This window comes from Mercenaria mercenaria, chromosome 12, assembly GCF_021730395.1.
Source record: "Mercenaria mercenaria strain notata chromosome 12, MADL_Memer_1, whole genome shotgun sequence".
Taxonomy (NCBI): domain Eukaryota; kingdom Metazoa; phylum Mollusca; class Bivalvia; order Venerida; family Veneridae; genus Mercenaria; species Mercenaria mercenaria.
Genome location: NC_069372.1, coordinates 41,866,112 through 42,135,767, shown reverse-complemented (window position 1 = coordinate 42,135,767; position 269,656 = coordinate 41,866,112). Strand labels below are relative to the sequence as shown.

Genomic DNA, 269,656 nt, shown 5'->3' with positions numbered 1-269,656 from the left:
ATATATATATATATATATATATGTATTTATCATTTAAGAAGCATCTTCGGTTTCTAGGTATAACTTCCTACACTGAAAAGTTTCAAGTATATATTTTGCAGTTTTATATATCATAGGTATACTTTCAGATGACATAATATTTACAAATTTCTGCACACACAGAAACAATTTCCATTGCGCAGTGACCAAAGTATTTATTTCGCAAATTAACATATGCAGGACAACAAAAAGTGATTCTCTTCAACCATGTTACACATTTTTCATAATTTTATACGTTCGTGCTTTTGAATTCCATGAAATCTTCCAAATTCAATTTCCAGATTATGAGAAAGTATTCTGAAACATGTAAAACAGTTTCTGAGTTTACTATCATTTGTTATTAAGTCTAAATATTTTTCAAATCCGAAACAAAACAGTTCATATCACATTTCAACAAAACAATATTTTCATACACTGTAAGAGTTCATACATAAACTATGTCAAGAAAAACACTGGAAAAACATCAAGCAGTTTGCATGCAGATAAAAACAAAACTTCATTGGGAATTATAATCATTCACCCCTTTCTCACTTATAAATTGCGCTAATAATGATATACTTCTGATCTAATTGTAACACTATGTATGCCAAGCTATTACAAGATACAAGATACAAGAATCTTTATTTTAAGTCGGATATAGTACAACAAAAACATTAGCTGATGAGCTATTTCCCGACAAACAAAACAAAACAGAAATTAACAAAAATAAAGTAGCTACAAGGAAAGATAAGCGAAAGTTAAGATATCTTCTAAAACATAAATTGCATTGCAGCGGTTAAGAATGGCATGGTAATATGATTAAAACAAACTTACATACATAGAACATATAAGCACAAACCTGTAAATAAAGGTACATATTAAGTCAAAAGGAAATGACATACATATAATACACTACATAATGAGTTTATTGCGTGGAAGGTGCTAATCTTGGCAGCAACTATATATTAATTATATCTACTAAGGTTGGTGTTGCCTTTAGCACCTTCCTGTAGAACATATAAAAGAAAGCACACAAAAGACTAGAAATTCTAAAAGTTTGAATAAAGCTTAGCCAATTCTACAAAAACTTCATTACTTTTATCTTAAGTACACAAATATAAAATTGCTATTTTCAGGTGCAATGAAATAAAATGTATATTTGTATCTTTTGGACTTACCGCACACTGTTTTATAACAATAAATCTTGAACGATATACATTTGAGCTTTTTTTGTAATATTAATTCTAGCCTTATTTTCCCTAACAATATTATTGTGTCAATTATCATTGTTGCTAATATACAGATTATTTAATTCACAACATTATTACTGTATGTCTTTGTGAAAATCGGGAAACCTTTGTACGATTATGTCCTTTCAGGAATTATAAAGGTACCACAGCGCAGGATCCAAACTGAGCACGTTCACAAATTACGGTATATGTCCCACCATACTTTGAACCAGGTTTTCACCTTTTTTCCACATAAAGGACAGTGTTGGTAGAATATGACACAGTTCTGACAAAACAGCAGATGTCCACACTCGAGAAAGGCGATGTCGCGAATATGGTCTAGGCAAATCAGGCATATGTGTTCGGGAGATAGCTGTTGAATCAACTCCGGACGAAGAAAATTGATGTCATAATCCACACCTGTAATATTGAAAACATTATACCAACTCAAATGAAGACATTTATGTTATACCAACTCAAATGAAGACATTTATGTTCAAGACCTCCCCGACCTCCAGATTTTGGCTAAAAATTATCTTTCTGTAAAACTGAAGTTTGGCCATATCATGAACCTTAGTGCATGAGTTTTTGTTTCTAAACTATAATCATAAACTCGAAATATCATGAACCTTAGTTCTTGAGTTTTTGTTTCTAAACTATCATAAACTCGGAATATCATGAACATTAGTACATGAGTTTTTGTTTCTAAACTAGATCATTAACTTGACAATAAAAACTTTCCCTCGTTTTAACCAATTCAGCACGGAGGAATACGTACCTAGCAACTGTTAGATTTAGGCCTAACTATAGTTACAAATCGCGTAATGGCGGACAGGTTTTTGAACACTAATTTTTCACTTGGCATGGCAACACAGGTATACATTAAAGCTAGTTTCTGTTTGAAAGTCATTCTGGATGTATTTTGACATTTTGGTAGGAAAATAGGGAGGAGAGGAGGCTATATTTGGTGAAGTGAAACTCTAGTAGAAGATACATGACCCCTACTTTTCTCTTCATTTTTTATCAGTTTTGTCATAACTCTTTAAAATGAGGTAAGGATTTGTTCTCTGAAATGGGTCTAGCTATATTTGGTAGCTCTTTAACATGTCAGTTTTATACAGAATATATAGGGAAAACTTTTTACTGTAGTGTGACCTATAAAAATTCCGCGTTACAAAGCTTTTCAATTTTGAATCGAAAAATTAGTAAAAAAAATAATTCTGATGTGTCATTCAATAACATATAATATGTCAGTAAATAAGTTTCAAAGTCTTCTATTCGTGAGAAATATAGCGATAATTTCCTGATATTGTTTTAATCACAATAATTCACCCCAAGAACTTGCTCAGGTGAGCTAAAGAAAACGCTGCATTGAATCTGCATCTTAAGAAAAGGTTTTGACCTAGTTTGAAATAGTTCTTCTTCTTTCGTTCGCGACTTTGAAATAGTGAACTGACTTTATTTGTTTTGTTTTTTTGATAATTCAAGGTTTACCGTAAATATTCATTCTAGCGTTGTAACCAGCAGCTGCAATGTCCCCCAAATTTTGTACATTCTCGGTTTCGTCCTCACGGCTGTCAGAATCATTCCTCACTGGCTCTAGTGATTCTGGTGGCACATTCTCAGTTTCGTCCTGAAGGCTGTCAGAATCACCACACACTGACATTGGTGAAACATTCTCAGTTTGTTCCTCACGGCTGCCAGAATCATCACTCACTAGCTCAAGTGGCTCTGGTGGAACAGTCCCAGTTCCATCCTCACTGCTGTCAGAACGTTCATTCCGTGACTCTGGTGGTTGTGGTGGCACATTCTCAGTAGTGTCGTCTTCACGGCTAACAGAATCATCACTCACTGGCTCAAGCGGCTCTGGTGGAACAGTTCCAGTTCCATCCTCACTGCTGTCAGGACATTCATTTCGTGACTCTGGTGGTTGTGGTGGCACATTCTCAGTAGTGTCGTCTTCACGGCTAACAGAATCATCACTCACTGGCTCAAGTGGCTCTGGTGGAACAGTCCCAGTTCCATCCTCACGGCTGTCAGGACGTTCATTCCGTGACTCTGGTGGTTGTGGTGGCACATTCTCAGTAGTGTCGTCTTCACGGCTAACAGAATCATCACTCACTGCTTTTGGTGTTTCATGCAATTTATCAGATGGCTAGAAAAGCAAATCCGTTAGGAATATAAATGATCTATGTCGCCTCATTGTATTACACATACCATTTTTTTAATAAAAAAGCCTAAATATAAATTCAGTAATAAACTAGAAATTGCTTTTGTAAAACAAGAGCTGTCTGATGACAGCGCGCTCGACTATTCGAAGAACTGATTAAAGAATGTGGTCAAATATTTCCACAGATATTCAGACAAAAGAAATAAATAGATTAGACAAACACTGTTCCTATATTTCTTTGATTTCGATAAGTCTTGCACTAAATGGCAATGTATGAACCAATTTCAAAGTCTAAAAGGGCCATCAGTCAAAATAGTTATGTACTCTTGCCTACAGATGGAAATCATAATGATAAACAAGCGTTCAAAGTTTAAAAGCCATATGTCAAATAGTTTTGACAAAACGTGGACTTGTATGAAAATAGAACCAATTTCAAAGTCCAAAAAAGGCCATAATTCAGCCAAAATAGATGACAGAGTTATGTACTCTTTCCTACAGATAGAGACTATTATACTAAACAAGTGATAAAACTTTCAAAGCCATATGCCAACACTTTACAAAAAATATGAACTGGTACGGAAAACTTAACCAAGATTTCTAAGTCAAAAAGGGCCATAATTCAGCCAAAATCCTTGATGGAGTTATGTACTCTTGCCTATAACTGGATATGGTGATGGTAAACAGGTGTTGAAAGTTTCAAAGCTTTATCTCAAAAGACTTTGTCAAAATATGAACTGGTACGAAATATTAACCCAGATTTCTAAGTCAAAAAGGGCCATAATTCAGCCAAAATCCTTGATGGAGTTATGTGCTCTTGCCTATAACTGGACATGATGATGGTAAACAAGTGTTGAAAGTTTCAAAGCTTTATCTCAAAAGACTTGTCAAAATACGAACTGGTACGAAAACCTTAACCAAGATTTCTAAGTCGAAAGGGGCCATAATTCAGCCAAATTCCTTGATGGAGTTATGTACTCTTACCTATAACTGGCCATGGTGGTGGTAAACAAGTGTTGAAAGTTTCAAAGCTTTATCTTAAAAGACTTTGTCAAAATATGAACTGGTACGAAAAACTTAACCATGATTTCTAAGTCAAAAGGGGCCATAATTCAGCTAAAATCCTTAATGGAGTTATGTGCTCTTGCCTATAACTGGACATGATGATGGTAAACAAGTGTTGAATGTTTCAAAGCTTTATCTCAAAAGACTTTGTCAAAATACGAACTGGTACGAAAACCTTAACCAAGATTTCTAAGTCGAAAGGGGCCATAATTCAGCCAAAATCCTTGAATGAGTTGTGTGCTCTTGCCTATAACTGGCCATGGTGGTGGTAAACAAGTGTTGAAAGTTTCAAAGCTTTATCTAAAAAGACTTTGTCAAAATGTGGACTGGTACGAAAAACTTAACCAAGGTGTGACGCCGACGCCGTGGTGAGTAGGATAGCTCTACTTATTCTTCGAATAGTCGAGCTGAAAAGCGCATGTCTCCCCCAATGCAAAGTCCTATAGGCAAGAAATCAATAGGGGTCAGGAGCGAAAGTCAAAGAGACACTGATGGTTGGCTGCAATAGGGATCATCTATTTGGCATGTCCAGTCATCCCGCTAAATTTCAACACTCTTGGCCTAGCGGTTCTCAAGTCACTGTTCAGGCTCCTGTGACCTTGACCTTTGATCAAGTGACCTCAAAATAAATAGGGGTCATCTACTCTGCATGTCCAATCATCCTATTAAGTTTCAACATTCTAGGTCAAGTGGTTCTCAAGTTATTTCCAAAAAATGATTTTACATGACCAGGCCCCTGGGACCTTGACCTTTGATAGACTGACCCCAAAATCAATAGGGGTCATCTACTCTGCATGTTCAATCATCCTATGAAGTTTCAAAATTCTGGGTCAAGTGGTTCTGAAGTTATTGATCGGAACTGGTTATCTATGTTCAGGCCCCTATGACCTTGACCTTTAATGGAGTGACCCCAAAAACAATAGGGGTCATTTACTCTGCATGAACAATCATCCTATGAAGTTTCAACATTCTGGGTCGAGAGGTTCTCAAGTTATTGATTGGAAATGGTTTTCCATGTTTAGGCCCCTGTGACCTTAACCTTTAAGGAGTGACCCCAAATTCGTTAGAGGTCATCTACTCTGCATGACTAATCATCCTATGAAGTTTCATCATTCTGGGTCAAGCGGTTCTCAAGTTACTGACCGGAAATGGTTTTCAATATTCGGGCCCCTGTGACCTTGACCTTTAACAAAGTGACCCCAAAATCGTTAGGGGTCATCTACTCTGCATGACCAATCATCCTATTAAGTTTCAACATTCTGGGTCAAGTGGTTCTCTAGTTACTGACCGGAAATGGTTTTCAATGTTCAGGCCGTGACCTTGACCTTTAACAGAGTGACTCCAAAATCGTCAGGGGTCATCTACTGTGCATGTACAATCATCCTATGAAGTTTCAACATTCTGGGTCAAGTGGTACTCAAGTTACTGATTGGAAATAGTTTTCAATGTTCAGGCCCCTGTTACCTTGATCTTTGACGGAGTGACCCCAAAATCGATAGGGGTCATCTACTGTGCATGTACAAACATCCTATGAAGTTTCAACATTCTGGGTCAAGTGGTTCTCTAGTTACTGATTGGAAATGGTTTTCAATGTTCAGGCCCCTGTGACCTTGACCTTTGATGGAGTGACCCCAAAATCAATAGGGGTCATCTACTCTCCATGACCAATCATCCTATGAAGTTTCAACACTATGGGTCAAGTGGTTCTCTAGTTATTGATCGGAAATGGTTTTCAATGTTTAGGCCCCTGTGACCTTGACCTTTAACGGAGTAATCCCAAAATTAATAAGGGTCATCTACTCTTCATGACCAATCATTCTATGAAGTTTCAACATTCTGGGTCAAGTGGTTCTCTAGTTATTGATCGGAAATGGTTTTCAATGTCCATGCCCCTGTGACCTTGACCTTTGACGGAGTGACCCCAAAATCGATACGGATCATCTACTCTTCATGACCAATCATCTTATGAAGTTTCAATATTCTGGGTCAAGTGGTTCTCTAGTAATTGATCGGAAATGGTTTTCAATGTTCAGGCCCCTGTGACCTTGACCCTTGACGGAGTGACCCCAAAAACAATAGGGGTCGTCTACTCCAGCAGCCCTACAACCCTGTGAAGTTTGAAGGTTCTAGGTCAAATGGTTCTCCAGTTATTGCTCGGAAATAAAGTGACGTATGGACGGACGGGCGTACGGACGGACGGACGGACAGGGCAAAAACAATATGTCTCCCCCAGAGTTTGTGTTTCAGATGTGATTGTGTTTCAAGATGCATACAAACTATATTCACATTTTTTATTCAGTTATATAGAACAGAGGGTCATGATAACCCTGGATCGCTCACCTGAGTTATATGAGCTATTTGTTTCAAATGCCAAACTGGTGCTAAACTCTTAAGAAAGTAGGTCAGTAGGTCACATTTATGGTCAGTTTTAAGGAATCTGAATAGGTCACCAAAATTTCAATACTGTATTTTAAAAAAACAAAAAACAAGAAAGGTCAGTAGGTCACATTCATTGCCACTGAAGATCAGTGTGCAAATCACCAAAACTGTACATGTCATCCAAATTTCAACAAGAGGGCCCTGAAGGCCTTGTTTCGCTGACCTGAAGAAAGTAGGTCAGTAGGTCACATTCATGGTCACAGAAGTCAGTTTTAAGATCAATGCGCAAAACTGTACATGTCATTCAAATTTCTAGGCTGTATCTCTAAAAAAGGAGGTCAGTAGGTCACATTCCACATGACCCAGATTCGAACTTGACCTATAGATCATCAAGGTTAACATTCTGACCAAGTTTCATAAAGATACAGTCATAAATGTGGCCTTTAGAGTGTTAACAAGCTTTCCTTTGTTATGATCTCGTGACCTAGTTTTTGGCCCAACCTGACCCAGATCATTTGATCCTGACCTAAAGATCATCAAGATTAACATTCTGATCAGGTTTCATAATGGTATGGTCATAAATGTGGCCCCTGGAGTGGTAACTAGCTTTACCTTTGAATTGACCTGGTGACCTAGTTTTTGACCCCACCTAACCTAAGTTTTATCTCGAACTAAAAATCACAAAGGTTAACATTCTGACCAAGTTTCATGAAGATACTGTCATAAATGTGGCCTATAGAGTGTTAACAAGCTTTGACTTTATGACCCCATCTGACCCATATTTGAACATTACCTACGAGTCATCAAGGTTAACATTCTGGCTAAGGTTCATGAAGATACAGTCATAAATGTGGCCTCTAGAGTGTTAACTAACTTTTCTTTTTATTTGACCTGGTGACCTAGTTTTTGGCCCAGCTGACGAAGATTTGATCTTGACCCAAAGATCCAATGAAACTTGATCTAAAGATTATCAAGGTTAACATTCTGACTCAAGTGTCATATAGATATTGCAAAAAATGTGGCATATAGAGTATTAACAAGCTTTCCTTTGATTTGACCTGGTGACCTACTTTTTGACCCCAGACGACCCAGTATCGAAGTAGTCCAATGTTTTTTTCACAGAGAGTTACATTCTGACAAAGTTTCATTAAGATTTGGCTAAAATTGTTACCTCTAGAGTGTTAACAGTCAAACTGTTGATGAAGGATGGACGCCGGATGACTGACAAAGGGCGATTACAAAAGCTCACCTTTGAGCATCTCGTGCTCAGGTGAGCTAAAAACAAGAAAGTAGGTCAGTAGGTCAAGGCAACAGTCGAGTGACTCCTTATCATTTGAGGTCATCCGGTAATTATAATTTTTTAACAGCCTAGAATATATGATCTGATAATTTTTTAAGTATTTTTCCTATATAACTCATATATAAAGTGACCCCCGTAGCAGGGCCTCTTTTCAACCAATGGACATTATTCGAACAATCTTGTTAGAGATCAACTAGACAATGATACATGCAAAATATCAAAGGTCTAAGCCTTGCAGTTTCAGGCAAGAAGACTTTTTTAAGTTTTAGATTTTTTCCTATATAAGTCTATGTAAAACTTGGGATTCTATGGGTGGAGCCTCTTTTCATCCCATGGTAATAATAGACCACAGTGACCCTGCCAACTATCGGCCGATATCGCTAACCTCAGTATGCAGCAAGCTTATCGAGCACATCCTTCACAGCCAGATTATGGCCCACCTCGATAAACATAAGATACTGTCGGACCAACAGCACGGCTTCAGAAAGAGGAGGTCTACTGAGAGCCAGCTTATCCTCACGATACACGACCTAGCCGCAGGCCTGGAGGAGATAGAACAAATCGACGCAGTCTTGCTCGATTTCAGCAAGGCATTCGATAAGGTTCCCCATGAGCGACTTGCCAGCAAGCTAGAGTACTACGGCATCAGGGGCAACCTTCTGCAGTGGATAGGCAGTTTCCTGGCCAACCGTACACAGCAAGTCTTAGTAGAGGGAAGATCATCTGATACAGCACCAGTCACTTCAGGCGTGCCCCAAGGATCAGTCATCGGACCCCTACTCTTCCTGCTCTACATTAATGACCTCCCACTCCAAGCCAAGTCCATAACGCGCCTTTTTGCTGATGACAGCCTCTTGTACAAGAAGATCAGCACCACACAGGATGCATAAGCCTTACAAGAAGACCTAGATAGACTTCAGCAATGGGAGCGCGACTGGTAGATGTCGTTCAATGCATCCAAGTGGGAGGTTATACGCATAACCAGGAAGTCAACCCTTATCAAGGCAGCCTACTACATCCATGGCAGTGAGCTATAAGTAGTGAAAGAAGGCAAATACCTGCGCGAGTACCTTGACGAGCAACTCTCCATGAACACCCAGGTCGCCAAAACAGCCAAAAAGGCAAACAACAGCCTTGCCTTTCACAGAAGGAACCTGACGAGCTGCCCACAGGAAGTCAAAGCACAGTGTTACCAGACCCTCGTCTGGCCTATTCTAGAGTATGCCAGCTCTGCTTGGGACCCTCACACACAGACCAACATTGACCAACTTGGGGTCGTCCAGCGCCGTGCAACACGCTTTGTGAAGGGCGATTACCGCACCACTAGCAGTACTAGCCAAATGTTGTCTGATATCAGCTGCCTACCCCTACATATACGTCGCTCCAACGCCAAGCTGGTCATGACTTACAGAATAGTCCACGGCCTTGTTGACATAACAACACCAACGTGGTTTTTCCACCCTACCTCCATCAACACCCGTGGCCACTCCATGAGACTCTATCCTCCGTTTTGTGGCAAAGACGTCCTCCTTCACTCCTTCTTCGCCTCCGCCACCAGACTATGGAACCGGCTCCCACAGGAAGTCATCATGGCCGACAGCGTCGAGGCCTTCAAGAGGGCCCTGGCGACATTATCCAACTAAGCTGCAACGTCGTTTTTATCCGCTTTTACTCTGCACTGTAAATAATTGAGCTTTAAATTTTGATTGAGTTTAATCAAAACTGGACTGGTGGTACCTATATATATAGTGCTATATAGGGAGATGTTGTTTAAAGGAAATTGTGGAAGGATGACAAACGGACGACGGACGTTGAGCGATCACAATAACTCACTCTGAGCCTTTGGCGCAGGTGAGCTAAAAAGTATGTCATAGGAAATAGAGATCATATATCTTGTATTACATAATTGCTTCTATACAAACAAAACTGAAAATTATCTGCTTTATAAAATACTTACCGGTATTTCATTTTTATCATCGGTTTGTTAAAAGTTATTTTTTATCACAAATAAACTGACAAAAATATATGAAGCAGGTTCTAAAGGGTAAATGATTGAAACACATATATGAATTTTGCATTTTCCTTGTAATAGCAAGGGAAACAAACTAATAGATTAGAAAAACTGGTCTAAAGCAAGAGTTGTCATTCTTGGGGATCACGGTAAACATTACAACTTCTTTTATTGATATTAACAAAACTATCAATTTCAAATTTTTAAATTCATGATTTTTATTTCAAGGACAAAGAAATCAATTTCTATACATTATTTAATGTACATGTATTTACTATTTCTATCGTTGAAAATTTTAGGGTCTATGTTTCTGAAAACACGCCCCCACGTTATGAATATTCAATGTTATAAACTTTGACCTATACATATTAAAAAGTAGATTATCCGTAAACTTTTGCATGAGTATAATGCTAATATTGTAAACGTTTTTCTGCATTTCTTACAAGCAAATTTAGCAATAATATTTAAAGAAGAAAATCTTCTCACATTCCTATTTAGAACTTGATCAGTTTGATGTTCTACTGGCTTATTTAATTTTACTTTTTTTATTTGTGATTATTCGTACCGTTCGTACATCATACCTAACGTATAATAATACGTACAATACAGTAAGTATATTATGACCTGCCATGATCAATGAGGGCAGAATGTTTCTAGACAGTAACCTAACAATAAGCATGTCATCTAACATTCATTTAAAATTAATTATTTGATTACTGTGAATTTAAACACATCGATCTGTCTGCGACACTTTCATGCCGGGTACGGTCATAAAAATAAAGAAAAAGCCTGTATTTACAATTGTGTAAGACTATCAATTTAAGATGCATGTCAACTAGAATAAAGATACTTTGGTAGACGCAAATGCTTCTTTTCAAAACATACCAGTTCCATTCCGAAAAAAAAATGAAATTCCGTCCAATATTATATCCGCACAAAAAAGAGCACAAGCGCAAGAATACATGACTGCTATATTTAAACAAACTACGGTTTTAAAACACAGTGTAGAAACGATTGAATAACCAAAACGGAAATAGCGATGTGAGTTCAACCATATGTTGAAATATGATAAACGTGGTCTAACATTTTCGATTGTTATTCGGATAATTACCAAATAAAGGTATGTTTATTCCTTGAGATGTTTTTCGAAAAGCATGTTTTAAGTGTTCCCAGTCAATATAAGTTTAGAATGACTTACATGAGCGGTAGGTAAGGTGAAATCAATTGATTAAAGGGTGAATGTTTAGATGGTGCATACCAAAAATGAATGAGTTTTATCAAAAATAAGGCAAATTTTCTGAATGCATGTCACATTATAAGAACTTCGTATATTTTCTTTTGTATTGATCACGATTTCAGCCTTAATTCATCCCTGATTTTTCGTTTAAAACACAAATTCATGGTGCTTTGTATTGCAATGTATTGTACGCCCTATTGAAATGATAGTGAACGACTTATTTTGATTCTTACACACAAGATTGTACTACTTATTGCAAATATTTTTATACGATTTTGTCCATACTGAACGGCATATTTCTATTATTAATTACGATTAAATTCTGATTTCTGTCTGTTTTAGGTACAGTGAAGCAATACAAGTGTTATTATTGCAAAGAAACGACACCAGACTTTGAAAACATAATTAAACACAACTTGATTCAAAACTGACGAAAACGTAGAATAAAATTGAAACACACGACAACGTTAAAAATAAGTAAGTTTTATTCACAAAAGATTTCCAAGTAATCCCAAAAGAAGTTAACAATAGCAATTAATAAAATAATAATATCAATTAAAGAAAAATCAAGCATAAAAATAACAAAATTCGCTAGTAAATTAGAATCACCCTTGAAAAAAGTACCAAATAATACTGGTGCTTAGCAAACGAATACAGAGGCTAAGGCAAGTTAAGCAGTCCAAATTAATGACACTCGAAAAAATTAAGGAGACGAACTCCACAACACTGTGTATTTAATTCTTATCCTTTCCTACTTTTCTTGTTCAAACTACAATATACGTATTTAATTTGTACATGTATTACTGGGAATAAAATATGTTTAAACTAAAAAATAAGGCTTTGGCAGGTTAAGCAGTCCAAACTAATAACACTCGAAAAAATTAAGCTGCTAAATTATTACCCGAGAAATAGAAAAAAAAAGATGAGAAAGTGTCTTAAAATGACTTAAATTTTCAAAATGCTAAGCATGATGTACAATCTATATAATGTAATACCACTCAGTTTGAAGACTATTACATGAAAATGAGGTGGAGCCAGTGTTTACAGGGTGTGTTTTCGCCATTTGATAAAAAGATTAACCCAGGAAGAGAAAGAAAGCCACTAAGCCCTCACCCCAAAAACGAATAGATGACAAACACACAAAATACTGTCTCATAACAAAGATTATGGACTTAAAGCACAGAAATTTGTCCGCAGTTATTTCAAAACTCAGAAAGGAGTCAATCGCCTGTTGATACAATTGTTATTACCGGTTAGATTGTATGGAACAACAGAAAAGTGAACTAGCCGGCCGAAGAATCTAATTGCGATTTTGTACTTATATATTTAGTAATATATATAACTAATCCAAACTATACCCAACTGGCACTAAAACCAAACAGCTGCCAAATTATAAACAAATATTGTACAAAAGTTAGTTATTGTTTGTGCATTTGTATTTGATAAAACTGCATGTAAATGTTTTAAGTTTCTTTCAGGTCCAATACCACTGGCAATGTCCACAAAATTTCTCCAATTTCAACAGTTAAATGAAAAAGAATTACTATTATTCGCTATATTTTTTATTCAAAAAAATCGCAACAAACCGTTCACATCATTATGGGCAGTTTTCAATAAATCGTTCAATATGAAAATGAAACCTTCACTACAGATATCGGTATATTTCTACCTGAATGACAAATACCTAGTAACAAATGAGTACAAGAACAATTTATTGACAATGCTGGACTTATTTAATATGAATCTTGTACACGTCCATTATCAACTGGAAGGGAAAACTCTGTTTATTCGTGTGACACTTTCTGAAGTTTCAATAGAAATTGGTGATTGCTTTTGATTACGGTAACATAACTACGGTACTAAACACACTTACTGATGAAATCTAAGACGAATTATCTCTTCAATATATGAACTAATGACTACTTACAGATAAATTCTTGTAAATTCTTGTAAACTCCCTTGAACCAAAGAAGTATAAAATTATTTTTATAGCTCTTTGCTTGAACGGTAAAAATAAATGAAAATAGCGGCGTGTAAACCTAGATACTGTGTATATCGTATAATCACATCGCTATTTCCGTTTTGGTTGTTCACTGTTTCTACACTGTGTTTTAAATATTAAATATAGTAGCCATGTAAATGTTGTAGCATGAAGGCGTACGCTACAGTTCATTAATATGTATAAGCATTGACGGATTCAAACGAAAGGGGAAGAAGCATTTAATAGAAATATTTTGATGGCAAAATACAATACAATACATAACGGCGGAATTTTTTCCAAATACTGTATAGAATAGGGCAGCATCATTTAACCTTATCATTTGAAGTGATTTTTAAAGTGTTAACACTGAGAACTTGACTTTTCTATAATAAGTACTATGCGCTCGGTGAAAAAGTTCATTACTATTCATTTACGCTTATTCGCTGCCTATGCATTTTATCAGATTCTGTGCTTGCGACTACAGATATGTATTTATGCATGTCGACCATTGAAAATAATGAACTAGTAATTTCAAGAAAAATCAAAGTTTAAATTTAGATTTAAATGTAGGCCTAATTTGTGCCTGTTTTACATTTATAATTATCTAAGACTAGGCGAAAATGCAAAATTTACATTTTCGCGTCGTCGCGTTTTTAATAATGTAGAACTGAAAAAATATCGGATGTGTTACCAATAGCATGTACATATTTTTTTAAGGTTAATATGAGCGCAATGATACTAACTCTTCAAATAAAAAATATTTATTTAGATACTTTATTTATATTCTAATCACAAACTATCCTGCTTGAAATAAGATATTATTATCGTATGTGTACTAGCATTAGTAGACCTTTATATTCTAATCACAAACTATCCTGCTTGAAATAAGATATTATTATCGTATTTGTACTAGTATTAGTAGACCTTTTTACTGTCATGACATAAATACCTCCAAAAATATCTGGGATCGTATTTTTTTTATCGTTTTAATAGCCAATTAGTTACAATATAATTTATTTTCGTAGGATAGTGGTATTATGAAAATGAAAATATATTTAAAACGGTTTATATTCTGCTGTGTCCAAAGTGTTCTTGTTTTCTTTTATTTTGTTTTTAAATGTTATAACTACGCTTAACCAATAAATAACAAGCTTAATTTCGAATCCCTACAGTACCGACAAAATACTTATTCTTGTATTTATGCTTTTATTTTGGCCATTTAATTACATGGTTCTGGTAGTATCTAAACAAATGCAACATGAAATGTATCTTCAATTTCAGCGTGGCTAAGCTACATTGCAATAAAAATATTCTTTCCGAATGTGTTGGAATCATGAATAAACATTAGGCCTAGCACGTACTCCGTGGGTGGAATATGATGCGGCACGTGTTTCCGAAAAGTTAACAAGAACCTATGTTTCCCATTGAATAATCCATTGTGAATAATGACCAAAACTTGAAGCTTAAAGATATAAGTTCCTGATGTAGTAGTTACTGCATACATACTACTACAATTACCCTTTAAAGGGACTAACATAAGAGCTATACTTCTTTGGACAAACCAACCGTGACATGTAAGACGAAAAATATTTTCTCTCAAAAATCTATAAAAAGTGGGTATTCTGAAAGTGGGGTAGCGTAGTCATCTCATAGCTAGCTCGCTCCTGCTTAAAACAATTCACTGCTTGAAACATACTAGTACTATTTTCATTTATGCTCCAAGCACTAAAACAATCACCAACGCTAAAATCGATACCAATGACGTACCATTTCAGTCACTCAAGTCTTGAATTGTTTTAGCGGTACCATAATACACGCTCAGACTCAAACTCGTCACAAACAGACACTTACTCGTCACAAACAGACACAAACTCTTGTTCACTGTAAGATTTTCAAACAACACCAGCGTAAGTGCGCTGCAGAAACAATTTCTTCAACATGTTTTCGAAACAGAATTTTATACAAGAATGAGACAGGGCAGGTTTTTTCGTCCGTTTTTATAGCCATTATTTAAGAAATGAAATGATTTTTTCGGTGTTCAGCTTCCCGGCCATTCTGTTCGCCAGACGGAACAACCGCGACGTTCGGCGGACAATCTTTTCTCTGAGTATAATTCTAATCAGTAATTTTTAAAAATGGTTCGTCCTTTGAATTTAGAAGAAATATTGTACATGTAAATGGATGTGTGTGATTTCCCATATCAGATGTCTACCGTATCAGAATTTATGGCAGAAATTTGGTCCCATTCTTCCTTCCTTCCAAATAGAACGTAATTTGACAGTACTTAATGAATGTAACAATAGTCAGTGTCTATCATTCCATGATTTAAAACGTATATTCTGATTTCTTTAGACATTAGAATTGGAACATAAGATATTGACATTAAGTCTTCATTTAAAAACACTCACCCGAAAAGAGACACAATTTCTTTAATTAGGCTAAAAGCCGAATGAGATTCTATTAGGTTAAAAAATCACAAGCCAAGCTTTTAAATTTGAAGCATTTATCATTAGTGATTGGTTTTGAACTATGATAACTAGAGCTATCACTAAAGGTAATGAATGTACCTCCCGTAACTCTGCATTTTTTTTCTGAAAGAACCTAACATGACCCATGCACAACTACTGTTGTTACTGATCACTTGTGTGAAGTTTCATTAAATTGTGTCAAGGGGATGAGGAGAGATGGTGCGCACAAGATTGTGTCTACGTATATAGTAACAAAAAACAAAGTCCCGTAACTCTGCATTTTTTTTTTCTGAAAGAACCTAACATGCCCTATGCACAACTATTGTTATTACTGATCACTTGTGTGAAGTTTCATTAAGTTGTGTCAAGAGGATGAGGAGAGATGGTGCGCACAAGACTGTGTCTACGGACAGACAGACAGACAACCTGAAACCAGTATACCTCCCCCCCCCCCCCCCCCCCCCCACTCCCCACTTACAACTTTGTTGTCGGGGGGTACAATAATTTATGTGACATGGTTGATACAGTATGTTTCAATATGAATACTAGAAATTATTCAAATACGTTTTTCTCTTCATCTTGGCGCAAATGCATATCCACATCGCACTTACTTTTGTTCAGAATATTTGTCAACAGTTCACATGTCGAGATTTGATTTTAATTCAGTCTAAGACATAACATAAATTGCACTCAGAAATTATGGATAATCATTAATACAGTTAACTGTAATAATAGAACATAAACTTCAAACAAGAGCTGTCACTAATGGTGACAAATGCCCCCGCAGCACCTTGACCTTTGACCTGGTGACCCCAAAGTCAGTAGGGGTGGTGTACTCAATAAGTACTATCAGCATGTGAAGTTTGAAGGTCCTGGGTGCAGTGGTCCGCATGTAAAGTGCCTTCATGCAAAAAGTAACGTTGGCCCCTGTGACCTTGACCTTTGACCTGGTGACCCCAAAGTCTGTCAGTAGGGTTGGTGTACTCATAAAATACTATCAGCATGTAAAGTTTGAAGGTCCTGGGTGAAGTGGTTCGCGAGTAAAGTGCCTTCATGCAAAAAGTTAACGTTGTGACGAACTAACGAACGAACGAACGAACGAACGGACGGACGGACGGACAGTTGAAAACTAATATGCCTCCCTTCGGGGGCATAAAAAAACGGATCCAAAATGCCAGATATTTGTAGCCATTGCTTGAATTATTTTTCAAGGGAGTCCAGCCTTTCAGTAGCATCTTATCATTCAAAATTGGTCATGATATGTCAGGCGCGTAACTAGGCACGTGCGTCATTTTCAAAAAATAAAAAGTCTAAAAATGCGAAATCTGCATTAAAAATCGATGCCTATAGGGGTTAGGCATTAAATTCTTATCGATCACAGTTGATTTCAAAATGAGAAGATGCCGACCGCCGACCTATTTCGTGTCACGTTTTATAACCCTTGTATCGCTTTATCGTTGTATCTCGGTATATCTATTCCGAATATAACATGTAAACTCAAGCCACGAATGTTTGAAATGGTTTACTTTGCCACCTTACGCTGAAGTTTTTTAAAGCACAGAGAACCCAAGGTCTAGTAATAAAGATGAAAACGTGGAATTACTCACTCACGAACTGCAGCAAGTCCACGTTTTTGATTTTCCATATAAGTAAGTTAAATGACTGTTTAGATCCAGACCTATATAATTATATTCCACAGGGACCACATCATGACAGTAAATTAACTGAACATCTGCCATAATTTTGAATTGCTACAAGTGCATGTATTTAATAATGTGTTAATTTACATGTAAACATTTTAGAAGCGGCTTAAATACTACAATAATATATTGTGCAATCGTATAGTCGCCAGAGGTCTTTTGGTAGAGCACTCGCTGTCGAATCTATGGTTCGAGGTTCGAATCCAGTTAGATATGCTTTATCAAATCTCTTTTTTTTTTTCTTTTTATAATAGTGACAGAATGCGAAAGGCACAGGCTTCGTGATCTGTGCATTATAAATTGTTGCGATATTCGGTTAAGTCTAAAGGAGTCTAATGCGTCAACTGCTCAGTTTTTATTCGGTGAGCATATCCTATATAATAAGAAGCTCTCCAGAGAACCTACCAAATCCTTTGCATGTTCTGCTGCAGATAACTTTTTGGCTGTTTTGAGGTAAGACATAAAGGACAAAATACTCTTTCGTCACAGTATCATGAAATAATTGAGAAAAAGACAGATATTAACTTGTATTGTAGAGACGATTATTTTGTGTGGGAAGCAAAACATTGCATCGAGTATACTAAGGGCCCGCCGAAATAATGAAAACATCCCCTGAGTTAAACACAAACGTTTTAAACACGACAAAAATCATTGCTAACTAGCAAGAAAAACATCAAAAAGTTTGATTTAAGTAATGTCTTCCAAAATACTTTATTTTCAAATATGAATTGAGGTAGATAAACTTATCGCTGCAGAATGAATTTCGAAAATATTTAAAATTTATTTTTATTGCCCTTAATCAGCTGTCTCAGATGTATAGAAACATGGATGTATCTGTACACTGTATCTGCAGGCGCTATTAGTATTTTTTTTTCTTTTTTTTTTCTTTTTGCAATTGAGCATACACAATGTCTCCATTGGGTATTGGGTTACGGTTGAGTATACTCATAGCCCCTCGGGGACTTTAAAGTAGTACCTCCTGTGGACAATAAACCGTTTAGCCTAGCTAAAAGTGTTACGTGTGTTTTGTTTCAGGTGCAACGTAACGGTATATCTCAGGAACAATGCAAAGAAGTGTTCCAATGCATGTTACAGCGCCAACCTAACAGTTGATGCCACTGAGGACCTCTCTCACATGGAATGTGATCGCTGGCGCATTTGGTGAACATCGGATGCACTGAGCAGACCTGTGTCGCGTCCGATATGTACCCAAGCATCAGAAAATGTCTGATCATTCCGTTAGTGATGCCAGTCTCAAATCCAAAGAAAGATCATTCTCCACTATGAGAAGGGTGAAAACCTATCTGCGCAGTACAGTGAGTACAGATTTTTAGCGGTTGTTCGGGTTAGGACTCCTGAACATTTATAGAGAACGTGAAATTAGTGCAGAACATGTTACCGACATACTTGCGAACAGGAAAAGCCGACGTTTGCCTCTTCCGTGTTTGAATATATAACAGTGTTAATAGAAAATGTCACACTGATGATTGATACGACACGAGCCCGTCGGCCATAGTGGTCTATAGCCAATCACGGGAATTTTGTGTTTTTTCATGCTGACGATTGAAGCGTGTAAAACTGCATATTTTGATGATTTTTAGCACTGTGTCGTAGAATCATAGACTCTATCTCTTTATATAATGGTTCAGATCGGCTGTTAAATATGAAAACTTGATATTAAATCAATTTGCTACAGTAATTAAATTGTATGATTTCTATATTGAAATTTGGCATCTGGATACCCTTCAGAACGCACCAGAGACGTTCTGAGAACTTTTTTCCGGGGTAGCTTGCCCACGAACCCCCTTAGCAATCGTACGGAAAATATGCCCAGCTACGCTATATAGTGTAAATTTTACCGTTAAACCCCGCCCCCTGGGCGGAGCATGTCCCAATCGTGAAACATCGGATATTATTAAGTCGGAGTAAAAAGCTCATTAGATCTTATGTTATTTGTTGATACTATCCGACTTTGTAAATAAATATTACTTGACTTGCCGTATGTCCATCGATGCCATCTTTGGATTTAGATTCTTGCTCGCAAGGAAAATGAGAAAAAGGAGTGTAAAGCGGTCGCTAGGTGTCACAGGGGTCATAACGGATAAACATGCTGTTAAACCCAAAACAAAAAAAAATGTATGTGCTCATTCCATACAAAAGACGCTACAGTATTTGAATGTTACTGTTGTGTTTATTTTATATGCCAATAAATGTATCAAAATATTATATTTAAGGTTTGAATTTCATTTGTATAATATTGCAGGATGCCCAACTGAGGACAGCAGTGGAGAATTCACTGCAGATGGTTATGCCAATAAATCTTTATATCAACCTTCTAAGCAGATGCGTATCAACCTATAAGGATGACTCCGCCTACCTACCTTATTTCGGCTCACCATGTCATTCTGCGGTACTTTGTTAGTTAAAAATGTCTATTATGATTTGATAAATGGTCTGACAATGAATACTGTTTTAGATAGGTAGAAAAAACTCCATAGATCTGCTTATAAAGACCCGCAAACTTACTGGAGATAACAGTTTAAACTTTGAAGGCATGGTTAAACATTAAATATCAAACTGAAATAAGGTTGACACCTACCGTACAGGTTGATACGCAATAAAACGTCGAGAGGCGAAGATTTTAGTGGCAAAATTTGCCCCGTTTGTCTTCAGTATAACTGAAATGTCTTAATTTACGTAGCAAAGCGTTTTAAACATACCCAAAAAATAACCAGCATAGTCTTTATAGCATATCTACCGTAAAGGTTGATATCTGCCGTATAGGTTGATAAGCCATAAAACGTCTAGATGAAGACTTTTGAGACAAAATTTGCGCTGCTTGTCTTCAGTTTAACTGAAATATCTGACTTTATGCACAAAAACGCTGTAAACTTGGCAGAAAAATAACTAATACGCTCTGCGTAGCATATATACCGTATAGGTTGATACCTACCGTATAGGTTGATACGCCATAAAACGTTAAGATGAAGACTTTAATAGCCAAATTGGTGATGTTTGGCTTCCGTTTAACTGAAATATCTTAATTCATGTAGGAAAACATTTTAAACATAGCAGAAAAGTAACTAGCATAGTCTTTATAGCATATCTACCGTATAGGTTGATACGTACCGTACAGGTTGATACGCCATAAAACGTTAAGATGAAGACTTTAATAGACAAACTGGTACTGTATGGTTTCCGTTTAAACGAAATATCTTAATTTATGTAGGAAAACGTTTTAAACAATGCAGAAAAGCAACTAGTATAGTCTTTATAGCATATCTACCGTATAGGTTGATACGTACCGTAAAGGTTGATATCTGCCGTATAGGTTGATGTGCCATTAAACGTCTGAATGAAGACTTTAGTGGTCAAATTTGCGCTGTTTGTCTTCAGTTTAACTGAAATATCTTACTTCATGTAGGAAAAGGTTTTAAACATAGTAGAAAAAATAACTAATACAGTCTTTATAGCATATCTACCGTATAGGTTGATACCTACCGTATAGGTTGATATCTTCCGTATAGGTTGATACGCGATTAAACGTCTAGAGGATGCCTTTTATAGTCAAATTTGAGCTGTTTGACATAAGTATAACTTAATATCTTATCTTATGCAGAAAACAATTAATACATTGCCCCCAAAAAATATATTACAGTCAGTATTGCCTATCTGCCGTACAGGTTGATACCTACCGTATAGGTTGATACGCCATAAAACGTTCAGATGAAGATTTTATTAGCTAAATTTGCGCTCTTTGATTTTAGTTTAACTTAAATATATAATTTTATGTACCAAAACGTTGTGAACATGACAAAAAATAACTAGTATAGTCTCTGTAGCATATCTACCGTATAGGTTGATACCTGCCTTATAGGTTGATACGCCATAAAACGTCAAGATGAAGACTTCAATAGCCAAACTTTCGCTGTTTGCCTTTCGTTTAACTGAAATATCTTAACTTACGTTGCAAAACATCTCGTACATAGCAGAAAAATAAAAAGTATAGTCTTTATAGCATATCTACCGTATAGGTTGATACCTTCCGTAAAAGTTGATATCTGCCGTATAGGTTGATAAGCCATAAACCGTCAAGATAAAGACTTTAGTGTTAAAATTTGCGCTGTTTGTCTTCAGTTTAGGTCAAATATCTTACTTTATACACCAACACGTTGTAAACATGTAAGAAAAATAACTAGTGTGGTTTTAATGGTATAACTACCGTATAGGTTGATGCCTACCGTAAAGGTTGATGTCTACCGTATAGGTTGATAAGCCATAACACGTCCAGATGAAGACTTTAGTGGAGAAATTTGCGCTGTTTGCCTTCAGTTAAACTGAACTATCTTTATTCATGTAGGAAAACGTTTTAAACATAGTAGAAAAATAACAAATACAGTCTTTATAGCATACCTACCGTATAGGTTGATATCTTCCGTATAGGTTGATACGCGATTTTACGTCTAGAGGATGCATTTTATGGTCAAGTTTGCGCTGTTTGCCTTAAGAATAACTTAATTTCTTAACTTATGCAGCAAAACAATTAAACATTGCAAGAAAAATAGTTATATTACAGTCAGTATTGCCCATCTGCCGTACAGGTTGATACCTACCGTATAGGTTGATACGCCATAAACGTTCAGATGAAGATTTTATTAGCTGAATTTGCGCACTTTGATTTCAGTTTTAATTTAAATATATAATTTTATGTACCCAAACGTTGTGAACATGAGAAAAATATCTAGTACAGGCATATCTACCGTATAGGTTGATACCTGCCTTATAGGTTGATAAGCCATAACACGTCAAGATAAAGACTTTAGTGGCTAAATTTGCGCTGTTTGTCTTCATTTTAAGTGAAATATCTTACTTATGCACCAAAACGTTGTAAACATGTAAGAAAAATTACTAGTGTGGTTTTAGTGGCATATCTACCGTATAGGTTGATGCCTACCGTAAAGGTTGATGTCTACCGTATAGGTTGATAAGCCATAACACGTCCAGATGAAGACTTTAGTGGAAAATTTTGCGCTGTTTGTCTTCAGTTTAACTGAACTATCTTAATTCATGTAGGAAAACGTTTTAAACATAGCAGAAAAATAACTAGTACCGTATTTATAGCACATCTACCGTATAGGTTGATATCTTCCGTATAGGTTGATATGCGATTATACGTCTAGAGGATGCATTTTATGGTCAAATTTGCGCTGTTTGTCTTAAGAATAACTTAATTTCTTAACTTATGCAGCAAAACATAGCAGAAAAATAACTAGTGTGGTCTTTATGGCATATCTACCGTATAGGTTGATGCCTACCGTAAAGGTTGATGTCTACCGTATAGGTTGATAAGCCATAACACGTCCAGATGAAGACTTTAGTGGAAAAAATTGCGCTGTTTGTCTTCAGTTTAACTGAACTATCTTAATTCATGTAGGAAAACGTTTTAAACATAGCAGAAAAATAACTAGTACCGTATTTATAGCACATCTACCGTATAGGTTGATATACTATTATGCGTCTAGTTGTAGTCACACATAATTATGCCTTACCTTTCAAATCATTTGAGTCTTCAAGGCTGTGGAGTGAATTTGAAGAAAACTGATATTTGATGTTTCAAATTGTAAGACAAATGTATTTAACAAAAAATAAATATTTCAATCCAATACAGTTGCAAATGTTTTGTTTCTATTATCAGATCCTTTATCAAATCATAAAAAAATCATGTTTATAATTTTTTTTAACAAAGTACCGCAGAATGACATGATGGGCCGAAATATACCTCCGTCCTCATACGCTATAAGGCGGAGCTTAAATGTACCACATGACGTGCTGCCTTACAAGTTGATACTGTTATCTTCCGTATAAGTTGATTGATCAGGTCGGCATGACGTCACATCCGGAGCAATCGATTATGCAAATTACCTTGGAGGTGAAAGCAGGACCTCGCAATTCGTAGCGAATTAACTAGCGGTGTGGGTTGTAATGTCTTTATTTTTAAATAAAACAGATCAAGATTCATTTTTTTATTATCTGCAGTCCTTACGCTATGGTACAATCTATATATTTTTAAAAAAATGTAGGGTTTTTTGTGATAATTGATTTTGTGGCATTTTAAAACGATCTGGGAAAAAGTGAGAGATTATGTATTGTCAGCTCTTCGGCGCTACGGATCAGTTATAATTAACACAAGTTCCCAAGCTTATTCAACATTTTCCCAGTTTGCGTATATACATATTAAAATAAACTAAATATCTCAGAACATAACATTTTTTATTCAACTTCTTTGCGTAAAATCGAAGCAGTTCTTTCTTTCATCTTTCAGAGAATCTTTCAAGTGTCTTGAAAAAGATTTTTTGTTTTGTTTTCTCAAGAAAGAACAGATCAAATAAATAAGTAAATTAATTTTCTGATTTTTTTTTTATGTTTTTTAAAATAAGCTGATTTTCGAAATGTTTTAATGCTCTGAAATAATTATATAGTTGCCATTTTCTGAAATGTACTTTGTGTGATATATTTTATTGAGTTTAAAATGCTATAATTAAGTATGAAAGTCATTTAAATAAAGTTCAAAACTTATACTTTATTCTATATATTATCTTATTGCAGTCATTTTTTGTTGTTGTTGTTTTTTTCTTTATTTTTTTCTTTATTTTTTTTTTTTAAGAAATGTCCCCCAGCCAAAAATTGGTTTGATGAATTGATTTTAAAATTTCCAATGAACTATATGCTCGGGCATGTGTATTGATTAAGGGTTATTTTTATGTAGTAGCTCTATTAATCCCTTTGTCAACTGACACCCAAATAACAACAACAACAACATTTATTAGCATAATCGACATATATATGCCTTTGGCTAATGAACAGTATACAGTTCTTTCAAATCATGCGTATAAATAATTTGTAATCAAGATTTCAAACCCTTAACAAATAAATTTCCTTCAAATATTTACATATATTCCATTGGACTTTTTTCTTAGCAGATGACAACAAATTGTCAAACATTTTCAGATTTGGCCACGATGTTTTTGGCAAATATTTTGAACGTAAGTTTTTATATTTAGGACAAGTCAATAACACATGATACTCAGATTCTATAACATTTAAATTACAATTTTGACATATTCTTTGATCCCTAGCTATACCACTATACCTTCCAGTTTCAATAGCTAAGCAATGTGAAGACATTCTAAAACAACTGAGTAATTTTCTTAAGTAATCATTATCAACATTTGTGAGATATGGTTCAAACATAAACAGCGTTTTAAATCTTGAATAATATTCTAGTTTTGGCATGTTTGTAATACTACCATGCCATTCCTGTATAAACTGGTCTCTTAACCGTTTTTGTAGCATTGGAAAATAGTTAATATTTGGCGCTATATGGTTCCATAAATATCCATATCCTAATTGTTCTAAAAGAGTTTTAACATATTTGGGCCAGTTTGTACATCGGGGAGAATTGACATTGTTACATTGGTCTCTAAAAATATCAGTCATGATAGAATCTGGATTATTTACAAGCTTTAACCAATATTTTAGAACTCTCTCTTTACACAGTATTGAGAGAGGATACCTTCCAAGTTCCCCCAACACTGCCATATTTGGGGTTTGCATTTTTACACCGAGTATCCTTTTACAAAATTTCATATGAATTCTATCTAAGCAACTTGTATCGTATACGCCCCATACTTCAGCACAATATAATAAAATTGGTTCAACCATACGATCAAAGAGTGTCAATTTAGTCTTAACATCAAATTTTAAACTAGAAAATAGTGAATATAGACCATTAACAGCTTTAAGTGCTTGATCAGACAGTGCCTTAATAGCTTCAGATAAAGCTCCATTACAATTAAATTTCACACCAAGATAGCAAAAAGAGTTCACAGTTTCCACTGGTGCATCATTAATGTACCATTGAAAATCAATATTCTGTTTTCTTTTTCTAAAAATACATATTTTCGTTTTATCAATATTTATCTTAAGCCCCCATTTAACAGAGTAAATATACAAGCTATCTAGCTGTGCCTGGAGACTCTTCTGGTCGGTAGTAAATAGTACCATATCGTCTGCAAACATCAACAAATAAATAGAAAGCTGTTGCAAGTCGTACTCTGTTAATGAGTTAAAATCAAGGTTTGCTGTGACGTCATTTACGAAGAGTATAAAAAGTATTGGCGAGAGTGGTTCCCCTTGTTTTAAGCCAAGCGAAACCTCGAAAAAATCTGAAACATTTGAAAAAACCTTAACACAAGCTGATACATGTTTGTATATTGACTGAAGCATTCTAACCATTTTACTACTGATACCTATTTCAAATAATTTAAACCATAGGGCATTCCTATTAACTGTATCGAACGCCTTTTCATAATCTATAAAAGCACAGTACAACGATCTATTCATAGAAATAATCTTTTGTATAATACTATGAAGAATAAAAACACAATCAGAAGTACTTCTGTTATTTCGAAAACCAAATTGCATATCAGTAAAAGCATTTTGGTGTTCACACCATTTATTCAATCTGTTTCTTAATAACAAAGAAAAAATCTTGGCCATAGTACTTATCAGTGATATTCCTCTGTAATTAGAAGGATCAGATTTATCTCCCTTTTTATGTAGTGGGACAATTATTCCTTTTGTCCATGATATGGGATATACTCCATCATGATAAATTTTATTAAAAATTTTAACCAAATAAGGTGTTATAAATTGTTTGGCATCTATAAAAAAATCTGCAACAACAAGATCACATCCTGGAGATTTATTCCTACTTAAAGAAGATATGGTTTTGCTTACTTCTTGTACGTCAAAAGGCTTATCTAAACAATCAATATCAACAGATCGATCCCTTTCGTTTATTATTTGTACATTATCTGAAATAAAACTACTTTCAACCGGTGTATTTAGAATTTTAGAAAAATGATTTCTAAATAATGAAACATCAACATCGGGATTACTTGTTTTACTTGAATTTCTATACTTGTTTATCTTTTTCCAAAACATTTTCGGTGATTTGCGACTAAGTTCAGAAATGTTGCGCTTTTCCTTTGCAAAAAAGTTGTACTTGGCTTTACGTTTTACATCACAATAATATTTACGACTCTGCAGAAATTCGACAATATTTTCAGAATTTCCACACCTCTTTACTTTCCTTTTGTTATCTAAAAATAAATTTTTAGCCCGTCTGCAATCATCATTAAACCACTCATTTCTTTTTTTAATTTTGTTTGGTTTATAATTTACAGACTTACCAAAAATCTTAAAACAGTTTTGATAAATAGTTTCAGATAACCTTTCTATATTCGAATCAATATTTTCATTATCATTCACAATATTATTCGTTAATCGATCAAAAACCTCTCGATTTTCTTCCAGTGATACTAATAAATCCATAGACCTTCCAGAATCCCAATATATCTTATCAAATTTAATATGTTCCCTGCTATTCGAGAAAGCTGTTTTCTGACACATGATATTATATGCTATTGGACAATGATCAGAGTATTCCGTCAATTCCATAGTTGTCATATCAGAAATATATTCAAAATTTCTTATATTTGTTAATAAATAATCGACTAGACTAGCCCCGTATCTCTTATTATTTAGACAATAGTAAGTACATTTTCCCGGCTCCAGACGCCCATTTACAATAAGCAGATCGTGTTCTTTACACAATGCAATCAATCTGTTCCCAAAAGAGTTAATACCTTTATCTTGTGAATTTCTAACGGGTATATCAATGTCATTATTTAGCGGTATGTTTACAAATCTGTCTAACCGTAAGTTTTCAACATAATCCTTTAATTCTGCTGTTCGACAGTTCAAGTCCCCAGCAAGAAAGATTTCCCCTTGGGAACTATATTGTAAAATATCTTCACTCAAACATTCAAAGAAGTCATATTCAAACAGACACGATTGTGGAGTTTTTATATACAGACGAGTCCTCCGGCGGAATGTACGCAACACCGAAATAAATTACTTTGTCACTATTAGATTGCACACAATTCAACCTAAACCACAAAATACCGTTATTATTAATCTTGACTAATTCAACTTTACCGATCAGTGATTCCTTATAATATACTATGACTCCACCACTACAACGTTTCGCCTTTCTATTTGTTCTCGGTCGTGGACAACTGAAATACTCAAAACCTTTAATTTCAATGTTAGTAACTTTTGAGTGCCAGGTTTCCGTGAAAATTAATATTTCGAACTTAGAAATAAATTGCAAAAAATCACTGTCATTTAATTTGTTCGCTAAACCTTGTACATTCCACTGCAGAAAAGAAATGGACTGTTCATTTTCAGCCTATCCGTCACCATTCACTGTACCGGATGCGATTTCCGTATCCATGACTGCAGCCCCCTTTCCGGCGCGCTCTGCAAATGTACCATCACTTCCGGTGCGTTGCTGATTGAGTCGTCTGCCCTTGATAATGATTTTGTCATATGACAGTATAGCGTCCATGCCATCCCGCCTAGCCTTAATGAGTTCCGGTACTAATTTGCGGCGTCTCTCTTGTATAGCTTTAGGGTACTGGTCACTAACGCGATATTCGGTGTTTTTGAGCTTTTCTGATGCAGCGTTTCTTATCATTATTTTGTCTGTAAAGTTGTGAAATTTGGCAACTACGGGCCTAGTTTTCTCCGACGAGAATTTTCCGATACGATGAGCGCGATCGATTTTTATTCCAATAACAATAATGTGCATCTTCCAAATATCATAAGACCCTGAAGGCATATATCAAACGGATAAGACAGGAAATTGCCATAAGGCCCCGAAGGGGTATATCAGAGGGATAAAACAAACAGGAAATCAATCTATTAATTAGTGGTGGTCAAAACTGATTTATTTTAATATACCACATACTGATTGGTTTCCATAGTGATTTATGACTTATGACTGGAATGAATGCTTTAATTTTGTGGTATGTGGAAGCAGTCAGTTGTGACAGTCTAACAATTAACAAAAAAATATGGATATTGAAAACTACATGATATGACTAAAATTATTCTAGACAAAGCGTGCAAATTATCGTTCACAGTTTTAAATAATTGACAATTTAATACAAAACAGAGATCAGTATTTATCAGTATTTTCGTAAACGGAACTCATCATTTTATTGATACGTCCTGGCTTTTCGTAGAAAAGAAACTAGCATGCAGTTATTATATATATCATTTTATCTCCACGTGTAACACAGTAGTTCTAAATGTCATTACATTTACATTTAAAACAATTGTATCATATAAAATAGAAAAAAGTGGAAACTTCACAGATCGCTCAACACGACAAAAACGAAAAACCCCTTTGCAGTTAAAGATCTTCTATTGTGATCCTGATACGTTTCGAGGGAGAAAAATCCCTTCTCTTCATTTACGCATAATGTACTATATAAGCTTTAAATTATGACACCTCTCATTAAATCTCATACGAATCAGAATTTAGGTAAGAGGTGTTGATTTAATTAAATTTGGCGTGACTGAATCGCTTTTGACACCACAGTATAAGCTACCTGGCTTTCAGAACTATTTTAATGGTAGGCTACAAAATAGAACGAGAAAAGTGAAACGAATGGAGAAACCTAATTAGATGAGCTAGATTTTCTGTTTTATTTATTTTTAAAAGACCTCCGATTTTTTAAATTATAATTTTCATCCAGTCCGTCACAAATATGAGACCTTGCAGCTTACACGGATCAATGATAAATATCACGTCTTAAACCCAAAAAAGAAAGATTTCTTTCTCGGGAGTGATTTCTGGAACATCAAACTACATTATAAATTCACTGACTTATTAATATTGCCCAAAATTTTACTTTAAGCAAAGAAAAACAACCAGCACTAGTGAAACATTAAACGCTTTTCAATTACAATTTAGCGTTTGCTGTCACCTCCGCTTGTTGCTACGCAACGCGATACGCTGAAGTGCCCGGATATCCGACCTGATCAATATCCGACCTGATCAATACAAACACGGGTGGTAAACGCGCAATCCCGCCGGGAATACGCTTAAAATCGGTTGCGCAACGTCCGGTGCTAGTGTTGCGCGTAAGAAAAGACGAAATTGAGGTATGTGTAGTTATGATTTTGCTTAGTATGAGACAAGAATAAATTTTCTCGAAAAAAGCAAAATGCTATTCGACACAAATATGGTAATACATCATATGTGTAAAATATCTGGTTTGTAATTTATGATTCGGCTCCATTATCACAAAAACTCAGGCGACACGAAGCTTGAAAAAAGTATGAAATCAACAAAAATGGAAGTTTCTGACCTCATATGCCTAATCAGAGGACATCTGATTTTTTTTATGATAACTCAACTATTATAAAGTAACGAATATCAAAATTATTTGCTTCAAATCCTGCTTACGGGGACATTATTGACAAAAAATCACCGGGAATTGGGTTGCGCACCGGGAATGGAGTTGCTCGTGTATACATCATAATGTATATATTGTATACGCGCAACTCCATTCCCAGGGCACAACCCCATTCCCGATTATTTTTTGCCAACCTTTCCCCCAAAAGCAACATTTCATTCAAGTGTATGTAATCTTCATGACTGTTTTACACGTGTTTGATCATTAGAAGTGTCACATTTCCAGAAAGAAGGCACAAGTTATAAAATTTGCATTTTTCATGATTCCATGCTTTTTTGACAGCTCAAACCAGCAGAGTTTTCGTGATAACAGAGCTGATTCTTAAATAAATAAGTTTATATTTCACACATATGATCTTTATTCATTTCTGTGTCGAATAGCATTTTCCTTTTTTTCGAAAGCACTCGTAAATGTGTCATTATTTACAAAAACAAAAACCCACCTACCCCGATTTTGTATATATTGATGCGCAACGCCAGCACCGGAAGTCGCGCAACCCATTTGTAGCGTATTCCCAGTGGGAATTGGATTGCGCGTTTACCACCCGTGACAAAGCGAGGTATGCAACACTTATATTAATATATTTATTTCATTGAGTTACTTTAAACTAAATATAAATTTAATGTTAAAGTAATGTAAGGTTAAAGTTATTTATTTATTTCATTTTTCAAATGTAAGAATTGCTTAAGAAATAATAGGCAGTGGCTAGTGAACCGTCACCGGTGCAGCAGACCCTAGGTCTAGTGCACCGTCACTGGTGCAGCAGACCTGAGGTCTAGTGCACCGTCATTTTTGTTATATATAAAATATAGCCTTTATGTAAAGTTTAATCAAAAGATAATTTCACCAGTAAAATGCAAGAGCATAACTAAAAGAATGAAGTAAGATAAACCTCGACTTACCTGGTAATTTACCGTTTTACCTTAAAGCGCTGATCTCCGTTCTTCGGCAACAGTGGTATCCATTATTGTCTGCATTTGGATATATATGTACGTATATCAAAACTGAAATTCGATCTTAATTTCAGATTTATTATGTCAGTGACAATTGACAATTAACTCTTCATGAAACCTGAAACTCGGAAATGTTGACATCTTGCAAGCAAATATTTTATAATGTACAGTACATTTACGGTGAAAACTGTTATGACTTCAATATTTGTTATATTATTAATTTAAAAAGGCTACATCTTACGAAATCTATGATAAAAACTGTGAAAAACAATAATTTGAATAAAGATTAAATTAAAACAATAAATGGAGGTCTACAAATGTAGGCTTTGTTGGTAGCTTGTTAAAGTTATTTAATAATTAGCTTGGGCGAGTTTGTATTTTGTATCGGCAGCTATGATCATGAGATAGTGAATCTAAAATTAAGTTTGGAATTCAATTTTGATGTATCCAGATACAGACAATAACTAATCTTAAATGGACATACATATACTAGTATGTTATTTATGAAAATTAAAAATTAATTATTTCTTTCCGAATGAAACTCATTCTGTCATAACTGAACGTTCTTCTTAAGAATCATTCCGCCATAAGAAACTTTCTTTAATAGACCATATCTGATAGCGGCACAATGTTTTTAATCGGTATATCAGTAATGCACCTGTCAATATTTTGCCCGCCCAGGGGGGCGGCGGGCTGACCCAGGGGAATTTGACATTTCAAAAAATTTGTTGTCTAAATCCCCACCCTAGAGACAACCTTTTTTGTCTAAATCCCACCCTAGAGCCTGGTTTGTACATCAAATGTTTGTCTAATTCCCGCCTGTCGGGAATGGCCTTCTGTCTAAAGTCCCGTGTATGCCCGCCGCTCCCCCGGGCGGGCAAAATATTGACAGGTGCATAAATTAAAAGGTAAGTCAAGGTTTATTTAAATTAGAATCATCTTACTTCATTCTTCTAATAATGATCATACATATAACTGGTGACAATAAGTTATAATTCAAAGAAAAGCTATATTTTATATATAACAAAAATGACGGTGCACTAGACCTCAGGTCTGCTGCACCGGTGACGGTGCACTAGACCTCGGGTCTGCTGCACCGGTGGCGGTTCACTAGCCACTGCCAATAATATATCTCATCCAGTGATTTGTCGTTGAATAAATCATTGTTTGGAGTTCTGATGCGAAGGAATTGTATCACAAGGGCACAGCCGGAGTGATATGATAATACGCATCTGAACGACAAACAATGCTTTATTGAAGAGCAAATCACTAATGAGATATATTATTTCGATTCTAACACGTTATCAAGGATTTTTAAATACATCCTTGACGCTATTCATTAAATTGCCCGTTTTCAATCGGTTTCTTTTTCAGCGCGCCGCTATGCCGTTTGACGCCATGATGTAATAATTTTGACATCAGAGCAGTAATTTGTTGTATAATAATTCACTGTTTTCAGCCTTCTTTGTTTAATAGGAAAATGAATCGGATCGTGTTAGAATTGTCCTTTTAAAAGTTTTTACTGGATGACTGTATATGCATGCTTCATTTTGCAGAATATGCAGGTAAGAGATAAGTATGCTGTAAAGGTGAATATGTTGAATTATTTTAGCTGAAGAGGTAATACATTTCCACATGGCCATGACTTGAGATAGGTATTCAGACTAAATAGCAAAAAGTACCTCAATTTAAACATCTAAATGTATCTTAAACTTACTGTTCTCCATGTTGATTGGACTGGATGTTTACTGTTATCCTCCCCCCAAAATGAAGTACTATCATATATTATTGAAAAAATACTAAGTGTAATAAATATCTATTTATTGTAATATTATTACAAAAGCATTACAGATGAAAAGCATTGCAATTAAAAGTTACATGTTCTTTTTTAACCAGAAAGTAACTTGAACTGAAATACTTGTAATGTGTATAATATTAAAAACTTGTAAGCATTGTTCACAAAATATATTAATTATTATCAAATTACTGTCTCATTCACTTTGTCTAATGCCAGCAAATCATTAAATGTTGGAAATGTTACGTCTTTTGCTAGTAAAATGAATTATATTTAGTGTTTAATTTATTATTACAACATGACTCATGAGGGTGAATCCTATTTTGTAGAAGGTACCTGGAATGAAAATGGATACCATGAAGGACAAACACTGATTTGTTTTCTTAGATTGTTCCTGAAATCTAAGTTTTCAAATGAGGAGAACGTTGAGCTGAAGCTGCTGTTGGACTTTATTATGGCATCTGTTATGATTTAAATCAGATGTCTTCTAAAGTTTTAATATGCAACCTTGGCAAACCAGCAACTGACAGTTTGTAAAAGTTTTTATTCTATTCTAGTTTGTTGATTTCAGTTTGAAATTTTACGAGAGCATTTGCTTTGCAGAAGTTGGAAGTTATTATATGTAAGTCTTCTAAACTATTTTCTTAGAATTCATATTTATATTTAACAGTTTTTAGCTCGACTATACGAAGTATAAGGAGAGCTATCCTACTCGACCCGGCGTCGGCATCTTTCCGCGTCCCCACCTTGGTTAAAGTTTTTTTACACTTTCTCTTTTTTCAACTTATCTCTGTAATTACTTGATGGATTTGATTCAAACTTGAAATACTTATTCCTCATCATCATCCACATCATCTGACATAAGGGCCATAACTCTGGCACCAATATTTCATGAATTATTCCCCCTTTTCACTTAGATTTTTAGGTTAAAGTTTTGATGCACTTTCACTCTATCTCTGTTATTACTGAATGGATTTGATTCAAACTTCAAATAGTTGTTCAACATCATCACCCACATCATATGACACAAGGTGCATTACTCTGGCACCATTTCTTCATGAATTATTCCCCCTTTTTACTTAGAATTTCAGGTTAAAGTTTTGGTGCACTTTCACTCTACCTCTGTTATTACAGAATGGATTTGATTAAAACTTAAAATAGTTGTTCAGCATCATCACCCACATCATATGACACAAGATGCATAACTCTGGCACAATTTTTCATGAATTATTCCCCTTTTTACTTAGAATTTCAGGTTAAAGTTTTATGCACTTTCACTCTATCTCTGTTATTACTGAATGGATCTGATTCAAACTTAAACAATTGTTCAACATCATTACCCTTATCATATGACACAAGGTGCATAACTCAATTTTACATGAATTATTTCCCCTTTTTACTTAGAATTTTAGGTTAAAGTTTTGATGCACTTTCACTCTGTCTCTGTTATTACTGAATGGATTTGATTCAAACTTAAAATAGTTGTTCAACATCATCACCCACACCATATGACGCAGGGTGCATAACTCTGGCACTAATATTTCATTAATTATTCCCCCTTTTTACTTAGAATTTTAGGTTAGTTTTGATGCACTTTCACTCTGTCTCTGTTATTACTGAATGGATTTGATTCAAACTTAAAATAGTTGTTCAACATCATCACCCACACCATATGACACAAGCTGCATAACTCTGGCACCAATATTTAATGAATTATGCCCCTTTTTGCTTAGGATATACATATATAGTGTTTTGATACATTTTATCTTTACCTCTCATTACTTTAAGTTGATATTTTTGACATAGACTTAGGCTATTGTGCAATATCTTCATACACAATTGGAGTCATTAAACACTCCAGTGACAGCTCTAGTTTCCTTAGATGTGCCGAGTTTCACTATCCAGCACCGAAATAGTCGAGCACACTGTCTCCTGTGACAGCTCTTGTTCTGTGCCCAATTAACATGTGCATTAAATGAATATTGACAAAGCAATGTATTCTGTGAACTGGTTTACTCAAAGTACAAAATGATGAATTTATTGCTCTGCTTAGTGTGAAATGTCAGTACATTTAATTTATTTAATTGATACCATAAAATGTATTGACATTATGATTACGCTTGCTTTTTACATGTATATTGTAAAGAATATAAATTTTGTGTTGTAGGTGCTGTTTTGTGTACAGAAGAAGTGTTTGGAAGAAGAATCCTCTTGAAATGTTTTTCCTTTTAAATTTACTCACAGGTGAGGTGTTGTGATTACCCATCTTCCGAATGTATGATATTTATTCCTTATTCTGCAAGAAATCCATGATTTTGACAAAGTCATTTGAGATAAAGCTTTGAAACTTTCAACACTTGTGTACCATCACCACGTTCAGTTTTAGGCAAGAGCACATAACTCCATCTTTAATTCTGGCTGATTTATGGCCCCTTTTAACTTAGAATTCTTGGTTAAGTGTTTCGTACCAGTTCATATTTGTGTAAAGTGTTTGACATATGGCTTTGAAAACAGTCCGTTTATAACAGTCTTTATCTGTGGGCAAGAGCACATAACTGTGTTAACTATTCTGGCTGAATTATGGCCCTTTTTGGACTTGGAAATTGGTACAGTTTTTGTACAAATCAATGTTTTGTCAAAACTGTTGGATATGTGGCAAAAGTTTGAACAATTTTCAGACTGATGTTGAAAACCGTTTTTACACATAAAGTCATTAAGGAAATGATATTTGTTTTTTAAGGTCAAGACAATTCCCATTTTTGCAAAATATTGAAATGCTAGATGTACAAGTTTTCGAGAAACAGCAGATTTACACATCTGATACAATTGTCTCTTTGTACAGAGATTAATTGAAAAACTGAAATTGGAAACTTTTAAGTACATATACTGCCAAGCAGTGCAAGAGACAATACACTTAGTTTACAATGAGAAAGTATCTTTTTCATTAAAGCTTTCAAATAAAATGCATGCCCCTAGGTCACTTTATTAGGTAGGCTCTGGCTCGACTATATGAAGTTTATGGAGAACTATCCTACTTGATAAAAGTCTGCATCCACAGCTTGATTTTGATACATGACCTCTTTTATCTCTGTTATTACTCGATGGCATTGATTCAAACTTACCAGTTGTCCCACATTATCACCAATATCATATCACAAGGTCTGCAACTCTGGTACCAATATTTCATGAATTAAGCCCCCTTTTCAAATAGAATTCCAGGTTACTTTTGATATTACTCCATAGATTAGTTCAAACTTTAGTTGTCCTACATGATCCACATCTGGAGCATTAATCAATCTAGAAATAGCTCTAGTTTCTTTAGCCTTACATTTTGAGAAGTAAAAAATCACACAATACCAAATCATAGAAAGAAAAGGTTGTTTCACATGAAAATTTAACAGCATATAAAACATGTATATTACTCTACACAGTCAAAGTGTCAGTGTACTGATATATACAATGAATTCCAGAAAAGGGCTGCATAAAGGGGTCACTCTTTTGTATAGTTCAGCACCTTTAAAAATTCCCCATTTTCAAATAACTGTTACATATCTTCGTTTCAATGTCTTTGAAATAACACTGAAAATTCACTAGGATTTTTTATTTCTTTATAAATTGTATTTATTTTTAAAGGGGAGAAACTTTTCTAGAATATTTTAAGTATCCATTGTACAAGACAGTACTGCAGAACATGTAATGGCCAGGTAGATTGTTGGTAAAAATGTTGTTCGTTTATCAAATATTTCTGTGTTAAGATGATATAGTCCTAAACCTTTAAACATGTAGATAGTCGAGTGTTGTCTTCTCAGATAGCCGTTTCTTTTGTTTTGCTTTATTTGGTTTAACTTCACACTAACACAATTTTATGTCATATAGCCACTTTCAAGATTTTCAGGGTGCAGAGAGACCCCAGGTGCAGCTCTGGGTGTTATTTCAAGCTAGTAGAACCATTGACCTTCCATAAATAAGCTGGATGACTTCCTGACATGAAAGAATTCTACACCCTAAACAAGGTTTTTGAACCCACAGCTATGAGGGGCAAGCGATTCAAAGTCAGCGACCTTACCATTTGGCCGCGGAGGCCCTTAATTTACAAAGTAGAGAACAAGGCAAAATAACGAGAGGCTTAAAGTTTGATACCCTAGTTGGGCGAGTGATCTTCATAACAATTTGATAGAAGACACTGTGTCAGAAGTTCTTTATCCTCAATTATGTCCAGATAAAAACACATAAGACTGTGAATGTCTTTTTTAACTTTTATTGCGATTCACATTGCTATCATATTCAAGCAGCAACAAGTCTTATTTTTTGTACAATTATTTGTAACATTATAGGCTACTTCTGTAAAGTTCTTATTAAAATACAGGTCTTCCACTAATAATATTCCCTCAAGTCTGTAAAAAGGGTACAGTACACTTTCATTTAAACGCTCTTTTGTTTTATGTTTTCCCCCTTTTAAACATATGCTGATATGAAAACAAATTCCTCTCGATAGAAACATTTTTACATCAAAAAGAGCCGCAATGTTTTTTTGTTTTTTTTATACAACTGACTTTTGCAGTAAAGTTGACCTGATGAAAAGTATTCCTGAATAAAAGATGCAGTCCCACAGTAAATATTACTTCAAGCAAACAAACATAACCACACAAAGTGACATAACCACAATAACTTGCATTGCTTACAAATGATGTTTTACCCCAAGTGAGCCAGTATACTGTTTCAAGTCATTATCCATTTTGTGGACCTATGAATGCAACAAAGATCAATCAATCCAATGAGCATGTTTCTGTAGGATATATTGCGAGTTAGTTGGATTTTACAGCCAATCAACACAAAAAAAAGGTTATGTATCACAGAGCCATGATAGATAATGTTGATCATTTTTTCACAACAATATCCTTAGATGTTCAATTTAAAAATATGATTCAAAAGAGATTCCCCCTTAAAACAAACCCTCAAAAAATTCCTATGCTATATAACCACTAAATAACATTCTTCTCAGTTTCCATTACTTTGTTATTCAAATATCGTCTTATGTGAACATTCAAAAACAGCTCAGTATGGCTCACATTAACACAAAGCAAAATAATGCAACAAAAATTATATACAGATGCGTTCTAAGAAGTATGAGCACAAGCACTATAAGTTACCTTTTTTGTACAAAATAGTTTATGTACAGTAAAAAAAAAATCTTGCTTCTTGCAATAGTGTAACTTCCAATAACAAAATCCTGACAAGCACCCTTTTCAGCAAAACTATTCATACTGACTTCACAGTTTTTCAATGTACATGCAAGTACAAAAACAAACATAAAGCTTGACACATTGTGTATCTATTTATAACTCAACATGAACCTAGTCTCACAGCTTGCCCACGCCTTAAATGACACATTTTTTAATGAACTATATACACTGTATTTGTATGACCACAGTTCATGAAGTACATGGAAAAAAGTGCACCCTCATTAAAATGTTTTTGGTTCAAATTCATTTTGAAACTTTGCAAGTCTCTGTGTGTTGAATCCTATATGAACTGTTTTTTCTATCTCTCATCAAACAGAGGAGTGGCGTCCCCAGCTGGTGACTGTTCTACGCGTCTTGGTGAAGGTCGTACTGCTGGACTACGAGGCGTGCCTGGTGCCATCTTTTTATGTTTGGCCCACATTTCTGCAGCCTTTGCCCAATCTGTACCTGCACTACCGCCTGGTTTGGCACCTAGAAGTGTAACCAGAGTTAGAGTTTCTTTACAGCATTTTCTAAATAATTATGATAGTAACTTAATGGTTGCATGAAACCTGAATGTTCCAATTCACAATAACTTTCCTAATTTCTTTCTTGCGCAAGAGAAGCTTTAACTCTCAAATAACATTTTATTTATTAATTTTCTGCCTAAAACAAACTAGCTCCTATTTGAAAGGTATTACTTATACAGATACCTTTTGAATCCTGCATGATTTTCTGGATCGGCATTAAATCTGCCGCACTGAATGTACCCTATTTAACCTATGTTAAACCTAACAAAACCTTTAGTCATTATATTGTACACTCAATAAGTGCATACATCTAATAGGGACGATTTAATGTTGGCATGATTTTCTAGCAGCTCTTGCACTTTTATATATACAATGATCTGTAAATTTCACTAGCAATCAGTTTGCTTAGAATTTTTAAGAAATTTTCTTCCCTGTAACCATCCACAGCAGAAATATTCTACATATATTTACTATGGGAAACTACTAACCTGATGTAGACTGACCACTACTCCTTGGAGTTCTAGGCGTGGCACCTGGCCACTGAGATTTAGGGGTAGGTTGGTATGATGGTGTTGCCTGGCCTGCTGGTGTCATCATAGGAGTTGAACCTACTGGGTTCTGGGGCTGAAAAAATTATGAATCCTACAATGTTAGTATGCAAGTTTAAACAATCCAAAAAAAGATTAAAACCTAAAATTAAGCAAGTAATATTAGATATTTAACACCAACTTACTGGTGTAATCTTAGAACTTCAACAAGACAGATTATAGTGTTTCAACCTTTTTGTAAAACTATGTTTCCCCTGAACTTAAAATCCTACTGTGCTGTAAAACTTCTTTAATGGACAGACACAAAGAACATTCAGAGATAGAATCATTCAACACATATCTACCATTACTATATATACTTTGAAATCTTTAATATTTGTGGGTGGTTTTAATTTCTGTTGATTTCATGGTTTAGTCAACCCACGCAATTTAATCCAAATGCACATACATGTATATGTATATTCTATGATCAATATTTGAAATCGGAAAAATCTATATCCCACAAAATAACCCTTTAAAAACATGTTACGCCCTTGAAATTTAATTATTTCACAATTTTTTTTTAGATCTCTTTAGCTTTTTCACCTCTTCACACTAATAATCCATAACAATTTTTCACAACTTCCCAGGCTTTTTTTCTACACTGCAATATACATTTATATTTAATTTCTTAATGTTGATATTATATAGAAAAACCTACCCTGTAATTCATTCCTCCACTAAAGCCACCTGCAAAATTACTACTTGAGGATCCTCCAACTTGAGGAGTATGAGGCGTGAAACCTGTCCTCGGAGTGAAGCCTGGTGTAAATCCGGGTGTAACTCGTGGAGTGACCCCTGGTGTTACACCCGCAGGAGTCACGCCAGCCACCTGAGCCAGTGTGTTGTAGATATTGCTTGGCAGACCAGCTGCAGCTCTCTGTATAGTGGCAGCATCCACACCTACAATAATGAACATTTGGTGTACATTTATTTGTGAGAATGCATACCAGGTGCAAAAATACAGGACACAAAAACTGCTCATGTATTATCTTTGCAAAAAATGTTTAAGCAAAGAAAGATTTGTTTCTTCTATTTCAAACCACAAAAATATTTTAAGGTAGTTCTGCACGTTTGGATCGAAATTTTTTCTACAATGTAGAATTTGATTAAACTCTGATTTTTCAAAACTTCAGAATATACCTAGAAAGTTCAGCAAATAAAAAGGATAGGGTCGTGTGCATGATTTTTTGCTAGACTGATTTTAAAAATTTGGACCTCACGCATTTTTTCATAATGGGAGTCTATGGGAAAATAGCAGCTTTCATAACATTTTCGCGAATAGAAAATTTTCCACAATGTAGATTTTAATGAAACTTCTCACAGTCGTAAACAAACATATGGCCTAAAATACAGTGAAATAAAATGTATATGTCTGTGTGCTTATTTCTGAGATATTTGGCCATGATTAAAGTGAACCGCCTATTTAAAGCTAATTTTAAGACATTATTTTGAATTATTTAACGTGTCAGATGTTTTATATCATATTTTAACTTTAGAAAGATAGAGACTGTTACAATTTAATAAATTTATTCACAGGTTGCCTTTAATTCATGAACTGACTTTCATTTCCGTACGCCGAATCCAGGTTTTATTCTACGTTTTCCGGATAAATGACGTTACGCCATCACTTCCGGTTTATCAAACGTGCAGAACTACCTTAATGATTGTAATACTGTGTATTGAGATGATTATTTCACTTTTTAACATACACTGTCATCACAAAATTTTCAATAAGGACAATTCAACTTGTCTGTTCGAGTTTAAGACACCTGAAATCTTCTAAGGTCACATGGCAACTTTTTATTTATTACATGCTGAGTAAGAACAAATGAATCCCATCAAGCATCATTTCAGACACGTAGGTAGAACCATCAATTTTCTACAATTCAGCTGGATAGCTTACACATATTGTGACCCGAGCCATGCTCGAACCCACAATGGTAAGTGGCAAGAAATACCAAGCTAGCAACTTTTGCTACCTGAACACAGAAATCCTGAAGACAGTGTTATACAATATACAATCTAACAAAATCTGAGATTATTATCTATCAAACAGACCTTGGAGACTGAAGTTGGGTGTCTGGCCAACCATAGGTGTTCTGTTACTGGGTGTGCCAACCAGTGGGTCCCTGAAATGCTCCTTAAACCATCTCATCATTGAGTTTATAGAGTGAAAGCTCTTGTGTCGATACCGGAATCCTTCTGTTGTCACGGTGACATACTCATGGCGTGGTTTTGTTCTTGGCATGTAAGAAAGCAGGAACTTGCCTGGGTACTGTTTGGTTGAGCTCAAATAGTATGGTATTCTATAAAATACAGATTAAAATTTAACAGAAATGTATTTTGTGAATAAATTTACTACCTTACCTGCTGTCTGTCTACTTCAACATCAACAGAAGTAGGTATATAAGACCAAATCTATAAAAGTAAACAAGGCATGTAAATTATAATTATGTTCCTAAGCCATTCACTATTGTGGCTTTTTTGTGTTTAATTCATACCAGCACAACCAGTCTTATGGCAACATTTCAACTTTTCATGGTAACAGTAAATCCCATCCATGCATAAAACTATGTCTTGAGGACAGCCTTTCCACATGGAAGTATTCAAACCCCATGCTTGGAGCATAGCTGTATCTCACAGCTGTGAGAAAAGTGTTATGTAGAATCAACCACAAACTTCTTGACCTTGGATGCCCCAGTAATTAAAGAAAATTCTTTTTTGTAAAGGTCTTCATTTGGTGCATACAGCTGAACCTGCCTTGATGGCCACCTGTATTAAGCACTTGCCTAAAGCAGCATGTCAACTGACTTCCCAAAGTGTGTTTTGTTCTAACTTCAACATGTCTTAAGCAGCCAGACTGCATCACTCCCTTGACTGGCTGCTTAACACAGGTTGATCTGTACTGGCACAGGAAAGACAAAAACATAAACCACTATCTAAACAGGATTCACAATCAGAGCAAGAGCTGTCACTAATGGTGACAAATGCCCCTGCAGCGCTTTGACCTGGTGATCTTGACCTTTGACCTGGTGACCCCAAAGTAAATAGGGGTCGTGTACTCAATAAGTACTATCAGCATGTGAAGTTCGAAGGTCCTGGGTGCAGTGGTTCGCGAGTAAAGTGCCTTCATGCAAAAAGTTAACATTGGCCCCTGTGACCTTGACCTATGACCTGGTGACCCCAAAGTCAGTAGGGGTCGTGTACTCAGTAAGCACTATCAGCATGTGAAGTTTGAAGGTCCTGGGTGCAGAGGTTCGCGAGTAAAGTGCCTTTATGCAAAAAGTTAACGTTGTGACGAATGAACTAACGAACAAACAAACGAACAGACGGACAGTTGAAAACTAATATGCCTGCCTTAGGGGGCATAAAAAATGTATATGTGAATTATTTTACCTTGATGGAGCTTTTTTCTTGTCTTCATACAATTTCTTTTCAAGAATTTCTTTTTTCCCTCCATCAGAATCCAAGTAATTTTTGAAATTGATAATATCTCGTGCATGTGATGCAATGGGTTGGATGTGACGTGCAATGATTTCGTCAAGATCTTCAAACTCCTAGAATTAACACAGGAAGTATGAAAGAGGAAACTCTGGATGCACTGCTGTCTTGCACTGCCTCCACTCTTAACCTCAGCTTTTTATTAATTACTAAATTTTGGTTGAAGCAGAATTAAAATATAATAACTTTAATGCATGGGCATCTTCACATTTGCACAATTACTAAATTATTTCAAATACAAGCTATCTTTACCACACATAATACTCAAAATGTTTGTGCAACCATTAAACATATGGGTTCCTTCATCATCTTCATTATTTTCTCATTCTTGTGTACTTTTATTTGTAAGCTTTGTGCTTATTTCAGTTTACAATTTATAACAGTATTTCAGTTATAGTAAGTTAACTCCTTGTTCTTGAACTGTTTACCTGTTCCCCACATAAATTACAACTTCCTTACATAAATCAAAGGTGGAAGACGATTGACCTTGGGACATATTTTCTAGCTTACACCATCCTGAGTGTAAGTATTGCTCTCAGCCTACTTCGCTAACTGTAAATTCTTTTACTTTAAAAAACTGTATCTTGAGTACTGTACTTACCTCTCCACCAATAAGCAGCGACCGTCCCAGACTGAAGGCGTTCTCCTTCCCCTCCTCTTTGATGTCTATATGATGTAGAACTCCCTCAGCCACTTTCCATGTAACAGTAAGATGATCGGCTCCCTAGTTAGAAAAATATGTTGCTGATTATATGTGTATACAGCTGGGTGCAGATTCTGATGGAGGGGAAAAAGAAATTCTTGATATAAATCTGCTCCCTTAGTGGCCACCTGCATTAAGCAGCCACTTGTTTTAAGCAGCCTGTTAGCTAACTTCCCACATCAACTTCTTGTTTCAATTTCAGCTTGTCTTAAGCAGATGCCTGTCTTAAGCAGACAGAATTAGCTGCTACCTCGACATGATGCTTAACACAGGTTTCAATGTAGTAACAACATCACTGCGATTATGCAGGTAGTCTTTCTTCATAAGTTCTAATACTGTGAAAGTATCAATATTTGTTGGAAATAATTTTGTATACTTGGGAATAAAGACCACCTCCAGATAATGAACATTACTGCCTCTTCTTAGCATTACCTTTACATAGAGATCTGACTGTAACAAGAAAATTCAGTGAGTTCATATCCCACCGCAGAATAGGCTATTTTGTAAATAAAGGGACTACATTTTGAAAGATATGTAACTTCCTGATATACAAAGGTTAGTTTCCAGATATACAAGTCATGTACTGTGCCATGGTTTGTTGGTTCACTGACTGATGATTTACTATTTTAATGTATTAACATGGGTAAGTGAAAAAAAGACAATAACTTAGTTGACATATCCTCACAAATGCTGCATTTAATCAAGAGTGAAACATGCTGATGGTATGCACAACTGGACTTCAAATCAAATCATTCATATGAAGTTTCATTCAAATCTGACCAGAGGGTTTTGCAAAGAAGCCCTGACAATAAACCCTATACAGCCAATATGTTATTCAATTAAAAATCATTCAATCCTAAAACACTAATCAATGAACAACAAGGCTTGGCAATTTGCACATTCCTATGAAGTTTCAATTCTAACCTCTATGAGGGTCATTACCCTGAAAAATAATCTAAGTGGGCTGTGCACATGACAAGGGCAACTGGGCTTCATACCTATCACTCCTGAGAACTTTAACTGAAATCTGGCCACACTTTATTGAGAAGAAGCACAGACAAACTTGATGCAGATGAACAGGAAGACAGATAGACAGTGAAGACAAAACCATTACTGTATAAGCTGATATATTTGCGGGTCAAAACGATTGCAAATTGCGATTCCATACGTTCTGCAAGTGTAAATTTTCGTGAACTGCTGAAAACTGAAGTGCCAAAGCTAAGTTTGTTTATGTTTACTTGACTATAATGACCCATCTTGGTGAACGTCAAAATTTGCGCTGGTTGATATTTTTCGTGAATTCCACGATTTGCCGATTCGCCAAATTCACAAACATCTCTACATCGCAAACTTTTCCATTTATACAGTATGTCTCTATCCCATCTACTGGGGAGACATAATGAAATAAATTTATTACCTTGCTGCTTGGACGAATGATACATTCACCCTGGTCCATGTTTGACAATATCTTCTCGCACTCCTTGTACCCAATATTGTGGAAATTAGGATGTGCTATAACTCTCTTAATGTATGCTGAAATGTAACAGTAATAAATATGATAAGGTTGCTATAGCAATATATAAACAGTTCCACATCTGGACTGAAACAATCCTGGGAAGATTTTTGTTCTGGATTATATATTTGGTAAGAAACTACAGAAAGGGAGGAGTCCGCTTAGATGCTCTTAGACACAGATGGTGTGGATAACAGAGGTTGGCTGTACCCCACCTCAATCCAAGTTTCAAAAGCCACTTACAAAACAAGAGGACCATGATGGTCCTGAATCGCTCACCTCTTCCCACATGACCCAGTTTTGAGTATGACATCGTTTTTTCTATTATTTGACATAGTGACCTAGTTTTTGAGCTCATGTGACCCAGTTTTGAACTTGACCTAGATATTATCAAAAAAAAAAATTGTGACCAATTTTCATGAAGATCCATTGAAAAATATGGTCTCTAGAGAGGTCACAAGGTTTTTCTATTATTTGACCTATTGACCTAGTTTTCGAAGGTACGTGACCCTGTTTTGAACTTTACCTAGATATCATCAAGGTGAACATTCTCACTAACTTTCATGAAGATCTCATGAAAAATATGGCCTCTAGAGAGGTCACAAGGTTTTTCTATTTTTATACCTACCAGTTGACCCAGTTTCGAACTTGACCTAGATATCATCAAGATGAACATTCAGACCAACTTTAATACAGATCCCATGAAAAGTATGGCCTCTAGAGAGGTCACAAGGTTTTTTGATTATTTGACCTTCTGACCTAGTTTTTTATGGCACGTGACCCAGTTTCGAACTTGACCTAGATATCATCAAGGTGAACATTCTGACCAATTTTTATGGAGATCCATTCACAAGTATGGCCTCTAGAGAGGTCACAAGGTTTTTCTATTTTTAGACCTACTGACCTAGTTTTTGACCGCACATGACCCTGTTTCGAACTTGACCTAGATATCATCAAGATGAACATTCAGACCAATTTTCATACAGATCCCATGAAAAATATGGCCTTTAGAGAGGTCACAAGGTTTTTCCATTATTTGACCTACTGACCTAGTTTTTGATGGCATGTGACCCACTTTCGAACTTGACCTAGATATCATCAAGACGAACATTCAGACCAACTTTCATACAGATCCCATTAAAAATATGGCCTCTAGAGAGGTCACAAGGTTTTTCTATTATTTGACCTACTGACCTAGTTTTTGAAGGAATGTGATCCACTTTCGAACTTGACCTAGATATCATCAAGGTGAACATTCTGACCAATTTTCATGAAGATCTCATGAAATATATGGCCTCTAGAGAGGTCATAAGGTTTTTCTATTTTTAGACCTACTGACCTAGTTTTTGACCGCACGTGACCCAGTTTCAAACTTGACCTAGATATCATCAAGATGAACATTCAGACCAACTTTCATACAGATCCCATGAAAATTATGGCCTCTAGAGAGGTCACAAGGTTTTTCTATTATTTGACCTACTGACCTAGTTTTTGACGGCATGTGATCCAGTTTCGAACTTGACCTAAATATCATCAAGGTGAACGTTCTGACCAATTTTCATTAAGATCTTGTGAAATATATGGCCTCTAGAGAGGTCACAAGGTTTTTCTATTTTTAGACCTACTGACCTAGGTTTTGATGGCACGTGACCCAGTTTCGAACTTGGCCTAGATATCATCAAGGTGAACATTCTGTGCAATTTTCATGAAGATCTTGTGAAATATATGGCCTCTAGAGAGGTCACAAGGTTTTTCTATTTTTAGACCTACTGACCTAGTTTTTGACCGCACATGACCCTGTTTCGAACTTGACCTAGATATCATCAAGATGAACATTCTGACCAACTTTCATAAACATCCCATGAAAAATGTGACCTCTAGTGTGGTCACAAGCAAAAGTTTACGGACGCACGCACGGACGACGGACACCGCGCGATCACAAAAGCTCACCTTGTCACTTTGTGACAGGTGAGCTAAAAATCATAAACATTAATTCCACTAACTCTGATAGAGTTTACTTCCATCCTACAACTAATATTAGATGTGTGTCCATAGGACGCAGATGCCTAAACCTTACCCCCATCTCCTGTCACCATACATGGTTTCATGACTCTAGGTGAAATATCTTTTAAGACATATGCAACACAAATTTTTAACAACCTTAGGTAAGTAAGGGCCAGAACTCTGGCCTAGACCTGTAATCCAAAAAGGAACACCAGGTACACAACTTCACATGCTATGTTACAACACTCAGATGTTTTATGACTTTAGGTCAAATACATTTTGAGATAAATGGTACTCAACTTTTACTTTTTGACTAAGTCAAGGTCCATTACTCTGGCCTTGAAAAGTGAAATAAAACAAGAGCTGTCCGTAAGACAGCGCGCTCGACTTTTCTCAGTGCTTGCCTCTGAATTTGAGCTTTGCCAGTAAAAAAAATCCAAGTTAAAAAGGGGCATAATTCTGTCAAAATTCAAATCAGAGTTATGGAGATTGTGTCTCCTGGTGTAGATTTTGGTAGTAAATAACTATTTCAGTTTCAAGTCAAAAGCTTTAATAGTAACAGAGATATCTGACTTTATCCAAAATTTTTTTTAAAAATTCTAAGTTAAAAAGAGACATAATTCTGTCAAAATTCAAATCAGAGTTATGGCGATTGTTTCTCCTTGTGTAGACTTTGACAGTAAACAAGTATTTTAAGTTTCAAGTCAAAAGCTTTGATAGTAACAGAGATATTTGACTTTATAAAAAACTTTAACCAAAAATTCTAAGTTAAAAAGGGGCATAATTCTGTCAAAATTCAATCAGATTTATGGGGATTGTTTCTCCTGGTGTAGACTTTGATACTAAATAACTATTTTAAGTTTCAAGTCAACAGCTTTGATAGTAACAGAGATATTTGACTTTATCAAAAACTTTAACCAACGGCGACGCCGACGCTGGGGCGAGTACAATAGCTCTACTTTTTCTTTGAAAAGTCGAGCTAAAAAATCAGGCGCAGGAATTCACATGCTGGATAATATTCCAAAATTGAAAAAAATAAAAAACTGGTTACTTTTGAGACTTCTCTCAAAAAGAAGAAAGTCCTAACAATGTATGTTGTCTTCATTTCTGCTTCCTGGACATCTGACTATGCTTCTTGCATGGTACGGAGGTGTTGTAACTTCAATCAAATTTTACTATGAGTAGGTTCTCCAAGTTAGGCAACTTGCTCTCTCAGACCTTCCAGGAATACTGAACTGTTAAGTCAATGAGTTATAAGCAGAGGCCAGTAAAATTAATGTTTGTTCATCGTGTTTGCTAATACTAGTACATTGTACATCCAACATAAAATCACTCTCTTCCCTAACAACAGAAACATATCTGTTACCTTGCCTAGCCTGTATTTTCTTCTTTTCTTCCTCTTTTTCTGATTCATTCTTCTCTTTATCCATGTCATAATGCAAATCTTTCTGCGGTCTGAAATTTAAACATTTAGTTGTGGTAACTTGTGTTGTTTCACCTTTCACATACACTAAATATCTCCAAAGGGCAAATTATTGTTTTAGTTCTTATGAGATGAGAATGAGAAATTTTTATCAGGCATTTTAAATTCTTAATTCTGAATCTGAAAAATGAATTCCTTGGATAAAATCCCTTCGCTTATTAAACTGCACCTCTAAGCCAATCTGACTCTCTGAGTAACGGGATCTCCCTGTAACATGTATCTTTTTTATTTCTTTTTTAGATTTTTAGGTTAAACTGACACAGTTCAATTCACATGGAAACCTTACGGTAGGGGAAGCCTTTTAGGCATTATTTCTGCAACAGGCTGACACCCATATATGATAACCAGAGGAAAGCTGAAACCCACAGAGATGATGGACAAAGGATATGAAGTCTGCAACTTGAACCAATTGGCAACAGAGACACTTCCTGTATTAAGAAAACTTTTTGCTTGTTGTGAACCTACACTGATCAATTCTTCCACATTTAACTTTGAAACATCTGACAAAGTAGTATGTAAAAATAAGCCAGGCAAATTGCAAAAAATATATATTCAGGTACTTACTTCCATTGATTTTCTTTATCCAAGAGATCTGTAGATTTTGTAGTGAGATCCACGGTAAATCGGTCAATATCAATCTTAATGATTCTTGAATGTACCATCATACCAACCTAGAAAATAACGTATCATTGTGAAAACACCATACAGCCAACAAGAACATAAAATTATTCTGTTGTACACAGGCTGTAGCCCTATAGAGGCTAATGTGCTTGTTTTTGTTAGGTTAAGTCACACCAACACAAATGAGGTCATATGGCGACATTTCTAGCTTTTGGTGGTATAAGAAGATCCAAGATGCCCCTCAAATTTTTAAAGTTGGAGGAAGATTTCAGGTGCCTTTCCATGCATTGCTTCAGGCAACCTGGATGGCTTTCTCACATTAAGAATTCTATACCCCAAGCCAGATTCTGAACCCGCAACGGTGAAAGACTTCAAGTCAGCACTCAACCACGGTGGCACTAAATGTTACAAAATAACTATATCTCTACAGGGGTATTTATCTACTAGCCCTTCGGAGATAGCAACATCAAAAGTAATACAGCTAAAACTCAGTTTCTCGAATTCCAAGGGATGGAGCGGATTATTCTGAGATAAAAATTTCGACTTAAAATGTAATTTTATGCTCGCGATTTTGGGACAAGATTTGAAAATGTCTTTGAGATGGCCAGAATTCTGAGATGAGTGAGTTCGAGATATCGAGTTCAACTGTACTGTACTGTACTGTGAAGCAGTTTTAAGTACTAGAAAGTAGTATAAGACATTGCCCCAGATTTTTTTCATGCCGAAAGTTACATTCCACCACCTTCAAATAGCAACTTTCAAATTTTGCCAATATTTCAGGTTCAGGCATTGTAATTTTGGAAGAACCATAACCCTTAAGAAAGGAAACCTGAATTCAATCATAGCAGATAACAATGCTTTTCATTAAAATGGGAATCTTTCCTTGGTCCATGTGCTGGCAATATACCCTGAAATCCCGAAAATAAGCCACGGCTTATTTTAAATTTTCGTAAGGATTTGGTGGCTTATTATCGAGACCAGCTTATTTTTGAGTCCGGCAAACTTTTGAGTACATACATTCAGTAACGGTTTAAAAACCGGTGTATTTTCCAGTACCGAAATACTGAAGATGAGGATGTTATATTTTGGTTTTTTAGTAAAACCATCGCCGTCGGTAAATACTTATACTTCTGACATATCTGTTTTGTTACAATTTGTCACAATTTCTTATTGAAAATAATCCGATGCTAACTGATAATTACCCATTAAAAAGTTTTGTCTGGCCTAACAAACAAATACACCTATGATTTAATCGCCCAACAAGTAAGAATAACTTACACAATACGTGATAAACACTGCATTGTGTTATAAAGACCGGTCATTTTAATTAATAGAATTGACGTGACAGAAGTGTTTGAGGCTTTTAAAGTTTTATTTTGTCCAGGGTTTTAAAAATCAGCACAACTTGCATTATTTTAAGTGTTTTTATTCCAAAGTATGTTTTATTGCTATTACATTTGGAAATAAATCTGCTATGTACACGTTGGTCATTTTTGCTATCTTATATGCTGTCCTAACAAAGTCATTGATACTATTACTGATACAAAAAATTGGACGGCTTATTTTTGAGTGTGGCTAATTTATGAGCCCTTTTTGCCTGTAGTGAAATGGTGGCTTATTTTCGAGACCGGCTTATTTTCAAAACTGGCTTATTTTTGGGATTTCAGGGTATACATATCTCTTCCATTCCATTCTGAATACCTTTCAGTATAATTTCCCTACAAATAGCTGAAAACCTTTTACAGTCACTGGCCTGTTCCTGAACATTATCTTGCATGAAATTTCATAGCAGCAGATTTACTGAAAAAAAAATCCCTTAATGTATAAAGCCTTCACCTTCACTCTTTCAAGTGGATCTGTCACTTTTTTATCACTGAGATTTTTTATGTGTATAAATCCTGTGCAACCATTGTCTAGTCTTGCTCGCACACCAACAGCCGAGCCTGGACAGCTTCCATTGTCAAAATGACTCCACACCTGTAATACAAAAATAATTGCAATTTGTGACATTTCCATCCCATAGCTTTTACCAATAAATCAATTTCAATTGTGCTAAACTATTGAATTACATGTTGTTAAATACTTTTTTACCTCATTCCATTCTAAGAAGTCATTTTCCCAATTGGGTCAGTTTAAAAGAACTGTTTAGCCCCAACAACGCTCCAACATTTCCACTGAGCAATCCATGCTTAAATTTAAAGTCACACTGTGACAATTTAAGTCAGCATAAAGTGGCAGAAGAAGACCCAAGGTGCAACTATGAGCATAACTTCAAGCAGTGTCTAGCACATGGCTAGAACCACAGACCTGTTATTAGCAAGCTTGTTGCTTTCCTCACGATAAGGAACTGTACATCTCACATGGGGTTCTGAACCCACTGGGTTGGTTATGATGAGGTGGTGAGTGGTTGGGGAACTTATTTTATGCCCGCAATCCTAAATACTATGCTACGAAGGCCCCTAACAAAATTCCTTAACTCCAGCCATCAAATCCTCCTAATAATTCAACATATAAAACACACTAACCTCACTGAGTTCAGGAAAGTCATTCTTGTTACAGAAAGGACACTGCCACAATCCAGTCTCCTCATTCCTGACAGGATCAGCTTGGTCAAGTTGTTCACCATGAGGTTTTCTGTGAGCAATTCCAGTAACACGTACCATCAATAATTTACCTGTAAGATATATGTGGTACAAAATGACATACAGATATGTTACATTTGTTATTTTTATCATTTGTACTTCCAATCAATTTACGTTATCTTAAATGTTCTTTTATTAAAGACTAAATGCTATTTTTTCTGCATGTTCAGATGTGTATAACTCACAAAAGGGCTACTTGGTTTGTTGATTTGGAATTTTTTTTTCAAATGACACCATAATGTTTATTTTTGTGAATGATGTCAGGATATGCAATCCCTCACAAAGGGTTGCCCTTGATATCACTGCACAAATGCCATTAATGTGAAATTTTTTTATTTTTTTTTTTCTATACAAAATACACCTGAATGTCAACACTAACGTTTAACTCTCATTCTTCAAACTTAAGCTTCAACAAACTTGTAAATGATAACTCCTTTCTTTCCAGATCAAGTTCTTTGTGATTGCAGATATCGTTGTTGAATTCCGATACACTAAACAGCAGTTAAATATGTGATAAAACAATCTATTATTGACCAAACATTTGGCTTTCATATATTTTCATCGAGCCAAATTTCTGCTATTCAACCATATATTCAATAATTATATGCAATCACCTATAAATTGACAAACTACTGACCAATATAGAATGTATCGGGAGTTTCCTTGGTAATCATGTTAAATCTTTCTTCGTTTGTTGGAGATCTATACGGTGTTCTCAGATCCTTGTATCTGTGGTTTAATTCTGCTCGAATATCATACAGTGTGATATGTTTGTCTCCATAACCCTGGGAAGAGAAAACAATAAAGTTTGAACTTCACACAACTAAACATAGCATGTTTTGCATTTTTAGACTGCATTTGTGTATTATCATTGTTGTCAAATGATTGGAAACATTCAGGCTTTTTGCTATAAGCCTTATTTGAAAAAGTGATGTAAAACGAATACAAACCTGTCTCTCTAATTCTTCTGCAAAAGCGTCCAAATCAAGATCTTTCAAACGTTCAGGACTTTCTAAGATTTCTTCCAGGGCCCCGGCAGGGTTTGCATCTTCAGCTGTGTCATCGTATTCTAGAGCATCAACGGCCATCTTTCTGGCCCACTCATAGTACTCTGGATGAACACGAGACCCATCCAACACTTCTACATAGGCTTCAGTACTGATAATATCAGGTACACATAATTAACATTTAATGGTACATTTAGTACTTATCAGAAAACCAATAAACAGATTTAAAGCAACCTTGAAATCTTATTCACCTCATTTGTTTCATACCTCTACCTAAATGTTGCTAGAAGTCTTTTCTCAATAGTATTACATTTACAGAAGTGCTGTAAAAATTTTTAAGAGTACTGTTGAACTTTATCTGAGCATAAAAACAGCTATATTCACCTACTCAAAATACAGATTGGGGATAAATTTACTGGAAACATGCCCAAACTGGTGGTATCAAACATACGTGTCCTGGTTGGAATTCCAGACTCTATTGTTATATGGTAAAGAAGAATGAAGACAACAGTTACCTGTCACCAAGAGAGTTTGTATCTATTTTGATGAAACCAGCAGAGTTAATGAACACTTTGGGACCCATTCTACACAATGTGACTAGATGCGTTCTATTCTCCAGACGTGAACTGTTCTGTCTCAAGAACTGAAAACAAAAGAGAAGTAAAGCTATGAGATATTTAGTTTATCTGGTACAATGTCAAACCAACACCTAATGTTATATGGCATCAGTAGAGAAAAGTTGCACCTCAAGTCAAAAACAAAATTGCAACATAATTCAACAAGAGCACCGCCTTGCGGGTGCTGACGGTCATCTGATTTTTTGTATAATAGAAAAATTGTCCTAACCATGATTTTCGAAGTCCAAAAGGGGCCATAATTCTTGCAAAAAGCAGGACAGAGTTATGTTTCTTGATGTACAGAGTCAGCTTATGATGGTGAACAAGTGTTGCAAGTTTCAAAGCAATACCTTTGATAGTTTAGGAGAAAAGCTGACCTAAGTCAGCTTATTATGGTGAACAACAGTTGCAAGTTTCAAAGCAATAGCTTTGATAGTTTAGGAGAAAAGTTTACTTAAACATAAAACTTAACCAATAAATCTGATATTTTCTAAGTCCAAAAGGGGCCATAATTCTTGCAAAAAGCAGGAGAGAGTTATGTTTCTTGATGTACAAGGTCAGCTTATGATGGTGAACATGAGTTGCAAGTTTTAAAGCAATAGCTTTGATAGTTTATGAGAAAAGCTGACCTAAACATAAAACTTAACCAAGAAATCTGATTTTCTAAGTCCAAAGGGGCAATAATTCTTGCAAAAAGCAGGACAGAGTTATGTTTCTTAATGTACAGGGTCAGCTTATGGTGATGGTGGTAAACAATTGTTGCAAGTTTCAAAGCAATAGCTTTGATAGTTTAGGAGAAAAGTTTACCTAAACATAAACCTTAACCAAGAAATCTGATATTTTCTAAGTCCAAAAGGGGCCATAATTCTTGCAAAAAGCAGGATGGAGTTATGTTTCTTGCTGTACAGGGTCAGCTATTGATGGTGAACAAGTGTTGCAAGTTTCAAAGCAATACCTTTGATAGTTTAGGAGAAAAGCTGACGTAAACATAAAACTTAACCAGGCAATGACAACGCCGACGCCGATCAAGTGATGACAATAACTAATCATTTTTTTTCCAAAAAATCAGATGAGCTAAAAACAGCTTCATAAAAATTTACTAAGGTCTAAGAAAATTCCTACCCGGAGTAACGCAGCTCCTTTCCTGGGTCCGAGCCCACAGATAAATTGCACAAGTACTGCTGTATGGCTGTTAGTTATTGCTCTGTTCACATCTACACCCACTTCATTCACTCTGTTCACAAACTCTAGATACAGAGCATTGAGTAAATCCTCCTTTGCTAAACTGTCCTGTAAAATACATTACCACACATTAAACTCTCCTGCAAAATAAACTACACTACATTCTGTAAGTGACAGAATCTCCAGCTTAGTCATAAAACACATAAACACAAAATCATTTCCCTTTTAATCAGTGTATAATTTAATATTAAGTTTATAAGCTTTTAAAATATAAATTGTATCTAAGATAGACGTCCTCATCTTAGAAATACAGCTGGTCAACTCTACAAGGATGTATATTTCACCTGTTGAGGATGGTATTTGAGACCGATCTCTTCATCTTGGTTACATAGCTTGGCAACTTTATCAAAGCATATCATCAAAGTGTAAATTTTACCTGTAAAGGATGGTATTTGAGACAGAGAATGTCCTCATCTTGGTTACACAGCTGAGCAAACTCTATGAGAGGATCCTGTAATCGTCGAGCCACACACACTGCATGTCGAAGTACAGGTGGATATTCTCTGAATTCCTCCTGTAACAAACCAATTTTGTCTCACAGACTTTATACTATCATACAACTCAATCTGAAGAGTTGACAGCCTACCACTGTCAAGCTACTTAATAGTACAGAGAGAACATTTTGTTCTAGCGGAGAACTGAAAAAAAGAATGCCAGAGAGTCTGACTACCTCAAACTTGCTGCTCAGTTATATGTATTGTACAAGTTGAAAAGTTTACTTCAAGGAAATATTGCAAAATCAAGAAATTCATGGAAATATCAGCAACTCTAAATTTCCATGTTTAACAAAGAACATTATTATAGTTAAGTAAACATAAACTTAGCTTTGACACTTTCATTCTCCATGATTCACAAATATTTTCACAACTGAAATCCCTGGAATCCTTAATTATAATTAGTGAACTTTTTGACTGAAGAATATACACATGTATACAGTATTTTTACAGGCCTTAGTCACTGGATCCTTGTTAAACAAGAACTTACATCAGCCCTTGTACTGTTTGCATACACCATGGCCAGCTCATTGTCTACCAACTCAACACTGATAGGTGGCAACTGCGCTTCTTGTTCTAACTCTGCTATCACTTTCTTGATATCATCCACAATCATCAACGCATCGCTGAAATATACATATACTTTTAGCACTTAAATATCTACAGCAAAACTAATCAACTGTCTTTGTCTTTTTAAAAATAAAGCCTCTAATTTTGCACAAAAAGGCAGTGCAGTGTTTTATAATTGGACGTCTCACATCTAGACATTTCATTAAATTTTGTGCAATAATAATGCTGCCAACATGCCTTCATTGTAGGAACATTTAGCAGATAGAAGACCTTTTCTGTACAGTTACGTTTAACTTCTGTCTGTTTGATTGGTTCTATGCTTTCTACAGAGCTTCATTTATGTATTGGCCACCACTTCACTCAGTGTTCCTTGATATGACAGAAGTAATAACTTGCTCAACATCACAACTCCATATAAATCCGATATGGCAAACAAGTGACTTCAATTGCTTTTGTCAAATCATCACAAAAAATATGCTGCACCCGAGAATTAACTCTCAACTCTTCACAGTTTTGTACTCTTATCTGTTTCAGTTTTCCGAGTGGTTAAGGACGCTGACATTGAATCACTTGCCCTAACCAATGTCACAGAAGGTCAGTGGTTCTACTGTGGTGACCTACCATACCCAAAGCAATGCCTTGAGAGGCAACTGGGAGCTTCCTCCACCATCAAATTAAAGTTGTAAAATGTCACCATATGACTCTGACTGTGTTGGCTCGACTCTAACCCATTCAAAAACAAAACTTACATGTTTTCTGCAGTCACAGCTACAACATGTGGCTTCTTGGTTTCAATAAACTCCTTCAGTTTCTCCATATCTTTCTCCTAGAATACAAAAGCAAAATGGAGTCTTCTATCAGAGTAAAACACAAGCCACTATGTGAATTTGTAACTTCTCTGCATGATTACATTACAACAATGCTGCTGAGCTTCTGACAGAGTCTTAGAGTTTCAACAATAAAATATGTGCTCTACAGGTATTAACATAAATGTTAATCAATGCCTGCAACACTCTTCCAGTTGTATATACACATACCTTTTCTTCTCTCTCCTTCTCCCTCTGTGTCCTAGTTCTGTTCTTCAGATATGGAAGTCGAATGTAGTCAGTTACCTCCCCTTCTCCATTCACCATACAACCAAAAGATGTTGTATCTCTGGAAGAGTTCAACAAAACTTATGATGCATTGTAACTGATTTCTTAGTTGTAACTCCAAAAATTGTATTATAATGAAGGCCTAATCTTACATATTATTGATATAGTCTGTATATATAAATTGCAGAACCATTTAAAAATGCTTACATGTAAAGTCAAATCAGCATTAAGCAGCAAGTCAAGGGAGTGACAAAACATGTTGCTTAAGGCTGATGGCTGCTTAAGACATAATAACAATATTATTTCCTTAAATGTAATCCAACGCTTTCCCATACTTTTCTCACAAATGAGTATATACAAATAACGTTTATTTTAAAACCACTTGTACATGATTTTATATTGCCTTAATCTCTGTTCATTGTACTACATACTGTTTATGCCACTGATAATTAATTTGTTCATAATACATTATTTTTATTCATGTCTTTCAATTCACTGTATATATTAGGATGATTTTTTACATTAATATGTTAGAGAACCGTAATGTTAGACTGGCTATAGCCAAATATGTTATCCTCTTTAAATAAAGTTGCTATTACTATTATTATTATAAGACAAGTTTAAATTACCACTAAGTCATTCGGAAGTTGGCTGACTGGCTGCTTAAGGCAAGTGGCTACTTAATACAGGTGGCCGCTAAAGCAGAATCAACAGTAGAGAATGGAAAAGGATAGCAACATACTGACAAAATGACAGTCCCACTCACAGTGCAGACACTGCTTACCTGAACTCAATATGACTCATTTATTTGCAAACCAATTAGAGAAATACAAAACTCACCAAAGAGATTTGAGCTTTTGATACAAGAATAAAGTGAATTTTAGACATTAATATCAAAATCTTTGCATGCTGAATACTCAAAGTAGAAACACCATACTTACTTTTCATTAATATAGGCAATACCAAGCACACGTACACCTGATTCATTGTCGTCAAAGTCATAGTCGTCTTCCATTTGTTGTTCTGCCTGGTACGGCGCAACCTTCAACCAGTTGTACAGCTTTCTACAACATGCCTGAAAGACATAAATTATGACACTGTGAACCAAAAGTTTTACTAAAAGTTAGATCATACCTGTTTTAACACAAGAGTACTGTTAAGTCATTGATATTCGCAGAGACTTATTTTTGTGGATTTTGTGGTTAAGTCATTCCACAAAATTAAATCTCAATGCCCAATAAAAAATTGCCTTTTATCTTATGTTCAAAATTTGAAATCCACAAATTAATATCCCCATGATATACTGGTATCTGTTTTAGCTAAGCTATAACCATGAAATTTTCAAAGCTTTCAAATTAAATTACTTTACAGTATGCTTAAATAGATCTAATACAATAGTTAACAGTTATTAATCTAAAAGAATATAAAAAAACTTATACCCTAGGACTTTACCTTTAGAATACCCTCCTTTGCCTCCTGGATAAGTTTAAGGCGGAGCTCTTTCTCCATCTGTGGATAGAGAATTTTGGTAAGGGCCCTCTCTAAGGCTTGACTTCTCTGTATATTCCACTGTTGTACAAGGTGACTAAACTCATCCTGAAACAAAACTTCATGGTTTGGAATTCATCCATTTTTTTTCATGCAATATAATCTGTAAGATTATTGCTTCATTACTTTTGTAAAAGGACCTTTTGGAAGAAGAGTGCTGAATCAACCAGTATTGACCAGTACTGACCCATTTTAACCAATACTGACCGCTGGCCCTGTCAATACTCACATTGGCTGGCTTTTTGCCACAGTTGCTACTCTTGCATGGAATTTTACATGCTAATGATGGTACAACACATTTTGACCTTGAAATGTTTAAATCAAATAGTTTTCTCTAGATTAGTAACATTAAACTGCAAACAGTGGTAATCACGACTGTTTGTATTATCAGGCATAGTTTCTGAGAATGTCAGCAGCACATTTCTAGCACCAGATATTTGTATTACTGATTCTTCTTTGCAGTTGACTTAATGTTATATTTATACTTGAGTTTTCATACAACACTGTTCATATAAAACAACAGTATACTTTCTTTCTGCACCAGCTTTTTATCCAAAAATCCCCTCTATTAATCTAGTCAGACTTGGCATAATTACACAAGAAAATTAAAAGCCAAAAATTACCCTATAATACAACTGTCTAATTTCCTCGAAGTATGTCTGTATATTGGGGTTGTCTGTTTCTTCATCCATCGAGATTCTGATGGTCAGAATCTGATCATCCTCAGCATCTGAAAGTCGCAGGAACTGTTCATCTTTCAAATCATGTACTGGTTTGTTCTTCAGATACTTCAATGAGTAGCATGGATGGGCCTCATCTATAACCTGTATTTATATGGTTTGTTTAAAATGTGAAATTAATAGACTTAAAGAATGCCCCATGTATGCATTTGGAAAATTTGATTCAAGATTTTCGTCAGCAAATATTTATGAAATGTGCATAATAAGTAAAGGTATTAAAGTTGTTTATTTTTCTGTACTTAAAACCGTTAGTGATTTCTACTGATGAAACTCATATTCAGATTAATTTACTCGGATCTATAGTATCTATTCTTCTTACTATCGGAAGTGTTTTACCTTCAGTCTGCCGTCGGCAAGTACTTTTGCCTTTGCAACCAATGCAGACCAACAGCAGCCTACACGTTCATGCAGGCTGATAATGGTTTGTACTGATCACTATTCAGTCTGTAATTTTTCAGTGACAACCCTTCAAATAATAAATGGTACTGCCCACATTGAATGATGGACCAGTCCATTTTAGAAATTTAGCATTTGTGACTCATCAGAGTACAGTCAAATCTGTATATAGCAGCCAGCCAAGGGAGCAACATAATCTGGCAGCTTAGGAGCAAAAACATTGAAATGCTACTAGGAAACCCAAAAATGCTTAACCTTTATTCCTTTCTTTGTAGGTTCCACATGTATTCTGGCTCTCTCGAAGTAAGCTGCTCTCACACACTGCCGCACTAACGGATCATGGGACAGTTGCATAGCAACCATGTGACGCGATCCAAGCATAACTTCTTCTGCTGTTGGAAATTGTCTGAAATAGATCAATTTGGAAAAAATAACGTTGTTGAACAAAGGCTGTCTATTCCATTATTAAATAAACTTTGTTCACACAAAATAGTTCAAGGTTCAATGGTAGAGGAAGACCCAAGGGTTCCAGGTTATGAAACTTGTGTTTAGAGATCAGTGTCAAAATGCTGTTTTACTATTGAACAATTTGAAATTTTAACATCTAGAGTCTAGACGTCAAATTTCAAATTGTTCAATATCTAGACTTGAATTTATGATGTTTGACCATGATGCCATACTGCTCATTATTTTAGGCTCTAGGGCACCTGAATGGAACCACAGTCCTGCAAGCTAGCTGGTTATATCCCTACTTGAAAACAATTCTTTGCCCCTGAGGTTCATAACATCAGGCCAGAAAAAATCACCTGTGTTTAGAGTTTCTTGACAAAAAAAAATTGATTAGGCAGGTAGGCTTTTTTCCTTTCCTTATTTTTGTCACACAGAGTGTTATAAAAAGGTGAAAACAGCTACAAAGCAAACCTCTAGGTTGTTTTTCATAAAAAAAAATAATTATTATGTCTTCCACCACTTCCCATGCAGAAATATAAGGGTCTGATGTTTTCTACTTACCCTGCTATATAATCAGCGGCCATTTCCAAGGGTTCCATCGGACACTGATCTACATCATGTCTCTGGTAATTATCTCGAAGATTTTCCCCAAATTGTTCAGGGGTTAACCCAAATCTTAAGGCTATTTCATCTGAAATAAGAAGAGTGTTTGTGAAGAAATATATGTGAAGAGGCTTAATATAAACTCAAACAAATGAAGCATGTTTTGTCTAACCCAAATTAGTACAATCTTTCTTAACCATTTGTGTTGCAAGAAACAGCTCTGGAAACAATCTGACCACTTTTCAAAATATTTAACAAAGTTAATATGGTATTTTTTCAAAACCATTTTTTTGTGGGTGGGGGAGTGGGCACAGTTGGCAGGGCCTGTAGAAGGTAAAAATCATGCCATAACAATTAAAACAGAGGAAAAGTTGTTCATAATTAAAACAATGTTTTTCACTAAAAAAAAAAGAAATATGTTGGTTGAAATATGTTTTTTTGTTTTTTTAGGGGGTCGGGGTAGGGGCAGTCAATGAGAACTAAAATAAACTCTGACAAATCCTTGGACTATTCAAAGTTCTTCATTTTTAACTGCTTTAAGCTGGTTGATTTTCAACATTGGTTTATACAGCCTGATATAAAGGAAACATGTTTTACTGATTTTCAGTTTATCAGGTACTAACTGTATTTATCTAGTTTTTAGCACAAATAGAATACCAGATTTTCTTGAACTTTAATTTCATTTAAGTTCATTCACCATTTTCAAAACTTACAGTATCACATAATTTTTTTTTGACACTGCTATTTATCCAGACTTCCTTGAAGCCTTTTTAATTTCACTAATTTCATTCAACCTATCTGACATCATTTGTGTTTACCTAATTTGTTTTTAACGCATATTGTATATCCTGACTTCCTGGAAGCTTGTTTAACTTGATCATGATCATCATCATCGTCTCTGGGCTCATCCTCTCCTCTTTCTTCATTTCTCTCTTCTCGACGCTTCACTTTCTCAAAATTGCGCATTTTGGGAATATCGGAGCCATAGTAAAGGAGAAAATGGTTGTAGACATCACGTAACTCCTCCATAGTTTCTACTTTCTTTACTCTGTAAAGCAACATCAAATATGTGAAAATAATCATACTGCCAATATTCAGTTGAGACGTGAATTTATTAATTTTTGTTAGGTTTAAAGTCACATCGACACCATTTATGTCATAGTGAGGTTTTGCGGGTGTAGGAAGATACCAAGTGACACTCCACACATTATTTCAGGCAACAACAGGCACCTGGGTAGTACCATAGACTTCTGTTTCGACAGTTGGATGACTTCCTCACATGAAATAATCCATTTTCCATGCAGGGCTCAAACACAAGTTTAATGATTCAAAATCAGCATCAACAACCTCTCAGCCACAAAGGTCCCCCAGTAGTTATTTAACCTACTGAATTTTGTACAGATACTATTAAACTTGATCTCCATTAAAAGTAAACAAATTTTCAACAATTATACAGGGAGTGGACAAATACTATAAAATCCTATTATTCTTTATTCATCGTTTTTTTTTGTTGTTGTTTTTGTTTGGTTTAACATCACATCGACAGAATTATTGGTCTTACGGCAACTTTTCAGCTTTTAATGGTGCACGCAGACCCAAGGTGTCAGGCTTAGCACTGTTTTATTACTGGAAGGAATCTGAGTAGAACCACCAACCCTCTGTAAACCAGGTATATGGCTTCCTCACATGACAGAATTCTGCCCTCCAAGCAAGGTTTCTGAACCAAAAGAGGTGAGGGTCAAGTCAGACCATAACAGACCATTTAATAGCTGATCCCAAGGATCAATTGCACAATCCTGGAGACAAAATTTCAACATCAAACAGACTATCATTTGGACATTCATACAATGAGCAGTCAATGTCTACTCATACCTGTCAATGTCTTCCTCTGTCAATGTTCGCACATTACTCTCGAGAACTTTGTCTGGGTCAGAGTTCATTTCATACTGGTAATTTTGCATTCTTTCGAACAAACGTATCAGGTTTTGTTTTCTGGTTCGTAACTGTGTCCACTGAAATTGAAACAGAAAATATTTTTTGAACAAACAAATTAAATAGGAACTGTCTATTCTTCATACTACTTTTGATATAAATCCATGCAAAGTACAAATCACCAGACCTGCAACATGAGGGAGGATGGCGGACAGCTGTCAGAAGCAAGGGTATGAGAGTTACCAGTGCTAAGAAACATTAACTTAAAAGTCAAATTGAGAAGTGTGTCAATAATTTAACCAACGCTTTAAAAAAAATCTAAGCTCTTTACATTTTAGGCACTAGACTATTATTCTTCTAATAGTCAAGCTAAAAATCAAAGTAACAATCTTTAAGTAGGCCTACAGTGAAACACCACTAGCTTGAGCATCCATTTCTCAAGAATCTGGGCTCACTTGAACAATTTGTGAGATTGCCAGCCAAATTTCTAATATTTTCTATATTTAGATTACTCGAAACCTTGTATAACTTGAACATTTTGCAAATGCCCTTGCAACTTATGCAATCAGAGTTCTATGACAAATGTAACTTAATGAAAGCTTACCCTTTCATCCCAGTGCCAAACTCTCCATAAGTCATTAATGTTAAGATCTGGTTCAACACACTCTTTTCTGTAGAAGGCTATAAATGGTACCTAAATAAAAACAACACATACTCATGATATCTGATCTTACTTTAAGAGCACCTTAAAAAAGAATTTTACAAACATATTTCACTGGAGTAAAATTTCTTGCAAAAATATCCTTCAGAGTTAAAATATATGAAGTACCATGTTCTATTACGGCCGTCATCGTTTTTCCTTTTCACTCTGTAGATTGGTAAGGGCAATAGTAGGATAATACAATGCAAAGACACTATTAGGATGTGATGGCATAACAACAAAACGCGAAAATACAATAACACAATGCAATGACATAATAACATTTTCACATTGTGTTTTCCCATCTCATAACTATCATCCTTTGAAGAGCAAAATTGTGATATTACAATGGGGAGAAGCTGAAACACAATGGCACCCGGAGGAGCGATAGTACAGTGATAAGGCATGATGATACTATGCAAAAATGCCGAAAACATGGTGCAAAGGGCTAAACATCGATGTCCCTAACAGAGCACCTTAATGAAGTGTAATACTTTAAGCGGTCTTGAATATTTCATATCAAGAAATGCATAAAAATAAAATTCTATAATATGGAATTTTATAAATATCTTACACTTGTTGTCACCTCTTGTACTATTTCTCAATGCAAGATAAGCATTTTACTAGGATATTAATGTTCTTTCATCCAAAGTGTGGATGAGTAGTTCTCATTTAAGCACTTTTGTCAAATATATATTACTTTGGGTAGAGGAGGCTCTGCCCTGTACAACAATTTCTGCAAAATTTACTTACTTCGTGATGTTTGTTCCTCATGAAGTCCACTGCTTTCTTTATTTTCTCCACCATACTTGGGCCTTTCTTACTGTATCCATAGCTACCACCAGACTCCTGATCCAGAAATGTCTGTAACAAGTACAATTCATTTCATTACATATAAGTATAACCTGAGTTTATTTCACACAAAGTAACATTAGTTACCACCTGACTGTATGCAATTTTCCAACCTATTAATTTATTTAACCATGTGGAAAATGGAGTGATTTTCTTATCGTTCACTACTGTCTAACACAGCTGAAATCACCTCAGCATGTATGTATTTACCTTATCCTATTACTAAATTATACTGTTTACCTGTGTCGAGACTGGGGGTGAATTAAACGCCTGTTTGTAAATCCAATCAGCTTCCTCCTCCAGTTCCCCTTCCTCGGTCTCCTTCACTGGGGTCTGACGTAGCTGAAACCTTTCTGGCATGTCTGTACTTCTGATGACACTATCCTGCTCTGTCATGAAAGCCCTCGACAAAGCCTCAGGCTCATACTGAATAAGCAACAATAAATATATATACATATTTCTTGGGTGTTTTTTTTAAGAATTTTGGAGGACAAAGACAAAGCAATTAAGACAAACTTCTTTAAATGCGTTGTCTTTGCTGTGGCGGAAAATTCTAGGCGGCAGGACCCTGGCCCTACTTTAATAGGAAATTTGAAAGAGTCCGGTCTATGGTGACACCTAGCAGGACCAATTTTAGAATAACACACCCACGATTACCTCCCTTGTCTATGGTATCACCTAGTTGGGTAGGTTCAGTCGTGTGGTGACAAATCACCATCTCCGAAATTCAAAATTACTGATAGCATATCAGGCGTTCGGGTTAAGCCCTAAGAGCGAAAATAGGCTAGGTTTTTCCCGCGCTTCCTGTAATTTGTTTCATTTGGGGCGCTTGGGATGGTGATTAACATATTAGGCATTTGCGCGCTATTTTAATTATCTAGTCCCTGGGGCGCTGCTAAGATAAAAATACGGTAACAAAAATGAGGAGAAAAATATTTGTACAGGGACGCGCTGTGAATAGTTGTTAATTGGCTAGGGAACTGCCGCTTGGATTTTCCATCTTTTCTCTATGGTAGCACCTAGAGATAAGTTTTACATCACGATCGTTTAATCCATCAATTAAGTCTTATTTGATTTTCTGTGTCATTATTCAATTTACATGTGTGATTATGTTTATCATGTTTAAATGGTTTTATATGAATATACATATATATGCATAATAACATTTTGATGCCAAATACATATCCTTCTAGTCAGTATTAAATTTATTAGTGAAAGTAGAAATTAGTTGTTATTGCTGTCATAAAATAAGCACAATTATGCATTCAGCATAATTTAATTTATTTTTGCTGCAAAACATGGGGTCGAAAATATTTGGGTACGAAAATAGTTGAGTACGAAAGTACGATAAGCGGCCATTTTGTTTCGGATCACGTGACCGATATTATCACGTGACACAACAAAGGCCTTTCCATTTCCGGTTGAAATAAAACACAGATCTTGCTGCTCCACAAAAAATTACCCGCCCACCGCACCCTGTTTTTAAATATGTAGAATTTAATATAGATTTATCATTTAATGCAAATATACATGTGCTAATACTGAAAATGTTTATTTGTTCTGTGATACTGCCAAACAATTTTGTATGTTTCAGTTTGGGAGTAAAGCTAAATATTACTACAGAAGCTATTATTCATGTATTCAGCACCACACTAGTGAAGACAGTCGACACATTCACAGGCGAGCTACCAAAGAAAACTGCTGCCAAAACTGTAGACTGGAAAGTGTCATTTAGAACAGTAGCAGACATTAGTGTGTTGTGAATTCTTTAATTTGTAATGAGGGATCAAAGTAGTAAAATGTTAATGTTGTGATGCGGAAAATTCTAGGCGGCAGGACCCTGGCCCTACTTTAATAGGAAATTTGAAAGAGTCCGGTCTATGGTGACACCTAGCAGGACCAATTTTAGAATAACACACCCACGATTACCTCCCTTGTCTATGGTATCACCTAATTGGGTAGGTTCAGTCGTGTGGTGACAAATCACCATCTCCGAAATTCAAAATTACTGATAGCATATCAGGCGTACGGGTTAAGCCCTAAGAGCGAAAATAGGCTAGGTTTTTCCCGCGCTTCCTGTAATTTGTTTCATTTGGGGCGCTTGGGATGGTGATTAACATATTAGGCATTTGCGCGCTATTTTAATTATCTAGTCCCTGGGGCGCTGCTAAGATAAAAATACGGTAACAAAAATGAGGAGAAAAATATTTGTACAGGGACGCGCTGTGAATAGTTGTTAATTGGCTAGGGAACTGCCGCTTGGATTTTCCATCTTTTCTCTATGGTAGCACCTAGAGATAAGTTTTACATCACGATCGTTTAATCCATCAATTAAGTCTTATTTGATTTTCTGTGTCATTATTCAATTTACATGTGTGATTATGTTTATCATGTTTAAATGGTTTTATATGAATATACATATATATGCATAATAACATTTTGATGCCAAATACATATCCTTCTAGTCAGTATTAAATTTATTAGTGAAAGTAGAAATTAGTTGTTATTGCTGTCATAAAATAAGCAAAAACCTTTTTATTTCAAAAACAGAATATATTAAGGTCTTTGTACAGACTACGAAATAAGAAATGGAAACTAGACCTGCATGAAAATCAATGTTCTGTGTGGTTCACTTTAGGTAAAGTACTTCTTACAGTTATAAAACTATCAAAAGCAAGCAATATTACTAGAAAGTATCTGCAGAATATTACTGCTAAAATTCAATTAGCTTCTTTCTTATTCAAATGTACTGAACGCATATATCAGCTATAACATTGCATCTATTATACTACCATCTGTTTCCAGCAATTTTCACGTAACATACTACAATGCTATATCCGTTCTTTATTTTTATTCCCTGAAGAATGTATTAGCCGAAATATTGGAATATTAGTAAATTGTAAATTGACTATGTGTTTGGTTTTTTATCCACTACATTTTTAGCTTGTACAGAAATTTCCTGAAAATCTCTTTTCATCAACATTATGAAAAAGACGGTTTGTTTTATTCAAATATACAGAATAAATTTATCCACCAAATGAAATACATACTGTTGAAGAAGCTTTAGTTCCACCTTTGGGTCGTTTTTTCTTAACTTTTCTCTCCCCGCCGTCTTCTCCCTCCAGCTCGTCCTCATCAAGGTACTGTCATAAAATAAAAAAGTTTTGAATTACAGCAGAACTCAAAGACTACCCTGCAACTGATGACAATTTTTTATACAACTAACTTTATATATTTCCTTCTGGTTGGTAATAGCTACAAACCTACTGAAGGAACACTAACCTTTAGCATGCTGGTGGGAAGTGTATTAGCCTTTACGACCAGTGCAGACCAAGATCAGCAGTCTGATCATGGTCTGCACTGTTCGCTATTCAGTCTGTAAATTTGCGGTGAATATTCCTTCAAATGATGTGGTTCTGCCCAAATTGAATGATGGAGCAGTCCATTTTAGACATTTAGCAGGGTAAAGGTTAATTTCATATGCATTATTTATTTTTGTAATGTCAGTTTAAAGTAAATTCCCTACTACTTTTCAATTCAAACGACTGTGCTCTTATTACAGCAGTGTAATCTGAGGAAATCCAGACAACTTTTCAATTCAAATGACCATTTCATTATTTATTTTATAGCAGAGTAATCAAGTAAATTCCTGACTACCATCAAATTAAGCCAAATATGTTAAATATCTTCATCAGTGAAATCAAGAAAATTCCTGCAACACAGGGGAAGTGAACTCTGTGACTTACTTGTCCAATTTTACCAGGAAGTGTTTTCTATTTGTCAGTACATGTATAATGGTTATATAGTAAAATACGGTGAAATTCTTAGGGTCTGTATGGGCTCTGGGATAAGCCAGGCAAGTCTGACAATGGAATTTGCCACCACTAGTAACAGAGAAACCTACCGGTAGGCTAGTAAATTGCTGACTACCATTAAATTCAACTGATATGTTACTATCTCATTTTATAACACTATAACACAGTAAAGAAATTAACTTCACTTTGTCAGAGATACAAAAATTCACTTCCTCTTTCAGGTTCATAAATGAACTTTAACATACATCTGTACTATCATCACAAAGTGCATATGTACTAACCTCATCTTCTTCTTCTTCATCCTCCTCTTCATCACCATAATCCTTGAACTCATCAAAGTCAAAATCTACACCAAATATATCCTGTGCCTCTTGCAATAACCTGTATACAGATAGAATAAAGGTAGTTGTTAACATCTGAACCAAAAGAATTCCTACAAAGTAGCAACTGTCTAAACCCGCATTTTGCAAAACTTCAGAATAAGTTTACAAATTTCAGCAAATAAAAAGACAGGATCGCTAACTAGGTTTTTTTTTTTTGGATAGACTAATTTTACAAGTCTGAACAATGCTCAAGTTTTTATAATGGTAGTCTATGGGAAAATCACAATTTTGATGACATTTTTACAAAGAGTTATTTCTTTATTGTAGAACTTAATGACACTTTTTACAGTTGTAAATCAATATACTCTCTCTAATAAGATCATATTTAATGTACAGATCAGTGTGCTTATTTTTGAGATATTTACCAAATTTATAAAGCACCTATTTCATCTATATTATGCAACTAAAGACATTTCTTTCCATCTTTTTGGATGCTTTTACTAAATAATATTTTAATTATCCCTGATCATTACAGAAAGAATCTAAGCTAAATTCAACAAAATTGTCAATAATAATAACTCCCAATTCCATTTTTATCATTTTCTTATCAAAGATAAGAGAAACAAGAAAATGAAAACATGTAACAAGAAAGACAGTCTTACTGAGATCTGCATTCTGGGATAAAAATCCTGTTAAGTAATTCAAAGCAAAGAAAGAATTTTCAAAACTGATTTAACAAGAACTGTTAGAAGACAGCAAAGCTTGATAATTAAAAGAAGTTAAAACACACAAGACAAGTATAAAAGGGGCAACAATTTTAAGACATAAAACTTTCCCTTCTTATGATGCATAATGAGATAATTTATATACACCAAACAAAATTACTAAGTTTATGTTTTGACAAGAATACGAATAAACTTTATATAGTTAACACAAGACTTTCTGTCCATGATTTAATGTTCAAAATCTTCTTTCCTTATATTAACAGAAACTGCTGCATATTTTCTACAAAGGTGTAATGGGTCTTTAAAGTTAAACTTGAAAACTTACGCATCAGAGTGTATTATGTGCCTTTTCTTTTTCCTTCCACTGATTGGCTGGCCCTGATCATCCACGATAAAATCATCAAGTTCTGTAATTTCAAAATGGTTTGAAGCTATACAATTAGGCTATGCATATTTGGATTAATACCATCACCTTTCTTTTTTTTTTTAAATAATATCAAAATATGTTTTACATACATGCAAATAACATAGTAACTCCAGGGGTTCCATTTGACCCGGAACCCCGGGTCCGGACCCGGGAGATTTTCAAAAGACGCTAAAAGGACCCGGCATGATACTTGCCTGTGCGTCCTTCGGGACCCGGAGGCATTTTCCTTTGATAATCCTTTCTCTTATCATTCATTTCCTTCAGTAAAACTATTTCCACGATAGACACGTGTATTCAAAAATAAACACTTGCGGTCATGCCCTCCTGCCTTTGATCTTCTGCTAAATCCCGCCCTTTCTCATGTAGACATGCCTCGCTGATTTTTTTATCAGCAAGTTACGTCACGGTGAGTGCACATAGGTAAGAAGAATCAATGAAGTGTTGAAATTAATTGATAAAGAGTATTGATCCTGTGTACTGTCAAAAAAGGCGCCAATTATTAAATTATCGTAAGCAGCTGATTACCGAGCATGTGAAAAGTGCCCTGCAAGATTTTTTCATGCCAACTTTAAATAAGACCATTGTTTAGTGATCATACCGTAATTTCAACAAGAAACTTCACAAATTTTGATGAATTTTGAAAGCAAAAATAAATTTAGAATGTCCGTTCACAAGTCTAATTACACCCGATGTCATATGGAAATGAAATAGCAGACAGACTAACTAAGGAAGCTGCACTACAGGCTGAAGAAATGAAAGGAGAGTCACAAGAACCCATCACTCAAGGGGATGTAAAGAAGGCAGCCAAGGAAACAATTGCAATGTTGTGGCAAAGACGATGGGATACATCAGGAAAGGGAAAGCCATTGTATGACTTGAAGCCAAAAGTAAAACTGAAGCAAATGGATTACAGCACAAGTACAAATCAAAGAATTCTTATACAATTACAGAATGGCCACTGCAATTTAAAAGAGCATAGACACAAGGTTGGACTGGACAGTAACCCTCATTGTGAATGTGGTGACCCAGAATCAGTAGAACATTACCTTCTGGAATGCCCAATTATTGAGAATCACAGAGAGATAATGAAAACAAATTTGCAACTCAGAACTGGTATACGTAATCTTGGTCTCAAATTGTTACTTAGTTCAGGAGAAAATGACCCATGGAAAGACAGAAGACCCGTTATACTAGACGAACTTACCCAATATATTGATAGGTCAAAGAGGTTTGTTAAATCAGTTCTGGCCGATAACACAACCGGACTCCATATAAATGCTTAAATGTAAAAGTTTAATTTCAAAACACTACCTGAGAGACATTTACATTGTAAGACATATTTACTGGAGATCGAGACGACAACAATGAGTTATTGCGGCCGGAAGGCTTCGAAATCAAGATCAAGATATGCATATTTCCAAAATTCCTTAAAAAAACTGACTTTCAATGCAGTTTTTAATGATAAGAAGCATCATTATTTGAGGAACTATCTCTGATTTAGGTTAGTTGGCCAAGTAAACTAAGCAAAAACTACTTTCCGATGACATTCCGAAAGTGTACCAGTATCCGGATAGTACATTTTGGATACATTTTTATAGAGTGTTATAGCACTGTTCTGTTATTAAAAATTAAATGAAATATAGAAGAAAAACCTAATCAAAATAACATGAATTTTGATAAATATTAGTTTACAATATGAGACTATATGACCTGAAACTGACATTTTTATTATGCTGTAACATGATCTTGGGTTTAATGTTTTCTTAGGTAAAGATCTACGTATTACTAAATAAAAAAAATATAGTCAATTATATGGACGTGTTGGGACAGGACTCCTGTATTTTGGAAAAGGACCCTTCAAAATTTGGGCCCAAGGGTCCTGGGACTCTTGGGTTTTCAGGTCTAGTGGAACCCCTGAACTCTCTTATAGTAAAATGTCAACAATGACACTTTTATTTCTTTGTACTGGTAGATCAGTTTGTTAATGCATAAAATTAGTACCAATGTACTTACAGCAGTTCTGTATAATGATAAATATTTTTCCAAGTACTTTTTAAAACGTTTATAAATTATAAAACCAAAATGGTAACACTCACAGAATTCATATTTAACACAGTCTAAGAAAGTCTTTTGAACTGTATCCTAGCATAAAACTTAAACAGGCACATATTCATATTTATGTAATTTTTTTCAAAATTTATCAAGTCCCTTAAAAAAAAATACAGAGAGCATTTTTTACTTATTCGCCTTAAGATAATTTAGATTACCATCCTCCTATAAAACATGCACAGTGCAGACAGACAATATAAGAAGTTTAAAAGGTACCATCTTCTTCATCTGAGCCTTCTACAGCCAAGTCCCGAGCCTCAGTCTCTGCTCTGGTCATTCTTGACCTTGCGTCATCGTCATCATCCTCAACATCATCATCTCCCTCAAATAACTCATTAGCAATTCTCTCCTGAGCCGCCCCTTCAGTTTCTTCCTCTTTCTCGCTATCTTCATCATCAGAGATCATTCGCTTGATACGCTTCAATTTCTTTGCCTAGTGGGGCAATTAAATAGTTTTAAACTTTTACTTTAATCTGTTAAAATTCAGTGGCAAAACAAACTGAATTATACAAAGAAAGAAGAAAAAAGTCAGAATTTGCAGTATTTCATATTTTATATGAAATGCCATAAAGTAACTGTTCTAATGAATAAGATTGCTTGTTTGGGTTAAATGCCATTTTCCAAAAGTATTTCAGCTATGTAACAGTGGACAGTTAACCTAACTAGTGTTCCTGGATTCTGTACCTGTACTAGCCACTTTTCCACAATTACCAACTCTTCTGCATGAATCACAGCTGAAGGATGAATGATTGAATGATTTCAGACACAATGTCTTTTAACAAACTGACATGCCTCACCCAGGAATCAAGATCCATAGATCAGTACTCTACCCCCTGAGCTAAGCTACAATAATACAGTACAATCTTACTTAAGGATACACCTCGAGACCAAATACCTCCCAATAAAGGCATATATTTTTTTAAGTAAACTAGTTTCTCTGAAAATTAATCTCTCTTGAGCAACAACCTGTGTACTGCATCCAAGTTTCAGCTTTCCTAGCAGCGGTGAGGATATATTTTATAATATAATACAATAAACCAAAATGTTTCTTTGAGCAAATGTACACATTCCTTTCTTAGAAGGTAACCTTTCACATGTATTTACCAGCCATCTTGCACTCTCTATATGCTGCCACAAATGAAGGCAAGATAAAACTGACTAACTTTGACGACTTCATACATCAGCAAGTTTAACTATCCAACATTAATAAACATCTGCTTTATGCAACAACTCCGATGAGCAAACACCTATCTACAAAGGTCAAAGGCAAATATTTTCTTTTTCCATTACATTGAATTTTTAGCATATCATTAAATTACTTCACAGTAACAGCCTCAAACAAACTTCAATTTCCCAGTAAAGTTCACTTTCAAGAGGTTGTATTGTACAACCATACCATATTCTCAAGTATTGTATACTTACCCTCTGTACTTTAATTCCAAGATTTTCCTCGATAAGATCATAGTCTTCATCTTCAAGTTGATCATCTTCTTCCTCTGACTCATGTTTTCGTTTCTTCTCTCCCTCACCCTCTTCCTCCTCATCCACTTCTTCTTCTACATCGTCATCCTCATTTATAAAGTCTTTCATCTCCTCAGCTATTGCTGCCTCATCTAAAATAACAACAGAACACAGCAAGTGTTTTAATTTCTCATAGCGTTTTTATGTTCCACAGAATATTCAAATAAAGAATCTTCACAATAAGGACCAAAGGCTGTTGCAAAAAGATTGACTTTTAAAGTGTTAATGACTAAGCAAAATCAATTTAAAACGAAAGAAATTACAAAAATTTGCATCTTTTAAAGTTTGCTGATCAAGTATTCAACCGACATTACATTTTTTCTGCCAGGTTAATCACTCCTACCAGTGTATAAATATACTCTCTGTCATACCTATCTCCTCTTCCTCATCATCATCTTCGTCATCTGACAGTATTTTCTTCTTTTTCTTTTCTTTCTTCTTCTTAACTTTCTTTCTTCTTGCACCACCAGACACATCTGACCCCGCTTCTGATCCCGACATTGAACCACTAGAACCTGACCCAGACCCCTCCTCACTGGATGCCTCAGATACCTCCGCCTCATCCTCGAAGAAGTCTGACATTGCTGCTACTATGGATTTTACTATGGATCTTAAATAAAGAAAACTATGCTATAAATAATTGTAACGCAAGAGATCTTATGGTCATTATAATAATAAAAATTATTAACTGCAAGAATAACTTCCAACATTTTCAACAGTTTCTGTTGCTGTTTATTTTCTTCTTTTTAAGAACATGTTATATGATAAAAAGAAATAATTATATGATGATATCTGAAACTTAAAGCTTTCCCAGCTGACTTTATGTAAAAGAAGTGTCTAGCCATCCAGTAACCGGATGCCTAGCCTGTGTTCTAGCTGTCCAGTAACAAGACACCAAGCCTTTCCGTTAGGGTTATTCCAGCCGTCCGGTAATCAATTCCTTTATGAATTATGTATTTTCCTGTTAAAATACTGTACTTTTAGATAATAAGTTGCTAACCTTCGTATAATCAATATTAGTTAAAAACACTGGTATAAAGTTATGTTCATTGTTTAAAAGCATTTCAAAAGTAATTTACAGATAAAGTGTTGCATCAGAAAATTTGAGAGTACATGTAAGTAATGAGAAATTATAAAAAAAACTTTTAGTATGCTTAGGGCATGTGTTAAACATGATCACAAAAATAAAAATTTATTTTTATATTTCTACACCATTATCATGTATGTCACACCTCTACTTTTATGTGTTGCTGAGAAAAAGAAAATAAAACAAATATCGAATGTCTGGTCTGAATTATGCCTGGTATTTTTACAGATAAATATTGCTATGTTTGGCAAACAAGATATGATAATGTAATGAAACATGATACCATTGATACCACTGATATTCTTGATATCGACATTATGGATAAAATCCCATTTTCCGGTATTAACCACCAATAAACGCCCATTCCCAGTTTTACGGTGAGGGGGGTATCGGCCATTTTGCTACATGGCGGTAGTGTTTAGATTATCCTTTTTTTCCAGGTTTTAAACAAACAGGGTTTTTTCTTCCTGTTTTGGGAACAAAGCCTATACCCCCACTATTGGGAATTCTGACACGTAAATGTTCCATACTGGGAAATATTCAGTTCCATAAGATATAGTAAGGACACTTGTTTCACATTGTACAACCTCTTTAACATACTGCCATTACAAAATTGTCCATAATTTGGTCAGTGTTTGTGCAATTTTGATGAAATTTTTTTCAGTATGTAGATTGGGAATTTTGCACTAATTTTGGGGAAAATACATACTTTTTGGCATTGGGAATATAGCCGAATAACTGCTGTAAAATGGCCGAAAAAAAACCCTGACAAAGAAAATGAATAAAGAAGTATTGCAGATTATCATTAAACATTGTTGTAATTAAGATGTAGCAAAAAATATTCTCAAAGTTTACTTTTATTTTTGAAATTTTATCTTTTATTCTACACTGCCGCTTCCGTGGCTCGATACCGAAGGTGTGAAATTATTCACATTTTTCAAGGTAAAACAGATTATTTTTGCAAAAAAGATGTTGCCGAGGTCGTAGAATAGTATTTCCATTGTGAGAAAGTAAGAACTTTCATAAATCCTTATCTTCTGGCAAAAATAATCCCTAATATTGTACACGGTCTTTATATCGATTAATCTCGCCAGCCCCCCTGACCCTATTTATGGAAATACCGGAAAACGGGATTTATCCTTAATGTCGATATTGTCAATACTGTATGTTTTTTCACGTTTGCACCCCAACCCCCTCAACCAAACCATACAGTAATTGTTTAGAATTCAGAGATGAAATTCACCAAGACAGGAAAACAGACATACTTTATGAGGAATTAAACATTTTGCTACGACATTTTGAAGTTAAAAGGAATATGTAAACGGATTATTTACTTTTGTAAATATTTTTTTCTCCAGAAATTCAACTTCCGGTCACCAAACCGAGATTCTAGATAACGATTTCACATCTAACTACACTGGTAGTAGAGTCAACATAGTGACTAAAACTAAACAAATATACATATATTTTGACAAACACAAAAATACTGGGTTTTAAGATTTTATTTCAAGTAAAAAGTTTCAATTTTTATCAAAACGCAGGCCACAGTAACTTTCGACCACCATATTTTAAGAACGCACTGAAAATTTGCTAATTTATGATTGGTCAAAAGCGCGTTGTTTATAAATGATTGACCGCGGAGTTGAATTGTACCACGGAGTTTAGCTCGAATGACTCCACTACGTCGTCAATCTTTTAAGATAAGATAAGATTTTGAACCGACTAAAGATTTTCCTCTTGATTTATTTTCTGTTTAAACATATGACTATATCATCATTAATATGAAACAGGCCCTCCCTATTCAACATGAAAACCTACATATGTGAGTTTATTTTGGTTCCTTACTTCATATATGTTTCCAATATTATGTTTCCAATATTTTTATGAAGCAATATATCAATAGCTCTTTGCCTGCAACATATTGATAAAATTTAAGAATGATGGTGAATCAGAATTGTCAAAACTCCGTAATTCTGGATATATTAAGCTTGTATCTCTTCATGCATTTCATACAGAACATCTACCTGAACTGAATGTACATAGTATTCAATTGTAGAACAGGATCTTTCACTGAGTGGTTCAAAAACTTGAAAATAGAGTTTAAGAGTTACAGAAAATTGTGATCTTAGTTGGTGCAAGGAGGCGTGAGGGGTGTTGCATATTTCATAACCTCTTAAGAACAGACACCATCAAACCGAATCTGCTATTACTAGTATGTTGCTTTATTGCGTTCTATGCTTTCAAAGGAGCTTCTCACAATTTTTATCATGTAGCAAGGTGAGTATATAAAGCACTGTGAGTGTAGTCTCTCAGTATGGCAAAGCGCCTAGCTATGAAAAACAAGGACATATATCTAACAGGGAATGCCGCATGTTCCAAAAACAAAGCCTCCGCAAAACGAAACCTACAGTAGTCGGATTAGCATATAAGACTACCAATGTCACAATCACAAAAATGAATTATTCATTGACAGTTTATATCATGGCGCATAAGGACACCACATTGGAACTATTATATTATTGTCATAATATTATAAACAATTAAACATCACGCATCATAAATCAGCTGCGGCTTGGCATCCATTTCCACTATCGTCCATGAACAAGCTCAATCAAGCCGAACCTGCAACATTTTCGTTTTTGTCATGTTGAGCGACCTGTGGAGTTTCAATTTTTTCTATATTTTGTTTTGTATTTTGTGAATGTGACATTTCCATGGTAGTGCAATATGCTGGTTCGACTGTATAGCTAGGCATACTGTCGTAATTTCAATTTTCATTCAAAAATGTTCCTTTTAAATGGAAATAAATGTAAACCAACCTCGTAGAATTTCTGAAGGGTCAGTAATTTTATTATTTTAATGAATGCTTGAGTAAAGCAGCAGTTCCGGAAGTAGAAACACAGAAACAGCTTTCCCGTATAATTTAAAGAACTTAATATATAATAACAGGAAGGCAAGCCATTTAACAGCGTTGCACTATCAGTGCTGTAATCCTCTTGACAATGTCTTTGACAATTAATTACAAAATCATCTTTTTTTTTACCATTATTTATGGTATATCTATAATTCCTGTATTTCCCAAAGTCGTCAATTCTGATGACCAGAAACAGTCTTCCAAATTTCAAAGGTAACAAAATATTATGGAAGAATTTCACCCTACACCTTGGCTGGATTCTCAGAAATGATATTATATTGAATAATGACTATATAATTAAGTAATAAAACAAGAAAACTATGAGGGGCCCTTAGTCGCTAACCGGAGTTTCACAGCTCGAACAGGTAACAATTTTGGTAAACATTTCTACCGAATTGTTTTTAAAACTATAATGTAGATTAATAAAATTCAGTAGAGTATAAAGTATTTTGGTATAATAGTTGGAAGAAGTTTCCAGAAGACGGACGGATATCATTAAAGTGGTGACATTCAAAGATGAAATAATAATTACTCTCTGGAAGACTACATTAATAAAGAGATTTTCGACAAATGTTTTTTTTTTCTAATCAAATGCTGGTTTGGATTCGGTATTTAGACAAGAGTCATGCATAATTTATTGTTGAAACTGTGTTTCAATCTCTATGAACCGATAACAGAAAAGTATTGTAGTACAGAAATGTTCTGACGCGTATAGGCTAAAAATCAGTGACATTGCGTAAATTATACTTAAAATTTTCCTCTGCAAATGGTCGAAATAGAGAAGAAAGTACATAAGAGTTGGTCCGTCCCTCATTTTGTTGAGCAGAAATAGTTTTTGGGGTTTTTTTTGTTTGTTTTTTTACTTTTTCCCAAGGAACTTCTGTATGAAATGCATGCAGAGATACAAGCTCAATAAATCCAGAATTACGGAGATGTTTCTTACTGAATTGTGTCTAGATCCAATTTCTCATTTCTGTATACAACTGATGTAAACCACATCAGCATACTCAGAGCTGCTAGATGTCTTAAGAAAAATAAGTTTATGACCTCTAAATATATTTTTATTATTTGAGACTTAAGTTTACTTGTGATATTTATTCTTGTCCATTCCCCTCTGATGAAATTAATTTGAAAATGCTAAGAGCAAACACCTGAAAAGTAGACACCAAGACAGGTTTCCTAGGAAATAAGTTTATCAGGCATAAGAAGCGGCAGTTGAAAAGGTATTGATATTTAAATAAGAAAGTCATCTTTTCTGTATTGGAAGTATTAAACATCATTAGAACGGGGAAACGTGTGGTGTATATTTAGTGATCAAACAGTAGATTGTATGATAATAATGCATCTGAATAATTAAAAAGCTCGTAGATCCAACGCCATATTTAACTGCTGGAAGAGGTCATGAACTTTCAACATCTATCAATCAAATCTTCAGCTTTAATCTTTAACAGTTATAATTCCAACTTTCCTTTTTAAAAATGTCATCGTAATGAATATTTTGATCTTAAGTGCTCAAAATATAAAGTTATCAAACTCAACAGTGGACATAAACAAAGTCTTAAACCGGTGCTAAGGCGTGATGTTTTGCACATTTTCTTACGTTCGAGTCTGCTTTTAATCATTCTCGCATACCAGAGGTCTACCATGGCCCCACGGTTCGTATCGGGATTTTTACGAACCTCTGATGGATGAGAATGGCTTTTAATTTGCGCGGTTGCGTATTATGCTTTAAAAATTTTTGACTACATGTACATGTATCACAAAAACATTTTTATGTATCGTAATACTGTGGCGCCTGTTAAAATCTTCCCGTACTTTAATTCTATCCCTACATTTTATTTTTTATTATATTTTCTGGTCCTTAGGAATAATGAAGTTCGTTCAGTTGTTATAAGCATAACAGAATTCCTCTTAAGCCGGTGCTCACAAAAATTCACATCGGATTTGCTTTTTTTGCAATTATTTTGCAGGGCCTTTCCCCTATAAAGCTACAACCCGTAAAAGGAGGCAACCCCAAATCAAAAAAGTACGTTTTTCCCAATGCTGAACTTAAATTCCCAAACCACTGTTACTGCCTAGGGTTTTTCTTTTTTGCTTGTCAATAATAGTGTTGCTACTTTGAAAAATGTTACGCATTACATTTATTAACAGTTATCAAAATGCCATCACACATTTTTAAAATGTTGTTAAATTTCAATGACATTTTTTAAGTTTTCATTATTTACAATTGAGACAAATTATAGAGGTATTTTCCCAATTGTTACGATGTTGGTAGCATTCCAAAAATGATGAGAAAAAGGCCTGTGTTTGGCTGCTTTCAATGTTTCCAAAATATCTTCTTTTACTTTTTTAACGTTAAATGGACTGGTATATAGAGGATATTCGTTTTTTTTTCAGTGTAAGATCAAAATACACTGCACCGAGTTAACATCAGAGGCAATATTTTTACAAATGTTGTATTATATTGCCACGAGCAAAAATACAAGAAATGCTGTTGTCGTTATAATTTTGCATGTGTAATAAAATCTGAGAATATCCTTTGGAATAAGCAATATATGGTACTAAGCAAACACAGGCTATTTAGCGGATTTATATTATTAAAGTAAAATTTAATATTCTTCGTTCTTTATCCCAAAGGAACAGAAAAAAACACGCTAAAACAAAACAAATTTCATTTTATTTCATGTTTCAACCAAATTTCATATTTCTAAAGCATGTAATAAATGATTTTATTTTCCTTATTGTTCGGAATGAGGCAGGCATCACTGCAGTCATCACCGATTTTTAAAGTCTGAAAACATTTTGCTCTGACATTCTTAAAGTAGCACAAATTATATTGGAATTTTGCCAAAGGAAAGCGGCAACTCATCGAAAGCTCTTTTTAATCAAAATCACATCAAACTGACTTTTTTGCCATTCTTAAATCTACGTAAATATAACGTAACTAATTATTCAATTGTTTTACCCGCAATATGTCTTAAATTTGTGTTGTAAAACTCATATATTTTAACCATGCACTTTTACATAGATCTAGGCACGAAAAAACATGAACATTTACTAGTAAAAATGTTGAGAAAGCTACTGATGGAAAGAGAATAACTTATGCTACCAATATGTATGCGTCAAAATATGTAGAAATACAGTATATGTATGTGAAAACCAATTGCAGGACTGTTAATTTGATGCACGTGTGACTATGTTATCTCGTGCAGGTATCATAGGAATATTACTTTAACCATTTTATTGATATAACATGGAAAGGATTAAGACTGAAAAACGAAGTTCACTGAACTATTTCACTCTAGCTATAAACAGGCTGTTGCTGGTGTGTAAAGTGGTCTTTTGAAAGGACATGAAGAGTCGAGCAAGTTCACCTTTTTCATATTCTTGTAATTCGGTCGCTGAAGCGCATGCGCAGTAGAAGTCACAATTTGGATTTTCATTACCCGAGAAAATACCTGCTGTATCCTCGTTCACCCGCGATTCGCGACCATAAGACTTTGTCTCCATAAAAAAGAATAAAATATAATGTAGGAACTTATATGTGTACTTACCAATGAAAATCAATCCATTTTCCACTGATTTGTTATAAAATTTATCAAACTTATGGCTTCATAATCAATAAGTAGGTCAATTGTTTACTGGTATCACAGGTGGCCGCCATTTTTTCCTTACTATCATTCATTTCGAGGCTTACATCTACCCATAATTCCTTGCTAAAAGTTACAGTTAGGCCATATCAAAAGTCTATTAATAGGTTCTGGTGCACTGTAAGTCAAATTTACTTAAGATAAGAACATGAGAAAGTTTATAAAAACAAGTAACAGTCTAAAAAGTTGAACTCCATAACTTATGTACAATTGTTTTAAATGTTTATTTCATTATTCTTCCTTGCAATGTGGGCAAAGGAACTTATCTCCTCTTCTGACCACTCTTACTTCTGTGCAGAAGGCAAGATGAGTCCAGTGCAGACATGGCCTTCCGTTAATCATACCATCACACTGGGCCCACTTAGTGAAAATAAGAGATGTGGCACCAGACACTTCCTTTGGTGTGAATAAGTTGCAAACACAACACTTGTCACTTTCATCATCATCTTCATCTGAAGAGGTAGAACTACTACTGGCAAGATTTATATGGGAAGGGCCAGGTTGTGGTTCTATAGTTGGTTTCACAGTCTGTGCAGTAAGTTTCATTTTTTTTTTGTTTTTTCCAGTGGCACTTGACTTTTTTGCAGGTTTTGGCATAGATTTTTCATTTTCATATGCAGCTAATTTTGCATGAACAGTGCTGTCAGTAATTTCTTTGCCAGCTACAATGTTACTTACATTTCTCCTGTTAGTTTTCTTTGCAGTAGACTTTGCTTTGTTCATTTTAAGGTCATTTTCCTTACCTGCAAACATGCTATACCCATCTGCTACATCCACACAAATACCACCTTCAACAGTTGCATCAGAGTCAGTATCACTAGTGTAAAGTTCTGCTGGAATCAAGTCGTGTTTTGGTACAGCTTCCTTATTAAGTGGATAAATACCAGCACGCTTAAAGCCAGACTGCAAATTTTCTGGTTTCAAGGCCTGGTGATATACCTTACAAGCAATTGCACAAATATTGTATCTTGTAATAGCTGCAGCTGTTTCGCGCATTAACTTGTGACATGCATGATTGTAAATACGCTGAAAAGGGCCATAACAAGCTAAATCCAAGGGTTGTAGCAGGTGGCTTGTGTGTGCAGGGAGTATGAAAAGAATAATATTGTTATCTTTAGCCCAGTCAACCAATCCTACAGATATATGAGAACGGTGGCCATCCAATATAAGTAGGACCTTCTCATCTGAACGACCTGGAATATATTTCAGGAAGTGATTTTCCATAAAATCTCGGAAAATTGCAGAATTGGACCAACCGGTCTCGCTCATAGTTCCTGTTGCCCCCGGACTGCTGCCTTCAAGTAAGTCTGGAAGAAGTCTTTTACCTGGGAAGATAAGGTATGGTGGCAAAGCATAACCGCTAGCACTGCCACATCCAATAAGCGTGACAGTCTTACTTTTGCCAGATGTGACAGCTGGAGGGTAATGGTCTGCCCTTGCAATAACAGGAGGGGGCTTATGATCACAGGTAAGGCCTTTCTCGTCCACATTAAAAATAAGATGTGGCTTGTCGAGCAGGTCATGTTTCCTTAAACACTGCTCTAAGTTGTCGAAGTAGTTATTCACAACAGATTCTTTTGCCATTTTAGCCCGTGCATATTCTAATGACCTGGGATTCAGCTTTTTCATTTCTGGCCACCTACTTCTAAAACCCTCTAACCAATGAAATGATAACGTCTGAGTCTTGGTCCTTTTGCCAAGGGTTACTGCAAAGTCACTTGCAATATCAATACATTCTTGACAAGTGTAGCCATATCCATATTCAGCCATGGTTTGAAAGTGTTTTACCAAAAAGGCCTCCTCAAGCTGGCTAAACAAAGGATTGGAACCCATTACAAAATTTTCAGGATCAATTTTTCCTAAAACTCTGTCCCTTAAAGTATTTTCTGGCACAGCATATATTTTTGAGGCTCTTAATACTGATACACCTTCCTCCCGAACACATTTGTAGGCATTGGTCAAAGCTGTTGGTGAATATAGCCTGTATTTTTTCCTAACTGGCTGTGGGGTGGCCTTAAAATAGAAAAAAAATCAATAAGAATTGATAAAAATATGGGGACTGAAAATTTAACAATAGAAATTTGCTTGGCCTAATTCATTATAGGTGGCGCCACTGTAAGTAGGTCAGTTTTACTACGAATGCAGACGAAGGAGAATAGTGGGAGAATCTTGATTTTTTAGCTTTAAAATGGATTTTAAAAATAAGAAAATTTTGGGAATAAGGAAATAAGGTAATTTTATAGAAAAAATAGTTTTTTTACTCTTACCTGCTTAAACCGCATGATTTTTGTCAATATTTATGCCGTCACAGTAGAGTAACCTCTAACCAAAACATTCCCACGGTCGCGCATGTGCAAACAACCACAGGTGCCCGTCCAGTCTTGGTGCCCATATGGGTGCCGCCCCCTCCAAAAAAAAAAAAAAAAAAAAAAAAAAATTAAAAACACTGTTTTAAGCCTAAAACGAAAAAAAAAATTTTTTTTTGAAATTTTTTTCCCCCTATATATACTCTTATATGGAAAAGGTGCATGTGTTGCCGTAACGCTATGGAGGTTTACTAGGACACGCTGTGGAACAACCAAAATGTCCAGTTCAGTACCAATGCAAGCTACCCTGCTGCAATTTACACATCATGCATTTATAAAATAGTAAACAATCCTATTCTACCTAGTAAATAGCCATAAATAACTTACATTTAAATTCTAAGACGCAAACAACGGAAAAGGTTTTCTACTTTCGTTTTGAAACAAAATGGCCGATCGTCACTGTTATTTTGCAAGTGTCTAGACAATTTGGCTTGTTTGAATTTAAATGTAAGTTATTTAAGGCTGTTTTCTAGGTAGAATAGGATTGTTTACTATTTTATAAATGCATGATGTGTAAATTGCAGCAGGGAAGCTTGCATTGGTACTGAACTGGACATTTTGGTTGTTCCACAGCGTGTCCTAGTAAACCTCCATAGCGTTACGGCAACACATGCACCTTTTCCATATCAGTATATATAGGGAAAAAAATTTTTTCAAAAAATTTTTTTTTCGTTTTAGGCTTAAAACAGTGTTTTTAATTTTTTTTTTTTTTTTTTTTTACGGGGCGGCTCCCATATGGGCACCAAGACTGGACGGGCACCTGTGCAAACAACGATTACTTTGGAGATCACGTGAAATTAAAGATGGCCGCGAATCGATGATAGTCGCGAATTGCGGGGAGTTGACGATATATACCTTCCTAATATGTAAGTTTTGCGTTGTGCTAAGAAAAATGTTCACTTTCAACATGTAGCTGTTGTTGTAGAAATTTTCCGTTTACAACTGACCAGAACAAGTGTTACCGATTTAGTAATTGCATTGTTAAAAAGTGGGTGGGGAGGGCTGTTTTCCATAAAAAAACTGGTGTTGCATGAAAATCATGTTGACTCATTTCACATTTAGTGACATGGTATTAAGTTACTTTGGTAGATAGGGGTAAGGTAGTGGCAACACGTTTGGTGGTCTGATGGTTAGGTCTTATTACTTCTGTGCATAACCCTCAATTGACTAATGTGGCTCCTAGTCCAAATAATATAATATTAATAGGATTTTGACTGTCTCTGTCGCATCCAAACATTTTCTGCATATTTCTGTTAGGAAATCCCCAATGAAGTTCCTTGGGAATGTTTTCTGGTACAAGTACAAAGTATTTATAATGATTATCAGGCTGGTAACATTGCCCGATCGGGCTTATGACACAAAAAGTAATATTTCTTGAAAAATAATGAAGATATTTCTTCCATACTTGGTCCATTTGTTAAGCATAACAAATGATACAAATTAGAATAAAAATAACTTGGTTGCCTTCAGTTTTGGTAGAATTATTTCCCCTTTTCAGATTCTTATGATGCATAATCATTGAAGTCCAAAAAAACAATGTTCTAATGCTAAGTTTAAAACAAAAAAGGGTTAAATGGCTTTCTAATGCTCTAAATTATTGCGCTAGTACATGAATGTAAGCATTTTACTCTGCTTTCACTTACAACATTATAGAGAAATGTTAGTCCTAAAAAAATTGCTCATACATCTGCACTAGAAAAAAAGTATTAACCCTAAATATATAGAATAAAGATATTGGCGCACAAGTTTGGAGCACTAGAAAGCCATTGAACCCTTGTCTGTTTTAAACATTGCATTAAAACATAATATTTTTGGACTTCAAAAATTATGCATCATAAAAATCTGAAAAAGGGAAGTAATTCTAACTAAACTGAAGGCAACAAAGTTATTTCTATCTTGATAAGCATTATATGTAATGCTTAATAAATGGACCAAGTTTGAAAGAAATATCTTCATTATTTGTCAAGAAATATTACTTTTTGTGTCATAAGCCCGATCGGGCAATGTTACCAGCCTGATTATCTAGTAATGATTACAGTTCTGATAATGATATATGTTGACATTAAAGCATAAACTTGCCTCGCTGACATTTTATGAATGTATATTTTGTGTTTTGTTTATGGAATTTGGTGTCAGCAGTCATCGGCAGTCTGCCGTTTATTGAAACCAGTGTCGGTGTAGATATCTCCTCGCACCAATTGCATCATATTTTCAAAGATTTAAGTCTCTTATTTAAAATAATGAGACAAATTCTACCCATTTGAAGTTTTGCAGTGGCTAGAGAACTGGAATCGGTTCCCTAGACAGCGAACTTATTCGTCTGGAACTGGTTCTCTAGCCAAAGTACCATGCATATAGGCTAGGGAACTGGAATTTTATTTCTATGCATAAAACTGCCAGAATTCACTTTCTTTTAAATAGTAAGTATCATGCATATCATTATCTTAATTAGTTTTACCATGCCCTTGCATTTATCTGCATTTATTTTGTCCCCAGAAAGTGTACTCGCCGCATACCGTGTCCGTCATATTGGAATGATATAAACTAGTACGAATGAATGCGTGAAATTACTTTGCCGTTTTTAAATGTTATTTGCTTTAAACATGTACTATGTTTAAATTATTTAAATGTAATATTGTCATTAAATTTTCCAGCGGATTATTTTATCACTTTAATAGGAGAGATCGTGTTTCTATACAAATCCGGTGTATTTTCTATTTTCAGAACTGATAAGACAGTGATCGGTTGGGCAGAAGCCGATCATCCATGTTTTTTGTAAACAGTGATGCTTTTCTAACGGTCTAAACTTTCTTAAAACACAAATTACATAAATAATTTTTTGATCAATGGAAAGGTTGTAAAACAAGCAATTTATTGATTACTTTTAATTGTTATTTCGAAATAAAATGGATTAATTATGAACGCTTAACTTACACTGTTTTACTAAAGGCTGTGAAAATCACTACGCCGCTTTTAAAATTATATGTCATTTAAAATGGTTATTCATTGAAAAAAGATATTTGGATACAAAAATATGAAGATTGTTAGTATTTCAAATCTTTTTGAATTTTTAAAATCCATAAATGAGCAAAAAAGTTATTAAAAATTAAAAATTCTGATTCATTACGCAAATGGTGTTAAAAACATTTGTTTTGCCAACCACCAGATAAACAGGTGTTAACGCGTGACGTCGCGGCGATCTCTCCTATACTGGTTTGTAACACCGCAGCATTTCAGGTGCATTGATCAGCTTTTTTTTAATTGGATTAAAGTGTGCAAGTGATAAGCAAATAAAGAAAAACACACACATGTGATCAATACTAATTAACAGAAAATACTTAATTCGTTTTAATTGTTTCTTTATTATATTGTACCTTATAAGTTTAAATTTCAAATTTATTTTGGCTTGCTCCGATTTTCGCATTAATTCATTCCAATATGGCGGACAGTATGCGGCGAGTGCACTTTTGGAAACACAGTAAACGCAGGTATTTTAAAATGCAAGTACATTGCTTGCTGATATGGTAAAATTAATTAAGATAATAACATGCATGATACTTACCAGAAGAAACAAAGTGAATTATGGCAGTTTTATGCATAGAAATAAAATACGGTTCCCTAGCCTATGCACGGTAGTTTGGCTAGAGAACCGGTTCCAGACGAAAAAGTTCGCTGTCTAGGGAACCGATTCCGGTTCTCTAGCCACTGCCTTGAAATTTCTACATGAATATTAATGTTTATTTTATTGAAGCAAGTAAGTCTGACCTGTATATTATGACTTTTTTGGATTTTTTAATGTCTTCGTTTTCCTAACAGTAAAATGCAGATAGGGGTAAGGCTTAGAGGGATGACAACTATAAAATAGCAGATCGTAAAATAAGTCATCCCTATAAGCCAAATGAGTAAGGCTGATGTGGCTCCTAGATGCAGCAAGGCAGAACCATATGAACATACTTGATGCTAGGTTGCATCTGACAAGTGAAGTTTGGTGACAATCCACCATGAAGCTTTGGTTCAGAAGAAGAATTTGTTTGAAGTTACCTTCCATGCAATTGGAAGCATTTATATCTTTATTTACAGTTTCTGACTATGCAAATCTAAATTCCATTTTGTTAAGGACTTTGTAATTGCTGATTTTTATTTTTTATGCGCTTCTTATAAATAAGATTTTTGGTCCTACAGTCCACAGTAATGACACAATTTAGTTCATACTCACACTTAACAAACTTTGTGGCAAGACCTACAAACTGACCAATATATAAATGACCTTGACAGCATGACTTGCACCTGCAAACTTAAAAGTTTGATTTAAGCAACATTTTTGGTCTTACATCTGTCATAAATAACCCAGTTTAGTTCATAGTTATTACTCCCGCTCAACAAACCTTATGACAAGGCCTACAAAGTGACCTATAAATAGATGACCTTGACCTTTATCCAGTTGTTAAACCAGATTGCCTACAGCCAACATTAAAAGCTGATTTAGTTCATACTCACACTTGGCAGTCCTGGCAAGACCTACAAACTGATCTATATATAAATGACCTTGACCCTCGTATGACACATAATGAATTTCACCTTAAACTTAAAACCTTAAAAAACACATCTTCATGCCCCTGTCCGTATGACCAAAGAATCTTTTTCCCATACAAAATAAATACGCAAACAGTCAACAAAAGCGCCCACAAGTAGTAGTTCTAAGAATTCAAAATTACAAGATACAGTAACTTAAAACGATAATGAGAACAAGAAAACATATCAAAAATCTAAATTTATTCTATAAAGGCACATACAATATGTATATGTATCTTAATTTGAGATACCGATGACTTTGTAATCGCCGTGTTGAGAACTGTACATTATACTGTACCTGAAATATTTTGCATACAGTAATTATTTGACATTACTTACAAATGAAGTAACAAAAAGCTGTATCTAACATACCGGGAAGTTGAAAAAATAATTATAACAGAATTTTACTTATAGATCAAACACGATCTTGTCAAAGATATTTTCACATACTATAGTAAGTAAACATTGTACATACATTTCTAAAACTCCTTAAGGGCTCAAATTTTTATTAAAGTTAACATAGTTAGAATAGATCTAGTCCAAGTAATTTAAAAAAATTTAGCTACGTAAGTGGAAGTAGAACAATAACTATAGATTAGACAGAAACTACAACTACAATTAAATTTTCAATAACTTATCAAAAAACAAAAACAATCTCATGCAAATTGTAACATAAGATTTAAAATGTGTAAAAATGTTGCAACATTTAACTATAAATTAAACAAACTGATCATCAACAACATGCAGTATGAAAATAACTGAAATATAGTTACAGATCTCGTTCATGTTTGATATTTTCCTGAAAAATAAATTAAAAAAAAAAACAACAAACAAACGAGCAAAACAAAGGCATTGATTTAGCTAGACATTAATTCTGACATATTAAATGCACAAACTCATTGAGTGAACACTTAATGCCTAAGTATACATGTTAACTTAAAACTGCCCTATATACATGTACATAGTCTTCTCTCGATGCGTACGTACATCCGAATTGATATTTGCGTAAGTTATCTATATCTTATTTATAAAAGGCAATTTTATCAGTGGTGCTATTATTATTATTCCCTCGAAAATCTATTGAGCTACTGAATAACAACGATAACTACTTAAAAAAAAATACAAGAAAATGCACGTATGTTTGTTTATGGTTTGCGAAACGGACACGGTGAATCGCCGCGAATGAACACCCAGAACCATCGTGTCCGTGTCCACCGTGTTCCGGACACGCTGATCTCCGCAATTTGCGGTGGAAACACCCAGCTGGGTGGTCAATTTACAATGAACACGCTGCTCTAGTGTTGCGGTGATGGGTGTCCATTGGAACTTTTCATCTTGGACGTACTGTAGTTTCTGTCTCGGTTTCTTACCGGCCGACGTTGACGTTGTTTACATCTGCACATGCACCAAGGTTGACTGTGCTATTTTTATAACTGCATAAGTGTCATGGATGGCAGTTGATTGATTTGTGGTATTTTCCATAGAAATCTTTGAAAGTATGCCAATTTTAAACAATTTCACTGCTTCAGTACTGAAAACAAACAAAATTATTTGAAACAATAATTTTCTGTTACGAAATTTGTTTGTTCTGTGGAAAGTAGCTTTAAAGAAACCTCTGTAGGTCCACCTTACTAACATTTCACTCAGAACATGGTTAAGAATTAAAGTTGAGATTTAAGAAAAAGTATTCATGAAATTTTCAGTTTCAGTACTTGATATTTGGAATCAATCTTATTTGCCAGCAAATGACAGAAGAATCTCAGGCCTATGACTCATCTTCATCTTTACATTGTACATAATTTGGAGTACAAGTAAAATGCTGTTAGACATTGTGTCTCCAATGAGAGTGGAATGTCACAGGAGTTGGCAGTATCTGTTTTTTTCTGGTGCCCTGCTCAAATCAATAGATTGCAGTCTGATTAAAGCCTCACAGAATGATGCAGACTTCAGTAGTCTAAAGATTTTAATTCTTCATTGCAGGTATTATTTTGTGTTTGTTTATGAGTAGTACTAGTTGTGAGGGAATGGGGAGGAGGGAAATATTGCATTTATAGAATAGGGTCAGATCCTCAAATTAAATTGAGGGAATGGGGAGGAGGGAAATATTGCATTTATAGAATAGGGTCAGATCCTCAAATTAAATTTAAAAAATAAAAAATTGTTACAAGTTTACATTGGTTGCAGAAGAAAATAGTTAAAAAATAATCATGTGCAAAGAGATTTGGCTAGAATGTCTGAAAAACATTGAGTGGGCCTTTGTGAGTGGAATTTCTAAAGTTTGGGGTGAAACATTTTTTTGGCAATTGGGGGCAAAACTTTGGCAGCAAAAACTACATTTTTGTTTTGCTTTCAGTAGCAGATGATGTGTTTTTTCTGTAGCAGATATAAAAAATTTAAATATCTGTTTTCAGTAGATTATAGAATATACATAAACATAGATGTACACATGATCGATCAAACTGATAATTGATATATGTTACTAGTGTTCCATTGGTTAAAAGTTTTAACCAATTACAAGCCCTGATGCTTCCCTCAACTTTCAATATTTTTAGTGCTGATAGTTTCCCATTTTTGTTAGAGTATGGTTATTGCATATACCACCATACTGGTACTGATGGGGAGCATATTTGCAAAAAATGAATTGAAACTGGACCAGTGGGTACTGGTACGCATTGAAAAAATGCCATCCGTATTTGACTTGATTTAAATGTGTGTTATATTTTGTTGATAAATTAAGCACATCCCTTTTCTGAAGAAATATCACATGGTAAGACCTTTTGGAAAAAAATTATGGGATAGAATACCAGTTAACCTAAAATCTTGATTAACTTTGATGGATTTGGCTAAAAGTATCATCAAGGGGTAGAGTTAATGTATTTTGTTGACTGTTTCTCGCTATGGTTTAAAACAGTGTCTTAAAATACATAGTGAAAAATGATGAAGCAAATTTAGCACTTACTGTGGTACTATAAATATTTCATGAAATTTCATATACATGTCATACAAAAAGTAAGAAGATGAGCAATGTAAGCCTTCTGGGTCTCAAAACAAGAGACAGCCTCCCTCCATAACAGTATGCAAAGTAATAATATTGACTGACAGCTATAATGATGAAACAATTTGGCAAGGATTCAAGCTCAGACAGATGTACAGAGATATACCCTATTACTTACCTACAAGTCATCTTAGTTCAGACAAAAATATTTAGATATCTGGTTTATGTTTTGTCTAGGCATTGGATGAAATATTTTGTAAAATCAATTATCTTTGCAACATGCATGTTGTGGTACTTAAACCAGAAATTCACCATATTTTGCATAAAGTTTTACCTGAAAGGTGAAAAAGCACAAACGTTTATAATTGCATTAAATGGTCACTTAAGGGTACTGAGAAACAATAAGTTTTAGTTTGCTTGGCCCTTGAGATTTTGTCAGGAGAAAAATATATTGTATGTTCTTTCTTTTCTGAACTAGATTCTGTGTAATGTAATGAAATACTGGAATTAAGTTCAATATATAATTCATCAGATTGGCACATCTGTCTTTTTGGTGGGCATTCTACTGATCATTCAAGATTGATTTTTGGATGTATGTCCAGATAATTAGCTTACAGGAACTTGCTGGATATTCTGTGATGGTTTGTGTGGAGTGTGGCTTATATACTTTGCCATAAACCTGTGATTGATTAATTGTTTGGATACAGGATTTGCCTCCCTTGTCTTTAATCATTGAGTAATCCATTGGTGAGTCATATAAAATGGATATTTTTCTAGTAAGAATGAATGGTCAGTATTATGTATGCATGGTGTACTTTTGCCTGAAACACCTACACCTGGCTCTTGGCTAAACTATAAGGCTGATATTTTTTAGTCAGTGGTCCTCCTAAACCCTGCTTTAGTTTTACTATAATCACTTAGCTGTATTTTCTGTTACAATCTGTTTAAACAATTCTTGTGAAATAAATTGGATTACTCTTTTGAAACATTTCGGATTACTTTTAACACAGTTTGGATAAAATGCTTCCACAGCATGTGTTTAGGTATGTTCTTCTATGTCCTGTAAAACAGTTGTTTGGATAAAATGCTTCTGCATCCTGTAAAACAGTTTGGGTAAAATGCTTCTGCATCCTATAAAGCAATTTGGATAAAATGCTTTTGCATCCTGTGAAACAGTTTGGACAAAATGCCTCTGCATCCTGTGAAACAGTTTGGATAAAATGCTTCTACCTCCTATGAAACAGTTGTTTGGATAAAATGCTTCTGCATCCTGTGAAACAGTTTGGATAAAATGCTTCTGCATCCTGTGAAACAGTTTGGATAAAATGCTTCTGCATCGGATCCTGTAGAACATTTGTTTGGATAAAATGCTTCTGCATCCTGTGAAACAGTTTGGATAAAATTCTTCTACATCCTATAAAACAGTTTGGATAAAATGCTTCTGCATCCTGTGAAACAGTTTGGACAAAATGCCTCTACATCCTGTGAAACAGTTTGGATAAAATGCTTCTGCATCCTGTAAAACAGTTGTTTGGATAAAATGTTTCTGCATCCTGTGAAACAGTTTGGATAAAATGCTTCTGCATCCTATAAAACAGTTTGGATAAAATTATTCTACATCCCTGAAACAGTTTGGATAAAATGCTTCTACATCCTATAAAACAGTTTGGATAAAATTCTTCTACATCCTGTGAAACAGTTTGGATAAAATGCTTCTACATCCTGTGAAACAGTTTGGATAAAATTCTTCTACTTCCTGTGAAACAGTTTGGATAAAATTCTTCTACATCCTGTTAAAACAGTTTGGATAAAGTTCTTCTGCATCCTGTGAAACAGTTTGGATAAAATTCTTCTACATCCTATAAAACAGTTTGGATAAAATGCTTCTACACCCTGTAAAACCATTTTGATAAAATACCTCTGCATATTGTGAAACAGTTTGGATAAAGTTCTTCTACATCATGTGAAACAGTTTGGATAAAATCATGTGAAACAGTTTGGATAAAATGCTTCTACATACTATGAAACAGTTTGGATAAAATTCTTCTACATCCTGAGAAACAGTTCTAATAAAATTCTTCTACATTCTGTTAAACAGTTTGGATAAAATGCTTCTGCATCCTGTAAAACAGTTTGGATAAAATTCTTCTGCATCCTGTAAAACAATTTTGATAAAATGCCTCTGCATCCTGTGAAACAGTTTGGATAAAATTCCTCTACATCCTGTGAAACAGTTTGGATGAAATTCTTCTGCATCCTGTGAAACAGTTTGGATGAAATTCTTCTGCATCCTGTGACAGTTTGGATAAAATGCTTCTACATCCTGTGAAACAGTTTGGATAAAATTCCTCTACATCCTGTGAAACAGTTTGGATGAAATTCTTCTGCATCCTGTGAAACAGTTTGGATAAAATGCTTCTACATCCTGTGAAACAGTTTGGATGAAATTCTTCTGCATCCTGTAAAACAGTTTGGATAAAATGCTTCTACATCCTATAAAACAGTTTGGATAAAGTTCTTCTATATCCTGTGAAACAGTTTGGATAAAATTCTTCTGCATCCTGTAAAACAGTTTGGATAAAATTCTTCTACATCCTGTGAAACAGTTGATACAGTTTCTATTTTTTTCAATTGAATTCTTTTAAACAGCAGCTGAGTTTAGGCTGTTGCTCCTTCAGTCTGAAACAGTTGTGATATTATTGCACCTACAATCTGTGAAAGTGTGGACTATAGCTCCTGGACTGTATGAAACAGTGTCTGCAATACTTAAAACTCTGGCACTGTTTCATATAGTGCAGTCTGTGAAACAGTGACTTGACTTTAGGTAAAACTGTTTGGGATATTGACAGTTCATGGCTCCTACACTGTTTGATACATGTACTGAGCTTGGGTTATTCCTTCTTCAGTCTGTGAAACAGTTAATAGGATTATTGCACATTCATTCTTTGATACTGTAACAGAGTTTAGCTTATTGCTGCTGTGTAGTCAACAGTTTGGTTTACTTTTGCAGTCCATGAAAAAAAGTTTGGATTTTTGATCCTGAAGCTGTTCAACAGTTTGGATTAATACTTGCACAATTTACGGCAAAATTAATTCAAATTTAGTGATACTTTATTGCAATATTTTGAACATCTGTGAACTGTTTCAGCTGGAGTGTAACATTTGGGTTGTAACTGAGATTTAAGGCCTCATTTTTAGCACTACTGGAATACACTTAAATGGGTTTATTACACAGGTTTTTACAAGTCCTATTGAATCTGTAGCTTTAATGGTTCATTTAATTGATAGTAAATTTGGTACTTAAGTGAGAAATGAAACTTTGTGTAATACTATATGTAATATAATTGATAAAGTGTTTGAATGAAAAATCTTTTCCTTATGGTGTATTACCTTCCAGATAGTTTTAAAGATTAGATCAGGTTGGTGCAGAGTTATTAAAATGTCCTAGATTGGAATGTTGTAAAATTGAAGGACTTAAGATTCTTTTAGTACTGTGTGACAAGAGTATATTAGGAGATACTTTTATATAAGGTTAGTCTGTAATATAGGATCTGTCTAATTCAGTTGTCGGCATTTACTGAGGCAAAACCTTGTAATGACAAGTTAATGCAATTTTTGACATTTTAATCAAGATAATACATTTATGATTATGTTATGAATGATCCTTTGCAGAAATTCTACACTTTATCTTTCATAGATAACTCTTTTTAAAGAAAGGAGAAAAAAAATATGAATTTTAAATGTTGATTGTTTTCTGCATTGTGATTTATAACTAGAGTCATTTCATATTATATTTATAGTTGACTATTTGGTAGCACAGGACTCTCAGTCTGGGCTCCTTGGGTTGCTTGTTTGATCCCAAGGGCGGGGTAGATGCTGTCTGTGACATTTTGACAAAGACGTTATGTTTACAGTCATTCATTCTGCGCGTCTTATTCATGTGTGGAAGTTGAAACACATTGTTTAAGAGTTAAAAAATGACAAAACATGAATTGCATATTAATTAAACCATATTATTTGTAGTAACTGCTGCACAGTTGAAAATAGTTAGGGTTGGTATACATCCTCTACATTCCAAAATTGTAAAGTTAACTTGAGCAGGGGAGATAAAACACTACCAATTTCACACCATCATCCAAGTGTAATAGGGAGAGGTTGTCCAATGTCTTGTCTATGCTCATTAATTATACACCTAACTATTGTACAATTTGACAGCTGTTTAGGAAGTCAATGACTCCTGTAAATGATAGTCTTACAAACATATCCAAAATAATTACATTGTTCAGGACAAAACATATTTGATAGTGGTTAGTGTTACTTAATGGAATTTATCTCACATTTCTGATTTACATAATGGAAAAATGTTGCTGGAGTTAGAAAATACAGAGGTGAAATCATGTTAATTTCCGGGGCATTTTGACCAAACAGTTATTTTGTGGAGGTCTAGTATATTATAAATGACTTTGTGTTTTTCAACTTTTAAAGATAAATGAATGGTAATTCTGTTTATTTGTAGGGTTTAATCAACCACAAAGTCCATGTAAATGAGTCACCTGCAAAAATTAATGATTTCGCTGTACCAAACAGTTTGTCAATTGTGATAATCTGCATTTTACTCTTGCACAGTAGCACACTTAGGGATGTTGGTCACACAAAAAATGGTTTTGGGACGAGCCTTGGTAACAGATTTCTATGGACTTCAGGATAATTTCTGTGTTATTTACCATTGTTGCTAACTCGTCTGAAACTATTTTTACATGTGATTGCCATCCCTTATAAGCATGAATAGAGAAATTTACTAGCATGCAGTATTATGTACAAAGAATTGAATACCTTTTCTTCAGCAATTAAAAAAAAAAAGAGTCACATTAAAAAAGAAAGTTCACAAGAGGGCATTCTAGAATGGCAATTAATCTTAAGCAATTTATTTTGCAGTCCACACATTTCTCCATTGCAGTATTTAAATAGATATTACCGTATTTTCCCGAATTAAGGCACCCCTTCTAATTAACGCCCCCCACCCATTTTGGAGGGAAAAAAGTCAACAAGAACGGGAAAAAAATCACCTACCTCATTTTTATAAGTCCATGTAATAAGTAATTTACAGTACTAAAGTCCAATGTATTAAATCTTAAAAACACTTTTAAACAGTACATGAACCGTAAGTCCAAAACATTTGTACTAAGAACGGTATGCCTCCAATCATCAAACAGAAAATTAAACGGTAAATACATTTTACCACTCGCGCACGCGTTTCCTGCCGACTTTAAACAAACTTGTGGCAATGTGTTTACCCTTTTCTTCGGCAGTTTTAAGAACTTTTAATTTAAAAGCAGGCACAGCAGCGTGTCAAACAATTGACATTGTGTATTGTGCTATTAGCTACCCGCATGTACTAAGGAAAATGGTATCGGAGTACACAGCTGTTTGGGTCATGACGTAATGTGTAATGTCGCGAGCGTGTCAAAAAGCCAGACATGGAATACACGAGGTACTGTATTTAAATTCATAACAGACACACTGCATTAAATTGGATGCCAAATAATTACGTTTTGGGGGGATTAAACAACACAGAAACACTTTACAGCTAGTTTGAACGATGTTTTTAAGTTTTGTAAAAATTTTCATTTTTTATTTTTTTACCTCCAATGAACGCCCCCTCTTTGGAAAATGTAACGCCCCCGGGGGCGTTAATACGGGAAAATACGGTATAATACAAGGTTGTAAAATTTACATTCATATTCTACATTTAATATACATGAACAGTAATGAAGCATGTTTAAGAATGTAACGTTAATTAATACTGTTATGTAATCTATGGAGTAGTTTCATGTAGGAATGTATGACTAATTTGAGATTATCTGGATATTTTAAGCCATGACATGTTGTACAGTACAGGCAAATATTGGATGTAAACATACAATCTGATTAAGATACGGTAGTATGAACTTAATGACTATTAATTTATGATGTGCTTTCACTTTTAATAAAAAAACATGCACACTACTATGACTTTAGGAAACATTATAATGGAAGTGATTTCTCATTACATCTTGTGACTCATTTTGCAAATATTGATTAAGAGAATCTGATTTCTGTTGGAAAGTACAGCATTCAGTTTTTCTCAATTTTTAATTAGTGTTACTTTTCAGTATTTTGGCCATTGGTTTCAGTGAGAGAGTGAGTTGGATTTTACAACAAATCGACACAAAATGGTCATATACTGCCATGATGAACTTAAATTGGAAAAATCAATTTTGAAACATTGCTAAAAATCATTATAAGTTTCAAGTATTTAAAGTTAAAATTAACCATTAGCCTTGAATGATTTTATGTGCAACTAATTGGAGGGAGATTAAAAGCTATTGACTATATATTTTTGTTGTTTTGAAACAGCTGTTGCCACTGATTGTGAGTAGTAAACTGATAGAAATTAATTAATTGTTATGCAGTAAATACAAGGACGTAGCCAGGAGTTGAAAATAAAACATTTAACTGATATTCTGTAATCATGTTTCCTACAAAATGTTGTTCCAATTTTTAGTCTTTCTCAGAAAATGACAGAGGTGCATAATTAATTATGTTCAGCATAGGTACATATATTTTCAGCATAGGTATATACTGTGAAATCATCAAATTTCGTGGACATGAAATTTCGTGGTTTTGGTCAAAACTGCAATTTCATGGGGATATGAATTTGTGGATTACAACTTTTGAACATAAAGTGAATGGGAATTTTATTTGTTCGTTGGGATTGAATTTCATAGATTGGCTCAACCGCGAAATCCACGAAAATTAGTCCTATGATATTAATGATATCACAGTAACTGATATACTACATCTGATGCACACTTTTATTGGTAAAGTATGCAAAGCCGTTTTGGAAGTATGTTTGGCATTAATGGCTATGTTAACTCTAATTAAGTCAATTTAGAGCCGGGTTTTCTTTGCACATGTTTTCAGGATTTTTTTTTCAGGAACATCTGTGGAAGATGTTACTAATAAAACGTTCTAGACAGCTATTTAAATTGTTGTTACTTTTTCCTTCCAGGAAATAAAAATGTTACCCAGATGACAGTTTGTTGATCTGTTACTATGGTGACGAGATGTGATACAAGCCTTCTGTGATATTTGTTTACTGTGAAAGATACACTTGAGAGGTATGTGTATTAACTAGTGAGTCATAATGCAGGAGAAGATGTTACAATGTTTGACAAGTATTATCTCATGATGGATGAAAGGTTGAAAGATAGGCAAACATTTTACTGCTTTTAAAGGTAGATTAACAATCCCTGATACACCTGCATTCATTTTTATGCCCTTGTTCGAAGAAGGGGTATAACCGTATATTGTTTTGCAAACGTCGGACTGTCTGTCGGTATGTCGGTCAGTCCATAGACTAATCAGTTTCCGGATGATAACACAAAAACGCTTGGGCCTAGGGTCATGAAAGTTGATAGGGAGGTTGGTCATAACCAGTATGATCCCTGTTGGTTTGAGGTCAGTAGGTCAAAGGTCAAGGTCACAGTGACCCGGAACAGTTGAACAAGTTCCGGAAGATAACTTTAGAACTCTTGGGCCTAGGATCACGAAACTTCATAGAGGTTGATCATGACCAACAGATGACCCCTATTGATTTTGAGGTTAGTATGTCAAAGGTCAAGGTCACATTGACCCATAACAGTAGAACTTTCTTTTGCAAAATAAGTAGAGAATGCTTTGGTCTAAGATCACTTGATATGGAGGTTACTTATGACTGGTAAATGACCCATATTTATTGATTTGAGGTCAGTACGTCAAATGTCCAGTGCAAAGTGACCACAAAATTTCTGTTCCTTGTGCAGTTACTGAATGCATCAAGGGGAGCATTTCAGGTTCTATGACCTCTTGTCAAGTGTCATGGACAGGAGGCATGAAAAGAGAATAGAACTTGTTTCAGGCCTGAAGGATGTCATTAAGACAGGGCCTCCGTGACCAACGTTGCTCACTTCAAATTACTTGTTCTCAACTTCTGTTAGAGTCTTGCTTGTGTCCTCATGTGAGAAAGCAATCAGCTGGCTTATGAAGGTCAGTTCTTTTACCCAAGTGCCTGTCTGTACCTGAAATAAAGTCTGAAGGGGCATATGGGTTCTCTTTTAACCATCAAAAAGTTGGAACATCGCTATTTGACTAAAATTGTGTCAGTGTAAACAAACATTTAACAGCATGTCTGTGATGAAACTTTTTATCAGGACTTGTCATGTTGAAAGATTCATTAACGTCTGCAATATCTGCAGCGGCCATACATCTAAAAGCAACAGAAAAGTGTTTAATGCTGTTTTGCACATATAGGTGCTGTGACGGGGCCCCCTTAGACTTTTCAACATTGTGTCAAAATCTCATCAAATCCTGTACTTACTTCAAGTGGAAATATCTCATTATGTATCAAATGCATATTAATGTAAAGCTAGTGAATAGAAACAGCCAACTTCTTTAATACTTGATTTTTCCAGAGGCCACATTTTCTACCTGATCTTCATGAACTTTTGTCAGAATGAATATCTGTCAGATCTATTTGAAATGGAGTCATCTGCTATCAAAACTAGGTCGCAAGGTCAAATCATAGAAGAATGTTGTTAATACTCTAGATGCCACATTTTCTAGTTAGTCTGTATGAAATATAGGTATGTTTTGAAAATAGGTCATGTTAGATCTCTAACATTTGGTCACTTGGGCAAATCCTGGAAAAACCTATGTAACACTCCATAGGCCATATTTTATGCCTGATCTTCATGAAACTTGGTCTAGGTTATTTCATAGAAAAATTTTGTGACATGCCTGTGGCCATATTTATGTCTCCCCCAGGAGACATATTGTTTTTGCCCTGTCTGTACGTCCGTCCGTCCGTCCGTACGTCACACTTCATTTCCGAGCAATAACTGGAGAACCATTTGACCTAGAACCTTCAAACTTCATAGGGTTGTAGGGCTGCTGTAGTAGACGACCCCTATTGATTTTGGGGTCACTCCGTCAAAGGTCAAGGTCACAGGGGCCTGAACATTGAAAACCATTTCCGATCAATAACTAGAGAACCACTTGACCCAGAATGTTGAAACTTATTAGGATGATTGGCCATGAAGAGTAGATGACCCCTATTGATTTTGGGGTCACTCCGTCAAAGGTCAAGGTCACAGGGGCCTGAACATTGAAAACCATTTCCGATCAATAACTAGAGAACCACTTGACCCAGAATGTTGAAACTTCATAGGATAATTGGTCATGAAGAGTAGATGACCCCTATTGATTTTGGGGTCACTCCGTCAAAGGTCAAGGTCACAGGGGCCTGAACATTGAAAACCATTTCCGATCAATAACTAGAGAACCACTTGACCCAGAATGTTGAAACTTCATAGGATGATTGATAATGAAGAGTAGATGACCCCTATTGATTTTGGGGTCACTCCATCAAAGGTCAAGGTCACAGGGGCCTGAACATGGAAAATAATTTCCGATCAATAACTAGAGAACCACTTAACCCAGAATGTTGAAACTTCATAGGATGATTGTACATGCAAAGTAGATGACCCCTATTGATTTTGGGGTCACTCCATTAAAGGTCAAGGTCACAGGGGCCTGAACATTGAAAACCATTTCTGGTCAGTAACTTGAGAACCACTTGACCCAGAATGTTGAAACTTAATAGGATGATTGCTCATGCAGAGTAGATGACCCCTAACAATTTTGGGGTCACTCTGTGAAAGGTCAAGGTCACAGGGGCCTGAACATTGAAAACCATTTCCTGTCAGTAACTTGAGAACCACTTGACCCAGAATGATGAAACTTCATAGGATGATTGGTCATGCAGAGTAGATGACCCCTAACGATTTTAGGGTGACTCTGTTAAAGGTCAAGGCCACAGGGGCCTGAACATGGAAAACCATTTCCAATCAATAACTTGAGAACCTTTTGACCCAGAATGTTGAAACTTCATAGGATGATTGGCCATGCAGAGTAAATGACCCCTTATGTTTTTTGGGTCACTTTGTTAAAGGTCAAGGTCACAGAGGCCTGAACATTGATAACCAGTTCATATCAATAACTTGAGAACCACTTGACCCAGAATGTTGAAACTTCATAGGATGATTGGACATGCAGAGTAGATGACCCCTATTGATTTTGGGGTCAGTCTATTAAAGGTCAAGGTCACAGTGGCCTGTTCATGTAAAATCATTTTTTTGGAAATAACTTGAGAACCACTTGACCTACAATGTTGAAACTTAATAGGATGATTGGACATGCAGAGTAGATGACCCCTACTTATTTTGAGGTCACTTGATCAAAGGTCAAGGTCACAGGAGCCTGAACAGTGACTTGAGAACAACTAGGCCAAGAGTGTTGAAATTTAACAGGATGACTGGACATGCCAAGTAGATGATCCCTATTGCAGCCAACCATCAGTGTCTCTTTGACTTTCGCTCCTGACCCCTATTAACTTCTTGCCTATAGGACTTTGCATTGGGGGAGACATGCGCATTTTTACAAAAGCATTTTCTAGTTCATTTCTGATCTTCATGAAACTTGGTCAGAATGTATTTTTTCTATGAAATGTAATTCTGTTAGAAACGAGGGTCTGATGGAAAATTATAGGTCGCAAAGTTAGGCAATAGAAAAACAGTGCCAACACTTTAGAAGTCACATTTTCTACCTGGATCTACATCACACAATGTCAGAATGTTTGTCATTATCATTATGACATCTGTTTCAAATTTTAAACTTGTTTATCTAGGGGAAAGTTGGCAATACAGGGCTTCCATTGCCCTCTTCTTTAGAGTTTCCATTGATTTTTGTTGTTGTTTTGTATGTAGAAGCAGAGCTGATTAGGATTATTATCTGACATTGTGTCTTGGAAATTCAGAGGAATTTTTGTTTCCCAATCCTGTAGACAGTTTTTCAATAAAAATAGGACTGCACTTTGTTAATGGGAAGGAAACCAGGCAGTAGTCTAGACTGTATTGAACTTACTTCATTTCCCAGATGACTTTATATCAATGAATGATTTAAGTGCAACTTATACCCATGAAAGAAGTGGTATCAGAAGTGCCTTACTGGAGATTTTGTTAAAGGGACTTTGTTTTTGCATTTTTTCATTATTCATAAACAAGGCAGTTTTTAAGTGAAAATATTCTCAGTCCAGTATTAATCTGTGTTATGTTGTGAGTAAATAATACATTTAATATCCAATCTACTGCTGCATGAACAAAGTTGTTTGGATGTCATTTGCCAAATTGTCTTACGTTTTCATGTGTTTGACCAGACATAATTTATGTACATTGAAAGTCTGATATACCTTGTATGATGGAAACTAGGTTCCAACAAGGTTTCTAAATTAGTTAACAACTGACCAGAGTTCAAAGCTGGATCATATATGAGTAAATTGTTTTACCCAGATTGTTAGGAGTGCATAACATTGAAGCTTGGTCAGATGAGTGTAAATGTTACCCAGATTGTAAGGTGCTCATAACATTGAAGCTGGGTCAGATGAGTGCAAATGTTACCCAGATTGTTGGGAGTGCATAACATTTAAGCTGGGTCAGAGGAGCATAAATGTTACCCAGGTTGTTGAGTGCATAACATTTAAGCTGGGTCAGATGAGCATAAATGTTACCCAGATTGTAAGTAGTGCACAACATTAAAGCTGGGTCAGATTAGCATAAATGTTACCCAGATTGTTTGGGATGCATAACATTTAAGCTGGGTCAGGTGAGCATAAATGTTTCCCAGATTGTTAGGAGTGCACAACATTGAAGCTTGGGTCAGATGAGCAAATGTTACCCAGAATGTTAGGAGTGCACAGCATTGAAGCTGGGTCAGATAAGCATAAATGTTACTCAGATTGTTCGGAGTCCATAACATTTAAGCTGGGTCAGATGAGCATAAATGTTACCCAGATTGTTAGGAGTGCACAACATTGAAGCTTGGGTCAGATTAGCACAAATGTTACCCAGATTGTTTGGAGTGCATAACATTGAAGCTTGGGTCAGATGAGCAAACGTTACCCAGAATGTTAGGAGTGCACAGCATTGAAGCTGGGTCAGATAAGCATAAATGTTACTCAGATTGTTCGGAGTCCATAACATTTAAGCTGGGTCAGATGAGCATAAATGTTACCCAGATTGTTAGGAGTGCACAACATTGAAGCTTGGGTCAGATTAGCACAAATGTTACCCAGATTGTTTGGAGTGCACAACATTGAAGCTGGGTCAGATAAGCATAAATGTTACTCAGATTGTTCGGAGTCCATAACATTTAAGCTGGGTCAGATGAGCATAAATGTTACCCAGATTGTTAGGAGTGCACAACATTGAAGCTTGGGTCAGATTAGCATAAATGTTACCCAGATTGTTTGGAGTGCACAACATTGAAGCTTGCGTCAGATAAGCATAAATGTTACTCATATTGTTTGGAGTGCATAACATTTAAGCTGGGTCAGATGAGCATAAATGTTACCCAGATTGTTAGGAGTGCACAACATTGAAGCTGGGTCAGATTAGCATAAATGTTACCCAGATTGTTTGGAGTGCATAACATTAAAGCAGGGTCAGATGAGTATAAATGTTACCCAGATTGTTTGGAGTGCACAACATTGAAGCTTGGGTCAGATGAGCATAAATGTTACCCAGATTGTTTGGAGTGCATGACATTTAAGCTGGGTCAGATGAGCATAAATGTTACCCAGATTGTTAGGAGTGCACAACATTGAAGCTTGGGTCAGATGAGCATAAATGTTACCCAGAATGTTAGGAGTGCACAGCATTGAAGCTGGGTCAGATAAGCATAAATGTTACTCAGATTGTTCGGAGTCCATAACATTTAAGCTGGGTCAGATGAGCATAAATGTTACCCAGATTGTTAGGAGTGCACAACATTGAAGCTTGGGTCAGATTAGCACAAATGTTACCCAGATTGTTAGGAGTGCACAGCATTGAAGCTTGGGTCAGATTAGCATAAATGTTACCCAGATTGTTTGGAGTGCACAACATTGAAGCTTGGGTCAGATAAGCATAAATGTTACCCATATTGTTTGGAGTGCATAACATTTAAGCTGGGTCAGATGAGCATAAATGTTACCCAGATTGTTAGGAGTGCACAACATTGAAGCTGGGTCAGATTAGCATAAATGTTACCCAGATTGTTTGGAGTGCATAACATTAAAGCAGGGTCAGATGAGTATAAATGTTACCCAGATTGTTTGGAGTGCACAACATTGAAGCTTGGGTCAGATGAGCATAAATGTTACCCAGATTGTTTGGAGTGCATAACATTTAAGCTTGGGTCAGATGAGCATAAATGTACCCAGATTGTTAGGAGTGCACAACATTGAAGCTTGGGTCAGATGAGCATAAATTTTACTCAGATTGTTTGGAGTGCATGACATTTAAGCCGGGTCAGATGAGCATAAATGTTACCCAGATTGTTAGGAGTGCACAACATTGAAGCTTGGGTCAGATGAGCATAAATTTTACCCAGATTGTTAGGAGTGTACAACATTGAAGCTTGGGTCAGATGAGCATAAATTTTACCCAGATTGTTAGGAGTGCACAACATTGAAGCTTGGGTCAGATGAGCATATATTTTACCCAGATTGTTAGGAGTGTACAACATTGAAGCTGGGTCAGATTAGCATAAATGTTACCCAGATTGTTAGGAGTGCACAACATTGAAGCTTGGGTCAGATGAGCATAAATGTTACCCAGATTGTTTGGAGTGCATGACATTTAAGCTGGGTCAGATGAGCATAAATATTTCCCAGATTGTTTGGAGTGTATGTCATTTAAGCTGGGTCAGATGAGCATAAATGTTTCCCAGATTGTTTGGAGTGCACTACATTGAAGCTTTGGTCAGATGAGCATAAATTTTACCCAGATTGTTAGGTGTGCATGACATTAAAGCTGGGTCAGATGAGCATAAATTTTACCCAGATTGTTAGGAGTGCACAGCATTGAAGCTTGGGTCAGATGAGCATAAATTTTACCCAGATTGTTTGGAGTGCATGACATTTAAGCTGGGTCAGATGAGCATAAATGTTATCCAGATTGTTAGGAGTGCACAACATTGAAGCTTGGGTCAGATGAGCATAAATTTTACCCAGATTGTTTGGAGTGCATGACATTTAAGCTGGGTCAGATGAGCATAAATGTTATCCAGATTGTTAGGAGTGCACAACATTGAAGCTTGGGTCAGATGAGCATAAATGTTATCCAGATTGTTAGGAGTGCACAACATTGAAGCTTGGGTCAGATGAGCATAAATTTTACCCAGATTGTTTGGAGTACATGACATATAAGCTGGGTCAGATGAGCATAAATGTTATCCAGATTGTTAGGAGTGCACAACATTGAAGCTTGGGTCAGATGAGCATAAATTTTACCCAGATTGTTTGGAGTGCATGACATTTAAGCTGGGTCAGATGAGCATAAATGTTATCCAGATTGTTAGGAGTGCACAACATTGAAGCTTGGGTCAGATGAGCATAAATTTTACCCAGATTGTTTGGAGTGCATGACATTTAAGCTGGGTCAGATGAGCATAAATGATATCCAGATTGTTAGGAGTGCACAACATTGAAGCTTGGGTCAGATGAGCATAAATGTTACCCAGATTGTTAGGAGTGCACAACATTGAAGATTGGGTCAGATGAGCATAAATTTTACCCAGATTGTTTGGAGTGCATGACATTTAAGCTGGGTCAGATGAGCATAAATGTTATCCAGATTGTTAGGAGTGCACAACATTGAAGCTTGGGTCAGATGAGCATAAATGTTATCCAGATTGTTAGGAGTGCACAACATTGAAGCTTGGGTCAGATGAGCATAAATTTTACCCAGATTGTTTGGAGTACATGACATTTAAGCTTGGGTCAGATGAGCATAAATGTTATCCAGATTGTTAGGAGTGCACAACATTGAAGCTTGGGTCAGATGAGCATAAATTTTACCCAGATTGTTTGGAGTGCATGACATTTAAGCTGGGTCAGATGAGCATAAATGTTATCCAGATTGTTAGGAGTGCACAACATTGAAGCTTGGGTCAGATGAGGATAAATTTTACCCAGATTGTTTGGAGTGCATGACATTTAAGCTGGGTCAGATGAGCATAAATGATATCCAGATTGTTAGGAGTGCACAACATTGAAGCTTGGGTCAGATGAGCATAAATGTTATTCAGATTGTTAGGAGTGCACAACATTGAAGCTTGGGTCAGATGAGCATAAATGTTACCCAGATTGTTAGGTGTGCATGACATTATTGCACATACTTACCTTGTTAAGCCGGACTTTTATAGTTGTATGTGTACTTTTAAAAACAAGAGGTAGTTGTAAATTTCAATCATGTAGAAAGGAAGGTTTTATCTTACACATAATCACTCCGGGAGAACTACGTTCCAACGTAAGTCAAGTCTCATCGATATCATGTGACATACATCAACGATGAAGCTAAGGTATCGCTTCGAATGACTTTGTAAATTCACTTATTATGTGTAATTAAGCATATATTTTACGTTTTCATAACTGAAAAGATAAGTTTGATGTGTAGAAGATATATTAGCTATTTGTAGCATTTTGCAAGATACAACGAACTAGTTACAAATACACTTATGTAAGCTACATAAATGTTGCAAGGCCGCAACGATAACATACATTATGTGACAACGTCTCACATACAGTGTTGCAAAGTCTCAGCATCATAATTACCATTTGAACTTGTAGAAAATTACACTTATTAGATAGTACGTACATGCGTACGCCGGTAATCAATACTGTATAGAAATTAGGATAGTAAAGCATTACTCCAAGAACTTTCCACATAAATTAGCTATTTCGTAACAAATGTTTTCGACACCATGTGCAGGCGTATTGCTCATTTTATCCGCATATAATAATTATTATTACGTCGTGCAAATGTTTTAGGAACCTGAGACGTCATAACTCGTAACCATATAATAAAATCTGTAAAAAGATCCTTTGGAAGCAAAGAATGCAACCACAGAAGAATAATAGCAGACTCGTTTGATTGAGTCTGTTCATGAGAGGTAATGAAATGTGCAACACCTCTCACGACCCCTAGCACCGGCTTAAGCGGAACTCTATTATATATGTGTTGAATGGACTCCATGATCCCAAGGACCAAAAATATAACAATATTGAATCTAAGTACGGGGAGACTTTTTACAGCCGCCGCCACAACGGCACTTAAAGATTGCTGTTGTGATATTTAATAAAATCTGTAAAAAGATACTTTGGAAGCAAAGAATGCAACCAAGAAGAATAATAGCAGACTGGGTTTGATTGAGTCTGTTCATGAGAGGTAATGAAATGTGCAACACCGCTTACGCCCCCTAGCACCGGCTTAAGGGGAACTCTAATATATATGTGTTGAATGGACTCCATGATCCAAAGGACCAGGCGCAAGTGCCCTCAGGACGAATATTTCTGTCGAGTTCGTAAACACATAAGTGGATTTTTCTTGCATATCGCATAAAAACTACCGTTTCATTCAGACAGATCATTTTGTTGCATGCCGTATTTTACAAATAACAACAGAAATTTAAAAGCATTAGAAACACTTCATTTGCAGTACTCATTCTTATGGCAGAGCATGCACCCACAGCGCGGGAAATGAACGTCCGTAAGCCGAAGTGACGTCATTACATTCAAGTGAAGCACAATAACAAAGTTCAACTTTAGTTTTTATCTTTTTAATGAACGTATTTCAGACCGACAAAAATACTACATGTAAATAGGACGAAGAGAAGGTCTCAAGTACATGATAATGTCTAAGTTCACATATACAATACCATATAATATCAAAGCAGCACAAGTTGTCATAACCAGCACGAGAACCATCGCATGGGTAATGCCAGATGGGTTTTGCAGGCATTTGTAATGTCGACGGAAAGGCCATCCGTGTATTTTTCCTTATTACGTATCTAAAATTATTTCAATTGAGTTTCAATGGACTACGATCGTGCAATATTTTTCCTTATTATATATGTTACTATAAATAGTAAAAAAAAGCCGTTTAAAACGGTCATTACGGCTTCTGTTTATGTATCCATAATGGCGCAGTGCGCCTCTGGCGCCATAACCATAACGGCCCCGGGTAACCAGAACGTCAGCGCGTTTTGATGTTGACGTAAATGAAGCAACATTATTTATGGCGATCGAAAGGTCGCTGAATCAGATCGATTGTCAAATATTGATGGCATTGTTGATAAAAAAAGCAAACAAATAATTCTTTTGGGTGTTTGGAAAATATATAAAATGAAAATACCAAAATAAATATGAAGTGAACGTATATGATAAAAAAGTCAATAAACGGCTGGTTGTGCCTTCTAGCCGCAATGGCACACCTAGTTTAATAATAGTCCTCGAAATAAAGCCCTTGTGTGATTATAACACTAGACGTGCCATTATGGCAAGAAAGCACAACCCAGTCGTATATTAACTTCATAGCAATTCTTTATGATATGATTTTCTTTTCAACCCTAAATTATGCTTTATGTAAGAAAGTACAACTATCAAGGCATTTGATTTTATACAACATGTAGCCCCTTATCCAAATGGTATAGAAACTGAAAAACCCCAGTAAATGCTTGAACAAATGAAAACTGCACGTTAAACTCTTATTAAACGATTATATACACGTGTAATAAACAGGTAAATAGATGGGAGAACGTTGTCTTTGAGTGATAAAAGGCCCTAAAAACAAATAATACCCTCGAGCTATTATCACCTTGGCAGGGCCATTATTACTCAAAGGCACACTCTCTCATATATTAAACTGTACATATGTTATTGCGGACAACGCTTTCATATCGGAGAGTAATGTTTTCTAAACGTTTAAATGGAAAGAATCGCGTGATGTCCATGACGTCCACGCGCACGTTGCGACATCTATTTGACGTTTCAACTTGTGGAAATATGAATACGCGTCAGCTTGATTTGTTTATTAGATTTTCGGAGAAATTCTTTTCCCTTTTTTTTCCTGTTTTCGTACCAGAAAGAAAATTTAGACATAAAGTAATTACTTGATAGTAGGTATGTAATAAAAACGTTATCAACTTTGTATGTAGGTATATGCACTCGTTCTTTCGCTCCTAAGGTTGCGCAATATTACTGCTGCAGAACAAGTGCATTATATCCACATGCAAAGTCAATAACCTATAAATAAACGACGTTTTAGTTTTATTTTGGGTGCGTGTCGTCAATTGTGACGTCAGTTTCATGGATTCGTCATGTTTTTAAGTTTTTAACTAGGACATTTTCAGTTCCACTTGGGTTAAAGAACAACTTTTTTATCATTGATATAATGAATAAGGACAACACGAACAAACAATGGAACACAGTGGGGGACCGCCTTGGAACGGGCAGTGGCAAAAACACCACTGGGGAGCTTAAACCGGTTTATGGTGCGCACCCAACCTCACTCTTACCCCTACCGTGTTCCAAAGACACGGGACAGTGTAAATAAAAGTAATCCCCTCCAGGTGAATCTCTTACACACGTTATGGAAACAGAAAGGCATGACATGTAAAACACAAAAATGCTCGTGTATAAAAATATAAAAAGCAAACCTTAAGAACCAAAAACGTATGTACTCAATGCCTTTTCGCGCAATATTTCTCTATTTCCGCTGCAGAACGCGTGCATATACCTAGATACAAATCTAATAACCTACGATTACATGCTTACTTCAGGTTCTTAGTTCGTCCTGTGCTTCAAAAGAATCGTTTTACAGACTTAATAATAATTAAGGTGTGCGCATGCAATAGTATAAGCCAACTCCGCGGCTACCCGTACATATTGCTAGTAAGATATCTTGGGGAAACCGTCAAATGATAATAAAAGAAACGGATAAAAAAATACTAGTACATATGTACATACTTTGAACAAAATCTGATATTCAGTCACAGACTTGCTGGTACATTTCACTCGGATATAAGTAATGTTTAGCCGCAAGACTTCGATGAGTGTCAGTAACGGGTTACCTGTGTCGCGTTTAGAGTTAGTAACATCATCGGTTAGAATGAGGAACATGATATTAAATAAATATTGCCTGTTTATGATAAAGCAGTTGCAGTAATATATTTCTAAGATTATAACTGGTATTGCCTTAAATCGATCGTTGACTGTCAGTAAGTATTGCTGTTGAAAAATGTAGTATATTTGTTTTATTCTGGAAAATAGCAAAATGATTCTATTTTCTAAATAACAGACAACTGTTTTTGAAATTCGAATGTTTTGATAAATTTATGCGATTACTTCTAGAATCTGAATACATGTTCAAGTCAAGACATAAGTAAATATCATAAAAGTAATTGCTATATATGAAAATAATATAAGCCGTGTCACATTGAGCGATACCGTAACCAGAAATCGTTGAGATATGTCACATTATATCGTTGAGACATGACTTACGTTGGAACGTAGTTCTCCCGGAGTGATAATGATAGATTTAGTTTAGACATTTCTAGTGTGCATATTTTTGAGAAAAAAAAGGGCTTTGAATTATAGGAGGGTAAATAAAATATAAAAAAAATCTTTGAAGAATTATTCAATACAGTGAGCTAAACTTTTTCTTTCAGACAGTCAGACATAAATTCCAGTTTACATTTAATTGAACTTTATAACTATTCTGTTCCAGATGAGTTTGCCAAGGCCGTCTGGGCTGAAGGCCCCGTCTGGGTCCAAACTAGCGCGACCAGGTGGAGGGATCCCACAAAAGTCGGGTCTGATGCAACCAGGTTCCTTGTCAAGGGCACAGAGTAAGTACATCATGTGTTGTTGAATCAAGTTGTTTTAGATAAATACAGAAAGTTAAAAAAAAAAAAAGATGGTCGAAAAGTTGTTTGAATATTTCATATTATGAATTGGCTGTTTGCATTACTGCCATGAAGCTCTGGAGAATAGTTAAGTTTGAAATTTTATTTTGCTTTCAAACCATGGCTGTGGAAACAAACTGCAATGGTTATATCCTATTTAAGTCATCAGAGTATTGTCTAAGAATTGTTTGAACATCTTAAAATTTTAAGGCATGTAGAACTTTTTGGCTTTTTCTCTTGTTTCTGATTAAATGGATTAAAAAAATGCTAAAAAAAAATCTCTAATCCAATCCTGCAGTCAGCCCTTACTTTGCAAAACAATAAAAAAAAAATTACACTCAGTATGGTTGCTAGGTACTTCTTCCTCAGAATATGCTGTTATTGTTCATTAAAACATCAAAACGCACATCAATAAAGCTGTAATATCTAAGTGTAAGCCAAGGATAATATGCTAGAGTTATAAACTCTCAGGAGAGTTCTTGAAACATGTTTGGAACACATGGTTTCTTTTGTATCTAACTCAACTGTCAATACACAATAAGACGCAATAGGTTTTCAGTGTAATAAACCGGCTACTGAAAAAACTGTCTATATTGATACATTTCCAGACCGATAGATCAGAATTGTTGTAAGTGCGAGTGTATTAAGCTGTCGTTGCAGCCATCCTCGGAAATTCCGCAGTTGTGCACACAAGAATTGTTTGGATAAATTTTAGAATTATATAATTATCATAACAGCTGTGTATTCATAGGCACTTTATGCATATAGCATTAGAAGGAGTAAGACTGTGTACATAAAGAATTTTCGGATAGTTTTGAATTTACGCAGTTACATTTTGTATCACTTCATATAGGGAATATATAAACTGTTCAATGAAGTTTTAGTGTCATGTTTCTACCCCCTGAGTTTCTACCATTGGGAATGTAGAGCTGTGGTGTATTTAAGAACTATTTGGATATTATGTTTTATTTAATGTCATAAAGACAAGTTTTATTTGATTAGAAGTTCTGTAGTTCAGAATGCAAGAATCATTTGGATATATTTGAATTAACATTAATATCATTATCGGAATTTTAAGAATTTTGTCGACATATTCAGTTTCTTTTTCTTTTGTTAGGACATTTTTGTACTGAAAACTATTTGGATATAATTATATTTTATATGTTGTGTAGACATTTAGAAAGTTTCTTCCAATTTTCCTTTGAAGTTCTGTAGTTTAGAGCTCCAGAATTATTGCGATATAATTTTGCGCTATAATTACACGTGTATGTGATAACATTATGACGTCACTATGTAATGGTGGAGTTCGGATAAATTATGAATTGTTACATCCACATTATAACTTGCTAGGTCCGGCACATGCGTTGAAGCACGGTAAGAAATTGTTAAAAGAATTTTCATCATTATGGGTTTGCAGGGTTGCTAGAATTTCAGTTATTACATTAATTATTAATGTTTTATTTATATATTCTGTAAAAGGGATTTTCATGAATTTTATAAGAAGTATATCATTGTATATACAGTACAAGTTTGTTTTGATGAAGGATTTTGGTTGAACATCTTTTATAGCTTGTCTGATCTCCTCAAGAAAAAATATCTATGAGGTATTGTTGTCACTTGATCGTCGGTGTTGATTAAATTTTTTGTTTAGATCCACCTTTTCTCAAAAACTGTAAGAGCTGCAGCTTTGAAACTTTGCAACCTGTTTATTATCATTTAATGACTATGTATGCCAAGAACCATAAATCAGATATGCATTTTATCAGAATTATGGCCCCTTTTTGTACTTAGAAAATTTGAGTTTCATGGTTCACGTTTTTGTTTTAAGTCCACTTTTCCCTAAAAACTATTAAGAGCTACAGCTTTGAAACTTTGCACACTTGTTTATCATCATTAGATGAATAAGCAGACCAAGAACCATAACTCTTGCCTGCATTTTGTTAGAATTATGGCCCTTTTTGTGCAAAGAAAATTTGAACTATTTTCTTACATATTGTCCAGCGCTTGCAGATGAGCAATTCCACCCGCAGGCGGTGCTCTTGTTCAGATTTTATCAGTGTTCTTGGATAGTGTGCCAGTAATGACTTATTTTTTCATGTGTAAGTAACTGGTATGTCTCTGTGGGTATCAAAGTCCATACTTTCTGATTCATGCAGAAATACAAAACCTTAGAGCTTGACTTATAGAAGACTCAGTATTAGTGTCATCAATATGTAAAAGAAATTGTTGAAAACCCTGTTACAGAATGTGTGGATGATACATTGGTGAAAAAAAAAACACAGATATTTCTGTCTTTATCCCATCAGCTCTCTTTCTATCTTTCTATCCTTTCCCCACCCACTCCATTCAGTCTTTCACTCATCCTACAGAATTTTATGAAGATAATGCTTTTTCCAGAGCTTATTTTGCAGCCAGTGTTTCTGCATTTTGCAAATATGTTTGATTTGTTATTTTTCTTTGCTATTCTTGTTATAATACAGTTTGCACGTGTTAATTAAGTTGATTGGAATTGTAACTTTCTGTTTAATGTTGATGTTAAGTTCATGCATGTGTTGTTAATTACTTTTGTACTTTGTTCAGATAAAATAATTAATAATTAAAGGTTTGATGGTAAAAACTGTCTAAAAGTTTACTTAAAGTTCAGTAAGTAATAAGTTTTCCATTCAGCTGCATGTTTTTTTATAGTTGAATAAATTTATTTGGAAGTGCAGTAGTAAAAATCTCAATTCACCATACTTATTCTTTCCATAAATTTTCTATAGTTAAGCACAGTCTCACCTTAGAACCTTGAACACATCTGTAAACAATTAGATTTTTTAGCCCTTCTGGAACCGTTATACATGAAGCATTCAGAAAAGCTATATACATGTTAGTGTAAAGTATACTTAACATCTTTTATTTCTCAGCAGAGATAAGTTCATTATAAACTTGCAATTTTAAAATGGATGAATGACTTACTGGAATAAGTGAATAATGTGTACGGTAAGATATGCAATCATATTGTAAAGGATTTTATGGTATAAATTTCCTTTGTAATTAGCATAATTTTAAAGTGATAATATGCTGAATTCTTTTATTACTGTAAAGGGAATGTATTTTGATACAAGTTTTTTTAAGGTAGTGGATCTGAAATGAAAATTAGCAATTTCTGTTTGACTTTGTATTTGCCATATGTGATGTCGGCATTTTTCGACAAGTACAAAAATCAGTGTGCTTGAGACCATCTAAGAATGCTGGAGTAGGATAAGGAGAATAAATAACCGCATGAAAAATCGCCGAGTGTCATTATGCAACCACTACTTTAACTCACAAGGAGTATATTGATGACACATTCTTCAGTGACCAATTGCAAAGTATTCTGAATAGCAGTCAAACTATTTGTGGCACTTGTCTTTTATATTCTGCTGTTACATTGATTACCGGCCCCGTCAGGAATTTTTGTCTGACTGTGGTTAATGCATGTAATTATACGTAAAAAAAATAGACTTACACATCAGTACTTTATAATAGCGGAAAAAAGTATGTGAAGTTTCTACCTCTACTTTGTCATTCCGACAAGATTGGAAAGAACTTCTTCTTACAAAGTACCAAGAATGTTTTTTTTTCTAAGGAAAGAACTGAAGAGAGTTTTTCTTTGGAAAAGACTGAAATAACTTGTTATGACCATGTTTTCTTGTCATGTAGAAAATTAGGGAAACATTTTATTGAAAAGTATTAAAAAACTTGTATCACTATACATTATTGTTACCTTTTACAGTAAGTTTGCAATCATTTCTTTGCTTGCATTTTTGAGCCGTGTGTGCATTATTTCTGTGTTGTCTTTAGGTGCAATAGCAAAAAGTGCGAGAGCTGCGGGTATGAATTCCAGCGTTGCCGAGAGGTATGCTGCGGACACCGCACAGGCTCTGGCAGGTAGTGTCATAATGCCTTCTTGTTTCTAGTGCTTTCATACTTGCATGTGGCTTGAATTTGCTTGACTGGAGTGTTTTACAAAGAATGGACTTAAGTAATGTTGTAAAACTAAAAGTTGGCCTTGAATTCCTGTGAACAATTTTCACTTGAAAGAAATAAGAAAAAATATTTTTCAATGTATATTACATCACTTCTTATTAGTCTACATTTCTTAAAATGTATATTGAACACCCCTTGAGCTTGTAGAGAATTTCTGGTTCTACCTAGGTGCCTTTGCCAAAAATTAAATGTCTAGAGGAGCAGACACTCCACCACTAAAGCCAGAAAGTTGCCATATAATTTATGCTACAAAAATGCAAAATAGACAGTATAAAAACTCAAGATTTTAGCCATTCTGCAAGCAAGAGATAGTGGATAAGTCTGTTGAAAAATTTATTTACATAATTGATAAGAACCTTTTAGTTTTTAAACACCTGGTTTTAAATAAGAACAAAAAAGGCAAAACTGAGCTGACCAATCATTGATAAAGTAACAAATGAGTGTTTATACTCCGGTTAACTTTGTAAATGAGTTTTTGGAAAGAATACAAACTTTCTCATGTTCATGAATTAATAAATAAGGCACGTTTTTTGCCTCTGATAAAGTCTTTTACTCAGATACATCGAAATAGCCAGATTGAAATCTATTGATTGAAATATTTATTTTAAGGCCAGTTGAACAAGATATTAATTATTTGCTTTTCAAATTTCATGTCCTGCATGATCATTTGATAAGAAAAGAACAAATTGAATGCATTTATGGTTATTTTATATCCATATTTGTTTCACTGAGAGGAAAGATCAGTTACCAGAAGTTGTTCGCTGTGGTCAAAAGTCAGTGTTGCAATTTGTAATGCATCTGATTATATGGTCCTAGAGTAAAGAATAATAAATTATACAGTCCAAATTAAAAATTATGTCAAGAAAACCTATTCTCATTAGAGCATTAGATTGCTTAGATAATTGATTTAGTCTTTTGAGGAATAAGGGTCTTACTTAAAGGCAATGTTGTTCTTAAAATGTTAATTCTGTTTGCTAGGATTTCATAAATCATTTCAAGAAGTGAAAGAACTTTCAAAATCTCCTTAGGAATGAGTAAGTAATGGGCATTTAAATATTTGATAAAAAATGGCAGCCATTTTGTTTCCATGGCAACAAAATACAAAATGACGGATTTATTAAATTTACAGATACATATTTGAACTGCATTTACTTATATATGTAAAATAATGTTTTCTTCTGTTTCCACCTACCCTATAAGGAAAGAAATTACCATATTTTACATCTTATACTCGAGAAACATATGAAATTAATCTACTTAAAAGATTATTTGCTAAATAAAGAATACAGCAGTATGTAAATGACCTCACAAACACACTAAAATGGCTGCCTCCATGTTCAGCCATTTACCTAAATTTCAAACTGCCATTATCTTTTTCAATAGTGGTCCGATTTGAATAATTCTTTCAGTGTTATGAAAGGCATGCTGATACCTGTCATATGAAATTAGCTTATTGTCAGACATTCCTTGCCATTTAAGTTGATGGACCCACAATGACATTTGACAGTTCCTGTTTGGTTATGTATATTCCATATTCAATATGGTAGATCTTTCTTGGATGGTCATGCACATGTATTAAAGAGCTGCATCTTTGGCTGAAAAAAGTCAAAATGGAATACAAAGCCTGTACAGATCATGCCTATGCTTTTTAAATGTCTGGCCTTAAGTTTGAAAGGAAATTATATTGGCCTAAGTTGTTCTGCCAAAGTGTGCTCACTTGAATATGTATTAAACTGAATTATTTTTACGGAAGGACACTGTTGATATTGCTGTGAACATCGGATATAAATTAGATATATAATGTGCTTATGTTATATGAACAAAATTGTTGTTTTAACTCGTGAATCTAGAACGTTATAATATAATGTCAAACTTGTTACTTCTTTTTCGTTTGAAAATGCATGTTTGTTAGTATTCATAACATAGTGGATTAGCATTGTTCTAATTTGTGCATAGCATGTTTCTCGAAAGGCCATATTTTCCTGAGTTCTCTGCATTTTTTTTGTATCTTTTACAAAATTGTCAAGACTTAAAGTAAGTTTGATGTTCATAATTGTATTTATTTCTGTATCACAGGTGAAGAAGAACTTGCAGGACCGCCGCCACCGCTGGATGATTTTATAATCGGAGATCATGTGTTTGTAAGTGGTTCTAAACCAGGATTTATTGCCTTCCTTGGAGAGACACAGTTTGCCCCTGGGGAATGGGCAGGAGTTGTGCTGGATGAAACTATTGGCAAAAATGACGGATCCGTGAATGGAGTTAGATATTTTCAGTGTGAACCAAAACGTGGTGTGTTCTGTAGAATTTCTAAGTTAAGTCGGACTCCGGGAATAGCGGGAGCAGTAAAATCTACAGAAGATGGCGCAACTTCTGAGGCGTCTATGCCAGTGAATGGTGATAATACGCCTGTGAATAAAAGACCAACAACACCAAGTATGATGCATAGACCAACGACCCCTAGTCATGGGGAAAGTCGAATTGCTCGCCCAACGACTCCTAGTTTACCGAGAACTGTTAATAAATCTCTGTCTAGCTCAAATACAAGTTTAAATAGAGGACACGCCCCCGCTAAAGTGAAATCAGATTCACTGACGTCAACCCCAGCTGCTGGGGGAATTAAACATAATCTTAATATAGGTGATAGGGTATTAGTTAGTGGATCAAAATTAGGAACGTTACGTTACCTTGGACCTACAGACTTTGCAAAGGGGGAGTGGGCAGGCGTAGAATTAGATGATCCTGTCGGGAAAAATGATGGCGCTGTAGCTGGAAAGAGGTATTATCATACAGCATGTGTAGATTCAGAATAAATACACTTAAATAATATACTCTTTGAATGGCTTGCCAGTCAATAGTCAAAACTATTGCCCAAGGTCCGAAGGACCATGGCCAGTAGTTTTTATTATTAATTGGCAAGTAATTTAATCAGAGTTTTATTACATGGCATCAGAAATTAATTTTCACACTTTTCTTTTTAGTTATTTTACTAATTATTATTCCAGAAAACATGTTGAATATATACCTGCCATGCAACACTCAGTTTCAGAATGAGCAGTGGTATCAGTTCAAGTTTATTTTATGTTGATGCAATTCTGTAGTGACCATGTACGACAGGTAGAAATCTCTTAGAAGATCCCTGACCCTACTTTTCTAGTCTTTTTCGGTCCGGTTTTAAGTTTTATTAAGATTTTTGCTCTGATATGGGTCTGACTCAACGTTGTCCATTTTATATAGGACCTACAGGGAATAATATTTTGATGTAGTCCAACCTATTTTACTTAGAACAATTGGTTGAAATTTTGCATGCAAGGCAAAATAAACCTTTGACCTTGGTTAGGCAAATCTTGCATGACAATAATGGAAATTATGACCCTTGTTTGACATAGATTGTCGAATAGTCTAGTGCGCTGTCATATGGAAAGCTCTTGTGTGATACTTGATCTTTGCTTATGAATCTTATGCACCAGCCCAGTTATATTAGGCTGGTATGTGCTATGAATTTTTTTAACAACAACATTAAAATATAGCTCAGTACTTTTATTGCCGTTTTAGATGTATACTGGTTGGCGACCCAGATTCAGAAAATTTTACCGCCTATTCAGCTGTGGTATTTTCATATTTAATGCAAGATCCACGAAATGTTACCTGAATCATGTTCAGTTTTTCGGTGTCACAAAACACAAATTTGTTTGTATCTAAAAATAAATTGAACACATCACTGAGGTCTGAAAGAGGGTACGTAAATTTAATGTTTTTAGTGTGTTGCAGGACCCAGAAATCGGACAGTAGGAATACGCTAATTATTGTCATTTCTGTCTCGCAGAATCACTTTTAGGTTGGTGTTAATGATAAAAAGACTTGTTTACCTTGTTTACATTCAGCTATTAATGTTTGATATAAGGCTGTCGAGAGTTAAAAAGATCATTTTTCCTTTTTTTAAATAACTTCAGAAATAAATAATGATCATTATCTTCTGGAAAATTTTATTAAAGCCTGGCACTATCTACCCATTTCGATCATTTTAAAACACGCAGTTTTCTCGTCTGCATTTAGCAGATTGTAGATGAGTATCCCTTGAATAATGTTTGGGCCTCAAAACAATTATGTGCATGTGAACTGAAAGCACATACAACTTCCCCCAGCAACAGCTGTCACAACATTTCGGGAACAAATGTAACTATTCCTATTTGTAAGTTTTACTTATCGATTTGCAATTGTTGCAGTGGATGTTGAACATAAAGCAAGCGAACAGTGTACTTGTCAATAAATGATCAAAAAGATTGCCGAAATAAGCGCTTACATGACTGTCCGAATTTCTGGGTAGTCCAAAATTCTGGGTCACCAACCAGTAGTTGCATTTCTAATATAGAAGTTTAATCACATTATTGCAGTATCTTGTATTGTTTAAATTTTTAATGCGTAAGAGAATCATTTTGATTAAGATTTTAAATGATTTTATTTTATCGTAAAAATAGCCCAAAACTGTGTTTCTTAGTAGGTGATTTTATAAACAGGTACTTTGACTGCCGTCCGCGATATGGTTTGTTTGCACCGGTACACAAAGTCACAAAGACGTCTGTTACGTCAACACCAAACTCCATGTCCAGGTCAGTGGGAAGCACGGGAATGCGTCTAAGTCGGGAACGCAGCGGAAGCCAGGAGTCTGTGAGCTCAATGAGCTCGGCAACATCCAGCGCATCAAGACCGAGGGTAAGGCTCGGCGTGTCAGGGCTCGGAAATAACCAGGTACATGCAGAATTACTGGTGCTACAAGAATTCTTTCTGTTTCTTTTCGCCTATTGGCAGACATATCGGTTAATCCTGTGACAGTGTCAAACACATGGTCGTAAAGTATCATTAATTTTGATATTACATGAATAAGGCCCAAGTATATAATTATATAATAGGACAAAAAAAAATTATTACAAACTCAATGAATTGAGAATGAGGAGAAAATATAGATATGTTTGTTTGCATTTCTTTTAGTTTTATCGTACATGATATTCAGTTGTAGTTTTCAGTCACGTTTTTGGGTTTTCCCGATAATAAGTTCTTTGAAGTTGACAAGTGTTAATTCTAGCAAGCTTAAATTTGTAACACATTTTATCTGTAATAAAACACTGTCTAATATTTTATAATTGTTAAGCAGTAGCTGTAGACTCACACAGGATTAACAGATTAAATTGATGTTGTGGTATAATAACCAACATATAATATCATTGCAAACAAAAACTGAAATATATTGGAGAGCTGCAGGGTCGTAGATTATTTTTTTGTCATGATAGTTAACTCCCTTTGGTGTAGGGAGCATGGAGTTAAGTCCCATTGGTTGACATTTGGGCACAGATTTATCTCCCTTGGTTTATAAAATCATTGATTAACAGAGTAATCACTCATAATGAAACCTACTGGACCTGACAAAATATACTTTGTAAAAGAGGGGAAAAAAAGATATTTCCTTCCAGGATGTCTAGATGGGCAGTCTCTTGTTGGACACAAAGTAGCATTTGTAGTTTAAAATCAAACTTTCTATTCAAAATTATGGAGGAAATTAAATAATTTTTGGATGCAGGTCAAGTAGGTTGTGCTTTCTTTTGTTTGAGGCAATTAACACAGGTATTTGGGACATGCATCCATCGCAACTAAGCATTGTCAACTCTTAGCATAACCTAACAAAAATCTGTGAAAACTTAACATTGGTGTAAAGTGTTGTGTAACATTTAATACTGTGTAAGCATGGTTATTGTGTGCCTTGTTATGTGATGATGGTAGCAAATTGTATCAGATGTTTTCAAATATGTCCAGATTTGAAAATTCCTGTTACAAAAGTTACCTCCCTTGGTGCAATATCTGTCAAAACATATTCTGTATTTAAGTTATAGGGTTTGTAATGATAGTTGGCAATTTCTGTGCATTTACATATCATCATCTGTCATTTTGGTATCCTTTGGCTGTAACAGAAAATTACTTTTTTATAACAACTGGAGAATGCACAAGTATACATTATCAAATGAAAAATGCCAAATGTCATTATAGGTCCACTAGCTTAAGTCTTTTTCTTATCATAGCATTTCCTCTTACTGTTTCTGTGTCTTGGTGTTTTTTTTTGTGACAGACACAATTAAGTCCCCATATTTACTTTTCCAAACCTTCATAAAGAACAGAAGTTTGTTTACTACTGTTGAATGATTGTATGTGCAAGGAGGTACCACTTGTTAGATACAAACATATACAAACATAACAGACTTAATCAGTACAGCTGTAAGAGCCATAAATTTGCTTTTATATGCAATTGCACTGACTTTCCTGATAATAAGGGCTTTAAAGTGTAGGAAAGTGTGCAACTGTTTTGCTTTTTGAAACCATGATTTATTTAGAGATTGATTTTTTTTTACTGTTTAAAAAGCATTTAAAACTGTTACAAAAGTTTCAGGGCTGGATATTAATGAAAGTAATGTGGCTGAATATACTTTTGTGTCTGCCACTGAAAACCTGACTATGTATGAATTCCCCAGTGTACTTGCTCTTCCTCTATGTCTATGCCATTGTACCAATATTTTATTTTATGTATCATTTATGTAGTCACTTGTTTTCTTGGCATATGTTTTCTGCATTATATGATAATTGGCATGGAACACATTGCTATGTATCTTCTACTGTGTGCAAATTTCGTACATATTCATCACTAATGAAATAATTTCATTACTCTGTGTGCTGTGTTTCAAGAGCTTCTCTTTCACATTGGGATGCTTGTTTGTTTAATCCTGTCAGAATGCTGTTCTCAGTAAAGTAAAAAATTGAAAATCAAGCAGGTCAGGTTATTTCTAAGAAAGCTGGTGAGGACCGCTGGGTCATCAGCTGATCAGTATGATAGAATGGGTCACCATTTTTGTGGAAAATTAGCACTTGTAAAGCATTTAATAAAAAGTTTGCGGAATATAGATTTGCAGTCAGTTTTATACATGTTATATCTAAATTTATTATAATAGTGACTAGACAGGATTAAATAAAGCACCCTTATTATTCTATCCTTTGCATATTGTGTGTGAATATTGACTCTGCAGCACTCAATAAATAAGCAGAATTAGCCGTAAACATTCCAGATATTTGAATGCACAGTATTTACTGCTGAACCGTTGCCAGTATCTGAATTGATAAATTTCCTGTTTATATCATACATTCTTCTCATGAAATGAAAACAACTTTTTTACAGTTCATTTTCATACTTTCCTGCAGTTGGTTCTTTGGGCAAGTGGTTAAAGTTGCAGACTTTGAATCACATGCTTGTTGTCTCTGTGGGTTTGAGCCAAACCCACTGGCTTACTGAGGGCTAGTGATTCAACCCATGTTCCTGTCAGCAACTGAAATAATGTTTCAAGGGGTACCTAAGACTTCTTGAACCATCAAAGCAGGAAAGTTACCGTATGACCTAAATTTTGTTAGCTTTATTATCTATAAAATTAAGATTCAGATACTGTGCAAATGTTTCGAACACCCAGATTTCTGCAAATTTTATGTCTTCCCTCAATTCTTGAATTCTGCATTAGTAAACTGCATGCATGTGGTTGGCTTGAAAAGTGTATAACCATGTGTTTATGTGTTTATAATATACCCTGTGAATTATTCAAATATGTTATATAAGTATAATAAACAATGAAATATGCTATTCAGAATAATTAGAACATAATTATATGTTGCAAAGTTAATGTATATTGAATTGTTGTTAAAAATATAATCATTTATATTGGTCAGTGTAAAAGAGTGCATATATTTTTGATAAATGGTAGATATAATAATTTTCATAATGGTGAACTATTTATACAGAATATTTAATATGTTTATTATGTGTTCATAAATGTCTAATAGAACCCTGTTGAGTAGTAATAAGAACATTTTATGGTGCTACATTTATATTTAGAAAGAAAGTAGTTTTGATCTATTTATAGACCCTATCTGATTGGTGTCTATGTTTAGCTGCATTATGACTGTTGGTAGAATGAGGAAAAACCCCTTTGTGTATGATGCTGACTTTTGAAGAATTCACAGACTCCCTTACCAGTGCTCATGCTAGTAGATTTAGTGTAACAATTAACGATTCCATTGTAATCAGACAAACAAGAATTATCCTAAGAGTTTTCAGCTATAACAATAAATTTGAACCAAACACTGATTAAAAACCAAACAACTTTGCAACAGCAGTGTAGTTTACATCATTTAAAGGAGATGCTCATTTTGGCTGGATCCATTATCAAAATTTCATAGACACTTGTGACTTGTCTTACATTTACAAGGATACTACTTTCAGGCTGAGGACCAATAATGATAAAGGACAATTTCTTTGGGTCTTTACATATTCTCATAAAATTATGCATTTTTTGCATTAATGTAGCTTATGACATTGAGCACATAACTTTTAAAAACAGATAGGCAATGCTGAAACTGCATATGGAGAATATATACTGTAAGATCATTATGCATGATGAACAAAATTTGTCAGATTTCATGGTTGAGAAATCCATAAAATTAAATCCAAACAAAGAAATTAAACTATCATACATTTGTCTTTAGAAGTTGATTTCCAGGGATTCATATTTCCATGAAATGGTAGTTTTGGCCAAAACCATGAAATTTCATCCCTGTGAAATTAAATGATTTTACAGTAATTGAATGGAAATTAATGATGTCATTATTGGTCCACTACGTTAAATCTTCACTAGTAGGCAATTAGAAACCTTGTATGAAGCATGCTTAGTAAACAGGCATGTTTAAAAGTACTGGATGGTATGCATGAACTTGCCAGATGCTGTAATGATTTTAGGAATTACATATTACACTTTGTTGAATTTAAGGAAGTATTGTATAATTATAGAAATGGTTCTCTTATAAACATCAGATGATAATACAAATCCAAAGATAAAAAAAAAAAAAATCTGTTCTCATTCAGCTTTGAAAAGCTAAGAATGTTAGATGTAATGTTTATTATATTGTACAATTGTTCAACCACTTCTTTGATAACATCAGTTCTGCCATCCTTTGTTGACACTTGTCTAGTGTTTGCTTTTATCCTTGGCTTTGTTATGAAGCCTGTGACAAGAACAATGCCTTTTGTTTTTAGAAACTTCTGTTTTACTTAACAAACCACCATATAGCTTGAAATAAATGTCCTTACTGTGATGTATTAACCCTTAGCCTGCTAAATATCTAAAATGGACTGGTCCATCATTCAATTTGGGCAATACCATTTATCATTCGAAGGGGTGTTCACTGAAAATTTACTGACTGGATAGCGAACAGTGCAGACTATGATCAGACTGCACGGATGTGCAGGCTGATCTTGGTCTGCACTGGTCGCAAAGGCAGAATCACTTGCCGCCAGCAGGCTAAAGGTTAAACTTACTGTCAAACCATAATTATTTATGGGGGTGAGATTTGGTGGGGGACAATGTTTAACATAGGGAACAATATTGCAGAAATCCAGAATGGGGAGGCCAAAAGTTTTGAATTATAATAATTATATTGATGATATGGAAAAGTTTGCTTCATTTTTAGGTTCTAACCTTGTAAAATGGAAATTTTGGTATTATATTTGATAAAGGGAGGAAATTGAGAATGCCATATTTAGCTATACAGTCAAAACTTCTTGGCAATATGTATGGATATCATAAAATCCAGCATATATTAAGAACAAAAATAAAACAAAATAATAAGATTACATAACATCACCTGAACATCTAAATTTATTACCTATTTTGAACGAAAGTACTTTCGGAGTTTTAATAATTAGGTTTAACATTTATCTCCCCTTCCTGAAATGTGATGACTTTCTTAATGTCTAGTTGTTTTGTTTTTTTGTGTTTGTTTTATTTTAGTTGCTTCACTTTTAGATATATCCGGGCGGAAAAGCACATAGATCAACCCAGTCTTTTAGTTAGCAGTTCTGTTGTAGAGTTTGATTGGTTTATGTTTAGTTAACTTACCTATTGTTACATATTGATAGATTGTAACTTCTGTGTGTGTTTATATTACACATTTGACAATAACATGTCATCACGCGTTACACACTGTGAGTGACAGTAATATGTCATCACACGTTGCACACTGTGGAGTTGTTTCTTTTGGGAAAATTTTCAAAATTAGTCAAACCTTTTGAAGAAATCATCTTAGTACGGTGGCGCATTCCTGCTGCTAGCCTAAGTTTGAAAAAGAAAGCCACAAAGGGGATCCTGGGATCACTCACCACCAATTTGTCAAGTGTTAAAACTGGGATCAATAAAAAATATTTACAAAGTTGTAACTTTGATTGTTACTGACACTACAATAGCAGTCTTTCAGGAATTTCCAATACAGTAAAAATGTTATACAATATATATAGACAGTTATACGCAGATAAAATAGAATTATGTTAGCAACAGTTTCACAGAGTTCCAGCAGTCACCAGCTGTGTAAATGGAGCTGCATTTTTCACTTGTTTACATTCTTTAGTATGTATATGGTAACTTCTCAAAACATTTAACAGGAAATATTGCAAAACTTTAACTTGAGATAGGAAATAGCATTCATTATTTTTGTTTTTATGTCATTATCTTTCACTTATTGTAAATAATTGATACTGTTACTTTGAATTTTAAGGCAGCTGTATCATAAATTGAGTGCACATTTACGGTATAAATTGTAACATTTTTATGCCCTCAAAGGGAGGCATATAGTTTTTGAACCGTCTGTCAGTCTGTCGGTCTGTCAGTCTGTCCGCAATTTTCGTGTCCGGTCCATATCTTTGTCATCCATGGATGGATTTTCAAATAATTTGGCATGAATGTGTACCACTGTAAGACGACATGTTGCGCGCAAGACCCAGGTCCGTAGCTCAAAGGTCAAGGTCACACTTAGACGTTAAAAGTCATATTTCATGATAGTGCATTGATGGGCGTGTCCGGTCCATATCTTTGTCATTCATGCATGGATTTTAAAATAACTACGCATGAATGTGTGACACAGTAAGACGACGTGTCGCGCGCAAGACCTAGGTCCGTAGGTCAAAGGTCCTAAACTCTAACATCGGCCATAACTATCCATTCAAAGTGCCATCGGGGGCATGTGTCATCCTATGGAAACAGCGCTTGTTACTCTTAAAAGTATGTATTGTAGACTTGAAAAAGAACTAATGAATTACAAACTTGTTAATTTACATACAGTTAAAAGACTTGTGTGAAAATTCAAAATTAAAATCATGATTTGATGAAAGGAGTAGAACTGTATTGGAAACTATAAATGTACTTAGATAAAAAGTTTTATTTGTAGTAAAGGATGACTAGTCAAATTGTAGCTCTTAAATTGCACTTGAGGTGTCCAGATGCACGGCCCCAAAAATGATGTAGAGAAGTCTTTACTAGATACTTTTTTCAAAAGAAAATGAGATAAAATCATTTTTACCAAAAATATATGAAAAAGAATCTTTAAGGGGGTTACCACAGGCAAAAAAAAATGTTTACAGAAATTTTGGGTAATCTTGAAAATGTTTTGAGAAGTTCTATGTTTAGTGCACATGTACTCTATAATGAGTGCACATGTACTGTGTATATTTAGTGCACTTGTACTCAGTCCATACTTTCACTTGTAGTAGCGTCTCATGTATTATTCTACTAACCAGTTGTGTATTTATGGTGAAACTTTGGTGTATTAACAGCCGGCTGCGGGACGTTCTGGCCAACGACCTAGTTCTCTCAATATCACTGCAACCACATCTGCACTACAGGTAAGTTTGTCTTTTTTGGTGGCGAAAGGGGTTGTTGTCATACGTGTTGCTTTTCACTTAGTAAGTCATTTTTGACACTTAGTTTACTTCATTTCAGGTGTTAAAATCATATTTTATATATAGTATAAAGATTTCATGTTCAAGTGAATTATGAATGTATTTCAAAATGGCTTGGCACATAAATGGGAATTGGGACAGCTTTTTGCAAAAAACTTCACTATTTATGAAGATTAATACACAAGATTTCTGTGTGAAAGATGTTGTTATGTCAAACTACTTTCTACTGTTTCTAATATGTCTGTAATTTTTATCAGACATTCATGTACTACCATATTGATTATAGGTATTGCAAGATAAAAGCTATTACGAGTTTTTATCATTAAGTTACCAGACATTTCATTCAGTCTTTTTTCAGCCCAGACTTCCATGTATTGAATATTGTTGAAATGTTTCATACTGTTAGTTACGGTAATATCTTCCCCAGAAACATCAGTATAATCCTCATTTTGAGATGTATATTATTGCCAGTAGAGCTTGTAATTTACTTCTACATCGATATGAACTGTGATGTCATAATTATAGAGCTTCTGCAGCTGTAGTTTCATGCTTCAGAATAACGTCTTAATTATAAATGCTAGCGCAGTATAAAAGTACCGTATTTTGGCACATTTTTAGCACAGTCCGATTTTTGACAGTTCTTTTTTATTTTAACGTAGTTTGGGTAGTAAACTGTTATAACTTGCCCAGTTTCAATACAGTATGTTCAAATTTTGCTTTTTAGTAGGCATGCTGCATTAGGCCAATTATTTGCCATGTCCTGGAGATGCCAAAGTACGGTATTCAGATGTAATGGTGGATAGTTGTATTGCTAGTGCTTTGTTCAGTAAATAGACAGATGCTGCCTTATTCAATTAATTATTCAAATTTACCAATTAATGAAATAACAGTAGCAGACTATTGCTATTGATTTAACGGTTTACCCTTTATCTCATTTGATAACTGCAGGGCAATATTACCTTCCTGATCTTGAAGAGTACTAGGTTACTCAACGTTCCTCACCATATAGCGTCACCTGCACATCATCAGCTTGAAAAAAGTGAAAAATGAAAGACTGTCAAGGCTAGAGTGTTTTAAGCTACTAATGTTTTCATTTTTGCAGGCGTAAATGGTCAACAGGAAATTCTCCACAATGTTTTGATACTAACATAAAATAATTATATGAATATTTCTTAATCATTCAGTATGCTTGAAAGCAAAGAATTACTTTGTAATATATGAATTTTCTACCTTATACAGAAAGCTCTGAAAGAGAAAGAGGAACATATTGAGCAGTTGCTGAGGGAACGTGACCTTGAGAGGTCAGAGGTCGCAAGGGCAGCAGCACAGGTGGAGGAGGCACAGGACCAGCTGACCCAATTGCGAGCAGAGAAGGAAAGACTGCACGAGGGAACTGATGAAAGTATACAACAATTGAAAGCTAAAGTGCAAAAACTGGCGAGCGAGAAACATGACCTTGAAGAAAAATTAGATGACGAAAAAAGGTATTTTAGTTTAAACAGTATTTACTAGTATATCATATATATGTCACTTACTTACAATCAAGTTTACAACTGAAGTACTTCAAAGGATCCGAAAAGCTCTCATTCAAAACATATACTAATTCAGTTCTTTAAAGATAATTTTGAATTCTATTGAGAATTCTTTAACTTTTGAATTCTGGAATGGAGGTTACTGCGGTTTTTGATATCAAACAACTTGTGGTTTTGTTGTCTTACATTTTACCACAGAACCACTGTTCTAACAATTAATAATTGACTCTTCTACTTTGCCTGAATTTGAAATGTTAAGTTTTTGTCTCAGTAGGGACATAAATTTGGCCAATTTAAAAATAGTTTTCAATGTACCATCAAGTTTTTCTTATTCTTCAGGAAAGTTGAAGATTTACAGTTCCAGATAGAAGAAGAGGTGATCAGTAAAGATGACTTGGAGGTATGAAGATAATCTGTTGAGTTTATTCAAGATCCTGCCACTGTATTGTTGTAATTTAGAAGAAAAAAACCCAGAATGTCTATTCCCCATAGCATTTAGGTTTGAATATATCATCACTTATATGTTACAGTCAAAAGTACACGTCTCTTTGCTTGTCAAGTGCTGGCGAAATCTTTGTAATATAGTAATACCTTGGATTGCTTTGAAAAAATGGATGGAATTCCCAAACAGTTCCTCCAGTCACCTTTTCCTCTAGTATCATATAACATTAACAGCAGAACTACAAAACAAAAATTTAATGGTGCCCATCTAGTTTGAGTGAACAAAGTTGTATTGTAATGGATTTTCCTCCTAGTAGATTTCCCCAAAAGTCTGCAGTATTTCATACCTTAGGATGTAAACCTTGTGTGCATAGTTTGTTGCTTGTATATGTAATGTTTAAACTTGAAATGAAAGTGCATGAAATGTTGTTGCATTTTGTCGTGTTTGAAAGGTTTTGCTTGTTGTACTGTGATACAGGAAATATCATGTACTGATCTGGTATTAATACGAATGCAAATATAGTCCTTTATTTTACATGGGGTTAAAAATTATCTGTACTAGTGAGAGGAAATTCTAAATTACAGACAAGTTTGTTTGTAAAAGCCATGTTTGAGAGAGAGCTAAAACTAGTTTTTATTCATAGGACAAAATACATTGTAAGTTTTAAGATATAAAATTAAACAGGGGGTAGTTTAAACCAGATGGTCTTTATTCAGACGTGTTTTTTTTTTTTTGCTAGGTTTGACTGTGTGATAACATCAAGCTCCTAAAAGTTTTAATAAACATGGTTTAAATTCTTTTGGTTTAAAAATGCAACTTCTCTAATCTACAAAGAGAAATCCCAATGAACTTAGAGAAGTATTCATAACCTTCAGCCTGCTGGATTCAATGACTGCCTTTGTGACCAGTGCAGACCAAGATCAGCGTGAAACATCCATGCAGGCTAATCATGGTCTGCACTTTTTGTTTTTCAGTCAGTAAATTTCTAGTGAACACCCCTTTGAATAATAAGTGGTACTGCCCAAATTGAATAAGGGACGGCTCCATTTTAGAAAATTAGCAGGGTAAAGATTGAACAAAATGAATATTTTCTGCCTGTATCACAGTACATATTGTTTGAATTCTTGTGTATGCATAAGCTTTTCATATACCTCTGATTTTCATAGACTCCGAATGAAGTAAGTAACTCGAGCATACCGTGTGATATTGCTGCACGCCACACCATTTTGTATGGTAGCACTAAAATAATCCTCTGCAGGTGTGAATTTAAAGACGCGCAATGTTTGACCCAATGCATTAAAAGATTTGCCCACATAAAAATGTTCCAGTTAAGGTTTTGACGAAAAATGATAATGTAAAAGTGTAGTGAATTGTGTATTTCACATTGTGTTTGTTTTCATGTGGTCTTTAATTGCATATAAGAGCAAAATTACTTAAACACTTGATATGCTCAGTTTTGTTATGCAAAAAGCATTGCATTTGCTGCACATTAGATTGCAAATTGAAATTATGACATTTACGACACAGGGTTTTAGAAAGTTGATACATAAGAAAATTGTGAATCTCATGACAAGGTATATGTTAGCATTCTGTGACAAAATAATGCAAAGATAGTCACTGTGGTATTTTGTAATATGTTTTTCAAATACTGATAAATTTCTTATTCTTTATAACAGTAAAGGTGTTACATACAATGCACTTATTTCGGTACATGTTTGAAATTAAATTGTTACCCACAGATATTAACAAGATATTATACTGCAAAACTTGTGCATATTTCTTCATGCAAAGCTTATAATGATATAATCTTTTTTGTTACATAATGCATTTACACTTCAAAACTAATGTACATTTGATCTGTAGGGTAGTATAAGCAGAATTGAAAATATCACTGTGAAGGAACATTATAACCCAGTGTCATATGATTTAGATATGCACCATCAGTATTGAAAAATATTAATGTTAAACATTCAGTTTGTACCTAAATTTGAGTTTTGAAATACATACATGTTATAATATTTAAGGTTACCATATTAGCAAAGAGTCTTCTTGCCAAATTTCAGAATTTTAGGAATTATAGGGCCATATTCAGTTATCAAAGTATAATAAGAACAGTTATTGTGAAACATTAACAAAAAATGTTGCTCTTGTAGAGTTTGGAAAAGTCTGTATTGCTCTTATATGCATTAAAGCAGTTTGGTTTGTGTTTTAAGTTCTGTAAACCCAAGATTGTAACTGTTGTTTTTGTCTTCGTTACAGTCTGTAGTAATGACAGCCATGAAAAACCAATATTGCTAAGCATGATCAGAATAACCCTTCAGTCCATGCTGTACGCATTTAACAGCCTTTGCAAAAGCGTTGGAACAGATGATCCTGACTAAATCGCGTCTGATCAGCAGCTGTTGTCCTGGCAATATTTTTAGGTCGCAAAGAATGTTTTTTTCATGGCACTTTCCAGAACCAATTTAGCTAACCTGTAATTAATTAGAACAAATTCAGACTAGCTAACATACACCTCTTTCTGTTTAATTTATTTTAACCTAAAATTTTTCATATTTTCGTATTTGTGAAAGAAAAAATATTTAGGGAGTCTTTTTATCTCCGTTGTCGGCCAAGCTATTCTGGTAGGTAGAGTACAAGACTATATATATAGTATGGTTGTAAGTTTGGGCCTACAACCATCAGACAACAGGTCAGTACTGTGTAACAATTGAAAATCACTGTTAAGCTTAAATGAACAGGTATTTTATCAAAGGGATGGTCATAATTTCTTTAAAAAAGATGAGAAAAGAAGGTAGTTTGTTTCAGCTAATTGTTTGCCGTTTATAGTTTACTACGCTGTTATACTTACCAGAGGGATTATTCTTATTTATGTTCATTGTGCCTTCTTAAACTAAGGCTTTGAATTAGGTTTGCTTTTTTGGGATTATTATGTTCTTTTAAAAAAAATTGTGTTCTGTGTCGGGTCTTTGTTCATGGGTCCTTACTTCTATAGATGAACATTAATGATGTTGATTTTTGAAGTGACAAGAAATCTGGTCCTTCCTAATTTACAGGACTATTAAGCTCACTTGTCACGAAGTGACAAGGTGAGCTATTGTGACCGCTTGATGTCCGTCGTGCGTTGTGCGTCAACAAATTGTAAAAAAATCTTCTTCTTGAAAACCACTGGGCAGAATTACACCAAAGTTCACAGGAATGATCCTTGGGTGGCCCCCTTTCAAAATTGTTCAAAGAATTGAATTCCATGGAGAACTCTGGTTGAAAAACTTTAAAAATCTTCTTCTCAAAAACCAGAAGCCCTAGAGCTTAGATATTTGGTGTGAAGCATTGCCTAGTGGACCTCTACCAAGTTTGTTCAAATCATGACCCCGGGGTCAAAATTGACACCGCCCCAGGGGTCACTTGATTGTGCATAGGAAAATCTTAAAAAATCTTCTTCTCAAAAAGCATAAGCCCTGGAGCTTAGATATTTGACATGTAGCATTGCCTAGTGGACCTCTACTAAAGATGTTCAAATCATGACCCCGGGGTCAAAATTGACCCCGCCCCAGGGGTCACTTGATTTTACATATGAAAATCTTAAAAAAAATTCTAAAAATAAACCAGAAGGCTTAAGGCTTAGATATTTGACATGTAGCATTGTCTAGTGGACCTCTACAAAATTTGTTTAAATCATGACCCCTGGGGTCAAACTTGACCCTGCCCCAGGGGTCACTTGATTTTACATAGGAAAAAATTTAAAAAATTTCTTCTCAAAAACCAGAAGCCCTAGAGCTTAGATATATGGTGTGAAGCATTGCCTAGTGGACCTCTACCAAGTTTGTTCAAATCATGACCCCGGGGTCAAAATTGATCCCGCCGAAGGGGTCACTTGATTGTACATAGGAAAATCTTTAAAAATCTTCTTCTCAAAAAGCATAAGCCCTGGAGCTTAGATATTTGACATGTAGCATTGCCTAGTAGACCTCTACTAAAGTTGTTCAAATCATGACCCTGGGGTCAGAATTGACTCCGCCATAGTTGTCACTTGATTTTACATATGAAAATCTTAAAAAAAATTCTAAAAATAACCAGAAGGCCTAGAGCTTAGATATTTCACATGTAGCATTGCCTTGTGGACCTCTACAAAATTTGTTTAAATCATGACCCTCGGGGTCAAAATTGGCCCCGCCGCCGGGGTCACTTGATTTTACATAGGAAAATCTTAAAAAATCTTCTTCTCAAAAACCAGAAGACCTAGAGCTTAGATATTTGACATGTAGCATTGCCTAGTGGACCTCTACTAAAGTTGTTCAAATTATGACCCCGGGGTCAAAATTGATCCCACCCTAGGGGTCACTTGATTTTACATATGAAAATCTTCAAAAAATTTCTAAAGATAAACCAGAAGGCATAGAGCTAAGATATTTCACATGTAGCATGGCCTAGTGGACCTCTACAACATTTGTTCAAATCATGACCCCGGGGTCAAAATTGACCCCGCCCCAGGGGTCACTTGATTTTACATATGAAAATCTTCAAAATTTTTCTTAAAATAAACCAGAAGGCCTAGATCTTAGATATTTGACATGTAGCATTGCCAAGTAGATTTCTACAAAATTTGTTCAAATCATGACCCCCGGGGTCAAATTGGCTCCGCCCCACGGGGTTACTTGATTGTACATAGAAAAATCTTCAAAATTTTCTAAAAATAAACCAGAAGGCCTAGAGCTTAGATATTTGACATGTAGCATTGCCTAGTGGACCTCTACAAATTTTATTCAAATCTTGACCCCCCAGGGTCAAATTGACCCAGCCCCATTGTTACTTGATTGTGCATAGGGAAATCTTCATAAATTTGCTAAAAATAAACCAGAAGGCCTAGATCTTAAAGCTTTAGCTAAGAAATTTGTTCAAGCAAGCAACTCTACTCAGGTGAGCTATATAGGGCCATCATGGCCCTCTTGTTGTTAGGAGAGTCTCCATGGCCAGTGGATTTTTTGGTTCATACTAGTTATAGACTATAGTAACATATGCATGTTTTATTTGTAGCATTGTAATAGCTTATAATTTAATTACAGTTTTCTTGCTTATAAACCATGTAGGCTTTATGACTATGTGCTATGAATGGCAAAAGCATTTCATAGGCATTATATTTCTTTTTTTCTGACATGACTTTGTATGCTGCTTTGGTGTAGCATTGGTATCTTTTGTGTCACTATTAAATATTTCATCATATGGTTATAGTCTTCTTTTCATTCTTAAGAAATCGCAAATTTGTTTTCACAAATATTTTTTGTTCTGATAACTTCGTGCATTATCAAGGTACTTGCATTGTTAAGAAATGCACATCATAGCAAATGATACGAGGTCATTGTAACAAGTTATCAGTGTTTATAAGCCTCATTGTAGAAGTTACTTGCGTTCTTATTAAGTCGCACATCATGGCAAATTATTTGCATTTTTGAAAATTTGCACAAGTTATTTTTGTAAGAATTTGCACACTTAGGAACCAACGCGTGTTCTTAAAAAGTAACATTTCTTAGCAAGTTTTTTTGTATTCTGAAGAAATGTCACATGCTAGCTAGTTATTGTGTTCTAAAGAAAATTGCACATCAAAGCAAGTTACTTGCATTCTAAGGAACTTGCTTATCGGAGCAAGTTACGTGTGGTCTTAAAAACCGGCATGCCGTGGCAGGTTGTAGTTTTGGAAGTTATGCTAGGTAATATTCTGGTATGTTGCAAATTACTTATCGACACTGGTGACTAATTTAAAATGTGAGAAAATAATTGTCAAGCTAAATTTTGATCCAGTACCTCTGAGGTCACTGTAATCATATTTCATGGAGAATGTATTTGACTTCAGCCTGCTTGCAGCAGGTGATTCTGCCTTTGCGACCAGCACAGGCCAAGTCAGCCTGCACTCTCATGCAGGCTGATCATGTTCTGCACTGTTCGCTATTCAGTTAGTATATTTTCTGTGAACACCCCTTCGAATAATAAATGGCACTGTCTAAATTAAATGATAGACAGTCCATTTTAGAAATTTAGCAGGGTAAAGGTTAAGAGTGTTTGGCAAGATAAATGTGCCTTAACCACAAAGAGAGAAGCTTTCAGTGTAGCTTCCCTTGATAGATACAACTCATGGGAAACTTCCCTTCTTCATCATATATAATTAGATTTCTTAGATGCTCACTTGGAAATAATTCAGTTATAGATAAGTATGATACAATGGTAGGGTGACGTGTTGTCCACCAGAATCTGATGTTTTATCCATACACAGTAGTTTTCAGAAAAAGGGATATTAATGGTTGGTACTTTGATCACAGAAAGAAATATACATGAATAACAGGGTAATAGATTTATTAGAAAGAAAATGATGAAAAGAAGGTGACTTCTATCTATACAGTTTAAATGCTAGTTATTTAAAATGGAAGTTATAAGTGCTGGATTTTTTAATGGAAAATCAGAGATATTTTAAGTACTTTGATTGTGTTGATTTTCTTACTGACATCTGGCACCAATATATTAATACATGTGTATTGTATATTGTATGTAACTAAATGAAAACCATTAGTTAATAGAAAATTGCATGTAGCATGTAGTGCATAGATTTATAATGTTTGCTTAACATATACAAAACTTTGTTATGTTTTATGTAATTTATGTAATGTTCATATGTCATGTTTGCACCAACAGTTCTGTTTCCTGAAAATTTGCAGTAATTACTCTGAAATCTTTAATATTTATGTGGGACAAATTTTTATGATTGAAATTACTTTACATTCAGAAGTTGAAATCCATGAATTTGTAGTCCCTAAAAATAGCCCTTCTGGCGCAAACCCTCGAAATTAGATGATTCAGCAGTATATGAGCCGTGCCATGAAAAAACCAACATAGTGGGTTTGCAACCAGCATTTATCCAGACCAGCCTGCACATCCATGCAGTCTGGTCAGAATCCATGCTGTTTGCTTTTAAAGCCTACTGCAATTAGAGAAACTGTTAGTGAACAGCATGGATCCTGACCAGACTGTGCGGATGCGCAGGCTGGTCTGGATCCATGCTGGTCGCAAAGCCACTATGTTGGTTTTCCCATGGCACGGCTCTTATAATTTTAAGTCTCACATGGAGTCTTCCTGAGAGAACATTGCAAGTATCAGTCTGTGAGATGTGACTGCTAGTTGGGTTTTTTTCCATTCTGTGAAATCATTGATATTCACGGAGACCTTTTTCATGGATTTTGTTGTTATTTAATTCCAATGAACAAGTATAAGTCACATCTCAGTTTATGTTCAAAACCTGAAATCTGTGAATTCATACCTCTGTCATTTCATATCCTAAAGAAATGGGTTTTTACCAAAACATGAAATTTTGTGCCCACGAAATTAATTGATTTCACAGTATTTGATATCTAAAGCGTATTGCCACTGCTAGTTAGTAAGTTTGAAGAAGTTGCCTCTTGGTTGTGGAAACAAGTTAGTGGATTAATGATTGGTGTACACTTAGATATAAAACTGAAATAATGTTGAAAAAAAATGCAGAGATTTTCCAACTGAAGGATGATGTTATGTAAGTTACGTGAAAAAACACTGACATTTTGCATATATTTATGTGTTATAGAGTAGGACAGAGGAAGAGGAAGCGAAGATAAGGGAGTTGGAGAAATCATTGAAGAGAGAGAAGGAGAAAACAGAGAAGTTGGAAACAGAAATGCTCACTTACAAGGTAAGAATAAGACATGTTAATTTGTCAGTTTCATACCATGTTTTAAACTTGCCTTCTTTGTCATGGAACTCTAATGGATTATTGATGTTTGTCATATTTTGAAATCATCATTTTCGCTGTATCAGCATCATCGCAACCATCCTAGCTTTTATCATATTCATCATTGCTACCATCATCATTATTTGCAATATAAAACTATACTTGTTTTTATATAAAAAACACTGAAAACAACAACACAACAACAGCAATATGTATCGTTGTGAAGATAGTCATGATTTTGGTTTAAGGTGGTGGACTGGTAATGACACTTTGTCATTTTGATATGACTGAGACTATATATTCTCTGTTATGCAATTTCTGCATCCTTCTGCCTTAGTAGAAGTTTCTTTATAATATTCCAAAGAATGTCAAAATCGCTTAAAGGGAATGCATAAATGAAATAAAATGCTGATTGTCATTATCGGTCCATTACCTTAATTAGATACAGTTAAACACTGATCACTTGAGGTCTCAGGAGGATGAGCAAAAAGTTTGAGTTATCCAGGATTTTGAGTAGTCCAAACTTAGAAAATATTGGAAAAAATGGCAGGAGACCCAAGGAATTGCTTGAGGATGTTTATGTGCTTAAACTTTCAATGTACATTGTATGCTGTCTTACTTACAAATGAATATACCCATTTATATCCTATTGTGATTGCAGACAAAGTTGGAAAGACATGACAAACACATGAAGTCAATGGAGGAGACACAGACATCCTACCTTGATCAGATAGAGGAGCTCACACACAAGCTCACTCAGGCTGAGCTTAAAATAACCACATACGATTCCTCTAGGCTGGAAGAAGGTGCTAAGGTAAGTTGTTAGTATTTTATAACAATTTGTGCTCATTCAAGTTGAGCTTAAAATACAGATATGTGATTCTTCTATGTGGCTTGCAAAAGGAGCTTGACATTACAATTTGAGCTCATCCTGGCTGAGCATAGGATTCAAAAGTATGATTCTTTGAAGGTGCTAGGCATTACAGCTTGAGCTGATTCAGGCCAAGCTTAAAATACAGGCATACAATTTCTTCTAGATATGCAAATGCTGCTAGACTTGACAGTTGAGTGCACTTGGGCTTAGCTTGAATTTCAGACATGTTATTCTTTTGTTAAGCTTGAAAAGGATGCTAAGGTAAGTTGTTGATACCGAGCAATTTGAGGTCACTCAGGCAGAGCTTGTAACACCAACTTATAATACCCCTAGACATGGTAGAATACCTAGGATGTAAGATAAGACAGAGGAGCACAAACACAAGGTCTCATAGGCAGAGCTTAAAGTATAGACTTCAGTTCTTCTAGTCATGGAAGATCTAAGATAGATAACACAGAGGAGCTCAAACACAAGCTCACAAAGACATGGAAGGTAAAGGATAAGTTGAATATGATAGAAGAGTTTGAAGCACAAGCTCATGTAGACTTAAGTTTAAAATTCAGAATTATAATTTCTGGAGACATGAAAGAATGTCTAGGGTAAATTAGATAAGAAAGTGGAGTTAAAACACAAGCTTGCATAGGAAGACTAATATTCCACAAGACATGGAGGAAGGTCTAATATAAGACAAATGGGCTCACTCAGGCTAAACTTAAAATACAGAGCTATGATTGCTTTAAAGATGAGTTTGAAAAGTTTATATCATACATATAATTGCTGTTTTCAGACAAGTCAAGTTAGCCTGGAATTAGAGGAGAAGACAAATAAAGTTTCTGAACTTGAAGATTTTCTGTCAATGAAGAATAAAGAAGTAAAACAACTTCAAGAAAAACTTTCAGAAATGGTGTGTATAATATGTCTTTTCATTTAATGTTGCTTCATAATTTGTGCTAAATGCTTTGTTCATTGTCAAACACTTACTATTATATGGCTGCGAGCCTCACTCAGGGCAATGAATTCTTCATGTCAGGAAGCCATCCAGCTGGCATATGGAAGGCCAGTGATTGTATGAAGAGGCATCTAGGGTCTTCCTACAATATCAAAGCTGGAAAGTTGACATATTACCTATAATTGTGTGGTTGTGACGTTAAACCCAACAAAAAATAAAAAACTATATGGATCATAGAGTGAAAAACAGGAGCAGCCATGGCTGAGTGGTTAAGGCTGCTGACTGCAAGTCACTTGATCATCCAGTCTTTGGACTTAAACACTGCTAGGGCTGCCATGCTGGCTTGCAGAAGGTTGATGGTTCTACCAAAAGTTCCACCCATGTCTGAAATAACACCCAATGGAGTATCTGGGGTCTCTCTTCACCAGGAAAATCTGGAAAGTGTCTAAGGCCTGAAATAACTATGCAGAGAAATTCCAAGTATTGTTGTCCAACTAAAGATATTGTTATCTTTATTTTTAGAAAGATGAACTTGAATCAAGAAGTAACAAGCTAGAAAAAATACAATACAACTTTGAAGGTAAATGCACTCATGTTTTGTATATTTTAACAGGTTTGAATTATATAAACCATAGTAATTGTGAAAAAAAGAAGAAATTTGACTGTTTTATATATGAGAGTGGTTGAGTAAATCCACAAAATGAAATGCTAGCTTACAGATATAATACCCACTTATTTTTCATTCAAAATCTTAAATCCAGAAATTCATGACCCTATGAAATATTTGTTTTGGCCTAAACCAAGAAATTTTGTGTTCACAAAATCAAATGATTGCCAAGTAACCTAGCATCTCTTTATTTAAAAATAAAACAAATATTGTACTCTATTTACTGTGGTGTGTTTCATGTCATGGTTCATGAAGTCATTGCTGTGCTCACAGGAACAGATTTTCATGGTTGCGAAAAAAAAACAACATTTATTATAATGAACAGATTTAGGGTCCTATTAGTTTGGCTACATTTGGGTTCTAGTAGCATAATAGGTCCTTAGGCAGCCATAATAACTGTATATCATGTGTTTGCTTTGAAATATTTCAGAATTGACAGATAAATTAAAGGCCAATGAAGTGTTCAGTAACAACCTCTCTCTGGAGGTACAGAATCTCAAGTCACGTAATTCTGGTAAGTTTGTTTTATAGCGCATATGAAGTTTAAAGGGGAGGCTTCTGAGTCAGATGCTCGTGGTTGGGTTCGTCATGGAGGAAGACATGCAACTAGCTTACCAGATGTCAATGGTTTTACCCAGAAACCAGAAATAAAGTAAGGAAGGGCACTACGGATTTCCTTGGTCATTAAAGCTGTAAAGTTGCTACATAAACTGTAGCAGTGTCAGAGAAACAAATGTAGAATATTCTGAAGAAAAGAAAAAAACATCTTGTACTTTCAATACCAGATTTTATCATTAGGTACAAACCACAGAATTAAACCTTTCCATTGGTCAATTTCAAGACTGAGTTTGAATCAACTTATCAGATGCTAGATGTTTGAAACTGGTTTCCATGAAATATGTCAGTACTCGCAAATTCAAACATTTGTCTACTTTAAACAATTGTATTACAACTTAACCGTTGTACTAGTATGCTGTAAATTGATGGAAAATGCATTTGAATTCAGAGGAATATTAAGAGTGGATGTTAATCTTTAAAAAGAATTGCTTGACACATGTAATTGTAGACTTAGAGAGGCAGCTGAAGGACAACCAGGAGAGATATCAACAACTTAATGAAGAAAAATCGCATCTGGTAAGTCATAACAGTACTAATTACCCCACCCACCTGATTTACCATTATCATTGTCATATCATATATCATAGTTGCTACTCACCTAGGCTCGGAAAATATATGTATACATTTATATATCTTAAAATAAATGTAGATTAAAAATGAAGATTTAGCTCCCAAGGATAAATTAGATATTAACTTTTGCACCAGATATTATTTGGGTCCTGTTTTGTCCAGTTGAATTGGCTGACTTGGTGAGAAAAGATTCAAAAAGAAAAAAAGTACCAATAAGTTTATTAAAATTTAATTTTTTTTCGGAATAATTGGCAAATATTTGACAGAAAATTAGCATAAGCTGTTGAAGATATTATCTTGGTGAAAGAGCAGCTATTAATCACGCATTTGTTGTGGTGAAACCAGTTTTTTTTTGTAAAGTTAGCTTGCTTAACTTAAGTTTAAATTTTATAAAATGAGCACCAAATTGTATTTCATGAAGCTGAATAATTTTTGCTTTCTGTGTTGTAAAAATTTGGAAAGAACGCATACTTTAGACGGCTTTTGTCATTGAAATTAATTTTTTGTCGACACCCACTAAGTTTGCTAGATTATTGTGAATATTGTAGCTGAATGTTTTGTTTATATTGTACACGTTATTGTGACACGTTAAACCTTCTTGTTACACGTGTGAGCTTTAACCATTGTGCCTACCATCATTCAATCATCAGATCGTTGATTTTTCGTCTCGCCGATTTTTTCAGGATAATAATTGTATGCAAGAAACTTCCATGCACACTTTCTAAGATGATAAAATTATTGACTGGCATATTGTCCATTTTCCATAAAGGGTGATAAATGATTGATTTATACTGTTGATATTAAATGGCCTAATGAATTATTAATCTATATTGATTGAAGACAGTATATTATAGATTTATGTTGTGGATATGTTATGCCCTTATCTTTTAGTATAAAATGATACAGTATTGTTTTATGTTGTAAACATAGAAAGCCCTTTTGTTAGTAGAGGACCAATGAGTTATTGATGTATACTGCAGTTTCAATTAATTATGGATCATATCAATGCATTATTAATGGGGACATATTGTGGCCCCATTTTTTTTTTCATCTGAGTTCCTGAAATCTGATGACTAGCCAGTTTCATTTGCACACGCCCATGCTATACACAAAGCAGTATACTTTCCTGCCAATTTTAACGTTTCATGGCCAAGTAGTTTTAATTTGACAGTAAGGAGTACTGTTCAAGATATATATAACGCCATTTGAGAGATTATTCCTAAATCCGAACAGAAAAAAAATTACGGTGGTACTTTTTGTATATCCACAATTTTTTTGAAACTTGCTATACAATTTTTTGAAACTTGCTGATAATCTTTGACCGTGAATAGATGTTTTTCTTGTTAAGCAAATGACATTATATGGGTCACATCTAATTATAATGTTGTTGTTAATATGCATATATTTAAATGTCCTTTACAAGCTTGTTGGCGTTTTTAATAGTAGAATGCTTTGCAGAACTAATAGATGGATATTTGAATGGTGTCGATTGAGCACCAAGTTGATCTCCCACGATGACTTACGTCAGAGTTAGCAGTAACTTAGACCTACCCAAATATGGTGTCTTTAGGAAAATTGTAAAATTATACAAATCTGTATTCTTTGCTGATAATGTGTCTTCACATTTTAGTAAACATCGTTACAGAAGAAATACTTCATACATTTACAAATCACTAAGCACAAAAATGTTAGTTTTATGAATTGGTAATGCAATAATGTCAAGTGAATACATATCCTCTTTAAGAAAATATGGGTGGGGTATACATAGGCATCCTCGAACCTGTAATGATGTTCAATGATAAAGTGTTTTGATCATCCGTCCCATGTTGGCCTCTTTTAAATTGATGTGAAGAGTGCTACTGATTTATCTTTTGTTTTTCTCATAAGCAACAATGAATTTATATTTATTTATAACATAATGTCTTGTTTATTTACTTTCAAATACCTAAATCGATTTATTTACCTGCTTTTATTTAAGCGTTCTGAGGTAATTAAAAAAAAAAAATCAGTATTTTCTATTTATATGTATTTATTTTCTTAAACATAAACTTCCTTAGAATATACTGAGTAGTGTATTGGACTTTTTGGACTTACTTCAGTCGAAGTGGGCATATTTTACTTTTCATAAAAAGTAGCTCGAAAGGATTTTTATAATGTAGTTTTATTACATACATGCACTTTTTTCTGTACTTGTATATAAAATCTGCTCTGACACAAATTTTAATATAGAAATGGTCAAATATATTAAAATAACCTTTCTATTGTAATTTCTGTTGTATCCAACCATATCCCCTATCTCTGCCTTGTTCCTTTGCTAGGCTGAAATTCTTCATTTTTTAGATGTTTTTTGAATGATTCAGTTCCGCAGACTTGTAGATGTTTCCATCATTATTAATATATCATCACGTCATATTCATCTGAACTAATTAATCGTGCAAGTTTTTGGTTTTTGTGCTTGTAATTTTTTTTAAAGTTTTATTAATTTCTGGTAAAATTGGTGGTTATAACTAGTTTTTTATTTTAAATTATTAGTTTGTAGACATTACTGTATAGCAAAATTTTACAGTTAAAGGGGAAGGAAAGTCTAAGTATAAGTTTGTCTTTCTAAAAGTCATTTGCCAACCAGGCGTAACTCTGAGTTTTCAAAATTGGACCTCTGTGGAAAAATATATGGCTGGCGGTTAGAAATTTTAATTGACTGGCTTAGGAGGCGGCCATTTTAGTACTGATGACGTCCTGTACACACTTCTGAATTATTTATTTAGCAGGTATCCTTATATAGATATTTAAATTTAATTTTATATGTAAAACTAGATAGTTCCTTTCCAACTTATTGGAATTCTTTTTCGAAGAATTGTGTAATACTGTTTAAATGTGTATGTTGAAGTAAGTTCAATCCACCATTTGTTTTAAGTTTCTATGGAAGCAAAATGGCAGCCATTTTTATCAAATTTAAATATCTGTATCTTTTTCATTTTTGACTTGATTTTCTTTGACTGCTGTAAGGGATTTGAGACAGACAGAATTAACTTCAAAACAACTTTGCCTTTCACTTTAGTTTCTTCTATTGCCTTTTATGAAATTGAATATTTACAAGTACACACATAATTATGTAAGATTTTCGGAAGTGTAGAATTTGTATACTAAAACATTCCACGGTAAATATATGAGATACCTTGGTATATATTTCAGAAGTTGTAAATACATAATTATTAGACAAAAATCTTTTTTAATACAAAATTATTATGTAAACATTTTTCAAAAGTTTGAAATATATTGTTAGAAAAATCTGACACATAAAATGAGCTGTGCCATGAGAGAACCAACAAAGTGGCTTTGCTATCAGCATGAATCCAGACCAGCCTGCGCATCCACGCAGTCTGGTCAGGATCCATGCTGTTCGCTAATGGTTTCTCTAATTGCAATAGGCTTTGAAAGCGAACAGCATGGATCCTGACCAGACTGCGCGGATGCGCAGGCTGGTCTGGATCCATGCTGGTCGCAAAGCCACTATGTTGGTTTTCTCATGGCGTGGCTCAAATTAGCTGGTAGATACATGTAAAGTACAAAATGAAACAATTTAATTACAGATTTATCATTAGGTGTATATATTTTCAAGTGAAAATATCAAAATTTAAAAAAATGAGTTATATTAAGATAGTTACAAATGATTAGATGTTTAAAAAAACAACATATTTTGCAATGATGTTGGGCACAATGAACATTCTATATTGTGTATTTCGATTGTTTTTTTCCCTCAAGGAGAGCCAGGTTGCCGATATGATGAAAAATTCGGGTGACAGTTCAAATCAATTGTCAATGCTAAATGATCAGCTTGGACAGAAGAATAGGTTAGTTGTGCTTCCTGTTTGTATTTCACTCTTATCTACACTGAACTGTCTATCTGACATTAATGTTTCCAGTTCCAGTAGAACCTCAGATATGGACACCCCAAAAGTGTAAGGGTTTCTCTCTACAGAGGCAGATGGGCTGCCTTGGCCGAGTGGCCAAGGTTGCTGATTTTCAAATCGCTTGTCCCTTCTGTGCTGTGGGTTTGAAACTGTGCTTTGGTTGTATAATTCTTTCATGCAATAAAGCCATCCAACTGGGATAAGGGAAGTCGGTGGTTCTACCCAGGTGTCTGCCAGTGCCTGCAGGTATGCCCAGAGAGGCACCTGAAATCTTCCTGCACCATCAAAAGCTGGAAAGTCACCTTATTACCTATAATTCTATTTGTTTAAAAAGCAGTGTTTCATAGTTTCTTTTGGAAATTAAGGCAGCCACTGGCTGTAGACATTGTGCAAAAGAATAAAACCATACTGGCACAAGTTTTATAGTGGGTGTGTACTTGAAGTATATTTAGCAAAGAATTTTGATGGCAGATAGACAGTTCACAAAGCTTTTATGTATATAATTATGCATGCTAGTAAATTGGAAATATTTAGTCAAGTAAAAAAGCCAGATTTCGGTAAAGTGGACAGTAAATTTTGGTTTCAAAGAAAAAATACTGAAAATTAGTATGAAGTTTGTCCTTCTGTAATGTAGTCATTTGAAGAGGGTTATCTTCATTATGTACTTCAGTATGAAAAAAAAACATGCAAGCATGCTAAACTTAACTAGGTAGACCTCCAGATACAAAATCTTGAGGTGATGTGTTCATGTCCGGGCTAAATAATTATAATTATTATTCTCGGTAATGATTGACTAAAGACAATACCTGCTTGGTCATTTTATGCTGGAAGTGGCCTCCATGGCCAAGTGATTAAGGTCACTTCAAATCACTTGCCCCTCACCAATGTGGGTTCAAGCCTCACTCGGGGCTTTGAATTCTTCATGTGAGGAAGCCATCCAGCTTGCTTACGGAAGGTCGGTGGTTCTACCCAGGTGCCCATTCGTAATGAAATGATGTACGGAGGAGCACCTGGGGTCTTCCTCCACCATCAAAGCTGGAAAGTCGCCATATGACCGATAATTGTGTCAGTGCGACGTTAAACTCAACCAAAAAAAAAAAAAAAAAAAAAAAAAAAAAAATTAAGCTCAACTATTACAGTACTGACTGGTAATTATGATGTATTTTATCAATATTTTACTGAAGTTCGGCTTTTATCAAGTTTATATGCTATATGTTAACCAGGCAACATAAAATCATCTATACTGAAAATGTACAATGTAGACAGAAACTTCATATTTTCAGGCTTTTCTCAAAATATTGGTTGAAATAGGTTTCAAGGTTAGCCAATAAATGATGATAGATTGAGATTGGAGAAAAACATCTCGGAAGCTGTTTATTCGTTATCTATGATGGAGAGGCGTCAGAAACTATTGATACAGTGGATATTTCTACTGCTCGAGTGTAACACCAGAGGTGTAAGAAGAGTTTTATGTACAGTTATGTGCCAAATTAAAAGTCACAAAGTTTTGTCATAGACTTCAATGCATCGCCAAATTTTATAGAACATTCAAATGTCATATCAATATAAAATGTACTTCTGCAATACAAGTATATACTAAATACCTAAACCATGGTTCTACAAACTAATAAAAATCTGAGATTTTTTGTGCACATTTACGTTAAAGTGATTTCTCAATTTGTTTCAAGTGGTTCAGCTCAACTGCACGTAGGGATTGTTGGAGCTTTAAAAGAAAAACCCATGAACAACTTCTTCTCTTGAACTGTCTGATGGATGTTTGTAAAAACCTCCTTTCAAGATTGTGCAAATAGTTCTTTTTGACAACCTCTTTCATGCCATGATCATTATTCTGTCATATTTCAGGAAGAACGTTTTTTAGACCATAATTGTTTGCATTTAATCATACAGTGTGTCATGACATATTTAAGGGTTAAAAGTAGAAGGTCAGGCGAAGAACTTTCGAACCTTCAGGTTTCTGCTATAATAAGGGCCATTTACAGGCCCCTTCCCCATATCTTTCAATCATGCAGTTTCCCCTAAAATTTACTATTTGTTAGGATAATTTTTTTCCATTGGCCCAAATACCGTTATCTTTACATGGAAACCAATATATTCTTTACCCAAATTGCTTGGGCTCCTTTCCCACTTGTAAAAAGCTGATTTAGCCCATGAAATTTACAGAAGTCACTTGCATATTTCATTGTTGCTGAATGCAAAGAAATTGATAGACTAAACATAGACAGAAACAGACACATTGCTTTCAAATCAGTCTGTTTAATTGATGCAGGTCAAGGTCACCATTGTCTAGGTCTGTGGGTTCGAACCTGTTATAAGTCAATACTCTCTGATGACAGAAGGCCCTATCTAAAGTGTCTCGGCTTCTGCCTCTTCTGTCGGGTTAGCTGATAGTTATTTGCAGAGGATAAGTATTGATACATAATTTGAAAAATAGCATTAACAACTTATATTAAACAAAGAAACCAAAAAGATCTAAAATATTTGAAGATCCATTTTGAGTATAACTGGAAGCAAATATATGATAAGAATTCATTTTCATTTGAAACAATTCTCCTGGCTTTTGATTTGCTAAATTACTTTGGCTTGAGGAAAAACTGCACTACAGTCTCTGATGTTTGATGATGTCAGCAACAAAATACATTATGCAAATCTATGGAAATCTCTTAAAATTCAGTTGAATAGTCAATTAATGATGCCAAAGATGGAGTCGAGAAATATGCAGTTGAAGATAGTAACTTGTGTAGGAGGAATTTAGTGGGTTATGAAATACAAGAAGTATTGTGTAATGGATTGTAATGGCATGTTTTATTGGATGTTATTGAAGTCTGGGGACCTCTTTTGCTAAGTGGTCAAGGTGGTTGACTCTTTGAACCTTTTGTTCAATACCTGTGTGTGTGTTTTTTCAAGCCCTGCTAGCATCAGCATGTGAGTAAACACCCAGCTGTCTTATGGAAGATTGGTTGTTTTACCAAGGTGTTCATAAAGCCCACAGAGGCTCTCTACCTTAACCTTTAGCATGCTAGATAAATTGTCGTCTGCTGGAAATGTCGTCTGCTAAAATTGTAAAGTTCATTCAATTTGCTCCAAAATTGGAAAAAATATTGTCAGAGTAGCAAACAGCTTGGAACCTGATCAGACGCCGATTTAATCGGCGTCTGATCTGGTTCCAAGCTGTTTGCAAAGGCTGTTAAATTCGCCTGCAGCAGGCTAAGGGTTAAAAAGCTAGGAAGTCACCGTATGATCTGAATTTGTCAGAGTAACTGGAAACATAACAAAACGAAACAGAGTTAATTGAATTCTGGTAGATTTGGCAAATTGATACATGCATAATGACAGGGTATTGATTAATTATACAAGAACTAACTTTGTAAGAGGGAAAGTTTAATATACATGAAGGTTTTGCTTGATGTTTACTTGAGAGTTTGAAATTTCCAAATCTTTTAATCTGTGTATCAAATTTTCTTTATATATATATTGGTATTCATTATAAAAGTTGATTTACAGAAATGGCCTTCATGTTGGAAATGTCAAACAACCAAACATTGAAATCTCTTGACATTCAGTAAGATCTTCAGTTAATGATAGACTGAACAGAGTAAAGAAAACATCACCTTTAGTTGATATCACTTGTAGCTGATGGGATGCGTAGGGGGAATTGATTGGATTTGGATATAATAAGATGTATAAGTTGTGGAATAAATGGGACATTTTTTTCTGGGATGGTGCTGAATGTCTTGCAAGATTGACAGGAACTATATATTGAATAATGAGAAGATTTTGGGATCGGCGAGAAAGGAAGTTACAAACAAAACTTAAGTGATGTTTGACGTTGCTTTCGATTGGTGTGGTGTTGTTTGGTAGGGAAGAGATTTTGATTCATAGTGAAAATTTTTAGAGGTTTTGAAATAGTTGGAGATACTTTTATTAGAGGTAAAATAAAACTATAAAAAAACCAAAACTAGAGGCAATTTTAGATTAAGCATTTTTTTATGTCTGGAATTTTTCTATATCATTTGATTTTGTAAATCACTGTAGTTGTTTTACACTATCAAAAATTCTGTTTCAGAAAATATGAAGTATATTATTGTGACAAGGATAAATAAATATATTTGAATTTGCATCCATAGGAAAATGTTAGAGTAGGTTGGATTTGCTTCCATTATTTATGGAATATTACAAGGGAGTCATGATTTTCAGTGTGGAAAATACAGTGACCGGTGTACAGACATAGTTCTGTTTAAATATCTCCTGATGTGATTGTGTGTTTGAGTAGCTATGTTTTGTGATATTTATGCATGTGTATACACACACACTATGCCAATATGCACCTGAGTGAAAACACACATTTTGTAAAATTTACCAGTGCTTCTACACTCTAGCTTCATGTTAATATAGAGGATACAGTTGCCGAGTTACTGTGGTAAGAAGCATGTGAAATGTGGTGTGATGAATTTTTCGATTATTGTATGTGAAAAAAATTATGCTCTTTTAATGAAATTTGTTTCTGATTTACATGTTTGCATGACTAAGTGATTGTGAGCAGTCACTAAAAAAGGGACCTTTTAAATACATTTTTTCAAAAACTGTAAGTTTATGTCAATATTACTCAGTTTACAGGGATTTTATACCTTTTTTGTTTATTTCATATTTCCATACAAAAGTCATAGATTTTGGCTGAATCTGTCAAATTTTATGCCAAATGAAATGAAATGGACACTTGAATTATTTGTATTACCAGTCTTCAAATAAAGTTAGTAACAAAAAAATTAATGACATGGTCCCTTTTTACCTGGCAACTCACATTTTTGTCTTCAGAAATTGCAGGTTGTCAGGCAGGATACCCTTGATACCAAAATTTATGATTATTTTTCTCATTTTCAGAAAACTAGAGGAAGTACAAGCCGACTTGTCGACTTCTACTCAAAAATGGCACAACCTAAACAATAAATTTGAAACAAGTATGAGAGAGAAAGAGAGAGAAATAGAAAATTTGGCAGCTAAAAATGATGAAATTAAATCTACCTTGACTAGTAATCTTGAAGATGTGGTAAGTTGAGTTACTTGACTCATTGATAATTTATTGGTATTAAAAGAAACTGATTTTTTTATTTTTTGAATCTTTATAACTTTTTATACGTGACCCCTATCTTAGTTAATATAAAATGTTTCAAAATTTAGAGAGTACAGTTAGAGATGTATTATAAATAAAAATTAGATACAAGACAGTTATAAAGGAATTAGGCTATAATGGAAAACTTTGAAAATCTCTTCCTCAGAAACTACTGGCACATTTTAAAAACAATTTTACTGACATGTTCCTTGAGAGTCATTTTGATTTTTTTTCAAGATAAACCTGTCACCAGTGAAGGATGCTAGTTTTCTTGATATGGCATTTTGGAAAGCTTTTGAAAACATCTCCTGAAAATGCTTGCCCGATCTTAAAATGCTGCATTGATTCACATGAATGTTCCTCAGTTGGCCTTTCCAGAATTGTTCAAGTCGGTTGTGAAACTTAAGTGAGCGATCTCTGGCCATCATGGTCTTTTTGTCTTCATTGCTTTCATTTACCATTAAATTGAAGACAGTTAGCTTCTGTATTTGAGATTTATTTTTAGATTAGAGAGATGCAAATTGCATTTCAATTTATCTATATCCCCCACATATATCTATATTTTATAACATTATACTAAACTTTTGCTGTCTAGTCTTTCATTTAAAGTCAGGGACAGGAGGAAAATCTCGTGATTAGAGACTGTGCATTGATTCTCTTTTAAAATATAAATTCTATTTCAACTATTCTTTTACAGCAAAAGGAACTTGACAAAACTAAAACAAAAATTATTAACATGGAAAAAGACCATGAAACGGAAAAAGAAACTATTTTAAAAAGAAAAGACAATGAAATTACTGAACTTAAACAACAACTAGAGGTGGCCGCAGAAAATGTCAGTAAACAGGAGATACAAACACAGGCTCATAAACAGGTGCTTGACCAGATCACCATGGAAAAAGAGGCAGTTCAGGTAAGGTCTAGGTCATCCAGAAAAGAAGGGATATAATATTTGTCGTTAGCATCCTGGTCACGGCACCAAAATATCGGATCACCATGTTAGGTAAAGATAAGTTTATTTTGAAAAGAGGGGAGGTAATTGTGTTAGTCTAAATTCATGTTATAGCACTTGAATATTAGATCAGCAGAACAACACCAAGCTAGATCACCATGGACAAAAGAGGCAGTTCATGGAAGGTGAAGGTCCTGATGGGAAAAGGAGGGGAGATAACTATGGTTTTTGCCCTGTCCGTCCATCCATCTGTCCATCACACTTAATTTCAGATCAATAACTGGAGAACCATTTTAACTAGAACCTTCAAACTTCATAGGGTGACAGGGCTTATGGAGTAGACGACCCCCCCAACAAAGGTCAAGGTCACAGGGACCTGAACATGGAAAACTATTTCCGATCAATAACTTGAGAACCACTTTACCCAGAATGTTGAAACTTCATAGGATGATTGGTCATGCAGAGTTGATGATCCCTTTTGATTTTGGGGTCATTCTATTAAAAGTCAAGGTCACAGGGGCCTGAACATGGAAACCCATTTCCAGTCAGCAACTTGAGAACCACTTGACCCAGAATGTTGAAACTTCACAGGATGATTGTTTATGCAGAGTAGATGACCCCTATTGATTTTGGGATTACTCTGTTAAAGGTCAAGGTCACAGGGACCTGAACATGGAAAACCATTTCCAGTCAGTAACTTGAAAACCACTTGACCCAGAATGTTGAAACTTCATAGGATGATTGAACATGCTGAGTAGATAACCCCTATTGATTTTGAGGTCACTCTATTAAAGGTTAAGGTCCGTGGAGAAAAAATGAAAATCCCTTTCTGGTCAATAACTTAAGAACCATTTGACCTAAAACCTTTAAACTTTATAGGGTGATAGGACTTACAGAGTAGATGACCCCTATCGTTTTTGGGGGTCACTCCATCAAAGATCAAGGTCACGGGGACCTGAACATGGAAAACCGTTTCCAATTCTTAACTTGAGAACTACTAGGCCTAGAATGTTGAAACTTAGTGGGATGATTGGACATGCCAAGTAGATGATCCCTATTGCAGCCAACTATCAATGTCTCTTTGACTTTCACTCCTGTCAGCTATTGACTTCTTGCCTATACGACTATGCATTGGGTGGGGTGGGGGGACATGGCTTTTCTTCAAAAGCATCTTCTAGTTGTTCCAGCTTGCATCCTGGTTGCATCTCCAAAAATCAGGTAACCACCAAGAAAGAAGCATTATTTTAGTAAGAACCTCAGAATTTAGAATCTAGGGGAACGTAATTTGGGTAGCATACGAGCCTCGGAGAGGCGAGTTTGCTCCCAGATTAGATTCCCTGTCCGAGGTGAGTTTGCTTCCCAAATTACGTTCCCTGAGATTCTCCCAAACATGATGATAACCGCCGGTAACATACGCATGTTTATTGTCGAACTGATTTATCTCATGATTAAAAACATTAAACTGAATGCATTTTTAAAATATCTTAAATTTAAGATATTTAAAATATTTGAAAATATTTTCCCTCAATTGAGTCTCCCTAAGAAATATATTAAATTATGCATGTTCAAATCAGAGAGCCCTTTTTCAAAATTCAAATAAACTACTGAATGAAAAGTTATAAAAAATTGCATCAATACACACTGAAACATTCTTTATCAATTGGTGTAATTATTTTTTAAAACAAAAAATTGTGAAGTAGAGTTTCAAAAAATAATTTTAACTTACTGCCAAAAATTTGAATTTGCCAGGAGGAGCTAACAAGGTCATGAACCCTGGAGAATTGGAGAATGTAAACAATTCCCACGTGGCTAAGGCTTCATTTATCAGTGGAATTAACACCTAGAGCATATTGTAAAGCTTTACCAGAAAAGTCATTTTTAATTGTTTTTAACTGAATAGAATATCATGATAATCATTTTTGCAGTTATATTAAAAGTATTAAATCTAGACCTCTCTACACAGACAGATGTTTTTTTCACCAATAGACAAAATTCTTATTAAAGTATTCAAGTTTTAAATCAAGATTTGGAGACCTAAACTACAGAAAGACAGTGACAAATTATTTCAAATAGCTTATCATTTTCAAGACCTTATCACAGCAACACTTGCTAATTTATGTGTATTGTTCTACATCCCAGAATTGAATAGTTTATTATTTCTACATTTATTGCTAGATTGTCTCAATTAATGGGCCAGAATCAGCAATGACAGAAAAGCTAAATGAATGTTTGATTTTGAAGTTTCACTTAATTAAGAAGTTAAAATATCAGGAATGCTAGTTAAAAACCTGTGCCTTTAAGACTATGAGCGATACCTGTGTGCAATGGAATTTAGAGCATGGCTTACCATGCAGCTGGACAGCTGTAGTGAAGGAGGCCGAAAAAAATATAATGGTATTTGTCAGTGAAAAATATGGTTTTTTCAGGGAAAAGTTGGGGAATTTCATTTTCTCAGCTAAATTGCAACCCTGATGCAACTCTAAGTAGGTCAGCCTCTTTATAATGCTCATCATTGTGAAAAAATTGATATGCATGTGTTGAAAAAGGTAAGATTTCAATATATTCTAATAGATTTTCACTGCCAGCTTAAACATTGCATACATATTTTTTCACTGTTTGTATTATGCTGGTAAATTTTGTTTTCAGTTTGAAAAAGAGAAAGTTGAAAAACAAGTAAAGAGATTAGAATCTGAGCGTGATTCATTGAACAGTGAACTGATACAGCTAAAAGTTGAGGCAACCAAATCACAGACAAATGTTGACCAGGCAGCGCAGGAGAGGGCTAAAGCAGAGGAAAAAATTCAAGATATTACAGAAGAAAAAGAAAGAGTAGAGAAAATGCTTGCAGGAGTAAGTTCTGAAGTCTTAGGATTTTGTTTAGAATTTTTGTTAATTTTATAGAAAAAACAAAACAAATAATTTAAACAAAAGAACTGTTGGAAGAAATGAGCCGCGCCATGAGAAAACCAACATAGTGCGTTTGCTACCAGCATGGATCAAGACAAGCCTGCGCATCTGCTGGTCAGGATCCATGCTGTTTGATTTTAAAGCCTATTGTAATTAGAGAAACCGTTAGCGAACAGCATGGATCCTGACCAGACTGCGTGGATGCGCAGGCTGGTCTGGATTCATGCTGGTCGCAAACGCACTGTGTTGGTTTTCTCATGGTGCGACTCAAATATTAAATTGGCGAGCTGAGAACCAGTTTAGCTAGCATACTGAGCCTGAAGAGACTCTTTAATTGAAAGTTGTATGCAGCTGTAGGTAAATATTGTTTCCCAATATGTAGAGTTTTAATTTAAGTATTGAATTTGGAATGCGATATATTTTAGCTTCAGAAAAGTAAAGATGAGGCAGTGTCAGAAAGGGAGAAGATCACGGCAGAGAAGGACCAGTTTCAGAAAGAGACCATGGAAGGAAGGGCAGCTCTGCAACAAAAAGACATGCTGGTAAAATATTTGCTTAAATTTTTGCTTACTTGAAGAAATAAGAAACAAAATAAAATAAAAAGATATTTCCACTTGCAAAATCAGCTTTTTTAGCTCACATGTCACAAAGTGACAGTGTGAGCTTTTGTGATCGCGCAGCGTCCGTCGTCCGTCCGTCCGTGCGTAAACTTTTGCTTGTGACCTCTCTAGAGGTCACATTTTTCATGGGATCTTTATAAAAGTTGGTCAGGATGTTCATCTTGATGATATCTAGGTCATGTTCGAAACTGGGTCAAGTGCGGTCAAAAACTAGGTCAGTAGGTCTAAAAATAGAAAAACCTTGTGACCTCTCTAGAGGCCATATTTTTCAAAAGATCTTCATGAAAATTGGTCAGAATGTTTACCTTGATGACATCTAGGTCAAGTTCGAAACTGGGTCACGTGTCGTTAAAAACTAGGTCAGTAGGTCAAATAATAGAAAAACGTTGTGGCCTCTCTAGAGGCCATATTTTTCATGGGATCTGTATGAAAGTTGGTCTGAATGTTCATCTTGATGGTATCTAGGTCAAGTTCAAAACTGGGTCAGCTGCGGTCAAAAACTAGGTCATTAGGTCTTGAAATAGAAAAGCCTTGTGACCTCTCTAGAGGTGATACTTTTGAATGGATCTTCATGAAAATTTGTCAGAATGTTCACCTTGATGATATCTAGGTCAGGTTTGAAAGTGGGTCACGTGCCATCAATAACTAGGTCAGTAGGTCAAATAATAAAAAAATGTTGTGACCTCTCTAGAGGCCATATTTTTCATGAGATCTGTATGAAGGTTGGTCTGAATGTTCATCTTGATGATATCTAGGCCAAGTTTGAAACTGGGTCAACTGTGGTTAAAAACTAGGTCAGTAGGTCTAAAAATAGGAAAACGTTGTGACCTCTCTATAGGCCATATTTTTCATAAGATCTTCATGAAAATTGGTCAGAATGTTTACCTTGATGATATCTAGGTCAAGTTCGAAACTGGGTCATGTGCCCCCCAAAACTAGGTCAGTAGGTCAAATAATAGAAAAACCTTGTGACCTCTGTAGAGGCCATATTTTTCATGGGATCTGTATGAAAGTTGGTCTGAATGTTCATCTTGATGATATCTAAGTCAAGTTTGAAACTGGGTCAGCTGCGGTCAAAAACTAGGTCATTAGGTCTAAAAATAGAAAAACCTTGTGACCTCTTTAGAGGCCATTCTTTTGAATGGATCTTCATGAAAATTGGTCAGAATGTTCACCTTGATGATATGTAGGTCAAGTTTGAAACTGGGTCACGTGCCGTCAATAACTAGGTCAGTAGGTCAAATAATGAAAAAACCTTGTGACCTCTCTAGAGGCCATATTTTTCGTGGGATCTGCATGAAAGTTGGTCTGAATGTTCATCTTTATGAAATCTAGGTCAGGTTCAAAACTGGGTCACATGAGCTCAAAAACTAGGTCACTATGTCAGATAATAGAAAAAAAAACGATGTCATATTCAGTTCAAAACTGGGTCATGTTGGGACAGTTGAGCGATTCAGGACCATCATGGTCCTCTTGTTTCTCTAAAATTTGGTCAAAACTTTTCCAAAATGTGTGTAAGGTTTTAACAGAGAGTAGAAATTTCATCAACATAAAAGCTGTTACACCTTGATTCAGTTTAAGTATTTGTACCATTAAAAGTATAAATTTTTTATATTATACTGTGTTAGTTTGCTTAATTTTAAGTCTTGATCTTGCAATGAGAAATGTTCCCTCTTGTAACAGTAACAGGTAAATTGACAACCAAATAAAATAAGTGGTAACTCCCTCAACACTTAAAAATGGATCTTGGAATATACTTTATTAGTAATACATTTTGTACTTCTACGACAAAATTCTCATTTTCTGTATTGAAAAATTATCACCTTCAGGTTGAAGAGTTACAAAAGGAGGTTGAGAGATTAAAACAGGAGTCTAGTCAACAACAAGAGACGATCAACCAGTTGTCACAGGCAACAGAGGATTCTGGGACAATGCAGAAGAAACTCGCAGAACAGATGTCGATAGTAGAGATGTGGAAGAAAAAAGTCACTGACCTTGAGGCAGCTTCGCAGGAGGCAAAGAAGAAATCTGAAGAACAACAGGGCGAAGTAAAAGCTATAAAGATAGAATTGTAAGTACTTGCTGAGATTTTAGGCTTTTTGTGATAGTTTGAACTCTATCTTTCCCTTTTTATGTGCAGTTATGACTTACAATAATATTTAACCCTTTCATTTTCTTATTCAGTCATGTCTGAACCAAACAAATTAGTTTCCAAAAATAAAGTCATGTTCTTCATGTTTCTGAGTTGCAATATTTCACTGCATTGACTTTACAAGAAAGCAAAATCTTCCAGTAACAAGTTAGCCCGCCCGCTTACCACAGTAGGTAGAGCGTTGGTCTACGGACCGTGGGGTAGTGAGTTCGATCCTCGGGCGGGGCGTATGTTCACCGTGACTATTTGATAAACGATATTATGTCTGAAATCATTAGTCCTCCACCTCTGATTCATGTGGGGAAGTTGGCAGTTACTTTCGAAGAACAGAATCCAGAAACACTGGTTAGGTTAACTGCCCGCCGTTACATGACTGAAATACTGTTGAAAAATGGTGTTAAGCCCAAAACAAACAAATCCATTAACAAGTTGTTATTGTATGTTGAATAGGAATTAGTTAAACAGTTATACATTCCTTTTCAATGCTGCAAGTGCTAATTATCTTTCTTCTGATAAATCAGATTGTGCAGTGATTAGTTAAAGATTTATTTTTACCAACCAATCAAATTGCTTGTTACAGGGAGGAAGCTCAGGAGACTGTGACTCTGCTTGAAGAGAATGTGAAAGATCTAGAACAAGAGAAAGACAGTCTAACATCACAGTTACAAGGTGCTTTAGAGGCAAGGAAAGAACAAGATAAGGTATGTCACCATAGTTTTAGAAACTTCATATAAAAATTTTGGCAATGTAGAAGGTTTTCTCCTTCCTGTGCACTGTATGAAGCCTTTTTAGATTGTTCCATAATGGATTTTTAGCTCACATGTCACAAAGTGACAATGTGAGCTTTTGTGATCACGCAGCGTCCGTCGTCCGTCGTGCGTCCGTGCATGTGTAAACTTTTGCTTGTGACCACTCTAGAGGTCACATTTTTCATGGGATCTTTATGAAAGTTGGTCAGAATGTTTATCTTGATGATATCTAGGTCAAGTTCGAAACTGGGTCAACTGCGATCAAAAACTAGGTCAGTAGGTCAAATAATAAAAAAACCTTGTGACCTCTCTAGAGGCCATATTTTTCATAAGATCTGTATGAAAGTTGGTCAGAATGTTCATCTTGACGATATCTAGGTCAAGTTCGAAACTGGGTCAACTGCGGTCAAAAAGTAGGTCAGTAGGTCAAATAATAAAAAAACCTTGTGACCTCTCTAGAGGCCATACTTATCATGGGATCTGTATGAAAGTTGGTCAGAATGTTCATCTTGATGATATCTAGGTCAAGTTTGAAACTGGGTCAACTGCGGTCAAAAACTAGGTCAGTAGGTCTAAAAATAGAAAAACCTTGTGACCTCTGTAGAGGCCATACTTGTGAATGGATCTTCATGAAAATTGGTCAGAATGTTCACCTTGATGATATCTAGGTCAAGTTCGAAACTGGGTCACATGCCCTCAGTAACTAGGTCAGTAGGTCAAATAACAAAAAAACCTTGTGACCTCTCTAGAGGTCATATTTTTCATGGGATCTGTATGAAAATTGGTCAGAATTTTTATCTTGATGATATCTAGGTCAAGTTTGAAACTGGTTCAACTGCGGTCAAAGACTAGGTCAGTAGGTCTAAAAATAGAAAAACCTTGTGACCTCTCTAGAGGCCATACTTTTCAATGGATCTTCATGAAAGTAAGTCAGAATGTTCATCTTGATGATATCTAGGTCAGGTTTGAAACTGGGTCAACTGCGGTCAAAAACTAGGTCAGTAGGTCTAAAAATAGAAAAACCTTGTGACCTCTCTAGAGGCCATACTTTTGAATGGATCTTCATGAAAATTGGTCAGAATGTTCACCTTGATGATATCTAGGTCAGTTTCGAAACTGGGTCACGTGCCTTCAATAACTAGGTCAGTAGGTCAAATAATAAAAAATCTTGTGACCTCTCTAGAGGCCATATTTTTCAGTGGATCTGCATGAAAATTGGTTAGAATTTTTATCTTGATGATATCTAGGTCAGATTCAACACTGGGTCACATGAGCTCAAAAACTAGGTCACAATGTCAAATAATAGAAAAAAACGACATCATACTCGGTTTAAAACTAGGTCATGTGGGGACAGGTGAGCGATTCAGGACCATCATGGTCCTCTTGTTGATTAATTGCATAGTTCATTTTCAGAAACCTTAAGACAATTAACAGTATTTTGCACATGTATAACTTACCAAAGAATAACTGCATCTAATTTTCCTGCCCAAAGTTCTAGGACAGATATGTTCTCCTGTGTTCTGTCTACAAAGAAAAAAGACCTAACCAATCAAATGTACTACATGTATATGCGAAAATAAAATTAATACTGTTTTTAACTTGAAATGAATTCTGCTGTTGATTTGCAAATCACTGTCTGCCAGTAGCTTATGTAGAACAAGCCGTTATTGTTGCACATTATCCAGAAAAGCTGGATAGGTTAACTGATCACTATTGCCTATCAGAAATACAGACTAACCTCTGACTGTGTCCTCTTAGAAACAGTTTCCTCCATACACAGACAGATGTTGTTTTCCAAAATAGAAAGAATTCTTAGTAAATTAACCTCTCCAGAGCAACAATTTCTGTACAACAAATTAATCAGCATTTTAGTGTTTCCAGTATTGTTAGCTGTAGAAAGGTTGTACTGTACTGTTGAAAAGCAGCTAAAACCTTTTTCAAACAAGTTAATCATGTTTACAGGTGCTGGGATTGAATCAGAAACTGAATGAGGAGATAGAATCCATTCAACAAAGGTCAGTTTGTTTTCTCTATGTTTTCTTGTAATTAGTTTTAATATAGCAAACAATATTTTAGTATGGTCTGATGTGACTGATGTGACAGTGACTTTTCTTGTGCATTTTTTGTATGAAGATGCATTTTATAAAGAAGTGTGATTTCAGGTTTGTTACATAATGTGTTAGGATTGCAAAAATTGTATTGTATGTTTTTTAGCTCACCTGAGCCAAAGGCTCATGATGAGCTTTTGTGACCGCTCAATGTCCGCCGTGCGTCATCAGTCGTCCGTCGTGCGTCGTGTGTCAGTCGACATTTTCTAAAAAAATCTTCTTCTTTAAAACCACTGGGCAGAATTACGCCAAACTTCACAGGAATGATCCTTGGGTGGCTCCCTTTCAAAATTATTCAAAGAATTAAATTCCATGCAGAACTCTGCAGCTGAAAGGAAAAACTTTAAAAAAATCTTCTTGTCCAAAACCACAGGGCCTAGGGCTTTGATATCTGGTGTGTAGCATCATCTAGTTGTCCTCTATCAAAATTGTTCAAATTATGCCCCTGGGGTTAAAAGAGGCTCCACCCTGTGTTTACTTAGTTATTATTTGAGTTATATAGGAAAAAATACTTAAAAAATCATCTGATCCTATTTCCAAGACTGTTTAATTATAATTACCTGATGACCCCAAGTAATATGATGTCACTTGACTGTGACCTTGACCTACTGACCTACTTTCTTGTTTTTTTTAGATACAGTCTTGAAACAGGGGTGTAAAATTCTTTTTCATGCCACTCGCCCTGCAGGACTAGTAGCTAGTAAAATCTACTCGCCCTTAGTGAACAGTCACTCGCCCTAATAATTGACATTTTTAATAATATGAATGTATTAAATATCAGTTATTTTCATTTTCTCAAGACTTATTTCCCGAAAAATAATTATTTTGAAAAGTGTCCTAAAAAAAAATATGGACACAATAATCGTCATCCACCTACCCATCTTGAAAGCAAAAAAAAAAGTTGACAATCATCGGTAATTATTCTGTTGATAAACTAAGTAATTGTCCTTGTTTTCATCATCAGTTAACATCCTCTCAAAGAGCTAAAAGGAGTGTGTCTGTATCATGACATCTGAAGTGGAGATCAAAGCGGTATTGTCGCACGAGATTGTCATGGCATTACGTCACAGTTACAGTTTTCGCGCCATGTGACACATCGCTGTCTGATCGTACCGCCTTGATTCTTTAAATTGATGAGAAGCAGAAGTCAATAAAAAAGTTTCTTCCTTAATTTGTTATTAAAAGTGAAAGTGCAGTATCGCGTATAAACTGACAAGTAAATGTCTCAAACGATAATAGTGGAAATCCTACCTCTGTGACCTGTTTGCCCTCAAGGAATTTACATTATCGTTTGAGAGGAATATTTTATCAAAAGGTACATGTACAAAGATTCATTTAAAACTTATTAAAAACCGCAACAACATCATTTTTAGCTCATCTGATTTTTTGAAAAAAAATGATGAGTTATTGTCATCACTTGAGCGGTTGTCGGCGTCGGCGTCGGCGTCGGCGTTGCCTGGTTAAGTTTTATGTTTAGGTCAGCTTTTCTCCTAAACTATCAAAGCTATTGCTTTGAAACTTGGAATACTTGTTCACCATCATAAGCTGACCCTGTATAGCAAGAAACATAACTCCATCTTGCTTTTTGCAAGATTTATGGCCCCTTTTGTACTTAGAAAATATCAGATTTCTTGGTTAAGTTTTATGTTTAGGTCAAATTTTCTCCTAAACTATCAAAGCTATTGCTTTGAAACTTGGAATACTTGTTCACAATCATAAGCAGACCCTGTACATCAAGAAACATAACTCCATCTTGCTTTTTGCAAGATTTATTGCCCTTTTGGACTTAGAAAATCAGTTTTCTTGGTTAAGTTTTATGTTTAGGTCAGCTTTTATCCTAAACTATCAATGCTATTGCTTTAAAACTTGCAACACTTGTTCACCATCATAAGTTGACCCTGTATAGCAAGAAACATAACTCCGTCCTGCTTTTTGCAAGATTTATGGCCCCTTTTGGACTTAGAAAATATCAGATTTCTCGGTTAAGTTTTATGTTTAAGTCAACTTTTTCTCTTAAACTATCAAAGCTATTGCTTTGAAACTTGCAACACTTGTTCACCATCATAAGCTGACCCTGTACAGCAAGCAACATAACTCCATCCTGCTTTTTGCAATAATTATTGCCCCTTTTGGACTTAGAAAATCATTTTCTTGGTTGAGTATTATGTTTAAGTCAACTTTTCTCATAAACTATCAAAGCTATTGCTTTAAAACTTGCAACAGTTTTTCACCATCATAAGTGGACACTGTACATCAAGAAACATAACTCTATCCTGCTTTTTGCAAGAATGATGGCCCTTTTTAGACTTAGAAAATCATGGGTAGGACAATATTTCTATTACACAAAAAAAATCAGATGAGCGTCAGCACCCGCAAGGCGGTGCTCTTGTGTTTTATTTTAAAACCAAATTTCTATTCACGTCAACAAGGTCACGTAACCTATTCCGCCGCACTAACAGAAACCTTTTTACCAAAAAAAATCGTTTTACTCAATGTGTTTAAATTACTGCCGCTTTTTCATTATTTAAGATTTTTTTATTCTGTTTTTTGTTCTTTCTGGTCAAAAGTCTGACTTTTATGCCCATAGTATGTATCCCTTATTTTCTCTTAGAAAGAAATAAGTAATTAAGATCGCGCTGTTTGAAATTTAACAAATGATTATATGAAAATTCAACCGTTTTTATACAAATTTGCCTACATTTCCGTCGATATTTTATTGAAATCTTAACAGAATTCAAATTGTATTACTTCTCAAGCGATGTTGAAAAAATGAAGCGATAATGTTAAAAAATGAACGCACTATGCGCGTTTATTGTGTTCGTGTCGATAATCAAAAGTAACGGCGATGTAAATTAGATATTACGATAGGTAGCACGTGCTCTCGGAATGGAAAATTACCGGCATGACGTTTTGATATCTTTACGATTCGCGGGTAAATTCCAGTCGATCAAAGTAGCAACTGAACCATCTCAAAGTTTGCTGACGTTTTTCGAGATGTAATATCTGAATTTCATTAAAGCTACGACGTAAAAACCACTCGCCCGATTGGTCCAGTATACAGCGAGATCCACTCATCCTATCCAGACTTTAACTCGCCAATGCGAGCGGGCGAGTGGAATTTTACAGCCCTGTTGAAATTTTGATGACATACACAGTTTTGCACATCAATCGTAAAACTGAATTTCATTAACCATGAATATGACCTACTGACTTTCTTAATATTTTATCATCAGTTTGACATTCGAAACATGTAGCTCATATTACTCAGGTGAGCGATCCAGGGTCATCATGACCCTCTTGTTTGAAGTTTGGAGTTTTTCATGTATCAAGTTTTGTGCCGAAGTTTTGCAGAAACAATGTGCTTGATGGGAGTGCTTTTGTGTGAAATTATGACAGATGACATTAATTTTGACTTGTGGCCTTAGTTACAAATGCCCTTTTATCTGAAGGAAATATAGCCCTAGTAAGGGTAGAATCACACTGCATAAGGGGCATGTTGTTCCCCATACCCCAAAAAATTCTCTTTAAAAAATGCATATTTATGTAGAGGTACCATTTAGAATGTGATAAATTTTGTTATTTAAAATGGACAGGTTTTTTGGTAATTGCTGCCTTTAATCAGTTCAAAAATGATACTTAATGTAGAAATTTTTCCTTAAACAAAAATTGTGACCGCTTAAGATCTTTAAGGAGATGTAAAGTAAATGCCTTGATTTCAGTACTGAAATACATGATAATGTTCTTTCCTTTCTTTGGTTCCTGTTGGAAAAATGAAACCTGCTGTTATATTGAATGGTAAGCTTTGAAAGAGTATATGTTTTGTGTTGTATAGTTTGACATATTGCATGAAATTTTCTCCTGTATTTGGTACCTAGAGAATATAAAAAATGTTGTTTGTCAACCCATATTGCTTTATTGTAAAATTGATTTTGCTTGCTTGAAAATAGACCTCAATTGTGTTTAACTGGTATCTCTTGTTCAAGAAATGGACTTTACATGTGTATTATCACATGTTTGACATCGCGGGAGTGTAATAAAGCCATTAAATAAAAATGATAATACACTAGTGTAATAAAGCTTTGACGTTGACGTCGTTATAAGTATAGGAGACGTTGGTGAAATTGACTTGTTTATATAGTAAAAGAATGTAGAATTTCTGATGTTTTTAAAGGAAAAACTAACATGTGATAAAAAGAATATTACATTTGTGACTTTCCACATTGAATTTATTAAACTCGTTGAATAAAATTAATAAAATGCTCGGTAGAGCCTCGCATTTTATTATTTTATTCAACTCGTTTAATAAATTCAATATGGAAAGACACTCATGTAATATCCTCTATATATTGGTATCTAGCTCTTGACAGGAACTTAACTGAAGTAAAATTTGCATTTCTTGCTTGAAAATAGATTTTATTCGTTAGAAATGAACTCTCTTGCTTGGAAATGGAGTATACTTGTGTAAAATTGGTTTCTCTTGCTTGAAAATGGAGTATACTTGTGTAAAATCGGTTTCTCTTGCTTGAAAATGGAGTATACTTGTGTAAAATCGGTTTCTCTTGCTTGAAAATGGAGTATACTTGTGTAAAATCGGTTTCTCTTGCTTGAAAATGGAGTATACTTGTGTAAAATTGGTTTCTCTTGCTTGAAAATGGAGTATCCTTGTGTAACGTTGAATTCTCTTGCTTGAAAATGGAGTAAAATTGGTTTTTCTTGCTTGAAAATGGAGTATACTTGTGTAAAATCGGTTTCTCTTGCTTGAAAATGGAGTATACTTGTGTAAAATCGGTTTCTCTTGCTTGAAAATGGAGTATCCTTGTGTAACGTTGAATTCTCTTGCTTGAAAATGGAGTAAAATTGGTTTTTCTTGCTTGAAATGGGCTTTCCTTGTCTAAATTGATCCTTTCTGCAGACTTGTGTAAAATTGAAAAATTGGTTCTCTTACTGGAAAATGGATTTCACTTTTGTAAAATTTCACTTGTTTATAACTGTACTTCAGTTTGTATGTAAAATTGGGAAATCTTGCTTGAACATGAACTTTATTTGTTCTCAGCTTTATTTTTTGTGTAAAATTGGTATCTTTCCCTTTGAAAATTGATATCTCTTCCTAAGAAAATAGATGCCTCTACTTTACTGTTGGTGGGAAAACTCTTTCCTGGAAATTGGTTTTACTTATGTGAAATTGATACTGTGATAGCACATCAACAGTAGTGAATCTATTCTTATATTGTCAACAAATAATATAAGGGAGATAATTCAGTTTGCTAATATCAGTAATATGTAGCAGCAGGAAGTAATTAGTATGTCAACTTTAGATAAGATGACATTGAAAAATATAACAATTTCTTTGCATGAGACATGATTTAAAGCTCATATATAATTTCTTTTTAGATGTACTTTTACTGTGTCATACTGAAGGGACATTCAGCTGAAAACATCTAGAGTTTATATTTTGCTGCACATAACAGCTCAGTCCTGCTATTTTTCATGTTTTCATTGTGTATTTAAAAGTCTCTAGGTCAAAGTGTTACCATATTTTTAGCCCACCAGATGATGGGCTATTCAAATCACTCTGCGTCCGTCCATTAACAATCTCTCATTATCGCATCTCCTCAGAAACTACTGTGTGATCTCTTGTAAAGAAGAAATAACCTTTATGTAAAAAAATATTGTCATGAATCAGGAGGGAATTTCCATTAAATTGAAAAACCTGAATTAAAATGACTCATGAACTATTTGCTTTGATCTGCTGTTACACAGTATTCTTTCTTGAAAATGATTTGCTTTATGCACTATTATCTGTATTTGAGAGTATTATGTTGTCAATTTGTGATTTGTTTTGCTGCTTTTTAGTTAAAAATTATGGCTGTTCTACTTTATTGTTTTTCCTGTATGCTTACTTTAAATGAACACTGCAAGAATAAGTTTTTGATGAGAATTAGTGAATTTATGTGCAATCCAGTATTTGAAAAAAATCTATGATCTATGCTTTATTTGAAAAAAAAAAAATCAAAATTTTAGTCTGTTTGTTTTGTTCAGCATTCAAGACAAACCAAACAGCTTAAGGTATTGGACCTACAATGATGCTTGGAAATTTCCACCCACTATATAGGATCCTTCAGTATTCTTAAGTTTTTATAACTAAGAAAAATCCAACGTTGAAACTGCAGTGAACAAGTTCAGTGTTTTAGTTTTGATGAATTTATTCGTCATTAAATCTTCACAACTTGAATCTCAGATCCACTCAGTAATATGCCAAAGTTAAAAGACTATAAATTCAGTGTAATTTTAAATGAACAGTGAAGATTTAAAATATTATTGTCAACAGTGCAGTTTTTAAAAGAATTCAGATTGAAACTTCTACAAACTGTCCAGAATTTTTTTAACAGTCTAGTCAAGCTGGAAACATTATAGTTATGAAGATTTGATGTGCATTTTGCACTTATAAGGATTAAGTTTATTACTAGCTAACATTTCTTTCTCACTTTTAAACAGACATAGGAGTGAAGTTGAAAGTTTGTTATCAGCCAAGGAGAGCCTTCAACAAGAAGTGGACAACACTACATCACTGTTTGAACAGAAGGAATCAGAACTGAAAGCAAAAGTACTACAGGTAAAAGAAGCTTGAGATCAGTGAAGATACAGACATGGTCTAGAGATAAATACAGATTTATAAAACAGCTTATATATGATGACACAAAATTAGTGACACAAATTATCAGCTTATTTCACTGTACAACAATGGTATGGCTATTATTCTGAGCAAGATATTGATCAGTTATGGTAGTAGAAAGAAACATCATTTCCAAATTGAGTTTATGGCTAAAAAAAAGAAATTTTCTTCCTCTTCAGATTTCAAACTTGGAAAATGAGAACTCCATGCTGATTGGTTACAAATCCTCCAAGGAGAAATTAGAACAGGAAACATCAGAGCTGAGAGGTAAAATCAACAAGTTACAGAGCCAGTTAACAGAGTCCCAGTCCAATGCAAATATTATAAACAACATAGATACAACAAGTGTGAACACAGGAGGCAGTAGTGCACTCATAGAACAGTTGAAAGAGGAAAACCTCACTGCACAAGGACAGGTAGGCTGTAAAATTTATACATTAACTGATTAAACTGTTAAGTCAGATATTGTGTATTTTGATTATTACTTGATTTTTGATCTATAAGGATAATGCCAAAATCAGAAATGAAGGATGGGCTTCTGTGGCTAAAAGGTTTAGGTGATTGACTTAAAAAGTCAGTGACCTCTCATTGCTGATGGTAGAAAACCCTGTAAGGGATATGGAATAATTCTATTGTAGGAAGTCGTCCAGCTGGCTCAGAGGTGCACCAGGGGTCTTCCTCTGTAATTAAAAACTGGGAAATAACCAACAAAACTATCAAACCTTATTGAATCTCAAAAAAGAGAGCAAAGTAATTATACTGCAAAATTATTACCATTTGTCAGGGACTAGTTTTTAGCTTACCTGTCACAAAGTGACAAGGTGAGCTTTTGTGATCGCGCGGTGTCCGTCGTCCGTCTGTCAGTCAGTGCGTCCGTGCGTGCGCCCGTAAACTTTTTCTTGTGACATCTCTAGAGGTCACATTTTTCATGGGATCTTTATGAAAGTTGGTCAGAATGTTCATCTTGATGATATCTAGGTCAAGTTCGAAACTGGGTCACGTGCCATCAAAAACAAGGTCAGTAGGTCTAAAAATAGAAAAACTTTGTGACCTCTCTAGAGGCCATATATTTCACAAGATCTTCATGAAAATTGGTCAGAATGTTCACCTTGATGATATCTAGGTCATGTTCGAAACTGGGTCACGTGCCTTAAAAAACTAGGTCAGTAGGTCAAATAATAAAAAAAACCTTGTGACCTCTCTAGAGGCCATACTTTTCATGGGATTTGTATGAAAGTTGGTCTGAATGTTCATCTTGGTCAAGTTTGAAACTGGGTCAACTGCGGTCAAAAACTAGGTCAGTAGGTCTAAAATTATTAAAATCTTTTGACCTCTCTAGAGGCCATATTTTTCAATGGGTCTTCATGAAAATTGATCTGAATGTTCATCTTGATGATATCTAGGTCAGTTTCGAAACCGGGTCACGTGCCGTCAAAAACTAGGCCAGTAGGTATAAAAATAGAAAAACCTTGTGACTTCCCTGGAGGCCATATTTTTCGTGAGATCTTCATGAAAATTAGTGAGAATGTTCACCTTGATGATATCTAGGTAAAGTTCAAAACAGGGTCACGTACCTTCAAAAACTAGGTCAATAGGTCAAATAATAGAAAGACCTTGTTACCTCTCTAGAGACCATATTTTTCAATGGATCTTCATGAAAATTGGTCAGAATTTTTATCTTGATTATACCTAGGTCAAGTTCAAAACTAGGTCACTATGTCAGATAATAGAAAAAACGACTTCATACTCAAAACTGGGTCATGTGGGAAGAGGTGAACGATTCAGGACCATCATAGTCCTCTTGTTGTGAATTTTGCAGCTGTGCCAACATACAAAATTAAATCCTAAACTCAGTACTGGTGTCATATCAGAAGGCATGGTTGTGACCCAAGTGGGCTTGAACCAACACCCCCAATTTTAACGGCTGACACTTTAACCACTAGACCACAGCTCCCATTCTTTTACCTAGATATGCGAAAAAGCCACAGATTCACATCTCAACAAAATAGCTGTTTTGGGCAAAACTACCAAGTTTCATACACACAGAATTAAGCGTTTTCGCGGTATACAATTGTTGTATTTTGATCATTCTTATTAGTCCCTAGGAATTCTTCAATTACCTATCCCCAGTTGTTTACTTGCTCAAAATAATTATTTTGCCAAGTGTTCATTATTTTTTTTTACTAGAAAAAGAAGGTGTTTATGAAGATAAGGAAGCGTGAAATAAACAGTTTTGTAAGTTAGTTTGATGTGAAAAGTGTGAAATTGGAGAAACTGGGTTGTTCAAATATTCACTGGTTGGTATAGTCACTGGCTGGGTTGATACATGTGAAAAATGTATCAAAGTTCATTGACACATAGGTTAAAGTAGTTTGACTATGTTTTAGTTGTGTGAAGTTTGAGTGGGCACATACTATTTTTGGGAATATTGTTTTTTTTCATATGGATAACTGATCAGGGATAAGTTTATGGAGAAGAAAATTGTGTATTCTATTTGCATTGAAATTTATGAAGTTCCTTTAGGTCATTTCACATATATATCCAACTGAAAGCAGCCGAAACTGAACTGAAACCACACTTTAAAAGTTAGAACGGATTATGATCAATGGGCCATTTCACATTATACACTAAATTGAAGTGAAAAGTAAAATTACGAAAATGAAACCAGAACTAAACAACATGCACAAATTGAAATCCTAGTTGGTTTACAGAATTCAGCATATTATGTGAAAGCCGAAGTCTATTTCAAAATGAAAAAAAAAAACAACAACATTGGTTAGGACTTGTTTTTGTTTTGGTGTACATGTGAATGGCTTTTTCTCTCATTACATTACTAATAGGTTAATTCTGTTCTCCAAGTGCTAGCTGATGGTAATTATATAAATTAACTAACAGTAGTCAAAATATTTTGTTTTATTTGAAGCAATAAACTTTAAAGCAATATACTTTATAATACTTAAGTCAGATTTCAAGAGCAAAGAAATGAAATTTGTGACCAGTCACAAAATTCAGCATTACCATTGCTCAGTTTAATGACTGAGTTCAGAATCAACCAATCAGATGCAGAGATTTTAGACTGGTTTCCAAATTATGCTTAATGACTTTGAATCATTGTCTGAAAAATACTCTCTGATTATTTAAACTTAAGAAGTATATAGGTCACTGACTTAAGTTTATCTGTTACAAAAATACAATGGAGCCTGCTGTAGCAGCCACCTGTGTTAAGCATGATCTGCCTTAAGCAGCCAGTCAGCTAACTGGCAAAATTGAGTCTTGCTCCTATTTCAACACCAGTCACTTAACTTCCAAAATTGATTTTTTGTTCTAACTTCAGCATGTCTAAAGCAGCCACCTTCCTTAAGCAGCTGGATTATTCTGCTTGCTTGGCTGGCTGCTTACTACAGGTTTACCTTGCAGAATTTTCCCATTGAAAATAAAGGTATTTGAAAACATGTCTATGTTTGCAGGTTGATTTCTTGAACTCTGTGATAGTTGATCTTCAGCACAAGAATGAGGAGTTGAAGACACGGCTCGAAGCAATGGAACAAGGTGTTACAAACGGTGCTGATGACTCAATGGAAACGTTCGTAGTTTTATGTTTGCTTATTATTTTTAGGTTTCTTTGCAGACTTTTAAACTTGCTGTGAAATCATAGTATTACATTGGCATAATGTGCTTTCAGTCAGAATGACTGGGTACAGATATTTCTCCGAATTTCAAAGTGAAGAAATATGTGTGTGAATGGTAAATGAAAAGTTTAAGAGTTAAATGCTATTTTTGTGTGTTTATACGAGTATAAACCATACTGGGACTTCTTGCAAATCAAGGGTATTTATTTCCAGATAGTAAAACAGTTTATTTCCTGAATACATTACTTCGATATTAAACTGCTTGAATTATGTTTGATTGAAAAAATGAAGTACTTCTGTTCATGGGGCGTCTGTAGCTAAGAGGATAAAGTCTCTGACTTTGAATCACTTGCTGCTTACCGATGTATGTTTGAGCCTCACTTAGGGTGTTCATTTCTTCATGTGAGGTAGCCATCCAGCTGGCTTACGGATGGTCGGTGGTTCTACTCAGGTGTCTGTGATGAAATCATGCATGAAGGGCACCTGGGGTCTTCCTCCACCATCAAAGCTAGAAAGTTGCCATATTATGACCTACATTTGTGTTGGTGCAACGTTAAACCCAACCAAAAAAAAAACATCTGTTCATTTTTTAGCTCACCTGAGCCAAAGGCTCATGGTGAGCTTTTGTGACTGCTCAATGTCCGTCGTGCGGCGTGTGGCCGTCAACAATTTCTAAAAAAATCTTCTTGAAAACCACTGGGCAGAATTACACCAAACTTCACAGGAATGATCCTTGGGTGGCCCCCTTCCAAAATTATTCAAAGAATTGAATTCCATGAAGAACTCTGGTTGCCATGGCAACCGAAAGGAAAAACTTTAAAAATCTTCTTGTTCAAAACCGCAAGGCATAGAGCCTTGATATTTGGCATGTGACATCATCTAATGGTCCTCTATGAAGATTGTTCAAATTGTGCCCCTGGTTTTACATAGACTTATATAGGAAAAAACTTTAAAAAATCTTCTTGTCTAAAACCACAAGACCTAGGCCTTTGATATTTAGTATGTAGCATTGCCTTGTAGTCCTTTACCAAAATTATTTAAATTATAACCCAGGGGTGAAAAGAGGCCCTACCACAGGGGTCTCAAGTTTTACATAGACTTATATAGGAAAAAACTTAAAAGATCTCGCCTGAAACCTTGTGGTCCACTACCAAAATTGTTCAAATTATGCCCCTGGGATGAATAGAGGCCCTGCCTTGGGGGTCCCAAATTTAACATAGAAATATATAGGGGAAAAATACAAATCTTCTTGTCTTTAAGTTCAAGGCCTAGACCTTCTATTTGGTATGTAGCATTGCCTAGTGGATCTCTAACAAGATTGTTCAGATTTTGCCCCTTGAGTGGAAAGAGGCCCTGGCCCGGGGGTCACTTGTTATATGAGTTATATAGGAATATATACCTACCAGATTATATTTCCTAGACTGTTTAATTATAATTACCTGATGACCCCAATGGATTAGGGTTAACTTGACTGTGACCTTGACCTACTGACCTACTTTCTTGTTTTTAGCTCACCTGTCACAAAGTGACAAGGTGAGCTTTTGTGATCGCGTGGTGTCCGTCGTCCGTGCGTGCGTCCGTAAACTTTTCCTTGTGACATCTCTAGAGGTCACATTTTTCATGGGATCTTTATGAAAATGGGTCAGAATGTTCATCTTGGTAAATTCTAGGTCAAGTTCGAAACTGGGTCGCGTGCCATCAAAAACTAGGTCAGTAGGTCTAAAAATATAAAAACCTTGTGACCTCTCTAGAGGCCATAATTTTCAATGGATCTTCATGAAAATTGGTCAGAATGTTCACCTTGATGATATCTAGATCAAGTTCGAAACTGGGTCACGTGCCTACAAAAACTAGGTCAGTAGGTCTAAAAATAGAAAAACCTTGTGACCTCTCTAGAGGCCATATATTTCACAAGATCTTCATGAAAGTTGGTCAGAACGTTCACCTAGATGATATCTAGGTCAAGTTCGAAACTGGGTCACATGCCATCAAAAACTAGGTCAGTAGGTCAAATAATAGAAAAACCTTGTGACCTCTCTAAAGGCCATATTTTTCATGGGATCTGTATGAAAGTTGGTCTGAATATTCATCTTGATGATATCTAGGTCAAGTTCGAAACTGGGTCACGTGCGATCAAAAACTAGGTCAGTAGGTCTAAAAATAGAAAAACCTTGTGACCTTTCTAAAGGCCATATATTTCACAAGATCTTCATGGAAATTGGTCAGAACGTTCACCTTGATGATATCTAGGTCAAGTTCGAAACTGGGTCACGTGCCATCAAAAACTAGGTCAGTAGGTCAAATAATAGAAAAACCTTGTGACCTCTCTAAAGGCCATATTTTTCATGGGATCTGTATGAAAGTTGGTCTGAATGTTCATCTTGATGATATCTAGGTCAAGTTCGAAACTGGGTCACGTGCAGTCAAAAACTAGATCAGTAGGTCTAAAAATAGAAAAACCTTGTGACCTCTCTAGAGGCCATATATTTCATGAAATCTTCATGAAAATTGGTCAGAATGTTCACCTTGATGATATCTAGGTCAAGTTCGAAAGTGGGTCACGTGCCTTCAAAAACTAGGTCAGTAGGTCAAATAATAGAAAAACCTTGTGACCTCTCTAGAGGCCATATATTTCACAAGATCTTCATGAAAGTTGGTCAGAACGTTCAACTTGATGATATCTAGGTCAAGTTTGAAACTGGGTCACGTGCCTTCAAAAACTAGGTCAGTAGGTCAAATAATAGAAAAACCTTGTGACCTCTCTAAAGGCCATATTTTTCATGGGATCTGTATGAAAGTTGGTCTGAATATTCATCTTGATGATATCTAGGTCAAGTTCGAAACTGGGTCACGTGCGGTCAAAAACTAGGTCAGTAGGTCTAAAAGTAGAAAAACCTTGTGACCTTTCTAGAGGCCATATATTTCACAAGATCTTCATGGAAATTGGTCAGAACGTTCAACTTGATGATATCTAGGTCAATTTTGAAACTGGGTCACGTACCTTAAAAAACTAGGTCAATAGGTCAAATAATAGAAAAACCTTGTGACCTCTCTAGAGACTATATTTTTCAATAGATCTTCATGAAAATTGGTCAGAATTTTTATCTTGATGATATCTAGGTCAAGTTCAAAACTGGGTCACATGAGCTGAAAAACTAGGTCACTATGTCAAATAATAGAAAAAACGACGTCATACTCAAAACTGGGTCATGTGGGAAGAGGTGAGTGATTCAGGACCGTCATGGTCCTCTTGTTTAAGATACAGCCTTGAAATTTGGATGACATGTACAGTTTTGCACACCAATCTTAAAACTGACTTTCAGTGACCATGAATTTGACCTACTGACCTACTTTCTAATATTTTAGCATCAGTGTGCCATTTTAAACATGTGGCTCGTATTATTCAGGTGAGCGATTCAGGGTCATTATGACCCTCTTGTATGAGAAATACATGTACTATTGGCAGAACTGAAAATCATTTAGTTACTGATGCCAGCTGATGATTTTGATTTGCACAGAACTATTGGAAATGTAGCGTTTTATGAACCTATTGTTGCGTATGTTTTTAAAGTAACTTCTGTCTGTTTTGCTTTAAAAAGTGATTGATTTATAAACACCAGTATATAATATAAAAGCTATATTACAGAACAACGACAAGACGTGCAGCACCACGAGTGTTCTGTGATATCTGTGACGTATTTGACCAGCACGAGACTGAGGACTGCCCTCTACAGGAGATGTCTGATAGCCCGCCGCCCTCACAGTACCATGGTGAAAGACATCAGATAAGGCCCTACTGTGATATATGTGAAGGTAGGTAACTCTCAAAAGTAAGGGAGGTAAATCCGTTGGGTCTGAAAGTAAGGGAGGTAAATCCTTGCAGTTTTAAACCCTATATATTACAAGGGAAGTGAGTTGGACAGAAGAGGAGGTATTGTTTATCTGATTTTCTATTGGTAGACGTTTTGGTGTCCAGTCAATACCTAGAGAATGCTTGAGCCAACAATGGTCAAATTTCATAAGATGATTGCCTGTGGCTAGTAGATGAGCACTGTTGTTTTTGGGGTCATTAGGTCAGAGGTCAGGGTTACAATGACAGGGACTAAATACAGTTTCCGCTCAATGACAAAGAACTCTTTGGCCTTCAGTCATAAATCATAGCATTTTGTTTTAGGAATCAGTAGGTCAAAGGTCAATGTCAGTGAATCTAGACTGAAACTGGTTTTCGTTCAATAACTACATTACTGTTTAGCCTTCTGCCTTCAGACTTCATAGGATGATTGCCTGTGGTCAGTAGATGACCCCTGCTATATTGGGGGTCAAGGTCACAACCCCTTATGCTTTAAGGTCAGTGTCACAATCATGTTAAAACTGAAAATGTTTTATAGTCAATAACTGGAGCATGTGTTGGCTCATTGCTGTCAAATTTCATGGAATGATTTCCTGCGACCAGGGCATGACCTGTATTATTTTTAGGATCAGTATCTTAATGGTCAAGGTCTCAGTGACCCCCACCCCCCGCATTGACACATACACAAATGATATATCCAGTTCTCTGAAAAAATAACTGTGAAACTACTGATAGGAAGGTCAAGATAAATGCTAGGGAAGTGCTCATACTAAATAAAACATAGGACTTTAACAGTTTGATGATCAATGTTAATTAAAAAAATTCTTAAGTACAGGATAATTGTTTAGTTTTGCATTTATCAGTGAACTTCACTGGCTGTGTTTCACATTATCTGTTGGTCATATGAATTCCAACATACTGTATGGAATGTTCTTCACACGTAATATTTTGATAAATTAATCCTAGAGGGATTTATTCTACTGTGAGAAATATGACTCGGATCTCTTTCTGCAAGGTTCATCTTATTCAACTGTATCACAATGACTTAACCCAGGAATCAACGATCACATGACTGCATATGTATTTGTATAATGTAGTTTTTAAACTTTTATGTTTCCATAAACTTTGATGCCTAAGACCAGTTCCAGTGTCTAAGGTCACATAAATTTGGTATACCGGTAATAGATTATTATATAATGTTAAGAACAATGTAATTAGTCACTTCCATTGTTTTGTCGGCGCTACACGATCATCACATCTCATTTCATACATATCTCATCATGCATTGGAATGTGATGTTGTATCGTATCTCTGGTTTGCTTGTCGGAGACTTTATTTTTCATACATGTACATAATTTATAATTCTTATTTTGATTTATGCATGATGTTTTTGCACTCTTGTCGGTTAATTTCAGTACAGAATATATTTCATATTTTTGCATTTTTGACACATTTTGAATTTTTATTGCTTGAAGAAAAAGTGTTGTAAGTCTATTATAAAGTTGCTTAAAATGTTTTTGAAAAAACATACAGATTTCTTGGAAATCTGTTGCAAAACTTATCACAGACTTTGCATAAGCATGTATTACATGACTTCTTCGAGCAAAAGTTTTTGCATGTCAGCATTTAGTATATCTTGTATTTATTTTCCTACTAATCCATGTTGTGTGTGTTCATTTCTCCATTTTTCACAGCCTTTGGTCATTCGACGGAACAATGTGATGATGAACAGACTTTCTGAAGTTGCCATGGAAACAGCCTTATCCTATAAAAAATACATGCAATATTGTGATATAAATAGAGGAAATGGACTAGGGTATATAATGATGGTTTGCTAAGTGCATTTTGGACGGTGTATGTGTTGATAGACAGGACTGCCCGTTGTATGTTGAGATAGCCATAGGAGATATTGACAAACTGCCTTTCATTGCTGCCAAATTCTCTTGATAGAATTTGAAGACCTGTTATGTGTTTACAGTGTAGGAAACTAAATGGTGATTTATGAATGTGTCACTGGTACAGTATAAGGCCCGATTGCGTGAAGACAGCCAAGGTTGAGACTGCCCGTGATATGTAAGGATAGCCATTTATTGATATTATGAATTTTCCTTTCAATGTTCAGTTGCCTGGGATATACAGTTCTCTGACAGATAGGAAAATAATTTGTTCTGCTGCAACTGATGTATGAGGATCATGTAGTCATTAAAGTATAAGGTACAGATAAATTGTCAAAAGGGGGTTCTTTATATGAAGTATGTATGCAATGTATTCCTATTGTAATGACTACATATATTTCATATTTGAGCCTTTAAATGTTTTGCACATCTTCAAGATGGAGTGTTACTAAGGTGCTTCTAGCTTTGTCCTTAAATAAAGTGTAGTTATTAATTTTTCTATTTCTTTCTCTTGACCAGAAGTTTTATATGAAGCCGTGTTATAACATGTTATATGGAGTTGTGATGTATTATAACATGGTATATATGTACATTGATGTAAAAGCATTATATTTTTAAAGGAGCATGACTGAATGTGTAGAATAGAGTTGGATTATTGTAATTCATTATTTGTTGAGAACCAGGGGCTGGCTGAAAACTAGTCTTTAACTTAGTGCTGAAAAATCAATTGTTGTCAAGTTCTTGCCTTTGATTGTTCTTTGATATAAAAGGTGATGTAATATGTTTTCCATATCATCCTGTGACACATTGTCTTGTAACTTAATTTGCTGTGTCACATTGTCTATATTAAGTACCGGTACTACTGATGTCACATTTTCCTGTGACACATTGTCTTGTGACATGATTCGTACTATCGTCACATTTTCCTGTGACATAAAAAGCTTTTACATATGCTCATTTGACGTTTAAATTTCCAGTTTCCACGTGTATTTCTGAAATACTGGATAAAAATTGTGAACCTATTTTATTTGTAAGACACTTGTGTTGAATAGTACCCAAAATAAAATGGTTATAAAAATATGATAGAATTTTACGATAAAAAATTGCCAGCAACTGGTTCAAGAGTACTTCATTTTTGTTTGCATCTGTAGATAAAAGAATGTATATTTATTTATTTATAATGTAACATAAGGCTATATGCTTTAAACTATGCAATATCGAAGAGTTCTTGTAGAATATGTGCATGTGTATTTTGTATAATGTGCTAAAGTTTGTTAAAAGTTCACTTACATGTAAACGGGTATTTTCCTTTTTCGCTTTTTATGTGTAAAAATTGTACAAAGTAGTGCTAAAAGGGATTTTAATCAAAACCAGGTTTACAATATGGTACTGTAAGTGGAATATTTTGTAGCTAGCAATGACTGATAATAGAATGTGGGGTAAAACGTGTTTAGAAAATTTGTATTTTCGGATATTTACATTTATACCAGTAAATGTCTGGAATTGGGATCTTGTCATTGCTGTTTAATGTCAGTTCTTGGGATATGAGGGTGAAGGGGTTTGTGTAATGTCCATGGCCAGTTCTGAAATTGTTAACATGTAACTTACACATGGGGTACTCTGTATATAGGAACATTGAATAAAAAAGTTACTTTGGGGTGGTTTAGTATCTGTTTAATACTTCGTGGTTGTAAAACTTGTTACAACAAAACCAGCTTCTGATTATGCAAATTTAGGTCAAGGAAAACTAAATTTACCAAAGATAGAATTAGACAGTTTAAACCACAATACTACATTGAATATTAAATCCACTGAATATCAAAATTCAGTACGATTTTATGTAATGTTTGTTTGCATTGAAACATGACATTGCAAGACAGCAAGTCAAAGATATATAGACAAAATGATGCAGATTTCATATTTGACACCATTTTCTCCATTATCAATTGCAGTTTCAAAACAAGGACAGTTAAGTTCAAATTTCTTCACAGACAAAATGGATTGTAAAATGGTGAAATTTAACATTCTCAATTTTCTTTGAAAAAAAAATAGCATTCCTTTTGCAAATGCAAAAAAAAAAAAAAAGAATGAAGGTTAAGCATTTAATTTTCCAGACAAATATTTGTTGACATTTACATGTAATTTGTAACTGGAGATATTTTTTACATTTAAACATTTAGGGCTGAAACAGAGGCTTCCTTTATGGATAAACTAGTTTACATACTGTAAAATCATTTAATTTCGTGGTCATTAAATTTCGTGGCTTTGGTCAAAATGGCAATTTCGTGGGGATATTAATTCGTGGATTTCAACATTTGAACATAAATGAATGGGAATTTTACTTGTTCGTTGGGATTAAATTTTGTGGATTGACTCAACCACGAAATCCACGAAAATTAGTCCCCCACAAATATTAATGATTTCACAGTATAACATTCCAGATTTAACATTTGGGTTGACTGGTTTAATATTTAGCCTGTTATTACAAATAGACTGGTTTAGCTTTTTAAAAAGCATTCCATTAGCTGATAGACTTTGATATTTAGCCTTCTCGGTTTAAAATTTAGCCTTTCAGATTCAGATAGGCTAGTGGAATGTTTTGCCATTCTGTTGCAAATAGATTGGTTACCAGTTACCTTCTCATTTGCAGATTGGCCGCTTTAATACATGTATATGGCCTTCTTATAACAAATAGACTGGTTTAATATTGAATTGAAAGGTTGTGAATCATGTATATATGGGAGCATAGCACAGTGCAGTGTGATAATTTAACTGCTACATTTATTAACAGTCAAGCATGTATGCCTTCATTATAGATAGAATATATTACAAATAGATGTATATTTCATTTTGTTAAATCATTGTTATATGATATTAAAAGCTTCCAGTAACACTTTTAATTTCTGTTCCTTATCCCTGTACCCCCATTCCTTAGAAGACTGTATGCAGAATTGTTAAAATCAATGCTTTTAACTTCCCTGACACAGTTTAAAGTAACCTGATTTCAGACCTCATTTCATGAGCAGATCTTCTTGAAAATTATATGAAATATATATAGCCACAAGGTCTTGATCAGCTTAGATAACTGGCAAGATTGCTTATGTAACAACAGAGTTATTGACCTTGCATTAGTCAAAATTGTCATATTTTACAAAGTTGAACCCTTTGGCAGAAAGATTTCTTTATCGGTCTTCGTGAAACTTGTGCAGAAAGTGTATATGTGGTTCTGGGAGGATCTGTGTATGAAAAGAATTGGAACCACTGCCTTACCCTTGCATGATCGTAAGAGGCGACTAATAGGGTCTTAACACTTGGTTTTGCTGTAACTCTGTGATTCCAGCAGGTGTGCAAATTTTAATTCCATACCTTGTGTATTTATTTCGATGTAAATGAGACGTGAAACCAAAATTTGTAGTCTTGTTTGGTGCCGTATAACCTATATTGTGTTGGTGCGCCATAAAACCCAAATAAATGTATACTGAAAAATGTCAGTCAGTCCATTTGCCTGCTTAGATCAGTTAGGGAAAATCTATGAAAGATCTATGGATCAGGGGGTCTGAGTTCAATCCCCAGCGAGGTGTATGTTCTTTGTGACAAACCGATTAAAAACATTGTCTGAAATAATTTGTTTACTTCTGATTCATGTAGAGAAGTTAGCAGTCACTTCTGGAAAATGGGATAGTACTGGTACTGACACTGGTTAGGTGAATACCCACAAAAAAACGTAACTGAAATGCTGTTGAAAAACGGCATTCCCAAAACAAATCAGTAGTCTGATTGGATAGTGAGCAAGATTGTTCCAGATATACTAGGCCCTTGAATTTGTCAGAATTGTTACATTGCAGATTTTTAACACAACTCCATTAACACTAAGGTAGTAGCTGCCCTTGAATTTGTCTAGTGGTTAAGGTTGCTGACTGGATCACTTGCTTCTCTCCCAACTTACTTCAAAACTTAACTTTGGGTGAAGAATTCTTTCGAGCAAGGAAGCTATTAAGCTTACTTTAATGGAAGGTTTGTGGTTCTTCCCAAGTGCCTGCCTGTGATGAAATGATGAACCTCTATCGCTATAAGACCTATAATTTGTCTAATTGCTTAAATTCACATTGATAATATTTCTTTGGCAGTCTACATGAAAACCACATGGAATGGACATGTTTTTATATTGGATCTCATGCCGCAAACATACATATTCGCAGGAATCACCATATTTCACAATGATGAAATGATAATACCCTAATACCCTATTCCTTGAGCAATGTTCATAAAACTACACAGAATATTTATTGCCAAAAGGTCATTGACTAGTTTGATAATGGACATGCATGTTTTTTTTTTTTAAATAACACCAGAGTTATTGTCCTTGATAGTGTTAATTGTCGTGTTTTTACTTAGAGTACAGATAATAAAAGCTCAAGGTGGCTCAAAACGTTTTATGTAATGTCATAAGGTTTGTGTATCATTTTTAGCTTGTCTGAACCGAAGGTTCGTTTCAGGGTGAGCTATTAGTATAGGGTGGATGGTCCGACGTCCATCGTCCATATTTTTACTTAAACATCTCCTCTGAAACTACTGGTCAGAATACCAAATTTGGTTTGCAGCATCCTTGTAAGGTCCTCTATCAAGTATGTTTAAATGGGGACATTTGCGCCAGAGCTAAAAATAGAAAAATTCTTCTCATGAACTGCTTGATGGATCTTCATCAGACTTGGCCTGTAGCATCATTGTAAGGTCCTCTTTCGAATGGGAGTATTTGGCACCTTTTAGGTGCCGCTAGAGCTAAAAATAGAAAAACCTTTAAATGACTTCTTCTCATGAACCGCTTGATGGATCTTCAAACTTTTGTCTGTAGCATCATTAGAAGGGCCTCTTCAAAGTTTTTTCAAGTGGGGGTGCTAGAGCTAAAAATAGAAATACCTTTAAACCACTTCTTCTCATGAATCGCTTGATGGATCTTCATCAGACTTGGTCTGCAGCATTATTATAAAGTCCTCTCCCAATTTTGTTCAGATGGGGGCACTTGGCCCCTTTTAGGGGTCACTAGAGCTAAAAATAGAAATACATTTAAACAACTTCTTAACATGAACTGTTGGATTGATCTTCATCAAACTTAGTCTTTAGCATCATTATATGGTCTTCAATCAAATTTGTTCCAATGGGGGCACTTGGCCACTTTTAGGGGCCACTAGAGCTAAAAAACGAAATAGCTTTAAACAACTTCTTCTCATGAACCCCTTGCTGGATCTTCATCAGACTTGGTCTGTAGCATTGTTATATGGTCCTCTCCCAAGTTTGTTCAAATGGGGGCACTTGGGCCCTTTAAGGTGCTGTTAGGGCTAAAAACAGATACCTTGAAACGACTTCTTCTCATGAACCACTTGACGGATCCTCATCAAACTTGGTCTGAAGCATCATTATAAGGTCCTCTCAAGTTTGTTCAAATGGGGGCACTTGGGCCCTTTAAGGGGCTGTTAGGGCTAAAAACAGATACCTTGAAACGACTTCTTCTCATGAACCACTTGACGGATCCACATCAAACTTGGTTGTAAGCATCATTATATGGTCCTCTCCAAAGTTTGTTCAAATGGGGGCACTTGGGCCCTTTAAGGGGCTGTTAGGGCTAAAAACAGATACCTTGAAACGACTTATTTTCATGAACCACTTGATGGATCCTCATCAAATTTGGTCTGAAGCATCATTATATGGTCCTCTCCAAAGTTTGTTCAAATGGGGGCATTTGGCCCCTTTAAAGGGCCGCTAGAGCTAAAAATAGAACTACCTTTTAAACAACTTCTTAATTTGAACTGCTTGATGGATCTTCATCAAACTTGGTATGTAGCATAATTATATGGTCCTCTCCTAAATTTATATAAATGGGGGCACTTGGCCTCTTTTAGGGGCTGCTAGAGCTAAAAATAGAAATACATTTAAAAGTATTTTATTTAATTTAAATTTAAAAAAAAAAAGTTCTTTTAAATTATTAAATTTAATACTTAGTCACAAGCAAGATCTAATTAGGTCAAAGTCGGCCTCAGGTGAGGGACTTAGGCCCACTTGGGCCTCTTGTCATTTTATTTAGAGACTAAACATATAATACTTTGGATACATTGTACAAGCAGTCACTATTCGCTGTAAGCCTTGTCCAAGTTGATGATGTGTAAGGCATTTTATTCTCATTAGTTACCTATATATGTTTGTAGTTGAAGCATTACTATGTTCCCACCATTAAAAACTGACCGGGTCATATAATATTTTTATGTCCGTGCGCGCATGTTTGCGTTTGTTGGTGTTTGCACAAATTCAGGTCTGGCATATAACTTCGTTGTGCCATGTCGGAATTTTCAAAGAACCACCATTTTAGAATGACGCCTCACAGGCAAAATCCTGAATTAAAGGTCAAGGTCACAGGGGTCAAAGCGTTAAGGTATTATTTTTTGTCTGCTGTATAGCTTTTTTTAATGCATGCACGGATATTCAAATAACTTGGCACAAACATCCACCACAACAAGATGACATGTCACATTCAAGAGTCAAACCCCAGTTGTGAAGGTTAAGGTCACACTAAGAGGTCAAAGAGTTTACATTATACTTCATGGTCAGTGTGGATATTCAAGTATATTGTAAAACATTCACTATACTATGACTAGACAATGTATTCCAGGCAAGACCTAGATGCCTAGCTTAACAGTGAAGGTCATCTTTGCATGTCAAAGTTTTATGTCTACAACTTCTGTTATTACGAATATTTATATAACTTAGCACAAAAAGTACCATTATTAGATGTTGTAATCGCGTGTAAGACCTAGACCCCTGGCTCAAAGGTCAAGGTCACACCCTAACTCGATGGTCATGGTCACACTCCAAGGTCAAGAAATGTAGTCATTTTTCTTTTCAGGTCTGTATATATACATAAAAGTATATTCACTTGGTACAAACTTTTATCATAAAAGGACATACACATTTAATCATTGGAAGATGCAATAAATATTTACGGTATTTTTTCGGGCGAGCGATACAAAGTCATGATGGCCTTCTTCTATACTAAATGAAACACTTGGAACCTCTTTCACAGAAAGTTCTTAGATTTGATTTATTTTAAACTTGGACAGAAAGTAATAAGTAATAATATTAAGTTTCTTCAAATAAAAATAGGACCTGTTTTAAAGGGAAGTGTTACGACCAAGACAAGTTATATAATACATCCTAATCTGTGATTGTCCGGACTTGCATTTAGCCGGCACGAATACTATGTCACAAAAATAGGTACAATTTTATGCAAGGTTGGACAGGTGTTTTTTTTTTCTTCGGCCTCATTCTTTAAAACGGTCATTACATGTACCAAAGGCTTTGCCATGATATGCCTTAAATTTATGATTCTAAATATAACTGGACTTTTGCACTTTCAATGATCATAGATGTATGCTCGGAATGTTCGTTGTATGTTCACGTTGTCACGTTTATTTCGTGTTAATTATTATAAGTACAGTAAAACCTGTCCGTATAGACCGACCTCGGGGAAATATAGATATGGGCCAGCAGTGTGGCGTTACATTAGACAAGGCAAATACGCAGTAAAATTAAAAGAATTTAGTTCTTAACAGAACATAAATCTACTAAATCCAGGATATTTATATACGTTCAAACCTCTCTGTAAAGACCACCCTTAGGAAATGAGGAAAGTGGTCTTGACAGATGGTCTCTCAACACGGGTACGTTTAAACTATGGTCAAATGGAAGAAAAATCTGGCCTTTATAGTTAGGTTTTATACTAGTGGTCTTTATTTGGAGGTAGTCTATAGCACAGGTTTGACTGTATAATGCAAGCAGTGTTATGAAAAAATCACTAGAAAATAAAATTTAGTTAAAAAGCATGAAGGAAACGAAAAAGAAACACCTTAATTGCAAATAAAACTTGTTTTACTGTATTTTATGTTGTGACCGTAAGTGACTTGCTGTAGTTCGTTTAGCACGTGAATATATTGTTTCATTGTGCATTTTACATTCATCACATCATAGTTAACTTTATCATTGTTTAAGGCAAACGAAATATCCCCTCCCATATTTTAATAGCAACTGTACGATGTTATGCTAAGACCTATAATGCATACATTTTATATGTTCAGCACAGCGATTCAGTGTTCATGGAATCGTTGAATTCTGGAGATAGACACTAGCTTACAACTAGAGAAACTCTTTTTTGGGGGATTGTAATAGATGTACGCCCCCATCTCCCAAGAAAGTTTCTGGCCCCTGTGAGAGAAACGGTAATATTAATCCAGACACTGCTCTTTTGCATTTATTGTTTAACTTATATTGTACCTACAAGCGAGGACAGTATTAAATATCTACGATTTCATATCTCCTAAGGTGTCATGAAACAAAAATTACGATCCGTAAATGTTCATCATCAAATTACTATGAAACAATATCCCAAGGTCAAGGTCACACATTGGTGTCAACGGTCTGATCCATTTCGTATCCGGTATTCATCACGGAATTATTTAAAAATAACTACACAAATGTCCAGCTCTATACCTGTCCATACCTTCAAGGGCAATGTTACACTTGGTCATGTCCATCTAACATTTATTCGGGATACCTTTGGTGGGCCCGTTAACTGCGTTATCGTCATGATGTAAGTGACAGAGGAATCCGGTCTTTTTGCGAGACCTCGAAGGACGTGTTCCAAAGGGGTGTTTCATTTCTGTGCTGTAGTCAACTCGTACATCAATTTATTGTTTTTGAAAATACAAAAAGCACGTGATAAAATGTTACGCCGACATTAAACTTGAATGATTCTTACATAACAGTTACATGTATTCAAAATACCATAAGCCAATGTTTTACACATGACACATTTCAGAGTTTCACCCGCCATGCCCTGGACTCTCTGTAAAGAAAGTTGCTGCCTCAGGAGCTGAACCCATCGACCCGAAGGCTAAAGTTGAAGACTGGGTGAAAACGGTAGACACAGTCACCTCAGGTACTGGCAATTGTTTTAATATTATTTATGGGTAAAATGATGATAGTATAGCAAGTACACAATGTGTAGAAAGTAAGAAACCCACATTCAAATACGTAATTGCCAAGTACAAGGGGGGTATTCGATCTACTCCTTACCACCAAAACAAAATGGCGGCCAAAACTGAAAATGTGAGTTTTTCTTACTTTTTATCTTTTTTAAGGATTTCTAGACCATGACACATGGCTATCAACCTGCTCCACTGTTTTTTCTATCTATCGGTACCTTTAACATTGGAAACAGTGCTGTAGTTTGTCTGGAATGCTGGTCATGGGATTTGAATCGATGGAAAATCCTCCGGTAAACACGGGATAAGGAATAGTGCGATTAGCAAAAATGGTCTTTTTTCCTTATAATTCAAATAATTGTGAGCTATTTTTCTAATTAGAAGAAAAGAATCAATATATATTTCCATCATGGTTAGTCTGGAGCCGATTAAAAGTCGTAATTTTAAATTACACAGTTTTTTGTCTGATGGTAAGGAACAGTGTACGAAAATAAGAGGATAAGGTGCAGTTCACTTCTTCAAGCAACTTTTTACTTTGCTCTTTTCAGAGACAATCAAGTAAAATTCTATTACAATAATATATTTGGTGATCATTTATAACTATCTCTTGCTAAATGTAGTAAGATTTAAAAGGTATCCGCCTGTCTATCAGACACGTGATGTACTGAAAGCCAAAAGTTCAGCAAGTATTTAATATAGTATCCCTCGCCAACATTTAAGTATTTATAACTTTCTATTTGGTATAGCGCCCAAAGTCATTAATAACAAGCAATTGCCTTACAAAAATGTTGAAATATTATTTTTTTTTGTCTTAAAAAACCATTAAAAGTTAAACCTACTTAAAATACAATGTGTTTTACTAAAGATAGTGAAAACTCAGCAACACCACTTAACTTGTTTAGGTGTTATGCATTCTTTGTAATTTTGCGTTAAAATACATACGTTATGCGACATTTAGGCGCACTAATTCACGATTTTATGGATACAAAGACCAGAAATTATTCGTGGTTGAAGCTATAACTATGTATACGACTTTTCATAATTATGGTTAACTCTTACATTTTAAGTTAACGTTGGCTTAGAGTTATTAAGGAATATTACCTCGCGAGTTCGCTAGTAGATTATTGAACGAACATTTAACTGTAACAAAACATATTTAAAAACATTGACAAAAGGCAAATCGCAAACATAATAAGCTCATAAAATCATAGATATACTCTTACGATGCCATTAACATATATATTTGGAAGAGCAATTTGAATATTTTATGTGTCCTGCTTGTATCTTAAGCTGCATTACAAAAGTAACGTAAGTATCGTTGCACATAGGTATGAGAAAAAAATACATTCAAGTAAGGCTTAATATGTGGCAAATATGATTGTTATTTACCAACATTATGTATCTTATACCACGAGTTTAAGAACATTTAATTATCAAGCTTTTCTTGGAAACATTTATGTCAATCAACAATAACACATATTAAACTTGTCAAAACTGATCAGAAATATGCTGATGGTAACGTATGTATCCCAAATTAACTAATAAATTCATTTTCGGGCATCAAAATTCGTGTTCAAGATTGCCATCAAATTGAAGCCGACCATTGTAAATCAAAAGCACAAATACTTATTTATTCAAATTAATTATTTCTTACGATTGTCAAATTAATTATTCGTATTTTCAAAGGCGGCTTTGATAATCTCGTTCTCTTGTATATTTGTAAGTGGCAGCTCTTATAACAAGTGCTTTTGTCACTGAATCCATGAATCACACCACTTTAAGCTGTATATAATGAAATGCACAAAGAAAAAGTACTTATTCTAATATTAAAAATTAAATATAACCACAAGTCACCGTGTCAGAACTTTTCCAAATAATGAAGAAAACATAACAGACAAATGATTGATGTATTGAAAATGCATATACTGTTTTGGCATGAAAAAACTACTCTTAGTTCAACATGAACTGCTGTGATTTTCAGTGTCTTAGAATAAATGTAACGTTTGTATCATAGAAAGTGGAATCTTTACATAAGGAAAGTTTAAGTGAAAAATATATCACTACGAAGTATATCTTGTATCAAATGTTATAACATGTAGTTGAAACAAAACTAGAAATAACCTATAAAGACATAAAAACGATATTCTTTATATGTCAAGCTCATATATTCATAGTAGGATAGATCCATAACCAAAGTATTCCTTCATTGGCGTCATATCGGTTTTATTGTTTAGGAATCGTAATAACACAAACATACATAATTATTATGATGCAGTTATTAATAATTAGGGAACATGTATTCTTTGCATTTACTAAAAAATCCGTCATTAACTGTAAAAGCGGTCAAGCGTTGTGAATTTTTGTATAAAACTTGCGCATGGCGCCAGTAACGTATGTATCATTTTAAATAGTCTTTTGTACATTGTTTGGATTATGGATATGATAAATCCAATTGACATTAGGTAACAAGTATAAACACATATTCATTGGAATTATAGTATGTTTAATTTGCTTCCGGAGCCTATTTTTAAACAACCACGATAAGGAAAACTCGATTGTTCGTCATTTAAAACTTAACGATAGGAGGGTTTACACTATGGTTCATCTACAATATTAGTGTAGTTTAACAGCCAGAGTCACGATTCAGACCTCTTTAATTATTACATGGTATAAAAATGTCAACTGGTTATCTAAGAAATGATGAGAGAAAACTGTAAAATCCGTTTGAAAAAATTGCACTGCACCTTATCCTCTAATTTTCGCACACTGTTCCTTACCATCGGACAAAAATTGTGTTTTTTTTGAAAATACGAACTGTGATCTGCTCAAAACCAACAGTATTAGATAAATATGTGGAAATATTCCTTCAAATCAGAAAAATAGCTTACAACCTGCGGTATATTAGGTAAAAAGACCATTTTTGCAAGTCGCACTATTCCTTATCCCGTGTTTACCGGAGAATTTTCCATCGATTCGAATTTCATGACCAGCATTCCAGACAAATTAAAGTGCTGTTTCCAAAGTGAAAGGTACCGGTAGATTGAGAAAACAGTGGAGCAGGTTGATAGACATGTGTTATTGTCTAGATATCCTTGAAAAAGCAAAAAAGTAAGAAAAACTCATATTTTCAGTTTTGGCCGCCATTTTTTTTCCATGGTAAGGAGTAGATCGAATACCCCCCTTGAAGTAGACCAAAGGAAAACCAAACGCTAATATACCGGTCTCGTAACGCAGGCTTCCAGTTGGATATTTCTGACCAGATTATTGATATTGACCAATGGCAAAGCAATATTTTAGACAGGTCTGTAATCCCGAAATGCAATTTTCTCAGGAAGAGGACTCAAAAAGGATTCGGTAGTTAAAGCTGTCTTCACAAACTATAATAAATCTATAATATATACTTAAAATCTCTTAATTCTAGACATGTCATGTTTGCGTAGAACAGCTAAATAGCTGCAGTAATACTTTTACCGTCTTGAAATGAGCAGTCAAGTTGAAAAAATAGGGATTTAGACCAGTTTTTGTTTCAGATAGCCTTACTTCTTGAATAGTATGCATACAGAGTTTGCAATATTGAAGATAAAGTTTTAGTCTGTTCAAATTTTCTTTGCTTGCGCTTAAAAATATTTTTTAATCTTTTCAGAATTGGTCAGCGAGTCCGAAAAGGTGTTTGGTAACGATGGAGAATTTTTCCACGTACAACAGGACGTTCATGAAACACCTGGATTTCGAGACAGTGGTTACTATGATGGTATTGTCGATTCAAACTTGAAATCTCCATTTGATGTGAAGCCTGGATTGTTGTCGTCTGTGACAGAGCTTTCGGATAAAGATAAACAAGATATTTGGGAAAAACTGAAGAAAGAAGCGACCAAATGCGAACATCTTATTAACGAAGAATATAGTTCTGTATACAAAGACTTAAATGAAACAAATGAAAATGGAAGTGAAAAATTAAAATTGATTGCAGATACTGGAAATAATGTCAAAGACAGACCGAATACACTGGAAACTGCGCGCGCAACTGAAGACACTTCCGCAAGCAAGTCCTCATTCCTCAAGACACCGGTTAGTTTGACGTCTGCGTCAGATAGTGAGTACCAGTCTGGGAAGGAAAGTCTTGACTCGGACTCTCCTGTCGGAGCCGGCACACCTGATCTTGAAACCTCAGTTGATACTGGTGAAGTTTTCCAAGCAGAAAATTCGGACGAAAATGCTACTGAAAAAGGTGGTAAATCTGATACTGATCAAGCTGCGGACAATTGCACCATCTCTTGAAAACTAACTAGTCAAGGTTATTTATAAAACATCTGGTTGTACATATACATATTTTATTTTTAATTCTTGCAATGTATGTAATAATTATATTTGTTAAAATGAGCGCCGTACAGCTTTATATCTCTTGCGTTGTGATATTGCGTGTTTGGTTGTGGATTGAAGAAATGCATTTTGTCTTTTTTTTAGGCCTGTATATGTTCTTTGAATCATAAAGTATATTCTGAAGGCAAATAAATATTCACATTTTGTAACAATAATATTCACTGTAGATATAGTACTAGAGATAGATCAATGACGCAAATAATAAACTACCTTGCATTCATCTAACACCTGTTTGACACAAGTTAAACGGAACAATGAACTGTATGGTTAACTTGAAAGCTTAGTGATAAGTGGTTTCATTGTAATGTCAATTTTCGTGATAAATACGCGATTAATGTGTGTTTTTTATATGATGTGTGATATGATACAAATAGCAATGCTTAAATAGTGGATCTGAATTTATTTTATTAGACTTAAAGAGCTTTCTGATGCCATGCACCATACATGCTGATTGTATTTGTCAACGTTTTTGCACCGAGATAGAATCTTCCAGCAATTATTCAGTTATGATGGGGGATGAAATATTTATCAATGGCTTGATAGTAAGACTATCTTCAAGAGAAAATTAAATGTTTTACTCGGTCTTAAATGCTAAATATATATACATTATATATAATTTTTAGGGAAATGCTGTTTTCAAGGGCAGATAACTATTTTTCAATACTGGTGACCTATGTTTTACTGCATATTTTTGTTTCTTAGATGATTGTTCTTCAATATCCAAAGTTTGAAGAAATTCTATTATTTGAAAAAAATCGCCAATCTTATATACAGGGACCTCGTTGATCTGATTCTGTAGTAAATCTGACACAGCTAAGAAGTCGTTGGTTGGAATTGCAGTAAATCTGTTAGACGAAGAAACGGTAGTCATCGATTCAGCTCTGTTGTAAATCTTTAAGATGAAGAAAAATAAACACCTGATTCGTCTCTAGCAAATCTTTAAGAACGAGTATAAGGTAGAAGTTGATTCAAGCCTATAGTAAAGCTTTTACTAGAGACGAAGATATAATATGTAGTTGATTCAAGTCATAAGTATTTTATGATGAAGATAAAGTAATAGTTGATGCAAGTCTAGAGCATATCTTAACTGTGAAGATAAAGAAAGTGTTGATTCAAATTTGCACAGACATATGTTGTAATGTGTTAATCTTTATACATATTATTATTATTAAATGCGCAGACAATTCTAGAACGGCCCGTATTAATTCTGCCCAGAACATATTAATTATTGGTTATATTCCGCCTGTCAGAAGTTTTTTCCTTTTTAACCATAAAAATATGAAATAAAACTTTGTGAATTGTGTTCATGTGCTCATTAAATTACAATATACATGTATATATTATTTATATCACATGAGTTTTTGATGTATATATCTGTAAGTCATATGATATAAGCTGTTTTACCATTACTATATAAATACATTAAATTATTTATAAAAACATTGTGTAAGACCTATAGACAGTTGGCGAAAGCCCCGAGAAAAAAATCCATAGGCATTTTTTAGTACAATATGGTATCATACATCAAAATGTTCGTTGGGGTATACGGAATTCAGCCAGTGTGGATACCAGGCTCAAATATCCGTTTTCAAGTTTTCGTGAGGCCCCAAAAGGGATGCACGTGATCAGAAATAAAATGAAAGTAAAATGTTGTTTAAATTACAATTTAAGGTAAATCTGACTTAAATATAATAATAGAGTGGAAAGATTCAATTATATAATATAACTTGAGGTATAAATGTAATTTTCAAGTGAAATTAGAGACTAAGAGGCCCTAAATTGGGGGTTCTCCATCATACGGCATTTAAATGATGATGTGACGTATCCAGTATGTTAAAATTTGAAGTACATCGGTATTAACATGTAATTATCTTCTGTCGTATCCAGTGCATATAAAAAACTAAGACATATTACATTTTCTTTGAAATTCCATGTATAGTTCAAGAGGCCCTAAAAGGAGTTACACTCAAAATGAACAATTTTAACTGGACATGCTGCATATCATTTTTGTCATCATCGTAACATTCAGTGAAGTGTGTGGATATACTCACGCAGTCTTAAAACATTAACTACTAAAACTTATTGTGTAAAGTAATTTTATTATATTTATTATTGCAGCATCACTTTCTATTGAGGTCTGAGAACACTAAAACCGAGACTTTCGCAAAACACTTTGATACAGATATAGAATAAGTAACTGTGAGAATTTCATGAAATTGTAGAGCCAATATATTCAAATACATGTTACTTCGCTGCATTTCATTTCCTTATTTTCATTTAATTGTTACTACAATAAGAGTGAGTAAAATATCGGTTTAATTGGTACTAACTTTTGAGACACATATAGTCAAATTGCTCAAATATTGAATACTTAACTGATATATACACTCAAAAAAAGTAAACACGCAATATCACTTTCTGGCAAATATTTCATTTTTTTGCAAAATATTGTGTGTAAATATTTGGTGTACATTGATATACACATATAAATTTACCAAAATTTTCAAAATTCCAGCTCATTTGAAGAATAGTGATAGCTATTCTGTTCACTCTGGTGTTCGTGTCGCCTTTGTTGACATCCTCACCTTGGATAAGACTATTTAGTTTTGCATGTAAGTTCATATCTTAGCAACCAATATATGTGTTGGATTAAAACTTTACATAAGGCTTTTGTGTCATCGAACCTTTTGGAATAAAAATAATCTTGACTGAGTTTAATACAAAATATGATTTCAACCTAGAATATTTGGTAAAAGTTTAGCATGTACCTAAAAATGTGTATTTCAGAAACCTCATGCATTTGATTAAAATTTCACATAGTGCTTCCGGTCATCAAACCTGAAGTAACCAATTGTTTTGTAAGTCTTGCCCAGCCATGGTCCTTGTTAAACTTAGAAGTTGTTGAATAGTCAAGCGCAAGGCTTTTGGGCAGCTGTTGTTATTAGAATCGTTATCAGACTTTATCCATGGCCAGAACAGACATTTTTCAAAAATATTTTGTTGAAGCAGTAGTATGCCATAAGACCAATTGACATTCAGTTGTTATGAAATGGTGGAGTCACCATATGTAATAAAACTACTACAATGTAGAAAACCTCGTGTGACATTACACGTAAAACTTTGTAATCAGGTCTACATCACACAAACGTGTTTCGCAAGGTAAAAACTTCAAACTTACCAAACTTAAACTCTTGGTCAATTTATTAATCATTTAACAGTATCAAGACTTTTACGGATATTTGGTACGTCATTCCTTACTGATGATCGAATTTCTGTATATCGAAATGTTATTAATATGAGTTTCTAAGGTGGTAGTGAAATGAATTACAACACAGGCGCCATATGCTCATGTAACACAAGTCATGCTTAGACTGTCCTAAAGAATGGTGTTGCATTTTTCCTTTTTGAGAGTATTTTCAAAGCACAAGGCTAGACAAAAAAAAACTGCAAGGACAAATATTCATTAAGAAAAACTACATTCGGAGAAAGAAGATCCCCCATCAAACAAGAACCCCATATCAGTGATTGTATGGATGTGTGCATGGTTAACTTTTACACCTAATATACATGAACAAAGTAAAATATATAGGCAACGAGAAAGATATGGACACACAAAGGCAAAAAGTGGAGCACAGATTTGGAACTGTCAGTTGCAAAAACACAACTTGGAAATTAAACCAGTAAAAAGTGAAGTAAACCTGTCTCCTAATCCTTCCAACTTTTCAGAGCTGCATAACAGTTTAAATATAAGACGTAATGGCAAAGTATGTACAATACGAAATGTTTCTGTAAATTTAGATACAAAGTAAGCCTAACAACTATTAAGACATGTACTCAGTTCTTTTAACCTGAGCAAAATAGGCTTCTAGAGCATAATAAGCCTAGAACTGAAAAAATTATCATTAACAATTTTTTAATGTTGAGCTGAAACTACATGGAGGACCCTCAGGTTGGAATCTAGACCTGACCATCACTAAGGTGCCAGGAAAATCGTTGCATGCAGTCATTTGTACATAAAAATGCTTACTCTCAGGAATCCTTACAAGTATAACTATCGTTAATAACGAACAACAAAATATACATACTTAATCTATTATCAAAATTGTAAACAAACAGAGTTCACAGGTTCTGGACATTCTTGTTCCTATAGCATGAATAGAGGCGAGTATATGAGGACAAAGAAGAGCCGATATCTACAATCTGCAAGGCACGAAATTACACAAAATACTAATGATTACATCATTTTTGAAAATATTAGAATTTTCTAGCCCCTTTGTGACTACTTCTTAAACACCACCTACCAAAAAAACGTAGCTGGTTGGGAAAATAGGCGCTACATGTTCACATGAACATCAGTGATCCTTTTCAGGTAATGAAATACTTAAAATAATAAAATGTAACTATCAGCTGTGCAGTGTCATTATGACATTTACTGAAGTGGACACACACTAGTACTGGTGTCATGTGGTACATGAAATGCTGACCTCCAGATTGAGCAGCGGAAACCTAAATACTTGACAACTGCTCCGCTGATACCAAATTAGTTAAAAATGTCTTTGACTTGTCTCTCTGGCTAGCTGAATCAAGTGATCTGATTGTTGTATGGGGTATATTCCAATGTTACAAGAAATCAGACGAATAAAGAAACCGGTATAGGTGACATTGCTCATGAATATAATTATAGACTTGCTACTAGCATATCAAGAGGGCACACATTTAAGATTAATCTGGTCTTTGAGCAATATTTATACTATGGCATATTAGTTAAAGTTTCACTTACATCCTATTAAAGAGATGTGAATACCATCATACATATAAAATGGTGAATCATATAATTATGCTAATTATATTTCAGCAATGATTCTATTAACTAATAACTACTTATTAATCTAAATTATCATGAAATGTGAGTAACTTAAACCCCTTTGGAGCCTCAAAATTGTTTTTTTAGTGGAGTGAGTGGTAAATACCTAAGAACAAATATTAAATTGCAGTGAAGAAAATATACTGGTAAATTTTATGGTTTACAACATATGATATGAAGGAAGAGAGCAATTTACCAAACATTTTCAACAAACTTAAAAATTTGCTTATCAATTATTCTACAATAACATGACACCACAGTGGTGCCTTTTTTATTATTTTGTGTATTAGAATGCCTGTTACACACCTGAACCTTAAATGCTCAACCTTACTATCGTAGAGATTTCACAAATAGAGTAAAAACAATATACTTCAAAATTATGCGTTTCGTATCAAAATTTCAAAATATTTTTTTAAAAACCCTGTAATGGGCCTCAAATTTTAAAATAATTAGTGTGATGTACATATTTATTCATATTACAATACATTTAATCTAAAACAGATACAGATTTCATCGAATAATGATAAAAATGAAAATTTTCTTTAATATCCCTTAAAATTGAGAAAAAACTAATTGTCCCCGTTTGGGGCCTCACAAAAAAAAATTAAAATGGATTTTTGAGCCTGGTATCCACCCTGGCTGAATAGGAGAAAGAATAACGAACGTTTTAAGGTATGATACCATATTGTACTAAAAAATGCCTACGGATTTGTTAACCAGGCCTCTTTTCCCAGTTAGCCAACTGTCTACTATTCTTTTCTTGATAATATATCTATCTTAACTGCGACTTTTACTGGTGAAACATGTAACCATAAACTTTCACGACTCACGTCTAACACACAGTTCAGTTACTCGTTGCCCAGAAGTGTTGGGAGACATGTTCTGCTATATAATAGTTCTTTGCAAGTGCAGTCTGTTTGAGCAACATCGCAAGCGGTAGGTACTTTTTTTGCTGGTTAGAGGCTATTTCTCTGAAAGGGTTATGATTTAATTAGAAACTGGTCTTGTGTGGAAGAATATAATTGGCTGTACACGGAACTACTTGTTCTTCTGAGCTGTTGTTTATAGAGGCTGTACTGTATCATACCATAGCGCATACACGTATTTGCTTATTTTTTATGATTGTTTCCTCCTTTTTTTTCAAATACAACTCTAAATTTATAAGTCAGCACAAACTCTTCATACACTTTAAACAGATTTTGATAATGTCTGGAATGTGATTTATTTAAAACATACGGTAAACACTAAATGGAGTCGTTTTTTTTCACTTTGAGAGGCATTTTAGTCTTGCAGCTTAAAGTAATTAAACCACTGTGACACTAACCGACATTGCTTCTCTTATACGTTGTAAGCGCTTTTTGTTTAATCCCATGTCCAGAAACGGCGCACAAAATAATACCTGGAATTATAAAGGGATAGAAGTTGAATATACGTTATACCTGTATTAACAAAATGAAAGATTTTTTTGTTAATGACGAGATTTGTGTAAATTTTAGAATGTATCTACATGAAGCTGAGGCAAACACTGACGCTTTTGTTTTCATGCAGTATTATCCTTTCACATGAAGATACAATGGAAAAACGACTTTTTGGGCCCAAATGGCCAAGTTTCCTCACAAATGGGTTCAAAGTTTACTACGAAGTTTATATTTGTATACATATAGAAACAAATCAGTGTACACCTTTCACTTGGTCCCATAATTCTTTTGAAGTATTTACTTTAATGCCGACTAAAGTTCGCTGAAATTAAAACTTAACGCGTCTCAAACTTTTGTTCCTAATGAAGTCATTCATCGCTCAATTCAGCTGTCTTGCGTTTGTTTCCCATCCGAAATTGTTATGAAACTATGTTATGAACTGCCACAAAACAACAAGATGATATATGTGTACACTTACCAAATTACAAATGCACGCGAATGGGACAACTAGAGGAATGACGCCTGATGAAAACGAATGCGCCTGAAACAGAGATGAATTCAAGAAATAAAAATAAAATAACCATTAATGGTAGGGCGATAATTAGGCCATTCAAAAAGTTGAACCTGGACCCGATTTTTAACAAGGCCAGTTATATACCAAAATGTTCATGAAGGTCTGAAGTTTATAAAGCTGGCAATATAAAGTGGCATAAATGGTGGCGATCTGAGAAATCCAAGATGGCGACCAAAATGGCCGCAACAAAAGTAATGATGACTACAATGTTTAAACATGTCTGCATTTTACATAAATTTTAATTATTTTTCTCTTTAATATTTTACTATGATATGTCAGATTTTATGAGTATCTATTTAACATAAACTGCCTAAAATTATTATGCAGATTAAACGTCAAAAGGTCAAATAGTATACATTTAGCATATTTCAAGACAATTTTCAAATTTCAAAAGCACTTATGCAAAAATATGTCATTGTTTTCATTCTCGGTGAACAGTACTCATACTACCGTGAATATTATTCAGTGAGCAGTACTCACAGTACCGTGAACACTTCTCACAGTAGTGCTCACGGTAATGTGAACACTACTCAGTGAGCAGTGAGCAGTACTCACCATACCGTACATGCTACTCAGTGAGCAGTACTCACAGTACCTTCCTGCTACTCAGTGAGCAGTATTCATGGTAATGTGAACACTACTCAGTGAACAGTATTCACGGCGCCGTGAACACTACTCAGTGAGCAGTACTCACAGTACCGTACATGCTACTCAGTGAGCAGTACTCATGGTAATGTGAACACTACCCAGTGAACAGTATTCACGGCTCCGTGAACACTACTCAGTGAGCAGTACTCACAGTACCGTACATGTTACTCAGTGAGCAGTACTCACCATACCGTTCATGCTACTCAGTGAGCAGTACTCATGGTAATGTGAACACTACTCAGTGAACAGTATTCACGGCGCCGTGAACACTACTCAGTGAGCAGTACTCACAGTACTGTTCATGCTACTCAGTGAGCAGTACTCATGGTTATGTGAACACTACTCAGTGAACACTATTCACGGCGCCGTGAACACTACTCAGTGAGCAGTACTGACAATACCGTTCATGCTACTCAGTGAGCAGTACTTATGGTAATGTGAACACTACTCAGTGAATAGTATTCACGGCGCCGTGAACACTACTCAGTGAATAGTACTCACAGTACCGTGAGTACTCATGAGTGAGCAGTACTCATGGTACCGCGAACACTACTCACCATACCGTACATGCTACTCAGTGAGCAGTACTCGCGGTAATGTGAACATTACTCAGAGAACAGTATTCACGGCGCCGTGAACACTACTCAGTGAGCAGTACTCACAGTACCGTACATTCTACTCAGTGAGCAGTACTCATGGTAATGTGAACACTACTCAGTGAACACTACTCAGTGAGCAGTACTCACAGTACCGTGAATACTACTGACTGAGCAGTACTCACGGTTATGTGAACACTACTCAGTGAGCAGTACTCACATTGCCGTGAAACAATACTCATAGTACAGAACCGTGAACGTAATACTCACAGTGCCGTGAACACTACTAGATGATCAATGTTCTGTGATAAGTACTCTGAGCTGTGATCACTCCACACTGATCATGAGCAATGATCACTGAGAAACTGTAACCCAAGCACACTTTAGTCCTTCCTACTGAACATTTCTCACCACATTAAAAAAACAGGGGCACCGTTGTAAAAAAAATGTGACCGTGCGACCACATACACGCATCACAGGATGCCCCTTTCTCTAAAGAAAAAGGGGCGAAATTTTTGTCAACCAACCTTATCTCCTTCAGGGATAGGTTATCAGTCAACTACTAGTATTAAAGAAGGTGTCTGAAAAAAAGTTTATATATGGCATCTTTCTTACGTTTAAGCAGTGTCAATTTGTTTTCAGTTTGACATTAAAAACCGAATATGATTATATAATTTTTCAGAAAATATGACGATATTTATTTTTTTCAGCTCCTGTAAAATTGACTTGTTATTAGACTTTTAATTATTTCAGTGACATCGTCGAAAAGTTTTAAAAACGTTGTATAATGTTTTATCAAGGTGCATATATTTCAAGCTTTACAAAATATACTCTATTTTTGTATGCAAATCTTTGCTTGAGGCAATATGCGCACAATAATTGAATAGCGTTGAAAACCTGTCTATGGATAATACGACATTGTCCGTGTCCATGATAAATATAAATAAATGTAGTAATATAAAGAAATTAAAACAATTACCGTAATTGAACCATATATGAAGCTATTCTGATGTTCTGACCTCACAATGGATTAAAAAACCCTATCCTTGGTGGGTGGGGGGGGGGGGGGGGGGGGGGGGATACAAAATATAAAATAGAACTAGAAACTGACCACAACATTTGATTTTCATACCTGCATAACTTGAGGAAGAAAATTAGACAAATGTATCAACATGTATCAACTTATTCAAGTACTTTTCTGTTTACCAGCTTGTTATGCGCATATAAAGTCACATCAGTACGGGTACCTTTTACAATAGTTTTACTGTAAAACGTCAATAATTATCTTTTTTGTATCAAATGATCCTTTTGGGCCATTCTTTGAATTCTTTCTAATTTTCAAAGCTACAAATTTGTGATAATGAATGGGTAAAATTTGTATTTTTAGCAGGAATTTGACCTTTTGGCATATTTTTTTTACCTTTAAATGTATCAATTTAAATGTTTAAAAATTCATGAAAAGTGTGTTGCAATAATTGTAAAAAACAATGTATGCCAGCAGTTTATTTTCATTTTATGGCGGCCATCTTCGGCGCCATCATCGATTTCTCAGCTCGCCACCATTTATATATCAAATAATGCCGGCACTTTTAGAATCTATACTAACTTTACGGTGTATAACATGCCTTGTTAAAAATTGGGTCCGGGTTACCCCTAGAAATAGTGGACTTTCTAGGCCGAAGTCACCCTATCATGTTGTCAGCACGCTGTTAACATTTTTTTTCTCAAAATTTTAGTTAATATATACCAGAAAAGGTTGTTGTTCGTATTCTCATTGACTTGCGGTAGTGAACCTGTAATGACACTCGGCTGTCTCCGTGTTACTACGAATACTATACCCTATGCAAATGTGAAATTTTACACTTGCCTCATATTGTCCGTCTCTATAAGTTATCTCGATCACGTCGAGCCATTCTGCACGAGTAAATGCGAATATTCGCACAAACGTCCCGTCTTCAACCACCTGAAATTCAAATACTTGTACTTGTGAGAAAAAATAATTGAACATCGAATAAAAATGATAGTAGTAATAATAATGATAATAATAATAATATAATGCACAGTATCTACTAAAGTGACAATAGCACCAATTATAGAAAAATTCATCACGACAAACACACTTTTAAAAACAATACAAAATTCAAAATTATCAGGATGACAAATATATATGACCTTCAAACTGCCAAAGTAAAAGGCTTCTAAGTTATTCAGTTTGCCAATTCTAAATTTGTTTTTAGTTCGATTTTTCATGTTTCAACAAATTCTTTCTAATGAAAAATGTTTTAAATACTACAGTTTCCTCCTTCAGATAAAATTCATACGCATTGCAGCCCTATAATCGGGAGAACGTAGTATCTTGAAATAGAAAAAGTGGAAACTCCACAGGTCGCTCAACACGGCATAAATAATTATGTTGCAGGCTCGGTTTGACTGAGCCTGTTCATGGACGGTAGTGGAAATGCATGCTACCGTCCACACCCTTTAGCCCCGGGTTGGGCGGAACTCAATATTTACACATGCTACAAGCACAAAAAACAACATTAAGATAATCATACGGCGGTGCACATAGAACCTTCAGTGATATACTAGCGTGTTATTCCAATTAAAAACATGGGTTTGCCCTTAACGAAAAAACAATGAGCAGAACTAAACAAACTGGAATTTAGAAAGGCGATCTGAGGACCTGCATATCACAGGAACTGCCAAAAGACAAAATTAAAAAGCAGTCACCATATCCAAGGGGTGATTATACAATACAAAAGCTGTGAAAGCGGGAGTATTGGAACCACGCAGGCCGAAATGTTCAAGCTGAGAAACTAAACAGTACCAATAACACGACATAAAAGTCGTGCTGAACGATCTAAGAAGAATGAAATATAACAGCCCTCATTTAATGTAAAAAAAAAAATAAACATAAAAAATAATCATAATAATTTTATTTTAAGCCGGTGATGTATTACGAGTATGTATATTGTATGGATACAACTTGAGTCTTATTCAGTATTGTACGTTCTACTCGACCATAGAGTGCGGACTAGCAATCCTGAAAATGTCCCTAACGGTACGAGCAACATTATTTTCGCAACATTATTTTCAGACTTTAACGGAAACCGAAAGTTATGAGATATACCGGTTTACCTTGTGGATATCCCAGAATTCTGTGTTGTCTTCCTGTTCCATGACAGAGTGCACCGCCGACAAGAGTGACGAAACAAATTCGGACTTCGGGCAGTCTATTTCCCATCTGAAAAAGAAAATTCACCACCATGTTCAACATTTAAAAAACAATCCCAGTAAAAATAACTATATGGAGATAATCTTTGTATACACTGATTGGCTCAATTGACACGATGGCAATCAGTGCATCTGTAAAAAAGCAGTTACAATCAAACGAATTAGGATTCAGCGTTGGTTTTCAGAAATATTCAAGCCAGTCCATTGTTCTTGTCCGTGTCGAATTGCTATTCTTTAAAGAAGGTATCACACATTGTTTTTGCTTAACTCTTTAAGCTCGAAGTGATATTGGTAAGTGTACATGTGTATTTATATTGTGGAACACCTTGCCCGGAGCTGGACACTTATTCGAGGAACGTTGCTTTAAATTACATCACAGCAAAGTACTAGTAGGTAGATTTTTGCATCGTTTACTTTTATATATTTGCCATGACCGTTTACCATACGGGCCCCTCAGTCATTTAAGAAAAGCAAAAATCGGTGTGAACATGTCAATAATTTTTACTTAATTATTATAAAGAATAGGGACCGGGCGGCTTTTGATTTCAAACTAAAACTGTTACTAAAATTAATGATATTGTATCAAAATGCATTATATTGCACAATGTAAGGTATGCTGTACATTTTTCATGGTGCCATGCCCCGGACCCACACCGCCTCCACTCCACTGCGACATTTTATCAGCCGCTTTTAGTTGACGGATCATTTACTTAAAAGTAATAGACTACCGGTATAAGGTAAACATGCTAATGCGAAAGAGAAAACAAAACTGAAAATCAGGAGTAAATCGTGGTATGTGACTATCATCTGGATGTTTAGTGCATTTTAATCGACATGGCTGGGCGGAGTTTCGCGACGGTCCACTGTATTATTGTGCAGGATACTTAGTATATTCGGCAACCCGATTTCTTATTCACTTCATAACTAGATATATAAATAAAAAATGCTCACACTACTTACGTTTCTTTGTAACTGTGAAGGGGACGAACAAAAGGCAGCCACATGGAGGGTCTCAACAGCGCCTGGACCGGAGCCTGTAGGATCGCACTTAGAGTCACCATGACGGAGCAGAAACGGTACCAATCTTAGGCAACCATTATTAGCCCAACGCTACGCACGTGCAGTAAGTAATAATTACTAGGGTGAAAATGCTCACTAATTATTTCCCTCTATATTTAGTCCTTCGCACTGTATTAAACCACAGAATACAAGTTGTATAATCCGGATTTGGTTAAAAATACCGTCTGTTTAAAGCTGGTTTTATAGTATGAAAGGAAGCCATCACAATATCGTAACAAGTTGCATACGCATAAATAATCTATGTAAATATTGATAGATAGTACTGGTATTTACATATAGTACGTACAGGAGGATAATAAAGATAAATTTGTGGGTATAATACAGGTTTAACTTTACAAAAATAGTCATATCTTTAATCTAGTACACACGTTATAATAATATTATTGTTTATCATACAAAAACTAATACTAAAATGTCAAATCAGTTAGGTATATATATATTTTGAAGCCGTTTTTTAATTTTTTTTTTATCCTACTTACATTTTTAATTTTGAACAGTATATACGTATGTATTTGAAAACTAAAATTCAACGATTTCCAAATCTTATACAAAAAAAGTTGTCTGAAGGGGAGCATTTAAGTATCGGCCGGGAATTGGAAAGTTTTATTAGGTCGCCGCGTCGGAGTCGGTGCAGATACCTAATGGATAGATCCGATTTTTCTGACAAGGAAAGCCACCTCCCGCTCCCCATGGATATTGTTGCTATGTCTCAAAAGCTTTCTTAAAAATGGCGGATACATATTATACCGCTATGACGGATTCTCTTTTATAAAGTATCTACTCATTACTGTAAAAAAGATCAAAAACCTGTCGGATGACGTGCTAAATGAGGTATTTAATAATTATAATTAAGGTTATATTAATTCCATGAAGAAAGGTGATGAAATGTAGCTGTTAAATGTCGGTGCTGATAAGGTCTTCATGAATATGAAAGTCGTAGAATTTGATAAATTTGTTTATTTTGGGACCGCAGAAAATGTTCACAGACTATTGGTATAAAGTATAATACACATAATAAAAAGAAAAAAGCAGCTAGTTGCGTCCTTGCAAAGAGGAATATGTCTATAAATAAAAATTACAGTTGAATCATTTGATTTCACTGAATAAAAATTCTATATGTTCGTGCATGATATTTGTGATTATAGGCCTATATGAGGATTCGAAATTTCTTTCATTTCTATATTTGCGAATAAGTACCAGTATATTACTAAAATGTAAATTAAAATCATATGTACTTTATTTTAATATGTTATATTCTTCTGGAGACTCTACTGATACTGTTAGCTAGAACATCGTTATGCGGTGGAAATTCTGCAATATTTGTGTATACCTTCTGAAGGAATGTCACGCGGTTTGAAAAAGTTTAACTTTGGCAGCAGGTGAAAAGAATGGGTAACAAATCAGCAGATTTTAACATTTTCAATATGCTACACATTTATTCATGTCATTAATTAAATTATCTTATTATCTGATCAGTCAATGGGCATCTAAGTTTTTATTAAATAAAGAAGCTATACGGTCATTAACGCATGTTCATCATTAACGCATGTTAATTCTATATTCATTGAGATTTGTATTTTGAAAAAAAAGAAAGTTAAGAAATATATGTCTATACTTTTGTCTGTCTTGAAGTCTTTTTGTTATCACTCGCGAAGTGCAAGGAGGATATTCAAATGCTATTTATAAACTTCTATGTATCAGTCTGTTTGTCTGCCCCATCTATGTGCACCTACAAATATAACATTTCCTTCTCTTTCAGTTTCTTGTGTTTCATGATATTGTCTCCCAGTATCCCTCAACAGTATCCTTCATGTAGATAACTTACATCTCCCAAGTTTGTTTAACTTTCAAAGTATGTTTTCTCTCGATATTGCTTTAGAATATCCCTCCCTCCCGCTCAATCCGAACGAATCCATTCACCATCCATACTCCCCGCAGAATTACCGTCCCTCGCGATTTCTTCTGCTTTCACTCTCTTGTGTGTGTGTGTGGGTGTGAGTGTGTGTGTCATGGGCGGTGCCCCACAGTGATCTGTTTTCTTGCTTGTGTAATTGTGCTGGCTGTATGTGTGTGTTTGTCTTTTGTGCGTGCGTGTCTGCGACGTTGTAGGAATACTACGTTTAATTAATAGGCGTGGCTCTCCCTATCTAATATTCATCGTTTCTCCACCTTCCCCAACATCCGACCCTTTAATCTACCCCTTACCACCCAGCCCACATTTTCTGTATTTTGCATATGTGTATAATGTACTTGTTGATGGACTTTTGAAGCAATCCGTCTACAATATTTTTCCGTTCAGCTTCTTTTGTTGTGGGCCCTTTTTTGCGATACATTGCTCTATGGTTGTGTTTGGGGTGCTCTGTGCTTCCGGGAAATCTACCCTTACCATTATCTTTTACACTGACAATTTAAAGGTTGTGCTGACGTCTATCTAGAAAGTTTACTAATTAGTGTGTCAAAACAGAATACAATGCATAACTTCCTTTAAAACATTTACAACATTAAGAAATGTTACCTCAGATATTTATGTTTTGGCTTATTAGCTAAACTAATTTTTGTACTCAATGATGATTACTTGGTTTACAGAAAATTTGATACAATAGAATGTGAAATGTATATCCAACAATTAGAAATGACAAAAAGCTAAATTAAACATTGTTTTTTGGAGTTTGATATGCACCTGCATGCATTTATATACATTTGTAACTTTATAAGGGTTCAACAGCTTTTCGTTATGCCATTTAATATGAAACAAGAGCGCCGCCAAGCGGGGCAATATACGTCCGAAGGGTTACATCAGAGAATGGAAGCAAAATTTAAAGAACTTGACTGTTGAAGCCCAAAGGACAGGAACAACAAAAAGAAGAAATTCCAAAAAAAAATCTTACCAGGTAAAGTAATGTTAGAATACATCTAAATATTGGACGTACCATCCATGTTGTATCACAAAAAGTTGTCTCGGTTTTTCCCTACGACCAATAATAAAAAAATAAATTAAAAAGCTATTTATACTAACAAACAAGGGAAGTATTTCATAAAAAAATATTGTAAGAGAATAAAAAAAGGGATCTGCCAAATAAAAACAAGAGCACTGCAATGCAGAGCAGTATACACACAGCAAAGTCATATATGACCTTTCACCCCTAAGTGTGACCTTGACCTTGAAACGAGTCATCCAAAACATGCGCTCTGCATGTCGCCTCAGTGTGGTGAACATATGTGCCAAATTTCTTTGAAATCTTTCGAGCAGTTCAAGAGTTACAGAGCGGATACAGCAAAGTCATATATGACCTTTCACTCCCAAGTGTGACTTTGACCTTGAAGCTAGTCATCCGAAACAAGCGCTCTGCACGTCGTATCAGTGTGGTGAACATTTGAGCCAAGTTTCTTTTGAAATTCCTCAAGCAGTTCCAGAGTTACAGAGCGGACACGAAACACTCTCATATGACCTTTAAACCCTAAGTATGACCTTGACTTTGAAGCAAGACATCCAAAACATGCGCTCTGCATGTCGTCTCACTGTGGTGAACATTTGTGTCAAGTTTCTTTGAAATCCTTCAAGGGGTTCAAGAGTTACAGAGCGGACACGAAATTGCTAACGGACGGACGGACACCAGGGGTATAACAGTTGACCTTGACCTTCGGGTGTATAATAAGTGTTTCCATAATGAAACAGTTCGTGTAAATGTTTAAACCTAAAGTCAATGAATTAATCTCATCCGTCACTTATATTTCTGTTAAGAAAGGCATTGTTCTTTCATCTGTTTTATGTTGGTTTTAATATGCTGTACATGTATTAAAATGAGACTGTAATAAGATATCTAAAATGGACTAAGTCTTGAGATTTACTCAAGCACTCAGCAAACAGATGATGCAATCATTTATTTGAAAACTATATCAAATTTGATGCTCAATAAAATGTTAATCGCTCTGGTATTACATTGAGGTTTAACATGTCGGCTGTGTTATTTGAATGTTTTCTTTTCACGAATGCACTTAATCTAAAATCTTTCAAACTCTACTGTTTTCAAAATTCTCATAGCTGCTTCTTTCTACAGTCCGCTCTGAAAAAAATATATAAGCAAAGATACGGAACAAATCATGAATTTGTTATAATCAATGGGAATACTTCGTCATATAACTAACGTTCGATATGTGCACTGCTTCTATCAAAGAAAGATATGCTCTTTGTCATTTGTTGTAACGTTATGTCACATTATGTAATGCAACTAGGGTTTTGAACGCTTTGCAAATCTGCTCTGTAACAAAACAAATGACTCAAAATTGAATATGATTGAACAGTTAGACTATGTTATCTTTTAATCTTAATTCTCTCAGAGTTGATATTTGTTGGTCTTGGTGCAAATTCGCGTGTTATTGTTTTTTATGTAATGCTGATAGTCTTACATTCCGAATATATTGTTGAAGACAGTCAAAGCAATGTGATATTTATATGATAATATCACTGTCATCAACAATAATAACATTATTTGTTTACAGTATACTAGACTGCATAAGAATTTTGAATAAAAGCTAAAATTACGTTAAGTTGACCATTAGGTTCAAGATCTATATTGTTAGCAAGACATTTACATCAAGTTTAACATATTTCTATACGACCATGAAATCGTATTTACCTCCTTCATGCGCTAACACTTCATAGTTTGCCGCGTCAGCTGTATCCCTTTGTTCGCGCTGTGAAGTCATACATTCGTACTGGTCCCTGTGATAAAAAGGAAACACTTACTTACAGATCGATTTTGTGAGTACTTCGGACATATAAAAAGATATATCTCTTTTGTTGATAAAATGAAAACTTCAAACAATATAAAACAAGGCGATTTTTATCATTCTTCATTTTTTTTTGTCGATATAGAACTCCAATATAACACATGTCAGATATTCTTACTGCTTCTGTCATGTCTATTGATCCTTTAAGCGAAACAATACCACCAATGCTTTGACAGACTTTACTGCCATATTAAGCGATTTGTAAAACATGCGAACTGCACATGTTTTTAACAGACTGGAACAATATGATTCTTTTCTAAAGTTCAAAATTTTTGTAGAATATGTGCATTAGAAATAGTTCTATATTTGTCTGTATAATTGAATGTAGATCCCAATGCTTTAGTAGGGAAGATAAATTGCCAATAGTTACTACCCCATTCAATAAATGATGTATTCATATAATATTCTTGAAAACATAAAGACTATATCTTCGTATATTTCCTCCATGCAACTTGCTATTCATAAAATCTTAACGTTACCTAACTGGCGGTATCCTTTCCTCATTCGCCGTCTCTTTTCGTTTGATATCTGTGAAGTTAATACCGTAATTGCCTTATAAATAACTTTTGATTTAATTATCAAAATAATAAATAAGTAAAGGTAAAAGGAATGATAATTGCTTAATGTTACATTTAATATCGTAGAAACAAAAATGCTTATCTTACGAAGCAAAACCTTCTCAAACCACATGCTATCAATACAAATGATCAGTTTAATATACAACATTTTTATCATTTTAACATACCTTTGTTTTATCCAAAACTGAGTAGCATAATGGACACTAGAACAAGGCATTTAGTTACATAATTACCTTATGATTATGGGCCGCCCCTGACCGGTACCTCGCTGTAACGTTTTATCCTATTTGTATGTTTGTTTTGCTTTCGGTGCTACCATATTACCTTCTATTTTTTATCATATATCAAACGTAAACCACCCTTCTTTGCTGCATAATGCTACAAACGTTTTACGGGAATATCGTTAATTCTACAGTAATTAGATCATGTAGCAGGTTTTTAGAATATATGTACTTGAAAGAATATTTAAAATAATGTGTAAATGCATTTTAATTTTACATCAGACACCTTTACACTTACGATATCGCCTCCTTATTACTTTGACAGCAAGTACTACTAGGAGCAACAACCATGCACTCACAGCAACGCCAACCAGTGTTTTGTTTACTACTGAGGTTTCTGAATAAAGTAAATTATTTAGTTCATTTTACACCATATGACATCTATATTCACACTAATCATATACAAGATTATTATAGATATTACCAGACTTTAGTCGCCAGAATGTATTTCGCAAAGGATAAAGTTTTCAATGCAAAGTTAATTATGTACAGATATACAAAATGTATCTACTCATAATTTTATAGAATTAAACATAGACATTCGTTTTTAGCCTCATTTAAATAGAAAAAATCGGATACTATGAACTTTTAATGCAATAAGACTAATTAAAATGACCTAACAAAGGCGTAAAAATGCACCCGGTCTGAAATTTGCACCTGGATATGAAAACAATTGGTCTGTAATGTCTAGATACCGTACTGACAATACTTCGGGTATTTTGATTTCTGAAATATAGAATGGGCTTTATACACGCACCAGTTACAAATAAAGATGTAAACAATGAACGATATGTCTAGGAATCATCGGAAAGAAGCAGTGATAGTCGATCTTAGTCATAATACTGACTTACAGCGAACGCTAATTACTTTGTGTGTTGCAGAAAGGCATTTAGGTTGTAATTGTAATTTCCTATCGATTAAAATCCGCACAAAATTTATAAAATTATTGCTGAAATTTGGAGAAAGCTTGTCGTCTTCGCCGTTCGTCATTCGCCTACATAAAGACAAATATAAAGATTTTGATTAGTTCTTTTTGGTACAGCTGGTCTCTTCCCACATACCCTCGTAGTGATGGATTCTGTCAGGGATGAGGTGTCGAGAGTGATTAATATAATTTGTAAAACTTGTTTCACAATCGCCCTAACATAAATTAGTATAAACTAAAAACTTGTCAGAGAAACTTTCGAACGATTAAAATGTTGGAAAATCTGTAAAATATTTTTTCTATACAGGAAAATTGCCATTAGCGAACAAAGTCATTGCATTGATGATCCGGAGTCTCAGAACATGTCATGGTCACAAATTTGTTTCAGTACTTTATAAAGTCGGATAGAGAATTAGGGTGTACTTACAATGGCTAGCTATAGACTTTACTGTTATAGCAAAGTGGTAGAAGCCTGTCTAAGATTTGAGATATGCTGTCAAAGCTTAAATATTTGCATTCTGTTACAGCATACAAAGGTCTTGCAAAAAGTTCAGTCGCTTCCGTAGTTTTATCCCTGGTATTTTTCAAAACGCTTCATTGCACTTGAATTGTATGTCCAAAAACTTACGATGTGAAGTTTCAATTCAATATCTGCATTAGTTTTGGAGATAGTAACTTGCATGTAAAACTTTAACCAGAATTTTCTAAGTCCAAAATGAGGCATAATTTGCTCAAAATACATGTCAGAGTTATGGGACTTGACCCAGTGAGGTTGGTAATTGACCTAGAAAAAGAAAAAATAAGTTTCAAAGCTATATGCCTTTATCCTATTGATGGCTGTATGTACTTGCATGCCAAAACTTAACCAAGGTGTGACGCCGACGCCGACGCCAGGGTGAGTAGAATAGCTAGACTATTCTTCGAATAGTCGAGCTAAAAATGGGGAAAGGATTCCTCTTATTTCCATTGTGGTCCCTGATATTGGAGGCATGGCACAGAAAGTTATGATATAATTATATTTTTAAACTGAGTATTCAAAGCACAAATTTACATAATTCAGTAATGCATTTGAGATCACATATATCACAGCCAAAGTTATTGAAACATGAAATATTGCATCACATGTCCAATGAGAATCACATTTCCGTGATTACAAAATTTGCTGTTTTTCTTTAAATTATTACATGCTCATTGGTTAAAATGTTACTGATATTATCTATTTTTCAGAAATTTATGGGCATTTTCATGCATTTCAAAGTTTATTTTTTACTTCATATCCAAGTTTCGAAATAAGGTATTATGACAATAAATGGACATTAAATGCGTATATAATAAGACATAATGAATAAATTTTGAAATAACTGGTATTTTAAGAGCATATGTCATTTAAATTGTGCCCAATAATCACAATATCATGTATTCTTGAATGATATTTAAGATGCCTATGAATAATGCTTTTAAAGTACTGTTTATACAATTGATACTTTCCCAGTAATGCAACTGTGATCAGTTAACTATGCTTCTGGACCAGTAATTAAAAAAATATCAAATATGAATCAAAGAGAAGGACGAATAACCTCAAATCGTTACAAAGACATTCGTCTAACCCGAAAAGACATATAAAACTTGGCAGTCTGAAAGACAGCTAAATCCCCCGCCACTGTTATGGATGGTGAAAGGGTAAACCATTGACCCTTAGCTGTGATCTTGACCTTGAACTGACATTGCTGACTCATGAAATATGCTCATCGTCTTGATGAGGTGATTATTTGACCCAAGTCTCATGAAAATCCTTCAAGGGGTTTAGAAGATACAGAGCTCAAACCTTTGATCTTGAGTTGTGACCTTGACCTTGAGTTGACATGGCTGACTCTTGAGTTTTTGATGAGGTGATCATGAGACCCAAGTTTGATGAAAATTCTTGAAGGGTTTTAGGAGATACAGAGTGGACACAAAATTGAAGCCTCAAACCTTAGACCCTAAGGTGTTACCTTGACCTTAAGCCTGCATGGCTGACTCTTGAGTTCTGCACATCGTCTTGATGAGGTGATCATTTGACTCAAGTTTCATGAAAATCCTTCAAGGGATTTAGAGATACAAAGCGGATACAAAATGGAAGGCTCAAAATTTTGACCCTAAGTTGTGACCTTGACATTGATCGGGCATGGCTGACTGATGAGTTCTGTACATCGTCTTGATAAGGTGATCACTTGACCCGAGTTTTATAAAATTAAATTCTTTCAAGGGGTTTAGGTGATATAGAGCGGACACAAAATAGAAGACTCAAACATTTGACCCTGACCTTGACCAAACATGGCTGACTCATGAGTTCTGCACATCCTCTCTATGAGGTGATCATTAGACCCAGGTTTCATGAAAATCCTTCAAGGGGTTTAGGAGATACAGAGCGGACACAAAATGGAAGGCTCAAACCTTTGACCTTGAGTTGTGACCTTGACCTTCAGCCGACATGGGTAACTAATGTTCTGAGTTCTGCACATCGTCTTGATGAGGTGATCATTTGACCCAAGTTTCATGAAAATCCTTCAAGGGACGGACGGACGGAGACCGTTCCTATACTCACCCCCCCCCCCCCCCCCACCTCACCCCGACACTCGTGGCGGGGGTTTAATAACTTGGAAGAAAATAATACTGTAAATTTTAGATTGCATATATAATTATCAGCAGCAAAGACGTGGAAATGTGGACTGAAAGCGTTTAAAAACCATCGTCATGAACAAGTGTTTCTCTGAATACCTCAATAAAAAGTATATAATCTTCATAAATAAGCAAACATTTTTGGTAATATAATGTTATGATACGACTTTAACGCCGTTTTACTGACGTTTCGAAGAAACTAACTTTATTTTCTCTTCGATTTTCCGCATCTAAACTATGTGCATTGGCTTCGTGGACTTCATAGAATGGAAGGACTATTGAAAGTGAATATAATATACTTTAAATAAGCAAACACTTTCCTACCTTCTATATAATAATATATTATGTTAGCTTCATCGACCTTTTCGCAGAACGGTCCTTCGTATCCCGATATACACCCATCAGTACAGTTACCGTCTGTCCTTTTACATCTATTATTCAAACATTTGTAACTGCAACCTAAATCGCACTGATCTCCGTAGTTGCCAGCTTCACAGCCGTTATCACAAAATCCATTTTCTCTCTTACATTTGCCACTAATGCAGTTTCTGTTACATGTTATATCGCAGCGTTCGCCATAGCTTCCAATATTACATCCATCATCGCAGTATCCATCGGCTCTCTCGCACGTACCATTTAGACAATTTTCACTGCATACAGTATCACAACGCAAGCCATGTACAGTCTTACTTGTGCATCCTACCGTGCAGTTTCCAGATTCCTGCTGACATGTTCCGTTTAAACAACCATCGGAGCAAGAAACATCGCACTCGTCACCCCAATATTTATTGTTTTTACATCCATACAGACAAGTCCCGTCACTATGATTACATATTCTAGAGTCAACATCTTGAGGTCTGAAACAGTTTTCACTACACTGGTTAACGCATTTCCTCCCCCATCTATCAATATTACATCCTTTTATACAATCACAAGACTGATTACATTGCTGTAATGCACATCCATCTTGGCAAGCGATTTCACAAGTTGGTCCACAGTAACTAGTATATTTGCATCCATCACATTTTCCTGGAACAAAATGTAAATGAGAGTATTACGTTAATATTAATGTATATGTGTACGATGTAAACTCTCTTTAATGTAGCATATAACGCTTTATGGAATTCTATTTGTTAAAATTTTCGAATAATTGTACTTTTTTTATTCTATTTGGACAGTTTCTAAACCTACGTCTTTGGAAAATCTTTTAAATATCAGTTCATGAATACATTGATTAAAGAACTTTCAGAGCTTACAGCTACAAAAAGTATAGATAACTATTTGAAGCTTACGGCTAGGGGTTAACCACTATATACACACATGATTTTCTTAATACCATATGCATCATTTAGCGGACACTGTGTTTTCACTTGAACTAGCAGTGAACTTGATATTGACTTCCTTGACTGTATATGCAATTCCAAACTAGATCTTGATTATAATATATCAATCCAAACGTAACGTCATTAACAAGTCACAATACAATGTTGAAAATTAAAAACAAAATAAAAATCTTTAACACTCAAAATTTTCGAATCGAACGATTCATGTGTAAGAGTTTTCATTGCATTATTGACAGTATTTAATTTTTGAACCTTGCAACTTATTTCATGCATAAATAATGTTTCCTGGACTATATTTAAGTGTTTGTACGAATGTAGTTGAATGAACTGTTTTCCTCAAATGAATATTCTGTCCATATCTTGATAAACATGTTCATAAAAAGTTTCATATCTTTAAAATATATCTATTCAGTGAACGACTATTCTAAATGCTCTTACCACTATCTCTGTGACAACTACTCTCACAGGTGTTGCTACAGCGTGAACCACATTTAAAACCAAAACGGCTATTTTTACACCCGTAGTTACAATATCCATCATTTTCCCTGCACTGTGGTGAAGGACTCGGTAATTTTTGACACCAGTAGCTACACTGTATACATTTACCACTGCCTCGGTAGAAATTTTTACTGCATTCGTTGCATACCACTCCACTGGAAAACAACATTTATCATATTATTTTCATTTTCTTTTAAAATCGATAGATACGCCTGTTTTGGTTATTACTAATACAGCCGACATCTTGCAGCACATTGTAGTCCGACATCTAGCAACACATTGTAGTCCGACATCTAGCAAAACATACGTACAAAAAGAATACACTAATCTACATGTATTCCATAACAATTACTGCTGATTTGCATTATTATTACAATATTTTTTCGCCAAAAAGCAATGTAAAATCTGTGTTATCTTTATTTTCCATCACGACCAGGGAACTGTTTGCAGAGACGGCGGTTTCGAAAATACGAGCTTTTAACATTTGTTCTATTTCTCGGTTAACCTTACTACGTTTCGCATATGGCATGGGATATTCTAACCCTAACAGCTTCTTTGGCTATAAGTTTGGCTTGGTGGACCTGGTCTTCTGCCAGATTGGTCGTTACAGGACTTTCTGTGAACATATCTTTATTTTCGCCGTTAACCACCATCGTCCCTACTTATACCGCTCTCCATTACAGTAACACTTTCTGCAAAAATATCTTGTCTGTCTTCATACGTCTTGTTTAAATTGATATGGTAAAGCCCTATTTTGTGTATAGTCCAGTTACATACCATATCAACTACTTCGCAAGGTTCTCCACACAGAAGCGTTAACTTATTGTGGTTACTTTGCAAAAGTAACATCACTTAATCAACAATCATCAAGTGCCTATGTATAGAACCCTTGTTATAATGGTGTGTGTATGTTTCTTGTGTTGCGAGCTACCTAAAATGTTTCCACTAATTGATTTCGTAGGTCTAATACGTATTGATATGTATTTCTTTTATCTGGTGTTTCAGTTTCAGTTCAAAGTTCTTGAAGTACTTGCATAAGTCATCTGTCTTGCCTTAGAGAAGTTCAAATAAAAAGAATCCGGTATTTGTTTTTAAAACAAGAATCTATGCCAGTTTCTACTGAACGTTTCTTTCAACATACTCTTTAATTTGCCATTCATTTGCCATTCATTCACTCACAATGCCCATTGCACTTTGGAATCTACGGAGTTGTGAACGTTTGTTTCAGAGAGATAAGCGAATACACTTCTTCTAAGAACAGTAAGGTAAACTGGCTACTTCGGTCACTCAAAACCTCAGACGGAAATCGAAAATTAGAAAATATATCCAGCAGAGCTTCAACAACCATTTCTGTGCCTATCTAAGACTGCCTCAAGATATCTTGTCTACCAAGTTCAGAATAATATCTGTAAATAAAAACTACTTTTAAGAAAAATAAAGAAGCCGAAATGTAAAAAGATGGCCTAGTTAGCTCAGTATATAGAACACAAAGATTTCAATTTTGAGGTTAATGTGTTTAAAGCCAAAACAAGAATTTTTAAACAAAATGTCTTTAAAGTTTATGTCGTATGTTCATTTCATGCGTGGAAGTTGTCAGTAACTTGCAAAAAACTGTAAGGGTGAGGAATCCAACAATCATTGTCAAGTGACCTGAAAACAAATTTAAGAAAAGCTATTGGAAATCTGTTTCATACAAAGTAAAAACAAACATCAAGATCTGTTGTACTTTGTTATGTTGGTTTGACATGTATAAGAAATAAGTGATTTAAACTGAAAGCAGATGTGATACAACTATATAAATATGACCAGGGCTTTATTTTTTGGACAGCCATTATTTTATCTGGGGACCATACGCCGCTTTTCATGAAATTGCACGTTATGCATCATTGAAGGCTCCATGTGCACCGCCATTAGAACACATTTGCGGATGTCTCTAAATTACATTCTGGTATTTATAACATGTGTAAATGTTGAGTTCTGCTCAACCCGGGGCTAGAGGGCGTCGACGGTAGCTTGCACTTACACTACCTACATGGACAGACTCAATCAAACCGAGCCTGCAACATTTTCGTTTATGTCGTGTTGGGTGACCTGTGGTTTCTACTTTTTTATTTTATTATCACATCAGCGTTGTTTGTGCCGTGTGACGGGCGTAAGAAGTCTCCCGTACCTTCAATTAGAGCTGTTATACTTCGTTCTCTTTAGATCGTATTGCACGACATTTATGTTGTGTTAGTGTACTGTTTAATGTTTTACCTTAAGCATTTCGGCCTGTTTGGTTCCAATACTCCCGCTTTAAAAGCTTTGGGAATTGTTTAATCAACCTTTGGAAATGGTACTTGCTTTTTAGTTTTGTCCTTCGGCAGTTTCTGTGATATGCAGGCTCCATAACCACATATCCCCTCTTTAAATTAAAGTTTGTTTAGTTCTGCCAATTGTTTTTTCGTTTAGGGCAAAGTCATTATTTTATCTGGGGACCATACGCCGCTTTTTATGGATTTGCACTTTGTGCCTCATTGAAAGTCTCATGTGCACCGCCGTTTGAACACATCTGCGGATGTCTCTAAAATACCTTCTGGTACTTATAAATGAACAGGCTCAACTAAACCGAGCCTGTAACATTTCGTTTATGTCGTTTTGGGCGACCTGTGGTTTTCCACTTTTTCATTTCAAATAAAACAAGAGGATCATGATGACCTGTTTCGCTCACCTGAGTAATATGAGCTATATGTTTTAAATGTCCAACAGATGCTCAAATATTATGAAAGTAGGTCAGTAGGTCACATTCATGGTCACTGACAGTCAGTTTTAGGTTTTGGTGTGCAAAAACTGTACATGTCATCCAAATTTCAAGGCTGTATCTTAAAGAAACAAGAAAGTAGGTCAGTAGGTCAAGGTCACAGTCAGGTGATCCCTAATCACTTGGGGTCATCAGGTAGATATAATTTAACAGTGTAGGAAATATGATCTGTTAATGTTTGAAGGATTTTTTCCTATATAACTCATATAACAAGTGACCCAAAGGGCGGGACCTCTTTTCACCCCAGGGGCATAATTTAAACAGTCTTGTTAGAAATTCACTAGGCAAAGCTACAAACCAAATAACAAAGGCCTAGACCATGAACTTTCAGACAAGAAGATTTTCAAAGTGTTTTCCTATGTAAGTCTATGTTAAACTTGGGACCCCAAGGGCATGGCTTCTTTTCACCCCAGGGGCATAATTTGAACAATTTTGGTAGAGTAACACTAGGTAATGCAACATACTAAATAATAGAAGCCTATGCCTTTCAGTTTCAAGCAAGAATATTTTTGAAATATTGGGATGCCCTGGGTGGGGCCTCTTTTTAACGGTAGAGGATTACAAGCAGTTTCAGACCAGAAGATTTTTAAAAGTTTTTTCCTCATATAAGTCAATATACAACCACATGGAACATAATTTGAACAATGTTATAAGAGGACCACAAGGCAATGCTTCATTCTAAATATCAAAGGCTTAGGCATTGTGGTTTCAGACAAGGAGATTTCTAAAGGTTTTTTTTTTTCTATATGTCTATGTAAAACTTGAGCCCCCCCCCTCCCCGGAGCGGGACCTCTTTTTACCCTAGGGACACAATTTGAACAATTTTCATAGAAGGTCACAGGCCAATTATCAAGGCTCTACGCCTTGCGGTTTTGGATATGAAGAATTTAAAAGTTTTTTTCCTTCCGGTTGCTATGGCAACAAGAGTTCTGCATGGAATTCATTTTTGAACAATTTTGAAAGGGCGCCACCCAAGGATCATTCCCGTGAAGTTTGGTTTCATTCTGCCCATTGGTTTTCAAGAAGAAGATATTTTTAGAAAATGTTGACGGACACATGATCTTGAGCGGTCACAAAAGCTCACCATGAGCCTTTAGCTCAGGTGAGCTATAAACGGACAAAACAATCCATATAAATTCAAGTAATATTTTAAAACCCTTCATATAGTATAAATATTTACTAACCTGTAAATTCGCGCATTGTCATTCATTATCCCTTCGAAATAAATCGTAAAATTACTGTTACGTAGTTTCCTTTCTCCATGGCCTTCCATGCTTACAAATGGCGGGTTGATACAGCAGGCGATAGTTTTTCCTTTATCTGATAATGAAACGAAATGGCAAAACGCGGAAATGCTAAAATACATGCTTGATAAATACTGTTTACCTCTTCATTCACCTATTGTGCCAATATAGAGTATTAATGTGAAAAAATGCATTAATTGACACAAAAACGTATTGTACTCCACCAATTTCTGTAACGTAACTTTAATCGAGTTTTTCTCGAATGACGTAACGCCGCATGCGGGCCAAACATACCATGGCGCGACACATATACTGATTTCTTTTTTATCGAACAGGAGAAATAGGTTCTATTAAATATACAGCCACACGACGAAATGGAGTCTCCATTATTTGCATGTCTTCTAGTTGGACCTTTCAAATTTTACTTATTGGGATACTTTTGACAAACGTCACATGACCTAAAATATCTTCTGACATCACTTGTTAACCAGGCCAGAAGTACTCTATCAAGTTTCTGTAATTGATATGTATCTTCCGACTATTGATTCATCAACTTGCGTCATAACACTTCTTCTTAACTTTGTTGGAATTACACTTGTTTTTTTGTTTGTTTTTTTTATCTGATAATATTGCATTTCTTTCCTCTACGGTTCTATAAATACAACTTTCTTTATTTATTCAGAAACGTAAAAACCACTAACCCTTTTCGTTTTCTTCTTTTCCCAACCATACGTCCACAGTTGTCTTTAGGTATTTTCTTTCTTCTAAGCTTTTAATCGCTAGTTTCAGTTTTATCAGTTTTATTCTGCCTGGCTTCGAAAATATTTTCTAAACAAAATGTCTTTAAAATTTATATTGTTTTGTATACGTTTTTTTCCCTTTCGGCTTATACCCTCGTAACGACAGCTGCAACAATGTTTTCTTTTGATGAACAATGTCTGTCACTATTGCCTCTACAGTAAATGTCTGGTTTGTGTGAAGCGTCTTTGATATTTCCAAATCCATTACATCAACCTTTCCAGTGTAATACGGGGTACCAACATGTATCCTTGCGGCAGCAACTATTCCTGTACATCCATTTATGACTACCATAATGTAATATCTTTTCAGCATTTCGTCATCTTGATGTATTTTTTTTTTAATTTCTACTGTCTGGAGTTGCAGAGTTTCAGTATTTCTCATACCTATCAAAATTGCTGAATAGATAGAGATATCATAACTATGGCCAAAACATGTGTGCATTGTTTATGTTTGATCACATTTGATACTTCAAAAACAAAAGTTGAAGAAAAATGAATCTATTTTTATAAGTTCATTCTGAACAGTAAACGTTTGTAGTAGTCTAGAGTTACAGCTTTAAATTAAGGTTTCAGAAACAGTTAACTGACTTTGTTTTGCAACATAAACACTGTTTGCAAAACTCATTCATAAAGTCAGTTTATTGCACTGTTAATTCGACTAATCGAAATGGAGAGCTATCTAATTCGACCGATATCGGGTGTCCGTTATGCGCCCACACCTGGTTAACCTTTTGTTCACTTTCAGTATATCACTGTCTTGTAATATTTGTTCTACATGATATGATACATGGCCTGTAACTCTGGCACCAATATTGGTATAAAATAATGCCCCTTTTTACTATAAATTTCAGTTTTAAGTTGAGATGCATTTTTGCTCTACCTCAGTCATTACTCATGCAATAGATTTGATTCAAACTTAAAATATTTATAACACATTATTAGCTACGGAACGTGTCAATTTAAATGAATTAGCCCCTTTTTTTACTTGTTTTGATACATTTTACCCCTATCTCTGTTATGACTTAAGGCATTTGACATATTGTCCAATGTCTTTATCCTCATTTGAGTCATTAAACAGCCCCAGCTTTCTCGTCAGATGTTTCCGATTTCTCTATCAAACTTAAAAATAGTCGAGCGCGTCGTCTCCTGTGACAGCTCACGTGTCAAAGCAAATGTGTATTAATGTATTAAATGTTTAAGTCATAAACATATCACAGTCAGAACGGTAGTAACAACAACAACAATACTGAGACACTTAAGGTTTCTGACCATAGTCATAATAAAATTGGTGACAAGTTTTTATGAAAGATATGGTAGGTAGATGGAATTATATTCTTTCGTACTTTTTCTTTGACAGTTTCCTGTAATCAGGGATAACGTTCAATGTGATTTTTCTATATCAGTCACAATTTGTTCAGGGACTTTGTTTGCCCTGTTTGCATTAGCAGATCTTTTGCAGTGATAACACCATAGGTTTTTGTTCAAGGCTGTGTATGCAACTGTTTTGGTAACTAAAAGAGTGTCTTGGTAAAAGTTTTACAGACCTGAATTTTCTGCTCATGTACTTTTAAAGAAATATTGTCTGGACTGTTGTCATCTACTGTTTGTTTTATTTGTGATTTTGTTTTTGAAGAATTTCCACAAGGAATTGAGATATGATGAAAATAATTGAAAATATTTTTGCTATCTAGATTAATGTTTAAGTACCACTGATAGTGTAAGCTTTTGTCAATAAGTATTTGTTTTAAATAAAGCTTTTGTTATTTAATAATATTATTTCTTCTTAAACATTCTGACGTAAAAAGTATGGTAAGTGCAATTACAATACCTTTTGCACCACATGATTTACAGATCATCTGAAGTGAAGATTTTTGGTGCAAAAATTCTAAGTGCAATTACCACAGTTTTAGCGCTAAAATGTTTGAAATGCAATTACGTGTTTAATATATTTGAAATAAAAAGAACAGTTTTCACCAATATATAGCTTTCAAACAATAATTGATAATGGATGTTGAAAATTGACATTTTAACTTTAAAATGTCAAAACTGATTTTCCTGAATTTTTTTTTTAGTTATTTGACTTCTTGCTTCAAGGGGACGATTTGGTCATTTGATAACTGTCTTTCTTTAAATTTTACTAATAAGATAAATAAGACACACATAACATATGAAAAAGAACTCGAATGCTTCAAATATTTACTAACATAACACACACGCTAAATAACATTCAAACTTTATAAACTGCATTGGGTTCAAATTCTAAATAGGGCATCTGGTATAACGTTATCTGTGTCTTGATATATCTTGAACATCCAAGCTTTACTCCATGGATCTCAACAATCTGTAATTTTTACTTTTCATTTTGTTAATGAAAGTGAGAGGATTATGATCCCTGAAGACAACAGTAGGGAAAATGGCCGCGCCACCTAATACTTTAAAGTGCTGAATTGCCAAATAAGACCCAGATACAGTTTTTCAATAGAAAAGTAATTTCTCTGATGTTTATAATTTCTTGTTGAGAACTGAAAGACAAAATTATCAATTCCAGAGTTGTGTTCAAGTAGCAATACTCCACAAGCCCCATTATCACTAGCATTGACTGCTGACTTAAATGTGTCTTTCTTCAAAATTTGGTGACAGAAATACTAGTTCACTCAATATCTCAAATCACTTTTTTGACATTTTTCTTTCCAGATAAATTTCGAATTTTTGGTAAGTAAACTTGTTAAGGGTTCAGCATTTGAAAAAAAAAGATGTGCCTCTATTACCTGGTTTAAAACGTCTTTCTTCGGCACATTGATCATATCCTGATTTCTATTTGTTTTGAGCAGATTGCAAATTTGAATGTGCCAGTTTACAAGCTTTTGTAAACTTTTTTCTGAAGTCAGAAAAATACTGCAGCATAATTACAGGTGTAATTTTTTAAACAAAATGTTTCTTTAATTGATTTTAAAGCGACTAACCCACACACTGTGATTTTTAAAATAATTTATCACCGAAAGGCAAAATTCCTTCACGGTTATTTATATTTACATGAAACTTAATGTTGATAAGTTTCTAGTTTCCAGAATTACGGGAATATTCGAGTGTTTGCAGTTTTTCTCCTACAGATTTATAAACCGATGCAACGGTTTACTTTTGTAAACATTGATAAATATAGAACGAGAAGCGACAGTATTTTTAGACACTATCAACACTTTGGCATCATTAGAGCGCGCACGTAGCTGGCACACAGTGACAAATTAGAATTATAGGTAAATAAATTGGGCATTTAACGGCGAATTTTCTAATATACGGTCTTGCATGCGATGTAAATCATTGTTATGGCATTTTCATTAGCTAACAAACAAAAACTGTCTCTGTAAGGGAATGTATTTTAAATACATGTAATTCAAAGTGCGTACTTGGTGTAATAAACAATTTTGTACATGTAAGTACGTATGGTATCCAAAGAAATAACACACAAATCTAACGCTATGGAGTATGACACCACTTATTGTAAATCATGTTAAAGGTGTTTATATTGAAAGATTTAAAGCTTTCATCCCATAGATAGGAACCTGTACTTAATACATTTGAAAGACAGTATTGATACCTTTAAATTGTTGTATAACAAGTGTCGTCATATTCCCTGAAAGATGGTCTGTATACTATTCAAAAGCGCCCCAAACGGCGTTTCCCAAGAAGACTTAAGACGGAAAATTGAATCAAATACCCATTTTATCCCCAAGATAAAAACATGAGCCTTTATTCAGTCGAACGACAATGTAAATACCTATAAAATTATGTATGGTAAGTGGTACCACATTCCCTGAAAGAGGGTATGTGGGTTCTTCAAAAGTGCTTAAATAGGCTTCCAAGGAGACGTAACGTAGAAGACTGAATGATCTACCATATTCATACCAAGATCGCACATTTGGCCTTAGATGGCTACCGTTATTATAAATTACGTAAATACTTGGCTAAGTTTTACTATCGTATTTCAGATTTGGTTTTAAAATATAAAAGTAATTTAAAGACACTTCTGCGAGATGGTAACTCAAAACCCGATTTTTATGAGGATGTGGTGACTTCGTAAGACTTTGGGTCATGGCATTTCCAATTGTATTTTAGTAAAGTTATTAAACGTTCTATTCAAAGAGGTTATGACCCAACCGTTCTGAGACACACCTAATATTTGGTGTTCAGCCATTTTACAGTTGGACGCTACGCTTTCCTCTTTGAACGTGTCTGACGGAAGAGGTGTAGGACTCTATGATTGCTAGTTCTTTAATCCGACCGGGATTGAGCTATTTCGATTTCTGTGCTCTGGCTTGTTTCGTCGGGCCCTTAATGGCGATTCCCTAGTTGTTCTGTCTTCTGCAAAGGCAATTAAGCACACGCGTTTCAGGTTCATAAGGATGGCTTTTTATATAAATATACAAGAGCGATTCTGTTGCCATGTTAGGTTTACACCTGGCTGGGTTAACCTTTATTTACACTATCATGGGACATATTTGGGGTAAGCGTGAGGTTAGGTTTAAGCTTCCCAGTGGTGATTTTACCACTGATCGTTCCAAGGCGGTGACCTACTGTGTTCCTTTTTTTGTTCGTTTTGTCTTAGTGTGTTTGCTTTGTATCAGTGTGTGTGTTTGTTGGTCTTGTGAGCGTTCGGGTGCTGAGTTGGCCTTTGGGGAGGCTGCGTTTTAGGAATGATGATTAAACATTTTGTTGTTTGTTTTAGTTACACCACAATGACCTGACATCGGCGTTCCATGAACCAGGGGCTAGAATTTTCTGACAATAATTTTTTGGACCAGATTTAGGTAATTCTCTGACCATTTAGCATCAGCAGGAACATTACAAGAGACAGGGACCTCTGAACCTTCTTTTTCACTCACAGCCTTTTGAAACAATAGTGAAATTTCAAGATCATTGTGTTGTTTTTTAATAAGCTGTCACTTATACACTGAGTTTAGGCAGTGTAACAAAAGATACAAACTTCAAGTAGGAACTATCTATTTTAGATATATGTGTAGCTAATTGCATCAAAGTACAATGTATGTAGACTCAAAAATATTTTAAATATCATTTTCAGAAAAAAGTTATTTGAGCTGAAAAAAATGATCCCGGGTAAAATATTTGGAAAAAAATGGAGACAACTCCGCTATGACTTTACTGTAAGCTTAGCTGGATATTAACCTAGTACCCCAGGCAAAGTATGCACTTTTTACCTCTATGCAGGGAAAACGCATGCATAATTACCACAAGAGTTAGCAATCTGAATAGAAAACTGTGTAAAGATCAAATAAGTTAATGCCCTGGGGAAAGTGTGACATTTTCTGTGGTGGAACTTGTCAACAAACAGACGATTTTTTTTTAAAAAGTCAAAACTCACAGAATTTCACAAAGTAAAATATGTTGACAAGGCTACTGCTGGAAAGAGAACAATCTCTACCACCCATATATATGCGTCAAAGTATGGGAAAACATCTAGAAAGATGAGAAAATCAAAGAAATCAATTTCAGGACTGTTAGATGCATGACAGTGTTATCATGCATAGCATTTAACATAGATAGGTTACTTTTCCTTTGCACTGATATAACATGGACAGGATTAGGATTCACAAACAGTGTTCACACAACAATTTCACTATATAAACAGATTGTTTCTCTTGTGTAAAAGAGGCTTAGGGTAAGTCTCTACTGAGTTATGACATCGGTTATTAGAAAGAGAATGTTCAGAGAAATTGTCTTAATATTGGTACTTGAACAGACAGATTTGAAGAAACAGACATCTGTCACAGAATTAAATGTTTCATGAATGATGGTATCACACCAATTTATTTCTGACACTAGATTTTTCCTCGATTACTTTCTCCGTAGAATAGATACCTGCGCAAGAGGGGCCAAGGTCAGGAATTTCCTGCTCAACTAGATCAGGATTTTGATCCAAACATGTTGTATCAGTTACAAGTGAATTTACCACTACCTTATCTCAAGCTTGGTAATTTCCTAACAATACATTGACACCTTTAAATGGTAAATCAGGTCTAAAACCCACAGTCACAGGGCCGGTAACCAAATCTGAGGTAATAAAAAATATGGAGGGTAACGGAAAGAAAGCCACACTCCATCCGCACTCGAGTCTACTCAGAAAAAGGCATTACCTTAGCGCGAACAAGAGATTGAGATACTCTGGTATCCCGATCCCGTAAGATTCTAATAGAAGTATACTTGGAAGGATCACCAATAAATGACACAAAATCATCGGATAAAAAGGACTCTTTAACCTCCATGATACGATCAGAATCGATGTCATTGACCCAAATTATAGTTTTCATATCAGTACAAGACCGGGGTTTAGAATTCAGACAGGTAAGGCCAGTAGGCTTTGCCTCATTCCTGCTTTAGCTTAGGAGTAAAGCAGTCAGAGATAATGTATCCAGGTTTCTTGCTGGAGCTATAAGTAGGTAGAGACAAGGATTTTAGTTGGTATTTTATCTGTAAATTTTGAATTTTTGATAATTTCCTGTAAAAGAATTATTATCAGATGAGATCTTAGAAGTATTTTGTGAAAAAGAGGCTTACTTGTTGAAAACATTTAGTTTGTTGAAGGAAACTTTATGAGTTAAAGTATACTCATCAGTCAGTCTAGTAGCCTCGTCTAAATTTTCAACATATTTCATCCAATATCAACCTCGGTGTTAATATACTTTTTAAATTCTTCAGTTGATATGCTGCCTCAGCTTGTCAAATAACAGCTCCTAAACTCGGGAAAATTAAACATTGGTCTGGTTAGAATCCTTCCTACAATTTCGGAATCTTTTCCTGCTTTTTCCCGTAAGCCTCAGGAACAAGCTCATGACCTTTCAAGATAAATTCTTTGACAACATCTTAATTTGAGATTTGATCTACAGACAGATGTATATAAATTTCACGGGCTTTGCCAGTGAAAACACTTTGTAACAGAAGATTCTAATTTTCCCTATGCCATTTAAGATTTTCCGCTACTTTTTCAAAATGCATGAGATATTTATTATCTCCTATTTCTTGAAAAGGTGGAATTAATCTAATATGCAACTATTTCTTTAAACGACATCTCCTCATGATTTTAAACCCCTAAATGGACTCTGATAACCCTTTTCCTGGATGTTCCTTGGGTAGTCCTCTTTAAGCTAAGGAGGTTGTCCAAGCGGTTTCATTTGTGTGGCACATAGGGGTCACCAGAGCTAAAAATAGAAAAATCTTCGAACGACATCTCTTTCTAAACAACTGATCGGATTAAGAAAAAATTTCACTTAAATGGTCCTTTCGTAAATTTCTACCAAACGAATTCATATCGTTCCGATTTGTCACAAAACCTGACCGCCAGAGCCTTTAGCCACTTTTCCCCTTATGTATATACATTTTGTAGTTAAATCGTCCTGTATGAAACTGTTGGTCCGATTTTAAAAATTAATCTAACACAAACTGTCCTTGTGCGACCTTTTACCAAGACTGTTCAAATTTTTCCGATTCGTCAAAAAACGATTTGCCGCCAGAGGGCGTGGACACTTTTCCCAGTATGTATTTAGTGGAAAAGTTTACTTATATGAAACTGCTGGCCGGATTTGCAGCTCTACTGATCATGAAGTGGTCATAGTGAGTTATTTTGATTGTCCTTCGTGCGTGAGTGAGTGCGTCCGTCCACCGTCAACAATTTTGTTTTCATTGAACATAATATGGATCGCTGTAGTAAAGATAGGTTTCCAGCTATCAAACTTTTCAGCTATTTTTTCTGAAGCGATTATTGCTAGAGCCTTGACTCTCAGCCGTAATTGTTCAAATTATTACCCTAAGGACAGAACTTTGCAACGTACCCTGAGTGTGAAATGTATAGACTGTTTGTTTATATATAAGAAACTTTGAAAATTTTATCCTCTGAATCCATTATAGCTAGAGCCTTGATGTATGGCATGTGACATCAGGATTTGACTCTACCATAACTGTTAAAATTGTTTGTTCAGGTTTAAAAACACCCCTGGATGTGACATGCATTTACTATCAGCTTATACATAAGAACTCTGAAAACCTTCTGAATTCATAATAGCTAGAGCTTTGATATTTGGCGTGTGATATCAGGGTTCGACAATCTACCGTAATGGTTCAAATTATTGCCCTAAGTTCAAAAAGGCCGCCATGCCCATGTATCTGACATTTATACAATACATGCTAAGAAAAAGAAACTTTGAATATTTTCTTTTCTGAATCCATAATAGCCTTGATATTCATATAAACCATTACGTTACACAAACACACTTGAAGCCATTTAAATAGGTGAGCGCTTTATGGTCAATGGCCCTCTTCTCTCCCCCCTCTCTCTCTCTCCTTTTTTCCTTCCCTCTGTCCCTCCATTTTTTACTTTTTATCTTTTTACCACATTCTTTTTCCTCTCTCCCTTGCTTTTTTTTTCTCATGAAATACCAACTCTACTTGCAGTTCTTTTAATTTTAAATTCCCACAACAGGTGACTCAGCAGATTAATAAGTAATGTCATCCATGAAATAATAAACATTCTCTTGTTTGAGTATGGATCATCTTACATCAGAAATGTTATAATGCTTGGCAAGTAGAAGTAAATCCTGGATAAGTTGAACATTTCATTTGAAGACTCGGCCACAAACTTATTAATATCAAGCTACACAAAATCAAAATCGAAGTTTCTTTTATAAAAATGATTTGTAAAATTAGCGGAAATGTCTCAAATGGCTAAGTTGAACGTTTCATTGGAAGACTCGGCCACAAACTTATTAATATCAAGCTACACAAAATCGAAATCAAAATTTTATAAAAATAATATGAGCCGTGCCATGAGAAAACCAACATAGTGGGTTTGCGACCAACATGGATCCAGACCAGCCTGCGCATCCGCGCAGTCTGGTCAGGATCCATACTGTTCGCTTTCAAAGCCTATTGGAATTAGAGAAACTGTTAGCGAACAGCATGGATCCTGACCAGACTGCGCGGATGCGCAGGTTGGTCTGGATCCATGCTGGTCGCAAACCCAATATGTTGGTTTTCTCATGGCACGGCTCATATGTAAAAATTTACGTTGGTATCTTTAGGACATGCAATTATTTTTTTTTAGATTAAATTATCTCCTGCGCACGACATCTTTATCTCGAGCGATCAACATCTTATCTCGTGCGCATGACATCTTATCTCGAGCGCTCGACATCTTATCTCGTGCTTTCGACTTCTTGTCTCGTACGCTCGACATCTTATGTTTTACTGATGACCTAAATACACACAAAGGGCCTTAATATCTTGAGTAACTTACTTCGACGTGGACTGCGGACTGCGTACTTACAGAAGGTGTTTTCTCAAAATATTTAAAGGTTCGCAAGAAAGAAAACACACAGTACTACGATAATACTACACCTTAATATGTTCATGCATTAAAAAAGTACAAGTTGAAACATGGATTTGAAGATAACGGCGATTCCTATAAAAATAGTTTGGTTTTAATTTGTTTTCGTCCATACGATTCCTAGACTTGTTCCTCCTAGCAAAAAGATAAAAAAGCAGTACAAAATATTATTGTGAAAAAATAAACATTCTGAATAAAATGAACGTCCGTTTAATTTTTGTTGCATAGTATAAATACAGTGTTCTGGCAGACTTCTGTACGGAAAAATCATTGTTTTTCATTAATTTTGATATTATAAATTGTAGAATGTTCTATAAAATAGAAGTTTTAATGAAATATCTTGAATAATTTCGTTCAACATTTTGTCTAACATACAAAAGTTTTCATACATGTATCTTTCATCTCCGTCGAAACGAGATCTGATACGTTACCATAATTTAGCTACAACATCCTGAATTAGTTATTTATCTAGCATGTTTGAAAATAAAAAAAAGAATAACATATCTGATACATTACCATAATTTTGCGACAACATCCTGAATTAGTTATGTATCAGCATATTTGAAAATAAATCACTTCGTATTAACATAATCTGATATTAGATTTTGAAAAATGATCAAGACAGGTTCGGTCTTGATGACTGAGTTCACGCAAATATTAAATTCTTGGACATGAATCAGAGGTGGAGAACGAATGATATCAGACACAATGTCTTTTATCAAATCGTCACGGAGAACATACGCCTCGCCCAGGGTTCAAATTCACGACCCCGAGATCCGTAGATCCGTGCTCTCCCTACTGAGCTAAGCGGACGGGCTTCAAAACACATTGAGTCTCAGCTGAGTTTGATAATGAAACATTTTCATTGATTTCAAAATTGCATGTTATAATTTTAGTTTTAAATTCATGACTATTTTCAAGTAACTATTCAGTAAGGATTGTCATGTCTCGACTGGAATTTAATCTTTAAGTACCGTTACAGTTAGCTGTCAAAATTTCAATCAAAACCCAGCTGAGACCGAAAATTGTTTTGTGAACAAAGGGCCGGGAAAAGTCCAAGGTCAAAATTCCAATCATATGCCAAAAATGTTTTATGGTGAGTGCAATAATACGAAACTTCATGTTTCAATATACACTATATACCAAATATTCAATTATCATAATAAGTAATAACAAGTAACACAAGTTGCTGTGATCCCCTACGCATAGGGGCCGCCTGAGCTAAAATAGGTGAACCGTTTGCGGCGCAGGGGAAGGGAAGAGTGTCTGTCTCCTCACCAGGAGGTCATTGGTTCAAATCCTGGATTATAGGGTATGTTGGTCGTTGAATTAATAGCCGTTTTCACTGCTAGCGAATACTGTCTAGAACTTTACAGCAAGGATATGAATAAGCTGCAGCACCTCAAATAAAAAAGAACAAGTTTGCGATACAGATCCTCTAGCTTCTTGTTTATAAATGGTCGAAGATTATATTAGATACATTAATCAAAAAGCGATATTTAAGATAAAAGGGTAAAAAAATAAAAATGCTCCCACGCTGCTAAGAATGCTTGTAAGACAAAATATATCGGTAATTTATATAGAATAAGTCGGACATTAATAAATCTTATAACTGTCTTTTCAGATATTTTAAATGAACAACAGTAGTACGGCATTAGAACTGGATGCTAAATATGCCACTGTTCAATTATGCATAACTTCCTCATATACAGTTTGAGAAAACCCCCTATAGTAAGTCCGCAGTTCCCGGTCCTCAGTACGTGTTGAAGTAAGCTGAAAATCTTTATTTAGGGTCCCGCCTATTCCGACGTTATCTAAACTTTCCACAAGTGCGTGTATAAGTTTATCACATCATGTGAGAAAGCAGTGCACATAATTGGTCACCCTATCTTCAAAATTAAATAAACTGAAACTGAAACTGAATAATTTGATTAAACGCCTATTTTTATACAATGATATATCCAATGGCGTTGTACATAATAATAATAATGACAATAATAATAATAACAGCCTTATTGTAAGAAACAGTCATGACCGCACCCCTTCCCTTGAGGTCATTTTACCCCTATTGCGAATACCAGTGCTTAAAGCATCTGGTACGCCCAGACGAGCTGCATACAGAGGTTCAAACCCCCCGGTTAATGGTGCCATCATATACTATTTTAAGAAAGAAATACTACACACTACCCTTCCCTTAGAGCCTTGCCAACAAGTGCGTTTATTAAACAAACCTTGGAAATATAAGTGTTGAAATGTAAAACCTATTACAAAAATTTAAGAACTATCACCCGCTGTTTTCGCATGATAAACAGTTATCAAAAAATTTAAAACAATGCCGCGAAATCTCTGAAATACAGTTGGTTTTTTTTTTTTCAATGTGTCAAGTGATTTACTTTTGCGTAGTTCTAACGGCAGTTCATTCAAAAGTGTTGAACCAATAGTACAGAAGCTTCTGTCATTGAATGTTTTGCACTTGTATGGAACAACATAACGACATTTAGAATTTTCAGAAGATCTCAAACCTTGTCTACTAGAAATATACTCTGAAAGCAATTCTGTTAAATACAGAGGTGCTCTGCCAGTATGACAGCTATACATGAAAGGAAGTATCTTGAACTCAATTCTTGCTTTCACCGGCAACCAGTGTAAGTGATACAATGCTTGTTTAGAACTGTCAAATTTCCTTCTGTTAAGGACAAGTTTTAGGCACCTCATAGTTAGCTACATCAAAATTAAATGAACATACTGCATCTTAGAAGAGCAAAAAATTGCAGTTTGACTGATAAATTCGCACAGAAAAGTTATAAAATTGCATGCATGAATTAAGGGGAAAAAGGAAATTCTTTAATATATGGGCGAAGCCTACATACTAAATTTCTTTTTGTCAAGGATTAAATTTTATTTCTTTGCGTCATCACTGAATTTTTGCTGCCTTTTTTTTTTATCAGTTTGCGTATTTAAATTATAACCCTGCAAACACGTGAAACTGTTATAAGCATAATTGAAACAAAAGCAAAAGCGGTGCCAGTCATATGTTTTACTGATGATCTGAGCTCACAAAAAGGGCTTTAATATATATTGATAAGATGTCGTGCGCTCGAGATAAGATGTCGTGCGCACGAGAAAAGATGTCAAGCGCTCGAGATAAGATGTCGTGCGTACGAGATAATATGTCGAGCGCTCCAGATAAGATGTCGTGCGCACAAAATAAGATGTCGATCGCTCGAGATAATATGTCGAGCACTCGAGATAAGATGTCTTGCGCACGATATAAGATGTTGATCGCTCAAGAAAACATGTCGTGCGCACAATATAATATGTTAATATAAAATGCTCTAGTTAAAATATCGAGCGCTCGAGATAAGATGTTGTGCGCACGAGATAAGATGGTGTGTGCACGAGATAAGATGACAAGCGCACGAGAAAAGATGTCGAGCACTCGAGATACATGTAATATGTAGTGCGCACGAAATAATTTAATCTTAAAAAAATAAATGCATGTCCTAAACATACCACCGTAAAATTAGCTTGAAAGTCTCAAAATATGAGTATAGTTATCAATGTTTGATCCCGCCGAGCACCAAGTTCTGTTAATTCTAAGAGTATTGTTTATTACTTAAAATACAAAAGGTAATAGAAAAAACAAGTCAGCAAATATTAACAATATCAACATTTATTATGAAAAGTAACATTTCAAATACCTTAAAATGTTAACTAGTGTAAAGCTCAATCTGAAATGCACGAATAATCCAAATCTAGTCCTGGTCAAATTTAAACCAAGGGATTAATAATTACAACTTCCTCAAAGAAATCAAACTGTATTTAGTACATCCAAAGAATACAAATCCTTTTTTTAAGGTAGTTTTCAAATTCACAATGTTATTTAAAATCCACCAACTGTATATATTATGTTATAAAGAAATACAGAAAGTATTATAATCAGCCGTTACTTAGGCCACTCCCGTCCTCAGACAGCTTCCTATTTCAAGCATCATGGAAGGTTCCAGCACTTTCATGTATCACAAAGAATAACTAGAATGTGTCTGTAGGACACAGGGCGTGCCCCCCCTTCCCCCTCCCCCACTGGTACATTTATCACAAATAAGGGGCAATAATTCAAATGTTTGAAGTCTTAATGGGGTATAGCCTCAACAAACATTTCATGAAAAGGGTTCATTATTCTGGGCCCTATACTTTTTGAGCTATGAGCATCACAAACAAAAAATCTACTGTTTTGGCTATTTCAAGGGCCAAAACTCTGTAATAAGAGTAAGATTCTCAAGAAGAATGCCAAGTGTGCAGGGCCACATCATGATAAAGACTCCTGCAAGGTTTCCTGAATTTACACTGAATACTTTTTGAGCTAGGCACATAATTAGGTGAAAAAGTGCATTTTTTTTACTACTTCAAGGGCCATAACTTAAAAAATAGGGGGTGGAACCAGGCAAAACATTAGAGGTGTGCAAGTTTATATCATGATAAAGACTCATGCATGTTTTCAACCATTTATATTAAATACGTTTTGAGCTAGGTGCGTCACAAGGTGAAAATGTACATTTTTGACTATTTCAGGGGTCATAACTCTAAAACTAGGGGGCGGGCCCAAAAGAAAAATAGGAGGTGCGCAAGTTCATATCATGATTAAGACTCATACAAGGTTTCATAAATCTATATCAAATAGATTTTGAGCTAGGAATGTCACAAGGTGAAAATGTGCATTTTTGACTATTTCTGGGGCCATAACTCTGAAAATAGGGGGCGGAGTCAGACGAAAAATAGAAGGTGCGCAAGATCATATCATGATTAAGACTCATGCAAGGTTTCATGAATCTATATCAAATACTTTTTGAGCTAGGCATGACACAAGGTGAAAATGTGCATTTTTGACTATTTCAGGGGCCATAACTCTAAAAATAGAGGGGGAGCCAGATAAAAAATAGGAGGTGCGCAAGTTCATATCATGATTAAGACTCATGCAAGGTTTCATGAATCTATATCAAATACTTTTTGAGCTAGGCATGTCACAAGGTGAAAATGTGCATTTTGACTATTTCAGGGGCCATAACTCTGCGCAAGTTCATATCATGATAAAGACTCATGCAAGGTTTCATGAATCTATAGCAAATACTTTTCGAGCTAGGCGTGTCACGAACTTCGGACGGACGGACGGACGCACAGATGCACGGACAAGACCAAATCTATATGCCCCCACCACTCATTGGAGGGGGGGGGGGGGGGGGGGGAGGGCACAAAAAGATTCTGGAAAAACCCAGAATAAAAAAGATAATAGGTAAGGGTAGATTTCTCGGAAGCACGGAGCACTAAAACACAGCCTCAGAGCCACGCATTTGCAAAGTAGGCCCACAAGAAAAAGAAGCTGCAACGGAAAAATATTACAGACAGATTGCTTCAAAAATCTAACAAGTACATATAAATTTATGCCAAATATAGATAGAAGGGGAGGAAGTGGTAAGGGGTAGAAAGATGATGGGGGAGGAAGTTGAAGGGGGAAAGAAGAACAAGGATGAATATACAAAGGGAATGCCACGTTCCTTAATCACAGTTACACTACAACGTAAACCGCAATAGCGCAAACACTCTTGTATCAAAGATAAACTAACTACTGCACCCAACTAACTAACATAGAAAAACAGACAAGTAAGATATGAGAACACTGCAGGGCACCGCTTTAGACACACAAGCACACAAACTCGCACCAACAAGTAGGATAAAACAATCGTGCACCGCCATAGGACCCCGGCAGCCAAAATAAAGGTGAGGGGGGGGGGGGGGGGGGGGGTGGTGCGGGCACGAAAACCAACTCATAGTAAAGGGGAGGGGACGCCAAAAATCGGGGGAGCATAAATGCAAGGGGAAAGGAGGGGCGATAGGGGCGATGGGGAGAAAAGGAGGAGGAAAAAACGCTTAGATAACAAGACAACATACGCAACAGAAACCAGATTTAAAAATAATGTTAACACGCTGTTGATGGAACCTTCTTATCTAGAAAACCGAAGAATATAAGTAACCTATTGACATACATGATGTTTCAAAAGTAGGACAGACTTTACAGTAAGCAATGAGTCATCAATATGAAAAATATAAAAAATGAAATTAAGCAAAATGGGGAATGACATGTAAATAACAAAGATATAACTTCTATGCGTTGGCCCTAACGATCAAAAGCTTATTAAAATACTTCATTTTTTTTCATTCTTTGAAGGGTATATATATTCTTTTAAATTTTTCCGCCCTGCAATAGCTTTCTTATCAAGGTAATGTGAAAAAAATATTAATTGAATCCTTGATTAGTCTACGTCAATTGCAGGATACAGAAAATATTATACCAGATTTATAAAGCGCCATTTTCATATAAACACGTTCAAAGGCGCTTTACGTAGTTATAAAAGAATAACACAAATTTCTCTCCTGTTAAAATACCAAAAGAAGACGCCAGTAACAGCAGTTTTATACTAGAATGTTCAAAAACAAACATGGATAAAAAGATGAATAAAAACTATACTTTAATGACACTTCAACCGTATATAATTTATGCAACGGCGGCCAATCTAACATGTGTTTCTTGATTCGCTACCAGTACTAAATTGATGTAAACAATATCTTGAAGCCCTCTCAATATGAATCGCATTGTGAGAGGAAGGTGACTAATATCTCCATATTGTCTTCTGTCAATTCATCACAGTAAAAGTTAAAGGTTCTAACGCTGGACTTTTTGATATGTACTCTTTCTGCTGAGCAAACTGGTTATCTGACTGGAATACACTACAGAGCACTTATTCTTATTAGCCTACCGAGGGATCTACTTTTCAGATTTTATTCTATTTTGATGTCTCACTTCTAAAATAAGAATAATTATCGTTTTACTATTCCTCAAAATTGCTTGTCAAAACCTCTGAAAATCATTTTATGTAACCTACCTGTTTCCATCGTTTTCAGTGCACCGTTTGCAGTTGCTGTCTTTGTCAGTGCAATAGTTTGTGCAGTTTGGCCCATAAAATCCCTCATTGCATCCAAATAAACACTGTGTAAACGTAGCACTACATAGCTCGTCACCGCTGTTGCCAGAAGGGGCACAGTTTTGTGGGCATTCAACAGAACAGTTTTGTCCAGCATAACCTTGATTGCAGCCGTGCAAGCATTCTCCCGTTGTATAATTACAGGTGTCTGTGTCATTCTCTGACGGAAACATACAATTTGAAGGACATTCGAAAGTACAATTTGGTCCGCCGTATCCTTGCTTGCTACATTTTGCTTCATTTGCAGCGCTAAATGTACCTACAACACAAGAAAAAAACAGTTAATCGTTTTGTTTTCTTTGTTATTGTTTTGAATCACGATCAAAGAGAGCATCAATATTTGCAGCAACAATAATTTTGAATTGTTTCATTCTGACATGTGAGAACATTTAGTTCTTTTGTTTTCTACATTTCATTGCCAAGTACCAGACTGGCAGGCAAAAGATAATCATTGGACATTTAGCTGGCGGCTTACAAACCGGTCTCATGTCAGTAACTTTATCAGAATCTGACGGGAACTCAAGCTTATATTGGACGGACAGATGACCAGTATAATCATGTAATACGTCCACCTGATCATTTCGCATGATATCACTGGTAAAGAGGTTCTCAAGATATTGAGCGGAAACGGTTTTTGTACTACAAGTTTCTTTGACCTTAACAATTAACCAACTGATCTAAAAAGCAAAAAGGGTCATTCACTATCTATGTGCAATGTTCATGGTAAGTTTGAGGATCAAATATTATAGCATTTTTAGTAATTGCTAACAAACAAACAGAAAAACGGATACGGTAATGTACAAGAAGTTTTTCGTGAATTGCGACAATTCATACTTGCTCCGCCAGTCAGACTCAATTATTGATTACCTGTCAAGTTCTTCACACTATAGCTAGAGTGGTGTCATATCTAGTTGTGACTAATTGATGATGCCATTTTATTCCGGTGTTTTCAAGATGGACAGGAAAGGTCCTGAATTAAGTAGTGATGTTAAATCTGTTGTGACTGAGTTACATTGAAATGGATATAGAAATTGTGAAACTAGTATGATATTTCAAAGACCTCAAAGTACATTCCAAGTGTTATTAAAACATTCTCGGGAACAGAATCAGTGGAACACCTTGCTAGAAATGGAAGACCTAAAATTGTGAAAGACCGAGATTATCGGCAGTTAGAAAGGCTTGATTTACAGGAGGAATATTCTAAGTGAAATGACCCGTAAATTTAATGAAGGCAGAGACAGAGAAGTGTTAAAACGTACTGTTGAGTAGCATTTACATAAACTGGATTTAAGAGAAGGAAGGTAACCAAATACATGTTGCTTGGTGTCGAGAAGATGGGTTGTACGTGGTAAGCGGGCCAAAGTTTTTTTTTCTGAAGAAAGCCAGGTATAGTTGTTGGCAATGACAGTTGTGTGTATATGTGGAGGAAATATGGTGAAGGTTACAGGCCATATTTCCTCCACATGTAAGTTGTTTGCGGCAAATTTACCGCAATCTAATTTGCATGGTAAAAGTTGTCAAAAAAAAAGTTGGCGGCAAATCACCAAAACGTTTTGCCGCAACGTTCGCCGGAAGCCTGATATTTTGCACATTACTGTAGACGACATGGCCCATCATATAAAACGTCCTACTGGGCCTTAAATAATCCATTTGAAAATGCGATTTATAAAGTGTATTTTGAAGTGTTGATCTTTTATCGCAATATAGCATTAAAATCATTTTGCTTTTTCTTGTAAACATCTTGTTTAACGTGCGAGTTTACATTAATTTGCATTGAATGTACTGAGACGGAAGTTTATGAATTCATTCTATTTTCCCACGCTTAACATGGCTCTTGCCCTTTGTAAAAAGGATATCTTTTAAGTAATACAATTTGGGTAATACATACATTGTCATGCCACGAGCTGTTCTAAAAAAGAAAAAAATGATACTTTATTTTTACCTATTTTTACCCCAATGATTATACAAGTTCATCACATCATTTTACAAATATGCAAAATTTAAAATTGAAAGGTAGAGTCTGGTTTAATAATTTCTTCGTTCCTGCTACGTCGGGTCTTCTACAAGCTCATTGAGAACACATGTATTAGATTCGTTATGTTTTATATGCACTCACCATTTTTTTTTACCTTGCCCATTCACGTCCACGAATATTTTCAAAGATACCAAAGGAATCGCATTAAAGGTAGCAACATCCTTACTAACATATGTCAATTATATTGAGCCGTGCCATGAGAAAATCAACATAGTGGGTTTGCGACCAGCATGGATCCAGACCAGCCTGCGCATCCGCGCAGTCTGGTCAGGATCCATGCTGTTCGCTAATGGTTTCTCTAATTGCAGTAGGCTTTAAAAGCGAACAGCATGGATCCTGACCAGACTGCGCGGATGCGCAGGCTGGTCTGGATCCATGCTGGTCGCACACCCACTATGTTGGTTTTCTCATGGCACGGCTCAATTATTATGTTATATAAACAGAATCACAGTGTAAGTGGGCCACTCCCTGAACAGTAAAACCATAAGACTATATTATAGGTAAGTACATTTAATTATATACAGCTTATTTATATACCCCCGTAATATTTCTAAATAAATTGCACACCTCTGGCATTTTCTAATTTCAATAACTTCATAACGACAAATAATACGTATTTTATATGAAATTGATAGTTTCTTCAAAAGTGATAATATTCATTATTCATTTCTTGCACTAATTTAATGAATTTTGATATGGATTTGAGGCTTTTGTCTTGTTGACCTGAAAGGAAATATTCCTGTCAACGCCCTTTGTAGGAGGACCGAAGATGCAAATGTCTGCCAAAACAGGTGTGTTTTAACAACTTCGACATGTTTGATGTAGTGTCTATTATCACACTGAAATCGTAGATTTTCAGTCTTTTCAGCTTCATGTTTATTTTGACATTGTTTAGAGCAGTGTGGATTTATATTGATTTAGTTTGGTAAGTATTAGCTCCTAGAATACACTTTCCTGATATGTTTAGACGTTCTAATGATTCATTGGGGCAGGGAATCTACACGCACGCATGCTCTGTGAAGCTATTTTTGTAGGAAATAGGAAAATAATGCACACTGCACTCAGACTATCTTCCTTATGCCACTCAACTGACTGATTTGAACGTAACAACCTCTCATACCTATGGAGTCAATATTGTGCAAAAATGATCATTTGATTGAACTGAAGAATGCGTCGAGAGTTCAAAATACGGTTTTTCTGGAGCAAAATCAGTGGTTGTAAAATCAATCAAAATCATAGTTAAATAGCTGTCTCAATAGTTTAAATAGTAAATAATATGAAAATATATCTTTTTGTTATGCATTTTACAACCTGGATCACCCAAGATCGTAAAGTCGAAAACTCGTTATAATTCAGTTATGAAAAAAACCCAAATATTTTGAACTGGCCTCATTGCCATGTAAAAAAATGTTATTTTTACAGAAATATGAAACTTTTTTCCAGTTGTTGTCCACTTGTATTACGGAAAGTTTCGTTAACGTTTTCTTGACATACTCGTCATTAAAATATTGAAACAATTACTTTCAAAACAGCAGATGTAAGTTGGAATATCGTTATAGAGTTATCGGCAAATCCTCTTATTGACAATTATTTCTGTAACAAACCTCTTAAAGATTTTTAAACTATTGTAAAAAATATTTTCCGGAGCAACATTTTTTTTCAAAAGTAAAAAACGGTAATTAATGCAAAATTATTCAAGAGACAACTATATTCTAGTGCTCTGTACGTCTCTTTTTCTTTAACAACAATCAGTAAATAAAAGATTATACAACTTTCCGCTGTTTTCCGTTAAATGATACAGACGGACGGACTTCATTTGATCTTCGCACTGCTTATGCTGTGGCCAGTATTTGAATTGTCACTTTTTTTAATCTAGCAGACATAATCATCGTAGTTCGAACACGAAGATGGAAAAGGGGATATAGAAGAAGCTTCTTAAAAATATTCTTACCGAAAAGACAAACAAGTAATGCCACTTTCATTTTTTGTATTATATGCATCATTAATTTTCTTATAAACATCCAGATTCCAGTGAGAAAAACACGCACTTATCGTTATATATTTCTACTTTAACAATATTACTAAGTCCGGAATCACAATAGAAATAACACGTATCAGAAGACTGATTAACATCAAGAGGTGCACCTATTCTTTTCAATCATGCACATTGACGTAAATTTCTCTGTCACGAGCTAATAAGTATAACCCGATATCAAACAAGGAAGTATTTAATATGACTAAAATCGTTACGTCGTACACCGATTTATAATATACATCATTAAAAGATAATAAAAAGCAATGCACAGTGACATGCATGCAATATTTTATGAAAAACGCCGTTTTTCAACAGTATTTCAGTCATGTAACGGCGGGCAGTTAACCTAACCAGTGTTCCTGGATTCTGTACCAGTACAAACCTGTTCTCCGCAAGTAACTGCCAACTTCCCCAAATGAATTATCAGAGGTGGAGGACGAGTGATTTCAGACACAATGTCTTTCATCAAATCGTCACGGGGAACATACGCTGCGCCCGGGGATCGAACCCGCGACCCCGCGATCCATAGACCAGCGCTCTCCCTACTCAGCAAAGCGGGCGGACTTACTTAATATCCTGCGTTTAAAGACTCTGCATTTAAAGATATATATATATATTATATTCAACCTACTAGAATTGTATCCCTACATATCATAAATGTTTTGTTTTTTCACGTGATTCAAGTTGATTTGTTTATTTACATAAAATAAATGCAATGCACAATGTTGAGGTCCCGTACGACAGTTTTCACTTAAAAGTGTAACATTTCAAAGAAGTAACAAGTACGATAAGTGATTAGCGACAGAACTACTAGATAATGTGGACGTGTCTGTACTTAGGGTCTTATTAAAGATCTTTGACTGATATACATGTAAGAATATTAATCCCTAAGTCGCGAGTTCGTTCCCATACGGGTCTGGTCACAACCAAATCTTAAACATTTTTTTTCAGGAAGCGTACTCGTGAGAGATTCAAATAAGTATGAACTGTTTATGATCACCATGTTAAAATGAATGGATATCAATTTAAAGGGTTATCCTTCATTAATATATTTACAACTTCCGGAGCTAGGCTTTGTCGTGAAAAATTCACATATTTCAGTTGTGTTTTACAATATCAGTTTATATAAGTGTCTTTTGAATTTAACTATGAGATAGAAAGTACTCGGTTTTCTTCTTAATATTAGTTAAAATGCAAATATTTGACACTGAAAGTACTTTAGTGACGAAAATTTACTGCTAAATCAGCTTGCTGGTAAACATCACCAATATAACAAATTAAGAATAAATTAGCAAACTTTAAGTTCTCTGTGAACTTAAATCATATTTAATCATAAATCTTTCAAAACAATGCACATTAAAACACAAATCCTGTAATCTGCACTAACAAGAAAATTTAATGTCATTTTAACGTATCCCTGGCAAGAAATCACATTTTGTTCTTCCAGTTGCTGTTGTTGTTTTTTTTTCTATATACTTGTACTTTTTCATTGTATCCATTCATAATATTATTCACCACCACCTAAAAACTTCTTAAAAATGACCACCGTCTTTTTTGTATCGTCCCGCTCCTCGGCAACATTTTCCCCAATCCTCATCCTATAAAATGACTTCTCCAAAAAGAAGGCAGTTTCATTGATTTCATCACTGTCTTAATTGATTTGTGATACCGCAATTCAACACTTACAACAAAAATTTAGTAAATACATATCGAGGCCCGACCGTCTGTATGAACTATTTTTGGGGGTTTCTAAAATGAATGTATAGATTCCCTGCATAATATAGGCATTTGAATTTAGTAAAACTCTTTAAGGTCTTAATTTACATGATATCAATGAATTTTAGTAGTATAAACCCTATATCTGTAGTACTTAATAGCTGATATTTTTGGTTTCAGGAATTTTTTAATGTATTCATGAATGCTATTCTGAACTAGTATTATACCCAAGAGGAAAATGCTATACTTTATCATATATTTAATGTATGTAATGTTACTTCTGAGGAAGTAAGGTGAAAAGGTAGCTTCTTTCTTAGTGAGGTCAGTCAAGAGACGGGCTATTTTAGCATAATTTTTAACAAAACGGCAATAATATGACCCGGTGGCGACAAACTGCTTTACTTGTTTCGGGTTTTGTGGGCGTGGATATTCAGCAATTTTCAGGACATTAGCAGGATCTGGTAGGACACCTTCTTTTGAAACAACCTGACCTACAAATACTACTTTCGTTTGCAACAGGTGACATTTGCCCGGCTTTAGTTTCAACCCAGCCGTCTTGATACGGTCTAAAACCTGTTCTATGCGCTGCATGTGCTGCTCAAAGTTGGAGCCATAGACGATTATATCATCGATATACACTAAACAGGGTTCCCATTGTAAACCCTGAAGTGTAATTTCCATGGTTCGCTGAAATGTGCTTGCGGCATTATTCAGACCGAAGGGCATGCAGCTCATTTCAAAGTGACCATATTTGCAACAGAATGCTCTTTTTGGAATACTAGTATCATCGGGCTTAAGTGGAATCTGAAAGTAGCCACTAGTCAGGTCAAAACTACTCAATAATGAAGCACCAGCAATAGCATCTAAACAATTTTGAACGCGTGGCAGGGGAAAAAGTCCGGTTTGACAAGAGCACTGACCTTACGATAATCGACCCAAGGCCTTATGGCAAATGATTTTTTTTCACTAATACAATTGGTGATGCCAAAAGAGACGTACTCTTACGAATGACGCCCTTTTGTAAAAGGTCTTCGGTTGCCTTCTTTTCTTCTTCGGCATAATCTAGTAAAATCCTTCTCGGACGTTGTTTTATTGGTAGGGCATCGCCCGTGTTTATGAGGTAATTCGCCAAATCAGTAAGCCCAATGACTCAATCTGACGTAGTGAAGGTGTCTTTGTGTTTCAATAACAATCCAGCAATAATCTGCTTCTCCCGATATGGCCTGCCTTCGGTCGCCTTCTGGAATAAGTACTCCAGTTGTTCTGGCACATTATCTGCATCTGCCGTTTCAAAAGGTGACTGATCTACAACTTCATCTTCGGCTGTACTTGACCGGACTCTCCGTATGCTCTCAAAGTTCTGTGTCTCTTCTGAATGTTCCGTTTTGATTATTTTGCTAAAGACTCTATCTATTCGTTCTGCTTTGCCGATTTCAGCATCTTGTTTGAGTGTCACCTCATATGGGAAGGGATTTAAAATTCGAACTTTGTAGGTTGGATTTTGATTTATGTTGACCAGTGCACAAGTCGTTTGTAGTGGGTAACTATCTTAAAAATGGTCTGAAGGTTCCACAATATAACCAGCCTCATGATTGTCATCTTCTTTTAAAACGTTCACACGTACACACTCACAGCTGCTTCAGCGTGACCAGGAAGGTTAACATCATTTGCTACTACCACTCGCCTTGCTTTCTTTGTCTCTTTGTATTACCAACCTGAAAAATGGGTATATCTTCACCGTTCAAGACTATCTTGTTATGCGTCAAAAAATATCTACTGGCTCATTCTAACCACCCATGAATATGTCATACCCTAAGAGAGCCTCATCCTCTATCTCAGCAACCGAGACATCACAACCCAAGTCCAGTGCCCCAAACGTCAGATCAAATTCTGCCTCCACAGATTCCTTGATTGGAGTACCTCCTGGCGCCAACAATACTAGACGAGAGATCAAGTTCAGGACGTTTACTACCTCGTAACCTATTATATACCCTTGTAGAAATGACAGTTCTTGAAGCACCAATGTCTGCGGTAAATGTAACTGGCTATCCGTTCACAGTTCCTCGCACATACACACCATCTGCCAGACTTTTCTTTTTCTCTGCCTTAACCTCTCTCGTAGACTAAGGCTCTTTTGTTCCCTTGTCAGATGTTAAAGTTAATAGTTGGCTTGTTAAATTTAATTGTTTTCTGTTTTGCCTCTTTCTACCATTGTCCTGTTCTGCCCTTTTGAGTCTGCCTTCAAGTTTTTCCATCTTTGCCAACAGCTCTTGAATTAATTTGTTACTGGCTGCATCATGTTTTGTGTCACCTTGCCTTGACTGACTCTTAACCTCTGCATCAGTATCTACTTTTTCATTTCTAAGTTTACTCCTCTCATTTCTTTCCTTTTTCACTTCTATCAAAGGACCTGTCTGGTGGGCCTTCATAGTCATAAGCACGCCGGGTCTGAAACGGATTACGCCTATCACCCCTTCCGATATCCTTAATTTGCATAAGGTTGACTGCATAACACACTTCTTCATCTATGTTCTGTGGTTCCTTCTTAAATTCAACTTCAAAGCGAACATCTTCATCATGAAGTCCATCCAAGAAAACGCTTCACAAGGTCTTAATTATAATTGTTCTGCGGTCACGGTAACCATGAGCCTTATCATATAATCGCATAAGATCGGCAGCCTATTCTTCCGTTGTTTCACCAGACCTTTGCGTCCTGCGGCTAAATTTGGCTGCAAAAGATCGTGCGGTTTCAATCACCCTGAACCGGCTATTTATCTCAAAGATAAGATCAGAGTAGTTATTCAGTATCAAGGGAGACAACTGAGTGAAAACAAACTGAGCAGCTGGGCCTTCGAGTCTTGGCAGTAGATTATCTAATTTTTCATCATCTGACCATTTACACCTTCTGGCTATAGCCTCAAATTGTGCTATCCAAGTCGCCCATTCTTCTTTCCCACCGGAACATGGTAACTTAACTGAAGGTTGTCTTGAAAGTGTGTTGGTTGCCTTGGAAGCTGTGCTGGCTGTTGTGGAATGCTTTGGGGTCCGTAAAACTGCCTACCATAAGGTGTAGGTAACTAAGGTGTGTCGCCCATTGCCCATCTGTGATCTTGCTCAAACGCACTGCATTCTCTTAAATGTATTTCTGAAGCATTTTGATTTCTAAAATGATCATCACTCCCATTTTGAAAAAACCCTTCAAAAGGACTATGACTTTGTCTAACATGTTGCTCGGGACAACTAGTACTTGCTTGTATGCGATGGCTACTTTTACCCAGAGCGTCGTGGTCCATTTCTATAGGTCTGTTTTTGAACATGGAGACTCTACAGGTCTGTCCAACACTGTTCACTGGATTAAATTCTAACGAGCAGGTCTCCTCTATTCTGGCAGTTAAAGAAGCAAGTTGCACATTATCTCTGTTATTATTAGCACTTAAATTATTTATGTTAGTCTGCTGTGACATAGGATTTTGCTGACTCTTGCTTTTGACGCTCTGCAGCTGTTCAACAACATCTCTAAGAACGCCGACCATATTGGTCATCTGCTCTTAGAGGTCTACTTCGATCATACTCTTAGAGGTGTTTACAGCATTATCGACCATGCTATCCAAACTCAGATACAGAATATAATGTTTCTAAACAATAATCAGACTGCAAATGTTCCCCCCTAGGCCTAAAGCTAATCTCACCAGAACTGTCAACCGGAATTGGACTGCTCATACTTCAAGTTACTGGTGTCTCAAATACAGACTTTTAATACGCTATTTCGCTGTGCAGTACTCTTTCAGTTCCTCTCTGGATCAAAAGGTTCGTATTACAGGATCTGTCTTTGAAATTGGCAGATCCCACCGCTGCCACCACAAAAATGTGTTACGTGCCATGGCTCAACTGGACAATGAATTCTAGAGCGCAATAGCTGAACTTATTTTAGCCCCTGTCTGTAACAATGGAAGCAATGTGACTGCATATACAGCTTCAGTACCCGAACAGCTGTGTTTTGATTCAATAACACAAACTCCACATAAATCTAAACAAGTTTCATTTCTGTTAAATAAATAGATCTATGACAGTATAACAATATTTTATCACAATAATTAATATGCACAGATGTTCTGACAATATTTATGGAATTTTGTTTTGATTGTAATCTCAAGGCTTCCGTGTTCACGAATTTGCTTAAAGAGCAAAAAAGAAAATACTTTTCACTGTTTCAACCAGTGGCATGAAGGGGAAATGTATTATACTTTTCACTGTTTCAAACTGTGGCATGAAAGGGAGTGGTATTTTAAATTCCACTGTTTCAAACAGAGGCGTGAAGGGGGGCGTTATTTATAACAAACTGATTTTAACAGTGGCCTGAAGGGGAGCGGTATTATAAATTTCACTCTTTCAAACAGTTTAATTCAAGGGAGAGGACAGGTGGTCTAGTGGTTATGATTTCGGTCGCTTAATCCGGAGGTCAGGGGTTCGAGCGCCACTGTGTTCACGGTTACACCTTTCTATGTGACAAAAATACCAATTTTAAATCGTTCAGGGAATGTGAACTAGTTTTTACAAGCAGAAATAACCACTCAAACACTTAAGGTTTAGCAGTATATCACAAAACAACAGATTTTTTTTAGTAAATGAACAGCATCTTGACACACAACTTATCTGTCCAATATATGTTTTACTGTTCTGTCCCACAGAGTTGGATACTTAAAATATTCTTAATGAGTTGTCCCCCTTTAAATAAGAATGCCATTTGTAAAGAAATAAATGTAAACAATTGTCAAAAACGATGTTTTACCTAGTTATGTAAAGTTTAAACACTCGCACGATGTTGCAAATGCATCAAAACGAAGACATGTAACAGCTTTTAAAAAATGGTGAGTTTTTAAAGCCGCTGAACTGTCCAGAAGTGTGGCCCCTTTATGCAGTCCCTTTCCGGAATTCGATACATATATCAGTAAACTGACAATGGTTTTGTAGAGTAATATAAATATTTTATACGCTGTTAAATTTTCATGTAAAACAATGCTTTCTTTCTATGATTTGATGACGTTCGAACTTTTTTCTCCGAAACATGGACCTATACCTTAAGAACTTAAATTTTAATACAGTTAAAGGTGCAAAATAAAGACAAATGAATAGACATAAATCTTAAAACAAGCACATTTTGAAATTTACTACTAAACATTACGATAGCCGTGCAATATTCCCTTGAAATCAACACATGTACAGAGAAACAAATGATTGTTTCTGTATTTTCTTAGACTGACATGGGTTGCCATTTTGTCCTACTTTCGTGTTTATCGCTTTTCCGTAATCGGTCGAAAATTCTTCGGGATCACGTGATTTTAAAATTAATTCAAACGAATATCTGTTTAAAAAGGCGCGACAAAATAGCAGTATTTCCATGATGGTAGTAATACACGACTTGCATGAAAAATATGAGATGTACAATTTTTAATTTTCAACCTGACATTGACATATATTAGGCCAAGACAATGTGTTTAATGTCTAAAATTTTATTGAATTAATGTAGCCATATGTACATAAATCAGTGTATTTAGGTAATTTTAAATCACATCTTGTTTCTACAGTGTGAAAAAAAAGTTATTCATTTATTATTCTTAAAACTATGGTGAAAAGAGATTAACTGAAAAGGTTTGCAGACGAATTTGTAAAAACACTTTTACTCGGGAAGGACCTAAATTGTCCTCCCGAAAACTTGTAGTAAAGCTGTATATTACCTGCATCATAAGAATGATTTTCATGAAGTTTTTGTGAGTTACAAGAATGTTGAATTCCATATGCTAATGGCCAGTTTTTCAACTCAAGCACTAAGAAAGGCTTAAACCTGTATTAGTTAAGCCATCGCTCAACCTTGTTTTCTAACGGATTTTAGCTAATATTCGGCGGGTATATTTGCGATGTATTAGCTAAGCCTTGGTCACACATTATGAACATGTACACTCCAGGAGAACTACGTTCCAATGTAAGTCAAGTCTCATCGATATCATGTGACATACCTCAACGATGAAGCTACGGTATCGCTTCCAATGACCTTGTTGATTCACTTATTATGTGTAATTAAGCATATATTTTACGTTTTCATAACTGAAAAGATAAGTTTGATGTGTAGAAGATATATTAGCTATTTGCAGCATTTTGCAAGATACAACGAACTAGTTACAAATACACATATGTAAGCTACATAAATGTTGCAAGGCCGCAACGACAACATACATTATGTGACAACGTCTCACATACAGTGTTGCAAAGTCTCAGCATCATAATTACCATTTGAACTTGTAGAAAATTACACTTATTAGATAGTACGTACATGCGTACGCCGGTAATCAATACTGTATAGATAATCAGGATCGTAAAGCATTACTTCAAGAACTTTCCACATAAATTAGTTATTTCGTAACAAATGTTTTCGACACCATGTGCAGGCGTATTGCTCATTTTTTCCGCATATAATAATTATTTTTACTACGCCGTGCAAATGTATTAGGAACCTGAGACGTCATAACTCGTAACCATACAAGGCGCAAGTGCCCTCAGAACGGATATTTCTGTCGAGTTCGTAAACACATAACTGATTTTTTCTTGCATATCGTTTCATTCTGACAGATCATTTTTGTTGCATGCCGTATTTTACAAATAACAACAGAAAAAAGCAATGAGAAACACTTCATTTGCAGTACTCATTCTTATGGCAGAGCATGCACCCACAGCGCGGGAATTGAACGCCCGTAAGCCGAAGTGACGTCATTACATTCAAATGAAGCACAATAACAAAGTTCCACTTTAGTTTTATCGTTTAAAGCGTAACGGTATGTTCTTTCCGTAAAATAACGTATTTCAGACCGACAAAAATACTACATGTAAATAGGACGAAGAGAAGGTCTCAAGGTACATGATATTGTCTAAGTTCACATATACAATACCATATAATATCAAAGCAGCACAAGTTGTCATAACCAGCACGAGAGCCATCGCATGGGGTGCCAGATGGGTTTTGCAGGCATTGGTAAAGTCGACGGAAAGGCCAGTCCGGTGTATTTTTTCCTTATTAAGTATCTAAAATTATTTCAATTGAGTTTCAATGGACTGCGATCGTGCAATATTTTTCCTTATTATATGCGTTACTATAAATAGTAACAAAAAGCCGTTTAAAACAGTCATTACGGCTTCTGTTTATGTATCCATAATGGCGCAGAGCGCCTCTGGCGCCATAACCATGACGGCCCCGGGTAACCAGAACGTCAGCGCGTTTTGATGTTGACGATATGAAGCAACATTATTTAAGGCGATTGAAAGGTCGCTGAATCAGATCGATTGTCAAATATTGATGGCATTGTTGATAAAAAGCAAAACAAATTCTTTTAGGTGTTTGGAAAATATATAAAATGAAAATACCAAAATAAATATGAATTGAACGTATATGATAAAAAAAAGTCAATAAACGGCTGGTTGTGCCTTCTAGCCGCAATGGCACACCTAGTTTCATAATGGTCCTCGGAATAAAGCCCTTGGGCGATTATAACACTAGACGTGCCATTATGGCAAGAAAGCACAACCCAGTCGTATATTAACTTCGTAGCAATTCTTCATGAAATGATTTTCTTTTACAACCCTAAATTATGCTTTATGTAAGAAAGTACAACTATCAAGGCATTTGATTTTATACAACATGTAGCCTCTTATCCAAATGGTATAGAAACAGAAAAGCCCCGGTAAATGCTTGAACAAATGAAAAATGCACTTTAAACTTTTCTTACACGATTATAGGTACACGTGTAATAAACAGGTAAATAGATGGGAGAACGGTGTCTTTTAGTGATAATGGCCCTAAAAGAAAATAACAGCTCTCGGGCTATTATCTCCTTGGCCGGGCCATTATTACGCAAAGGCACCATTCTCCCATACATTAGACTGTACATATTGCGGACAACGCTTTCATATCGGAGAGTAATGTTTTCTAAACGTTTAAATGGAAAGAATTGCGTGATGTACATGACGTCCACGCGCACGTTGCGACATCTATTTGACGTTTCAACTTGCGGAAAATATGAATGCGCGTCAGCTTGATTTGTTTATTAGATTTTCGGAGAAATTCTTCTCGTATTTTTCCTGTTTTTCGTACCAGAAAGAAAATTTAGACATAAAGTAATTACTTGATAGTAGGTATGTAATAAAAACGTTATCAACTTTGTAAGTGGATATATGCAATCGTTCTTTCGCGGATAATATTGCGCTCCTAAAGTCCCGCAATATTACTGCTGCAGAACAAGTACATTATATCCACATACAAAGTCAATAACCTATAAATATTGACGTTTTAGCTTTATTTCGGGTGCGTGTCGTCAATTGTGACGTCAGTTTCATGGATGTCGTCATGTTTTTAAGTTCTTTAACTAGGACATTTTCAGTACCACTTGGGTTAAAGAACAATTTTTTTATCATTGATATAATGAATAATACACACGTAGTAATGATAAAAAGATTTTTAGAGTTGCATCGATAAATAAGCATTCATTCTTCATAAAGTCGTGCAATATTTCTCTATTTCCGCTGCAGAACGCGTGCATATACCTAGATACAAATCTAATAACCTACAATTACATGCTTACTTCAGGTTTCTTAGTTGCCTTCTGTGCTTCAAAAGAATCTTTTTACAGACTTAATAATAATTAAGGTGTGCGCATACAATAGTATAAGTCAACTCCGCGCTACCCTGTACATATTGCTAGTAAGATATCTTGGGGAAACCGTCAAATGATAATAAAAGAAACGTATAAAAAATACTAGTACATATGTACATACTTTGAACAAAATCTGATTTTCAGTCACAGACTTGCTGGAACATTACACTCGAATATAAGTAATGTTTAGCCGCAAGACTTCGATGAGTGTCAGTAACGCTTATCTATGTCGCGTTTAGAGTTAGTAACATCATCGGTTAGAATGAGGAACATGATATTGAATAAATATTGCCTGTTTATGATAAAGCAGTTGGAGTAATATATTTCTAATATTATAACTGGCATTGCCTTTAATCGATAATTGACTGTCAGTAAGTATTGCTGTTGAAAAATGTAGTATATTTGTTTTATTCTGGAAAATAGCAAAATGCTTCTATTTTCTAAATAACAGACAACTGTTTTTAAAATTTAAATGTTTTGATAAATTTATGCGATTACTTTTAGAACCTGAATGTCCAAGTCAAGACATAAGTAAATATCATAAAAGTAATTGCTATATGAAAATAATATAAGCCGTGTCATATTGAGCGATACGGTAACCAGAAGTCGTTGAGATATGTCACATGATATCGTTGAGACATGACTTACGTTGGAACGTAGTTCTCCCGGAGTGATGTAGATACAGTCATCGGACCGTTTCACTGTATTTTTACATATGTAAAACGTGTTACTTTGGTGATTTACTACTTACGAAAAAGAAATTCTCATAGAAATCATAGAAAAATACAAAGATACATTAAAACACAAAAGCACTAGCGACCGTCTAATGAATGAAAAATAATGTTTACTGGGAAAAGGTGACAAATGAATTTAATTCAAGGTAAGACTACTAGCATTCCTATGCTTGCTCATTATAGTCCTAAATGTTCCACCTTTCATGTACAAAACACGTGCAATATGCACTTGTAATTAGGAATGCATCATTTTTAGCTCGACTTTTCTAATAAAATAATAGAGCTATTGCACTCGCCCAAGCGTCGGCGTCGCCGTTGGTTTAAGTATTTTTATAAAGTAAAACATCTCTTATACTAGCTTTACTGAGACGAAATCTGTCTAAAAGTCCAAATCGTCATACATAACGAAAGGGTTTGCTCAGTCCCGTATCATTCACTCTCTCCTAAACATTTCTTCTTTAACTTCATGCTGGAAATTTAAATCAATGTCTAAATATTCCGCCTTCATCTTTTCTTAAACCACCTATGCCCCAGGTTTAAAATAACAATAGAAAGATAAGCCATTGCTGACACCGCTCAAAGTAGAAAAATCCAATCGAAGGTTTAACTTTTGTCGAGCCCCGTTATTCACGTGCTGACTTAAGCGTTGTAAATATATCCGACACGGCTTAAGTCGGAGATTAAGTCATTACTTAATAGTTGAAAAACTGACCATAAGTTTGTAAAAATCACGTTATCGTTTGGGCATATAATATATGTTGCATCTATTTATAAATTATAGTCTTGTTTCGGAGGATTCTTCCGGAAAAAATCCGAAGATGCGCGACTTGTTCGTAAGCAATCGGAAAACATACTTTCGGTTTGAAATTAGCAATTTTTTTGTTTATTTGTTGGTTATTCTTGAACATATTCATGACTACTTGGTCAGATCCGATGCAGTGGGTCATATTTTCAGTTAATAGGAAGTATCAGCTACAAACTTTGGTTTTCATATAGCAACAACTTTAAAATTCAACAAGTTGTCTGTGAAAATGAAACGTAAAAGCGCAATACATTTTAATTTATTTCATCATTTTGTAAAGATGAAAGTCTATTTAAATTTTCATCTGTGAAGTACAAAAATGTAATGAAAGCTATATCTAATATTGACCACTGACATTCATTTATGAAAGTGTAATAACTTTTGACAAAAAGCCTACAGTACATTTCCCCCAGATTGTTTACAAACAATGTAACGTTTTGACGTCTACCTAAGTGTCAACAGTCATCATGGACAAATCGGAAATATCTCCTACATTGATAATAATTTTGTGAAAGTGAAATAACTTTTAACAAGAAATGTACAATAAATTTCATTTCCATTCATTTCATTTGAAAGAAAGATTTATTATAGACTATTATACGTGAATGAATACTGACAAATCCGACAAGTTCATTTTGTTTAAAAATGTTTTACTTAAGGGAAGTAATAATTGTACATAACATTTAATATTATGTTGGAAGTTTTTATTATTAATCTAATTTATTTATTTATTGATTTATTTTAAAATGAAATCATTCAAGATAGTGATATATACAGACAAATGATTAAGTTTGATTACTTTATGGAAAGTAATGTTTAAATCTTCATAATTATGCAGTTCATTCTTGCATTTTTTCATTTGTTATCATGCTTGAAATTTCGAATGTTGAACTATGATTGCAGACCTAGATCTACGTTCTAATCTTTACAGTAAAGAACAATGAACACCTTTTGATCTACGACCTGAACAGTTTTGAATGTTGATCTACAGTTTGCAGACTCGGACTTTACATACGTGTTCGTCTACGATCTGTATGAATCCGAATGTCGGTCTTCCAGTCGTAACGTTGCTGTTACTGCTATAATATTCAGTTGTATTTAAAGATTTGTAACCAAACTTTATTGTAACTGCATATGCCTAACCAGATTAATAAGGATAATATATCGTACCGTCGTATTCGGTATAAATTATCTACACCACAACACTCTGCTGTTGTGATATATAATGTCGTACCGTTGTACTGTCGACCTCGACACCACGACAGCACGATACTATTGAGCGATATCCGATCGCTACAGCATGATAACACGATTTGTAGTACAGTGATTTGATACAACAAGACAACACGACTTGACAACACGATATGATAATGCGATATTAAGTCGTCTTGTCGCATCGCACTGTGCTATCGCATCGTGTTATTGTGCTGTTGCATCGTGTTATCTTACTTTAGCATTGCATTATCGTGCTATCATATCCTGTTGTGGTTCTGTTGGACCGTGTTATCGTAATTTCGCCCTTACTTCTTAAGGGGTCGACGGTACAACTATACGATTGGTCTGCAAGAACACCATTATGTTGTAACGGTTTATTATTGTTAAAAAGTAGGCGTTTCCTAAAATATTTTGTTTTAAAGATAATGACACTAAATATCTGAAACATCGGGCAATCATGAAATTAAGGGTTATCGATGAGTTCGTATCGACTTTAACATGTAAGAATATTCCAAAAAAGAGAAAAGGAATAGCCGAATTTTATAAACGCACGTACGCTGTGTATATGTTGTGTGACACAACCTAAGCTCCATAAGTGACAACATTACTGCGTCCAGTAGATCAGAAAAAATGAAAAGATTTATAAGACTGGATTCGAATGGCAATATTTAAGGGTTATCGATGAGTTCGTATCGACTTTAACATGTAAGAATATTCCAAAAAAGAGAAAAGGAATAGCCGAATTTTATAAACGCACGTACGCTGTGTATATGTTGTGTGACACAACCTAAGCTCCATAAGTGACAACATTACTGCGTCCAGTAGATCAGAAAAAATGAAAAGATTTATAAGACTGGATTCGAATGGCAATATTTAAGGTGATAAGTAACTGTGACTTGTATTATTCTGATGTTTTTTGTTTTGTTTTGTATTTGTTGAGTTTAACGTCAAACCGACACAATATAGGTCATTTTCCAGCTTTTATGGTGAAGGAAGACCCCAGGTGCCCCTCCATGCATTATATGATCACGCGCGGTCACCTAGGAAGAATTCATCGCTCGAACCCACATCGGTGAGGGGCAAGTGATTTGAAGCCAGCAACCTTGACCACTCGGCTACGGAGGTCCCTTGTATTATTTTGTAGTTTTGACTACTTTGAATACATATTATAATGTTTATACCTTAAAATCAAACTTTTTTACAGATAAGATGCAAGAATGAACTTAAGTTTAAAACTGGTAACTTATTTAGATGTCTTTAGGCACAGCTGTGAGTTGCTTTGAAATTTTAAATTTACAAATGTATACGTAAAGTCAATCGGATATATAAAAAATAATTACTTTGTCATAACTAGCACATGTTGCGATTAAACATTTCCTTTTGCCGTCATAATGCATCGCAAATGGTTCCCGTAGACCAGTGTCTTTGGCTACAATCTCTCCGAGACATTTCCCATTCTTATCAAACATCACAATATTGTTTGAAGTGTACCCAGACAAAAACACTGTTCCATCACTAGATATACATACACCTTTTGTGTCAACAAGGTTTTTGTCCCGCAGTTCTCTTTGTACCGTATAATCTCTTCCCAGACAGACGGCTCCGTCACTGCAATCTGTTACGATAACAGTTTCCCCACTGACTGCTATATGTTCAGTAGTCGATTTAAATATATTCTGACCATTGATATCTTGGCGAACAGTTTTCAGTGGAGTACCGGATGTACTGCAGACATTTACACCATTTCCGGTAGATATCCACAGCTCTCCATCGCAGTAAGCCATTCCCCAAAAGTATCCAACTGCTATAGTAACCTCTCTTAGCTTAGAAAATGAACTGCCGACTGATATAAACTGAACCTTGTTGTGGTTCATTTTCACAGCGACTTCATTCTGACCAGTACAACAGATACCCATAGGAAAGTTACCTAGGTCACAGTGATCCTTGGTATTGTAATTCATATCAAGCCTCTTAATCTTCATATTACCGTAATCAGCCAGTATGATCGTACCGTCCTGTAGCTGACATACATCAGATATATAACACGTGGTACAGTCGTTTTGCATTTTGATATTTATCTCCTTTTTTGATTTCACCTTATATATTCGTTCATTTTCTGTAACGGTATTCACATGTCCTAAAGTTGTCGCTGTCAAAATGGAGGTCTTCAAATCTGTATTTTCTGTAAAACATAAAGTTTTACTACCTGTCGCCTCGCGTTCTTCAACCACTTTCACTGCATCATTTACAGTCTGTTGTATCAGTTTCATCTGAACAAACTGTTGTCCTGCTTCCATACTGGTAACTGTCTGCAACTGACTACTTACAGTCTCAATTTCCTTTTTCGAATTTGCAACCATGCTGGTGTTATACATCAGGTCTTCTTTCTCCGAAGTATAGTCCTTGTTAAGAGCGCCAATCGCTTCATGCTTTAATTTCCGAATATGCTCTATTAAGTTCCTCTCAATGTCCTCGATTTTGGCAAGCACGTCGTCTCTTTGCTGTTCAATGTTATCGATGTTTTTCTGTGTTTTCCTATCAATGGCAATAAGACGCTCTTGAATGTTTCTCGTCTGATTCTGTAAACGTTGTACTTCTTGTTCGTGAACGAGAGATGTGTGCGTGTCTTCTATTTCACTAACGTCATTACAGGACCTAAGAAATAAAAGAAAACAAGCACTTTTATTAACCGCACGTGACGTTGGCAAAGAAAAGAAAGGCTCGGTGTGATTCGGAAATAAATTAAATTTATCTTAGTGTTATAGAAAAAACAAAAACAAAAAATCCTAAACAACGGAAGGCGGACAACAAAGTCCCCTTCTCCCTCCAGCTAAATTTTACCAAGGCAAAGAAAATCCCCTCTCTGATTTTAATTATAACCTTATCAATTGTAATGTCTTATTTATGATACCTTTACAAAATTTTGAGATTGTATTTAATAAAATCAAAGGGCAGAATTAAACAAACTTGGGTCAAATTGGGTTGGACGGATTTTGTCCTGTGATGATTTTGATCTACATGAAATTACAACACTCATAGTAATCTTATAAGTATATTCTAGATTACTGAGAATCGTTTTCATTTACAAGTAATACCTAAAAAAAACCCAAATGAAAGCCCTATAAGTATTTTAAAAAAATGGTAAAATCTCATCACTTTCATTATTGTCTATTTTGAAAATTATTCAATTTTCTAAAACTATTGAGATCCATGAAGGTAAATATACAAATAATGTAAATAATAAATTGTCATCTGCTGTTACATGTATTTACGAAGGTACATATTTCATTTCAAATAAGAGTATATTTGTTAAGCAATTATGTCACAGGAGTAATCAAAATAGAAGTTGTACCTATGTTCCTTTGCTATGCACTTCAGACAATAGACCATATCATGGGTTCCACAGTACATCTCAATGTCTCTGTTTGGATGGTAACGACATTTTGTAGCTATGGTAACCATATTCCCTCGTTTTGTAGCATCTGTGTTTATTAGCTTATGTGAAATAAAAGCTTTTCTCCGGCCATGTTGATTGGTACATTTTGTACAAAGATACTCCTCACATTCCGGACAGTACTTGACAGCTTCCTCCCTTAAATAGTATTCCTGACACTGGGTACATGTGTACACAAAGTCCACATCCGAACCGTCCTTGATTGATGTGGAGAATCTTCCCGCAGCCATTATACTGCTGTGTAAAATTAAAATCTGTTTGTTTCATTTTAGTTTTCAGATGGTAGGTATTTTGATAAAATATCAAACTTCATATCTTTATCTGTCTTTATCATAGTTATACATGTTTGTAAATTTGAATCAATATCTTTATCAAAATGATACTATGTCAAGTCCTAACTAACGGTTCAACTTACAATGTGTACCATCAATGTCGTATATTCTACTGTTTCGTGTTTTACTCTATTTGTCAAATAAAACTCTATCATATTTTGTACAAACTATTTGAGAATGTGTGTTTAAATTTGAACAAATCTGAAATCGAGCCATCTAATATAAAATCACACTAGATTAATATGAAAAATACAAACTTATTCAATTTCACTTTTCACTGTTTTCTTGTTTCACGGACCCTCAAGAAAAATAGGTAATAGATCTACCCCATTATTCACACAAAGAGTTTGATTTTAAATTTATCAGAATATAGATTATGATTTTATTTATATATTTCACAAGATAACATGCTTAGACACGAACTGTAAATACGACCAAATTAACGCATTTATTTCCAATAGTTATATACAAAACCTAACTTACCGAAGTCTGTTAGAGAAACTTTCTTTCCGAATTTACATTATAAGACATAGTTTTTAAACATTTTTCAGTCCCCTGTCAACAAAACACTATCTCTTGTTTACGGGGAATTTTGATATACCGGTAGGTTATATGTGATATGTCACAACCACCGCTAAATATCGCAAAATCATCTGCCGTTAATGCCACACCTGTAACGCTAAATGTCGCAAGAACTGTCCGCCGTTATATGTCACAACACCGATGTTAAAAGTTATTTCACTTTCACAAATTAATGTCAATGTTGGATATAGTTTTCATTACATTTTTGTACTTCAGAGAGAAACAGATTCGGATAGTTAAAGTAGAGTTCGACAGTCTTTCATTTTTAACATTTTTATGAAATGCATGCAAAATTGCTCTGCAGTTTTGTCAAGAGTTCTTTCATTTTCACAGATGAAATTTGAAAAGACTTTCATCTTTACAAAGTGATGAAATTACTAAAATCTATTGCGCTTTAACGTTTTATTTTTCATTTTCACACACAACTTGTTGAATTTTAAAGTTGTTGCTTCATTTAAACTAACTGGAATATTAAATAGAATACAAAGTTGTTGTACCATCAACAATCGTTTTAACTGTATTAAAATTTAAATTGTTTTAAGTGTTTGAGTGTGTATTTCTGCTTGTAAAATCTAGTTCACATTCTCTGAACGATTTAAGGTGGAATGCGCCCCAAAATTTTTTGCCGAATTTTGTCCTGAAATTTGTGTTGTATAAAATTCAAGATATGGTCAAAGGGAAATAACTAACAGGGCCTTTGATTGGTTGAAAAAGTATATGGTATTCCGAGACAAATATTTAAGATGTAAAGTGATCTCTCATTGGTGAAATATCTGTTGAATATGTTTGAAAACTGTTTTATTTCTTAAATTGAAGTTCTAAGCCATGATTAATGGAGGAAAAAATATTTGTAGGTGTATTTTGTTTGAAAATTTTGCTTGTTTTAGTGATTTTTATTTTCGTGAAATGTAAACAAAAATTAACTGCCGGACTGGGGGTTACTGACTTGCGGGTGAAAAAAGTGCACAAAAATGTGGTCAACATGTATATTTCTGGCTGTTTTCTTTTAGGTCTTGAATAGTTCTTTCACCCTGGGTAGGTGGCATCAAAAGTTTAAGTGTTAGGAAAGGGCTATAACCCAAAACATTACAATGTAAGTCTATGTGAAAACAGTTAGTTCCCTTCGACCTAAAGGACACCCTGTATTGCTATATTGCCATGCCATGTGGGAGGCTGTAAACAGAGAAATACACGATGAATGTGTTTTATTTGCATGATAGTGCCTGGTTTAAAACTTTTAAAACATAAAACGTCTCTTCACATAGATTTTTCATGAAAATTTATCATAAAAATGGGATTACTACTGGTACTGGTGTGACGGAGAGGTACTTTTCCGCCTCAGAAAGCTATATTGCAGCGTAGATGCTGTTCTATGCATATTTATATGATTTCGACTGAATTTCAAGCTTATATATGCACACTTGTGAATACAGTTAGCAATAACTGGAACCAGATAACTCTGTGTAAATCGGAAATCCGAGAAATGAATATTATTTGGCAAAAAGAATAAAAGTAGCGTTCTTTTTTTATAAAAAAAGTATAAGCCCAGTGAGTGTCAATTTTACTTTATTTTCTGTACTATTTTCGAAAAATGAAAAAAAGTATCTCTTTCAAAGGTTTATTTGAACGGTAAATAGGGGGCTTTATAGTTAAAATAACTGCTGATTTATTGAAATATAGTCACGTAATTGCGTTAGCACATCGCTTATTATGTGAGAAATACGGAATGAACGATATTTCACACTAAAGGGAAACAATTTATCAATCGCGAGTGACAATAGATGATAATACGAATCTGAATTACCTCCCTTTAATAGCAAAATACTTATTTTTTGCCTATTTTTATGGTGTCCCGTTTATTTTGAGTGACTTAAATGACATTTTTCGTTAGATTGTGTTAACACATTGACAAAAATGCATGGTACTTGCGCTGTAATGCATTTTGTCTTTTACAGAAACTGAAGAAGGCATTAAAAATAGTGTTCATTTTTGAGAATTTTCCTACTTTTATCCTTAATCCTCGGGACTACATGAAGATTTATGTGTCAATTTTTTTTGCAGTCTGGTAAAACGTAAATATCTAATGGTGACATTACACTTTTAACAAGTTCTGCACGTCATATTTTCTAATACAGGCTGTAGAATGCAGCATCAGCAGTCAAATTCCTACAATTTCTGGACGCCAGGTGCTTATTTTGACTGCTCCCCGGGTTCCGTTTAATGTTTATATAGATTTCAGTTGATTAATTTTCTTGACTGTACCACTTATTGCTATATATTCGTTCAGTTATGATTACACTCTTGCAACATAAAGTTGTCTGATAGGCGCATAAGGTGCAAAATCTATGAAAACACGCGATTTTGTTGGTGGGTGGGGTAAGAAATTGACCAAACGTCGACAGAAATATCAGCGTATTCATAAAATATACACGCAAGCAATAAGACGGGACATTTATAGTACGCATTCCTCATTTGAACCATATGGGTAAAATAATAGGAGTATGGTGACTGATATATCATGGTTTTCTTGATTCAAGTGAAATATTATCTCTATCTCAGAATGCAGGCAAGTCCCACCACCAAAATTTCGTCAGCGATTTTCAGCATATGAGTATCCGAGTCAAATGGTAATCATATCTCAGTTCGTAAATGTTTATTTTATCTTTCTGAGCAATATTTTGTTCATATAAAATGGAAAAAAATAGCTCTTTAGGTCAAAGGGAAATAACTAACAGGGCCTTTGATCAGTTGTAAAAGTATATGGAATTCCGAGACAAAAATTTAAGATGTAAAGTGGTCTCTCATTTGTGAAATATCTGTTGAATATGTTTGAAAACTGTTTTATTTCTTAAACTGAAGTTCTAAGCCATGATTAATGGAGGAAAAAATATTTGTAGGTGTATTTTGTTTGAAAATTTTGCTTGTTTTAGTGATTTGGTATTTTCGTGAAATGTAAACAAAAATTAACTGCCGGACTGGGGGTTACTGACTTGCGGGTGAAAAAAGTGCACAAAAATGATGGTCAACATGTATATTTCTGGCTGTTTTCTTTTAGGTCTTGAATAGTTCTTTCACCCTGGGTAGGTGGCATCAAAAGTTTAAGTGTTAGGAAAGGGCTATAGCCCAAAACATTACAATGTAAGTCTATGGGAAAACAGTTAGGTCCCTTCGACCATATGCGATTGAGCTCCGGTTTTACTTTTTCGCTATATTGTTCGTGGTTTTTGCTATTGTGTCACAAACATGGCCACTGACGTCACCTTTCATGCAACGCCCAGTTCCGAGTTCTTTCTGCATTTTTCCTTTCCTGCGCTCTGAATGTCATATCAATGAAAAGAACAAAATAATTGTCACTTTGCATACAGAAAATGCTACTTAATGGTATAAAATTCAACGAATTAAGATTTACGCATTGGACGTCAGAGACGATATTGTGACGTCAGAACGGAAAAGCTCACATCAAGTTTTGTTACAAATTTTGCCTTAAAATCCAATTTATAAAATCGACTCGATGAAAAAACGTAAAATTTTGGTATGTTGTTTCACAGTGTGTGTACGTCCAGTAGACATATAAATACTTAGGGGTCACCGACTTTAATTTTTCAATATTTGACGATATTTTACCCCTACCCCATGAGGAAATGACACGTTTAATCGTCATTTCTTAGAACAAAATGATCTAAAGAATATGCGAAGCTGCATGTATAAACGGTAATTTCGGAATGATTTGAGAAAATGAATCGACATGAAAGTATTGAGAGACATTTGGTGAGATTGCTAAGAAAGTGTTAAAGAAAAAGTCGAATTTTTTAAAACATGTAATAACATTCAGGTGATTACGGACCTGTTCCAAAAAGAAGAATTGTAGATATGAAATACCTTAATGAGCTGTTTGATAAAGGGTGTAAATTATGTAGGCCCTAAACCACATTTCGCATTGTCGTAAAGACTTTTGATCATTGGTTAATCAACATGCATTATGTGTGTTGATTCCTTGATATAACATAATCATTTAAATTCAAGTGTTTAGATTGTGAACACGAAACTACATTTCTACATCTATATGTTAAGAGCATCCGGAGAAACAGATATGGCTTTTACTTTTTCCGTTCTTCTTAAATCTCAACGCTGCAACTAGTAAGGGTTTTATGAAGTATTTTCTAGTTTTCATTATTAGGAGCTTGTAACTGAACTTGATCAGAAGGTTCCCGCCAAGAAATAAATTATTTGCATCGGACCGGCAGTTGTGCTTGATTGTAATAAAAAGACACTGTCTCAAGAATAAATTCTCTGCGTCTGACCAGCTGCAATAATAGTCATCTGAATATCGTTTTTTAAAGAATAAAGTCTGTTCGCTAGACTAGCTACTCTGCCTTACTATGACCTCACTGTCTTTGTCTCTTTGTCTCTCTCGTGCGGAAGGTCGGGACTTTGATCGCTAGTCGTTTACCAAGGATATAAAAAGTAATACCATTTGCTCAGCATTATGCGTATAGAACAGACTCTTCTCTCAACTCGTAATCTCGCACGAATTATATGTGGAGATTGATGTCAAAATTGGTAGAATTTGTTTCATGATTCACAATAAATTAATCTGTGTAAAAAATATTAATTTCATATCAGATATAGAATCTGATATTATATAAATATATAAATATTGTTTTCGTGCTGATTATACATGTGAAATGGAGCAACAGTCCGACATGCGTCGATAAATATTTCTGGTAAAATCAGGCAAACCCTCGATCATAAAATTACATATGAACGAAATTTCTAAATGTTTAAAACATGTTTAAGTACCTATTTTCACGAAATAAAATCATCCACTGACCGTATACTAGCTTTTTTACAAAGCTAAGTTAGCATTTTGCATTAGACTGAGAATATTAGTTACAGGAAAGACGTCTATATTTGCATTTTGACACCATCAACAGGAATAACAAATGGATAGTAAAAAGTGAATATATTGTACATAAGTATCGACCTGGCCCTAGGTAGAGAAATAACTATTGCGTAAGTATTCTTTATGATTTGAAAATTGTCGCATGTGCAAGTAGCTGCGGGGACGAAACGATTAGCCATCAATCTCGGAGCTGTGGGTTGTAGTCCTCAGTCTAACATCCTTTTTTTTCAAATTTTATCTCCAAATTTTACAGGACGGAAAATTAATACACTTACCTATTTATTTTTTTATGGTTCATTTATTGAAAGAAATATACTTGTATTCAAGATATTTTGTAGTAAGTGTCGAATAAAATCTTTAAAGATAACAAGACAAATGACTCCCGAAAATAGATACTACAAGAGAAAACAATTATAGTTCGTGAAAATCGTTGCAAAAGACATCAATTTGTAAGAATAAAAGCAAATACGGCAACACTTAATTATATTGAATTTGAAAAATGGTCTGCGGTAATTTCGTACCCATTGAAACGTGCGAGGAAGTCAGACGGTTATTTGTGTAATTATAGATCTTTTCAGGATACAATATTGCGTAAAGTAACGAAAACGTCCGAACATATTAACGAAGATTGATGAGTGTCAGGTCAAATACTTACGGACAATTGTACAAGATATACATTTTGTCAAAGGTTTTTCCTTTCACCAGTACATGGCATCTGAAGTTGAGATCGAATATATCGTGAAAATTTCTTATAATAAAGGCATCTCGTTTTTAACACGAACGTGAGTTGTGTAAGTTGAAACACATTCTCTTTTACTCTAACGTCATATAGCCACAAACCATGTGGGGGTGAGGGTAAAGTTATGTTATATTGCGAAAAATTGAAGTCGGTGACCCCTAAGTATTAATGTGTCTACTAGACGTACACAGATTGCCAAACAACAAACCAAAATTATACGTTTTATTATCGAGCCGATTTTTAATACAAGAGGACCATGATGGTCCTGAATCGCTCACTTATCCCCACATGACCCAGTGTTGAACTGAGTATGACGTCATTATTTCTATTATTTGACATAGTGACCTAGTTTTTGAACACATGTGACCTAGATATCATCAAGATAAAAAATTCTGACCAATTTTCATGAAGATCCATTGAAAAATATGGCCTCTAGAGAGGTCACTTTTAAACTTGACCTAGATATCAACAAGGTGAACATTCTCACCAATTTTCATGAAGATCTCATGAAAAATATGGCCTCTAGAGAGGTCACAAGGTTTTTCTATTTTTCGACCTACTGACCTAGTTTTTGACCGCACATGACCCAGTTACAAACCTGATCTAGATATCATCAAGGTGAACATTCTGACCAATTTTCATGAAGATCCGTTGAGAAATATGGCCTCTAGAGAGGTCACAAGGTTTTTTCTATTTTTAGACCTACTGACCTAGTTTTTAACCCCAATTAACCCAGTTTCGAACTTGACTTAGATATCATCAAGGTGAACATTCTGACCAATAATCATGAAGATCTCATGAAAAATATGGCCTCTAGAGAGGTCACAAGGTTTTTCTATTTTTAGATCTACTGACCTAGTTTTTAACCCCACGTGACCCTGTTTCGAACTTGACCTAGATATCTTCAAGGTTAACACTCTGACCAATTTTCATGAAGATCAGTTGAAAAATATCGCCTCTAGAGAGGTCACAATGTTTTCCTATTTTTAGACCTACTGACCTAGTTTTTAACCGCACGTGACCCAGTTTCGAACTTGATCTAGATATCATCAAGATGAACATTCTGACTAATTTTCATGAAGATCCATTGAGAAATATGGCCTCTAGAGAGGTCACAAGGTTTTTCTATTTTTAGATCTACTGACCTAGTTTTTGACTCCACATGAACCAGTTTCGAACTTGATCTAGATATCATCAAGATGAACATTCTGACCAATATTCATGAAGATCTCATGAAAAATATGGCCTCTAGAGAGGTCACAAGGTTTTTCTATTTTTAGATCTACTGACCTAGTTTTTAACCCCATGTGACCCAGTTTCGAACTTGACCTAGATATTATCAAGGTAAACATTCTGACCAATTTTCATGAAGATCCATTGAGAAATATGGCCTATAAAGAGGTCACAACGTTTTTCTATTTTTAGACTTAATGACCTAGTTTTTGACCCTACGTGACCCAGTTTCGAACTTGACCTCATATATTCATAAAGATATCATGAACAAGAGGACCATGATGGTCCTGAATCGCTCATCTCTTCCCACATGACCCAGTTTTGAGTATGACGTCGTTTTTTCTATTATTTGACATAGTGACCTAGTTTTTCAGCTCATGTAACCCAGTTTTGAACTTCACCTAGATATTATCAAGATAAAAATTCTGACCAATTTTCATGAAGATCCATTGAAAAATATGGTCTCTAGAGAGGTCACAAGGTTTTTCTATTATTTGACCTATTGACCTAGTTTTCGAAGGTACGTGACCCTGTTTTGACCTTTATCTAGATATCATCAAGATGAACATTCTCACTATTTTCATGAAGATCTCATGAAAAACATGGCCTCTAGAGAGGTCACAATGTTTTTCTATCTTTATACCTACTGGCCTAGTTTTTGACCGCACATGACCCAGTTTCGAAACTGACCTAGATATCATCAAGGTGAACATTCAGATCAATTTTCATGAAGATCCATTGAAAAATATGGCCTCTAGAGAGGTCAAAAGATTTTAATAATTTTAGACCTACTGACCTAGTTTTTGACCGCAGTTGACTCAGTTTCAAACTTGACTTAGATTTCATCAAGATGAACATTCAGACCAACTTTCATACAGATCCCATGAAAAGTATGGCCTCTAGAGAGGTCACAAGGTTTTTTATTATTTGACCTACTGACCTAGTTTTTGAAGGCACGTGACCCAGTTTCAAACTTGATCTAGATATCATCAAGGTGAACATTCTGACCAATTTTTATGGAGATCCATTCACAAGTATGGCCTCTAGAGGGGTCACAAGGTTTTTCTATTTTTAGACCTACTGACCTAGTTTTTGACCGCACATGACCCTGTTTCGAACTTGACCTAGATATCATCAAGATGAACATTCAGACCAATTTTCATACAGATCCCATGAAAAATATGGCCTTTAGAGAGGTCACAAAGTTTTTCCATTATCTGACCTACTGACCTAGTTTTTGACGGCACGTGACCCACTTTCGAACTTGATCTAGATATCATTAAGACGAACATTCAGACCAACTTTCATACAGATCCCATGAAAAATATGGCCTCTAGAGAGGTCACAAGGTTTTTCTATTATTTGACCTACTGACCTAGTTTTTGAAGGCACGTGACCCACTTTCGAACTTGACCTAGATATCATCAAGATGAACATTCTGACCAATTTTCATGAAGATTTCATGAAATATATGGCCTCTACAGAGGCCACAAACTTTTTCTATTTTTAGACCTACTGACCTAGTTTTTGACCGGACATGACCCAGTTTCAAACTTGTCCTAGATATTATCAAGATGAACATTCAGACCAACTTTCATACAGATCCCATGAAAAATATGGCCTTTAGAGAGGTCACAAGGTTTTTCTATTATTTGACCTACTGACCTAGTTTTTGACGGCACGTGACCCAGTTTCGAACTTGATCTAGATATCATCATGGTGAATGTTCTGATTAATTTTCATGAAGATCCCATGAAAAATATGGCCTCTAGAGAGGTCACATTGTTTTTCTATTTTTAGACCTACTGACCTAGTTTTTGATGGCACGTGATCCAGTTTCAAACTTGACCTAAATATCATCAAGGTGAATGTTCTGACCAATTTTCATGAAGATCTTTTGAAATATATGGCCTCTAGAGAGGTCACAAGGTTTTTCTATTTTTAGACCTACTGACCTAGTTTTTTAAGGCACGTGATCCAGTTTCGAACTTGACCTAGATATCATCAAGGTAAACATTCTGAGCAATTTTCATGAAGATCTTGTGAAATATATGGCCTCTAGAGAGGTCACAAGGTTTTTCTATTTTTAGACCTACTGACCTAGTTTTTAATGGCACGTAACCCAGTTTCGAACTTGACCTAGATATCATCAAGATGAACATTCTGACTAATTTTCATAAAGATCCCATGAAAAATGTGACCTCTAGAGTGGTCACAAGCAAGAGTTTACGGACGGACGCACGCACGGACGCACGGACGACGGACGACGGACACCGCGCGATCACAAAAGCTCACCTTGTCACTTTGTGACAGGTGAGCTAAAAATGAATTTTAAGGCAAAATTTAAGCAAAACTTGATATGAATTTTTCCGTTCTGACGTCACAAAATCGTCACTGACGTCCTAAGCGTCAATTTCATTTCACTAAATTTTATACCATTGAGTAGTATTTTCTGTTTGCAAAATGACAATTATTTTGTATTTTTCATTCGTATGACATTCAGAGCGCGGGAAAGGCAAAATGCCGAAAACACTCGGAACTGGGCGTTGTACGAAGAGTTACGTAAGGGGCCATGTTTGTGACACAATAGCAAAAATCACGAACAATATGGCGGAAAAGTAAAACCGGAACTAAATTTGCATATATCCTGAATTTTGTATAGTGTAAATTTCATGACAATATTCGGCAAAACAATTGGGGCGCATTCCACCTTAAAATTGGTATTTTTGTCACATTGGAAGGTGTGACTGTGAACACAGTGGGACTCGAACCCTTTACCTCCGGATAAAGCAATTCGGAGTAAAATTACATTTACAGAGAAAATATCTTCTATACGTTGCATATGAAAAAAATATATGGTACCGGGTGATTACTTTGAGCTTTCACAAAACTTATCCGTATAGGGCTCAACGTAAATTAGGACCTCACACGATATTAAAAGCCTTAGTAATTCATGCTACTGTGACCTAAGATATATGTCACTAGTGCATTTTTTTTCAGCTTTCACTTAACGCAGCCGTGTACGACTCAACGCAGGAACGAAAATCGCATTACAAGCCTGTTTTAATCCCGGGTTACAATGACTTATGTGTTTATCCCTCCCTATCATGAAGGGGTTACGTTGCTGATTCGGTGCATTAGTTAGGGCAGGGTGACGGTATCAATTCGGAGTAAAATTATATATTTACAGAGCAAATGTTTTTATACGTTGCATATGAAAACATTATATGGTACCGGGTGATTACTTTGAGCTTTCACAAAGCTTATCCGTAAAGGACTCAACGTAAATGGGGACCTCACACGTTATTAAACGCCTTAGTAAGTTAGTAATTCATGCTACTGTGACCTAAGATATGTCACTAGTTCAGTTTTTGTCAGCTTTCAACAAACGCAGCCGTATATGACTCAACACATTAACGAAAATCGCATTACAAGCCTGTTTTAATCCCGGGATACAGTGACTAATGTGTCTGTCCCTCCCTGTCATTTAAGGTATGTCTTTGAAGTTAGCATTGTAATCTATAATTTAAGGGGATACATTTACATAAATGGCGTTTTCAAGCTTTCCTGACCAAACACACTAATCCATCCTTGCTCGAAAACCAGACTCTTCCCAGGATGGCCACCACCGGGGCTTGGTGGGCGTCCAACCCTCTCTACAACGCCCACCCTGTTGCACCCAAGTTTCTTCTACTGTTGCGGGACTGTACTCCGACACCAAACCTCACTATTTTCCGTTCAGGCCCGACTTTGACGCACGCTCACGAGAAAACAAGACCTTCTCCTGGGTGACCGCTATGCCGGGTCCGCATGCAAGGACCCTCTCTACATCGGCCAATAGGTGGGACCTCAGTTTCTTCTACAGTTACGACCAGGCAATCTACTGCTTGAGGCGAAATGGCGTTTTCAAGCATTCCTGACCAAAGACACAAGTCTGTCCTTGCTCGGAAATCAGACCCTAACAGGATGGCCACCACCCGGTTTTGGTGGGCGTCCACCCTATCTACAACGCCCACCCGTTGGCACCCCAGTTTCTTCTACTGTTGAGGGACTGGACTCCAACACCAAACCTCGCCAATTTCCGTTCAGACCCGACTTTGACGCACACTCACGAAAAATACAGACCTTAGTTCTCCGGGGTTGCCGCTATACCGGGTCCGCATGCACGGACCCCCTCTATAACGGCCATTCGGTGGGATCCCAGTTTCTTCTACGGTTACGGCCAGGCAATCTGCTGCTGGAGGCGAAATGGCGTTTTCAAGTATTCCTGACCAAACATACAAGTCAGTCCTTGCTCGGAAACCAGACCCTTACCGGCATGGCTACCACCCGGGTGTGGACGCCCTCTCTCCACAACGCCCACCCGGTGGCACCCCAGTTTCTTCTACTATTGTGAGACTAGACTCAGACACCAAAATTCGCTATTTTCCGTTCAGGCCCGACTTTGACGCACCCCACTCATTGGGTTCATTCTCATACATTTTCTTTATTCTTTTTACGTCTCCTTTGTTCTTTTATTTTGTTAAATAACTACTTGAATATTGATGCATGTAAATGCATATACGCCTTATATATAAATTTTGTGCCCGGGACACAATACGGAACCATTCGAAACTTTTTTTCGGGCCACAATAATAAAGCCAGCTTTATGATTAGAATGTCATGTTATTAGAAAGTCAACGTTACGTTTTTAACACTTGTATAAATATGTGCATTTGGATCAATATAAGCGATAGTAAAACATCGTCACTGTATGATAAAAATGTAGAAAATGTAGATTTTGGCTTCGCACCTGCACAGCAGAGAGCACGTGTGCTCATATATATAGTACCATGGTGCTCCATCTAGTTACATATAAGATGAAAAAGTCCATCTTTTTCTCGACTTGAGTGGACGCAGTGGTCCAGTCGTAAACACTGTCTTTCTACGAAACCATGAATCGTGAGTTCAATCTTCCGCTCCTCCAACTGAAAATTACTATTAGGATAATTAAGAGTCCTATGTATGGGTGCTTTACCACTGGCACACTAAAAAACAGGGGAAGCTTCTGGAATTGGAGCGTCTTCTGTATGTTCCACTAGCCTCCTACTAAATTTACTAAGTTTTCTGGAGGAGTCGCCCGTATGGGTTTCCGGTGGCGGGTACAAATAAGTCTAAATACTAGTATACGATAGTTCTCCTAACACTTAAAAATATATTTAAACAATATACATAAAAACATAACTCCTGTTACCTGCACTAACACGACAATTTCATGTCATAATAATGTAACCGTGGCAACAAAAGATAATAGGTAAGGGTAGACTTCTCGAAGGCACAAAGACCGCAAACACAACCTCAAAGCCACGCATTTGTAAAGTAGGTCCACAAAAAAAGAAGCTGTAACGGAAAAATATTATAGACGAGTTGCTTCAAAAAACCAACAAGTACATTTTAATTATTGCAATATATACAAAAAGAGGGTAAGAAGGGGTAGGGGGTAGAAAAAAACGGGGGTGGGGGTGAAGGGGAAAGTGGAACAAGGATGAATATTTAAAAGGGAATGCTACGTTCCTTAATCACAGTTACCCTACAACGTAAACCACAGCAGCGCAGACACTCATGTACAAAAGACACACGCATGCACGCACGCACGCACGCAACTAACTTATATAGAGTAACAGACAAGTAAGATACAACAATACTGTAGGGCACCGCCTAAGACACACAGACGCACAAGCCCACAAAAGCACACACATAAGCAGGAAAAAACAACAATCGGGCACAGCCCTAGGACCCTAACAACCAAAATTAAGGTGGGCACGATAACTCACCCACAGCAAAATGGGAGGGGATGCCAAAGCAATTAAGGGAGCGCAAATGCAAGCATTTGTGTTTAAAATACACTTATTTTGGTGTTATACCGTTTGTTTTAGATAACTTATAATTAAAAGATTCTTTCATGAAATATTTTTCAAGAATACTCCGTTATGAATACTCACAAAAATTTCTCGATTGTTGTGGGTTCCGTCTTTGATCATTTCGATGATTCATCGCAGTCTAGAAATCACAAAAATACGTTGAAAGGTAATCATTTAAATAATGTTGTCACACTGCTTTAGAAATACGTTAGAAAAAAGTTCCCTTTTATAGGCAAAAAAGCATCTCATTCACACATCCCCGCGCATTTCATGGAATGACGTTCAGGAATAAAATATTCATTTATTAGTTTTTACATGTTTTTATGCAAGAATAGCGTTAGCGCATGTTAATTTCTTATTATAACATCATAGAATCCATCGGGATACTTTGCTACCCTCGCCCTACCGGGCTCGAGCACCAACCAATCCCTCGGGATTCTGTAGAAGTTATAACAAAACAAAATTTAATATGCGTTATCCCAATTTTCGAATGTTTTTTTTCATATTAGATATATATATATATATTAGTATAAAAGTATATATATATATCTAATATGAAAATAAAAAAACATATATATATATATATATATATATATATATATATGTATATGTATAACATATTGCTTCGCCGACGGATTTTCAGCCGGCGACATATGTCCAAAGAAGGCATAATTACAAACATTGTACAGCAATAAACAGCGTATTTTTTTAAAGAATCATGTTGGTTGAAATCTAACACGATTTTTGTAATATTAATTGTTGCGACTTCAACCATTTCGGTCGTTACAGATCAGCATACAGAAACAGATCAAACTTTGTATATGAACACAGTGTCATGTTAGGAACAGGATTATGAAAAAGCAATCATAGGTCACCATACTTGTTCAAGAGTTATCTGCTCTTAAATATGCAAATTTGAAGAAAAATCCAGATCTAAGGGCAGATAACTACAAAATATGCACGGTGATCTATGATTGTTTTAGCATTCTTCCGTTTCTAACATCAAACTGTGTCCATATACAAAGTTTGTACAAATTTTGTTATTGGGAAGTTTTTACCCCCACCCTCATACAAGAAACTGCAGCGAGTGTCTTTAAATCGTGCAATCTAGTGCATTCTCGAAATATATGGTACCGGGTGATTACTTTGAGCTTTCACAAAATTTATATCCGTATAGGGCTCAACGTCAATGAGGACCTCACACGATATTAAAAGCCTTAGTAATTCATGCTACTGTGACCTAAGATATATGTCACTAGTTCAGTTTTTTTCAGCTTTCACCAAACGCACCCGTATACAACTCAACACAGGAACGAAAATCTCATTACAAGCCTTTTTAAATCTCGGGCTTCAGTGACTTACATGTTTCTCCATATCTGTCATTGAAGGTATATCTTTGGTTTAAACATATTTTATTTCAAACAAATTGATATGATTACAACAGAGATATTAACATTAACAACGATACAATCAATTTGAAAAGGGATACGACCGAAAGCCTAGCTTATAGAGGTCTTCTCCCGATTGAAGTGTAATTACTTATACATCTGACGGTCAAGAATATAATGTTTGAAATATGATTTTAACAATAACAAAGACATTTTCATAAGAAGTATGAAAGGAATGACGATGAGAATTGATTTGGATTAACGAATGCTGGAAGCAGATCCTATATGTTGTGTCATGGAAAGCGTCTACTGTCCCTTATGAAATCTTGAACAGCGATGAATATTTCAGTGTTAGTATTTTCACTAAGATTTGGATCACCGTGCAACAACGTATAGAGCGTGACTGTACATAGGTTAGAGATTTTTTGGAAAAACAAAGCTCTGATATTTGTGTAAAGTGGACATTCAAAAAAGAAATGATGGTTACTTTCTATAAGGCCACAATGACAGAGAGGTGAGGGAGAAATATTTTTGCTATGTAAGTGTTGGTTTAGGGAACTGCACTCGTTGCGTAACCGAGCATGATGAATTTGCCATTTCCTCGTTCCTATATAGAAATGTGCAGGTGTTTTGCGAATGTTACCACGGATTCTGTGTTTGAACGAAGATAAAGAAGGGGAATTTTGCAACTGAGGAGATAAATCATTCCATTCTCTTAAAGCCGATGGAAGAAAAGAATTATAGTAAAGTGCCGTACGAGTACGTAGTTCCTGAATGTCGGCGGCATTTCTCAAGTTGTATGTAGCTGTTTCTCCCACAGTTTGCGGAACAAGCGAAGACAAATATTCAGGTGTGAGACCATTTTTCATTTTATACAAAAGAATCAATTTGTGATGCAATCTACGTGTTTCAAGTGATTCCCAGGGAACTTCTTTATGAAGATTATGAAATGAAACAAGCTGTGTCGTTCCAGACACAATTCTAGATGCTTCGTTCTGTATTTTGTCAAGCTCCTGTTTTTCATATTGAGTGCAATTGCAATAAACAACGTCGGCATATTCGAGAATGGGTCTTATAAAGGAAAAATAAATGATTTCGAGAGATTTTCTGTCAAGTTGAAATTTAAGTTTGCGCATCAGATGGATCCTCTTCCAGGCCCGTTCTGTTATGTGTGTTATGTGATTATGCCAGGAACCATCCTCAGAAAGATAAACTCCAAGGTGTTTATGAGATGTTACAGTTGATATTTGTTGATTATTCATGAGAAGTGGAGGATGAAGTGGTTTATTTGCTTTGCGTGAGATAAGCATAGTTTCTGACTTTGATGGGTTAAATTTTACGAGCCATGTATCTGCCAAGTAGAGATTTTGTTGATGTCAGTTTGCAAAACTTGAGCGGAGATTACAGGATGGTCAACTACAATATGAAGGCTAGTATCATCAGCAAACATGTTAATTCTAGCACCAATATCTTCAACGATATCGTTTATATAAACTAAAAAAAGGAGAGGTCCTAGGATTGAACCCTGAGGAACCCCAGCCTGGAGAGAACACCAGTTAGATTTAGCACCAGGTAGAATAACAGATTGACGTCTATTTGTGAGATAGTTAGAGAACCAAGACAAGAGAGGACCATCAACACCAGCTTTACGAAGTTTCAGAAGAAGACCATCATGCCAGACTTTGTCAAATGCTTTGCTGATGTCAAAAAAGACTGTTCGGATTTCAAGACCATCGTCCAAAGCTTTGCAGAAAGTGTTATATAGGTACGTTAATTGGTTGACAGTGGAATCGCCTGGTTTAAACCCAGAT

At 35.2% G+C, this 269,656-nt stretch overlaps 7 protein-coding genes across 18 annotated transcripts; 1 reads left to right on the top strand and 6 right to left on the bottom strand.

Moving 5' to 3' along the window:
- Positions 1-24,361: 24,361 nt before the first annotated feature.
- LOC128547351 (uncharacterized) lies at positions 24,362-27,479 on the bottom strand. Its single transcript, XM_053519850.1, has 2 exons — positions 26,355-27,479; positions 24,362-25,780 (listed from the first exon to the last, which is right to left on the bottom strand). Exons 1-2 carry the CDS (start codon positions 27,084-27,086, stop codon positions 25,754-25,756), a joined length of 759 nt encoding a protein of 252 aa, XP_053375825.1. The 5' UTR covers positions 27,087-27,479; the 3' UTR covers positions 24,362-25,753.
- Positions 27,480-36,937: 9,458 nt separating this feature from the next.
- Positions 36,938-75,330, bottom strand: LOC123533295 (transcription elongation factor SPT6-like). Of its 2 annotated transcripts, XM_053519848.1 has the most exons (37): positions 75,091-75,330; positions 73,041-73,279; positions 72,571-72,761; positions 71,365-71,581; positions 68,938-69,019; positions 68,550-68,576; positions 67,846-67,945; positions 66,800-66,892; positions 63,990-64,175; positions 63,651-63,761; positions 62,802-62,891; positions 62,138-62,277; positions 61,084-61,313; positions 60,224-60,353; positions 59,468-59,618; positions 58,700-58,900; positions 57,981-58,124; positions 57,470-57,603; positions 56,472-56,589; positions 56,184-56,260; positions 55,355-55,490; positions 54,747-54,884; positions 54,251-54,418; positions 53,027-53,154; positions 52,455-52,662; positions 52,142-52,289; positions 51,388-51,536; positions 50,699-50,839; positions 48,806-48,912; positions 48,125-48,213; positions 44,659-44,774; positions 43,140-43,262; positions 42,434-42,594; positions 41,096-41,343; positions 39,696-39,937; positions 38,936-39,071; positions 36,938-38,409 (listed from the first exon to the last, which is right to left on the bottom strand). In XM_053519848.1, exons 2-37 carry the CDS (start codon positions 73,249-73,251, stop codon positions 38,237-38,239), a joined length of 5,244 nt encoding a protein of 1,747 aa, XP_053375823.1. In that variant the 5' UTR covers positions 73,252-73,279; positions 75,091-75,330; the 3' UTR covers positions 36,938-38,236. The 2 variants fall into 2 exon arrangements, with proteins under 2 accessions (XP_053375823.1, XP_053375824.1); XM_053519849.1 differs by lacking the exon at positions 68,550-68,576.
- A 5,221-nt stretch (positions 75,331-80,551) lies between these two features.
- LOC123562265 (uncharacterized) lies at positions 80,552-82,602 on the bottom strand. The gene is made up of 2 exons (XM_045354912.2): positions 82,588-82,602; positions 80,552-82,333 (listed from the first exon to the last, which is right to left on the bottom strand). Exons 1-2 carry the CDS (start codon positions 82,600-82,602, stop codon positions 80,552-80,554), a joined length of 1,797 nt encoding a protein of 598 aa, XP_045210847.2.
- Positions 82,603-83,531: 929 nt separating this feature from the next.
- On the top strand, positions 83,532-188,761 carry LOC123535133 (CAP-Gly domain-containing linker protein 1-like). 10 transcript variants are annotated; one of them, XM_053519841.1, is made up of 30 exons: positions 83,532-83,552; positions 97,305-97,413; positions 109,936-110,056; positions 111,464-111,487; positions 113,939-114,025; positions 116,201-116,903; positions 118,642-118,837; positions 125,811-125,879; positions 127,176-127,420; positions 127,808-127,868; positions 135,514-135,618; positions 136,319-136,471; positions 137,319-137,435; positions 138,003-138,060; positions 138,578-138,661; positions 139,214-139,281; positions 143,098-143,186; positions 148,146-148,311; positions 149,072-149,287; positions 151,973-152,176; positions 152,659-152,775; positions 154,683-154,924; positions 155,586-155,706; positions 157,717-157,769; positions 164,358-164,475; positions 164,715-164,951; positions 168,003-168,118; positions 171,811-171,977; positions 182,773-182,892; positions 186,582-188,761. In XM_053519841.1, the coding sequence occupies exons 3-30, from the start codon at positions 109,936-109,938 to the stop codon at positions 187,214-187,216; spliced, it is 4,692 nt and encodes a 1,563-aa protein (XP_053375816.1). In that variant the 5' UTR covers positions 83,532-83,552; positions 97,305-97,413; the 3' UTR covers positions 187,217-188,761. The 10 variants fall into 10 exon arrangements, with proteins under 10 accessions (XP_053375816.1, XP_053375814.1, XP_053375812.1 ...); XM_053519839.1 differs by having other exon boundaries at positions 118,642-118,873; positions 164,364-164,475; XM_053519837.1 differs by having other exon boundaries at positions 118,642-118,873.
- A 467-nt stretch (positions 188,762-189,228) lies between these two features.
- On the bottom strand, positions 189,229-199,945 carry LOC123535135 (uncharacterized). Its single transcript, XM_045317681.2, has 5 exons — positions 199,613-199,945; positions 198,557-198,662; positions 197,286-197,381; positions 194,079-194,141; positions 189,229-193,581 (listed from the first exon to the last, which is right to left on the bottom strand). Exons 1-5 carry the CDS (start codon positions 199,711-199,713, stop codon positions 193,486-193,488), a joined length of 462 nt encoding a protein of 153 aa, XP_045173616.1. The 5' UTR covers positions 199,714-199,945; the 3' UTR covers positions 189,229-193,485.
- Positions 199,946-200,781: 836 nt separating this feature from the next.
- LOC123535134 (multiple epidermal growth factor-like domains protein 10) lies at positions 200,782-236,302 on the bottom strand. 2 transcript variants are annotated; one of them, XM_053519847.1, is made up of 8 exons: positions 236,065-236,302; positions 231,980-232,337; positions 210,747-210,961; positions 209,290-209,994; positions 205,621-205,719; positions 205,003-205,051; positions 204,370-204,455; positions 200,782-202,701 (listed from the first exon to the last, which is right to left on the bottom strand). In XM_053519847.1, exons 1-8 carry the CDS (start codon positions 236,132-236,134, stop codon positions 202,676-202,678), a joined length of 1,608 nt encoding a protein of 535 aa, XP_053375822.1. In that variant the 5' UTR covers positions 236,135-236,302; the 3' UTR covers positions 200,782-202,675. The 2 variants fall into 2 exon arrangements, with proteins under 2 accessions (XP_053375822.1, XP_045173614.1); XM_045317679.2 differs by lacking the exon at positions 200,782-202,701 and adding an exon at positions 202,730-203,796.
- Positions 236,303-248,284: 11,982 nt separating this feature from the next.
- Positions 248,285-253,700, bottom strand: LOC123534637 (uncharacterized). The gene is made up of 3 exons (XM_053519836.1): positions 253,584-253,700; positions 252,667-253,005; positions 248,285-251,969 (listed from the first exon to the last, which is right to left on the bottom strand). The coding sequence occupies exons 2-3, from the start codon at positions 252,996-252,998 to the stop codon at positions 250,628-250,630; spliced, it is 1,674 nt and encodes a 557-aa protein (XP_053375811.1). The 5' UTR covers positions 252,999-253,005; positions 253,584-253,700; the 3' UTR covers positions 248,285-250,627.
- Positions 253,701-269,656: the final 15,956 nt, after the last annotated feature.

What these genes read in the sequence shown, in the direction of transcription:
- LOC128547351 (XM_053519850.1), bottom strand. Translation starts at nt 27,086, where the DNA reads ATGACAACTATGGAATTGACGGAATACTCTGATCATTGTCCAATAGCA. An exon ending in AGCCTTTTGACGTACAAGAA is followed by an intron (nt 25,781 to 26,354) that starts GTAAGCAAAACC and finishes CAAATGTTTCAG; the next exon opens with ATTTTTTCGAGGTTTCGCTT.
- LOC123533295 (XM_053519848.1), bottom strand. Translation starts at nt 73,251, where the DNA reads ATGTCAGACTTCTTCGAGGATGAGGCGGAGGTATCTGAGGCATCCAGT. An exon ending in AAGAAAAAAGCTCCATCAAG is followed by an intron (nt 41,344 to 42,433) that starts GTAAAATAATTC and finishes TGTATTTTATAG; the next exon opens with AATACCATACTATTTGAGCT. An exon ending in TAGTGGTCAGTCTACATCAG is followed by an intron (nt 38,410 to 38,935) that starts GTTAGTAGTTTC and finishes TTACACTTCTAG; the next exon opens with GTGCCAAACCAGGCGGTAGT.
- LOC123535133 (XM_053519837.1), top strand. Translation starts at nt 109,936, where the DNA reads ATGAGTTTGCCAAGGCCGTCTGGGCTGAAGGCCCCGTCTGGGTCCAAA. An exon ending in CACCGCACAGGCTCTGGCAG is followed by an intron (nt 114,026 to 116,200) that starts GTAGTGTCATAA and finishes TCTGTATCACAG; the next exon opens with GTGAAGAAGAACTTGCAGGA. An exon ending in AAAGCTATAAAGATAGAATT is followed by an intron (nt 154,925 to 155,585) that starts GTAAGTACTTGC and finishes TGCTTGTTACAG; the next exon opens with GGAGGAAGCTCAGGAGACTG.
- LOC123535135 (XM_045317681.2), bottom strand. Translation starts at nt 199,713, where the DNA reads ATGGTGACTCTAAGTGCGATCCTACAGGCTCCGGTCCAGGCGCTGTTG. An exon ending in CTTCACAGTTACAAAGAAAC is followed by an intron (nt 198,663 to 199,612) that starts GTAAGTAGTGTG and finishes TTTCTTTTTCAG; the next exon opens with ATGGGAAATAGACTGCCCGA. An exon ending in ATAGAGACGGACAATATGAG is followed by an intron (nt 194,142 to 197,285) that starts GCAAGTGTAAAA and finishes TCTCTGTTTCAG; the next exon opens with GCGCATTCGTTTTCATCAGG.
- LOC123535134 (XM_045317679.2), bottom strand. Translation starts at nt 236,134, where the DNA reads ATGTTTATAAGAAAATTAATGATGCATATAATACAAAAAATGAAAGTG. An exon ending in TAGTTGTCACAGAGATAGTG is followed by an intron (nt 209,995 to 210,746) that starts GTAAGAGCATTT and finishes ATTTTGTTCCAG; the next exon opens with GAAAATGTGATGGATGCAAA. An exon ending in AATATATTATTATATAGAAG is followed by an intron (nt 205,720 to 209,289) that starts GTAGGAAAGTGT and finishes TACTTTATTCAG; the next exon opens with AAACCTCAGTAGTAAACAAA.
- LOC123534637 (XM_053519836.1), bottom strand. Translation starts at nt 252,998, where the DNA reads ATGGCTGCGGGAAGATTCTCCACATCAATCAAGGACGGTTCGGATGTG. An exon ending in TGCATAGCAAAGGAACATAG is followed by an intron (nt 251,970 to 252,666) that starts GTACAACTTCTA and finishes TTTATTTCTTAG; the next exon opens with GTCCTGTAATGACGTTAGTG.